Below are 288,358 nucleotides of genomic sequence, written 5' to 3' on the forward strand. Positions count from 1 at the left end.
CAAACAGCGGATAATATTTTTACAAGATAGGAGACTACTGGGGAGTTTCACAGTGAGGGGTGCACAGTTAGTAAGAAAATACATTTCATTTTACACTAAGTCGGACGGCTCCTTCATAAACCCGCGCATTTTGTGAGATTCGGTTGTACAGGAGCTATTGCAATTAGAGAATAAAGGGTTGTACTATTGGCCCCAAATTGTAGTATTCCCCGTAAGAAAAGATGTCACATCATTAACATTTTCAGCCTCTCCAGCTCTGATGGTGCCGTACATGGGGAATTTTACATCCGTGTCCTTTAATCTTTTGTTTTACTGCAGTTTGAAATAATAGTCAAAGTTGCATTGCTAGAGGGGGGGGGGGGGAAACAGGTTTCATTTGCTTACTTCTGCAGCAAATAAAAGCTGTTTTCTTCAAACATGATACTGTATATGCTGTGGTTTTCAGAGGAAGCCAAGATCATCCCTGAAAGTCATAATTTAGTTAAAATGTGAAATTGTTTCCAGATTAACAAACTAGAAATAGATTGACTATCTTACTTGGCAGTTTAAAAAAAACATATCATATTTTCACATCTGTGGCTTATGAAGCTTTAAAGAGATCAGTGATGAAGAAATGAACAATAATACCTTCATTATTAAGTTTTTAATAAAAACTAATCTACAGGAATTTCATGAACAGAGTAATTTGGAGCACACAGTAAATGCCCAGTAAGTCTGCGCTGCTCTATATCCAGTCTTTAGGTCAGGACAAAATCAAATGCACTTAAACGAGCAATCCAAGCAATATCCTACATGTGTTGTTTTTTAATAAATCAGTTCTATGGTATTAGATCAGCAATGCGCAAAGTGGGGTGGGGGGGACAGGAATTTTTTTTTTTTGGGGGGGGGGGGGCGCAGGCGGTTGTAGAGGCCCCGCGCTCTTCCCCATGGCATATAAATTAAATGCCGGGGGATCGCGTGAGGCTTCTGCAACCTGAACGTGATTCTGAAGGCTGCTGTGACGTGTCGCCATGGCAACGCGGTGTCATGCGGAGTGATGTCCCACGCACGTCTCCATGACAACGGGGTCATGTGACGTCACGTGACCCCGCAGCGTCATATGACGCCGTGTAAGGTAAGGGGGGCGCGAGAGCAAGTGGGAGCTGGCAGGGGGGCGCAGCTCCAAAAGTTTGCGCTCCCCTGTATTAAATAATACTTACTACATTTTTTTTATTATTATTCAACTCAATGAGTTTTAATATGAAATGCATTCTTTGATTTCTATAGCAGGTTTTAGTTACGCTGCCTGAATGATTAATTGAAACTGAAATGCAGCCATTTAATGAACCCTGGGAAACTGGATCTTTGATTGCTCATTGATAACTAATCGATTGGCAGCTTAGGTAATTCGTTTTTAATCAAGGTAATCAAAGGCTGCATATATTAAAACAACAAAAAAAGATTTTAAAACGTGTGTTGCTTTCTAAATATCTCTATTGCCAATATAACAGACATTATGAATCACAGTTGATCTATTGGTGCACAATCTGTATGTAAACTTTTCTGCAAGCTTGCAGCTGCCTGTCTGGGTGTTGTGGTGTCAGAATGATGCTCTATATTAGGTTGAAATGAATCCGGTTGTACCTCTGAGTTGGCAGGAGGGTGCTCATGTGTAGAGTCGTTTAATTGACTATGTTACACCTTATTATGATGGGTAAAATGTAACACACACGCACACTGATTCTAAATATTACATCCTATCACAATAATACAAACAACTTGCAGATGTGTTAAAAATGTTGGTAGAGCTGAGTGAGTACGTCAGAAAGTCTCCTATTTTCATGGGGACGGATGCAAACATGAAAACATAAATTGAATAGTGGGTAGGAAACAAATGATTTGGAGGGTAAATAAGCGGGGATCTTTTTCACACGAAAGAACCACTATTTTGCAATGAGTTGTTAGAATGGGAAAACAAGGATTTTATCTGGTTCCTTCAACTTTTAAAATATGGGACGAACAAAGAAAAAGTAGTAATATTGCTCTGGAAGAAAAGTAGTAATATTTATTTGGGTTCAAGTACTATTGCAACAGCGTGCTGAAGGGAACAGTAAAGCTACGGCCCCACTGCCTGCGCTGCACGCACGTCTGCGAAGCAGGCACGTGCAGCCGAGTCCCCCGGTCTGCAGTGAGCTGCAGGGGGAAAGACGGAGGGGCGTGACGGGGGCGCGGCCGTGACGTCACCCGGCAGGTTCACCCTCATTGGCTGAACCGCTGGTGGGCGTGGCCTAGCTCTCCGTCGTGAGTCCTGATCTCAATTTTCTTGAGAGCAGGATTTTCTGTCGGCGCAGCATGGTGCACCCCCCTCGCAGCGGGCCCGGCCCCATTGTGGGGCTGCTCTTGTCCCTGCAGCGTCCGCTAGGTTCCAGACCCCGAAAAGCGTAAATCGCAGAAAAGCGGAACATCGCCTTTTTTTTGTGCAGAGTGCACAAATGCTATATTCACCAGCGACATTCCGTCCCTGCTCCCTCCTAATCCGTCCCAGAATGCAGCATTCTGGAAGCAGACGGAGTGTATGTGCAGGTGTGGCAGGCAGCAGCCCGATGAAAATCAATCTTATTCATGTTTACAAATATAAAAAATGCATACAGTAGTTCAGGGGTGAGCAAACTTTTTATGCCGAGCCCCCTTTTTATCCATGAAATTTCTCGCCCCCCCCCCCTGCCTGATGTAATCAAAATCACATGAAAAATAAAACCTTTATTAAACGGTATACAATGTAAATACAAATATGTCTAAGGCCGCGCGTATAGTGCCCGCGACGGCAACGTCACCCGTCGCCGCTAGCAAAAGTTGTATTTCGCTTTGCGGCGGCGGCGTGGACGACCATGCCTTTGATTGGTTATGGGGCTGTCACATGAGGCGACAGCCCCTAAAAAAATATCAAATATTGCCGGCTTAAAGGGAAGGGAGGGAGTAACTAAGCCTGTTCCTCGCAGCAAGGCCCCGCCCCCTCTACAAGACAGAGCAGGGAAGCAGCCTCAGCATGGAGCTACTGGCCGCCCGTGCACAGCTCTGCCCGCCCCCAGGTTTCCCCGCATGCAGCCTGCGTCCCCCTACATAATCTTGCACCCCTCAGTTTGCGCACCACTGCAGTTGTTGACCTGCTGGGTCATACTAAATAATCCTTCAAGCCCAACGTCCAGCAGTGGAAGGCACTGGACTCTTCTGGAGTCTGTAGCCAACATGGTACTTAAGTATCAAGATACCTTCTGCCGGACACTTCCTTCTTCCAAAATGAAGAGACTGTCCTAATTCCTAGTGGTAACACGTTTCTGATTTTTTGTGCCAAGTTAAAGCATTTCTCTCCTTTTAAAATAAATTTATTATTTTTTTTTACATATGTCGTATTATAAGAGAAGTTGAAGGTTGTGGTAACTTTTAGCAGACCATAGTTCTTCATAGATGAAATTATAGTGTAGAGAACATTCGGAACTGAAAAGCTTTCTTCATCAGTGTGCTGTGGCAGCACAGTTAAAAGGAAACATGTATCCCAAAGTGATAAGTAGGGGTGGAGAAACTCTGTATGGAGTCTTCAAGTGGAGTAATAAAAGGATTAGCATAAATTAGCTGCCGTTTAGTATGCTACAGTAGGTGTCAGAAGTGGATGAATAGCAGAGGTGAGGGGAGGTGTCCGGCTCTTTTGCTCAAACCGCAGGAAGTGGGTTAATTGTTGCCATGATGTGTTATGAATCCAGTATATCGATTTTAAACCATTGCTTTGATTCCAGAAGTGGAATATATGTTAATTCCCATATTCTTCTCCCCTGTCTATTCGTTTATATTTTCTTTGAGAATTAATGCTGATACTGCAGGTCAGACAGTGAGTGTCCTGCTGGGAAAAAGTGCTATCCCACAGCACTTCTTGCAGTGGTGTCTGATAAGGCCGCGCAAATGACGTCACGCAGCTGTGCGCACTGCAGTACACACTATAAACTCGGCTTAACGTGATTCATCCTAGTCTGAAAGGTCTGTTTTGTTTCTCCAACTTAGTTCATATTGGTGTATTTTTCACATTGTACAAGATACACCACATTTTGTGGATTTGCAGATCAATGATCCTTATTTATCTTATTGTTCTGAGTTGTGGGGATTTTGGTCTCTGTGTATATATGTATGCAAGTTTTGCGTTTTTGTATTCTGGTTAGGTGTCAATCTGTTTCTAATGAGCATAATGGGGAGGTTGGGAGGCTGCTTGTGGGTTATCATGGGTGGTTCTGGGAAAATAGTTTCTAGTCTTTCATTGCCAGAGAGCATAGCTTGTAGATCTTTAATGATACCTCTAGTCATAACCTACAACCCCATTCCCACACACCTCAAAAGGTATCTGATCAGCCTTTTTACATTTGTATTGTAGTACAACTCACCCTGTAATGTCTTTATGGAACAAGGTCACCCTACCTACAAAATAGACAGAGAAATTACAGGTCAAATCAGAAAGGTTGTACAGTACAATCAGGAAGACTATTTTTGGGTATCTGGGATGTCCTCTCTTATAGTTGGCTTCTCTACCACCTATACACAAGTGGCACAGAGGATTTATGTGGACATGGACTGTGTCTTTCTACTTACTATCTCTGGTCATTCTGTGACAGAGGGTGACAGAAACACTAAAAGTAGGGGTTTCTGGTAATAAGATATTCCCTTGTTTTACAGAGAGAGGATGCATGCCATGGAGAAACAGATTGCCAGTTTAACTGGCCTTGTTCAGTCTGCACTTTTGAAAGGGCCCAGTCCAAACAACTCAAAGGATGCTCCTAGGTAAATATGTGAAACTATTTAATCTATCTGTTCCCAGAACACATCTTTAAAAAAAATGTTGTTTGCTGCATTAGTGAGCCAAAGACACAAGCCCTGCGAGTGCTCGGGGGTATGTAGATTCAGTCAAGCTGTATACAGTTACATGAGTATACAGTGAACTATTGAAACTGTAAATTGTGTGTGCAGATGCATTGGTACTTGGCAATCCTATAATGAATTGTCATTAGTGTGGCTACAGTACTGTGCTCGTAAAAGGTCATGTGAATGGAGATAAATCTGGCTGCTTTTAAAATCCCATGACATTTCAGTGCACTCTATTATCACCTGTCTTTGTTATCCAGCAGTTTTTGACCTGCAGAATGAGAATATTCTGATCTATGTCAATCTTGTCACTTCCCTTGATCCTGACCTCACCTCAGGCTAAGCCAACATGGTAGCCAGGAAGCCTGAATAATCCTAGCAGAGGCATTAACGGGGCCGTTTCCCCTACATGTTTTTTTTTTCTTCTTTTTAAGATTTCTTTGCTGTTCTGTAAGGTGGGGTGTCCGACTTTCCCTCACTAGTTTTTTTTTTCCTGCTCATTTTTTTTGTTGTTGTTTAAACTGTACATTTTATTCAACAAAATGAGGTTAAAACCTTAATGCATATGACTGCACTTCGCTTCTTTTATCTTAATGAACCTTATCTGAGCAGATTATTTTATAAGCCACTCTGACGTCTGCATGGAATACAGCTCTGGCCACCTATGGGACTGGAGAAAGTGGGGGGAGGGGGGAGAGCAGGAGGTGTTGGGTCTTTTTAGATAGAGAATAGAATACAATGTGAAAAAGTTATATAATATATGTTGATAAAAAATTTTTAAAGGGCATCAGATTAAATTAACTTTCAAGATATTACATTTTGGGGGTGGAAGGGGGGAAGACTGCACCTTTTTGTAACTAACCTGATCAACTTGAGGGCAGGGTTATCAAGCTTGCATTGGATGACGCCTTTATTGTGTCTCTGGACTTTAATACATGGTGATAATATAGTGCCATGTAGGTGTGCCGCCAAACATCGTGACAAATAAAATGCAGCCTCTTCAGTACCTAGAATTATAGATTATTCACTAAAGAATGATAGTGGTCATTGTGATAGTATTAATAATTCAACTGAATGGATCCTACTGGTTATTGCGTTTAAGTGAAAATTCTCCTATGTCTACAACACTGGAATAATGGCAACATGTGGTGTATGTATCTCTGAGCATTGGTTGAAATGGATTCAAATATTATTTATTGATACAAATGTTTTACCAGGAAATAATACATTGAGTTACCTCCCGTTTTCAAGTATGTCCTGGGCACAGAGTTCATTCAACATTAAAATATGACCCGTGTCATTTGTACTGCCCTTGGGTTGAATAGTTCTTTTGAAAGTTCTTTGTATTGTCCCTGAAAAAAATCGTATATAGTTATCATGTCCCCTCTTAGACGCCTCTTTTCTAATGTAAATACTGTACATCTAATTTAGCTAGCCTCTCCTCCTAAGTCAGATTTGCCCATCCCCTTTATTAATTTTGTGGCTCTTCTCTGCAACTTTTCTAGTTCCATAATGTCTTTTTTATGGAGTGGTGCCCAAAACTGTACTGTACTCCATATTCAAGGTGTTGTCTTAGTAATGCTTTATAGAGGGGCATAATTATGTTTAGTCCCTTTCATGCATTCCCCCGTTAAATGCAAGATAAGATCTTGTTTGCCTTTGAGCTACTGCATGACTTTGGGCACTATTGCTAAGCCTGCTGTCTACACGCACTCCTAAATCTTTCTCCATCAAGAATGCACCTAATTTTTCCCAATTGCATTTGTAAGTTGCCTGTTTATTCTGGTTTCCCAAATGCATAACCTTACATTTATCTGCATTATACCTCATCTGCCATTTACCTGCTCAAGATTCAAGAGTTATATTGACAATACAAGGTTACCTTCTATGAACAGAAGTTATATATTACATTAACATACCTTTCAATGTCAGTGTTCATGGAAACATTAAACCCTTTATGAGGGACCATGATTACCATCACATGTTCTCCCTGCTTGTATTTGGCAATAATCACCTATACTAACATTAACCTACTGTAGCATTTCATTTGTGTGAAGGTTAATTTCAGTCTCAGGTGAAGTACCAAGGATAAAATAATTGTACTTATATATTTCGTTTTTCTTTCAGTGAGAAGGTCTTCAAAACCTCAAACAGCAAAACTCCAAATGCAGACAGTGCCGGTATGTATAACATTTATCTAACTGGGAATAAAGTGAAGTCTTATTTACTGCTCATCTGAAATAATTAGTCAATACGTTTATTGCAGTAATGGGGTAGAAGCTATGTTTTAATGTGTTTTTTTTTTTTACATTAGGTCATGCTATATAAATATGGTTCAACACATCATTTGATGTATAGAAATATATTGTAATGTGATTTAACCGAGTATAAATTGCATATTGGTGTAGCCGAGCTGGTACTGTATCTGTTTCAATTGACGAGGTAATAATGTCTCGGAGAATGTCTCTGCTCCTAGCTTTTCCATTTCTCCATACAAGAATATTTTCAGTATATAAAAACTGTAATTGTGGTTTCCCTTCTTTTCTCTACGCAGTGGAGGAAATACAAAGGACACAGTACAAAATTGGTAGTGTAGGAACCTGCTGATAAGTTCTACCTTGACGTGGTTGCAGCTTAACATGTTCCAGCTAAAAGATTGAACAAAATGAACCTTACTTATGGGAAGAAAAAACATATAGAAATTAATTATAATTTGCCATATTGGATGTGCATTGGGGCCTGTGTGTGTGTGTGTGTGTGTGTGTGTGTGTGTGTGTGTGTGTGTGTGTGTGTGTGTGTGTGTGTGTGTGTGTGTGTATATATGTATATATGTATATAAATATGGAAGCAGGCACACCAGGACATAGATGGGGACAAATACATTATATATATATATATATATAATACTGAGTTAAGTTATGGTGAGTAAAAAAAGTGACAAAAACCCTCCACAGGAAAGCAAATATGCAAATACAACATACAGTTGTATTTGCATATATATATACAGTATATAAACATACGAAACCGTTCGCACGGGAATCCGCAGACAGCACTCAGGTTTGTGAAAAATAAACATATATTGTAGAAAAAATGACACAAATCATACATGTTCAACTTGGTCTTTGTTCCTGGAGTCAACCCCAGGAACTTGAGGCCCCAGGAGTCTCTCCTTATCTCCCATATCTCCCTTATCTCCCTTACTCCCTGGTGGAGTAAGGGGTCGGTGCTCCCACTCCCCTAGGGGAGGGAAGGACAGGCAGAACCAGATCCCTGGCTGTAGAACAACTAACTTTAGGCTGCAACCCCTTTTTGTTGCCAGGGGTGGGTCCCAGGTCTTAGCCCCGGTTATGGGCAGTAACTAGGCCTCGGGCCCACCCCTCCTTGCAGCAAGGCAAAGATTAACCCTAACACTGCCTGCGCTGGTACCAGGACTTATGTGTTAGGCTGAGAAATTAGTAGCCATGGGGTACCAGGCTACACAAATATAAAATGAAATTCAGTATTATCCAATACTACACAACTGATTTATTTAAAAAAACAAACAAAAAAAACAAACAAAAAAAAAAAACAGGATTGTGAAGGAAATGCTTCTTAAAAATGAGCAGTTGCAATCAATATAAAATACCTTTTAATTGGGATATTCTGTATGTCAGGGGTGCTCAAACTGGGGGGCCTTTCTGGGGGTGGGGGGCACGGCGGTTACAGAGGCCCGGTGCTTCCTGAGGGCATTTCAATTAAATGCTGGGGGACAGCACGAGGCCTCTGTAACTTCACTTTCCTTTGTGTTGGGCGACATGTCGCCATGGCAACCAGGCGTCAAATGACACAGCGGGGTCACGTGACGTCGCGTTGCCATGGCGCGGAGCCGAGCCGGCAGAGGGGGGGGGGAGCGAGCAGGCGGGCGATACGTTTGCGCACCAATGCTGTATGTTATACAGCCTCAACCTTAACTTGCACCAAGACCCATAGACTGGTATCTTTTATCCTCCTTAATGCTACTAAAACCCCAGTATGGCTTAGATCAGGGGTGCGCAAACTGCACAACATTTTCTGGGGACGCGGCGCTTACAGAGGCCCCACGCTCTTCCCCACAATATTTAAATTCCAGGGGAGCACGCAAAGCCTCTGTAAGTCCCTTACCTTGTCTCTGGCAGCTTCTGGCGATGCGTCGCTTTGGCAACACAGTGTCAAATGATGCCGTGGGGTCACGTGACGTCAGAAAACGCCGGAGAAAAGATAAGGGGGGCGCGAGCAGAGCAGACAGAAAAGTAGCTTTATTTTGTACTGTAGTCCAGGGGTGCGCAAACTGGGGGGCACAAGATTTTTCGGGGGGGGGAGGGGCGCGGCAGTTGCAGCAGCCCTGTGCTCTTCCCCCAAGGCATTTAAATTAATGCCGGGAGATCGCGTGAGACCTCTGCAACTTCACTTACCTTGTCTTCGGCTACGCGTCGCCATGGCAACGCAGCGTCAAATGACGCCGAGAGCCGGAGATAAGGTAAGGGAGGGGGGCCGCAAGCAGGGAGGGAAGCAGGAAGGGGGTCGTAGCAGGGAAAGATTGCGCACCCCTACTCTAGTCACTTCCTGCATTGTAAAATCATGTAATGGTAGAAAAAAGGAGAAGACAGCGAGTCAGGTGGTATCAAAATAATGTTCTATTTATTTATTCAGCACAAATGTATTTGTGCTGCATAAATAGAATATTATTTTTATTCCACCTGACTCCCTGGCAGTGCGCTGTCTTCTTCCTTTTTCTACCATTGGATTGCTGCATCATCAGCCTGGCACGCCACCTCGGACTCTTCCAGACTCAAGGAGTGGGTAAGATCTTTCCAAGTTATTTCTCATGGGATTATTATTTATGGATGAGTACCAGTACATATTATTTTTCCTCCAATGAGGTGATATCCAGCATTATTGATTGTTCCCTTCAGGAGAAGTGATTTTGCATTTGGACTGGTCACTCACAGATCACACATCAGTTTCTACCCACTCTGTAGTATAGTCATGGTTATAGGAGTCCTACATTTGAATTTATGGATGTTATTGCGTGAAAGTTTCACCATCCTTGGAGCACCCACTTTCAATATACTTTGAACATTGTAAAATCATGTAGCAGTTTTCAATTGCAGGGAAATCTCAATGTCAGATATTTTTTTGCTGGGAGTTCTAAATATGATGTGAGTTTTCTGGGCTCCAATAATGTCAACATTACTACATGGTTGATATTATGACTTGAACCTACAGTATATCCCCATAAAATACCAATTTGGATTCCTTTTCAATTAGACCTCTTAAGTTTCGAGGTTAATTGTTGATGTTTATGAAGGTTCCCCGTTATATTTCTCCCCAATGCATTTTCTTCTAGTTTTGGAACAGGGAGGTCTTCATATTCAGTTATTCTATGCAACCAAATCAAATAACGTAGAATATACAGCTTTTGTTAGGAAAGCACATCACAGTAATTGCAAGGACGCAAAACTTGTTTTATATCATTATATCTTCATAACACAAAACTACTGGTGGCCTTAACAAAGACATACTGTATGTGAATGGAATGAGAGCGCAAATATTAAGGACAATAGAGCTTGGTAAATAGCTCTTTGTCATTAAAGGATCAGCTCGTGCAGGTTACCCAAAGCAAAACACTGGCGTGCTTAAAGGGCAACACAAAATGTTAGCATTGGCATCAATAATCTAAGCATTGCATTGGCATAAATAATCTTAAGCATTGGGCTACCTTTTAGTCCGCATTATCGGACACATGGCATGCGGGGCAAATACAGGTGTTCTCAAGTGATGTAAACGCTCGTGTTAACTCCTTTGTTGTTAGGTTGGACTATAATGCAATGCCTTGCCCGGTCTTTTTGGCAGCCAAGGAATCAACACACTCAGTGCTGAAGGCAAAAGTGTCAGCTTTTATTTTCCCAGACTGGGGAACAAGACCAATGTCACAAGACCTTGGCTTAGGCAAAACACATGCAGCTGCTTGGTCCATGGAGAACGGGTGTTATGACAGACGTAGTTTAGGATGAAAACTGTATACATTCGCAGTCATAATTAGATGTTTTTTATGGAAAGCTATAAAAACCATTGCATGCCCGTGTGCGGCAGCTCTCTCCCCCTTAATAGTTGGAGAGTCCTGAGAACAGCTTGTAGTGAGTGTGCTAGTCCTATGTAGCTATATAGTCAAATGAAGTTGACATTGATCGTGTTTGTATCCCGGCAGTGAGGGAACAGTCAAATGAGGGGCTTGTATACATGAACTTGACGATCAAACAAAGTAATATATAGACTTTGGGAAGGTTTGGGTCTCTGAAGTACCAATTGACCCCATATTTAAACGTTTGTAGCAATGTAATTTACTTCCTTTGAAATATTCTACCACACTTAAAATGAAAATTGTAAATGTATTTGTTTCTTGTTAAAATTAATCTGTTTCTATTTTCTTTAGCATATATGTATTTCTAATTGTATCTATTAATTATTATTTCCCCTCTTTATCTGTTTGCCTAATGATGGCACCACAATTAGCTTACAAAATCAACAGAGGAAAAAAAGGGTATGGATCACCAATGTGCCTGCACACACCGATGTAGAAAGATTTACTGCCTGCGCCTGTAAGATGTCTGCGGCACCAGAAAGCAGTACATTTTGCGGCCCGGGAAAGATTACAGTAGTGTTAACCGTCCCGGGCCAAACTGTCTGTGATACCTGCGAAGAAGAGTCCCAGAGAGGAGCAGTCTCTCTGTGCAGTCTAGGACGTTTGGCTACGACCAGAATCGCCGCCAGGAGTACTCACCGCATGAAACCTCCCTGCCTTTCACCATCTTTCAATGTCCTCAGCGCCGCTCTGATCTCCCCAGCCGCAGAGCACCCCGAGCCAACGCCATTTTTGAGTGCGCCCATGTGCCTGTGCGTGCTCTCAGCAGGACACTCAGTGCGCCCATGTGTGCTCCCAGCAGGACACTCAGTGCGCCCATGTGTGCTCCCAGCAGGACACGCAGTGCGCCCATGCGTGCTCCCAGCAGGACACTCAGTGCGCCCATGCGTGCTCCCAGCAGGACACTCAGTGCGCCCATGTGTGCTCCCAGCAGGACACTCAGTGCGGCCATGCGTGCACCCAGCAGGACACTCAGTGCGCCCATGCGTGCTCCCAGCAGGACACTAAGTGCGCCCATGTGTGCTCCCAGCAGGACACTAAGTGCGCCCATGTGTGCTCCCAGCAGGACACTCAGTGCGTCCATGCGTGCTCCCAGCAGGACACTCAGTGCGCCCATGCGTGCTCCCAGCAGGACACTAAGTGCGCCCATGCGTGCTCCCAGCAGGACACTAAGTGCGCCCATGCGTGCTCCCAGCAGGACACTAAGTGCGCCCATGCGTGCTCCCAGCAGGACACTCAGTGCGCCCATGCGTGCTCCCAGCAGGACACTCAGTGCGCCCATGCGTGCTCCCAGCAGGACACTAAGTGCGCCCATGCGTGCTCCCAGCAGGACACTAAGTGCGCCCATGCGTGCTCCCAGCAGGACACTAAGTGCGCCCATGCGTGCTCCCAGCAGGACACTCAGTGCGCCCATGTGTGCTCCCAGCAGGACACTCAGTGCGCCCATGCGTGCTCCCAGCAGGACACTCAGTGCGCCCATGCGTGCTCCCAGCAGGACACTCAGTGCGCCCATGTGTGCTCCCAGCAGGACACTCAGTGCGGCCATGCGTGCACCCAGCAGGACACTCAGTGCGCCCATGCGTGCTCCCAGCAGGACACTAAGTGCGCCCATGCGTGCTCCCAGCAGGACACTCAGTGCGCCCATGTGTGCTCCCAGCAGGACACTCAGTGCGTCCATGCGTGCTCCCAGCAGGACACTCAGTGCGCCCATGTGTGCTCCCAGCAGGACACTCAGTGCGCCCATGCGTGCTCCCAGCAGGACACTCAGTGCGCCCATGTGTGCTCCCAGCAGGACACTAAGTGCGCCCATGCGTGCTCCCAGCAGGACACTCAGTGCGCCCATGCGTGCTCCCAGCAGGACACTCAGTGCGCCCATGTATGCTCCCAGCAGGACACTCAGTGCGCCCATGTGTGCTCCCAGCAGGACACTCAGTGCGCCCATGCGTGCTCCCAGCAGGACACTCAGTGCGCCCATGTGTGCTCCCAGCAGGACACTCAGTGCGCCCATGCGTGCTCCCAGCAGGACACTCAGTGCGCCCATGCGTGCTCCCAGCAGGACACTCAGTGCGCCCATGCGTGCTCCCAGCAGGACACTCAGTGCGCCCATGCGTGCTCCCAGCAGGACACTCAGTGCGCCCATGTGTGCTCCCGGCAGGACACTCAGTGCGCCCGGCAGGACACTCAGTGCGCCCATGTGTGCTCCCGGCAGGACACTCAGTGCGCCCATGCGTGCTCCCGGCAGGACACTCAGTGCGCCCATGCGTGCTCCCAGCAGGACACTCAGTGCGCCCATGCGTGCTCCCAGCAGGACACTCAGTGCGCCCATGTGTGCTCCCAGCAGGACACTCAGTGCGCCCATGTGTGCTCCCAGCAGGACACTCAGTGCGCCCATGTGTGCTCCCAGCAGGACACTCAGTGCGCCCATGCGTGCTCCCAGCAGGACACTCAGTGCGCCCATGCGTGCTCCCAGCAGGACACTCAGTGCGCCCATGTGTGCTCCCAGCAGGACACTCAGTGCGCCCATGCGTGCTCCCAGCAGGACACTCAGTGCGCCCATGCGCCTGAAGCCAGAACACATTTTTCTATTTCCCGCGGTGCATCGGAAATTCTAAAATTTGGCCTGGCTGCTGACGGCCACACTGTGTCCCTGCTGGGTGCACGTACAAGCACACTTACAAATGGCGTCGGAGCGAGGTGCCCTGCGTCTGGGGAGATCACAATGTCACTAAGGACATTGAAAGATGGTGGAAGGCGGCAAGGTAACCTGCGGCGAGGATGTAAGGCGATGAGTAGTTCCGGTGGCGATTTTGGTCACAGCCAAACGTCCCATTCCACTCTGTGTCTCTCCCTAAACAGCTCTTACAGCGATCGAATGTTTTATTATTTTTATATACTGTATTGAAGTAGAGGTTCTCCGGAGGTGAACCCCCGTGTTTCTGGAGATATAGCCCTTCATAGTGGGTGCAGTTAGTCGCTCTGGCTGGGGCAACGCGGCGTGGTGCAGGATCTTTAAACCACAGTGGCTACCGAAAACAGGGGTTCCCGGAGTTGAAATTAATGGGGTTTGCCTCCAGAGACCCTCTGCTTCAATACAGTATAGAAAAATAATAAAACATTGGATCGCTGAAACAGCTGTTCAGGGAGACACACACAGAGAGAGCTTCTCTCTGGGACTCCTCGTGCGCAGCTATGACAGACGCGTGGCTTGCCCGGGACGATTAGCTCAGCAGTGGTCCCATTCAGAAGCGGAGTTAATCATCCCAAGCAGCTTACTGCATTCCTTGTCTCGACATACGCCGGCCCTGCCCCGCTCTGGCACCGCAACCTCGCACGCCTATGGAGGTGCAAGTCCTGCTACATCTGTATATTGAGAAGAGTTTAGTATAATAATAATAATAATAGCATGTTCTTGTATAGCGCTGCTAGTTGTACGCAGCGCTTTACAGAGACATTTTGCAGGCACAGGTCCCTGCCCCTTGGAGCTTACAATCTATGTTTTTGGTGCCTGAGACACAGGGAGATAAAGTGACTTGCCCAAGGTCACAAGGGAAATTGAACCAAGTTCCCCTGCTTCAAACTCAGTGCCAGAGTCAGTGTCTTTACTCACTTTACTCCTTCTCCCTACAGACAACCTTATCACAAAATACATTCGGTAAAGAATTGTAAAAACCCTTAAATGCATTTGGTTACTATGGTGACATTCAAAGTTTCATGAGTTACTTAAAAAAAAAAAAAAAAAAAAAAAAAAAAAGCCATTCACTTTAAAGAATATACCTCAAACCTATATTAGCCAGGACTGCTGTGGCAACCCATTCATTGCCATAGTGGTAAGCAACAATTCACTTTTCTGTATATTCTGTTTGGCAGGAGCTCACATCCTGTACAGTGGAAAGAATTCATTAGCCATTGAATCTACGACCCTCATAAGTCGCCCGTCAGCAGCTGCTTCCAGCACTACGCGAGTCAGCCTGCACGATATGAGACGCAATGTGACAGACCTGCGAATTCAGCTGCATAAGATGAGGCAGCTACAGGTACTGTATACAGTCATTCATACGGGCTGGGGGGGGTCTTTCCACGCACGTCAGGCTGTTCCGGTGTTTTTATTCAACTTTAGCTGCCAGAGGGGTTCATGCTCACATTACACGTCACTCGGGACATAAATGATCCCTTTCGCTGCCGAACACATTTGCTGTCAGAGGGGCCAGTGACGCAAACATAAGAAGTAAAAGAAATGAAAAGCATTGAACAGAAGCATTAACACACAACCTTTTTTTAACATGAAACTATTGTAGATTTAGGGTTAAGCATCCATTTGAGGATATATAAGATATAAATATTGATTAGTACATTTATTGATTAAGTACTACTTGATCTCTGGTGTCTTTTTTTTTTTTTTACTAATATTATTTCTGTGTTGGCCATTGCTATATTAAATTGTAGGAATTTGGAAAAGCCTAATATGCACAGCTTTGCAATCTGTTTCTGGCCTACTGAAAAGATTAAATGGCAGGTAGTATTTACGATAATATGGTAAAAATGGAGATCTGTAGCATGTTTTCTTTCAACTTTAAACAGCAACCTCGCCTGGCCACATTTTTTTTAAATTGGAACGTGGAGTCCCCCGGAGGTGATCCGCTCTATTTTCAACTCTGGCAATTCCCTAGTTCAGAGATATTTACTAGTCAAGGTACCAGGTGTAAAGTTCCCTATCGTGTAGCCTGCTTCCCCCACCCTATGGGTAGGGTTGCCAGGTGTCCGTTTTTCACCCGACAGGCCGGTAATTCAGTTGCCTGTCCGGTAGAAAATCGGAGGTAATACCAGACACACACGTGTCCAGTATTACCATTATTGCGGCGGCGGAGAGCTGGCAGCGCAAGCGCGAGGGCAACGCGACGGCAGGCAGTGCTGAGACTAGGACTGGGGGCGGGGGCGGACGGTGGCCGGGCAGGTGAACTCGTGAGAGTCTGTGCAGCCTGTCCCTGATTGGAGGAGCGGAGTGTCCTTCATGGAAATAGGGTAAGGACACAATTTGGGGGGGCAGGGTGAGATGGTGAGAGGATGGGGGGGCAGGGTGAGATGGTGAGAGGATGTGGGGGGGCCAGGGTGAGATGGTGACACTAGCAACCATATTGAAATTAACCGCTCTATCCTCATCTCTGGGGATCCTGTTTCTCCCAAGATACTTACCAGTGAAGATACTGGTGCTCCCTCATGGAGTATGTAAGAAGGCCAAATTTGTAGAGTAAGGCCCGGGCCATAGAGGGGGGGAGCCGTGCTGAGGCGCGCGGATGCTGAGGCTCGCCTGCAGAAGCTGGGCGATTTCATGCCCATACAGGCGAGCCAGCGTCCGCGATCGGAGGTGGGGGGAGACTTAGGGAGGCGGGGCAGTGACGTAACTGGGCCAATCGCCTGCGACGCACTGACGTCGACGTCACGGCGCCATGACGTTGACGCAGCCCCACTCTCATTGGAGGTTTTCAGCCGACAGCGCGCTGAAAAACAGCTTGGCGCTCGGCTGAAACCTCCAACTCCTCCGCACGCCTGCGGACGCTCGCGCGAGCCCTCTCTCAAGGCATCCTTATTGAGGATGCAGGGGCTCAGCGCGGAGCGTCCGCACGCCTCAGCACGGCCTGTCCATCTATGGACACGGCCTTATGCTGCACTCCCCAAAAAGCAAAAGAAATATAAATACTGGTGCTCCTGGTTCAGGAATCTCTGTGAGCTACTCCAATATCTAATAGAAAGGAAAAAACCTGGGCACTGCGGATTTCTGCTTAGAAAATTTATTTGTGAGCCAAATACATTTTCTAAGCAGAAATTCACAGTGCCCAGGTTTTTTCCTTTCTGTATGTAAGAAGGCCGACACTATCGTCCAATATGAAGACACAATGATATTAAGGACCCCCCTCGTTCAAATTAAAAACAAAAACCTATTTAAAATGTTGTTGTGATTGCTCTTTTAAACTCATAGAAACATAGGCCCTATGAGAAATGATTCTTATAATGAATTACATACTTCTCCCAGCTTCACCCCTCCCCCCCTTCATTTAAGAGACAAATACAAGCTCATCTCTGTTTTGTGATGACCAAAAGCAGCCCCCAGATTTCCATGCTTACTTAGAAGCACATGAATAGGCAATATTTCAGGTCAGCCTTAAAAAGATTTGATAGTTAGGCAAATTCTCGAGTTGAAAGAGAAACGTGAACTGATGATGTTTTGGAGGCGGCTTTTTGTTTAACGGGAAAAAAGAGGTGTGCTGATCAAGTATTTCTTCTTTGTGTATTGTGGTTCGCTTTGGATTGGTAAACATATGTTTTGTTAGATCTGGTTTTATATTTCCTCAATTCTTAATCTCATTGTTTCTGGGGGAGTTTCTATTATGTGGCCAATGGTCCCTGTCTACAAGATTTGAGAACCACTGCCTTAATTGGGTGTATTTCATTGCATGGCCAGTGCAAATAAGTCTCTTGTACATCAGTGACCAGTATGTACCTTATTCTCATTACTACTTTATTCGGATGTGGTATACACAGCATAAAGTCGGTTACTGTATACTTTTGGTTGAAGTGGCGATGGCAGATAATGAACACAAGGGAAGTTAAGAGATTATTCCTCTGCAAGTGTACAGTACAAGCAAATCTAAAATAAGAGGCAGGGGATAGAGACAAAGAAGTGACGCTTAATTGGAAGAGCCAATAGTGAAATGCTGGCAGCTTCATTGGAAAGAATGGTAAAGTAGAAATCCAAGACGTAACAGACAAAGCTTGTATGATATAAAAGTTCAGCAGGACATATGCAGAGAAGGATGTGGAGCCTTTGACAAAGGGCTTTGCCCGAAACGCGTCAGAGTTGTCTGTTTGTCCTATTTTTGTGGAAGTCTCTCTTAGTCACCTCCGAATAAATTAGATTTTTTATCCTTGGTTGCTGTTTTCCCTGTCTTTTTCCCTATCTGCGGTGCTTCACTTATCCGTCATGTGAGGATATTCTCTTTGATATAAAAGTTCAGCCGGATATATGCAGGAGGAGGATGTGGAACCTTGTAAGAGAGAAGATAAAGTCCAGACAATGGGAAGGTTTAAGCAGAGGCATGTGGTGTAGGGAAACAGGATTATTTATGAAGATAAAATCAAGGACAGAACATAGAACACAGACAGAGCCCAATGCTACTTCCAATGACACAGATACACAGTAAAGTACACACACACACACACACACACACACACATATATATATATATATATATATATATATATATATATATATATATATATATATATATATATATATATATATATATATATATATATATATATATATATATCTAAACTAAAAACATATGGTCATTTAGTTTGATTCTTTGGCCAAAGTATCTTAAGCCTGCACACCAAACGCCAAGGTAGACCAAATCTGTGCAGGTCCTAACACTAATCAAATTCTTAATAACCTGTATAATACCAGGAAGAAAACTTTATAATAAAGATGTTGTGATTAGCTGCATAGTTCTTAGTTTGATTGAAGCTCTTATTTACCTGTATAATACCAGGAAAAGCACTCTGAATTAGATTTGTCACAACCAAACTGTATGCATGGACCTGCGTGTGTGGAATATGAATGATCCTTAACCATTTGGAAGCATACTTGTAGTGGGATGGGGGTGAGCTTGGAACCTGGGAAGGAGGAGCCACCCTCCCTTAATCAGCAGTGACCAGCTGGACAAGATTGCAAAACAGAGAAAACCAGTAAGCTCTTAATTTATATACCCCCAAAGTAACCACAATATATATATATTTGCATATGAGTGTCAAAACGGAGTGCTACTGGGCATGGCAATATATGGTTAAAATCAAGGACAGAAAATAGAACACAGACAGAGCCCAATGCTACTTCCAATGACCCAGATACACAGTAAAGTATCTATAAATATGTGTATATCTAAACTAAAAACATATGGTCATTTAGTTTGATTCTGTAGCACTCCGTTTTGACACTCATATGCAAATATATATATTGTGGTTACTTTGGGGGTATATAAATTAGGAGCTTACTGGTTTTCTCTGCTTATTTATGAAGATTCAATTTAGTACATGTATGGATGGATGCCCATAATAAAACCAAGACGCAGAGTGACCAATGGCTATTCTGCGCTACTGAAAGTGAGGAATCAAGAGGTCAAGAAAAGTCAGAGGCAAATGTGACCCCTTTTAAAGCACATAAGAGAACCTAGTAACACATGCTGGAATTGTAAGAAGTGGGACATTAAATAGTAATAAAATCAGCAAGAGGCTAAATATTCTAATTAAATTTGATCTTTTTCTACTGTCGTCTAATTAATAATTAATACATTAAATAATCCCTGAAATAATGTAACCTCCTAATGTTAGAGTAAAGATTAAACATTGACAAGTGAACCTTGAAAACGAAATGAAAAATAAACATTAAATTAGTAGGATACTTTTTGTATTTTATGCAGAATTGCAACAGTACGAACTACCTGCTCATCTGAAACCGGTGAATACATCCGAATTATCTGGCAAATATGCTCATTTTAATATGCAAAATGTATTCAAACGATTTAAAACTTGGCATATTTCCCAGGTATCTCCAAGGAAGAAAAGACAGGAGGGGTTTTACATTGTTATTGAAAACTTGGATATTTCTGTATATTCAAACTTAGAACATTATACAGTACCAAATTATAATAAACCTGAGATGTGACATAAATAAAAAAAGAAATAAATATAAAGATGTATGTATACTGTAATGTAGTACACAATATAATTATAACTATCATAGAACTGAATAAAAAAAGTAGGCAGCACTAAAAAAAAATACAGCTATTACGTTTTTCAAATAATGAAATTCGAAAAAGCTCTGTAATTCTTATTAAATATAAATACTAGCTTTTATTATTATTAGTAGTACTATATTCTAGAAACTGTTCCCAAATGACACTTCAAAAAAAAAATTGTCGGCAATGAAGTTACCAAATTCATTTCCAACATTTAAAAAAAATAATGTTTTTAAGGGTCATTAACATTAATGTCCAGTGGCTCTTATAACCATGTCTACAGAGGGAGATCCTCTAGTTCTGAAAATAACAGCACACTTAAAGCAATGCTTCTGGCTATGTTAAGGCGTCAAAGGCTATTCCACTATCTATCAACATAGGTTTAACCTTTTACAGAGATCAACCTCTGATCGTCTGTTATGATCATCTGCTCAGTGCATAAGTAACCATGTTCTCTAATATCAGTTATGATGGAAGTTACCTTTTTTTCTGTCAAATCTACCAATTGGCCTATTCTTTTGACTTTTTAAAAAAAAAAAAACTTGCAAGTTACATTCTTTATTCTGCAAATATTCACCATTCCGATTTGGAATTACTGAGTGCGAGTTTTCTGTATGGGCCATTTCAGAATGTCAAAAGTATATTCTCTATCAATTCATCCAACCTCCAAAACACCAATCTCAATGGTAGAACTGTTCCTTGTGAGTAATTATGTTAGTGGTTTGCATATTTTATACTGTACTTAGATATGTTTTATTATTGACACCGTTTATTATTTGTTTGTTTTTTCCTACGTTCTGTTTTTGTGTGTGTAGTAAAAAAATTTTTTTATGAATTGAGGATAAAAAATACATTTGTTTTTATACTTAATTTGCATATCTCGACTATGTTTAAATCAATGCCGTGCATTTCAAAATGTGTAGAGGAATCATAATCTATTTCCATGATTTATTAGTTTTATGATTTTAATATATACAGTATATATATATAATTGAGTTTTGCAAATGCCTACTCCTAAAGAAACACAATTGCTTAGCACAGTCAGACATATTGGCTATTTTTTAAACTCATGGAGAATTATAAACATTCAGGTGAAAACGATATATTTTTGTGTACTTTCCTCCTTAACTATTCACCTCTCCCCCCGCCCCCCTTCCTGCCCCCACCCATACCGACCATAGGCAGGTGAAGGAATGTCTCTAATATCCATTTGGTAAGAGATATTTACCACCAGACAACCATACACAAGAGGTATACAATCCTTTGCTATCAGAGGTTCCTGCAATGTAAAGGCAATTGGCCTGTTTATTTGGGGGGGTTGCGGGGGCTGAAATAATGGGTTTCTTGTAAGACATGTCTAAGCATAAGACATGAATCAACTGCTTAAAATTCTAGTGAAGCAGAGAAGAAATGGAAACTGATTTCTTTTGTGCAACAGCTGCAGAACCAGGAGATGCTGAGAGTAATGATGAAAAAAGCAGAGATGGAAATCAGCAGCAAAGTGACGGAGATGATCAAGAGTCTGGAGGACCCCGTGCAGAGGCAGCGAGTCCTGGTGGAACAAGAGCGCCAAAAATACCTGCACGAAGAGGAGCAAATTGTCATGAAGTTGGGGTAAGTAAACAAGAGAAGGATTACTTTTTATTTTGGGGTTTTGTTTTTACTTGACTTTTTTTTTAATGTTGGTGTCAATCAATACATATGTAATAGAGCAGTAAGTACAGTTACACATCTCGTTCAGTCTAAAATGTTAACCCTATTGCTGTAGGAGGAGGATAAACAGCCTCTAGATGCTGACCAGGATTCAGGGATGTTGGCCTTCAATGATTATTAGGATACTTTTCAAAAAATGTCATTTTAATGAATGTACAGATTTATTTTTTTATCATTGAGCCTCCATTTGTTGGAGATTGCTGGTGTTAAAAATCAGTAGCGCTCGCTCCAAATCAGACTCGTAAAAAGAATAGTAAGAGTTAATATTTATTTGTGTGTGATAAATGATTTTCAGTTTTTTTTTTTTAAACGATTTCCTCCAGTCTATTTCATATGGTGACACTATCCCCTTTGTTAAAACTGGGTTTGTCCTGCATTTGTTGTTTTACTTGCCATTGAAACTACTGCTTTAATGGTCTACAGTACGACCCTTTTTAAGAATACTTCTCCCTAATCTGTGACCATTATTTCTAGAGCTAGACGACCTAGAAAATGTCACACTGAGTGCTTATTTGCTTGTCATTACCCAGAATCCCTGGCTGCAGTGGAAGTATTGCATGCCAAAATATAATGGGGAAAGGCAGGCTTGTGGACCTGTCAGAAAAGTGAATGTGCTCATAAGTGACCTTTTAATTTGCCTTTACGGTGGAGGGTTTTTGTCACTTTTTTACTCGCCATAACTCCGTATGCAGATAGAAAGAAAGCCTCGTATTTAAGAAAATGGCCAATTACATCAATCAAAGTAATTGGTGGTGGCATAGTGATGTTTGTTGTAGTCCTCTTAAACATTTGTCTTAGTTTTTTTTTTTTTTTTAAGTGCCATGTGTTCAGCTTATCACTAATTGTGAATAATTACATTGCAAGTGAAAGATTACAGAGTAGATCAGTGTTTCCCAACTCCAGTCCTCAGGGAACCCCAACAGGTCAGGTCTTAAGGATATCCCTGCTCCAGCACAGGTGGCTCAATCAGCGGCTCAGTCATTTTGATTGAGCCACCTGTGCTGGAGCAGGGATATCCTTAAGACCTGACCTGTTGGGGTTCCCTGAGGACTGGAGTTGGGAAACACTGCGATAGAATAGATATACTTACATATTACCAATAAGACATCTGACGTAATCATAATAAATACCTTTTCTAAAGAGCTTACAATCTTTTTTGTTACCTGAAGCACAGTGAGCTACTGTACAGTGACCTAGTCAAGATCTCAAGGAATGTGTGCCTCCTCTTATATCGGGTACTCTATCATTAAATACTAGTACTTACCAGTAAAGGATCCATAGCTCATTCTTTACACATTATTGTGGGACATACGAATTTGGGGAAAAGTTATCCGTAATCTGGTTGCATTGTTAGGGCACTTAAGGACATTCTTGCATTTAGAGTAGTTTTAGTGGTCAACAAAGGCTTAACATGAAAGTCAATCAACCACCTGATCTTTTCCCATGGGCACTTTGTGAACCGCATCAGCACTCATCATTCAAGTTGTCTGTATGCAACACGTAGGAACACTAAGCAGAGAGGAGGGCCTGACGGCATAAATAAAAATTTTGCTGGTATGTTTAAACTTTACCAGAATTTGAATTGTGTTCTGGCTGCTAGAGGTTTGAGGAGAGAAATAAGTCAGGGGACACATAGTATATCTGAAATTACCTTGACATGGATGAAAGATGAACAAAAATGGTGAAGAGTTTGCAATGTGACAATTGTGGTGTGGTGTGTTTCCCAGAGATGGTATGGCCATTGCGAAGGTGACCAGTAGTCATTATTGCATATGACATATACCCTGCCAGCATAATCAGTGACCGTCACTGAAAGTCTGTGATATTCGGAGTTAAGATATTTCATGTTAACATGTATGCAGTCAAATAGGAAAAAACTCTGGCGCATAAACCCAATTATCACTAACGAATATAGAGCCTACTGTGCCGAGGGGCCTAAGGATGAAGCATTCAAAACAAGTATATAAAGTATGAAATACACATTGTGTATTTTTTAATCAATCAACAATACAAATATTTAGAATAGCATTTGATATACCTGAACCTTACACAAGCTGAATGATATATAGCAATATTATGATCTAATATAGATCCTACTTAATATATCTCCATATATCCTTAATCCATAGTGACAAGAGGTTAATGTTATGTAGATAAGTAGGTAGGGTCTTGAGACTCCAACAGGGGGTCCCTGAATAACTTGCGAACAAAGCGCTTTATTATTAGTCCGGGAAACTGAAGCAAATTGAGTATACTCTATATCTCTGATTAGAGTTGGGTTCCTCCTTGTTGGTGCAGGCATACCCCGGTTTAAGGACACTCACTTTAAATACACTCGCGAGTAAGGACATATTTTCAATAGCACCATACCCCTGTGTCAGTACGTTCGCGAGTACGGACACTTATTCTGTCCTACAGACCGCTGTAGTAGTGACGCGCTGATTCCCCTCGCCCAATAGGCAAATGGCAGCTCGCGCATGCGCCTCTCAGCACGTCCTGAACAATACCGGCTCCCTACCTGTACCGAAGCATCAATAAGTGGAAAAAAGGTAGTGCTTCACTTTAAGTACATTTTCGCTTTACATACATGCTCTGGACCCATTGCGTACGTTAATGCGGGGTATGCCTGTATATAAACTACACAAAGGTGCGTCACTTTGAATTTTCAACAGGTAGGTATATGCCCAAATCAATTTTAAAAGTGATACCGTAAAAAATACTTGAAACACCCTGTAGGTGTAATGCATAGGAAGATATATATGCACGTAGCTCACTGGATATACTAGCATATGAAAAAGTCCTCTTAGCACAAAGATGTCCTTGTATTTACCTTGGCTTCTATGCAGTGTTACCGCATTACAGCATTACTGGAGTGATCCCCTATTACTCCGGCTGCAGAACACCAATTTTCTTCAAGGACCCGCAAATCTTTTTGTTTGAGGTAACCTTTACACAGATTGTGATTTAATAATCACTTTTTATTATTATTAGTTATTTCACCCCTTATTTTTTCACTAATGTATGCAGTCAAGTCTTTCAAAAATTCTTCAGAATTCTAAGTAACAAAAAGAAGCCAATAATCAAATATTATCCTTTTACTTGCAAAGTGCCAACACATTCCGCAGCGCGGTACAATGAGGGGGAAGAGTGGTGTTGGGGGGGGGGGGGCTACAGAGTGACAAACTGAATGACATTAAAAAAAAAAGGACAAACAGAAGGTAATGAAGGTCCTGCTCCTGAGAGCTTACAATTTAGAGAGAATATGGGCAATGTTGAAAAAAAAAGGCAAAGTGGCTGCTCATTGTGGGATGGAGGATGGTTCAGCCGCACAGTGGTTACCAATCGGGTTGGTGGGTGGATGTTAGGAGTATGGCAGATAGGCGCTCTTACAATTTCTTCAAAGTGCAGGTCTCCTCTAAGACACAGTTGCTAAGTAGAGCTGTACTCACAAGTTCATAATGAAGTTCTCCATTTAATGTGACAGCCAAGAACAGTGGACAGACAAAGTTTCATGTCCCATATGGACGTTTCGTGACTTTCTTGAAATGTGAGTCTTCAGAGAGTTTTTGAATTTTCGAAAGCAGAGGGAGATTTTGATGGTGCGTTGTAGAGAATTGCAGAGAGAGGGGGCAGCATGGGAGAAGTCTTGTAGGCAGGAGTGAGAGAAAATAAAAAGGCAAGAGGGGAGGCGGATGTCATGGGTTGTAGAGGGCATTTAGGGATATATTTGGGGATGAGGACTGAGATGTAAGGGGTGACAGCTTTCTATGTCAGAACTAGTCATTTAAATTTGATTCTAGAGGATATGGGAAGCCAGTGTAGGGATTTGCATAGTGGTGCAGCAGAAGTGGGGTGGTGAGTGAGGTAGACGAGTTTGGCAGCAGCATTTAGGATGGATTGAAGTTGGGACAGGCGGGCAAGGGGAATGCTAACTAGGAGAAGGTTGCAGTAGTCAAGGCGGGACAGGATAAGTGAGGGAATGAGGATTTTAGTTGTGTAGTGAGTGAGAAAAGGATGTGTCCAAGCAATATTTCTGAAGGCAGCAGGACTTAGTGAGGGCTTGAATGTGAGGACTGAAAAAGGGCGGTTTCAAAGATGAACCCCAGGGAACGAGTTTGGTGTGTTGATGAGATTATGGTCTTATTGACAGTGAGGGAGAGTTTGGGTGTAGGGTTACAGTGGAAGGGAGAAAGATTATTAATTCAGTTTTAGACATAACCGTCCGATAACGGTGGGATATCCTGGAGAAGATTGCAGAGACACAGTTGTTGACACAGGACAAAAGAGGGGGAGATGTAGATTTGAGTGTCATCCACATAAAAATAATACTGAAAGCAAAAGGATTGTATTATTCACCAAGAGAAGAGGTATTTAGTGTGAAGACCAGAGGGCCAAAGACAGAGCCTTATGGTTCCTCAGCAGAAAGAGAGAGTGAAGAGGAGACGCCAGAGAAGGAAACCCTAAAAGAGCGGTTGGATAGGTAGGACGTAAACCAGGACAGCGCTGCATCACAGAGGCCAGTGGAGTGTTGTGTGTGCAGAAGAAGGGGTTACAAAGGCTGTCAAGGTGTCAAATGCAGCAGAGAGATCCAGGAGAATTAGTAATGAAAAATTACCCTAAGACTTGGCGGTAAGTAGGTCGTTGGCCACTTTTGTTAGTGCTGTTTCAGTGGAGTGTAGCGGGTGGAAACCAGATTACAAAGAGTAAAGCAGGGAGTTGGAGAGAAAGCGAGTCAAAATGTTGTATACCAGTCGCTCAAGAATCTTGGAGGCAAAGGGGAGAAGAGAGAGAGAGGATGGATCAAGAGAGGGTTTCTTTAGAATTTGAATGAGGTGTGCATGTTTGAAGGAAGATGGGAATGTGCCAGAGATATGAGAGAGGTTTAAAAAGGTGTGTGAGGAGGAGGGGAGGGAGTGGGGGTTAGTGTGCCAGAGAGGGAGCGGAGATGTGAGGGAATAGGATCAATGGACCTCCTCTTCAGTTACAGAGAAAAATGAGCTGAAGAGGGATTTAGGTATGCAAAGGGAGGTAGGTGTTGCATGTGGGGCATGACCTGAAGAGATGTCAAGATTGAGTCCATCAGATATTTCTGTGAAGTTGGTGGCAAGGCCTTGGGCCGAGAAGGAAGTTAAAGGTGGAACTTTGCTGTAGTGTGTGATTTCCTTTAGTAACGTTCCGCAGTGCGTGAGCAATTTTTGGAGGTAGTGGGTGGCGCATGTGTGCCATGGTTGTGATTTAATTTGTCCCGGGTGACGTGTGGTGGAAGGAGCAGTCTTGTCTAGGACTGAGGCATGGGCTGTTGTATAGAAAGGTTGCCTGGTCTGGGCGGAAAGGTTACAGATGGGAAAGAGGATAACACAGATACCCAGCAAGCTCAAACTAACACAGATACCCAGCAAGCTCAAAAGGAGGATAGGTTGTAAAGATGTTGAAAATTGGAGTGGGTCTAGAGCATGTAGCTTCCGGATGTGCGTCTAGAAGTAGGTGTTGGGGTGTGTGCAGAGGGTAGTGTGAGGCAAAAGGTTAAGAGGTGCTAGTCAGAGAGAAGGAAGAGAGTGTTAGAGCAGAAGTGGGGGAAACCAGATCAAGGGAGTGTCCATTACAGTGAGTAGGAGAGCTGGTCCAATGGGAGAAACCATAGGAAGAGGTTAAAGAGATAAGATGGGCAGCTGAAGGGGCATTGAGATTGTCAATAGGTATATTAACAGTTTAATAGTAGGTGTGTCAGAAGCGAGGGGGCGAGGCAGCAAAGTTGTTAAGAAATTGAGATGTAGATCCAGGGGGATGACAAATGACAGAGAAATGGGGGAAAATATGGTAAGTTAAGCATATGGCTTAAATATGCCTTTTCTGTCAGTATTGATGGCTATATCAGATTAGCCCCTGCATGCCAGGTCTGCGCTAACCTTTGTTTGCAGGCACAGAGTTAAAAATACCACTTTTTCTTGACCACATATTCAAACTGCATTTTTAAGAAAAATATTTTCAATGTTTGTATGTCCTATATCATGTTCTATTTATCCACAGGTTGAATATAACTTATTATACAGACAGATGCTACTCATAACATATTCTGTTGAGACGCACCTCAGTTCCCTAGATGCCCACTGCGGTGGTAGCATTTAGTTATATTGGCGTTAAATCCTTAAACCTACTATTAAAGAGAGAATATTTCTCATGAGGGATAGATTATGCATCCATTTTTGTATTACTAGGTTTCATTCCCACTGGCCTCAAGTCCATAGTCACACCAAAAAATCTGTGAAATTTTTATGAAAGGGTTCTGTTTTTCAACTCTGCAGTTCCCATTGACAACACACTTGGTACCTATTTCTCTTTGAAACATCACCAGTTGTTCTACCACTTCAGATCACACTAACAGAATGTACTTGTGTGGAGCAGCTGGTGATGTTGCAGGATAAATCAATCATCAATGGTATGTGCGCTGGTCAAGTGCATTATCATGAATAGATTAGGCCACTTTAAAGAAGTACAAGAATTGTCATCTTATGACATCTTTTGAAGACCGCCATTAGCATTCCCAGAGCTCAGGATTTAAGTTAAGCAGGGGACTGGGTGCAGATAGACCGTTAACCAGGTGGGGGGGGGGGGGGGGAGAGGGCACTGTGGACAGAATGTTGAGGGGGTTGGGGGATGCGGACAAATCATTTCGGTTGGACCCTAGGGAGGAAGGACCCGAGATAGTTGTCCCAGCTCTTCTCCCTTGATAGTGGCCTTGCGGAAACGCATACTTCTTACAATTAGTAGTGGTCTTAGCCTTTTAGGGGCACAAAGTGGAATTGCTATAGAGGGCGCCTCTCCTAATTTTTAGCTGATTAGCAGTATGATATTCAACACTGAAATTATATGGAACCAATCCCTTTAATCAATATCATGGAAAGTGATGTACAGCACATTACAATGCATTGGTTTCTATGCACTTGAATGGAATTCCCCTTGGACACCACTTCCAGGCCATGTCTTCCATTTGAACAGCCATGTTCTATGAGCATTTGAAGCTCTCAACTCTAAACTGCCCCATATCCTCAGTGGTATTCCCCTTCACTGAAAGGCTTTATATCGTCAGCAATAACAATTATGTTGACCTACTTTTAAGACAAAAATGATGAGTTCATTAAGCAGCTAATGTAAATCTAGGAGTATACTATATACACAGTTGGCTAGTACAGTCCACACAGTTAGTTTTAGGCTATAGTCCTATTCCAGTCTATATACAGAGAAGAGCTTGTTGGGTATGTTGGATGGATTACAGCAGGGGTGAGCAAACTTCTGGTGCTGCGTCCCCCTGCCTGCTCTCCCCCAGTGCTGCACCCCCCCTTACCTTTTTGCCAGCGTCAAATAATGCCGCGGGTCATGTGACGTCACATGACCCCAGGGCCTCATTTGACGCCACGTTGCCATGGCGTCACATGATCCCGCACCATCATTTGACGCTACATTGCCATGGCGATAGGCGTCAAATGTCGCAGCGGGGTCATGTGACATCACATGAACCCTGTGGTGTCATTTGCCGATGCGTTGCCATGGCGATGTCGCCGAAGCCAGCTGAATGTAAGTTGAGTTGCAGAGGCCTTGCGCGGTCCCCCGGAATTTAATTTAAATGCCTTGAGGAAGAACGCTGGGCCTCCCCAGAAAAATCTTGTGCACCCCTGGATTACAGGACTTTTTAATTGAGAAAGTTGCTGGTCCTTTTTCTTTCATATTAAGCACATACTTCACTGAACAGTTCTCCAGCAATTATTTATTTCAGATAAATTATAATGTAAAAGTACATTTATTTTATGGTGCCTCTTAAAAGCTGTCAGCATTGTAAATGACATGATTGTGAACATTAGAGGCAGGAACTCATTCACAATTAGTGATGGAAGCACCATCATTCACCCAGTAGCCCAAGCACGCTGCCTAGGGGTCACACTCGACTCCTCTCTCACATTCGCCCCTCACTTTCAAAACATATCTAAAACCTGTCGCTTTTCCCTCCGCAATATAACAAAGATACGCCCTTTCCTCTGTTACTCGACTGCTAAAACTTTGACTCAGGTCCTCATTCTCTCCCGTCTCGACTACTGTAACCTCCTGCTGCCCGGCCTTCCTGCCTCTCACCTGTCTCCCCTACAACCTATCCTAAACGCTGCTGCCAGAATCACTCTACTCTTTCCTAGATCTGTCTCGGCATCTCCCCTCCTGAAATCCCTCTCCTGGCTTCTGATCCAATCCCGCATCTCACACTCCATTCTCCTCCTCACTTTTAAAGCTTTACACTCTTCTGCTCCTAGTTACATTTCAGTCCTAATTTCTCACTATATACCATCCTGGCTCTTGCGTTCTTCTCAAGGATGTCTTCTCTCTAACCCCTTTGTATCTAAAGCCCTCTCCCGCCTTAAGCCTTTCTCACTGACTGCCCTGCACCTCTGGAATGCCCTTCCCCTCAGTACCCGACTAGCACCCTCTCTATCCACCTTTAAGACCCACCTTAAGACACACTTGCTTAAAGAAGCATATGAATAGCACTGTGGATAATACTATACACGATACGTAAAGCGTGGCCCCCTGCAGACGCACTTACCTGAATGCCCTCCTACTGTCTTTGTACGTTCTCCCCACCAATTAGATTGTAAGCTCCTCGGAGCAGGGACTCCTCTTCCAAATTGTTACTTTTATGACTGAAGCACTTATTCCCATGATCTGTTATTTGTATTATTTGTTATTTATATGATTGTCACGTGTATTACTGCTGTGAAGCGCTACAGTATGTACACTAATGGCGCTATATAAATAAAGACATACATACATAATCCAATTTCTGAATCACTGCATCGGAACCTAGACATTTTATGCAGATACAGTAGTAGCTCATGGTTGGAGCACATACTCTTTTTTTCCTGCTTGAACAGCAAGGCAAAGTATTTTACCCAGATCATAAACAAATGTAAATATATGTATATATAATTGTAATATGTATATTCCATGTAATTTGTCATGGTGCTTTTGGGCCAACATGTGAAAACCTATGAAACTCACAGTAGGGCTATAGTTTTAAGTGGCAGCGTAAGAGTTAAAACAAGTCCTTTTTATGTATGTATGTTTCTGTGTCTGGATTGTACGGATCGTTCCCTTGCCTGACTTTACACTCCTATGTTTGCATTAGGAATCAGCATATAAAAATGTTGAAACAGACATTGAAGCCCACAGCGACTCCATAAATATATTCATAGACTTTGCCAAATATTGCAAGCCAAGGAAAGCGTTTCCTCTTTATCTGAATTTCACACCAAAAATGGCTTGGACCAACAAGCTCCCGAAATTAGGATGGAAAATCCTAACTTTGTTTTACATATAGTTTATGTATTGGCAAGATGTGTATGCCTGCTCAAACAGGGCTGGTTTGTTTGACTCTGTGAAGGGATGAGAATGATGGCAAAATTGAATAGATTAAATGATTACATACACAGCTGGCATCTCTGCCCTAACCCTGCCACCCTGTGACTCCATATAACCACTTCCCATCATGTGGCTCCATCGGTTCTGTGATTTAGGCTTCAAGTGTTACGTTCCTTTCTAGGGAGAAAAATGAGTGTGGCTTTTCCCTATGTAACCCAGAAATGTATAGGGACAGTGCATGGCAATGTACCAAAAAGCACTCCCAAATAATGAAAACTCAAACACCAACAAGTTATGCCATTTAATTCGCATGAGAGGATTAACTGATCTAAAATCAAAACACAAAGGCTTCCTTCTACCAGTGTAGCGTATTGTAATGCTTTGTATTGATTCCTGGATTAATGCTGCCAGATAATTAATTAAATCTAGTATGCTTGCAAACTTGCATCATGGTTTTGTTTCATTGGTAAAATAGTGGAAGCATAAAACATCAGTTGCTCCTGTAATCAAGCAGTTCAGTATATTTGAACAAGGCTACATGTTTAAAAGGCAAAAACTAAGTGATTGTCTTTAAAAAAAACAAATCAGACAAGTTTAGGTATTGGAAGTCCTTTTTTAAACTTTCCCTTCAACTTACTTTATAGTGGGGCCTTAAACTGGGGCCAGTGTCTGAGGTATTGAGATCAATTTATGTTCCCTGCCTGTCAAATGAGAAATTTAGAAAAGGGGAGAAGGAGCGGCTCAGTGAGTAAAGACACTGAGAGTTTGAAACCTGGTTCAATTCCTGGTGTCGGCTCCTTGTGACCTTGGGAAGTCACTTTATCTCCCTGTGCCTCAGGCACCAAAACATAGATTGTAAGCTCCACGGGGCAGGGACCTGAGCCTGCAAAATGTCTCTGTAAAGTGCTGCGTACAACTAGCAGCGCTATACAAGAACATGCTGTTATTATTATTATTATCAGACAGAATGAAGTATAAAAACAAAAAAACACAGGTACAGGGACAGTAAACGCATCCCAAACTTTTACTAATATTTCAAGGATAAAATCATAAAAACCAATATACCAGTACAAGGCTCCAGCTGAATACTTTATCTATTAAACATTGCACTGGCCTTTGTTCAGTTTTGTACGACTAGGTCCCAGTACGCGTTCCACTCGGTAACATACTGCTGCACTTGCAATAAAGTGACCGCACTCAGGCATGTAACACCATGTCAATTTGTTTTGCTAACACACCAATATCAGGGTAAATCTGTAAACCTGAAGCAAAAGTATGGCTGATTTTCTCCAAAGCATGGGATTTCAAATGAGAAGTACTGGATATCATGATTATTTGTGGTATTTCAATACCCATAAGATTGTATTCTTTATTGATCATCAATTGTCTATAGATCTCTTTTTTAAGTGCATTGCAGAGGTAGTTTATAGCAAATAAAAGTAGAATCATGGTCCTAATTTTTAAGTATGCACATATTAAAGGATCAATACAGGTTTCACTTAATTTTAATTTTTAAATGTACAGTATTACAGAATTGAAGCAGGGGGTCTCATGCTGTTAATTTCAGTTCAGGAAACCCCCTTCTTCCAGAGATACTTACCTCCATAGGGGTGCTGGTATCTCTGCAGTCAGAGAAACTGTGCGCCTAACATAATGGCTGCTTTAAATGTTCCGCTTTACGCAGGCCAATAGGAAGCAGTGACATCATCCGGTGCGGCTTCCAATTGGCCCGCGTGACTGGGACATTTAAACTGAAAAGATGCCGGCACCCCCTACGGTGGTAAGTATCTCTGGAAGCAGGGGGTTCCCAGAGCTGGAATTAACACGTTCCGCTCCGGAGATCTCCTGCTAAAATAGTGTAATAAAAAAAAATGTAACAAAAAGGAAACTTGTATTGCTACTTTTATGAAAATTGCACCACATGAAGCAAGAACAGTCGTGCAAAGTGGCCATCTTCGACTATTTATGCATTAACCCACATAATTCACTGATTTTTTTAAAAATAATTTTCCTTCTTTCTCGTTCAAAAAGTTCCCTAAACCCTAGTGCAGTGTAAGATGAAGAGATCTCATGCATTTTCCTACCAAATCTTCATGAAAAGAGTATTCAGAAGTTGGGCAGCACATGGCCATACAATGTTGTCCACTTCTGCCACCTGGTGGTTGTAGTAAAACAAACATAAATAGAATGTGATATATTTTTTTTATTTTTAATCAAAGTGTTATTTTTGGTCTACAGTGGAAGGGTAGGCACACTCCGTTTACACAAAGTATATATATATATTGCTGTAAATAATACACCAATGCAGTGTAATCAATGTAGATATTTTCAAAGCTAACATTAAATAATATCACATTTATTTATATTTATAAAATGTTTAACCCGGAAGTAATACATTGAGTTACCTCTCATTTTCAAGTACGTGTACAGTATGTCCTGGGCACAGAGTTATGGTAACAATACATAGTTACATTAAATGAACAGGGTTATATATTATATATAAAGAAAATTGCATGAACAGTTAAATATAATATGTTATAGGTATATGTAACAGTTACAGACCAGATTAATATGTGAGACGGCTTTAGTTTTGAAAGAAGTTAGACTGATCGTGGCTTTGAAAGTCTCCGGTAGATTGTTCCAGTTGTGAGGTGCACGGTGAGAGAAGGAGCGACCGGATTCTTTGTTGAACCGTGGGACAGTGAACAGTCTTATGGAGTCAGATCTCAGGTGATAAGTGCTGCGCGTGGTATGGGTGAGGAGCTTGTCCAGAAAGTATTTGAAAGCAAGACAGGAAAAATGAACTTTGTGCCTAGACAGTGATTACGAAATGCTCAAAGAAGTAGATTGGCTATGATGTGTGTTGTGGTTACATTAGAGGACAAAGCGGCATATTTAGTCGTAGAGGGTATCAAGTTTTCTAAGGTGAGTTTGGGGTGCTGTACCATATACTATGTCCCCATAGTCTATAATTGGCATTAGCATCTGCTGTGCGATGCACTTTCTGAATAGCCGACTTAGGGAGGATTTGTTCCTATAAAGTACACCTAGTTTGGCATAGGTTTTGGATGTCAGGGTATCAATATGCAACCCAAATGTTAAATGGGAGTCAAACCATATGCCCAGATACTTAAACTAGTGACGCGGGCTAGGGTGGTATTCGAGTTGGCTCTGATCTGTAGCTCCGTAATTGGTAGCTTTAGAAATTGTAGTCCCAAATACCATTGTTACAGTCTTACCAGTGTTGAAAACTGGATTTCCCAAAACGAACTGTTTTTAAAGTCTCAAAAAATCAGATTGAAGTTCGTGCCCCAGGTCGGAGAGGTTAGGAGTGTGTGCATATAAGATTCTGTCATCTGCATACATATGCATTGAAGCTCTCTTACAAGCTGTAGGAAGATCATTGATGAACACCGAGAAGAGGAGGGCCCCAGAACAGAGCCTTGTGGGACACCCACAGGTGATAACCAAGGGGTTGGACTTAGAGCCCAAGATAAACACATGTTGGGATCTACCTGATAGGTAGGAATGAAATCAGTTTAAAGCATGTTCCCCTATTCCAGAGCTCTGGAGTTTGTTAAGCAAGATACTGTAAGATGATCAACAGTATCAAAAGCCTTTGCTAAATCTAGTTATATTGCACCAGTAAATTGTCTCTGTTCCATTCCACACGGGATCTCATTAAAAACTTTTAGGAGGGTAGTTACCATGGAGTGTTTTGGGGGCAAAAGCCAGAGTGGAGTTGGCTAAGGAAATTTGTCTTGGTATAGTAATCGCTTAATTGGGAGTTTTTTCATGACTTTGGGTAGTATTGGGAGAGGAGAGATTGGCCTGTAGTTTGAGACAGTGTTTTTGTCCTAACTTTTGAAGATTGGGACAACTCTGGCAGTTTTCCAGGTCTTAGGGATATGGCCTGCAGACAGGATAGAGTTGCTTAGGGGAGCAAGCTTTATGACAATAACTGGGACACCGAGTCGTGGGAACTTTGATTGCAGTAGGTCAGTTCCACATTGGCTTCTTCGTTTTAAATTGGTAATCTGTAATCTCCTCTTCAGATACTGGGACAAAATGAAAATTGTGGACAGTGTTGGAAAAGGGTGGGGTATAGGGGTTCTGAAAGATGAGCTTTACGTTCATTGAATGTGTTTGCAATGTCAGTGGGATTTGTCAGAGTAATATCCTCCTTGTTGTTATTAGATGGTTGCTGATGGCTAGAAGGCTGAAATATATTGCTGATGACCTTCCAGCAGTTAGCTGGATTTGATGTATTCTGGTGAAGATTATCAGAGTAATATTGGTTTTGCTAGTTTTGTTTGCCTTGTGCACATATTCTGCAGGTAGCTGTAGTTAAGATTCTTGGTAGTGCCGGTTACTTTGTAGCTTTTCCTTAATACTTTCATTATTACAATACCCCTTCCTTTCTAGATAAAGAAAGAATGATCAGGAGAGGGCACTTTGCCCATGGAGGAGGAGGGCTCATCTTTCTCAATACCTAGTGACAACATACAAAAGGGAAAAATAAAATACCTTCCAGGTTGAATATTAACATGCAAACGTAGATTGTTTGCTTTCTGGGGCAGAAGAGTGCTTTAATATTTGATGTACCTAATGTAATACACTTCCTTGTAGTCTAATATCTATTTTGATCAATACAGAGCCAGCAATGTGTGCAGTGCTGTACAAAATAAACACACACACACACACACATGCAAACAACCATAAACTAAATAGGATTTTGACATGTTCTGAAAGTATTTTGGGCAAACATATACTTTAGCATGATTTCACATATGATAATACAATGACGTTGTTTTTATTAGGTGTTACTGGACTCCCCGAACTGCAGTATACATAATATATAGAGCTGCATGTCACACTCAAGTAACTACCATACCGTCCTATGCTTTGGTTAAAGCAGGTAATGAATGCTGTTCCATTTCCTCTTATGAAGGCGATTTTAGAATTACATTTCAATAATTTAAAAGTAAAAGGAAAGGTGATGCATTTATAATTTAGCTCCTTTGACAAAAAAAAATGGATTATGGTGATTCAGACCAGAGGAAGATTGGGAACAAAAGGTTTGAAAGATTGTACTAAAAAGTATTCTTGCTGTATTATTAAGCTGCTGATAATGTATGGACTTTCCGATCTGCCGTCTGATCTATTGGTATTGGTTTTGTTCTCAGTGACCTAGAGGGCTTTGTGGAAGAGCTGAAAAAGGACTCAACAACATCTAACCGAGTGATTACACTGAAGGACGTGGAAGATCGCGCTTTCTTCTTGCGCCAGATAGGAGAAGCCGTTTCTAATCTCAAAGGTATAAGCTAAGAGGGCATCAGTACCAAACTGGGTACTTATCAAATATCAAAGAAAGGGGTTTGATTTTGCTAAAATAATGGAAATCGTTCATAATTTTTTTTTTGTACGTGCTCCATTTTTTTTACATTTAATAAATAAACAAATGAATTATTGCATGAGTAGCACTTATTCTATTTTAAATGAGTTATTTGGTGACACTGTCTTTTTATGCTTTCCATATCGATTAATATTACTCATTAAAGGAGCAATCCAAGCCGTTTTTTTCCCCGTTTCTTATCGTTTAACATAGAATTGAAGCAGGGGGTCTCCGGAGCTACATTAATTTCAGCCTCAGGGACCCCCTGCTTCCGGAGATATAGACCTCCAAAGATTGCGCCAGTATCTAGGCGAGGTTTAAAGCTCCCACATCAGACGGGGCAATAGGAGCCCGCATCAGATGACATCACTGATTTCTATTGGCCCACAGTGCGCAGGAGCGTGGAAACGCCACCATTACATGAGCTCTGGTAGCTGAGCGGAGCAGCTACAGGCACCCCCTATAAAGCTTCACGAATTTGGCCTGTACCTCCTGAGGCAGGGTGTCCCTAGAGCCGAACTAAAGTTCAGCTCCAGAGAACCCCTGCTTCAATCCTAAGGTAAAAATAAAAAAATACATTTTTTTAAATCACCAAAACAATTGTGCGCTTGGATTGCCACTTTAACAACCAGGTGCAGTTTGAACCTTTCTGCATATCTGTTTTATTTTGTCTGAGATTAAAATAGCTGCTATTACTATTCAGAGAAGTAATACAAGTATTTAATTCTTATCTTAAAACCTACAAGATAAACACTAATTACAGTATTTTATAAATATGTACTTTCAGTTTGCCCCCCCCCCAAAAAAATACTACAATATATTTTCTGACATTTTATGGAAAATTGGGTTGATCTTTGAAAATGTTCCAAGACCTGCATTTTTATGACTTACAAAAAGCAGAACTTTATTCCTATGACTTGGAAGCTTGGCAGTCGCTTGTAATTCTTCATGTCTTCCCTTCTCATGACGCTCTTGTTTTTGGCTTTGCAGGAGAATTTCCACACCTACAAAATAAGATGCGAGCAGTCCTCCGCGTGGAGGTGGAAGCCGTCCGATTTCTGAAGGAAGAGCCTCACAAACTCGACAGTTTATTAAAAAGAATCCGGAACATGACCGATGCCCTTTCCGCCTTAAGAAGGTGACATTCTTTAACTGTAACGTCCCGCTTCCGTGAACTACACAAGGCTGGTTCCAGAGAATGTTTGTGATGCCCCCTTCACTGAACATGAGCAGGCTGTAAAGCTGCACATATCTGACTGTCCTAAGGTTCTTCCTTAACAATTTGTATCTAGAGTTGCCAGGTGTCCAGTATTGAACTGGACTGTCCTGTATTTGGACACTCTGTCCAGTTAAAAATTAGAGGTAATACTGGACATTTATGTGTCTGGTATTACCTCTCTGGACTTAGGGACCAAGCTGGCTTGGGCCCCACGCAGGATTTCCACGAGCAGGGAGAGAGCAGGGCTGTTGCTAGGGGGGCTTCCTCCATCCTGATTGGCTGCTGCTGGGTAATGCAGGGAATCAAGAGGTGGTGTCAGGAGCCTGGAGGTGGGGCCAAAGAGAGGACGAAACCGCATGGAGCGGAAAGAGAAACGTCCCAAGCGTGTGTGTCAAGCACGTCTGCACCTTTAACCATTGTGTCCAGTATTTTTGGAGAAGACACCTGGCAACCATATTGATATAGAAGGGTTCATTACTTTTGGGACTCTCAGATAAACCCCTGCTTTCTGCATGTAAAGCTCAATGAAAAAGGTGCAGTTCCTCCCCAAAAATAGCTTTTTTGAGGTGGTATCCTTCAAAACACATCCCCAACCTATTTTTTTTTTTCCTGCTGGTTTTTAATTTAATTTGAATTTCGATTTAATAAAAACCTGCAGTAGCGTTCCCAAATCACTTCTGTTGTTTCTTCTCTTTAACCACAATCCCACCAGGCAGCACAGAGCTGTTCTCCATGCAGACTACAAAGAGATTCAGAGAAACACTTATTCTGAGCCTCTGAGACTTTGTGAAATCCAGTGATGTCACACAGTGGGTGGGGCTAAGCAGTCATGTTAACTTTGGGATCGAAGTAATTTTTCAGGCAAAGAACACACAGTTATAGCACCAGTGAGCAGGGTTAAAAGGAAACTGGAGCGAATTAACCAGTAAGTATGGTGAAGACATATTAAAAATAGAAAACGTGCAAAGGGAACGGGGCCTTCAATTCAACCACACAATAGAATATTTCAGGCATGGTGATGCACTGCAGGTTGGGGCTGGAGTATATTTTAATTCAGATCCTGTATTGGTAAATCTGTAGCAAAAGTGAATATAGTCCTTTGCCTTGTCTATATGGCTATCAGACAAGTCCGTGATTGTATCTATTAACATTAGATATGATGAATGGATTCAGAAAAAGGGACCAGAATTTGACCAAAACTGAAGAAATAAATACTTTTAAAAAACAGAATGTTACTATGACATTTTTTTGTTTTTCAATTAGCCTACTGTAGGTGTATTTGGCACTGTGTTTCAAAGTCAGGTCCTGTGCTCTGTTGCATTTTGCTATTCTCCTCCAGACAGTTACTTGTTTTTTTGGGGGGGTGGGGGGTGGGTGGGGAGGAGTTTAAACACTTGAGCGAGTCTACTACATAATAGCACATGGTATACACCAGAGATAATTATAATAAACATGTTGCTGGTTTTTGTATTCAAGGCCCTAAAGGTAAGTTTCTTTCAGTGAAGTTCCATAGAAGCCTGGGATTCAGTGGGAGATGAGCCGGGGATACTTGTGCCCGGTTAGGAATGCCGGGCATTTTACTCTTCCAGAAACAAACACGTTGCAATATTTTCTAATCCAATAATTCAAAAAAGTTTTTTATAGGAGCAGTAGCTCAAAAATGTATTTGAAATAACCTGTTCGTGTAATTGGCTTCCTGATAAAGTTCCAGTTACTCTTAAAAATGTTACTTTAACTATTTACTTCCTGTGTAAAATAAATACATCGTTTTTGTGCCATATAATTCAAATCTTGTATTGTAATGATCTTGCCATTTATCTCTTTGGCTAACAGCTGTCTTAATTAGTTTAAACCAAACATGAGGAAAAAGGAACCGTCTGAATTAAGTTTGCCTGAGTATGCAACAGTTTTTCTCCTCTCCTCTGTGATAAACTGCTTGTAATAATTACAAAAACACTCCGATGTATTTGATCAGGATGATGTCATTAAACGTTTAAAATATATATATAAATATTTGACATCAGACTTACAGATGTGATAAAAAAAAGTGGTCAATCATGTACATTGAATCTATTAAAAGTTACAGTATAACTTGGATATAATATAAAAAGCTGTTGAGCTTGCTTGGGTTTCCAAAAGTTACAATATATTAAGGGGTTTCACAGTTCCTAAAAGATTTTCTATACACACATTGTAATACTGTATTTAGATTAATCACACACGAGGTTGTACAGTGGTTTACAAGTTATTCATTGTGAACATTGAGCTCAGTGGTGGTCCATGATCGACATTATCCAACAAGCTAATTCTAGTCTCTCTTGTTGCAAGGCCAAGTAATTCATCAATATACCAAAAATGTAAGTTTTTTCAATCAATACGTCTGTCAAAAACTTAAACATGTTTCAATTTATTTTGTGTTCTGGTGTTTAGATATGTTACTGATGAACCTTCAAAAGTCATGGACTTAAACCAGAACACCCAGTATATCATCACAGAAAAATGTACAGAAACAGATGTCATCCAAAGTCAGGATGAGAAAACTCATGTTTACCTTCAGCCAACGCAAACTGAAGTAGGGGTCACGGCTGAGTCAAAGACAACTTCTGTGAAGTCGGAGGTTGTCCCTCTCTCTGCAGGTGTGAAGGTTCACCAAGTACAAAGTTTGCCAGTTGTCATCCAACAGTCCCAGCACTCTTCAGCGTTGGTTCACCACCTCCCTAACTCAAATAACTTGACCAGTACCTCTGCAGATGTATTGGTAACCCACCAATTGGCAGGTAAACCAGTCGCTGTAACACAGGAGCCCTCTGGGGGATTCCAACAAGCTTTGGCTCCACAGTCTCCTCAGAACAATGGATCTTCCATGCAAACCCTTTTCATTGAAGAAATTCAACACGCAAGTTATCGGAATCGGGCTGTGTCCATTGAGGTACAATAATCTTTCTTCTTTATAAAATGTTCACACAAATTTCCAGTGGCAAGCAAACTACAGTACAACTAGCTAGTACAAATAATACAAATGACATACTGGGGACTTTCTTTGTATACAATAACATTGTAAGGCATACATTTGTCAAAATAATTATTATATTTGGATAAGATAACAAAGCTCAGAGTAAATATATAAAGAAAAAGTAGTTACATTTATTGCTGAGATACTATTCAGTAGACTAACCAAAATTCAGAATGACAAACAGCCATGGTTATATGTATTAAGCATTTTTTGCATAGTCTTAACCTTTTTTTTTTGGAAGAAAAAATGCAAGAAAAAAAAGTTAATTTTTGTTGTTTTAAAGCAGTCATAATTTTACTAACATGCAATGAAAAAGTACAGAAGAGTCACTCCGCACTGGTGCTGCCAATTGGAAAAGACCCTCTTGCTGCCGTCTGACAAAGGGACTCCACACCCCCTACAAACATGAGCTTCTGGATGGGAGCTCACAGACAAGAAAAGAAAATAGGCAGATAGGCGCACTGAGGGACACAAACTAGTTTATTTATAAACACCCAATGGTAGGATCAATGTAAAACACATACACAATTAAAACACACAAAGATAGGTTAAAAACTAAATCAATGGGCTAGGAGGGGGACAGGACAGCAACGCATCAACACTGTGCAGCCAAAATAAGGGGTCCGGACCCAATCTGTTAACGTACCAGGCAGCAGAGAGACACGAGTAATCCTGCACAGCCTCCGCCGGAAAAACTCCACGGGAACAGTCTCACGTGACCTCTACGCCTTTCGCACGTAGTGCTTCGTCAGGACGAAACGCGTAGAAGTCACGTGAGACTGTTCCCGTGGAGTCTTCCACCTTTCCTTACCAAATCTCCTCATAAAAAGTTTTCAAATGTTTTTTATATCCTCATCAAGAAAACGTCATCTTTGAACTATAGCATGTATGCTTTGATAAAAGCAAACAAATTTCCTGTATATTAAAATGTGTTTGTTGCTTTTCTCTTTTGGAGAAATATTGATGTAAGAACATTAAAAAAAAATGGTCATTGTGTTTTTTTTTTATTGGTTTATTATGATCACTGAAAATGCTGCAAAATATTTTTCATCAGCCCCTAACAAAAGCACCATTTCATGATACGTGTTACTGTTTCAGACTAACATTTGAAGAGCTTTACAGTGGCGCATAGCAATAGATCATGTAGTAGTCTTTTTCAATCTGGCTCAATACTAAAAGGAACTGTACTGAAAGCAGCAGTCCAAGCTGCCGTTCCTCCCCCCCCCCCCCCCACATTTAATACAGTATATGCATTATTACACTCCACACAATGATAAGTAATTAGCCAAGTTGCCGACCGATAGGCGAAGATTCCGCTCGGGGGTTCACTAAATATCTGTCAGTACCTCAGAAGAGGACCAAAGATGTAAAGTTCTGTGGGGAAGATCATATGACCAGGCAGTCACTAGATACAATTGGTGCACTGCTAGAGAGGGGGCAGGGCTCAAAAAGGGATGTGCCAGAGCCTGTTTCAGAAGAGGAAGGGGATGTGACTTTGTAAATGGTTCCTATAGAAACAAAAACATGCTTTATACATTATAATACATTAAAAATGTATATATATATTTTTAAAATGCTGCAAGTATTTTCTCATAGTACAGAATTGATTTATGGGGAGGGAAAAAAACAAAAAAAAAAAACCATGTAGGATATTGCCTTGTCTGCAGTTTAAGGTGCAGACTTAGCCAAATCAAGCAGCAAGATCAGAGCATGAGAAACAGTGTTGCTCGTCTTATTCCACAACATATTTCTTTTGCAAATTATTTTGCCCTTGTCTTGCTATAGGAAGCAGAAAGAAAATTTGAGGAAAAACGACAAAATCTGGATCATTATAACAGCAAGGAATTTGAAAAGATGCTGGAAGAAGCGCAAGCCAATATCATGAAGTCCATTCCCAGTCTCGAAATTCCATCCCAGTCTCTGAAAGTGGACCTTGTAGACAAAGTGGAAGTCATAGGTAAGAAAAAAAAAGAACTTGTTTCAATCACAGAATTATACATTTGTACAGTCATTAATAATTTAAGCTCAAGTTGAAGAGTTGTTGTAGCAAATGATGGCTTCAGATCCAGAAACCCATCAGTGCTGATTAGTTAATTTTTCCATTCCGATTCACTACATCTTAGGGCTGTAATATACAGCGTGCGGCCGCGCATTCCTATGCGAACGCGCGTGCACGTGCCGCATGCTTTTCCTGTATATAGTGCCGGGAGCTGCAGGTAATGTATATGTGTGTGTGTGTGTGTGTGTGTGTGAGTATATGTGTGTGCATGGGTTGTGTGAGTGAAAGGAAGTCCTATGTAAGATTTTTTTAAAGAAAAAAAACTTTAATAAATATTTTTTTTTTACTTCTGCAGTTATTTACAGACACACATACACACGCGCACACACACACACACACACACACATACATCCAAACACACATATACACACACATACATCCAAACACACATACACACACATACATACATTTGAGCGCAGGCAGCGGCGCGAAAAGATGAATTTCCTCATCTTGGCCGCTGTCTGTCGGCTCCCCTCTCCCTGCGTGCTCGCGCGCGGCCCTTCTATAGAAAGGCTGACTAACGTCAGCCAACTAAAAATCCGCACGCGCGCCCGGCACTATAGAACGTGCCTTAGATTCAGATTCCATAGTGCTTTATTGGAAACCTTAAATTGTAATTCATTTAAATCATCTCTATTCAAGCAGACTGAACAGTGCATGTAATAAACCAAAGAGGCCATTACCCTTTTCAAAACCAACTAAAAAGAAGACAACACCATGTAATAATTGGAGGAGAGTTTAATCAGCTTTGAGTAAAGTGAGTTTTATTTAGTATGCAGGTTGTGAGCAATTTAAGCACAGGAAAGGTTTAACATGGGATTACCTTAACGAGGCATTCAAGATTAGGTAGTCACCTTCGACTATACCATGCATTTATAGCACATAAATCTGTAATTTTCTCTTGCGTGACTGCCAAAAAACGCAACATTAGAACTTGGGCAAATTCTTACAGAACTGTCAGTCTCAAATCAGTCATTGGTTTGATGAGAAGCAAAATTAACTAACTGTTCATATTGTACATTAGCCGTTTTGTGATGGCTTTTTTTTCTCCTGGAGTTATAGCCATGAAGAAGGGTCTGTTAACTTGCTTGGGACCCATTGGAGAAAAAGTATTAGATTTATTGGATGTTGAAATGGTAAGCAGTCTTAGTGGATGAGGAAATCTTTATTTGCCTAGTAAAGAAAAGTGTGCACTATTGCAGAATACCAATCTACATTGCACACATTAAGTTTAAATTGTCTACAGCATATACTGGGTGTGCCAGACACTCATGACTCACATCTAATAATCTGCAACATCAAAGGCTGGTTTATTCTTGTAGTGGAGATCTTTCATGTACAGTTTATGGTCAGCATGGCCTTGTCCCACGCTGTTTTGTAGAAGGAGGCCCTGACAATGAACACGATAATGACAAAGTTATGAAGTCTCCTCCTCCGCCCCCTCCCCGACGAATCTACCCACCGGGATTTGGCCTAAGCAGTGTATGGACCGGAGAAGCTTCATATACCGTCAGGAAGGAGAACAGCAAGGTCTGTTGATTAATACTTAATACTGTGGTTTATTAGAGAACTGATCGGTTTCTATCTATCCCCCTCCATATATCTATCATAGTTTAAACGTATTTTTCTCTTTTCCTTAAATGTAACTACTTTATAACAAACAATACACAATAGGTGAACCATTCATGTTCTTATATGGGCCATACTTCCCTGTGAGATCTGTATATAAATGGGTTGTCTTAAACAGAGACTGAAACATTCCCTTTTTTTGGAACAATCTAGGATTCTAATGAGGAAGTCCTTCCAGCACCACAGTCCAAAACACCCAAACTAGAAACAGAAGACCAGAGTCTCAACCCAATGTCGGCATCAGTCATAAAGGATGAGGAAGAAGAGGAAGGCGAGAGGATCATGGCAGAACTTCAGGTAAACAGCTAGGGTGTGATCAAAAACTTCAACTTAAAAGTTTCTATAATGGGATAATGAACTCAGAGGCTATGAGGAAGGATAAAAACGGAGAAAAATAAATCCTTCAAATTTTATTTTTATTAGGTTATTCACATTTCAGAAATTGTCACCGTCACATCAGTATGGAACATCGTTCGTGTTTTTAAGTAGTGTGTGAATAAAATAATTAACCCCCACGTTCTCCCACTAAAGTGGTGGTTTAATTTTTGGCCGGATGTGATGCTTTCTTTTTCAACCTAGGATTCTATTTAATGTAGGTGCAATAGAGAGTCTCCACAGGCAATAAATTCAGATTTCGTGAACACTTTGCTTCAAGAGTGACGTGATGAAAAAGGTGCCACCCCAATAAAGTACATTGGAATTGCACTAAAATAAAACAGCCATTTAACAAAAAGTACTAGGTGATGTTACACTTATGTTTATTACAAGAAAAGCAGACAGGACATTTCTAATGATAATTTTTTTTAATTTATTTTAAAAAGGTGCAGTTCCACTTATTTCTATAAAGACCAAGAAGATAACTATTTCATCCTACTTCATTATGCGTCTGATTTAAATTGGCAGACAGCATTTAGTAAATAGTCAGTGGTTCATGAGGTCTGTGTGTGTTTGTTACTAATTCTTCCAATGGAGCAGGGATACAGTTCAGCCGTGTAACGTCCTTGCTTTACTCTGCTGTGTCCAGTGTGTGATCTTACTTTGGGCTCTTGGTGAGAAATATTTAACGCTGACATTTGTGGAAATCCTATTTTGTACGATTGCAGATTTAAAAGATTGTTCACACTGAATGATCTTCCAAAGTAGGGTTAAATACAATGTCCTTTTGCTGGGGACCAACTATTGTGAAGACCGTGTAAAATATGGAGCTGCAAAACGGCCCATGTGAGATCCGTGTTAAACTATTCCCAAAATATTTCCATCTATCCTTTTCTGTGTAGGCATAACTGAAAAACAAGAGTAAAGCTCTCTCTGACAGACATTCAAAGGGAAGAGATCTAGATTATCTAAGGTGTAAGCCTGCAATGCTGCTACAAAGCAGATACTGTATATACAGTACATTTCTAGTCTCATTCCTATACACCCCAAACTGGATGTATGATTGCACTGATTTAATGAGAATAAAATGGATGCTAGCAAAGATGACAAGCCAGCTTAGAGCAGAAACGTCATTGCAAACTCCAGCAAGAAAGATGTTAGCAGTCATGTTCAGTATTGGTACTGTATGTAAAATGACGATGCACTCCCATGACTATAGCTGCGGATGCACGCCTAACACCATGCAGGTGTCCAATGTCGGAAAAGTTAGCCCATCAAAGGGAAAACAAACAGCACTCTATGTCTTGTTCAAAATAAGCACATGAATTTATTGAAAGGGGTGATCGACGTTTCCATCTGCAACTGGGCCCTTTATCAAGAAAGTTAGCATCCATATTTAGTACTGGTCCTGGCCATCATTTACTAAGATGTAATCATCTCTGGAAATGGGTGTCAGTCATACATGACCAGTTCTTATTGAAAATGGCAAGACAATCCAAAATAAGCAGATGGTTGCTTCACAAAAGATAAGATACAGAAATCTTTATGTAGCATAAGGCATCTGGGAAACACTTATGCATATTTCGAGGACACATTCATTCATACTGATCAGTAGTCTCAAATAAGAAGAAATACACACACTGATAGGAGAATCAATAATTTGTAGTCCCCAGCCAATGTTATAATGTGTAATGTTTTAATTTCCTAGGCTTTCCAGAAGTGTTCCATTGTGGATACAAACTCAAAAAGTCACAATGAGCATTCTAAAAAAGATACTCCAGATAAAGATTTAAGGACTGCTGTCTTAGCACATCCTAAAGAAAAGAAGGTAACTTTAGTCTCAAGTCTCAGACATAACCTTCTTTCCTCATACAAATACTAACATTATTTCTCTTTTAATCCCAAACTCCTACACCCCAGTCACTGTGACATCCTATATGCACTGCCATAGTTATGTAATATCTTCCAATGTAGATTTGGAAGCACATTTTTCTTGTGAATAATAATTTTAAAAAAAGAGTCATTTGTTAATAAACCAGTTTAAGAGAAGGTGGCATGCAAACATTCATACGTTAATAACAACTTTCTCTTGCCTGTATGTTTAACAACTTTGTTAATTTTGCTTGCGTGTAAGTTACCATTTATTTACTAGTGCAGAATTTATAAAAGACATTCCTGGAATAAGAGTGTTTGCTCTTTTACATTGGAACTAAGCTGTACATATTCTATCATTCGTTGCTGCTTTTTCCTCTCAGCTTGACTCCCACACAGCGCATTGATTGGTGTTGAGGATTCTAAATGCTGTTTTACAGCTTTAAGTGAAAAATACTTCAATACTGTTTGTATAGAGTCACTGTTCAATACCCTTGCAGGGTCCACAAAGTATACTGTCAGCAAAGCTGCAGGCGACGTCCTTTAGTATTCAGTATTATTGATACTGCCACAGATGGGCAGACTTGGAACATCATGAAATTGGCTCGTGCAAAGGTGACGTCTCTAAAATGTACAATCCCTTTTTATATATAAATATATATACAGTATAAAAAAAGTTTGCAATTTAGTAATAAAGTATTGAAACGACGTTATTTCAAGATCTGCTTAGAACTCATTATACACAACCAAAACTTATTTCCGATGGCGGTAATGGCAGACACCATGATCAATCCCCTAAAATAAAAAGCAGATATCTCTTTAGTGCTACATCATTCAAATAGAGTCACTGACATTAGCACAAAATAATAGCTATGGGGATTGCACCTTAAAGATGACGTCACATTTGCTATTCCTTTTTTTTTTTTTTTTTTTTTTTTTTTTAAACCCCTTAACTACAAGATGACCTAGGAATGCTTTGTTTCCTGTGGTCATTAGGCCTATAATATTTCCATTATTTAACCTCAGCAACACACTTCTGCCCAGATCCACAAAATGATGCTACATTTTAGCCTACTTTTGCTCCCATTCATATGGATGGGAGCCGAGGCGTGCTACAGTGTAGCACCCTTTTATTAATCTGGGCCTTAGTATTGTGGGACCACTGAATAGCAGAGATATGGAGCCAGCACTCATTCTAGTGAATAACCCCCTCCCCTATATTGCGATTAGATTAAAACATTTATATATTATTTTTTTAATGAAGAGCTTTCTTTATTATTTTAATAGAATGAGCAAATAAAATTGCTCAGACTTTCCTTAAGACTATATGTAAATGTATGTCAATATAGAATTGCTATGCAACGGCTTTGATTGCATTTTCAATCTGCACTGCCCCATTGTTTCTCATTACTTGAACAAGGGAGGGGTACATCAGGGTCTAGACTGCTCCAGTCTGGCATGGGAGACACTATGCTTTGAGAGTTATTGCTACCTGTGGTCTCAGGGATGGTCAAAGATAGGCTTGCCCTGTTGTCCGTAACAGCAATACATGGCACTGCATATACTGATGACCTCCTTTTTAATCCACCCCCAGCCCATAGATTATGGATCCTCCAGGGCCACAAATGACCATGCTCATCCAACATGATGATAACTCTTCAGAGTTGTATTTTACATCAACCTAATTGGTTTCATTGGTAATGACTGAAAATACAACCCATCATTTATCTTAATTTGAAACAGTTTTGAGCAGTGTTATGGGGCTGTTCTACCTCAAATATATAATACAATGTATAATATGTTGAAAGATTAATGAAATATGCATCTAAATCCATGTATATGTTCATTGCCACTATAGCTGGTGTTTTAGGCAACCAATGACCTACTTCAGGTTAGCAAAAATATCCTAAAGAAACATCCTTGATAAATCTTTCTCAAGGCCATTAGAGTGCATGACCCATCACTCTTTACGCTGCATTCAGTGTATGGGATAATCTACTATACTCGAACTGTGATCATCTGAACAAACCCAGTGGTGATTTTCACTAGAGATGAACACTGACATTTGAATCCACCACAGAGCAGTTTAAAAAAAGGCAGATTCAATTCAACACAAGGCAGAGTCAGGCCCAACACAATTAGAACCTACAACCTTTGTTATTCTGGGCAGCAGCTCTAGCAGAGTGACCTAAACCAGCTGATCAGTACCACCGACATCGTACTTTAGAGTTCTAACGCTCATACTTGTATCTAATCCAGCTATTAGCGTATCTCATGTGTGCTTCTTTTTGTGCAGTTGGCAAATTGAACTGGAAACAGGAAGTGAAAATGGTCTGCTTCTAAAGGAAGCCAGGGGAGGTGTATCTTGATTTCCCTTGGCTACTCCCTTTCGTTAGATGTCAGTGTTTTCAACAAGAGTTTGCACAGGCAAAACACCCTCCATGCTTTTCCATTACTTCTATTGACTCTCCAATGTACAGGGTGGAATAAGGGTAGAGGAAGCACTTGGATAACAAATACTTCCCCCTTCAGAGGTCCCGAAGAAACAGGTGGTGTCTTTAATTTCCAAAGAAGAAAAGGCAAATGGTTACATCTGTTGGTCAACTAGAGATTATATTTTGTAAATAAATGAAATTTAAAAAAATATATATTTGACTGCCAGAATAGCACTTACTTTTTTTTTTTTAGTACAAATAAATTATGCAGAACACAATATGTACAGAAATCAAGAAGTATATGCTAGCATGTTCACAAAATTAACTAATAATGTACTAGTAGTACGTGTAGTGAACTTGATAGCTATTCCCAACACCAAGTGGATTAGATTTTTGAGTTACAAGTACAGTAAATTTGAAAAATCTATGTAACAAGTTAATTTACCTTCTAATATTTCCCCCTAGGTTTCATGCACGATTTCAAAAGAGTTTTTAAATCCTGAAAGTCCCAAACATGTTGAAAGTCCAGAGGACAAGTGGAAAAAACAAAACCTAGAAAATATTGCACCAGATGCTATCAAAGATAGGGAGGGGAATGCTCATTTAGTGAATGAAAAGTCTACATACAGTCTGTTAATAGGGAGGGAACAGCATAAAGAGAGCGGTCCTAAAACCAGGGAAAACCCTCATGGTGAAATTGCCTTTGACAAAAAGAGCGAGAAAGAAAATGTGGCCATAATTACATACCCGAGTGAACAGGAGAAGACAAATATTCTCTCTGGCATGTTAACAGATAAAGGAATCATCATAAACAAAACAGAAGCCTCAAATTCCCCATCGTTTCATTTTGCAAATTCTGAAAAGAAGAGTGAGGTCTTGGAAACTCAGGATCTTTTGCTAGCTTCCAAAGCATTACAAGAACGAGAAATGCCTTATTTGGATGTGGGTCAGACTGTTGTCTTAAGACCCAAGACTTCGAGGAAAAACGTTAGCCAGCAGATTGAGGATATCGATTCTCCAACTAGATCCCCAAGTGAACCAAAATCTCCAGTAGACAACATTGCTTTTATGATAACAAAAACGGAAGTTCAGCTCCTATCCAGTGGGGAAGTTAAAGATCTTGTGAGCAGAAAGGGGGGGGAGGTACATACCGTTAACATTGATGGAGGAAAGGCTGAGAAATCCCTCTCTGGGAATACGGAAAATGTAGGACCCGAAGATCCTTCCATTTTCACAGACAAGAAACCAGTCATTATCATATTTGATGAACCAATGGATATTAGATCAGCTTATAAGAGACTTTCAACAATATTTGAGGAATGTGACGATGAGCTAGAAAATATGTTGTCACAGGAAAGGATAGTGGAAGAGGAGGAAGATGAGGAAGAATCAGATATGCCCCCTTCCCAACTAGACATAAATAAGAAAGGAAATAATGTTACTTACTCAGAGAATCTGGTGTCAGACAAACCATATAAATTTAACTATCCATCTTTAGCACAAATTAAAAAGAAATGTTTAGAGAATGAGAATCTCTCTCGGACACATCTCACAGATGAAGAGAAGTCCGATGCTTCAGATGATCAGTTTGGTCAGAGGCAGGATGCAAAGAAGAAATTCAAGTTTAAGTTCCCCAAAAAGCAACTGGCAGCCTTGTCTCAAGCAATTCGCACGGGGACAAAAACTGGGAAAAAGACTTTACAGGTTGTAGTTTATGAAGAGGAAGAAGAACCAGATGGAACCGTAAAGCAACACAAAGAAGCAAAGAGATTTGAAATTGCAAGATCCAAGACTGAAAGTACCAAATTTGGCTATGAAAAACACACACCACAGGAGACGCTCAGTTTAGAGCCAACTGACCAGGTATCAAGGACTGATGAAATAAGGAAAAATACATACAGGACCCTAAACAGCCTTGAACAGACCATCAAACAACTAGAAAGTACGATGAGTGAAATGACACCGAAAGCAGTACCTGAAACTGTAGACGTGAGGGAAGAAAACAGAACATCACCTGATGTACAAGCTATTGCCAAAGAAACTATATTAATGGATGAAACTAAAGCTGTTCTAGAGTCCCCTACATCAATACCTACTACAGCACGTAAGGTACCTCAGCATAAGACGTCCAATACATAAATGTGTACCAATTACAATACTTTGAAAAGTGGTGCCTAATGGTTTGTTTGCTGTTCTTCAGGTGGCTGGCTTTTCCCTTGGTGTCTAACAGCTGGTGGTTTAATATATTTGATACCTTGGTGATGGGCAAATCAGGGACAGTAATCTCTGCGTGTGTGAAATGTATTTAATTGTTCTTAAAATCCGTTTGATCACCCATTTTGCTTCTTGACAATAACATTGATATTGCTTCTTCTGCATGACTAAGGATTCTTCATTTTATGTTGATGGAGCATGGCTTGTGAACAATCTTTGAAATCACTTTTAGTACATGATTTTGTCATTTGTTTTTTCTATTGGTTGTTCCTGTAGGGTTCAAATGGAGCGTCACAAACAAGCAGAATGCCAATACCCATGTCTTCTAAAAGTAGACAAGGAAACATGGAAAAAACTAGCAAACAGCCAAAACTACAGGAACCACAACATCAATACAGACAGGTAGTTTTACCCTAGACCAACTCTTTGGAAGGACTTAAAACGTCAAGCAAAGTAACTGACTAAAATTAACCAAAACAAGGATTGTGTGCTTTACATGTATTCTAACTAAATACCTGGATCTGGTGGCATGAAAAATCCAATAGTTCTATCTTACTTTCACCATGCTTGTGCATGCCTACAATAAAACATCTACTGCTTTGGTCAACTTCAAGACACTATTCAGTTGTAAAGTATGAATGGACATGCCTCGCTTTTGTAAACCAGCACTTGAAAAGGGAAATTGAAGAGTGTGTGTGTGTGGTTGTGTGTGTGGTTGTGTGTGTGGTTGTGTGTGTGTGTGTGTGTATATATATAGTGGTGGAAATGCTGTTGAATACTAACATCCTGTATGTTTACTGCACTGCATTCACAGCTTGGCAACTCTGTTCCATCCTCCTCCCATATTAATAAAAGAGCATGGCCAATGTTTCCAGAAGTGGTTTTGCGCGACTACAGCATTCTCCATCTGCTACTTGTCTTCACTCTTTAAAAATCGCTCAACTCTGTGTGTGCTTCATGGATTCTGCCAGGTCCAGAAAACATCTACAAAACTATAACTATTTGGGGCCATTTTCCAATGCCCTATTGGTGTATCATGTTAAGCATTTTGACAAACCTGTCTCCTGCCATCTTTATTTGCAGGCTAACGGAGGTACTAAGAAAGCTGGTGGGGATTTTAAGGCTGCTTCCCCTACTTTATCTGCTTCTAAGATCCCAGGCCTTTCTTCTAACACTGGGAAGAGCAGCTCAGTATCTGCTCAATGTAATGATACCTCTAACTCCCCTATTCAACCTGCTAAGTCACATGTTTCTGTCACTAACTCTGTTAACACTCAAACAGGTCGCGCTATTAATTCTTCATCCCTTATTCGTCCTGTCCATAATGGCTCTTCAAAACTTCAGAGTCCCAGTTATGTAGGTAAAGGTCACCATCTTTCATTCTCACTGCAGAACTCAAATGGCAGACCATCTCCTCCCACTGCTGCTGCTGCTGCTTCTTCCTCCTCCTCTGCTTCTTCCCCCCCTACTTCTGTCTCTCCCACTTCACTGACTCAAGGTATGAAGAGCATCCGTACTATCCACACACCTAGCTTCACCAGCTACAAGTCACAGAATGGAAATGCAAGCAAAAACCCCACTGCAAAGGAGACATCTTAACCTGTACAGGTTCATCAAGTCCAACATTAACTCTGCCACAGCGTGTCACCATTGGATCGTCACATTATGCAATATCTTTAAAGGCTTAGTCTTTCATATGTATACATAATAGATTCATAGATTTCAGTCAACTTTTTTGCTGTTGTAATTATATCGCCTTTTATCTGTCTTCAGTCTCTGGAAGAAACTGAAAGGGTGTGTGTTTGTGTATATGGATATATATACTGTATGGTTGCATGTATGCGCAATTTAGGGAGCATGGGGGAAGAAATTAGAATGTGAGAATGCTGATTTCATTTTGTATAAAGTATTTTTTGGTATGGGGTCTGCAACTGAAATACTAAAGTGTGAAGTTTTAAAAGTAAAATTGCTATTTTTCTTTCTTTTACTTTAATGCAGGCTTTGATTACAGATTTCTATTTTTGTCAACAATACTTCATTGTTGCTTTAATTATTTTTGCCAAAATATTTTGATACTGATATAATGTATGTTTAAAGACTCAAGCAGGACAGCTGCGTTACCCAATAAAGTTTAGGGTAGATCAGGGCGATAAACACGTTTAAGGCAATACATCTAATGGCACCTAGTGCACTGCCATTTGGTTATATTTAAAAAAATGTACATGCAATTAAGTAACCCGTAAAATAAAATGATTTAAAACACTAGGTATTTATCAATTCCTATTTTTGTCAGGGTTACTGCGTACCATGCCCTCGTCATTAATTTTCAATTGGTAAAGAGGAGGCTGCAGTGTGATATAAGAATACATTCTTAAGTGTCCTGTAATAAACTTTATTAGTGTGTGTATATGTACATACATGTGTTTGTACTTATACATACAGAAATGTGCAATTGTTTCACCATACAAAAACTCATCATTATGCATGCTTTTAAATACTGACCATGTGGAAGGAAAGAATTGGAAAGCTGGAAACCTGTTTTCTCAGATTTTGTAAATTAATGGATTTGTATAACTAATGTAATATAACTATGATAAGCAGATCACTTTTCAGAAATCAAAAATAAAGTGCTGCATGCTTATTTTTTGTTGTATTTAATATTCCATTTGAAACATTGTACTTTTAACCATTATGTGAATTTACTAAACAAACCTGAGTGTGTAGAATTCACTGGGTCCAGTTTGATTATTGAAAATTCTCTTCTCCAAGCTCCTGTTCCATCACCTCTTCTGTCATTGTGTAGAAGATTGATTATAAAGCTTGCAGATGCCAGACATAGATTCCATTCTACACTAGCTGATTGAATGTTGTCACCATTCCAAATCCACACAAAAGACCAAAGTAGTGCAGGACAGATCTGGATGCAAAATGAAATGCTGAAAAAACAATGTCTGGCATTTAAAGACCCAGTCTTATGTAAGAGCATATAATGAAACTGCAATAAACCAAGGTCCTTTGTAACATAACTTTTACTACACCAATTATAGTGGTTATTTAAGATACATTAGTCTTGCAAATGTAAACCCAAAGGTGTAACGAACATGTTCAGTAACAAATGTTGCTGTTTTACAGTACATGCTGAAGTTTACATACAGTATCAAGTATACAGTAAATTAAAAAAGGCAAAGCAAGCCAAACTGGAAAGCTACAATTTCACACCAGAAATGCCAACAACATGAATAGAAATACTTAGACCAGTTTTATTTCTATATTCATATGTTAACTTATTATTTTGCCCTTTTCACCACGATCGCACAGTGAAATATGTCCCTCTAACATGAAACGCAGTATTTCCAAGACATCACCTGAAATCAAACTGGATGGCATCAACCTCACAGGCACATTGAGAACAAAAGAAAACACGCTTTACATACATATATGTATGTGGTTACTTAAATAAAGCAATTCATATTATTTGATATTCTGGTGCTAATAGCCCCACTCATAAATCACTCTTTAAACAATGTCATTAATATATGCAAAACAAGTGGCAATTCAGGCTGAGATCACTTAGGTGAGAAAAATACCAGACGAGATTCCCTTTTTACCAAACTATGACACCTAGTGAGAGTCCTTATAAAGTACTCAATAATACATTCACATACCTTCCATCAGCCTTGATCCAGTCTCTCAAACATCAGTGTTTACATTTCAGTTATGATTCTGGGTGTGGACACAACCTTTGCTGATGGCATTTTGTTTGTATTGTGATAACATTTAAATAAATGTTGTTATGTTTAGTGCATATATCTCTGCTCTTTCCTACATTCACAAATACAAGCATCCTCACTACCATATAGATGCAGCGGCCGTTATTCGAACAAATCACGGCGCTGTTTGTGTGCGCTGCTGTACTCCACGTGGCATTAAAGCCGCCAATCGCCCCAGGCATATGTGTTTATCGCGGTTGCTTTGTTTAAATTTCATGGATTGTGTGCAATTAAATGAAATCAATTAATTGTAATGTGTACAGTACTGTGCCAATTTCAGGTGTTTAAAAGCCAGAACACTAAAATGCCATTTTCTGCACTCGCGTCTAAAGGCGGTACGGTTGGAAGAAATCCCGCGCCATCACATGGGTATCCCGAGGTATACACCGTGTGAAGTGTTCGAATAACGGCCGCTGCATCTGTATGAAATATTGATGCAAGAATGTATTCATCTGTGTAGAATGGACCTCCTGTCCACAATTGGGAGAATATTTATTAATCCCTAAGCTACACAACTGGGAGACAACCAGTGCAAAACCTTCACCAAAATTGTAGACCATGAATCCAGTTGAAAGCAAATCAAATTTTCCCTTTGATAAATCCGGTGCAATTCTTTTACACTGGGTTTCCAGCCAGGATATTTGAGTAAATAACCCCCTCAGAGTAAGAGATCCAATTCACTTGCAAAAGACTGTTACTGTACATCCCTGCAGCAATATTTTACATAACTGGCGGATTACACCGAGAAGTTGGTTGTAAAACAAACTCAAATGGAAACAGTGGACATTGTTAAAACCAATTGGCACCGAGGTCTTCAATAAGATTGAATATTTTCCAACTTTATACCCATGTAGGGCGTACATTTTACCATCGCAAGGGTTCTGTACAACGACTATCTAAGAGGCAAAAAAATAAAAACACAGCCCACTGGTATACACAAGGTTATGATTCTGCAAAATTGTGACGTCGTTTCAAAATACGTTTATATGTCCCAGAAAACATTTGCTGGATCCTATATTGTACCTATTATACAAAACACTAGGGTGCCTGTGTACAAAGTGTTGATAAAAGCAGTGTTGCTGATGCACAGAAGAGAGAACAAATTCATGCATCTCCTGTGGCAATGTATAAAAGCGGTTTTCACGCGTTTTGCCATCAACTGTATTTTCACAAAGAAAAAATATGAAGCTGGGGGTAGAGTTGGGGCACAGGCTGGATGTCTTAGCGCTCACATGCAACCGATGACTGTATGAAGCATCGCCATGAGGGATTATCATAAAACGGACGCACAGTAGAAGAGCAAGCAGTGCTTTAAGTACATTTGTTTTTTTACGCCATTTACTATTTCAATTAGTTTTCAAGAACATTTATATACGTAACCACCGATATGGAATAATAAAAAAATTAAAAATAGCCTGCTAGTATGCGCTGCTTTTGTGCGCCAGAATTGTGTTCAAATTGTCCATTACATTTTTCTTGGCATAAGACAAATCTAAGTAGGCTCAAAACCATTCTCAATGCACTTATATGTATTACTATGTCACACACCATACAAAGAGGAAACTGGGCGCCATATGTAACAAATAACAGTATATCAACCAATGTTCTAGCACTCACTGACAATCGAAGCAGTGTCTCACAATGGATAATAGAACTCTAGAGTATACATGATATGGGGAAAGAACCCAGGGTAAGGGAGTGAGAGACAAAAAAAAACAAGGTGTGGGGGAAACAAACAATAGGGGGAGGGTAAATTAGAGGGACAACATTTCGAGGTGGATACCCCTTCTTGAGGCCTGTTCCCTGAGGTCCAGAAGGACCATAAGGTACTTCCCTTATCCCTCTTTCCCCAACTAATTATCAGACAAGTCCCACCGTTAGAGATAATGTGATATACAGCAAAATAGAGCAACAGCTCAAAGTAGTAAAAAGTCCAGCCCCACACAGGAGTGAGAAAGAGAGAGGTTGCTGCCAGGGATCATACGGTTTGATTTTCTGCTATTTGATGTTCACTGCTTTGGAACTCTTGCTGGTTCTTTTTTACTACTTTGAGCTATTGCTCTATATCACATTATCTCTAACGGTGGGACTTGTCTGATCATTAGTTGGGGAAAGAGGGATAAGGGAAGTACCTTATGGTCCTTCTGGACCAGAGGGAACAGGCCTGAAGGGTATCCACTTCGAAATGTTGCCCCCCCTAATTTACCCTCCCCCTATTGTGTTTGTTTCCACCACACCTTGTTTTGTGACTCTCACTCCCTTACCCTGCGTTCTTTCCCCATACCATGTATACCCTAGAGTTCTATTATCCACTGTGAGACATCTCTCCAAGTTATTGTTATCTTGTGTATACATTAAATTATTCTCATTTTTGGCTTATTTCGTGGTTGACAATTTCTTCGGTAGAGTCAGTGAGTGCTGGAACATTGGTTGATATTTGGTTATTACTATAGGGGGAATTAGGGTCCTCCTTGTTCCTGCTGCACCCTGCATTTAGTCAGTTGCTGTCCTTATTTTGAGTGCTGTCTAGCGCCTTTTTGTTTTTATGTAACAAACAGTATGCAGCTCAAGATTTTAGGTGAGATAATGCTTTTTTGGGCGCATTGCATTTTCAATTCATTTTTAATAAAACTTCTAGATCTATAGCCCTTACATGGGTCATACTGTTCAATGCAAACAGAGTTCAATTCTGGGGGAAAAGGTTACACTGCATGTATCAAAACAAAAATCCTATTGCTTTCAATGGGACTTTTACCTACTGTATACAGTGCGGATTGTTTGCTCTGCTTCAAACTTTTCCTTGACTTCTTCTGTCAACTGAAAATTTTCTTCTTTCAGTTTTAAGTTTTCTCTTTTTAATCTTGAATTTTCTCTTTTTTCAGTCTCTGTATTCTTCAGGGCTTCTTTGTAGTCCTCCTTCCATTTACGCACATCTGCTTTGAGAATGACACTCTCCTGGCGTGAGACTTCCTTCTAGGTTGAGGGTCTGAAGCTCCTTCTGAGAGACTTTGAGATCTGTATCAAGATTACCAATAGTTTCTTTAGCAATGTCCAGCTCCTCAGTGAGACTGTGTAGTTCCTTTCTGGAAACTTCCAGGTCTGTGCAGCAGCTGTTGGTCTCATTATGTGAGGCATCAAGCTCTATACGAAGAGTGTGAACCTCTTGCTGGAAGACTGTCATCTGCTTCAGTGCCTCCTCATACTTCCACTTTAGCGTAGCCACCATTTTATCTGATTGGCTCTGCTTTTCATCCATGGAGGAAATAGTAGCCTTTGCAGTATCTAGCTCAGTCTTGAGATCCTCCAATTCGGTCTTGGCCGCAGAGTAAATTGCGAGTACAGTCTTCTGTAGCTCAGCATTATTTTTTCTCTCCCTTTCCAATTCTTCACAGAGCAGATCACAGTCATGCCTGGCAACTTTCAGGGCGTCTTCAGGGCTGGTCAAGGGATCTTCACTCACTGGTTCCGGCTCCGCTTCCCTGGGATGACTGGTTGAGGGTTCCTCACTGTTGGCACCAGACAGACACTTCTTTGAGGTGCACGACTTCTGCCTTGGGCCCTCTGGATATTCGGTTAACCGCGGGACGAATTCTCCATTTTCTCTAGGCCGCAGGGCAACTCGGTCCCCCTTTTCCTCCACAGGATCTGCGGACGTGTCTGTTCCTTCCACGGTAAGTGAAGAAGTGCTTTTCTTTTTCTTTTTCCACCTTTTTGATTTGGATGACACCGTCCCTTCAGGGATATTGGGGTCTCCATCTTCATTTGAAATTTTAGCGGCTTCATTATATACGCCAGGCTTTTCTTGCAGTTGCTTTAGCTGACAGAAATATTGGGTGATCTGCTGCTCCCGCTCTGTCTCCTGCTGATCATATTCGTCAAAGGGAGCGGTCTTTTCTGTTTGTGCCGAGTTCAGTCACCCCCACCATTCTTGGGGTGTTTTGTGTGACTCGGTTCAGGTTCCCTGTAAGAGATGTCTTCCTCTTTATTGGACTGGAAGGGCCACTCTTCCGTGGGGTAGGGTTCATTACAGGAACGCTGCATCTTGTCCTCCATTTTTAGGCTATCTAGTGTAATTTTCTTGCTGACCTCAGGAGGCACTATTGCAGCTATGCCACTGTATTTGCTAGAACCCCCAATTGTGGTAGTCCTACAGATGGGCATATTTTGCTTGTTGAGGTCGTAGCTCTCACAGGCATCTCTGTGGACTTTTCTTTCTTGGAAATTTTTTTTTTCCAATATCAGCAGTACTGTGCATGCATTTTCTCTTATCAGGTATACAAGATGTGCAGTTGCTAGGTAAAAAAAAAAGTCTATTTGCTCTACACCATTTACTTGCTAGGTGCAATCTCTCCGCTTCAGCACAGTCTTGTATCAATTTTCACACTTTTCTGCATATACTCCATTAACAGCTTGTAGTCCTATGCGGTGTGGCAACCTTTATTTTCAAAATCAGTACCACTCGTGGGTCACCATCTGTATTCACTGCTTCAGCGAAACTTTTGAAAACAACAAACACCTATCCCTTTTAAGGGCTGACTCACTTCTTGAACCCTGACTATGGCTGAATGGCAAAACCCCTATTTCAATGACCATATTACACTTTGTGATAGGCAAAATAAGGTTTAGCTACTTCAGCAGTCTCTCTCCTCTAGGGATTGGGGCAAAGAGTCCATCTGTGGTTTTGTAAGTTTCAGTGCAGTGTGGTTTCAGTGGTGTGTATCCCTTTAACTCTGATCTCTGCTGCATGAGGTTTATTTCTCAGATTGTTTGTAGGCCAAAAAGCATAACAAAAAAAATTTCACATAAAAATCTCCGGTCCTTTTTAACTTCAAAGACACCTCTTGTCCCACTTCGGACACCATATGTAGACGGACGTTCACAGAGGTACACAATTGGAGGCTTTTATAAGGTGAAATTATAATAGGCTTTATTGTGCCTTTTCCTTTTTCATCAGGAAATCATCCAAACACAGGGGGGGGGGGGAACAAAGCTTCTATTCACTTGGTATTTTCACTAGAAATACTCCCATGCAATTAATTCACGACTCCCTAAGTCAAGCATGTCTCGCAGCCCCAAAACATATAGCATGAAATAAGCAGATATAAGCAGTCTCTTAATAATGAAAGTCTTATCTGTTCCTTGGAGAGAAAATCTTCTCTGGTTCAGCTCCCTTCCCTCAGGGTGTGTCAGCATTCAGGTTCAGAAGTTTTCCCTGTGTCTTGTAAGCAGCTCTGCTGTTTCTTCTGGCAGGGCTCAAGACTGTTGTGAGAGTCAAAGACAATCTCTGCTCTCTCTCTCCCAAGTTCAGCTCTCAGTCACAGCTAAGGAGTTACTTCCTGTCTCAAAGGCAGGCTTTTTCTACCACCTCTAATCAGGCAGGTGGTGTTAGTTAATTTGCTACCAGCAGTTAACCACCACACTGCACATTTGTGAACAGGGATAAGTCCCCTGTTACACTCACTTAAAATCTTGAGCTGCATACTGTTATGTTGTTACTGTACATATGGCGCCCGGCTTCCTCTTTGCATTCAGTGTATTAAAGAGGCAATTCAAGCAGCACTTTAAAAAGAAAAACAAAAAAATATTTGTTCACCCATAATTGATCAGCAAAATTCCTGCTTCCCTGTGTTCACTAAATGGCTGCCTTTCAGTTTCAGTCAATCCTTCAGTCAGTGTAACTCAGCAGCTCCATTGTATGAACGTAACATTATCTATTGTTACAGTTTGCAGCTCAAACTGCTGGGAATATTGGCAACAAATTATCCCAAACAGGAAAGTGTTACAAAGAATCTTGCACTTTTGGGGAGGTGGGCTAAAACCTGCTATAGAAATCAAAGGCTGCTCATAGTATTAAAACTCATTAAAAAATTACATTATGAGTTGAATAAAACTCGTTTAAAAAGGTATCGAAAACTACAGAAGGGGTGCGCAAACTGGAAGGCACAATTTTTTTGGGGGGAGGCGCAGTGCTTACAGAGGTCCCACGCTCTGCCCCACAAAATTTAAATGAAATGCGGGAGGAGCACGTGAGGCCTCCAAGTCCCTTAGGCCTCGGTCCCGCTGCGCTCGTTGGCGCGGGCGGCGGGTCGCGAGTTCCCCACCAGCAGGGGAATCCTCGCGAGCCGGTCCCGGTCCCCACTGGCTGCACAGCTGACTACACGCTGTAGCGCGTCAGCCGCTGGAGACACCAGAGAATGGTGTTTTCTAGCTTTGACGCGTGACGTGTGTGGCTGTGAGCCAATGGGGAGGGGAGGCTTCGGGAGGAGGAGAGGCTTCGGGAGGAGGAGAGGCTTCGGGGAGCGGGGAGGAGTGTGGAGGGACAGCAGGTGAGTGCCTTTCTCTGTGTGTGTGTCTGAGTGCGTGCATGCCTATCTGTGTGTGTATGTGTGTGCCCGAGTGCGTGAGTGCCTGCCTCTGTCTGTGTGTGTGTGTGTGTGTGTATATGAGTGCCTGCCTGTGTGTGCGCGCGTGTGTGTGTATGAGTGCGTGAGTGCCTGCCTGTGTGTGTGTGTGCGCGTGTGCGCGTGTGCGCGTGTGTGAATGAGTGCCTGCGTGTGTGTGTTTAAACTTACTTTCCAGCTCCAGCCCGAGTCCGTGGAGGGAGGGGGGGGGGGAGAGTAGCGGGTCCCTCCGCTCAAGCCACGCCCCCCCTCCCTGTCAAACCGCCCACCTCCCGATCAAACCTCCCACCTCCCGCCCACCTCCCGATCAAACCTCCCACCTCCCGCCCACCTCCCGCTCCGGCTCCCGCTCCCTACAGACCGCAGATCGCGGTCTGTGTATCTCAGCGCACCGCCTGTCAGCAGCGCAGGTGCGCTGACTCTGGGAGCGGGGCCTTAGCCTTACCTTGGCTCCGGCGGCTTCTGGCGACGCATTGCCATGGCAATCCGACATCACGGCATCAGAAACCACCCCTGTACTACAGAACCGATTTATAATAATAATAAAAAAACAAATAAAAAAAACACCCACCACCTAGGATATTGCATGGATTGCGCCGTTAAGAATTGTTTTGAGTCAACTTGCATTTGTCTTATGCCAAGAAAAACGTAATTGTGAATGTTAACGCAATTCTGGCGCACAAAAGCAGCGCATGCTAACAGGCTGCTTTTTAAAAATTACATATGAGGGGTTACGTATATAAATGTCTTTCCTTAAAACTAATTGAAAGCGTATATATGGCGTAAGACAAAACAAACTAACAAACACCACTTTAACCTGTCACAGCCATTAATACACGTTTGGTTCTCCGAGGGATTGCCTACTTACTGACCACAATTGTAAATCAGCCACCTTTCACATTTATCAAATACACTCAGCCACACATACAGTATTAATGGATAACCTAGCTGGCTGTGTAACTTGATTGCGGAAGCAGAAGACATGAATCAGTGATGCAGGTTGGGATTCCATGCTCCTGCTGGCTTGATGTGGATATGCTTTGACAGGTTTCACGAAACAAACTGGAACACTCTTTGTAAGAGGGCATTGTCTTCCAATAGTGACTACAGACTGGAAGTGTGTAAAAGGTTTTATTACGAATCGTGTGGAAATATTTAATAAACGAGTTTGTCTGGTTGTGTCGATACCATTTTATGTATGTCTGCGTTTTCGGAGGAAGTCTATTTTATTTGGCACATGCAGAGTCAAGCAATTCCGAGCACAAACACACCTGCAGTACTGCAACGTGAAATACAGGAACACTACACTAACATTGAGCATCTACATGAGTGGGGATGGTTATGTTGAGGAGCGCAAGCAAAAAAACCTTTGAAGATTATTCCAGAAAACTTCATTCCATTGCAGGGGCAAAAGAAAAAAAAAAAAGAAGCTGTGTGTGCTGTGCACGCGCATAGTAAGTGAAACTTCTTTGACTTTTGTCACATAAATTGTATTTGTGTTTGTGATGTTTTAATTAAAAATCAAAATACAATTTCATTGACAAAACGCAAATAAATTTGACTTATAATGCGCGTGCTCGGCACACATCCCCTGTATTAGCTATTTGCACTAAGTGTAAATTCCTTGTGTGTAAGTGTGTCATTCAGTATGTGTATGTGTATGTGTGTCAGTCAGTGTGTGTGTCTGTGTGTCAGTCAGTGTGTGTGTGTGTGTGTGTGTGTGTGTGTATATGTGTGTCTGTCAGTGTGTGTGTGTGTGTGTGTGTGTGTGTGTGTGTGTGTGTGTGTGTGTCAGTCAGTGTATGTATCTGTGTCAGTCAGTGTGGGTCAGTGTGTGTATGTGTATCAGGTCAGTGTGTGTATGTATGTATGTCAGTGTGTGTGTGTAAGTCAGTGTGTATATGTCAGTCAATGTGTGTATGTGTGTGTATGTGTGTGTATGTGTGTGTATGTGTGTCAGTCAGTGTGTGTGTGTGTGTCAGTCAGTGTGTGTGTGTGTCAGTCAGTGTATGTATCTGTGCCAGTCAGTGTGGGTCAGTGTGTGTATGTGTGTCAGTCAGTGTGGGTCAGTCAGTGTGTGTGTGTGGGTCAGTCAGTGTGAGTGTGTATGTGTGTCAGTGTATGTATCTGTGCCAGTCAGTGTGGGTCAGTGTGTGTATGTGTCAGTCAGTGTGTGTTTGTGTGTCAGTCAGTATGGGTCAGTCAGTGTGTGTGTGTGGGTCAGTCAGTGTGAGTGTGTATGTGTGTCAGTGTATGTATCTGTGCCAGTCAGTGTGGGTCAGTGTGTGTGTGTGGGTCAGTCAGTGTGTGTGTGTGTGGGTCAGTGTGTGTGTGTGTGTGTGTCAGTGTGTGTGTCAGTGTGTGTGTCAGTGTGTGTATCTGTGCCAGTCAGTGTATGTATCTGTGCCAGTCAGTGTGTGTATGTGTCAGTCAGTGTGTGTATGTGTGTCAGTCAGTGTGGGTCAGTCAGTATGTGTGTGGGTCAGTCAGTGTGTGTGTGTGTGTGTGTGTGTGTGTGTGTGCCAGTCAGTGTGTGTATCTGTGCCAGTCAGTGTGTGTATGTGTCTCAGTCAGTGTGTGTATGTGTGCCAGTCAGTGTATGTGTGTCAGTCAGTGTGTGTATCTGTGCCAGTCACTGTGTGTATGTGTGTCAGTCAGTGTGTGTGTGTCCTGCTGCAGCCGGGGCGGGATGTAACATTGCGCACCAAGTCCGCAAATTCTGCGAACCCTTCCCCATCCTCCCCGCGAGGTACATGCACCCGGCACGGCATGACTGACCGCGGGCGAGAGGTGAGGTTACCCGTCCGCTGCCTGGCCCACCCTTTCTTCCAGCAGCAGGAGCCTGCCCCCAGCGCCGAGCGGGTTGCGCCCGGGTTTGCGCCATGTGCCACCGCTTCCTGCAGGCGCATGGGGCCCGTGAACGCCCGTGTCAGTGGAGGGCGGAGTGGCACCACTGCCAATGGGCGTTACTAGTGTGTTGGGAACGGCGCCGCTGCCAGCCGCTTCTGCGCATGTGTGGCGTCCGTCAGCGGCGCCATCACAACTGCACATGCGCGGCATGGCAGCAGGCAGGGAACAGCGGCCGTCAGGAGCGGGGACTATCGCCACCGCATATGTCAGCAGCCGTGGAGGTGGAGGGTGCAGCGGCCATTAGGGGCGGCACCGGCCGCCGCGACAGGGGACGTGTAAGGGGAGCGGCGTCCATTACGTGACGTCACTTCCGTTTCACATTTCGTCTCCCATCTCTCCAGTTTTGTCCCATCAGGACTAGGTGCCACTAAAGAAGTTTCACTTCAAAAACAAGTTTGATGAATGTGAAGGGAGGAAGGTGATGCACAGCTCACCGGTAACAGCGACCAAAAAATGCAATCAATGAAAAATTATCTTTATTAAGCCAAAACGGATAGACATGTCTATGGCACCTGACGCGTTTCGTACCCGACGGGGTATTGTCAAAGAGTAAGGAACCATACACCTACTGATCTCTAAGTACCCTCCTCCGCTCTCTAATAGGACCATAAAGCAGTCATTAGGCTGCAATAGACACATGGAATAAGGTGACTGATATAAACACTAGGAGGGCAAAAGAATATCTAGTGTGTAAAAAAACAACAGACAGACATAACATTGTTTTTTTTCTTTTGCCCCTGCAATGGAATTAAGTTCTCTGGAATAATCTTCAAAGGTTTTTTTGCTTGCGCTCCTCAACATAACCATCCCCACTCATGTAGATGCTCAATGTTAGTGTAGTGTTCCTGTATTTCCTCCCTCCCCTCTCCCAACCTCCCTCCCCCTCCCCTTTATTCATCCACCAATTGTGGTTTATGCTATTTAATTTAATTCTCTATATCAGGCCTGCACAACTTGTAAAGTGAGAAGGGCCGAACTGCTCCAAAGAAAACTGATTTGGGCCGCACGGGTAAAATCATCATCATATTTCCCCCAGCACCCCCATCATCATCTTCATATCTTCTCTCCCCCCCCACAGAGCATCATCATATCACCCCCCTCAACCCAGATATGAGGGTGATGATGAGGGGTGCTGGGGGAGATATGAGGATGGTCATACCAGATAGGGTCGTGGAGTGCTTTCCTGGGGCTCAAGACAACTGTTCCATTGTCCTGTCCCCCCCCCCCAGTGTCGGAAGCCTTTGCGAGACTCCCCCTCACATATAATACTCCCCCTCCACATCACGCACAGACACTGACCTACACAGACACAGACACAGACCCGCACAGACACAGACACTGACCTGCGCAGACACAGACACTGACCCGCACAGCCCAGACCTGCACAGACACAGACACTGACCTGCACAGCTACTCTGGCACTGCCACTGCCACAGCTACACTGACTCTGACACACTGACACTGCCACTAGCTCTGAGGAGCAGCTGCAGGGGGGGGGGTGTCCTACCTTTCACTGTGGAGCATGGCTGGGGGGGGAGGAGGGGTGAAGCCATGTTGGGCCGTGGCAGCAGGCACCTCACTTCCTGCTCTCACTAACAGGCTCCGCTGTCACTAACCCCGCCCCCACCCTCTGCAGTCAGACCGGCCTCAGCTCTGTCCCGTCTCTCCTCTCTGCCTGCAGGGGATCGCATCAAACTGCTGCCGATCCTTCCCTAATAGGCAGAGCGGGCTCAGGAGGGGGTGCGAGCGTGTCAAAATGCTGGCGCTCCTTCCCTCCTGTGTCTGCAGAGCATCGCGGGCCGCACAGGGAGTCCAGATGGGCCGCATGCAGCCCGCGGGCCGTATGTTGTGCAGGCCTTCTCTATATGTATTGATATCATTTATTTCAGTGTCTATGATTTTCTGACGGTTGCATCAGCTATATTGATCTCTTGTTATATTTTATAGTATTTAAATCTATTTATAAAATGTATATATTGCTATGTAGTTCTTTAATTTGGGTATTTATCATTTATTATATATATTTTTTATTTAATTGATACATTTAGTCATAGTGGTTAGTGTTTCATACACATTGTCTAGTTTATTTGTTTTTAAATTATTGTTGCTATTTAGGGATTAGTGGTCACATTATTTATATTAAGTTTATATATTTCTTTTGTGACTTTGTTATTGTTATGTCTGTCTGTTGTTTTTTTACACACTAGATATTCTTTTGCCCTCCTAGTGTTTATATCAGTCACCTTATTCCATGTGTCTATTGCAGCCTGACTGCTTTATGGTCCTATTAGAGAGCGGAGGAGGGTATTTAGAGATCAGTAGGTGTATGGTTCCTTACTCTTTGACAATACCCCGTCGGGTACGAAACGCGTCAGGTGCCATAGACATGTCTATCCGTTTTGGCTTAAATTATCTTTATTTTCATTGATTGCGTTTTTTGGTCGCTGTTACCGGTGAGCTGTGCATCACCTTCCTCCCTTCACATTCATCAAACTTGTTGTTGAAGTGAAACTTCTTTAGTGGCACCTAGTCCTGATGGGACAAAACTGGAGAGATGGGAGACGAAATGTGAAACGGAAGTGACGTCACGTAATGGACGCCGCTCCCCTCACACGTCCCCTGTCGCAGCGGCCGGTGCCGCTCCTAATGGCCACCGCACCCTCCCCCCCACGGCTACTGACATATGCGGTGGCGATAGCCGCCACTCCTGTAGGCCGCTGTTCCCCGCCCGCTGCCATGCCGCGCATGCGCAGTTGTGATGGCACCGCTGACGGACGCCACACATGCGCAGAAGCGGCTGGCAGCGGCGCCGTTCCCCCCACACGCTCCTTCCTCCCTTCCGATTCATCAAACTTGTTTTGTTTTTTTTTCTTTTGCCCCTGCAATGGAATGAAGTTTTCTGGAATAATCTTCAAAGGTTTTTTTGCTTGCGCTCCTCAACATAACCATCCCCACTCATGTAGATGCTCAATGTTAGTGTAGTGTTCCTGTATTTCACGTTGCAGTACTGCAGGTGTGTTTGTGCTCGGAATTGCTTGACTCTGCATTTGCCAAATAAAATAAACTTCCTCCGAAAACGCAGACATACATAAAATGGTATCGACACAACCAGACAAACTCGTTTTATTAAATATTTCCACACGATTCGTAATAAAACCTTTTACACACTTCCAGTCTGTAGTCACTATTGGAAGACAATGCCCTCTTACAAAGAGTGTTCCAGTTTGTTTCGTGAAACCTGTCAAAGCATATCCACATCAAGCCAGCAGGAACATGGAATCCCAACCTGCATCACTGATTCATGTCTTCTGCTTCCGCAATCAAGTTACACAGCCAGCTAGGTTATCCATTATTACTGTATGTGTGGCTGAGTGTATTTGATAAATATAAAGGTGGTTGATTTACAATTGTGGTCAGTAAGTAGGCAATCCCTCTGAGAACCAAACGTGTATTAATGGCTGTGACAGGTTAAGATGTTTTTTTTCCATCAAACTCCGACACCTAGAAGTAATTTTAAATCATTTTTAAAGTCTTGGGGAAAGTTTAATTTCCTCCAGCTACTTTAGTCTGTAGCAAGTGTGTTCAACAAGTGCCTACACAGCCAAAGCACACTCCTTCCCCCCCCCCCCCCCTCAATTATGCGATGGTTTGTCGCGGGGAAGGGAGGTGTGGAAGCCGAGGGGAGCCTATCCCAGACCAGTTTCCTCCTTTTCTAAGATCACCCTGAAGTGTTTGCTCCAGCAACCTACCCAGTGCTGCCCACACCAGGTACTCAGTCATTACCTATTGGGTTGCAGCTTTGGGAACAGGCCAAACCGTTAACTAAGCCAGATGATGGAGTGGGAAAACCCCTACACAGATTGTTTTAAAACAAAATAAAGTGTTATTGCACTGGATGCGGATACTGGTCTTTAATCAAACTTTAAATGAAACAATCATCACAGGTGAATGATCCGTCGCAGAGTTAGTTTTGTTAAACGAGTAAGCTGTGTGTCCCCCCTCTGTGGTCTATACCAGATTCCTTCTCAGCCAGGTAGCAAACCCCTGTGGCCCGTGTTGTAGATGGAACGAGGCAATTTTCGTTTCAACCGACCAGGGTGTGTAAAGCATTATTCTGCTATTACACAAATCAAAGCAACATGTGCTTTGGCATGCTGGCCCACTCCAGACGCACACACCACACACGACCAGGGCTTGGGGTTCCCTACACTGTCTGCAGCTTTCCGCAGGAGGGCTCTACAGACCTGCACCTCCAAACCACGGTACCGTCTCAGTCAAACAAAGATTACCCTTTAGCCACTCTGTCCTCAGCGGTAAAGTAAAAAAAGAAAAATTGGCAAAAACACTTCTCCATCCAGAGGCCACAAAGAAATACAATCTATAAAAAATGTCCAGAGAAACAAAAAGACACCCCTCTGTTTAACAAGGTTAGACTAGTTTGTCTTCTTTAATCACACTGGTAAATTGTTTACAAAAGTTTGTTTTGCCTGTCTATGTGGGATAGTACCTTTAAATGGGTTTAGATGCCTGACCTGTCTTGGCTTCTCCACATACTGTAGAGCTATTTTCTGGGTTTAAAAAAGGTCACAGCTTTTACCAAAACGCCCCTGGATGCATACACAAATTATCACAGAGAACATAGTCCACAAATGGCTGAGCACTTGACCATTCTCTTCAGAGATTTACCCTGGCACTGTGCATCTGGCCAGGTCCTGATGTGCGACAGCCTCATTGGTTCTGAGAATTAAATAAGATAGTAGTATAGAATACTACAATTAATGCTCACACGCATACAAGGTCCTCATACTGTGCCCTGATCGGCGGAACCACCACACTTTGCTCAATAACCCAATAGTCCCTATTATAAAAAGGTAAACAAGGACTTTGTCAAACTTTAAAAGGATATAACACTTCTGTAATTTTTGTTTCAAAACCATGGTCCTGGCAATAATCTGTTGAGCACATCACGGACAATAATGTACTATGTGGAATTGTGTGTTAGAACATCGTCTGAGCAAACCAAGGTTTTGTTTTTGGAAAAGACGAGACCAAAATAGGACCTGTTTTAATTGGACAAATCTAATTCTACAACATAGATGGTGAAATATGGCAAAAGTCATATTGCAATAACTTATTTTCCTAATGTTACTTTTATGTCTGAAGCGCTTATTCCCATTATGGTTTATATTATTATGTCAGGTGTATTACTGCTGTCAAGCGCTATATAACTAAAGATATACATACATACAACAAAGGGTCATAAGTCTGCAAAACAAGGCATCTTTAAACCTTTCTGTGATACTATTAAGCCAAAATCTGTGCATTAATGTACCTAAAAATGGCAACCCAAATCAGAACTAATGTGAGCCAAGGAAAGTGAAATGTTTAATACTGTAGGTTAAATGCAGCAGACTTGACACGTTAAATAATTAACTTATTTTTTTTATTGTTAAACTTAACATTTCCATGGTAAACAAAAGCTTTGGAAGAGTTTTACTACCATTATCTGATTATGTGAAAGTGCAGGAAAAGGGGAAGGGGAGAGATGGACAGGGCGCTTCTTAAAGGTGAATGTGAAAACAGTGTTTAAGGAAATAGATGAAACATAAATGTGAGTACACTAATAAACAATTAGGAAATACCCTTCACCAACCAGTGGTAAAATAAGTATTACAAATACAAATAGTGGTTAGCAGCTCAACTTCCTCAAATAGGACTGTTCTGAGTCCCAAGATGTACAATTTCTTTTCTTCTGGAGGAGCGCAGGTGTGCTTAATGCTACATGTGGATAAAATAAATAAAGGCAAATATAGTGCAGATGGTAGATATTAATTATATATCACTCTGTTAGCCTTAAGTGGTTGCACTCACAAAACTGCACTTTCGCCCTCACCTGTGACGCTGTCACGGAAGTGACACGCGGAACTCAGAGCGTGAGACGCGAGTGAGACGCCAAGGAGCTGTGTACCGACGGGGTCCTTCTATGTTCGGCGGTTCTCTCCAATGCCTGTTTTTTTCATTGAAAATGTGAGTTTAACTGCTCTCTTTATACTGCATTGAATACATTTGGTCAAATAGTATGCACTATTGTGGCTTTCTTCTTTTCCATATCGACACCTTATACCTATTGAGGGATATCCTGAGATTCATTCCATATATTCATCACAAGGGCTCCAATCAGAGAGAGAAGAATCTGACACGCTTACTTTTGCAAGAAGTTTTGTGAGTGCAACCACTTAAGGCTAACAGAGTGATATATAATTAATATCTACCATCTGCACTATATTTGCCTTTATTTATTTTATCCGCATGTATCATTAGCTGATTAGACAGAGTCCTCAACACTACAGGTGAATTGCTGTGTTTGATTTGTCCATGGTTTGTGTAATAATTCTGAAGCCATTATTAGACAGGTTAGAACAAAGCTTGCCCGAGCAAGAAAAAGAAGCCCCTACACAGTCTAGCACTCACCTAATGAATGAGGTACAGTTGATAGATTAAAACCGAACCTTTAATGGTAAATATTGGGTAGACAAACAACGAGCGAACATCCCATAGAAAATAAAATGTTATTAAATAGTGGGTCGAATACAGAGGTCTATCTAAGACAGATATATCCTGTGATTGAACTAACCCTCAAATACTACGGTAGGTGGGCAGCAAAATCACTTATGGTTAGTTTAGCCGTTGCATGTCAGTCCCTTGAAAACCAATATGCCTTATTTATAGTTGAGGTTGACCCTATCTGTCCAGAACATTGAACAGTGACTGTTGTATGGGCCTACTAGTCCAGGTGTTACAGTATGTCATACAGTAAGGAGGCTGGATTTGTGTCTGAAGTTGTATGGCTGGGTTGGCTAACCTCACCTACCATTTGGGTCAATATATTGAGTAAGTGTATTGAGACCCTATGATGTTATGTTGTGGTATTTACATCAGTCACGGTTCTTATACATTTTTGATACATTATATCATCCTAACCACGCACTATTTATGTCTTACTAGACCACATCACTTTCTCCAGTTGCATTTGTGTCACATTTATCAATTGGTGCGCTGCTCATTTTTTACTTTATTACACAGAAAGCAGCAAGTTTTTTGCTATCCCTTAAGGGACAAAAGTATAGAAATTAACAACAAAATTAAATTCATTCTTAAAAGGCGTCAACCACACATTAAATAAGTTATGGTGGGTAAAAAACTGACAAACACACACACAAAAAAAAAAAAATCACTTGAGAGCATATTCACATCTCAGACAGGTCTGCAATCCTGCTTCTAACCATAATCTCCTAGCATGCAATGCTTCCACTGCAGCTAGGGATTCTGGGAAATTACATGCATATGAACACCATGTCACATTTTGCTTCAAATCCATTTTAAACATGGATCTCTATAAATATTAAAGGTTCAACCCCATACAAAATAAACTTTCAGGTCAATTTATAAGAAAGTGACCAACTATAAACACTATCCTAAATAAGAATAACTCAAAACACACCGAGAATTCATTTTAGTTGTAAGGATTGCCACGGTATCGGGAAGACGATGGTTGCCATTTCCTCTGCAAGAACCCCCTGTTGTCTCACCCTCACAGTTCATGGTTTCTTCCTCTTATTAGTGCAGAGGGTCACAACTTCAGTCCTCAAAACCCCCTAACAGGTCAAGTTTCAAGACTATCCCAGTCTTTGATTGAGCCACCTGTGCTGAAGCAGGGATGTCCAGAAAACCTGACCGGTTGGAAGGGTCTTGAGGACTGGAGTTGAGCACACGTGCGTTAGTGACATCAAAACTATCCAAGTCTATCCGCCTGGGGGAATGTGAATAGTGTTTAAATAAAAGGATTGCGGATTAAAGAAAACAATTTTATTTACAGGATCAACGTTTCAGTCCCATATGTGAAACTCGCATGTTGCAATCCCATTTTTAGACCGTGATGTGTGTGTCGGTGTAGTGGTGTTCGCTAGCAGCCCATACAATATTTCAAAGTGTTGAAGTTTGTTGGTGAGACTTTCCCAATCTAATTAGTATGCCACAAAAAGAATAATCTGTCAAATAATCTGTCAAACATTGCAATCCATTATGTAATATGTCTTTCCAGACTTTTCTGGATGAGCCATACTATACACCATTAAAAAGAAAATGACACCATGTTGAGTTTCAGAAAATAGAACATTCAACGCACTTTAAGTTCAAGTTTTTAGATTCCAAGACACAACTTATACTTTCTTAATGTCGACCACTAGAGAAATCTTTAGATGGGTCACTTTAAACGGTCATGTAGAAGGTGATGTTGATTGTCACTTTCTAGAAGAGCTACAGTAAACACTTTTTGAGATGCTTCTATGCCAGGTAAGGGAAGCATATGGTTGCCACCTGCCTATTCTTACAAATATGGGGGATACCCTTAATTGTATTTGGTAGTATATTGACGCCATATTTGCGGGAATATAAATGTGACTGTGGGTTGCTGAAATGCACCACAGGAACACATTTTACTCCCACAAATTTAGAACCCATGATTGACGGGGACTCTGCCTCTATCAACAATACTCATTCAGTATATTCATTGGAACAAAAAATACGTGTCTGGGATCTCTGTGACCACTTTCGCCAACACCAAAGAAATAGAAATTACATTGTAAATTTGTGTGCGCGCTTAAAAGAAAATAAACCCCAAGATATAACAGGGGGGGAGAGAGATCTCCTTGATTTAATCAGAATATGGAGTTACTTGGGTAATCCCCCAAATGAATTGATTTTATGGGTTACTTGAATACCATCCCGATCTATGCAGGGGGTGAGGTGGTGCTGCGCCCCATTTTGTGCAGTGGCTGTGGTATGCTCCATGTTAACCACTTGAGTGTAAGTTATTTTAGTTGGCACAAGGAGGCAGAGACCATCTTTTAAGGGTTCTGGGATAAAGAAATATTAATAACTAAAGCATTTACTAAATAAAATAAAGGGTGGACAAAAAAAATATATATATAAAAATAAATAGACAATACCGTTCTGTGGCTAACGAAATGCTTTTATTTGTGCGAGCTTTCGAGATACACTTATCTCTTGAAGAGATTAGTGTATCTCGAAAGCTCGCACAAATAAAAGCATTTTGTTAGCCACAGAACGGTATTGTCTATTTATTTTTTTATTATTGAAGCTTGGCTAACACGGTACTGATACCTCTACATGTACGTGTACGTACGTACGTACATACATACATACATATATACATACAAACATACATACACATATACATACATACACATATATACATATATATGTATATACATATATACACATATGTATATATATATATATATATATATATATATATCTATATACATATATATGTATACATACATATATATACATATATATGTATGTATATATATAATAAAAACACCACATCCCCCTCGCCACCTGCGTGGGACGCGCACATGCACGCACACAGGTATGTGGAGATTCAAACAATCCTGCACACACACATTCCCCAAAAGAAAATACAGCAGACTGTATTGTGCAAACTCTGGAATGGGATTTTTTTTAAAGCCCTTCTTGAGCTCAGGTGGTCCCCTGTCCTTGTTGATCGTAATGGTGCGTATAGTCTCCAATAGAACCAATAGTGCAGAAGGTATTGTGTACAAAGAAAATGCCCATATATAATTAATAATAATAGCATGTTCTTGTATAACGCTGCTAGTTTTATGTAGCGCTTTACAGAGATATTTTGCAGGCACAGGTCCTTGCCCCGTAGAGCTTACAAACTATGTTTTTGGTGCCTAAGGCACAGGGAGATAAAGTGACTTGCCCAAGGTCACAAGGAGCCGGGAATTGAACCAGGTTCTCCTGCTTCAAATTCAGTGCAAGAGTCAGTGTCCTTACTCACTGAGTCACTCCTTCAGCCATATATCAAACATATCACTTATCTCCGAGTATACACGACCGCGATCTCACTGCCGTCTAATAATTTTGTTATCAATTAGGTATTCCTGAATATGATCCCATACAAAACCTTTAAAGAGCTTCCCCACTATTGATGTCAGGCTTAAAGGTGATCTAGCTCATTTTAAAAATATATAGACACCATGTCTGCTTTACACCAAGCTTGTGGTACTGACCCCATGGAAATGTAATCCTTGAACATTAACTGTAATGGTTGGGCTATTACTAAAACTTGGCATACATCAAGAGTTCTTAAGGAGCTATCTGGGACAGGTGCCTCACTGCTTTACTTTTAATGTTATCAAGCCACCTATGCACTTCTTCTGCAGATAAATTGTTAATATAAGAGGTTGTGGCTTCCTCCTGCGGCACTATTATTGCAATCGATTCCACCATGGTAAATACAGAGGCAAGGAATTTATTTAATACCTCTGCTTTTTCCTTATCTCCAATAATCTGCCTGTCCATCTCACACTGAAAGGGTCCTATATTCTCTTTTCTAAACTTTGTTATAAGGTACTTAAAGAACTTTTTAGGGTCGATCTTAATTTCTGTTCACATTTTTCTTTTGCCAATTTGTAACTTTTGTTCCATTCCTTATTCTGATACGATGCCCTTGTCCCTTCTGACTATGACTAGGTTCTAATCGCCTGCCTATTCTTTTCCATTTCCCCCACCTGTTTATTTAGCCACATTGCTTTAGAGTTGACTTTACAAGTATATACTGATGTGTGCTTTTCGAACAATGTTTTAAAGACTGACCATTTATCTTCCACATTTTTTCCTGCAAACATTTCATCCCAATGTATTCCTTGTAGATTATTCCTCAGTTTATTAAAATCTGCCTTTCTAAAAATGTAAGTCTTTGTTGAACCCATATAAAATGGTTTTTGATAATTTCAAATGAGACCATGCAGTGATCACGGTTTCCCAAATGTTTCTGGACTTGAATATTTGATATTACCAAATCCAGTATCACCCCTCTCCTGGTTGGTTGCTCAATAATTTGGGTAATGTAATTGATTTTTAGCCCCACCTAAAACCTGTTTCCTTTTGTTGTAATGCTGATCTCATTGCTCCAGCCTGTCTGGATAATTATAAATCACCCATTATGTAAACATAACCTAGTTTTGCTGCCTTCTCCATTTGCAAAAGTATTTTGGCTTCTTTAAGCTCACAGATGTTTGTAGGGATAGGCTATAAACCCCAAATATTTTCTGTGTACTTTTACCTGCACTGTTAATTTCTATCCAAAAGGTCTACATTTTCATCATTCCCTTCATAAACATCTTCCCTTATAATAGGGTTGAAATCGGGTTTAACTACACTCCACCATCTCTTCTATCTGCTCCATCCATGCGAAAAATGGAATAACCCTCTAAATTAACTGACTAGTCATGGCGTTTGATCCCACCATGTTTCAGTAATGCCTATATCATCATATTGCTCCCTTCTAGCTATTAATTCAAGCTCCCCCATTTTATCTGTCAGGCTTCTTGCATTAGCAAGCATGCATTTACGTTTTTTCCCAGTCTGTGCCATTGTTATCTTATCTGCTCCTGCCTTTCTACTCCTTATGGATGGTGTCTTTACAAATTTACAAGGACTATCTGTATTTAATATGGGTGCCACCCTGCTTGCCAAACTACAACTCCCCACCCCCCTAACTATACCTTCATGACCACATGCTCTTTCCCCATTCCCATCTATTCTGTCTAATCCATTACCTCTTTCTTGCCCCTCCTCCCTAGTTTAAAATATCCTTCAACCTTTATAACATCCTCCCCCCTAGCACAGAAGATCCCTTCGGTGAGGTGCAATCCATCCCTACTATAAATATAGTACCTCTCAGAAAGACTCCCAGTGCAATAATAATAAAAAAAAACCTACCTTCCTTACACATTTTTAGACATGCATTAACCTCCCTAAGCTCCAACTGTCTCCGCGGGGTAGCACATGGGATTGGTAGTATTTCTGAAAATACTAGAGAGGAGGTCATTGCCTTAAGCTTGTGAAGAGGAGTATAATGCGTGGTGCTAGAACTGTGTACAGCTATGATGATAATAGTATGAAGATGACGAATCCTATGAGGTCTGGGATGTAATCTTGATTGTAGGGGGGTACTGGGTGTGGTATCCTAGTTTGTAAACCACCATAGATGGCACTCAAATTGTCCAGGAACCCAAAGGCTAATGATCACCAGAATTAACAGTACCCTAATCCCTTTGTAGAATATAACCATGTAGCAAGCAAGAAAACTCACGAATCCGCTGCAGCGTCCATGTTGATCCCACCAGACCTTCTAGGTGTGCCTCCGTCCTTGGAGATAGATTGCAATAGAAGAGAGAAGTGGCGGAGCACAACCGGAATCATCCAAACAAGAGAATTAGGAGGAAAGTGCGATATCCATAAAAAGATTTAATAGTCATGGAAGGAAAAAAGGCAAGGCATCACCCTACCAACATGTTTCGTGCTACACAGAGCACTTTATCAAGGCATACACATCCTATCATCATTAACATATCTAAAGAATAAAAAATAATTGGCTTGCCAATCCTGAACCATATCTGGGATCCTCCCTGTAATCTGGCCGATGAGATTCTGGTGTGGGGTCACCAGAGCGCGCACACGCGCCCCCACACACAGCCCCCGCCTCCCAAACGCAATCCTGGGCCAGCAGAGAGAAGAAAAACCCGAGCTGAAACGCGCTTGCGCAGAGCCAGAAAAGGCTTCATCACTATAGTAACCCATGGAGGGACGGGAACAGGGAGGGACTTAGGGCTTCTCTCTTCCGTGGGGGGTGCGTGCGCACCAGGGTGACATGGATGGTGGCGCCGACGGGCACGCGCGTCTGGAGCGCTCCCCCGCCCCTTAGACACGCTCCATGGTTACTATAGTGATGAATCATTTGCTGGCTCTGCGCAAGCGCGTTTCAGCTCGGGTTTTTCTTCTCTGCTGGCCCAGGATTGCGTGTGGGAGGCGGGGGCTGTGTGTGGGGGCGCGTGTGCGCGCTCTGGTGACCCCACACCAGAATCTCATCGGCCAGATTACAGGGAGGATCCCAGATATGGTTCAGGATTGGTAAGCCAATTATTTTTTATTCTTTAAATATGTTAATGATGGGATGTGTATGCCTTGATAAAGTGCACTGTGTAGCACGAAACATGTTGGTAGGGTGATGCCTTGCCTTTTTTCCTTCCATGACTATTAAATCTTTTTATGGATAACACACTTTCCTCCCAATTCTCTTTTTTGGATGATTCCGGTTGGGCTCTGCCATTTCTCTCTTCTATTGCAGCCTTAAGCTTGTGGCCTAGATCCCTGAAATAATTTGAGGACCCTTCGTCTTTCTCTGTCATTGGTGCCAACATGTACCAAGACTGCTGGGTCAGTCCCAGCCCCTCCCAACAATCTGACTGCCCAATCCGCAATGTGCCGAACTCTAGCACCCGGGAGAAAGCAAATGTTTTGCTTTATGCTGTCATGGTAACAGATTGCCCTCTCTATCCTCTTAATAATCGAGTCCCCTATCACCACAACCTTTCTTGGTATGAATATGTTGATTCCCCTCTGTACTGGAGGAACTATTCCCTTAGCTGCTGGAGGAATCAGTCTCCCCTAGCCTTGCCATTCCTGCCCTGACACTTCAATAGATTTGCCAAATTGAGTGAAGATATTGGATGGGTCAGTTCAGGACTGGCCTGCCTCTCCCCTTCTGTTACCCAGCTACCTACCTCATCCTGGTCCTCACTCACAGCTGCACCCTCTGCATTACTAGTTCCAGCCAGGGCCTGCTCAGTGAACAATAAACTGCTTTCAAGATTGTCAATATCCCTCAGTATTGCAAGTTACCACTTTAGATCAGCAATCTGAGACTCCCAAAAGACCACCTGCTCCCACTTCCCACAGCAGTATGCTCCCTGTAACACAGCTGCTCCAAGTGCACATACATGTGGCAAGATGTGCACTGAGCGGCATTCTCAATCCTGCTCATAATGTGCTAACAATTTACTGCAATTTTATACGCCTTCCTTGTATTAACGCCACACTTAATCCAAAACGCACTTCAAACACTGCAATATACACACGTAAGCTCAGGATTCGTTACAAGCCTCTGTTTATAGAGATACCCACACACCAATCAGGTGTTTTAGGTAAGCAATTTACCAAAACACACCAATTGTGGTCTCAAACCAGGAAAAATACATGTAAAAATTAGTTTGCTACAGACTCCCTAATCCCACACAATCAAAATAAATGAACCCACTGTACACTGCCCAAGCAAGTATACACACACAGCACACCAGTGTCCTCCTTGTTCTAACGCCACACTTAATCCAAACTGCACTTGAAACACACTGCAATTCAGTGACACAGCTCAGCACATGTTTTACTTTCAGGCAAAAATAAATAAATAATAAAAATCAGTCTGTATATACATGAAATGACTTCCTAATATACATCCAATAATTGATACATATTAGAAATGCAAAGTAAAAAAACAATACAAGTTATCTATACAGTCTACCAGAAACTCTCACTGCTGCCACCAGTCTAAGTTCTTTCAAAACTAAAGCTGCCTCACATTTTAACCTGGTCTGTACCTGTTACATATACCTATAATATATATTATCTCTAACTGTGCATGCAATGTCTTGTATATAATGTATAACCCTTTTCACTTAATGTAACCATGTATTTGTCATAACTCTGTGCCCAGGACATACTTGAAAACGAGAGGTAACTCAATGTACTACTTCCTGGTAAAACATTTTAAAAACAAATAAATCTAAACGTAGATCTCAAATTGTAAAAATATATTAAAAACCAAGTTATACATATAACAATGAAAACGAATACTAAATAAATACACACACGAGTATATAGATAATCTGACCAACGAGATATTATTTAGCCTAACATTTCATCTACAGATACAATCTAATATTACCTACAGTGATGTAGCCTCAAGATGAGTGAGAAACAGTATAGCTTAATATACAACTACTAAATCGCTTGCTACATTTTAGTGTGTGTATTCATGATACAATGTCGCAAAAAGGAGAGAAAGCAGGAATTCGAATGATCCCCTTAAAATGTGTTCATTATACGAAAATACATTACACATTTACAAAGAGAACACACCCAATTGAACACCAATGACCCTCAGGCAAACGATAGGATGTCATTCACCAGAGATCTCTCACTTAGGGAAGACTATAGGAAGTATTCATAGCAGAACGCAAGGACTGCGTTGAAAAACATGACAAAATGTATAATCTAAATTAATTTATTTGTTTTAATAATAAATTCATATCTATAAAAAAAAAAAGATACAAAAAGTAAGTTTTTTGAATAAAAATGTTTACACGAAAAAAAAAAAGTTCACAGTAAAACTACATTTTCCCACGGTCCTTCTCCAGCTGAATTAAAAATTGAAAGCAAATAAAAAATAAGAACATGGATCACTAAAAATGTAAATTCCCGAGTTATACCCTGAATGGCGATACGTTAAGAAAAAGGAGAGGGGCTAAACTATAAACCCCCTATATCTATATGGAGTCCCTTCGGCGCCATGGTCACCAATTGGTGAATGCAAAAGGTTTCTCGTTTGGGAAGATTAATTCTGTTGCCCCTCTCCAAATCAACAACACATGCTTAATGCCCTTAAAAGTCCCTAAGGATTGGCTTTATGGCATCCAATTAAACTGTCGACACACAGTCATGACTTCATGTTTCCCAGGTGTTCCAAAATACGTACTCCACGTGGTGTTGTGGTTCTCCTAACATACTGCAACCCGCAAGGGTACTCCAAATGATACAGCCACATGATCTCATTTGCAGTTCATGTGGTTCTCTAGATTAAACAAATCAGGAGTCCTTTCGGATAAATTTAAATTGATCTTTGTAACTAAACTTACAAGTCTTACATACGATACACACAAAAAAAAACCACACAGACGGAGACCCACGAACCCACCCAGAGACCAAGAGAGAGAGACACCGAGATCCACCAACCTACCAAGAGACACACCCACCGAACCCGAGACACACACAGACCGAGACCCAGATAGGCACACACGTAGCTAGACACACTAACACACACACAAACTGCTCCCCTTCCCCCCAAGTTGGCTGCACTGGGAAAAATTAGTGGGATATAGATATGAGACAAGAAGTTATGGTGGATAAAGTCAAATCTCCCGACTTCCACTGAGAAATTGTTGGCATGTTTGCACTTCGCCTCATACATCTTATTTTCCATCTCCAAGAGGGTTCATAATTCTACATTGACTTAACAGTTTGGCAAATGTAAGCCTAATAAATGATAACGGGGAACAGCACCATCAACTATTCTTAGAAAAAAAAACTCCTAATCTGGTAGATTTGAGAACGGCTTTGTTGCATAATTGACTGAACATATAAAGCTGCGATTATTCCATTATAAGTGCCAAGTTATAAAGCAATTTAGAATCACAATGGTTTCCAAAAAGGTTTTTTATGTCAATATTTCTCAACAATATAAATTAATATAACGTGATCGGGCTGAAAAGGGGGAATTAATAGCAATACATCAATGTTGAGGACTGCACATTTATGACTGGTACCTATGACTTTATAAATTTGCTACAGAAACTTGACACACTGCATTTTAAATGTTGAATGCCACATAGCCTGCAAAACCACGACATTTTCTTAAGAATTGAACACTTTCAATGTTCTCATGTGATTAATTGGCAAAGATCATGCTTCCCGGGTTCATGTAATGGCCTTTGTTTCACTCAATCATACAGTCAGTGCAACTCAACAGCTACAATGTATTCTTATACTACCAAGGTAACATGGTCTTGTTACCGTTTTCTGCTGGGAAATAGGAAAAAGTTTTGCAAAAATATTTTTCTTAATAAATAATAAATCTAATACTACAGAACACCCACAGGATATTAAATGTTTTGCTCCTTTAATGCACCTTAAAGAGATTGATTTCTAAGACAGTCCCTATTTGTTCAGGCTTTACATTTACTTAAAGAGCAAAACATTCAATGTCCTAAGTCTTATTAAAAAAAAAAAAAAAACATAAATTAAAACACAGTAGCATCCTTCGATTTCTGTAGCAGGTTTTAGCACACCTCCCCAGCTGTGCAAGCTTTTTGCATCACTTTCCCATGTGATAATTTGTTGCCAATGTTCTCAGCAGTTTCAGCTGCAAACTGTAACAATACACAACGTTACCTTGGTAATATAAGAATACATTATAGCTGCTGAGTTACAGACTGAAAGATTGATTGAAACTGAAAGGTAAAATCAAAATGCAAGAGACAGCACTCTCAATAAGACACATGGCCTGGATACATCGCCTTACAAGAATGAGCAAAACTTCAATATTTGTATCAGACACTCTTCATTTTATTGGAGAACAGTAGCATGTTTCAGGCCTGCACGGCCTTCAATCTGGTAGCCTCAGCTTCCCGATTTGTGTCGACTTTCACAGCCCGGTGCCCAAGCTGTTTGAAACAAGCACCAGGTTACATTAAAAAAAAAAAACATTTTTGCATTACCGTTTTTTTCCCTTTTGATAGTATCTTGTTGACTTGTTGAAACTAAAAGGCGAAGCAGAACCAATCCTCCAGAGTGGAGAAAGAACCGGCACTTCTGAGGTCTTAGTACAAAAAGATTTATTCCACAGATCACACAAGAAACTGAAAGGTGGCCATTACATGAACCAGCAGAATCTTTGCCGATCGATCATGTGAGAACAAATCAATCTGCCGTTTAGGCAATTCATTTTCATTAAAAAGGTGATCAAATAAATGCTGCCTATATTTAAATACATTTTTTTTTCTCCAAGTGTAGCGTGTTTGTCAGCTAAGTATTTTCTTTTCCCTTATCCCAAGCCCCGACTCATCACAGATCCAATAAAGATAAGCGGAGGGGGAAAGAGGAAGGTAGTGTGCACGAAAAACTGTTTTTGAACACTCAACGACATCAGTCGAAATGGAGCAGCAGCCAGAGGAAATCAAAGGTCCACCGAGTCTGAGCTTACCAGGTTTACACACCAACGTTAAAAGGGATTAAAAAAAACTTGTAGGTGTCAAAACTGACATTTTCAGTAGGTTGAATGCTTGAACCCATTTTTAAACAAATCAGATGTGTAGGTGTTTTAAAATAAGAAAATTCAAACGTTTATGGTCTCTATAGTGACCAAATCCTTAGGAGTTTTTACGATCTCTACCTAACATTTGTTGTCTTTAATGCTTGTAAACTGTTATATATGCAGTAAGGCTGTTCATCCAGGTCATTCTCTTTCGCTGTATTGTTTGACTAATGGTGACAGCATAATTAGTATAAAGAGATTATAGGACTGAACATTTGCATTAAACAGATAAAAACTAGAAAGTGATATTTGACATGAAGCAAATGTGTACATTTTAACGTTAAACGAAAAGTTTTCGTTTTCTACCTGCTACATGGGACTGCCTCATTAAAACAAAAAAAGGTAAATAAATACTTTGCCGGCACAAAAAAACTAATTGGTAAAGATTTGGCAGGTCAATACTAGAAAGGAATAAAATGTTTAGTCAGCTGTTACAATCCAAATGTAATGAACACATTTTAGTCTTCCAAATAAAGTTAACAAATAAAGTCACCAAAACAATTTTATTTCCAGTGTTTAAGTGGGTATGCACACAGGCATGATACAAGGGTGTATTAGGTCTTCATGCAGAATTATACTCTTTTCAATAAAAGAAACCAGTTCCATCCAGGATTCACTATCTACATGCCTACAGTATGTTACAACATTTATATCAAATCTGGTATCTGAAGAAAATATACACATGTAATATATACATTTAAGTTACTTCCTGCATCTTACAGAAAGATTAAAAATTCAAGTCACATAAAACTCAACTGTATTAAAAGTTTGTTTATAAAACTTGGAGATCCAACTGGAATGCCTAACGAATGGAAGCTCTGAATCCGTTAAAATCTGTAAAATGTTCACGAAAACTGGTCACTGGTAAAATGCATGATCTTTGTTCATTGTAAGCTTCTCGAATTAACACGTAACATTATGGCACCCTAGCAAACTGGATGAATTCATGATGAGGCACTTTTTCTTAGTGACTAAATCAAAAGGACATTTTGAACGTGGCAAATGTCAGCTACGGGTGCAGCAAGCCCCAGTCACAAAGCGAGGTGTATGGACAATGTAGAATATGTAGCAAACGATTTGTTCGGATTTTCCATCTAAAATTAATCCTGTTCATTTCATGTTCTTCTGGCTGCAGCTAAGCTCTGTGAAGACTTTCCACAGGGCCCATGAACGAAACCAGCCCATATAAAGGCTGCAAAAAAAAAAAAAAAAAGTTCAGGCACAGGACAAGATACACTGGAAATTAACTAGAAGCTATTAAACTGCTGTAGTGGGTACTATGGGCATTTAAAGGTACTGGTAGAACCGAGATCTAACCACCTGGGTACCAGAGAGTTTATGAGGATGGGCATCAACAGCGGGACTAAAATTGTTTTTATTCTTGCTCTGGTAGCTTTCACCATTTAATTGATCGGCTGACTGCGGAGCTACTAAGTGGGATTGACTATCAGTTATATTACTAGAGATGGTGGTGTTTACTTGTGATGAACAGGATGTTGGTGGATTTGGCGTTGTTGAATCCACTAAGTTAGTGTTCTCAGAAATCAGTTCTTCGGGATCCCCTGTGTTGAGTTCAGATGTGCTAGTGCGTAAACGTTCCCGTGCGAGCCAGTCTGAAATAGAGAGGTCCTGCGATGGACACTTTGGCTTCAATCGATCCACGGCAGAAAGTTCAGCTTCTTTGTCCACACTCCCTTGTTCGTGAATTTGCCACGCGTTTAGGATGCTTATTTCAGCAAAGTCTCTCTGTCCCCCTAGTGTATGCCTTCGTCTAATATTTTTTTTCTTACGGGTTTCAGCTGCTTGTGCTTTCTGACTCCCTACACCAAACATGTCATCTGCAGAAGCTTTCAGACGCAGTTTCAGTCTCTCTGTTATTTTAAGTCTCCACGCAAGCTCCTGCTTCTCAGGTTCGCTTTTCCCTGGCACGTCTAAGCTGCCCGGCGACCTTCCTTTCTTCGTCACGTCCAACACATTTGACGCCGCAGTTAACTCCTCACTTTTGCTATCAGCTGAACACTCGCTGTCTGTCTTTAGTCGCATAGACTTTTTCCGTGATAGCGTATCACATTCAATAAGTTTATGCGAACTAAATCTACGGTTGTCCAGCCTTGGAGTTGAACTTCCTTCTGTGCAGCTGGCACTTCCTTCCGAGTTCCTCCTGCTGCTCTTTGACATTTCTTCCAGTTTACCTCGACGCTGCCTATCGGATACAGAACTTGAAGCAAAAATAGGGAAATCGCTTTCACTGTCTGTTTCCATAGGTCGACCTTCACTGATTAATTCACTTCTCTCATCATCTGCTTCATCACCTTTGCTTTCAGCAACAGACTGAACCTCAGGGCTGATCATATTCAGGTCCAAACTAGTCATGTATATTGTGGATGACGTTGTGGAGTAGTCTGAAGTGATGGAACTTATATCCGCTGACAAAAAATCACTGCCTTTCATCTCAGGACTAATCACCTTGGATTTTAACCTATGCAGAGATGCTTGGGATGAAGTGCTAAGCATAGTTCCCGAGTCAGACATGCTCTCTTCCACATGGAAGGACGTTTGGGAAATAGACATTTTTTTGTCACCTGATGGCACATTTAGACTATTATCCAAACTAGGGGGTTTTGCATGTTTTGGGGGACAGGGAAGAGTGGGTTCATCAGGGGGTGTACTCGCTTTCCTCAGTTTATCTTCTGTAGTCACACTTGTGTCTTTTTTGCTGCCGCTTTCCTTCTCTTTCAATATAATGCCTTTGGATTTTCTATGCATTTCTCCATCTTTTTCCGTTTCACCTTTGTTACTGTCCAGTTTTAGAAATTCCTCATGCAATTGCTCCTTTTTGTAAAAGACGTTATCAAGTTCATCTTCTGAACTGCTTGGTTGAGGTTTGTCTTTCGGTTTCTTTCTCTTGCGACTTGCTGCTGCAAAGATGGAGGACACAAGCATCTCTCTGCTATACTGATCTTTTCCAGATCCCCAAGAACCCTGTGAGAAGAACAAAGATGTTACATATGTATACAGAAGATTCCACTGTAAAAACAGTTAGTCACTTTGAGTTAACTTAAAGCAGTACCTGCTTGAAAATGTCAATGATAAAAGTTGTCACTCCAATAAGGATTTTGTGAAAAGGATAAGTTACTACAGGGATTCAATTACTCAAGGGAATCAAAGAAAACATTTCAGGTGTTTTATTCCCCAACACAGGTAAGTACCAAGGAAGGACAAGGATAACTGGACTATGGGGGGGTGGAGGGGTTAGGTGGAGGGGGGCAGGGGAGATTGCATTGTGTGTCTGGAGGGGGGGGGGGGAGGATTGTATTGTGTGTGTATGGAGGGGGAGGATTTTATTGTGTGTGTGTGTCAAGGGGGATTGTATTGTGCGTGTGTCGAGGGGGGGTCGCATTGTGTCATGGGGGATTGTATTGTGTGTGTGTCGAGGGGGATTGTATTGTGTGTGTGTCGAGGGGGGGTTGTATTGTGTCGAGGGGGTGATTGTATTGTGTGTCGAGGGGGTGATTGTATTGTGTGTGGAGGGAGGATTGTATTGCACGTGCTTGTGTGTGGAGGGGGGATTGTATCGTGTGTGGAGAGGGGGGATTGTATTTTGTGTGTGGAGGGGAGGGTGTGTGTGTGGCGAAGAGGGATTGAGGGAGAGGGGGATAATTAAGTGATAGCGAAGTGTGAGAGATGGGGTGGAAGAGAAAGGTGGGGTAAGAGAGTGAAGAAGAGATGGGGGAGAGGAGCAATACTTGGGGAGAGGAAGGGGCTCACGAGGTGTGAAAGAGGGGTTGGGGGTTTGCAAGGCTGCCAGCATTGGAGATGGGGGGGGGGGGAGGGAAAGAAGAGTAGGGCAGGTGAAACACTAGTTCTGGCCTCGTGAAATCTGTCTGCGGCCCGGTGTCAACCTATAGTGCCAAGTAGATGGGCGAATTGGATTGGCCAGTTCATTGGAGCCACGGATTTGTCTCAAAAAGGCAGATTAGAGTAAAAATCCAACCAACGGATCGCAAAAATCCAAAATTGGATTTGAATGAAGGGGAGGCGTTCCAATTTAGTATCGTCTCCAGTTGTATATATCCCCTCAAACCTCCCTCCAAATAAGTTAGGAAGAGATGCCTGTGCTAAAACAGCACACCTGATGTACCCTGGGAGATGTGTTAATGGCTATGCAAAGTATATTGAAAGGAGTCCCGTCCCACACTTCCTAAAAGGATTTCTATAACAACTATATCGACTTGACAAGAGTAAGGAACCTAGTGACTGGAATGGTGTACTGGTGTCAGACCCAACAGGATTAGAACCCACAACCTCTGTTACTCTCCGCATTCAGCTCTAGCAGTGAGAGCTAAACCAGCTGCTGCCTAGCACCACTGTCACCGTCTATTACCATATCTCCACGGGATAGCTATTTTGTCAAACTTTGATAAGGATTGTAACCTTGAAAGGACTTCAAGCACAAAGTAATATTTGTACTGCAAGCTTTGAGGCTCTGGCTCATTGTGCCTGTACAATTCTGTACAGCACTGAATACATTGGCAACACTAGTAAAGAATCTTTTTTTGTAAATAACTGCACAGTACGTAACATACCTTAGATTTTGCTGAGTCACTAGTAGCGGAATCTGTGGAAAATGTAATGAGAAATGGTTCGCTTTAGATCGAGAAGAATAAAGCATTGGTAACAAATAATACTAGGCTTCATGGAAAGGACAAGCACAGAACAACATGTATAAAAGCAAAAGAAGGAAACAAAAAGGGATAATCAGAGCTCACAAAGATGCAAGCGGCACCACAGAAAGCCACCGCCATGAAAGAATGCTGTGAATTGTAGGCAGGCCCAGCTCAATGAGTGGAATGGCAAAGGAACCCTGTTCTTTCAAATAAAAAAACAGAAACACGGATGTTTAAAGATCTGTTCACACGCACTGATCTCTTTGGAAACCTTGCGTTATTATTAAATAGCCTGAACCTAAAAAGAAATACTGAACATTCATGCTATGCTAGGCTTAGCTGTATGTTTGCACCCCTTATAGCCCAATATTAAATGTCCAAATTGTGGAACAGCTTATATTCCAGATTGCAGAGCCAACATTGACAAAATCACCACAGGTTGTTAGTAGCAAGAAGATGCCTCATTTCAGCAGGACATCACATAGCAAACATTTGTATCTAGTGTTTGATATAATCTGTGGTTTTACAGTCTGTGCTAGAGCTATTATGAAATGAGACATGAACACCAAAATTTACTATAAGGAAAGAAAACGGAGGCTAGACAAGTATAAAGAGGGCAGAAGGGGGCCAGCAAAAGGCTCTGAGCGTTCAATTGGAATTTTTTTTTTTTTAAATATAATTTAGTATTTTATTTTAACTGAAAAGCTAAGCCCCATGCCACACCCCTTATAGACACATGGCTAATGCTTATGACTATAAAAACTAGTAGACCATACCATGCTATCTCTCCTCAGGGTCTGCTTCAGAAATAACAAGAAACGGCAGAAAGACTTTAAGAAAGTAGCATTGATCTGTTTAAAATACTCTGAACAGAAAAATTTACAGTGTAGATTTTTTTTTTTTTTTTTTTTTAATGTCCATTTACAAAAAACGGGGATTTCTGCAGACAAGGCAGCTACAATGTGGACAACAATCCTCCTTCTTCCTACAGTTCCAGCTGTCCATCACTGACATCATAGAATCCACTAGGGACATCACTGTGTGATAGACGCCTCCCATTTCACCTGTTTCAACATCAGTATAAATTTCTTGTTTCAGTAAGTGCTGAAAAGACCCTTGAACTAAAAACAAGATCTTGAGATAAAGGATAAAACGCTGTGGGACATAACATGCTAGGTTAGTGCAATAGCAGGAAGGGAAAAATTTGCTAAAAGAGTCCGCGATACTAGTACTTAGCCAAGGAAAAGGTGGCAAGTGGAAAAACAGAAGGAAGAGTAACTTTAGTACACACAGAACATATATTTTACACCTATATTAATGTTTTAACATGGTTATATTTGAACAGTTAACACATTTAAAGCAGTGTTGCATGCTTGTCATTTTAAAACGGATATTTATGGATAAAATGGAGATGTGTAAGGTGCATCCATACATGGTTACATATATATCTCTACGAATATATCTATACCTAAATACAGATGTGTGCAAGTGTAAACATATACACATATCAATAGCTACATACATCCAGCTCTGTCTATTTAACTACATGTACACCCCCATGCAGTAAAGGAATTTGGCTTGCCAGAGATAGGAGTAACACTTTGTTCAGTTCATCATGCTAAGAGTGTGTGGGGCACGATGTCTGGCTCCGTCCTACTAACAGTAAGTACTCTTGCAGCTCCTTGTGTCTGGCGTGCAAGAACTTCTGTTTTTTAAGCACGTATTTAATCTAATGAATAGTGTGTTCGTTGCCATTTATCACCTGTTTAGATCTGTCAAAATATGCAATGATGCTCTAAATTACGCACTATGTATTTTACCCTTAAACCTGCATGGGCTGAAGGTGAAACATTCAACATTTGCCTGAAAGCTTTAAAAAAAAAAAATAATAAAAAAAAACATGTTTTTAACTTCTAACTAACAATAAATAAGTAAAAACGTGCTGTGCATGCTTGTGCAATATGTGATCAGTAAATGTGGACCCTAGTACTAGACATCATTTTTTGGAGGCTGATGATCGGGGCACTATCACATGGAAATATTCGTCGTCTACAGCGTGTGTTTCTGTGCGAGCGGACCCGAATAGGCACGAATATAGCCAGTGTGTGAGATAGAGCCTTTATAATGCATTTAAAACAATGTGTATCATGATCTACTTTAGCATGGCAACTGCTTAACAACGTAGGAGACTCATGATGTTAAGGAAAAATACAGTAATACTGTAAGAGTAGAAAACCATTCATGAAAAACATACAAGAGAAACGTTCTGTAACGAGAAAAGATGCTGAATGTGTTAACCTATCCTGCAGGGTTGCACTGTCTGTGCAGGCGAGAGTTACCTGATACGTCTCCGGGGGATACTCCGGTCCTTCCAATGTTGGGGAGTAAATGATCTATGTTTGGCACTGGCTGAGACTCTACTGTGCTTTCTTCCTGTACAGTTGTCTACAGTTAATAAACAAAGATCTCTTCAACATCGTTACACAAATAGGCTCATTCCCATTCTAAAACATCTACAAGTTCACTTTATTCCCCATGCCAGTTTGCATTCTATTCATACATTATGGCTCCAGGTCATCATGGTAGATTGATCCAGTTATTTTTTTTTTATATATATACTCTTCTTCCCCTCCCCAAAGTCTAGCCCTGCTTTTCCTGTTGGGAAAAGGTGATTAATAAAAATTATTGGTTCAGTTGGTCTCAAACCTGAAGACATTTCCTACTTTTATATTTACACAGTAGCAAACGGGGCTAATTATAGTTCATGCTTCGTATAGCAAAAGTGTTGAAACAGCAAACCTGCCTTTTCAAATACGTAGTTAGGACGCAGATACCATTTGGGGCTATATTTACATACTTTCTTCTTTTTTTTTAAAAGCAATTAAAAGCATACTTCTAAATCTGTCACAGACTGGGAACAATACTTACAATTGGTTTATCTGCATTTTCTTCACCGAAAAACCAATCATGCTGAAAATCGGACAAGAAGAAAGGTGAGAAACGGTAACCAGGAGTGAAGGAAGGTTCTTAGATCAAACACACAAGCACTTACGTGTTGAATAAGTGTCTCCACTATTTTGTATTGGTCTGGCATATGAGTAACCATGTGCGTCATGTTGTCTTCCGATGTTCTTACAAGCGTTGGGCCGAACACTATTGCCAAGTTTCTTGGTTCCATCTAACAAGAACATGCAATGAAAAGCAAGGTTACATCCTCTTAAAAAGGTATACATTTACTGCAGTACTGATCACAATTATGCATAAAATACAAGCTTTGAGCAAATGGAAAGAACAATTTGATTGGAAAACCCTTGAATCAGATGATATTTCTAATCACCTGTTTATGTATGTTTGACTTAAATGACTATAGTAGCTTCAAGGTAAGTAAACTTTTTGATGCGGGCAAACCAAGCTCAAATTCTTATGTCCACTCTCCTGTCCCGGGCAAGTCACTTCCCCTCTGTGCCTCAGATTCTTACTTATATATTTTTCTTGTATAGCATGGGCTGTGTACAAGAAAAAAATATATAATTGTGTCCTGTTTCTTCCAAATGGGCGCCATCCCATTCTCCTATGGATTTAAATTCAAAAGGTTGTCATCCATTGTTAATTGCCAGCCACGGTAGACCTAGTCTTCAACATCTTGTAGTTCTATTCCATTTATTTCGATCTTTGGAAAGTTGACAAAATTTGTTGATCATTTTGGCCTTGCTGCGATTCATATGAGTCCCACTTTCTTGCTTGGGCGCCTTCTCCAATTACATGCTGGAGGTCTTGTGGCAAAAATAACAAATGTCATCTGCAAATTGTAGATGACATGTATTCACCTCAGTATTCTCCTGGTCACACCCCCATGCGGCCCCTCATCTTGCTTGTATTTTCATGTAATCTAATGTTCGATGCAGCATTCTCAAATGTTCTTTACAATATCAATGTATGCGCCATCATTTTTCCGTAGTGCATGTAGAACCGCTGAGGTGTATGTAGACAGAATCACTTTTTTTTAATCTACATATCCGAAGAGGAGTCGTATATCGGATTACTTTGGGAAATCCCTTCTTGTATGACTTGGATGTTGTCCATTGTTTTGTATACACTGCAAAATCCTGCTTGTTCTCTTGGCTGCACTAAATCCAGCGTCTGTTGCAGCAGATTAGTGAGCATCTTTGTAAAAAATCTTGTGATTGAAAGTAGACTGCGTGGTCTGTAGTTCTTGAGGTGATCTTTGCCTCCTTTCTTGTGGATGAGGATAACTGTTGCCACTGTGGGGCCCTGGGTGGTCCCAATGCCTGAATCCTTTATGTTTGCGAGTTACTTTTCATATATTCATTCTCTGTTATAAAGATATATTGCACTCTGTGTCCTCCATTTTTCACATATGGGATCCTCCTTCCCTCATCTCCCTGCATGAGTGTATGCTGATGGACAACATCATTGAAACCTGTGTTTAAGGTGGTAACTCCTGATAACCAAAAAGCCGTGATTACGCACAGGAAACACACGCGAGATTGCTACTTGCTTATTTATAATACGTTCATCAAAACTCTGTTGCACTATACTGTATGTGTATGTCTTTTCCTTCTATATTCCTGATGTGAGTGTGCTCCTGATCCCCTGCCTAGATATCTCACTGTGGACTTGGACTGAGTCCTTTTAAAGGAGCAGCACCCTTTCAAAGGAGTTTATAATATATATTTGTATTTCTGTGTTCACTCTCATAAGTGTGATCACCTGATATATTTTAATATAATACGGTATTTGCGCTTGTTCTTCACGCCTTACTTGTTACAGTAGCGATTGCTTCATTTTTCCATGCCCTTTTAACTACAATCTTCGTGTTATTCAGAATTGGTTGCTAAAGTGTTCCTATGCATCTCAAGCAAGCTGAAGCCATTTTTCCCAGCTCTAGTTGAAATTATCGGATGCTATTCTTGATGTTCATTGCCTTTTGTCTTTATTTTAATTGTTTTTTCTATCATCACAAAGATGTAATTTGCAGCGGAACAAATTGGTGATCGCTTCTGTCACAACGCTTAAGGACTGTCCAATCTTAAATCAATATCTCTTATTAGCTAGGATGTACTCAATTTTCTTCTCGATTCCATTGGGTCCACATCATGTAAAAATTTCCTATTTGGATTCTAGTTGAAGAATTAATGTAGAAGTTTCCCATTCTGCAAATTCTACAAGTCTGTCACCAAATTCCATCCTGTTGCCACAACCATACTAACTGATGCTTCGTCTTTATGCGGGGCAACAATCTTTGCATTCAAATCTCCCATAATGATCTGGGTGACACTTTGCTTTGTTGTTAAGTTGCTTGGTTTTATGGTAGAAGTCTTCCACTTCATTTGCCGTGTAACTTGATGCACGCACTTCGATAATTTGAAGCTTATCTGTCAACTGAACGATTATCCTGGCTGCTCTTCAGAAAATAAGTACATGGCAAATTTCTAGAACAATTTAAATATTTCAACTTGCTAGTATATCATAAGTGAAAAAGGTACGAATTAACGGTGTTCAATTGAGTACAAGTAGCACTTGTCTAAAGATATTTCAAAGTATTCTATGCCTCAGTGAGATTCTTGTCACATTAAACTTAGACGCCGACGAGTTACCTTGTTCTTTTGGGAATTTTCAGCCACGGTCTTTAGATGTGTAGACAGGAATTTTAGTGTTTCATAATGATGGTCTGGTAAATCAATTATCTGAAATGAAAAACATCAAATTGGGTTTCAATGATATTCAGAACGCTCTTGTATTTTATCTTCTTAGAAACGCCTCTATGCTCATATACTGAGGCCTATATTTACTAAGCAGTCTTTGGTGATAAGACAGCATCCAGCGCTGGAAAACACTTTCCAGCCCATTAACTTGAATGAATCAGGAGTGGAGTTACTTTAAACAAGCAATGTTGTAATTTACTGCAATTAGTGGTGCAGTCTGGTCATGAAGATATTTTCATATTTATAAAATGCTTTGCTTCTTTGAAAAAGTAAAAGATTTAATCATCCCAGAAAAATGCCGCTCACATATAGTTGAATTCTAGTTTTACTATAATAATGTTTACTAAGCATTTCTTTCAAATGACTTAAATAAGTCAACAACCATCGAGATTTATGTATGGGAATTATTACACAACTCCTTTTCAAAACAGCTTCCTCGCATGCACCATATGTATACCCATAGCAACAATTAAACACCCTATCATGTCTTCCTCTTGGTAACTTTTTCCTGCACCTTATACACGCCAAATCTTTTAGTAATACCGTATAAGTATTTTGGTATCAATTCTGCATTTTGATTGCCTTTATTTGGACCACAGCGATATAACCTATGCCCTTCTGAAGATGTAGCCTCAACAACTGGACAGAGCAGTCAAGGCGATTTCTAACCAATAATAATTTCTGTAGAGCAAACAAAACACTTTAACCCAAAATACATTTTAATTCAGTGGCAGAGGATTTTACAATAGTAAAAAATCCAATTTTAAATGGTGATGTAGAAAATAGCTACTATTACTATTTATCTTGCTATGCAGTTTAGCTGAAATTGGCAACAACCCCATACAAACTAATTTAAAATGGTCAACTAATTTTCAAGTATATTGCATAAGGGTATCCCTTTTTATACAAGCTTTTCAATGCTTCAGATCTCTGATTATATTATTTGCTTACTTTTAAGTAAAATTAATTTAGAGGGTTCATTTAAGATCACAGTATTGCACAGGATAACCACAAGAAAGGCACATCTACAAAGTACACAGGACTGTATGAATTATTTTTTTAAATCGCATTTTCTCCACTTTGGTGTGCAAGTAACATTTGCTTACGGGAATCATTAAAATGGTACATGTGGAGAAACGGTAATAACATGCTGTTACTCTATATACTTTATCCCTATGCATATATTTTTTAACAAATTGGTATTGGGTATTATAAAAGGGAAGAAATGTTTAAGAAGGATCTTACCAATCTTTTTAGCGTTTTAAGCCTTTCTACAGGGTCTTCTTTTCTGTTTGCTTCTATGAAGTCATTGTACTTATCTAAAAAGATTAAAAAAAATAAAAACTTTAAGTGTGTGTGTGTACAAATGTATTAGGTAGGGCTCCTTAAAACACCTTCACTGGCGTGTTTATATTTAAACAACAAACAAAAACAGTGTTGGAACTAGAGCAGGGGTGGGCAACTCCAGTTCAAGGGTCACCAACAGGTCAGGTTTTCAGGATATCTATGCTTCAGTCATTGACAAAGACACTGATTGAACCACCTGTGAAGCAGAGATATCCTGAAAACCTGACCTGTTGGTGGCCCTTGAGGACTGGAGCTGCTCACCCATGAACTAGGGGTTCCTCCGTAGCTGAACCGCACAATTTTCAGCTCCAGGGGCCCCTGATTTAGCAGTTAAGTTACTGGTGTCTATGCCCCTAAAGGGGAAACAAAATGGGTGTTCAAATCTCGCGGATCGTGTAAATTAATAGGAAGCTGCAACATATCCTTAGCTGCGACTTCCTGCTGGAGGCCACTTAAAATCGCCTGGAGAAACCAGGAAGTATATTGCTGGTAACTTCACTGGTGTCTTGAAAACTGGGAATTGCACATTCACACACATCCCCGGGGCATTGCTGCTTTAATCCTTTAAAAATAAGTGTAACAAAATTGCACCATTATCATTTTGCATCAATTTGCACATCTCACTCATGGAAAGGAGATTCTTCTTCCCAATTAGTAGATTCTAGTTCATGAGCTTGTCTACATAAAACAATTTAGAATATGCTTTGATATAAATGTGCATGTCTCTTTATAAAATGAATACTTTTATATGAAGAAAAAAAAACAAACAAAAAAATGCAGCAGTGACATAAAATTGACAACTACAAGAGTAGTGTGCGAGTGATCACACATACAGGAGATTGCAGCACAAAGTTTTACACTCCACAAAATCAGTGTTGATTTGAAGACATCTGGTACACAAGATTGATGAGCTTGAGATCACTTACCGTTCGTAAACAGAGGCTCTGGGAGTTTCCGGAAGAAGGATTTCAACAGACTGCTTATTACATTCAAATCTCGCCATTTCTAAATACAAAAAGCAAGATAAAGTCACCGATAAACACACAATAGGCTTTTTTTTGCGACCAATCGGGAAATACACGTCTTCATTAAACTTACATCTTCTTGCACATCAATATCTGTGAAGCCTTTGTTGAGTTCCTCCTGCATACTAGATATAGCAGAGTTATTTCCTGGGACTCTGTATATGCCTGTGTACTCCAGCCCTCTTTCTTCAACTAATTTGCAACATATATCCACTATCAAAGGAACAAACTGGAAATAAAATAGGTTTAGTGTTAATCTTGACACGTCATGAAAAGTAAAAAAGCAACGTAATTGTGAGGCTGTGTCTTACTTTGTTTGTGTGAGCTGGGGGACAGTCATCAAGCCTTACACCAAAAGTCCCACCGCCAGTTGGTTTCTTCTCAAAAGTCTTCCTCATGATGTTGGGAATATTCTTCCGCCATGTGCCTTTATCTTTAGGTGGACTGGTGTCATCTTGGGTTAAATCAAACTTACATTACTACAAAAAAAACTTGTTAACCCGCATTTTCCTATGTAAAAGTACGGTACCACAGTAGTTAATGTTTGAGAAGTCCAATGTAGAATGTAAATCAAAAAAGAAAAGCATGGCACACCACAACACAAATGGCTTCATTGGACAGGAAGACCGACGCCTCAGTCCTTTATTAAGGTCCTGGGGAGGACCGAGGCAATCAATCTTCCTGTCCAAAGAAGCCTTTTGTGTTTTAGACTAGAGACGAGAGTAGAGTCATGTTTTCCTTTTTGATTTGCGACGCGAGCCCTCCCTGAGCGTAGTTGCAGCTGGATGTGCACTCAGTGGCTTACTGCAGTATCGGGAGTGCTCCTATTACGAACATTAAATGTAGCATGTAAACAGGGACGTAAATGTGTCTATTAAAATGCCAGTCTGTGATTTGACTGTCTTCCTAGTCATGAGATATTAGCTAAGAAAGCGGTATTTACAGCCTTTCATCGCCACCAAATTTTACTTCAAATGCTACTTCTGTAATCTTTTGCAAAGGTCTCAGATGACATCATTTGAGTGACGCTCCATTCAACAGTAAAAGTTCCCCAAAAAGTTTGGGTGCCTAATTTTTTATTCATTCTTGCATAGTAATTCTAGGTTGGTGCAGACAAGATGAGTAGGGATCCCCGCTACATCATGTTAAATATTGCAAGGAGTAATGGATTTTGTTTAATTCAAAAATGAACAGTACTTGGACATCTGCTCAATAAACGAACAAACGTTTTTCACATAAATGCAAACAACACGTTTCAGGGGTCAATCCCCCTGCATCAGGTCGACATAGTAACCACTTATAAAAGCTGCACGGTTTTTGAACTTGTGCTCTATATGTCAACACTATATCACAATTTAAGTGAGTCTTCTCTGTAAGAATAGTCATCCAATTCTAACAATATGATCATAAAATCAGCTCAATTATGTCAATTTTTATGTTTGTGGAGAAACCAAAAACTAGGAATTAAACCAAGTTGTTTAAAAAGAAATAAATAAATGTCATTTTAAAATAATAAAGCAGACAAAGATGCCAGTATCATTGTTCCAAGTGATAACACAACGTATGCTATTTTAACTCAGAATATCAGAGTTTCCAAAGGATTCAAGGACAGGGTTAGTGCAAAATATCACAAAATATCCTAATAGAGGGAACAATTAAACTAGCTACATCTGTACTGAATCCATTCAACAATAATGGCCTTACTCAATTAAATCTGAAGCAGCTGCTAACAAATACCATTAAATAAGGTCATACGTGGTTAAAGAAACCCCCCTCCCCCCCAAAATCCCTTCAGTTTTTATTTTCCTGAACCGTTCTACTGTATATTAAAGGAGCATTTTTGTTAAAAATCCCCCCTTTGTTGTGGGAAGAAGCTGAGATGTCCGGAGCTGAACAGCATTAATTTCAGCTCCGGGGACTTCCTTCTTCCGGAGATCCTTCCTTCAGTAGGTTATGCCGTCATCTCATGCATGTTTACAGGCCCCAAGTCACACAGCCAATCGGAAGCGCTCCTTATCGGAACCTTTAAACCTCCATATTGTGTGTCCAGCCAGGCCCGCTACTGGTATAACCTATGGAGAGGTAAGTATCTCGGGAAGCAGGGGGTCCTAGAGCTGAAATTAACGTGGTTCAGCTCCGGAGACCGCCTGCGCTTCCCACCTAATAAAAAAAGAAAAACAGCAAAAATCCATGCGAAAATGCACCGCTAACCTTTCCCCAATTTCACTAATGCTCCGTTAATACGCGAATCATCAGCTTAGTATTCCTCAGTGTTTTATAGACCAACCTTTGCCGAGTAGTTTTCTTTCAGAGTCCGGCTTTGGAGAGTGAGGGCTTGGAGTCCTTGTTTCAGTTTTTGTGCCCAGAAACGTCTGTCGGATGCTCAGACTTTGGTGTTGTGCTTTGGGGGATGGCTCCGTTTTGTTGCTAGAGGAGGCGGAAGAATAACTGCATTACTCCGACATAGCAAAATAAATATATAAAAGAAAAGTCCCATTTCTGTGCCACGCTTACCTCATCATTGTGTTGTACTCTTTGATTCTCTTGCTAATAAGATCTCTGCTTGCTTGGCCAGTTTGCTAAAATCGAACCAAGAGAGAAGTTTTAGTATTACATCATTTCACAAACGTTAATGCTTTAGCTGAGTGAATGAAAAATTAAAAAACACAAGTACCAATTTAGTGCTAACGAAAATGTTATAAAAAGCTGTTTTGGGGGTGATGGACGTGGGGAGGGTTTGTTCTGTCTCTCGTTTGCTCCATACTGGACTCTTCACATTCTGTTTAACATGCAATGTTCCAACATATGGGGAGTCTCTAAATAAACCATTAATTAAAATACTAGAAATGTGTGAATACTGCATTTTGATTGCTGCGAAAAATATTAATTGTATTCTAACCTATTCAAATATGCCCTCAGGGAAGCTTCCTTATGTTAACTATTCCATAATTATGATCTGATAAAGCAGAGGTGTGGCAAACTCCAGTCCTCAAGGGCCACCAACAGGTCAGTTTTTCAGGATATCCCTGCTTCAGCACAGGCGACTCAATCAATGCCTCGGTCAACGACAGTCGAAAACTGAGCCAATGATTGAGCCACCCGTGCTGAAGCAGGGATATCCTGAAAAGCTAACCATTTGCTAGCTCTTGAGGACGGGAGTTGGCTTCCCCTGCCATAAAAGATGTCTGTCCAAGGGCTAACTGTGCCTATTCTGCGCATACCTCATCATTTAGATTGCCGTTTTCCTGTATAGCTTTAATCCAAGCCAACATATCGTCTCTATCTTCAGCTTGAAAGAGGTATTCCCGGTCAGATGTGGTAAGACGAAATACATTCTTCCTCTTGGTTTCACTGTACGATATATCTACTAAACATCCGTTGATGCTAATTGGCTGCTCATCCTCAGATTGAGAGGAGGAGTGTCCAGTTTGGTCTTTTTTATCTTTGTGCAAATATAGTGAAGGTCCCCGTAAGACGACGTACATCTGTTTCCAGGGGCGGATACTCCCACCAACTCTCTGAAAAGACACATTACATGGATCCCCGCAAAACAAATGTCTTCAAAATCAACCAATGACATTACATATTTAAATGCAGTGAATAAACAATATATGAAAACTGTAAAATGACTAAACAAAAAGTTCAATTTTTAAAGCTGCAGACCCAATTTGAGCATTTTTTAAAAACATTTTTTAACTGAAGTAACCTGTTACATGTTGGATATAATAAGAAATCTTTCTTTTCTTCTGTAATGCTGACATAGTGCTTTAGGTACAGGGAGATATAAAGTGACTTGCTCAAGTCCTGCACGAACAGGCTTAATTTTATCCAGTCGTCTCACTTGGATGTTTATCATAATTACTATCCATCAATGTACCTACACAAACATGATATACGGCCATACAACTCTGTTAGCGCTCTTTCCCTCTTATCACTACATAACTAAATTAGAGTGCATGGAGATTTAATGTTAAACAATTTTGCTGGATTGTAGTTTTGTCTAGACCAGGAGTAGCCAACTCCAGTCCTCAAGGGTCACCAACAGGTCAGGTTTTCAGAATATCGGTGCTTCAGCACAGGTGGCTCAGTCTTTGACGGAGCCATGGATTGAGCCACCTGTGCTGAAGCAGGGTTATGCTTAAAACCTGACCTGTTGGTAGCCCTTGAGGACTGGAGTTGGCCACCCCTGATCTAGAATGATGGAAATTTTCAGCTGGTGAATCTATCGGGCTTCAGAGATAGCTCTTAAAAATGGTTCCTTGGCTTACCTTTCCCTTTTCAGTGATCAGCTGTCGGAAATGCATGAAGCCTTCCTTGTTCGAATCATTGAAGACATCAGAGGAGGAATCTTTTCTGGATTCAGAGTCTGATGATTGCACACTCTCTGGGGCCTGAAGGAAATGGCATATTTAAACAATAAGATGTCATCCGAATAGTCTGTTCAAGCCTTTTTTTGTCTCCGATCTCAAATAATAGTGTATAGAATTTGGGAAAACACCTCCAAGCTGCTTGCCAAAATAGCCGAGCACTTTGGGTGCGTTTACCATTCAGAAATAGTAACACTTTAAAACAATTCTGCCGGGGTCACCAGTTTAGCCTTTCATACTATGGCATGAAATAGTTCAATTACATAAGAATAAACCTCCTTCACAAATAAGACACTCCTAAAAATAGGACAGAAAGGGGAAAAATGGGCCAATTGACAACCAAGTCAATTAGTTTGATTGTTGCGCTCCACAGTTCATTTAGCGCTTTTGGTAGTAGGACGGGCATCAGACTTGGGCCTTACTCTACACTGCAGGACACGTGTTTGTTTTGGTTTTGCAGAAGTAATGACCGTGATAACTTTAATACGTTACATTTAGGTGATCTCATTGACTAAAGATTTTTTTAAAGTGAGACCCAGAAAGTTTGGCAAGTAAAAAAGAAGCTATTGCTGGTTCTCCCTTTTTCTTTTTTTTATTATGAAAGAGAAATTAGGAAAGTAAAAAGTGCAGATCAAGTGTATACATAAACTGTATTGCCTTCTTAAAGATCAATGCAGTGATCCTGCTGTACAAATGTAATTACTGAATATTGTTCATAGCGAAGCCTCGAATCAATAAATATGGTTTGGCTGAAGCTCAAAAGTGTTGCTATCATGCAGTCAAAAACTGCTACTAAAATGGGGACAAACAGCAAGAGTAATTTGTTTTCTTCGAAGTAGAATTACTACAAAATCACTATACAGGCATACCCCGTTTTACATACACCCGCTTTACGTACACTCACAAGTACGTACATTTTTTTTTTGTTGCACCTTACCCCTGTGTACGTACACGTGCTTCGCGAGTACGGACACCAGGGGGCAGCGTGCGCAACTCAACACTCCTGCAACCTCCTTCATGCTTGTCTTCATTATGGAGCGCTCGATCTCCCTGTTCCCTCTGCCCTCCCATCTGTGTCTGTTCCCCCTCCCATCTTTGTCCGTTCCCCCTCCCATCAGTGTCCGTTCCCCCTCCCATCTGTGTCCGTTCCCCCTGCAATCACGCTTCCTAAAGCAGCAGCTAAACCAGTGAATCTGCTTCCTCCTTCTCCCTTCTCCTTGCTCCTCCCTCCTCCCTCCTCAGAGCTCTGCGAAGCTTTGCATGTGATGTGAATAGACTGCAGTGTGAGGGGGAGAAGATCTTCTGCTGCAGTCTTTGCTTGCTTGCTTGCTTGCGCGCGCGTGCGTGCGTGCGTGCGTGTGTGTGTCTGTGTGTGACTGAGTGACAGTGTGTGACTGAGTGACAGTGTGTGACTGAGTGACAGTGTGTGACTGAGTGACTGTGTGTGACTGAGTGACTGTGTGTGACTGAGTGACTGTGTGTGACTGAGTGACTGAGTGACTGTGTGTGTGACTGAGTGACTGTGTGTGTGACTGTGTGTGTGACTGAGTGACTGAGTAACTGAGCGTGTGACTGAGTAACTGAGCGTGTGACTGAGTGACTGAGCGTGTGACTGAGTGACTGAGCGTGTGACTGAGTGACTGAGCGTGTGACTGAGTAACTGAGCGTGTGACTGAGTAACGGAGCGTGTGACTGAGTGTGTGTGTGTGACTGAGTGCGTGTGTGTGTGACTGAGTGCGTGTGTGACTGAGTGCGTGTGTGACTGAGTGCGTGTGTGTGACTGAGTGCGTGTGTGTGACTGAGTGCGTGTGTGTGACTGACTGAGTGACAGTGTGTGACTGAGTGACAGTGTGTGACTGAGTGACAGTGTGTGACTGAGTGACAGTGTGTGACTGAGTGACAGTGTGTGACTGAGTGACAGTGTGTGACTGAGTGACAGTGTGTGTGACTGAGTGACTGTGTGTGTGACTGAGTGACTGTGTGTGACTGAGTGACAGTGTGTGACTGAGTAACTGAGTGTGTGACTGAGTGACTGAGCGTGCGACTGAGTGACGAGCGTGCGACTGAGTGACTGAGCGTGCGACTGAGTGACTGAGCGTGTGACTGTGTGTGACTGAGTGCGTGTGTGTTTGACTGAGTGCGTGTGTGTGACTGACTGAGTGACTGTGTGTGTGACTTGAGTGACAGTGTTTGACTGAGTGACAGTGTGTGACTGAGTGACAGTGTGTGATGAGTGACTGAGCGTGTGACTGAGTGACTGAGCGTGTGACTGAGTGTGACTGAGCGTGTGACTGAGTGACTGAGCGTGTGACTGAGTGACTGAGCGTGTGACTGAGTGACTGAGCGTGTGACTGAGTGACTGAGCGTGTGACTGAGTGTGACTGAGTGTGTGACTGAGTGCATGTGTGTGTGACTGAGTGCGTGTGTGTGTGACTGAGTGCGTGTGTGTGTGACTGAGTGCGTGTGTGTGTGACTGACTGAGAGAGAGAGACTGACTGAGTGAGAGACAGAGACTGAGTGAGTGAGAGAAACTGAGTGCGAGAGAGACAGAGAGACTGAGTGAGAGAGAGAGAGACAGAGAGACTGAGTGAGAGAGACTGCGAGAAGGAGAGAGCTGCTATACAGTACTGACCCGCGTGCGCGCCTCTCACCTCCCTGCTTCCTCCCATTCATTTTATTTGAATAAAGCCTACTGTATTTATTTTGGTTACAAATGCATTATTTACATCAGTTATGCACGTGTATGATGTTTGCAGTACAGTACATGCATTGTAAAGTGGAAAAAAGGCAGTGCTTCACTTTAAGTACATTTTCACTTTACATACATGCTCCGGTCCCATTGCGTATGTTAAAGCGGGGTATGCCTGTATATCAATTTAATTCTGGATCCTGCTTTTTTTAGGTTTAAATATTTTTTACATGCGGATGATCGTCACTATAAACCATACACATGATAGCAGGTGCTGATGGGACATGGTGAAACTAGTTAGTAGGCCGGCATAAAATGTTAACACTGCACATGCTACACTTGTTCTTTTGAACACACGACATTGGACATTTAAAGAAAACCTTTGATTCCAATGATATGGCTTCAAGCCAAACTACATGCAACCCTTTATTGAGGCCCCCACACACCCTATAGATATGGATACTACAAGATGACCTCATATGCCTTTCAAAATCAAACAGATAAGAAAATGTGTTTTAATACCAGACTTCAATGGGCGGTTTAGGACTTGTATAAAATATAAACACACCTTAGCATTCAGGCATGTATTGAGACAGAACAAGTCAATGCAGAAATGATTAGAAAACATTATGAATCATTAGCTAAAAAGGTATTTAGAAGGAAATTACTAACCTTGATGCCTTTCAGGCTAGAAACGTGCGTTAGAGCTCTGCTGGAAGACAAAGACATACGAGAACAGGATGAGTCGATGTTTAATGTAAATGAATAGAAAATGGGTCAATAATGCTTTTGGTCCAACTTACGATTTCCCTTCTTCCTTATAATCATCAAGACCCTCATCGCAGGACTTGGATCTTTCAGTCTTTGAGTTGGACTGTACCTCTAGAACACTAGGCCTGATAGATTCTAAAATGAAATACAGCAGCACGTGTCAGGTTATTGAAATCCTATGTGATAAATAATATTTCACGTACTTTGTTTGTGGCCAAATTTGATTGTCAGGTGCAGTAATCATCACAAACTGTATATATGCATGATAATTACTTTGTCAATCCAGGAACTGCTCTACTTAGTTGAAGCAGATAAAAGACAATACAACTCAAAGCTGTGAACAAATCTCCTCCTTCTCTGCCAGAAATGCACTGCACAGCAATTAGTTGCTGGACCCTCTGGGCGCAGAGGAATATAAATACATTTTTAGCAGAAGGACATTTTCAAAACTATTTTGCATTTGTACGTTTAAATTTGGATGTCCAATCTTTAAAACCACAAAATAAAAGTATATTTTCTAGGACCATTTTAAAACTTTGAAAAGAAGAGTTTTTGCAAATCAATAAATTGCCATTATTAGAAAGGCCACTAGGCAGGGTAAGAAATTAGAGATAAACCTTACGGGAAAGAGGGTAAGAAATTAAATGCAGCGTACAGGTGACCGAAATTGTATTTTACTGCCCTATGAATGCTACAAAAATGTGATGGCAAGACAGTCCTGTGATACGATCAGCTGTCTGAGACGAAAGCGTGTAACTAAATAATGGAGTAAATAACGCAAGCATCATTGTTATGAGTGGGCTCAGTGAGTAAAGGCACCGACTGTAAACGACAGTGCAAGCTCCTTGTGACCTTGGGTAAGTCACTTTATCTCCCTGTGTCTCAGGCACCAAACTCAGATTGTAAGCTCATCTGGGCAGGGACTGTGTAACAATCCTGTGTGTTGTGTACCGCACACTATACTGTAACGCGCTTTGAGTCCCATTGGGAGAAAGGCGCTATATGAAATAAAAGTTATTATTACTACTACATAACACGCACCCTGGACCTCTTTAATGACAAAAATCTACATTTTTAATAATGGAAACTGCCAACCAACATATCCACAAACACAGCACATATTAAATCATGAGCCACAACAGCCGAAATCTACAGGAAGACAAAAAATAAAATATATATTCCCATAACACAAAAATGTTGTCGTAATTACCGCGTTCCTGCGAGAGCTTCCGCCGCAGTACGGGGGCTGGAGATGTGGGACTGGGAGGAATTGTTGTTATGGTGGGGAGTGCTTGCGCCACAGATGCAGAAATAACAGCGGAAGCCGGAATGTTTGCAATTTCATGGTCAATGCCAGGACTGGTCGGCTCATCTACAAGGAAAAGAAAACATTTGTATGCATGCACCACATCACCATCACACACCCGTCAAGGCTGCCCCATAATAAAACACAATGAGATAGCTATACTTTTATAATCTGTGTGTGTGTGTGTGTGGTGTGTGTGTGGTGTGTGTGTGTGTGGTGTGTGTGTGGTGTGTGTGTGGTGTGTGTGTGGTGTGTGTGTGTTGTGTGTGTGTTATATATACTATATATAATAATTTTTTATTATTTTAATAATTTAAGTTAATATATTTTTTGTTGCCTTTGTACAACAGATTGTCGGAACCTGCGGACTCTGCACAGCCAATGCTCTAAAAACTTTAAATCACTGCATATCTTATAAAGGTTGCCTATTTTAAAGATATGGTATACATTGTACTGCAAAGATAAGCGTCTGATTGAAGAAAAGAACAAAAGGATACCCCTGCAATACGATCTGTAGTCGTATACTGATACTAAATGCAACACAATGTTCTCAGAACTAAGGGTAACCTAACAACTGGCTCCCACAATTTGGATTTAGTACAATTATAAAACTTTAAACACCGTTCCCCATCCTCTTTAAAAAAACAAAAAAAGACAAAAACACAACAATACACTGCTATTTAACTTCTTTAAAAAGGAACAGACACCCAACAGAAATGTGTAACATACCAGTGATATCTTCTATTAACTGTGCATAGAAGTTGTGGCAGTCCATACAGGTCCAGCATGTGCCAGTTTCTATAGTCAAAAGTGCCATAATGCAATTCCCAGCTTCACTTAAACATCACTAAGCGATCTCGCGAGCGGAAAGCAACTGGTCATTTACAGTGACTACAAACCTATTCTGAACTGTAACTCTGCTATAGTAAAGAACAACATATCCCATAAAACTACTGCAGGCAAAATGGGGACAGAAAGTATTAGGGAGTACAATGCTTAGCCTTCAAAGTGTATGCGAGGTGATTTCATCTTGATGTGCTGGGCTTCGCAACAGCCCATTCAACCACATGAATATTAACAAGCACACTTTTGTTCTTTGCACAACTAGAGCTGCATGTGCTGCATTGTGCTTTTTAAAAGATCACAAGTTGCTCTGTGTAAAAGCTGTAAGACACTGATGGTATATAGACGACTGTCAGCTCCAAGTATTTGCACATTGTACAACATGCATAAAAATAAAAAAAATCTAACAAAACGAGCCACAATTCCTTTAGTTCCAGTTCCCACACCAAGTACCAAGTTACTGTGAACAGAAACGTGCTGATTGAAATAAAATGCACGCACCGAATGAGGCTCAGATATTTATGCAATGTAGAGGAGTGGTCTCAATTCAGCTATGTACATTATTTAATTCTAGGAGCGGATTCACTAGCCCGACTTGTGTCACTGCAATCTCACATTAAATGGAAATCACTGCTGAATCGGGGTCTGATAAATCCGTGTTGAAGGCATCTTAATTTACCCCCTTAATATTTCCATGGTAACGAAATGCTTTGGAGCATTTTCATAATTTTTTTTTTTTAAATAAAACTATTTTTTTTTTTAAATTAAACGGATATGCAGGTAAATAAAGTAAAACATTTCAATTAAAGCAGAGGAAGCCAATTGATTAGCTGATTCCCTGTAGTAACCTTACTCACTCGGTTTTGCTAAACAAATACAGAGACCTATGCCAAGAGAAGAGATCTCTGGTTTCATCCACCAATACCTTTCCTTTACTGTTGTCCTAACTAGTAGAGCCAGGGATACATAGTTGAGGTTGAAAGATGACATGTCCATTGAGTTCGAACTATGCAAAATTTAGACGAGATAATTATTCTATATCTGTATTTACAGTATTTTGGTCCAGAGGAAGGCAAACAAAAAGCCCCAGCGAAACATTATCCAATATCGTCTCATATGGGGTAATTTAAATTCCTTCTCAACTATAAATATTGGCAACCTGATTACTCCATAGATTAACATCCTTCCCAATGTTTACTTATGTTATATCCCTGTATACCTTTCCTTTCGAAAAAGATGTCCAATCTTTTTTGAACATATCTGATGTATCTGCCATCACAGTCTCAATGTGTAATGACCAATATAGCTGTCCTTACTGTAAAGATCCCTTTTCTTTGTTGCTGGTGAAATCTCCTTTCCTCCAACCTTAAGGGATGACCCTGCATCGTTTGTACTGCCCTTGGGATGAATAGTTCTTTTGACAGCTCCTTGTATTGACCCTGAATATATTTGTAAATAGTGATTATATTCCCTCATTTAGAATGTGAACAAATCTAATTTAGCTAGCCGCTCACAAATCAGATTTTCCATCCTTTTTATTAATTTGGTGGCACTTCTATTTCCATAATGTCTTTTATAAAGTGGTGCCCAAAACTGTTCTCCCTATCCATGGTGTGGTCATACCAATGCTTTATAAAATAATTATTCTTACTTCCCTTCCATACATTCCCTGTTTAATGCATCTATGACGGAGTACTCAAAACTACGTGAATAAGTGTGTTAAATAATCACAATACATATAGTTCAGCTACAGGCGCTTAACAAGCAAATATGAATGTATAAATGTCCTTGAGTTGGCCCCTAAGGGGCTAAATACAACCTTAGAGTCCAATCTGTTGCCAGAAAAAGTCCAAAAAAAACCAGAAGGGTTAAATGGAGAGGTAGACCTGATTTCATTTTTATGCTAAGTGATTTGGTTTTAAGTATTTAGTTCATAGTGAAGTTATATAATGTTGTAATTTTTAGATTTTTTTTTTTTTGGTATGTCTATTAATGTTCTATACGGATAATGTTTATATGTTAGGAATGATAGATTATTTAGTTATCATCCCATTTCATATATTTTAATAATGTGTATTTTAAAGTATTTAGGCTTACTGTTATTAATTGATTATTTTATTATGTAGAGTAATGCTATAGGGCACTCTCAAATGCTCTTATCTGCATGCCATGTATATGTTACTTGGAGGATTGTTTAGCAGTGTTTATGTATACCAACCAGTAGGGGGAGGCAGTAAGCTTTTGATTAATCCCTTAAACATAATGAGTATATAAGGCAACCTGTCACCAGAGCAAACCACACCCCTGACGAAGAGGCCACGCTTGGAAACATGTAGGGTGGTTTGTATGGTGATACTACGACCGTAGCTGTTGAGTTTCTGCAGAGCTGAAGACTGTGAGGGAGAAGGCAGGGAACGGGTTAACGTGGTTGGCCCGAGCTGGAGTGAGATCCCTGCAACCGCCAGGGTTGCTGTGACGCCGTACGGAGGAAGTTACATGGTGACGCACTAGAGAGGGGTCACGAGAGACAGCAGGAACCTCCCATTACCGGAAAGGCGGAAGCAAGCAGCGGACGCGCTGCAGCAACAGGAGGAGTATCCCCCCGTGAGGACAACTCTGCATATCTCCAGCGCGGATCTGTGAACTACGGCTAATTGCTTATTTTATTCGGATGTTTGGGAGTTTATTACCACTATTTGTTTGTCTCATTAATCTAGTAAAAACGTTATTGCACCAAGAAGTGTGCGCTTTCTGTTCTTCTCATCCTATTCCCTGTTTAATGCAAGATAGACGAGATCTGATTTGCTGCATGACTTTGTGATGGGTTACGATGCTGGTTTCTTCCTTTGGTACTAACACTCTATCCATTCTTTTGTATCACTACTATGAATGGCCATCATTCATTACAAACATCCAGATGTAATGAATAAAGCTGGAGGTTGTAATCATACACTGAAATATAGCTAAATGTATATGAAAATAAAATATGACTACCAGTAAACCGCCAAGTTATAGCAAGGAGCCGACTTCCTGTTTTTTTGTTTAACCTATGATTTGAGAATCTTTTTTTTTGCACATACTGGCAAACAGGCGGTTTTCCAGGAATCTCTAGGAAGTTGATGCCACTGCATCAAAAGGCCATGAAAATACATTTAATATGCACATGTAAGTAGAAACAAATCTTACACGCACATCTTTAAAAAATTATATAATTAAGTCCCCTACAGGAAATATCCTTGATTATTTACCAAGAAAACCTGAAATAGTTCTGATGGGAAGGTTTGCAATACTAACATAGACGCTGGGTCAGAATTCAGGCAAATGGAAAATTATTCTAAAGTTCATTTAAATGTCCGGGTAGGGGAAGGTGGCAGGTTACACCCCCACCCCCCCCCCTCCAAGTCTAGATCCAGCAAACACAAAGCACAACATTACTAATCCACACCATCCCCCCCCCCCCCTTAAAGAACCAAAAACAGCAGTGAAAGTCCCCAGCGTTACCAGAGTGCACAATGTAACACCTTAAGGATTAACAGATTTAATAAACACACAGACACTCAACAAGCTCTGGAAGTAGCTTTGGGCATCGTTGTTTGTTTTTTGTTGTAACCAAAAACAGATTGTTGGCTCTACGGGGCAGGGACTGTGTAAAAATGCCTATGTACAATGCTGAATACCACACACTATACTGTAATTATGAAGCGCTTTGAGTCCCATTGGGAGAAAAGAGCTGTACGAAAAAGTTATTATATAATTTTCTTTAACAGTAAAAAAAACTTGGCCCGATTTCCTCCATTACGAGAAATAATCAGTGGCGGATTTCCTATTAGGCCCAGAGGCCCCGCTCTCTTCCCCACCGATTGCCAGGGGAGAGTGTGGGGCCTCTGTAAAGGTTTCTTAGGCCTTGTCCAGGTTGACGCTGAGCGAGCGGGCGGGCTCACACTGGCCGTGATGAAACATTGCGGCAAATGTGTGTGGCCAGCGTGAGCAGGCGCCTGAGCATGCACGGCGCGTAGCTGCTTGCCAAGCAAATTTGAATCTGCCGCTTGCGCGTCACGTGAGCAGTTCACCCAATGAGAGTGATCCTGCTCCGTGACGTCTTGGCCGCGCCCCGATATTGCCCCCTCCGCCCGCACCTAGCCGCCCACGAATCGCCCGGCCGAGCAGGGCGCAGCGCACGAGCGCCAGCGTGTCCGCTCCCTGCCTGGCCGGAGCCTTACCTTCTCCTTCGCACTGCCCTCCTGCAGCAATGCATCGCATTCTCATGGAAACGCTTCTTCACGTAACCATGCGGCGTCATTTGACTCTGCAGGAGGGCGGCGCTGCAAGAGCCAGCACCGGGTAACTGCCTATGAGCAGCAACATTTTAAATCCGCCACTGGATATCAAGTTAGTTCAACCATTCGCTTTTAAGAACCAGAATGAAGTTTGCGTACATGGCCAGGAAAGAATCCCACACTAGTTGGGTCAATCAGCAACGGAGAGAGTTTTATTTACAACAAAATTGTCCGCTGGAAACAGCAACGCTCTGCTGCATGGACAACTGCACCAGGGTTTGCTGATTGACTTGTACAGAGTAGACTTGCTATACGAAGCAGATTACATGCAGAAAGGTTGAGGTGCCCCCAGCACCCAAAAAAAGATTGTAAGCTCCACGGGGTAGGGACCTGTGCCTGCAAAATGGCTCTGTAAAGCGCTATGTAAAACTAGCAGCGCTATACAAGAACATGCTATTATTATTTAAAAAAATAATATTATAACATTTAAGTTTAGTCCATCAAAAATGTTGACATTATCAAAATAAAACCGTCAAATAAATTGTCACCATCAAGAGGGCCATAGACTTCCCTTATGATGGCCAATTCTAAGATCATCAAGAGTGAAAAGCACATTAGAGAAAATGCAATTCCAGGGTAAAAAAAAAAAATAATAAAAAAGATTTGACGCATTAATGCAGGAGTGGTCAACGTCACTCCTCAAGGGCCACCAAGAGGTCAGGTTTTAAAAATATCCCTGCTTCAGCACAGGTGGCTCAGTCTTGGACTGACCTGACCGGTTGACGGCCCTTGAGGACTGGCGTTAGCCATCCCAGCATTAATGCAATTTGTAATCTGACGCTATTAGATAACTACGTTTTAGAAAATGAACCGACCTCTGGTGGCAACAACGAATTCTCACTGCACACATTTTATCTCCGGTTACAATAGAAACATAACCAATCGTATTAAATATTAAAGACGACAGCTAAAACTGGAATAGGTCCCAACCACGATTAGATAAACAACAAAGAAATGGACAAAAAGTCTTTCAGCGTGTTAGCGTTTTGAATCATGTGCTCTTCTCGCTCACTGAGATGTATATTGTTACCATGAAGTTTACTGGAAAAGAAAAGTTAATTTCCCAGCTGATGCACGTTTCCCCAGAATACTGAACTAAATGTTAGATACAATAATAGCGTTTGCTCCTGCACCGCTCTTGCTCCTCTTGGACTATATGTTGGGAGAATTTCTTGTTAGCTTGTGGGTTAAACATGGTATTTTGCCAATTTCTGGTGGCTTCATTTCCTATAAAGCCCATCGCTACATGGTTCTGATTCCCGTTTCCCTCCCTTGTTCTGAAGACGCTCCTGGTTAGATAATGGGAGCATTGTCTATTTTATACAGAGATTTTCTTTGAGAAAATCATTAAAAAAAAAAAATAGTTGGATTGCATGAAATTTGATAAATAAAATAAGTTTCTCCTTTTTGTTATCTCCAAGCACTATATAGTACTAAATGTAATGTCCAATACATTGCTGGAAAGCATAGAATCCGTGTGAAATCTTTACTTCCTCGTTATACATTGTCTGGAACATTGTCTCAGGCCTTTGGAGACAACTATTTCACATGAAGCAGGAATCTGCACAAACAAGGATGTGACTAAACCCCCCCTGTGATATCACAGTCTACCTAGTGACGCTTAAACCAGGTTATAGGAACATGAGTCAATGACTGAAGCAGACAAAAAACAAGGTGCGCACAAGAGGGCACCTTGTGTTTCAACATGGAACAAAGGTCAATCGTATCAATCCGCAGAGTTTATATAATTTTTTTTTTTAAATGTCAGAGAACAGGTAGCAAGTAAAACATCATAATTAGAGAGGGAAGATCGTTGTGTCTTCAATATACAGTCTATTGCAAAAATAACACTAAGGTCAGTAATATAGCGCATGTCAATGATAATTGACTGTGGGAGGCGGACGTTGATACAGTCGAGACGTGCGCGCACGGCTGTGATCGGTGGCGCGGCAGATCAGAGAGCAAATACAAGAAATTTGTATTTTCTGATGCCGCATCACGTGATGCCACGAGCCAATCACAGCGCGGCCTAACGCTGTGACGTCAGAGCCATGCCCCAAGCCGCGTGCATCACCGCTGACAACATACAAACGAAACGTGCACGTGCACCAGCGCGCAATATATGACAGACCTTAGTTAACACTTTAAAACCATCGCAGGAGGAGGTTTGGAAAGGCTGACATCTAATATACGGCCAAAGCGTCATCTGAGGCCGTTTTCTCAATTCATTGCCTGATGGGCCAGTAATGCACGTCAATATAAAGGCAATTGTTTAACCCAGGCAGTGCTGGAACGCTGTGTAATACGGCATGCATAAGTATATAGGGCTCCATGCTAAAATGGATAAGAAACAAAAAGTGATGCTGTGTGCTCATTTGCATATCATTACCCAGAACCTCTGGCTACAGTGGGAGCATTGTATGCTAAGAGATAATGGGGAAAGACAGGGTTGCAGACTTGTCAGACATGAATGTACTCACAAGTGGTATTACGGTGGAGGGGTTTTGTCACTTATTTTTCCACCATAACTTAATGTGTAATATAACATTTTAAAAAACTGTGCCAAGATTTTCTAAGGTTTTTTTTGTAACCTATTTTATTAAATAGGGATCAAAAAATATACTTGTGCCTTTATTCCTATTCTATTATGTCCTTTGTCTAGCTCTTACTGCATGGTTCCCAAAAGGCGCACACAGTAAGGCATCGGGCATGGTCAGCGCGCTGGTACTTACCAGTGAGCCCCTACAGCCGCAATGAGAGCGGCTTTAGTAGGGGCTCGTCTACGCAAGCGTGCGGAAGCATAGATTTTGGAGAATTTTTAAAATCAAGCGCTTGCCGGAGCGCAGGGCCGGTCACGTGAGCGGTTCGCCCAATGAGGGCAAACCAGCTCCGTGACGTCATTGGCCCGCCCACCGACACGCCCCCGGACGGCGCACTGACTAAGGCCAGGGAAAGCACCCGCTTTCCCTGAGCCTCAGCGCGCCTACGCCCGCCCGCCAGAACCCTGGCCGAGGCCTAAGGCTGCGGTCCCAGTACACCCTGTGCGCACGGTGCGGCGTGCACTGTGCGTGTAAGCACCGCCCCTCAATGGGGCTGGGCCCACTACGCACCGTCACGCAGAAGGTGCAGCCGCGCCGTGCGGCAGGGTTTTTCACAACTCAATAAAATAGAGTTTACTCCTAGCGACAGAGGCGTGGCCACGCCCCCACCGGCGGTTCCCCCAATGAGGGCGAACCAGCCGAGTGACTTAATGGCCACGCCCCGCAAATCCTCGACCACACCCCCTCCCGTCGCAAGCTCCCCTCTCCCTGTCAGACCGCAGATCGCGGTTAGCGCTGTGACACGCGCCGTCCCCCCCGCCGAGTGCGCGTGTCACAGACATTACTGGGACCGCAGCCTAAGGCTGCGGCCAGGGTGAGTGTGCTGGCGCTCATTTTGCTTGAGGGGATTTGAGGCCAGCCAGTTGCGCGCTCGGAGGGGGCGTGCCATGACATCACGGAACTGGTTCGCCGTCATTGGGCGAACTGCTCACGTGACGTGCCAGCTAGCGGCAAACCAAATTGATTTGTCTCGCCAAGCAGCGTAGCACTCACAGGCACGCTCACACTGGACAAACATATTGTAGCAAAGTGTTTGATTGCACGGAGCGTGAGCACCCGCTCAGTGTCACCCTGACCGCAGCTTAAGAGTCATCTGGGGCATTGTGTATGAATGGTGAACGTACATGGAAGCACGGACCAAAAACAAAGATTTGCAGCGAGGGCGAAATATGAGATCCAATGGAAGATCTAAACCCTACATCTAAAAACGAAATGAGCCTCAACACCTAGGTTCTGTAATGTCCCTGCACCTTCTGTTCTGTAGGTGGTTGGGGAAGTAAATAATATGTAAAATTGCGCGCGCACACGCACCGATTCAGATTGCAGTATTGTTGTATGTAGCCTTTTAAGGTCACATGATTTATTTTTCTACAACACTTCATTTTATTTTGGGAATTTATGCATAACATACTATGAGCAGTGTAAGGCCATGATTATACCGAAAATTGCGCATGGGTCACGTGGAGCGGCACCAAAACTACTATCATAAATACAATTCAAGTGCTCATACTGCTGGCGACAGTCGCAGTGCGCTGTACTGCAAAGCGGCTGCTGAAGAGACTTCCAAATTTGTTTCTCTGGTGACGGCCGTGTCACGTGAGCGGTTCAGCCAATGAAGGCGAATCACTCACAGCCACGCCTCCTCTGCTCTGTCTCCCTGGTACAATCAAGATGCCGATCAGCGGCAGCACTGGGTGACGTCACAGGATAGCGCTGCCGCCCTGCAGCACTTGGTGTAATTGAGGCCCAATGCATAAGATTATGCAGTAAATATATACTGTAAAGTCATTTGTTGAGCTGCATTGCTTGCTGGGCCAATCAGCTCTATCAAAAATAGTCTGAGCTGCAATGTCACCCATATGGTGACCAACAGAAGGATACTAAGCACAGGTCTGAAAGGCTGCATTCCTGCTAGAAGTGCATAGCCTGAACATATAGGATCAGTAGCACAGAGAATTCCAACATCCAGATGCAAACAGCAGCAATCTCCTACTGGTAGTATAGGACTAGGTATCGAGGATCTGCACCTGTCCGCTTCTAGCCATATGCCACAGGTGATCAGTCATCAAAATATTTACATACAGCTGTGCTAAAATTGGCAGATGCTGCATCAGTAAGCATCTTTGTGTTCATTGAAGACAACGCCAAAATGTTTGCAAAGTATTTTTAACAACTCCACGTTAGAAAAGAATGTGTGCATTTTGATTTGTGGTAGGGTGAAGATGAGGCTGTTGGGCAACAATAGTAACAGGTAGAAATCTTAATATATAAAATCGAATGGTTAGTGAGGTTAGTGCTATCTGCGGTGAATCTGATTGGTCCGTGACTCATTGGCCAAGAGGTACGCCCCACTGTGACATCACCTCCTTCACTCTCACACACTTGCAGTCACACCACATGCCCAGAACCACACACACACACACACCTCTGAGTCATGCTGTCACCCCTGTGTACCTCCGACTCATGTACACACACACACACACACACACACACACACACTCACACTGACCTGTCATCCCACATCTCAGTCATGCTGTCACCCCTGTGTACACACTGTCATCCCATAGCTGACACTCATGCTTACTCCCCTGTAGCTGACACTCATGCTTACTCCCCTGTAGCCAGAACTGTAGGCACAACGGACGAAGCGCACTCCCTATAGCCGCGCACATTCAACCGCGACACTCCCTGTGCACATGGCCGGCCATATGGCCTCCTTCATATGCACATGCCCGGACTAACCGCCGGAACAACCGCACTCCCTATAGCCGCGCACATTCGACCGCCATTCTCCCTCCGCAGTCGCCGGCCGACAGTCCCTGTGCACATGGCCGCCCATATGGCCTCCGCACACACACGACGACACTCCCACGCACGATCAAGACTGCCTTACTAAAAACACATATATTCAAATATAAATATATATCAAAACAATGGCGTGCATCACTACGCACTTTACATTTTTATTACAACAATGCCTGCCCGTACCTTCACCTACGCACTCTTTATTTACTTTCTAAAATGGCCGCCACACGAACTTACAACATGTACCTTACATTGACATTATACAATATCCCGCTTTGCCAATGTTACATTATTTCCCTTAATAACATTATTTTATTACTTAACTTTATTAAATCGCCGCAATACTACATTTAATTTACATTATTAAATGTCCGCATTCACAATATGTGTGTTTAACATTAACAAATGACCGGCAGCCTTCACCTACGCACTCTTAATTTAATTTCAAAAATGGCCGCCACACACACTTACAACATCTACATTTCATTTACATTATTTTATTCCAGCCCCCCCTCCCCCCTCTCCCCTCTTACCCGACCACCAAATCACACTTTCCCCCCGCTCCGCTCCTTCCCGCCCGCTCCGCTCCTTCCCGCCCGCTATGCAATGGACGACTTCACGGCCACGCCACCGCTCCAGCACCACCACTTACTTGCCCAACACTGCTCCGCTACTTACTGGCCGCTACTTACCGCCCTTCACCGCCGCTCCGTTACTTAACGGCCGCATTCACTGCCGACAGCTCCAGCCCCCACACGGCTCTGAGGGGGGTGGGCTCTTGGCCCCCCGCCAAAGCACGCTCCCCATCCCCGAGATCGCTCCTCCGGCTCTCTCCACCTCTCCCTGCAGCCACAGGGAGGGGAGATGCGTGCGCCTCCGCCGCGAGCCTGCTCCCCGGTGCTCTCCCACTTCCCCCCAACCCCCAGAGCACGCTCTCTCAGGATCACCCCCACACACACGCCGCTACCCCCCTTCACACACGCCGCTTACCCGCCTCACCATCCCCGACAACGGACACCGCCGAGGAGCACGAGGTGGAGGAGGAGAGCGTCAGGGAGGTGGTGCCGCGCACTACCTCCTCTATGCCACCGGGAGCCGGAGGAGGCCAGGAGTGGGGAGAGACAGACTGGTAGCCCGAGGAGGAGCGCGCCAGGCTGCCAGGTGAGGAAACGCAGGGGGAGGGAACCCTGCCTTCATGCAACCCCTCCCCCCCCTGCCTTTCATGCAACCTCCCCCCCCCCTGCCTTTCATGCAACCTCCCCCCCCTGCCTTTCATGCAACCTCCCCCCCCCCCTGCCTTTCATGCAACCTCCCCCCCCCCTGCCTTTCATGCAACCTCCCCCCCCCCCTGCCTTTCATGCAACCTCCCCCCCCCCTGCCTTTCATGCAACCTCCCCCCCCCCTGCCTTTCATGCAACCTCCCCCCCCCCTGCCTTTCATGCAACCTCCCCCCCCCCCTGCCTTTCATGCAACCTCCCCCCCCCTGCCTTTCATGCAACCTCCCCCCCCCTGCTTTTCATGCAACCTCCCCCCCTGCCTTTCATGCAACTTCCCCCCCCTCCCTGCCTTTCATGCAACCTCCCCCCCCTCCCTGCCTTTCATGCAACCTCCCCCCCCTCCCTGCCTTTCATGCAACCTCCCCCCCCTCCCTGCCTTTCACGCAACCTCCCCCCCTCCCTGCCTTTCACGCAACCTCCCCCCCTCCCTGCCTTTCACGCAACCCCCTCCCTGCCTTTCACGCAACCCCCCCCTGCTTTTCACGCAACCCCCCCTCCGTGCCTTTCACGCAACCCCCCCCTCCCTGCCCTTCACGCAACCCCCCCCTCCCTGCCCTTCACGCAACCCCCCCCCCTCCCTGCCCTTCACGCAACCCCCCCCCTCCCTGCCCTTCACGCAACCCCACCCCCCCTCCCTCCCTGCCTTTCACGCAACCCCCCCCTCCCTGCCTTTCACGCAACCCCCCCCCCTCCCTGCCTTTCACGCAACCCCCCCCCCTCCCTGCCTTTCACGCAACCCCCCTCCCCTCCCTGCCTTTCACGCAACCCCCCCCCCCTCCCTTTCACGCAACCCCCCCTCCCTGCCTTTCACGCAACCCCCCCCTCCCTGCCTTTCACGCAACCCCCCTCCCTCCCTGACTTTCACGCAACCCCCCCTCCCTGACTTTCACGCAACCCCCCCTCCCTGACTTTCACGCAACCCCCCCTCCCTGACTTTCACGCAACACCCCCCCCCTCCCAGCCTTTCACGCAACACCCCCTCCCTGCCTTTCACGCAACCCCCCCCTGCCTTTGACGCCCCCCCCCCTGCCTTTGACGCCCCCCCCCTGCCTTTGACGCCCCTCCCTGCCTTTCACGCAACCCCCCCCCTGCCTTTGACGCCCCCCCTGCCTTTGACGCCCCCCCCTGCCTTTGACGCCCCCCCCTGCCTTTGACGCCCCCCCCCCTGCCTTTGACGCCCCCCCCCCTGCCTTTGACGCCCCCCCCTGCCTTTGACGCCCCCCCCTGCCTTTGACGCCCCCCCCCCTGCCTTTGACGCCCCCCCCCTGCCTTTGACGCCCCCCCCCTGCCTTTGACGCCCCCCCCCTGCCTTTGACGCCCCCCCCCTTGCCTTTGACGCCCCCCCTCCCCCTGCCTTTGAGGCCCCCCAGCCTTTGACGCCCCCCCTGCCTCCAGCCAACGCCGGGTATACACACACGCACACACCTCTCTTCACACCTCCCTCCCCGGCGCTCATTCACCTCCCCTCCCCGGCGCTCACTCCCCCTGCCTTTCACTCCCCCCCCCCCTTGCCTCCGCGTCCCCCTCCTGTCCACTGTCGTCGTCCCCCTCCTGTCCACTGTCGTCGTCCCCCTCCTGTCCACTGTCGTCGTCCCCCTCCTGTCCACTGTCGTCGTCCCCCTCCTGTCCACTGTCGTCGTCCCCCTCCTGTCCACTGTCGTCGTCCCCCTCCTGTCCACTGTCGTCGTCCCCCTCCTGTCCACTGTCGTCGTCCCCCTCCTGTCCACTGTCGTCGTCCCCCTCCTGTCCACTGTCGTCGTCCCCCTCCTGTCCACTGTCGTCGTCCCCCTCCTGTCCACTGTCGTCGTCCCCCTCCTGTCCACTGTCGTCGTCCCCCTCCTGTCCACTGTCGTCGTCCCCCTCCTGTCCACTGTCGTCGTCCCCCTCCTGTCCACTGTCGTCGTCCCCCTCCTGTCCACTGTCGTCGTCCCCCTCCTGTCCACTGTCGTCGTCCCCCTCCTGTCCACTGTCGTCGTCCCCCTCCTGTCCACTGTCGTCGTCCCCCTCCTGTCCACTGTCGTCGTCCCCCTCCTGTCCACTGTCGTCGTCCCCCTCCTGTCCACTGTCGTCGTCCCCCTCCTGTCCACTGTCGTCGTCCCCTCCTGTCCACTGTCGTCGTCCCCTCCTGGCCACTGTCCCCGTCCCCTCCTGGCCACTGTCCCCGTCCCCTCCTGGCCACTGTCCCCGTCCCCTCCTGGCCACTCTCACCCCCCCTCCTGGCCACTCTCACCCCCCCTCCTGGCCACTCTCACCCCCCCTCCTGGCCACTCTCACCCCCCCTCCTGGCCACTCTCACCCCCCCTCCTGGCCACTCTCACCCCCCTCCTGTCCACTCTCCCCCCCTCCTGTCCACTCTCCCCCCTCCTGTCCACTGTCCCCCCCCTCCTGTCCACTGTCCCCCCCTCCTGTCCACTGTCCCCCCCTCCTGTCCACTGTCCCCCCCTCCTGTCCACTGTCCCCCCCTCCTGTCCACTGTCCCCCTCCTGTCCACTGTCCCCCGCCCCCCCACACATGTACACTGCCCCCCCCTCCTGTCCACTGTCCCTGTCCCCTCCTGTCCACTGTCCCCGTCCCTCCCCATCTGTCCACTGTCCCTCCCCCCACCCCCCCTCCTGTCCACTGTCCCCCTCCTGTCCACTGTCCCCCGCCCCCCCACACATGTCCACTGCCCCCTCTCCTGTCCACTGTCCCTGTCCCCTCCTGTCCACTGTCCCCGTCCCTCCCCATCTCCTGTCCACTGTCCACTGTCCCTCCCCCCACCCCATCTCCTGTCCATTGTCCCTCCCCCCACCTTTTCCTAGCGGGAAATTTCACTCACGGGCAACGCCGGGTCTCTCAGCTAGTATATAATATTTAAAAAATCTAAGCCAAAGCCACAAGGTGAAAAGTTGAGAAAATATCCCTTTATAGATCACTCCAGTTATGTTCGGTGGAATTAAAAGCTGTCCTTACACATACCATTTTTCTCCATATGCCGATCTAAGATTCATTATGATTCAAGAGAATTTCATAATTACAAGATATGATACAGCAGATCTGGCAGCTACATTAGTCTCAAATTCCAGTGTGTCAAGGTTACACGTTGAATGGCTGTGACCTAAATCATAAACTGGCACATCTAGCTCCTTACACATACTCTGTGAATCACACTCTGTATGTGTGTGTACAGTACACATTGAGAAGCTTACAGAGGTCACTCAGCTTCCAAAAACTTCCCAGGATTTTCTTTGCCCATTGTACTACACATTGTAGACAGCATTAAATGGAGACTGGGTCTATAAAAATAAAAATCAATGGAACCATTCATACGCATGTCATATCTCCGCTGTAAGATTATCAGTCTGGTTCTGGGCATATCCCGGCATTACAAAGCTGACAGTATATTGTAAAAGAAGCATAAGGGCATGAGGCTAAGGAATTGACACACTAAATTAGGTAGCCATCCCACAACCACAGAAAATCAAACCGTTTGTGTGGTTACTGCATGTGTCATCTGTTCATAAGAAATAAACCACACACCCTGTTAATACAATATAGCAGGAATAACACTAATCTGACTGAGCTAAAGTTGAAATGGCAAGAAATCACTACCGCAATGCACACTGAAGTTATTAGGCGCTGCGGCCCCTATAGCACGCAAAAGATTAGAGTACCACAACCAATGATCTAGCTACTACATCACGGGGCCTCTGGAGCGTCAGGCACCGAGACATGGAAGCTATGTCACTGGACATCCAAAGTGTTAACAGATCCAGAATGGAATATTCTCTTCTTTAAATGTATTGCAATGATATACACCATGTCACACATTCCAAGGAAAACAACTTACCTGTTCACATGTAAAAATCATTTTTTTTCGTTAACGCTTTTACTTTTCCTGCACATTGTTTATCAGTAATTATTTTAATCGGACCAGAGGGGTGCCCCGGACTGATCCTCAGTCAACTGACATTCGATAATCCCTTTAGAGACCAAGTACCTGTGATATTTGAGTATTTGCGTGCGACACAAAAAAATCCACAAATCTAGCCGCCTGGTTGTAAGTCAACGTCATCAGTTGTCACCATATTGTGGTCAGAGGGCAAATAGTCGTATACAAACACACACTAAATGAGGGAATATGATCACAGCATACAAATATATTCAGGAGCTTTCAAAAGAACTATTCATCCAAAGGCCAGTACAAACAACATAGGATCCTCCCTTAGGCTAGGGCACAAGTTTACACTGCGGCGCGTGCACAGGTGAAGGCCGCGTTGTGCGGTCTAGGGGGAGCGATGGGAGGCAGCGCAGCCATGAGGGGGGCTGCCATGACGTCAGCACAGCACACTCCTATTGGTCCACACGATCTGCCCTGCCATTGGCTGCCTGCACACCACGTGATCGCGTTGCAGCAAAGGAATGACAATTCTTGTCTTCCCTGCTAGTGGACGCGCCATCGCGCTTTGCGTGCCCACACGCAAGGCCACTGGGGCCTGCCCCATAGAGGGCAGTGCTATGTGGCGTGCACGCCGTAGCGATTACTGGGGACCTGGCCTTAAGGTTGAAGGAAAGGAGATTTAACCAGCCACAAAGGAAAGGCTTCTTTACAGTAAGGGCAGTTACAATGTAGAATTCATTACCCACGGAGACTTATGGCAGATGCAATAGATATCTTTCTAAAAAGAAGTCCAACTTTTTTTTTTTTTTTTAAAGGAAAGGTATACAGTGATATACCAAATAAGTAAACATGGGAAGGATGTCGATCCAGGGAGAAATCTGATTTCCAATATTTGGAGTCAGGAAGGGATTTATTCAATGAGGTCTCGTAAGGTGAAAATATTCTGTGGTTTTTTTTGTGCCTTCTGTGTCAATACACTGTAAATACAAATATATGATAAGTATTGGCTGTCTAAATTTAACATAGATTGAACTTGATGCACATATGTATTTTTTCAACCTCATTTACTATTTAACTATATATATATTCAATTAGGTTTTTGAATGTCACACAGAAAAGCAAATTTATATTCCATGGGGAATCGTATTTCTTCTATTAATAAATGTGCAGCAAGTAATTCACCCAAGTGTTCGAAACCATAGGGGGTAAGAGTGAATTCACCTTTATCTTTTAAGGTCAAGAGCTAAATGTACCACTGTAAGAGACTTTGTACTTTGATCTTCTTTGTCTTCTGTAAGTTTGGATCGCAGCCACACTTGTTAAACACGTACGAAATATTCTTGTTTAAATAGAACCAAACCCAGTTTTCGCAATGTTTTAGAATGCAGCTTTGCATGCCTGTTTCGGCATGTTGGTCACAGTGGTTCAACGTGTAAGATTGACATTGACAGTCATAACAAACCAACAGCATGTGCAGGCAAAAGACAACTGTAACTTATGGGAAACTTTTGATACGCATATACAAAAGTCTCTGAAATTAAAACTGAGTCATCTTGACAACCGAAGGCAAATCTATTGAAACTATTTCCTTGATTGTGCTCAAATCTGTGGTTAGTTCCTCCTTTTAAGCAATGTTTCAAACTTGGCTTGGCAACCACAGACATGAAAAACATACCTCAACAAGTATAAAGTTTTTACCAGCTACAAAGAATCGTTCTAAAAACACCAATTTAAGGGCTGTTTCCCTATCCAAAATATATATTTTAAAAAAAATCACCTTCCAGAACCGAACTAATCCTGCAGTTATAGCACGCAAGGAGAGAGGGGAAAAAAAAGGGGGAGGGGGGGGGGGGTTTGATACAGTATATAATGACTATATATTCATTACATTTGGTTCTACACCAAGGGAAAGTTAGCCCTCCGGCTACATTTAACATTTCTGATTTTTATGAAGGTGACCATTAAACAAGACTGTAAATATTGGCTTGTAAATTGATAGGTTTCATTGGGGACTCCATCCCGAACGCTTCCATATTTGGAGAAGCCCTGGGAAACTTGGCTTGAAACTTTAAATGAATGCATTCTTACGTGTATTACCCCCACTGCTCAGCATATTGACCCGGGCCCTAAATAGAAAACATCTTGTGCAGAGGTGGCCAACTCCAGTCCTCAAGAACCACCAACAGGTCAGGTTTTCAGGATATCCCAGCGTCAGCACAGGCGGCTCAATCAGTAGCGCAGCCTACTACTGAAGTAGGGATATCCTTAAAACATGTCCGGTTGGTGGCTATTGAGCATTGGACTTGGCCACCGCTGATCTAGTGCGAGTAATTACTTTTCTGGGACAACAAAGTATCTTGGAGGCAAGTGGTAGGGTTAGAAAGGGCTTGTGGGTTGGATGTGGTAAGAGTTATCCAGTTCACTGATAAATAACAGGTGACCAGGTAAGGCAACTGATAATAGCTACTTTCGAGAGCTTGCAGAGGTACACTTAATACCTGTCCTGCTGCAACATCGTAGGACGTTACCCGACTGCTAGTAAAAAGAAAATAATAATTCCAAACAAAAATAATAATACGTAAAACGTCCAAATTATCCATTTAAAAAAAAATAAGTTTTTTTTTTTTTAATAACACTGAGGTGCTCGTTTTTTTAACTTTAACAAAAACATGTTCTTAAAAATAAAGTCAGCTGAGCTTACCTATGAAAGGGATGGATGCCAGGGAATCACCAGGTGAGCTGGAGCCTGATGCTTTCCTCTGTTCAATTCTTTTTATGTTGACTTCACGACGGGCATCGTTGGGCAACCAGCAGGTAGAGTCAGACACGGGCACGGGCACGGGCACGGGCACGGGCTCCTGCTCATTAACTGCGAGGATATAGGATGGGTGTCTTAAAGGCTGTGGTGTTTGGCGACCAGATGGAGGTTTTTCCCTCAAAACAACTGGATCGTTTAGGTCTACAGAATTTAATTCTGAACCACATTCGTTAGTATTTGTCTCAGGGTTTTGATTTGTTTTAACATCCAAGTTATCAGAGGTAGCGGAGCTATTTGTAATCGGATTTACAGGCTTCGGGAGAGCTGGGGATGAAGAGGAAATGGGAGATTTGATGCTGTAGCCAGAGTCCAAATGGAAGCCGGGAGTACTTTCTGTTTGCATTCTTTGCTGCTGATTTAAATGAGCACTTTTATGTATGTGGTTCACTGTTTTTTGGTCTTTGATTATACCATCTTCTACATTGACAACATGAGAAATTGGTTTACCTGCATAGGGACTAGGACTTTTCATAGAGTTACTTTTAGAGATAGCAAAATGAGACCTCTCAGGTACAAGAGGCTTAGAATGTGTCACTCGACAAGAGGAGGTTTGAAAGTTCCTTGTGGACTGGATGGGTTTTAGGTCGGTTGAAACTTTTTGCAATGGATGTGCAGAGCCCAAAACTCTAGTGCCCACTCGTCTATTATCTGAACTATAAGTAACAGGTGCCATGGAAAAGTTTGGTGATCGAAGAGACATATGAAATGAATGCTGTCTAGACCGGTCATAAATACCTCGCCTGTCATCTTGCTCATTAAATCCAGTCCATTTTGAATTGTGCTTTCTGTCTCCATTAGACTCTTGAGTATCTGCAATAAAATGGTCTAATTTGTCACCTTTCCTTACAAGATAATCCCAGGACTCTGACCTGTGGTATTGGGAATCAACGGCTGGTGCTATTAATGTATCTTGAGACGCACTTCTAGGCCATTCTTTCATCAGCACTGGATCCTCAAGTCGTTCCTGGGAAACGCTCCGTTGCCGGATTTGGACAGACTGTGGAACTCTGTCATGGGAGGTACTTCGTCGCCGGACTTGTATAGAAGGGCGATTTGGCAACACTTGATTGTAATCATTTGTGCTTTGAGACGCTGCTCTAAGGCTGTCCAATCTTTCCTGTATTGTTCTGCAGCCATACATGTGCAAACGTCGATTATCAATATATTCTTTGTAGGTTTTATAATTTCTCCAGTCTATCTGCTGGTGGGAACTCGGTGAAGAATAATTATTTGTAGGAGATGGAGATTCTTCACCTTGAGCTGTTGGCCTAGTGCTAAATATGGTTTCAGTATGTCCTCCATAGCTTGGAGGTTTGCTCATCAGTCCAGCATTATCCATCTGCCGAACAACTGGAGTCATCGCCATTAAAGTGGCTGTGGTAGAGGGTGGTGATGTGGTCCTTGATTTTGTTTTGAATGTGGGTGGATCTGCTAAACCAAACCTTACCTCTTCAGTTCTGTGTGAAGGGCCCGTGCGATTGGTTCTGTTTGATGAAAGATTTAAAACCTTCTCAGAAGGCACAATGACAGTTCTTACTGCTTCATTGCAGACACACACAGCTGTATTTGATTTGACAATATCTGTTGGTGATGGAGGCACTTGTATTTCAACTCTGTAGCTTCTATCTGGCGGTGTCGAAGTCCGTACTGGCCGAATGGATTGCTGCTTTGCCAATGATGTGCCTGGAGCTGGAACTTCAACCGGCTGCGACATCACCGAAGCTGTAGGTTTTATTCTGGGATAGCATATGGGTGGAGGTTCAGGTATATTGTGTGCATTGCCACTGTAGGATTCATTTCCTTTCAGGTAAGCATCTTGGGAATATGCCTAAATAGAAGTAAAATATTTACTTTAGCAAACACGTACTGACATCATTTATATACTGAAGAGGGGAAAAAATACAACTACGATGAGCCATCTGTTTTGCATCTTATACTATAGCAGGTAATAGTTAAGAAAAACAAAAAAAGAGTATAATTAAAGATATTCTATGCCCATTTTAGTCCCATTAATCATTTCTGAGAAATATATGACATGTACACACTATAGTATATTGACAATAAACTCTTAAAAAACAAAGAAATTAAATGTCCTACAACATTCGAGTTAGACCCTTACACCATTGCTACAAATAACAGGTCGACATTTTCCCACTACATAAAACTACATGATGCATGTGTGTATATTGTGAATCACCAAGACTTTAAACATACGCAAAACTGAATGGCAAATTAAATGGCAGCATACAGAAATGTTAAGCAAAGCATATTTAACCAGTGTTAAAGTAACAATTACACACTGAATTCGCACAAAATCAAAGTCAACTATTTGGTTCATTTAGAGCTTACCTTTGGGTTTACTGCTTGGCTTCTAAGAAAAACGGTTAAACTAAATTTGGCACGTTTCACCCATTTCCCTGGTCTATCAAGAGACACTTCAGTAATCATTGTGAAACAAACACAGCACATACAGGGATTGTAGGAAGAAAAACAAGAAACTAGAGGGTAAAACCATATCATCGGAAAGGAACATGATTAAGGTTCATGTTCAATGCGATTAAGCGAGAGCTGACTGCAGCGCTTGGCAATGCAGTAAAAGGAAAAAAAATGGAAATGCCTTCCCAGGGTTTTTATACAGTTCAGGTGTGGTATCATATTACAGCATGTCCTGCTCAATCTGTAACATGCTTATTGCAGACAAGTACAGCTTGTCTATCGCTTGCATTCATAAGGTTATAAAGCCTAAGTGTGTAGCCATAAACATAACACGGTGAGGGCGAGGCTCTTAATCCTGCTGCAATAAACACAATATTATAGTGAGTGTTATGTTACAATATTAAAAACAAAAAAACAAACACATCCTCTTAAGCAGCACATGCATATGTTCTCCAATAACTGGAGCCAAATCCAGCAAACAGGCATTACAAAATCAGGTCCGGTGTTAACAGGCTACAATCTCAGACATATTACAAAAATAAATAAAACATTCCATAAAGATACCAGAGAAATGGCTTCTGTGCATTTCTTACCAGTGCTGTGACATCCTTTGGAAACTGCAGCTGGCAGAAAATAAAGCATAGTAAAAGAGCTGCTTACTGATGTAAAGACAGAATTATGTTGTCATACTGATGCCGGGTACAGGCAGCTAAAAATACATCTACACAGATTTCTCTGGAAGGTACCAAAAGCGGCAAAGGGCGGTGGAGCAGAATATTAATTCCAAACCCCTTCTATGACTGCTGTCACACACACACATACACCTCCTATTTGCTAAAGGAAAACAACACTGGATGTATTTAAGTGCATCCTTTCTGCAACATGTAGGTAGTCCTAGCTGCATGCTACTGATCTTTCCTCCTACTACAGCAATTACGTGCTCTCCCCTGAGCTTTCAGCCGCTCTTCTTATAGATGACGAAACGAACGCTCTATTATTCATCTGAAAGTGTGTCTTTCTTGCCATACAATTCTGACTACAAGCTCAGCTGACTGCAGCTGCCTTTCACATTCCAGCTAAAATTAGAATGCTGCTGAAGAAAAATCCTCATTTTCATTGCCCATATTACAGAAACATTTCACTGAAATCTGTGTACTAGTTTGTGAAAAATGCATTGATCACACGGCTAATAACAGACACTTCACCAGCAGTGCATCCCTTCTGCAAATGAAGGCGGGTTCTACTATACTGAAAGGGCATCTTCCGTTGTCAGAGAAACAAAGAAGTCCTTGCCTTTTGCAAAATGTTCATGTATAGGTGCACATTAAATATTTCAAGGCATACAATATTGATTGCATGGTGTCAATTATTTGCTTAAAAATAAAACTTCAAAAAAAATGCCAACTATAAAAAAAAATGCAAATGTTTTTAAAAATAACTGAAAAAAGTCCACACATTTTGTGCTTGACCATAAATGACACAGACTTGGTTATTTCATTTATAGAGCAGAGATGCTAAATAGATGAAATTTAAGGGGAGGAGGAGAGTACTATTGTACTCTAATTCCAATATTTCACACAATACTGTATATAGGATACAGAAAGCTGCCAACTATTCCATTAATCCCACAGCTAACTAGTTACATTACTCTCCAACAAGTGCTATACATAATAAATCACCTCTTCAGAATAATTTGACAAAATTATGAAACAAATTTAAAAAATTTTTTTTACATGATATGGGATTCCGGTTTTGTGTTTATTTTTTGCAAAATGCCTAGATTCTTTTGTTTTCTTTTTCGGCACTCTCTTAAAAAAAGAAAAATTTTTTTTTTACACGTATCTGAATTTGGTGTTAATTGGTTGGATTTTTTTTTTGTTTTTTTTTTTTTTTTAGTATCCCTACTCCTCCGTGACACTTGTCTCCCACCTCTGGACAGGCTGGCACAAGGGGTGGAACTTAATAGGACAGGATGCTTCGTTTCCGGTTTGTATCGATTTTAACCGAAAGTGCAAGATGATCAGTGTTTTTTTGGGGGGGGTGGGCTGTAAAAACCTAAAACTGGAATCTTTACACATGACTAAATGTAGTACTATCAATCGGCACTACAAAAAAACATGGACAGCTGGAAAAAGTAGCTCATACCAGCAAATGCCATTTACCTCTACTAAATTCAATGGGTCCTAAAGTGCTTCATAATAACTCAAACATACACTGTGATCAGCAATGGAATCCTTCTCCCAACAGATTGAACACTTAAACAATGTTATTTTTGTCAGGAATCAAGTGTGCAACAGCTGGTGAAAGCATGCTCCATATGATTCTCAATGTCTCACGGCACCCGATTTCCTTTCTTCCTAATTAAGAAATGCTGCCCAATGTTTCCTGGCAAAATAGTACACAGGGCTTGAAAATTAGATGCTTTTAACCATTTATCACCGGATTATTATGATTAGAATTGCCTCTATTCTGTGGTAAGCCATTCATTGTGATAAAGCCACCAAAAACACATTGAAGGTCCCGACATCTTATAGTACTGTACATAGAATTTCTAAGGCACCTTAAAGTCAGTCTCTCGCTATACAAATATTATTGATTTTGCAGACTACGTTTATTTAGATTACACAGACGATTCCAAGGACAAGAGAGCACTTGTTAATTATAGCAGGATTGATCTTATATGGCAAAATAGAAAATGACGTGTGCCATTCCATTAAAAGGGACAGCTACCACCCACATACAAAGCTTGTTTCTTTCTACCTAAACAACACCTGAGATATGCAATACTGCGCTCTGGTGTTGCGGAATCTGTGAAGAATGGGTTATTTCAGTCAAATGTAGACGTGCATAAATATCAGCATTAAAACTTGGGAGACAGAATGGAATGATTGTCTATGAAGCTCATCTGTCATATCACATGGTGGTTACTCTTCCAACTTGTGTACAATGCAAGTTACTTGGCAAGCAAAGAAATCTGTTTAGTTTGCTTTCTATATCACAATCTGCTAGTTATGGTGGCCAATCAAACTGCGGTTTTAGAAGAAGTTCAAACAAACGGGTGCCAAATACCAACACAAGATACTTTTTTTTAGATTTTTAATAGCCATGGGGTTAGAATGGAAAAATATATATATTTTTTTTAATATAATATGCACTAGATATATATATAGTAGGCACACCCCAAAAACAAATGGGGACCAAGTGGACGTGTCCAGGAATAAATACAGAAATATTTCACCCTTTATCTACATGCCCGCTTTCTCTCTGCCGTCCTCGCCCTTCTAACCCCAGACCCTGGCTAAATTCACACACATGCATGCATGCTGCGTTCCTCCACTCGCCTCTGGAGGAAACGGTCCTCCCTCTCCTCTCTCAGCCCTGCTCCAGACCCTGACAACCTGTTCAAGAACTACAACTTTGCCCTATTCTCATCTCTTGATCTACATGACCTACTTTCTCTCTGCCGTTCTCGCCCTTCTAAACCCAGACCCTGGCTAAATTTCCACACGCGCATGCTGCGTTCCTGCACTCGCAGACATCCTTCACTACAGATTTATGCTGTCCTGTTTCAACTCTGCCCTCTCGCAGGCTAAACAAACCTACTTTTTTTTACTAATCAACACGCACAAGTCTAACCCACACTGACTCTTCTGTCTTTGACTCCCTACTCAGACCACCCTCAGCTGCCTCTTCTTCCTCCATCTCACCTCAGGACTTTGCTGACAATTTTAAGGAAAAGGTGGAATCCATACATCAGAACATCACCTCTTTTTCCTCCTCCCATCCTACACAGCTTCCCAACTCTCCTCCTTCCTTCCTTGACTCTATCCGCTGTCTCAAAGGAGGATGTGTCACTGCTGATCTCCTCTTCTCCTTCTACCACTTGCCTTCTTGACCCCATTCCCTCCCATCTCCTAAAACCTCTTGCTCCTACTATAAGCCCTATGCTCACACACAGTTTTAACTCCTCCCTCTACTCTGGAACCTTTTCCTCCTCCTTCAAAACATGCAACAGTTATACCATTACTCAAAAACAGCAAGCTTGATCCTACCTGTCATTCTAACTTTCGACCTGTCTCCCTCCTGCCTTTTGCCTCTATAAACTCCTTGAACGTCTTGTATTCTCTCGCTTGCTCCACACCTATTCTATCCTAGATCCTCTACAATCTGGTTTCCGCACTGCTCACTCGACTGAAACAGCCCTCACTAAAATAACTAATGACGTCCATGCTGCCAAAGACAGAGGTCATTACACTGCTCATATTACTCGACCTCTCTGCAGCATTTGACACCGTGGACCACCCTCTTCTTCACATTCTCCATACTCTTGGTATTCGTAACAGAGCTCTATCCTGGATCTCCTCTTACCTCTCCCATCGTACTTTCAGTGTCTCTTCTACCAACACCTTCTCCTCTATCGATCTCTCTGTGGGGGTACCAAGGGCTCTGTCATGGGACCTCTTCTCTGTACACACTTTCTTTAGGTGACCTAATCACATCTCTTGGGTTTAATAATCACATCTATGCTGACGACACAAAAATTTACTTTTCAACCCCCTGACCTTACACCTGCTGTATAGACAAAAAATTTCAGAATGTCTCTCTACGATATCATAGATGGCCCTCCACCGACTCAACATGGCAAAAACAGAGCTCCACATACTTCCTCCCAAACCTGGCCCTACTACCTCCTTCTACATTTCTGTTGGAAGTACTATCATTCACCCATTAGCCCAAGCACACTGCCTAGGGGTCACACTCTACTCCTCTCACATTCAAAACGTTTCTAAAACCCATCGCTTTTTCCTCCGCAATATTACAAAGATACGCCCTTTCCTCTGTTGCTCGACTGCTAAAACTCTGACTCAAGCCCTCATTTTCTCCTGTCTCGATTACCGCAACCGTCTGCTGTCCAGCCTTCCTGCCTCGCCTACAATCTATCCTATACGCTACTGCCAGAATCACTCTGCTCTTTCCTACATCTGTTTCAGCATCTCCCCTCCTGAAATCACTCTCCTGGCTTCCGATCAAATCCCGCATCTCGCACTCAATTCTCCTCTTCACTTTTAAAGCTTTACACTTATGCCCCTCCTTACATCTCAGCCCTAATTTCTCGCTATGCACCATCCTGACTCTTGCGTTCTGCTCAAGGATGTCTTCTCTTTATCCCTTTTGTATCTAAAGCCCTCTCCCGCCTCAAACCTTTGTCACCGACTGCCCTTCCCCTCAATACCAGACTAGCACCCTCTCTATCCACCTTTAAGACCCACCTTACGACCCACTTGCTTAAAAAAAAAAAAGCTTATGAAGTAGCACCGTGGCTAATACTATACACTATACATAAAGCTTGTCCCCCTTCAGACGCTCTTAGCCGAATGCCCTCCTACTGTCTCTGTACGTTCTTCCTACCTACCAATTAGATTGTAAGCTCTTCGGAGCAGGGACTCCTCTTCTGAAATGTTACATTTATGCCTGAAGCACTTATTACCATGACCTGTTATTTGCATTTGTTATTTATATGATTGTCACATGTATTACTACTGTGAAGCGCTATGTACATTAATGGCGCTATATAAATACATACATACTCAAAACCCGGTTTGATGAAGAACACTGCAATGGTAGTGTTCAAAAAGATTTGTAGTCAACATACATAGTAACCAACGTTTCAGTCCACTGCAGGACCTCTTAGGATATTATGTGTGTTGAATACAAATATTTGTAATCACTACCATTGCAGTACGTATATATATACACACACACACACACACACACACACACACACACATATATCTATACATATACACACACACATATATATATATATATATATATATATATATATATATATATATATATATATATATATATATATACATATATACACACACACACACACACACACACACACACACCAAAAAAACGTGTGCATTTGTCTCGCGCCGGCCAGGTCACGTGAACTGTTCGCCCAATGATGTTGAACCAGCTCTGTGACGTCATCGGCCACGCCTCCGATACACCCCGTCTACCTAAAGGACAAACATCTCCTGCTGCAGGAGTACATAACACCGCACAAATGCACGCGCACTACCCATGGACGCGGCCTAAGGATAATAATTATACAGTTACAGTATGGGATGTTTTTAATCAGCAATTTAAGTTTATGTAGCAAGCTACACAGTTTATTTCAGGTCTCCCCTTGATCTAAAAGTTTGTCACCAAGAAAGTGTTACACAAAAAGTGATAATTTTCCCCCAGTGCACCAAAAAGAAATGACAAACTTCCTGATAGAACTTGCGTTTAGTTTACAGTTCGATGTAGTGTTTAGTGCACACTTCTGGCTACAGCCACCAGCTGTGGCTCATTGTGGAAGATCTGTCCTCTGCGATTTGGGTTGCGACAACAAAATGGTTTTGACCTTACAGTATACTGCAAACATGAATGGTCACACCAATAGAGATACCCATCATGAATGCCACACCTGTGTGCATGTGACAGGGATCAATAACCTCCAGCGATCCAGATGAATCGCTTAATTACCTACACAGGGAACTACAAAATTAGCAATAACTCCCCCCGAACCTTCACACTACACCTCAATTACGCTGCCACCCCCAAGAATAATTTATGGTCTTACCCACAGGAGTTCTTGTCCTCTGTTTACTAGTAAAATATGTAACACAAAACCCAATGTAGAAAAATGTGCCCGAAAAGGAGCTTTAAACTCTTCAAAAGGTTAAATTAGAGCCCAAGACTGTACTTCTTACATTTTAGGTTTAACATATGGAAGTGTACAGTGCTTGTTTACACAAAAGCAATTTTACACAAAAGCAATTTTACAAAAACACAGAATATAAAGAAAAAGCGTAATATGTAATTCCCGTGTTATTGGTATAACCCCCCCCCCCCTGCCGCCACCCAAAGGAATTCTGATTTTTGTACTCAAAATCATTGTTTTATGCTCAAAACCTTTACCTCTGTAACAAGGTCAAGTCAAACTTTTCTGAGTGTCTTGGTTATCTCCCACTCATCAATCTTTCAGGGCATTTAAGGCTGAGAGAGAATGATTTTAAACTCAAATAAATCAGAGAATATAAAATACCCCATAACTCTCTCCCTATAACCCCTAGAATCACAGTTGCATTAGTATGATTTTGCCGAAGGCGCAGATATCCTTAATGCTATTGAAACATAGTTTGAGGAAACAAATATCTGAGATATGCAATCCAGACACCCTGTAATATTTACGGTCAGTACAATTCTGTATTTGCTCAAACAATTTAACATGTCTAGCGTGACAATACCTTTTATCACGGCTTTGATACACACATCCTGCAATGCATTCCTGGCACGGAGTGTGTGTGTGAGTTTGTGAGTGACTGCATTCTGAGGGAGACTAACCAACAAAAGGTTTAGTATCTTGGTACCAAGCAGTACACTTGTACAGTGTTCAGGTCATATGGGTACAAGGAGTAGTCACTTTCAAACAGGAAATGAATACAGACTTGATGACAATTACCAACGTGTCTAAAGTAACCAAAGCTCAATGTTTAGATATCAGTATTAGCATTAGCACAACGCATTCGGTCAATCCTTCAGTGGCAAAGTTCAACAGATAGATTTACAGGATTGTGAGAACAGGCAGAAAACAGGTAACAATCTTTAGTTCTGGTTCAGGTGACAGGTGATGTTGGCTGGGTATGGATAACTGAATTGTGTGGGGGGTTGGAGGGAAAGAAATAACTACTGTATGACATTTATTTTTTTAGACACACTGAAGGAGAGAGGCCTGCGATTAAATTCTAAATAAAAAAAAGTCCTTCCAGATTCATGCCAATTCAGTTTGCCAATTGAATCACACACTTCAATTTCCATTAACAAGTGCTAATGCGATTTAGTAAAATAACCTGCACACTATTGAATAGCTTTAGAACAGAAAAATAGCTAAATCGCATTCGAGAGAAGGTTAAGGTAACTGGCCATGGTTATAAAAAATAAAAAAAAACATCGAAGGAAGACTTGGGTTTTTACACTTTAAAGATCATTTTGCCTTCCATATGATGTTGCGACACTGCTAAATCGCACTAGACTGCAGCACAATTACAGAAAGCTACCTCTATGGCAAAATCAGCAGTATTGCAGTTTAATGAATAGGCACTATTGTCTTTAACAATACTTAATTCTTCTTACTGTTCTGTCCCATAAGGAACACAAGTACACAGACCTTACAAAGCAGCAGAAGCAACACTGTTGGGTACCAGAAAAATCAAAGATGACAAAAAAAAGAGAAACGTGTTGTATAAAAATACCAACATTCGTGATGATTAAAGCTAAAAAGCGGTTTGTTTTCTTACAGTCTTTGAAGTATGGAATCCTGTGGGGCCGGCCTGTGCCATTGTCAGCCCCAGGGACCTCTTGCTTCCTGAGATTTATGAGTAAAGGTGCCGGTTTTAAATCTACATCCAGGAGAACCAAAATGGCCCCTGGATCTTCCTCCAATAGGAAGCCACAACCTGATTGTTAGCAGCTTCCTAATGGATGGGCATTTAAATGCCCAGTAGAAACCCTGATAACTGCACCTATGAGAAAATGTGTAGCATGCTGGCACCTTCAAAAGGAGTTAATGCGTGTACATTTTGAAAGCCAATAAATGTCACATTTGAGACAAAACGGATAAGAAAATAGTTTCTTCACACAAGTTATTAATGGGCTGGCGGCACATTGTTAAGAGGCTGCCAAGTGTCACAGAGCTCTCTACAGAAAGCATTACTTTCTGAATATATGTAAATCGCCTATTTCTTCACTGTGAAAATGTTTATCGTTCCGGGGCCACTAGACAAGTACCACGCTCTATACGGCTGATCAGAAATATACTCACTGTTCATTGTAGTTACTACTTGCTCTCTAAACCCTAGGAACACATTGAAACAGGCGATTTCAAATCACAATATTTTGCATGTGAACTGAAGGACCACAGGGGGATTCTTCAAAACAGTAGCTCTTACTGTTATAGTGCCCTTTTCAACCAAGAGAGCCTGTTAAAAGCACAAACCACAGACTGATTAATAATAAATGGAACGAGCAGTTTCCCCTCTCCTCTCTTACAAAACACATTTGTACTGTGAAAAAGGCCAGGTATCAGAGTATCTGTTTTGTTACCATACGAAGGTTTTAGTTAAAAAGGTTATTCATCCTTAACGTAAAAGCAATACCAGAGCAATGACTGTACATGGTTTTTTTCTGCTTCCTACTGTATGTTTTGCAAAAAGCAGGAGGTGCAATTTTATTTTTCGCAACCTTGGCTTTGCCATCATTCCATTGCTTATCCATCCCCATCTCCTTTCATCAAACCTTCAAAGCCCTCCTTACAAAAATTCAGGAAATACAGGCCCATCCTGAGGACATTGCCCAATAAAAGAAATCAATGTAAAGATACCAATGTATGGGCATTTCATTGTAAAGATCATGCAGACACTTCTGCACCACTAAAATGAAAAGATAATGTTACTGATGCCCAATGTTGCGTTTTTTGCTTTACTTTATTACATGGACAAGTAAGTGGTGACAGTGCTCATTTGGATTTAATTTCCCAGAATCCCTGCCTGCAGTCAAAGCATTGTATGCCAAGGGATAGTGGGGATAAGCAGGGTTGCAGACCTGTCAGGCGTGAATGTGCTCACAAATGGTATTTTTATTTACTGTACAAATTGAAGACAGTACTTTTGCTGCTTAAATAACTTTCCTTCCCAAGACCTATCCTCAAAACAAAGCATGTGGAATGCATTGGAATTCAGACTGCTACCATGGCAACAGATGCAGAATAGCAAATAGCATCGCTAACATCCGGATGACATGTTCTGCTAGGGAAGCTTTGCAGGGGAGAATGAATAGTAATAATACTTCATAACTTCCACCTGTTTAAGCATTTAGGTAAGGTCAGTGGACACAAGACGTGGACAATAATTAAACAGAGTGACAGGAAATAGATTAAGAAAACACAAACACCAGTTTAATGTGTCAATGGAGAACAACTGGATCAACATAGCAGTTTGCACCTGTAGCACGAGTCGTCAAAAAACAGTCCTAAAGGGCCACCAACAGGCCATGTTTTAAGGATATCCCAGCTTCAGGACAAGTAGTTCAATCGACAAGACACCTGTGCTAAAGCAGGGACATCCTGAACCTGACCTGTTGGTGGCCCTTGAAGACTGGAGTTGGTCACCGCTGCCCTAGCGGGTCAAATCCAAACTGGACTATAAACTTGCGCAATAATAATATATACTGACTTCCTGGGGATACAAGCTACCCGAAACATTGTACTTTAATGTTAAATGATCATTGTTTATTATACACTTTTTTTTAAAAACAGCAGCACCCACAGTATTTATTTATTTTTAAAGGATGTAACCTAGGGGGTTCCCCATGGCTCCCGAGATGCTTCCTGGGATGTAAGTCCCCTGTATCACGCAAGCCAATAGGAAACAGCAACAGATCACCTTAGATGGGTATAAATGCTGGTAACTTTAACAATCAACTCATTGGAGAGGTTTTAGTTACAAACTGTTGAATAAGCCTAGAGAATGGTTACGACAAACATGACTTGCAAAAAACATGCTTTCTAGCTGTGAGATTTGACATGCTGTTCACAGTGGGTTAAAATGTCCAGTGCTTTAAAAAGAGGTTCCTAATAATGTCCAAACAGAACTATGGGGACAACAATTAATTGTGATATAGAGGAGGCAATGTAAAGTTGATTTATTAAAATAATAAATACCTTTATTGGGCCATCTACATAACATTTAGGTTTTTAATACTTGAGAAAATGTTATATGGTGCACTCATTTCATTTTTTTGCAACTCCAATATAAATTTGTGCGTTGGGAAGCTCAATTAAATACAGATGGAACATAACAGGACTGACAGCGCAAACTGTGCATTGCCAGTCAGTACTAGAGATTATGCTTTGAAATTCATATTCCAAAGGCAGTAGTGAACAAAACATAGCACAGTGCAGTAATTAAGCAGATTGAAGATGAGCATATTTGCAGACATGGCAAGATCAGGAGAAAATTAAAATCATCAGGAAAAAAGGTGTAAGCGTTAAAAGGCAGATGAACCATCACCCTTCAGGGCTTATGGGCTAGTTAAGAATCTACCTTAAATAAAAATTCTTGTTCACAGATTTATGGCCCATATTACATTTACATTATCTTTGGTAACTTAGTCTTGGATTTTCTCTAATAATGATTACAACTTCCTCCCCCCCCCCCCCAATCAATAATTGATGGCCAATCGGGGACCTCTTCTATATACCAGTACTCTCAAGTGCATCGGACGCTCTACTGGATAAAATGAGAGATTGGTCTGTTGAGGATGCACACAATATATTATAAACGTTCATCCCACATTAGTAAATGTAGTAACTGATCTGAGGCAGAATACTTTGTTACCTACAAAATATTGAAAGCGCAATCAAGTAATAAAAAATACAACAGGAAAATGTAACATACGTTGAATGCGATGGATATGTCTTTTTTCAACCTCATCTACTATTAACTATGAAAAATAGATGTAGAACGCCAAGAAAATGAATACAGTTCTGTTTAAAGCTCAAGTATAACAGGTCAATTTGGTTCATGTAATCGCATAACTTACAGCTGTTATGCTAAAATAATAAAGGGGAAACCCCAAGCAACTTCAACTAATCAGTGACTTCTGTTTCAGAACCTCAGCCCAAAAAGTGGAGTAGGGTCAAGACAGGACAAACATGTTCATGATCACTGGCATCAACCAAACAGTTCCTGTGCAAAATACTCAGAACAGTCCAGGTTCTAATTTGCAAAGGTGACCGTCCAAACAAGTTAATGGCTACCTTACTACACATTAACCACTTAAAATAACGGCTCTACTAATTTGTTTCTTGTGAAAAACGAGTGTTTTGCATTTCTCTAGGGACATTCGATTGAAGCATAACAGCTACTTATGTTCATCTGTTTAACCAATGATGGTATCATTACAGTGCAAGCAAAAAGCAGAAAGAACAACTCACTTGTGGCTTTGAGGACTGAGTCACCAGAAGATAGATAAAGATAGGGGGAAATAACTTTTTTAAGCTTGTTTACCATGGAAATATAAACAATTTCACAAAGTGATTGTGAGCTGGCAGTTTAACATTTTACACAATGCATTTCTAATAGGACACTGCCGATTGACTAATCCCATGGTTTACGCAATCCCCTTTGTTTGCAAACCTCTCAAGTCACTGCAAGTATCTTAGAAGCTCGTTATCCTCATATACTAATTCCAAACTATCCACAACAGTTTCAATAGAAGCAGGAAAAGCATATTGCAAGTGAAGTAACCTCTGCAACGGCCCAATGTCAAGATTAGAGGTGTGCAAAACGTGCCCAAGCTTGCTTTTCACTCGAATTTTCGGGAAATTGACAAAGTCAAAGTGAAATTATATTTTAAGATTATATCTGGCAGCTGTTGATCAATAGTAATTCATTGCAACGTACCATTATCCAAAAAAAATGTATGAACTGGTATTATATCAAATGTAATAGTCAGTATATTGCATCAACAAATACACATCCACAAACGATCATCAACTAATAAAAAAGATCTGATATACCGTATTTCCTCGATTGTAAGACGCCTTTGATTGTAAGACGCACCATCGATTTGGCCCTTACAATCGAGGAAAATTACTTTTTCACTTATCATGTTTCAGGAGAGGTCTCATGTCAGCGGAGAATGAAGTGGGCGGCGGCGGCGGCAGGAGAGGTCCCATGTCAGCGGAGGATGAAGTGGGCGGCGGGGGCGGCAGGAGAGGTCCCATGTCAGCGGAGGATGAAGTGGGCGGCGGCGGCGGCAGGAGAGGTCCCACGTCTGCAGATGGTTGAAGATGGACAGCGGGTGGGTATGCAGCAGCAGGACAGGTCCAAAGTCTGCAGGTGAATTAAGATAAGAAGACAGCGGGCGTGCGGCGGCAGGAGATCATAAAGCAGGAGAGCTGAGCAGGAGCAGAGCGGCATGGGGGGAATGGCTTGGGAGGTGCACACCGGTCAACTTCTGGTGTTACTTTGTGCACCTTCCAAGCCGTTCCCCTATGCCGCTCTGCTCCTGCTATTATGATCTATTAGCCGCCACAGCACGCCCGCTGTCTTCTTATCTTCATTCACCTGAAGACTTGGGACGTATCCCACCGCACTCCCGCTCGCTGTCCATCTTCAACCATCTGCAGACACGGGACCTCTCCCCCCGCCGCACACTTCGTCCTCCGCTGACATGGGACCTCTCCTGAAACATGTTAAGTGAAAAGAGGGGGTTTGTACAGTTTTTTTTAAATACATCGATTCTAATATGCACCCCAATTTCAGACATGTGAAAATCGAAAAAAAGGTGCGTCTTAGAATTGAGGAAATGGGGTAATACAAAAAAAAAAAAAAAAAAAAAACATGAATTTTTTTTACAGAACTTAAAAGTACTCTAAAATAGGAAAGTAGATCAAGATCCCAAGAATGCATTTATCAAATACAGGAACACACTTACCAGTTGCAGGATGTCTTCATCTTTTGGCATCACACTAAGTTCTAACGTGGAATCACTGAAAAAAACAGCAGAATGTACAATTTTGACTTAAAAAATAAATAAAAAAATAAAAAAATGATTGCCACATGATTCAATCGTTATAACGCACGCACGCACGCACGCACGCACGCACGCACGCACGCACGCACGCACGCACGCACACACACACACACACACACACACACACACACACACACACACACACACACACACACACACACACACACACAGAGAGAAAACAAGTTAGAGATGTGCAAATGTCCTCAAACATGCTTTGCGAATTTCTTCACAAATGTTCACACCGGTTGGAAAATCGCAACCTCGCACACACCTTAAAAACAATATTTTCAACAGATTACTGAAAATAGTGCCACGTTCCCCAGAATGTTGGGTAACAGCAATATATAAAAGGGCCATGTGACTTTATGACAAAGACTTTATGCTTGGCAAACATTTTGCCACACTGTTTTCTCAGTGAATTTAGCCTGGTTTATGCAAGTCTGTGAAAATATCACATTTCTATTGAGACCTGCTTTACATGAAGCAATATAAACACAAGTGAACACAGGATTCAGAATCATAATTGGATAATTCTGCAGACATGAATGCAAACTGGGTGAAACATATACCTGTATACATATTACAATCTAACACATTCTGTGCATATAAACTCATTTGTTTGTTGTGTAAGGCCGAGTCCATGGTCCCTGCTGGCGTGCTGAGGCGCATGGAAAGCGGGTGCTTTCCTTGGCCTTGCGGTTGCTTACCGCACGCGCTGTCAGCAGCCGTCAGGGGGTGGGCCGGGGGCGTGCGGGCCAGTGACGTCACGGAGCTGGTTCGCCCTCATTGGGCGAACCGCTCACGTGACCGGCCTGTTTCGCCGGCAAGCGGGGGAATTTAACATTCCCCTAAGACCTGCGCTTCCGCAAGCGCGCGGAAGCGCAGGTGAGCCCCTAGTAAAGCCGCTCTAATTGCGGCTGTAGGGGCTCAGTGCTGAGCGGGAGCGCGCGTCAGCGCGCTTCCGCAAGCAAGCGCCAAACATGTCCGGGGCCTAAGGCAGGAGTGCTCAACTCCAGTACTCAGGAACCCCCTCCCCCCTCCCTTCCCGCCAACAGGTTAGGTTTTAAGGACATCCCTGCATTAGCACAGATGGCTCAACAGTGGCTCCCTGTTCTTGAGGGCTTGAGCTGAGCACCCCTGGTGAAAGGCATATTACAAATATGAAAAACATTACAGATCTGAGCTGCTTTCATACACAGAACCCTTAACATGTACTTACCGTAATTACAAAGTAATACGTTGTTTTACTTATAAGCATTATTATACAGAAAGTGAAGGGAAGACAACCCATCATTAACAGTCAAAAAAAATATATATTTTTATCCCACTTGATGAACCTGTAATCTTCTTTGAGAATGAATTCTTTTTAAAAGTGTTATGAAATGTAAGAGTTGACAAGCGATATAAACACAGAAATGGCAAATGCCATATTTGACAGAAGTTTACATACCTGTTCTGGATTAGAGCAATCACTTGGGAATAAGTCTTTCCAATGACACTTTCACCATTCACTTTTATGATTCTGTCCCCTAGGGGTAATAACAGTAAAAACAAATAAATAAATAAAAATTTAAAAAGCACTTCAGGAATGTAGATATATTGCACTTATTTTACTTGGAACATTTTAATGCTTTTATATATATATTTTGATGCATGCCATTTTTAAGCTTTAAATGACTTTCACTTTCAGAAATGTGCCTGTTTCTTTCAGATACATCTACAGACCTCATTATTCCAGGGCCCAGAGAGCTTAGCTTTTAACATGTCTGTGCTGGAGACAGCTCCCCACCTAGGACCAAAGTGAACTGATAGTTTAAATGTGCCATTTCTGAGTAGATCATAGGCAACTCGGCGTGAATTTTAGCAAGAACTAGGTTCACTGCTGCTCAATTCAAATGAGCACAGATTAACCAGTGAAAAAATGCTTACCAGTTTCATTACATAAAGACAAGGTTTGAGGAATATTGGAATTGCACAATTGACAAATTACGTTTAGATCACGGGAAAAAAATCGGTAATGTATAAATTATAGACTGATGAGAATTCTACAAATTGATTTACTATTGCGTTTTGAAAATTAATTGTTAAAGTTGCGATTGATGGGAATAATGTACATACAAGAAAGTTTGAGAACCCTTTAGGATTTTTCACATATTTCAAACCTAAAATGTTATTAGATCTTATTCAAAGTCCTAATAATATATAAAGATAACCTGAACAAATGTCAAAATATGATACTTTTTCAACATTCATTTATCTGCAATGATTCAACATTCACTATCCGTGTGTGATAAAGTATGTGAACCTTCACATTCAGTACCTGGTAGAACCCCCTTGAGCAGCAATGACTTCAACTAAGCGTTTCCTGTAACTGCTGGTCAGTCTCACATCAGTTTAAGGAATTTTGGCCCATTTATACTTACAGAACTGCTTCAACTCAGTGACATTTGAGAGCTTCCTTGCATGTACAGGTCCTGCCACAACATTTCGATGGGGTTTAGCGCCAGACTTTGACTAAGACATTAAAAAATGCTGAATTTCTTCTGCAGCCATTCTTTTGTAGATCTGATTCTATGTTTAGAATCATTGTTTTGCTGCATGACCCACTTTCACTTTAGCTCCAGCTTCAGCTCACAGATGGATGGCCTGACATTCTCCTCTAGAAACTTTTGATACAATGCAGAATTCATGGTTGTGTCAATGATGGCAAACCGTCCAGCTCCTGAGGCAGGAAAGCAGCCCCAAACCATCACACTCCCACCACCATGCTCGACAGTTAGAATGAGGTTCTTCTGTTCTAACGCAGTGTTTGGTTTTCGTCAAACAAAGTTTCTTATGGAGGCCAAAAAGCTCTACCTTTAACATGTCTGTCCAGAGAACATTGTTCCTGAAGTCTTGTGGATCATCTATATGTTCTTTGGTGAACTTCAGACAGGCAGTCATTTTCTTTTTGAGAGCAGTGGTTTCCTCCTTGCTATGCTTCCATGAACACAATACTTTTTCAGTCTTTTTCTGATGGCTGAATCACGAACACTCACATTAGTCAAGGCGAAAGGGACCTGCAGATTAGATGTTTAACTGGTGTTTCTTTATGACTTACTGGATGATTTGCCAATTTGTTCTTGGAGAGATTTTTGTAGGACGACCGCTCCTGGGTAGACTTACAGTGGTCTTGAATGTTCTCCATTTGTAGACTAGCTGTCTGACAGTGGATTGGTAGAATCCCAAATCCTTAGAAATTGTTTTGTAACATTTTCAAGACGGATGAGCATCAATAACGGCTTTTCAGAGATTTTTTTTGATCATGGCATGATGTGTTTCCACACACCTGTATGGTGAAGACCAAACTCACAAAGTTGCTGTTTTTACATTGGGTGGGGCCTCCCAAACTCACCCCTGAAGATCAACCTAATTATGTAAACATCGGATTCTAATTATCCCCTTTAATTTAGCTGATAAAACCAGGATTTCATTTTGGTACATACCCCGACTCATTAATCATTGTTTGTCTAATTCAAACATTGTTTCAAAAAGACATGGAATTGGTTAATATAACCCCTATTGGATATTTAAGAAAAGACTGTTTTTTATTCAAGAAGGTTATTATGGAAAATCTATGGAATTTCTTTAATTATCATTGGGGTTCACAAACGGTCTCACCACTGGACATACAGGAAGTATTGCACTTTTAGGTCAGTGGTACAGAACAAAATACAGTTGGTAACTACTGAAGTACATACAGGATAAAGATGTAAAAGTAAAAATAGGAATTTTACAAAAAGATTTTGCCCAAATATACTGCTGACAAAGTGGAAGATGACTGTTGCATACACTTCTCGTTCAGCAAGAGGTAGTAGGGGTGGCTAGATACAGTATTAAACATGTAAAACTTGCAGGGGTAAATCTATGGACATGCCCCAAATTGCTTTTACTTTGTATTTTAAATCCTGGTCAAATGGTAAAATCCACTCGTAGTTATCAGTTTCCTACAGGTTCTCAAAGCAGCAGTTTGTCGCACTGCTCAACCATTTGATTGGGATAGTTGCTCAGTTTAGGACTCCTTTGAACGTTGTCCATCCCAGTATGGAATGAAAGGAGTTGCCAGAACGTCAAATTGGTAAAGGGGACACTGACAGATGACACCCTTGACTTCCAGACAGACATTTATTAAAAATGTTGTTTAAGTTAAATATACTTGCATGTGCGCGTGTACACACACACACACACACACACACACACACACACACACACACACACACACACACACACACACACCATTTTAAAAAGAAATGTATGTGTATATATTTTTTTATATTAGTTAAAAATAGGGTATTAATACCTTATAAAAAAGAAAGGTGTGTGATTATATCAAATCTTCACACACTTTTCTTTTTTAAAAGGTATTAATACCCTATTTTAACTAATAAAACACGTCGCCGTCTTCAGATCATATTGGCCATGCGTGGTATTGCACCTTTAACAGTTACATTAAACCTGAAACCCACAAGTGACTTCCAAGCCCCAAGCAGAGTATTCACTACTACAGGATCTTCTCTAAATTGATCATCTCCACCACACATCTTTAAATACTCTATGCTATTCTGTCAGCCAGATATCTTTATCTTGCATCTCTATCTGATACTGAAAATGATATTTTCACTTCTTGCTTCATATTCGACGTGTGTGTGTGTTAATTATCAGTAGAGGTTAATGGTAAATATTAAATAAAAAGATTCAGTACCTGTGCATAATCCTGCTCCATCCGCAGGGCCCCCCTCTTTAACTTGTTTTACAAATATGGTATCCATTGGCTCCAGTCTGTTTCTTGGTCTTCCTGCAAAAAGAACACAAACATGAGGGGAAAAAAAAGTTTTACATCAAGGCACCACATGTTTATTTCTTTATGTAAGCTCTTTGGACATTCAAAATTACTTTAGGGCAAATTGCATTAAAACCAACATTTTGTTCAACAATTTTCAAAGTGTAAAATTAAATTCTGCATCTTCTCTATTAAAAAAATAGATATATAAAAATAATTCTACAATGTATTGAAGTCTGCAAAATGAGGCTCTCTTGTTTTTTTTAAGCTTGTTCTAAATTAGATTGTAAGCTTTCCAGAACAGAGATACAATATTAAATTCAATAGCAACCAGCACTGCCCCACACAAACATACATTTCTTTCCAAAAAATTCTAACACACTACTCACCGAGGAACTCGGTACTAGAGCGCGCGCGCACGTTGATGAGAACGTTTAAAATGAATGCATGGGATTGTCATAAATCCCACATACAAAACAAAGGAAACTCAATAACTCTTATTTTTATTTTTTATCTTGTATATTTAAAGTAAGAGGGGTACAGAGAGCCAGAATGCATAAACATATGACCCCAAGCTCTGAATTTATGTTGGCGGTCCACACTAAATGCCGACTTCCGCAATTTAGGGAGGCAGAGCGACATCTCGTTTGCCCACCTACACTCTTTGCCTTTCTGCTTCGCCTCTGACGTTCATTGCCTTGGTGACCAGCAAGAACCGATATCCTATGACACGAGACGCCCAGCAATGTCACGTTCACACCCCTAAACTGCTTCCTCCATTGAAATATTTTTAATAAGTTAAACTAGGTTACTGGTGTATTAACCAAGAAAAAAAGAAAGAAAAAAAAAAACATTACCAGAAGTATTTTAATGGATTATTAAAAGTCGATTCTAAAAATATCTGCAAACAGCCTGAATTTTATTTAAGATGGCTTTTACAGTCACTAGCTATGCCTTACAGCAGCGGTGCACAAAGTGGGGCGAGCGAGACTGACTGCAGTGGGCGCGGGGTTTACAGAGGCCCCGCACGTTTCCCGAAGGCACTTAAATTAGGTGCCGGGGGAGCTGCAGGGCCTCTATAAACCTTTACTTACCTTGGCTCCGGCGGCTTGCTTCTTAGAAGCATCGCATTGGCAACGCGGTGTCGCATTGCGATGGCAAAGTGATGTCATGCCGCGGGAGCCGAGGTACGTGGGGTGGAGGGGGGCGGAGAGAGGGGAACAGCCGGCAGTGGGGCGCAGGGGGAAAAAAAAGCTTCTGCCCCCCTGCCTTAGAGCAGGAATGCCCAAACTAAGTTGCACCCCCCCGTCTGCTCTCCAACCTACTAACGTGCCTCCCGCATCTGACGTCGTGACAACGCGTCTTGTTGTAATGTGACGTCAAGTTGCCATTTGACGTCGCGTCATAGGGACATAATAAGGAGTGGCCAGAGAACAGGTAAGAGGCAATTACAGAGGCCCCGCGCACCCCCCTCAGCAATCAATGTAAATCTTGTGGGTAAGAGCCCTGGGCCTCTGTAAGCACGACGACCCCCCCCCCACCCCCTCACAAAATGTGCGCACCCCTGCCATAGCGCTCTGACAGGGAAGTGGCAGGAATAAATATAGTGACATTAGTTCATAAAAAAAGATTTTATTTTCCGATTAAAAGAAAAAAAAATCAAAATGACTATCATACATTTTAGCACATTTAAAATATCACTTGTCAGAAGTGGGGGTGCTCTTTAAGATAAGTGTGTGGGGGAGGAGGGGAGGCAAACAACCCCCAAACTCAGGGAAAATAACACGACCACCTAAAAACCGGATCGGAAGCGACGTTGGCATGAACATCGCATTCACCAAGTTAATTATATGCAAAAACCGAGAGCCGTACTACATCCAATTAAATAGGGTAAACACCACATTATTGTAGCCCAACGTTTTACCATCTTCCAACAAAGTAGCTTTATGAAAGTCTTGACGTTCCTCCTATTCAGATCCTGAAACCGGGCTTTTGCTGGAGTGGACAGTAAAGGGGAAATAACACTATGTTATTGAAATGCCTAACTGTAACCTTACACCCACCCAGACACTGCATAAGCCCTATTTCAGGATCGGGAGGGAAGTATATAGAGAACAAAAAATAAAAAAGCAGCGCACAGCCGTGGGAGCAGGGTCAAAGAGATAAAATTAATTTATTGGGAAAACATAACTAAAAAAGGAGGTACAAAGTCTCTCCTACGCGTTTCGTACACCAAAGTACCTTATCAAGGAGTAAAAAAACAACCACCCCCTTCCTGAGTCTCCTTTAAATCTTAGTGTGTGACACGTTTCTCGCGCCCCGCCGCCCTCCACTCCTCCGACACCAGGCGACAAACAGGCCACAATAAGCAGAACCACTATGGCAGCAGCAGTCATGAATATCCCTGCTATCTCCTCCCCTTGCGTGTTGCGCCTCACAACAGTGACACCATGGAAATGCGAGTGCACGCAAGCCCCCCAGCGCCATGTAATGTATACCAATCTATGATGACCCAATATAAATCTGTAATGTTATTAGCAGAGAACATACAGGGAAAGAATGTTAAATGCGTCCGTCCCAATAAACAAAAATAAACAACAAACAAAAAAAGATTTTTCACAGACAAAGAATAAGACAATAATTCTATATTTGCTATCTTAAATTAGTAAATAACCGATGATTAAGTGTGGCTCCCTTGGAGAAAATGAAATGAGGGGGGGGGGGGGGGGAGAGAAGGCAGGGGGAGATCAGGAAAAGTAGGGGGAAGAGGGGATGGAAGGGAGAAGGGCAAGGGCTAGAAAAGGGTAAAATAAATAAATAAGTCTAGCTATTAAGGACCCAACCAGAATCTTACATATATCGTTCTATATATTATAATAAACCATGAAACATGCAGAATAAGGACATTTAAATACACTGGTATACAAAGGTAATATGGAAAAGTATAATCCATATTCAATATAGTCTGGGCACCATCTATCCTAAAAAGACATTGCCATGTCAATGTAACAGTTTTTTACTCCTTGATAAGGTACTCTGGTGTATGAAACGCGTAGGAGAGCCTTTGTACCTCCTTTTTAGTTATGTTTTTCCAATAAATTAATTTGATCTTTTTGACCCTGCTTCCTTGGGTGTGCGCTGCTTTTTTTGTTCTCTATATACCTGGATCCTGCTACCCGCAGCTGTCACGCCTCAGAGACTCCTGAAGTAGGTGAGAGCATCACGCTCTTACAAAGGAAATTGTGAGTAAACAGAGTTTTGCAGAAGATTTTCCGAAAGACATCCCCAATGTGGTTAAGAGGACTGTGGATTCACTTCACCCACCTTTGGTCTTCAAGGGATACCAGTTTCCTTATTCAAGATTATTCCAAAGAATTGCCACTTTTGCACAAGACTGTATATGTGTATGTATATATTTCTCTCTGAAATGAGCCACCCCATTATGGAGTTCTCTGCTGATACTGCATAAGCTTTTTATTCCTATTCTGATCCAGTTACTTGAGCACCCTACGCTATCTTGAATCGTCTGGATGGGAGTAGTTGCAAGTTTAGCAAACATAACGTTAAGTCCTGTTTCAACTCTGCCCTCTCTCAAGCTAAACAAACCTACTTTTCATCACTAATCAGTACACACAAGTCTAACCCACGCCGTCTCTTTTCTGTCTTTGACTCTACTCAGACCACCCTCAGCTGCCTCCTCTTCTTCCTCCATCTCACCTCAGGACTTTGCTGACTTTAAGGAAAAGGTGGAGTCCATACGGCAGAACATCCCATCTGTTGCCTCCTCCCATCCCACAATGCTTCCCAACTCTCCCCCTGCCTTTCTTGACTCTTTTTCCGCTATCTCGGAGGAGGATGTGTCACTGCTGATCTCCTCTTCTCCCTCTACCACTTGCCCTCTTGATCCCATTCCCTCCCATCTCCTAAAACCTCTTGCTCCTTCTATAATCCCTATGCTCACACAGATCTTTAACTCTTCCCTCTACTCTGGTACCTTTCCATCATCCTTCAAGCATGCAACAGTCATACCATTACTCAAAAACAGCAAGCTTGACCCTACCTGTCCTAACTATCGACCTGTCTCCCTCCTGCCTTTTGCCTCCAAACTCCTTGAACGTCTTGTATTCTCTCGATTGCTACACTTTCTCAACACCTATTCTGTCCTAGACCCTCTACAATCTGGCTTCCGCACTGCTCACTCTACTGAAACAGCCCTCACTAAAATAACTGACGACCTCCACGCTGCCAAAGACAGAGGTCATTACACACTGCTCATATTACTCGACCTCTCTGCAGCATTCGACACCGTGGACCACCCTCTTCTCCTTCACATTCTCCATACTCTTGGTATTCGGAACAAAGCTTTATCCTGGATCTCCTCTTACCTCTCCCATCGTACCTTCAGTGTCTCTTTTGCTAACACCTCCTCCTCCTCTTTTGATCTCTCTGTGGGGGTACCCCAGGGCTCTGTCCTGGGACCCCTTCTCTTTTCTCTCTACACACTCTCTCTAGGCGACCTAATCACATCTTTTGGGTTTAAATATCACCTCTATGCTGACAACACACAAATTTACCTTTCAACCCTTGACCTTACACCTGCTATACAGACCAAGTTTCTGAATGCCTCTCTGGAATATCATCCTGGATGGCCATCCGCCGACTGAAACTTAACATGGCAAAAACCGAGCTCCTTATACTTCCTCCCAAACCTGGCCCTACTACCTCCTTCCACATTGCTATTGTAAATACGATCATTCACCCAGTAGCCCACGCACGCTGCCTAGGGGTTACACTTGATTCCTCACTCTCATTCTCCTCTCATATTCAAAACGTTTCTAAAACTTGTCGCTTTTTCCTCCGCAATATCACAAAGATACGCCCTTTCCTCTGTTACTCAACTGCTAAAACTCTGACTCAGGCCCTCATTCTCTCACGTCTCGATTACTGCAAACTCCTGCTGTCAGGCCTTCCTACCTCTCACCTGTCTCCCCTACAATCTATCCTAAACGCTGCTGCCAGAATCACTCTACTCTTTCCTAAATCTGTCTCCGCATCTCCCCTCCTGAAATCCCTCTCCTGGCTTCCGATTAAATCACGTATCTCACACTCAATTCTCCTGCTCACTTTTAAAGCTTTACATTCTTCTGCCACTTCTTACATCTCAGCCCTAATTTCTCGTTGTGCACCATCCCGACTCTTGAGTTCTTCTCAAGGATGTCTTCTTTCTACCCCCTTTGTATCTAAAGCTCTCTCCCGCCTTAAACCTTTCTCACTTTCTGCCCCACACCTCTGGAATGCCCTTCCCCTCAATACCTGACTAGCCCCCTCGCTATCCACCTTTAAGGCTCACCTTAAGACACATCTGCTTAAAGAAGCATTTGAGTAGCACTGGATAATCATGGACACATGACACTTAAAGCTTGGCCCCCTGCAGACGCACTTACTAGTATTCCCTCCTACTGTCTCTGTACGTTCTCCCTACCTACCAATTAGATTGTAAGCTCCTCGGGGAGCAGGGACTCCTTCCTTAATGTTACTTTTACAGTATGTCTGAAGCACTTATTCCCATGATCTGTTATTTATATTATTTGTTATTTATATGATATGTATTACTACTGTGAAGCGCTATGTACATTTATGGCGCTATATAAATAAAGACATACAATACAATACAAGTCCCAGCGTTAACCCTAACAGGCCTCAGTGCACAGGGGACGATGCGACCAACCTTCATTTAAGTTAACGCCATGTATTTTACCGGAGAAAACATGGCTCACTGTTATGTTCTTCCCTTTAGTGGATAGTGTTCCCATTATTGTGATGTTAACTTAGGGTAACGTCATGCAAACAGTGGCAGCAAAGTGCTCTTAAAAGTCACGTGTCGTCAGCTAACAGGTTGTGTATGTTTAGCTCACCCCCCGTGTTTTCAAGCTTGAACATGGTACAAAACAATGTTTGTACTAGAAATTAGCTCTTATGTTTAGTCGAAGGTGAATACAATTGTAAATCTTCTGATGTGTTGTATACATTTTATCTATAAATTGATGTTTTATTATCTTACACTAAAAACATGACAAGGCACCAATTACAGTGGTGTTCATTTCCAAAATGTTTCTTAGTCATAACTTCAACAATTAAAATCAAAATACATTTTAATAATTACATTTAAGTTATTCCCTATATTTGTTTTGTGAACAGACTTTCGGCAATGAACATTGATAAAAAATAAGTACAGATCTGTATTGAGACGCTCATGTGGGCGCCGTCTGCTTCGCTTAACCACCCCGAAAATCAATCCTAGTATCGGGGAAACTTTTACCTGAAATGCACGTTCAGAAATCACATTGGAGGCACTTGATAAGATTGCTTTCATTTGATTTATTAGGATTTCAAGTTTTCTTCTCTCAAAAAATGTTTAGAACATTTTCATGTTTTTATTATCCTTATTTGCGTTTGCTGTTTAGTTTAGGTTTAGTTGTTATTAATTTAAACCGGATTATGGGGAGGGGCTTTAGGACAGCGGCATGACAAAAAATGTGCGTCCCTTTATTGACATGCCCAAAAAGAAGGTTGGCCACCCCTGCTCTAACCCTTTCCAAATAGCAACATAAAGAGACTCTCCCCTGCTGGCTATTCGTGGGTCAGTAGAACCGGCAGGTGGGTACCACACAAAATAAGCATTTTTAAAAGTCTACTTCAAGAATAATTGCCCTGGGTTAACTACTGTATCAATATTTTTATTAAGATTATAAATGCCAAATAACCCATGAGTAAAGGTGAATTATTTAATAAAAGTTCAGTTTGGAGACATAACTGTTCTTTATTCAACCCCATGCTCTCATCTGCAAAGCCTGTTTTGCTGTAATTTTATATGGTAAATTGAGTCTTATGCTTCGGTAGGCAAAAGTTGTTAGCTAACCAGTATCCAATTTCAATAGATTTCTCAGCTACGGAGAATGATACCATATCCAAAACATACAAGGTTGGAAATCTTGTTACGTAGTTGGCCTAGTTACAAAGTGGAAGGAAAATATTTGGGCAGTACAACCTATGTTAGTGTTTGGTAATAGTGCGAGGAAAGATTAAGTCAGCATTCCTCAGGGTCTTTAGAGGAGCAGTTCCCCCTGAATGATCAGTTTTTTATTTTTTAAACATTTCTTCACAATCTTGTACAATAGGGTGTCTGTTTTCACCTGTAGCTTTTTTAGTGTCCTCTTTGAAGGAACACCTGTTTCAGGTACATGTAGATTCCATAAATTCAAACAAAAAATTGGATTGTCGTATAATCGCAAATCCAATGTAATTAATGTCACTAATTTTTTTACAGGGTTCAGATCAAATGTAGCCATTTTCCTACAAATTGGTATCTTTGATTTATCTTATCTCTATGCATCTGGTTTGCATTCTCCAATACATTCCTTCCTGGGACCAGACACAGCAAGTTTACCAAGCTGCATAAGTACAGCTATCCATTGCATAAAGCATAATGGATACTGCAGGAAAGCACTCCAATAATAACGCCTGTTATGCCTCTCTGGTCCCTATACAATATGCTGTGATGCCATTTCTCCAGAATAGGGGCCGGTGTTGGATAAAGCAGCAGCCCAGGGTGCCATTCCCCCCTCACCCCACCTCTTTAATATGTGCATTAATACAATCCACACAATAAGTAATTAGCCAAGTTGCCAATTAAATCGGCAACGATTCAGCTCGGTTCACTAAATGACTGCAGAGGACTATTGAGTATCTGTGACTTTGTAAATGGTTATAGAAATAAAACATGGTCGTTACATTATAATACATAAAAAATGTCAGTTTTAAAAAAAATGCTCCCCCTCCCCCCCCCCCCCAGTCAGCCCGGTCCCAGTTCCTACCTTGTCGCGCACCTTTCCCCAGCGGTGCGCGACAGGTTTTCAGGCAGGCAGGGGAATTTGAGATCAGCATTTGCGCCAATGAGGGCGAACCAGCCGCGGAACGCCATGGCCACGCCCCGCAAACCCACCGCCACGCCCCCTCCCGTCGCAAACGTTCCCTCTCCCCTCAGAACGCAGAGTAGCGCTGTGCACGCGCCGCCCCCCACCGGGCGTGCGTCACAGTGATAACTGCGACCGCAGCCTCACTCTACAGCTAAAACATAAGAAATCAGGGAATATTTTCTATTTCAGTGGAACGCAAATGTGGAGTTCTTAGTTACTTAATACAGGTTTTAATTATTAAGGGGGTAATTCTATATCTCCCAAACAAGCTGTTGAGGCTGTTTTTGGACAGAGGAAGTGACACACACTGGCTGATTGCTTTCATGCCCCGCTTTAAGTCTGCTGTTTTTTCTTGCCAGTTACTGCACCTCTTATAAAAAAAGGTATAAATTCCACCCATGCGTCTTTGACACTTTTTTTTTAATAACTTGTATTTTTTATTGTTTTTCCAAACTGAAAACAAAAGGGAAAACAAAAGAGAGGGGGGGAGGGGTGGGGAGTGGGTACATAAAATAAAAGGGTGTGGAGGGAAGGGGTAGTAGGGTGACATCCATCCTGCGCTCCTCGCACTAAGCGTACATTCAATTACACTTGAAACATCCTTAATCAGAGCTAAGTCGGTTTACCCATTAATAGTTTTCTTATTTCGTCGATCTTATTGGATTCTTCCAGATGTATGTCTCCCACGGATCCCATGTTGTCAGAAAGGTGTGGTGCCGGTCATGGATCAGGCATGTGAGTCTCTCCATTGTCATTATATAGTTTATCTTGTGTAATACCTCAGTGATAGAGGGGGGATCGTTCTGCTTCCAGTGTTTTGGTTGCTGATAGGATCTGTGTTATCAAATAGTCTATTTTTCTCTCTAGGCCCTCGTTAGGTTTTAGTAGGAGCACTGTTTCTATGTTCCAGGGTAGGTCCAGGCCTGTTACCCCTTCTATTAGCCACCTGATTCACCCCCAAGAAAGGATCTTAGGGCAGGACCACCATATGTGTTTAAATGTGCCTATTTGGCCGCAATTACGCCAAAACATAGGGGAAGTTAGTGGGGAAAATAAGAGTGGAGGCGCGCTGGGGTATAGTACCATCTGTGTAGGACTTTCAGATTTGTTTCCCTGATTGTTGAGCACCGAGAAGCCCTAGCTATCCTTTCGTATATTTCTTCCCAGTCTTCTTCTAAGGGGTTCCCAATATCACGTTCCCAGTCCGCTATGTTTTTGCTTGTTTGGCCTTCATTTTGCTTCAATAGTGTCTAATAAAATTGGCAATCGTCCCTCTGTTATAGTGTCCCCTTTGGAATAGACTCTCAAAATTGGTGAGTGGTCTTTTCCAGGTGTCTCCTGGCTGTATCGAGGAGACAAAATGGGCCAATTGCATATATGGGAATATTTGTGCGCTTGAAATATTGTATTCCTCTCATCTTATCCCCATAAATGTTTTGATCTTGCCTCCTCTCTGCATGTCTCCTAACTTGGATAGTCCTTTCTCGTCCCATTGTTTAAAAATGTTCAAGTTATGTGCTGGGGTGAATTCAGGGTTAGATCTGATTGGTGATAGGGGCGATGGGATGGAGGAGATCTGCTTGTGTTTGCAGTTTTTGTCCCAGATATTCAAGGAGTGTAGTAGGACTGGATGATTTCTATAGCTTGGCTGCCTATTTGCCCATAGGAGAGACGCGAGCTCCTCGTACCAAGCTTCCGACCTCTATGTCCACCCACAGTGTTTTTCCTGGGGCTGCGGACCAATAGATTAGTGGGCTTAGTCTGGCTGCTTCGTAATATTTAGCCAAGTCTGGTTGACCCAGGCCTCCCCGGGTCAGAGGGAGGACCATCAATTTTTTCTTGATTCTGGTTTTTCTCCCATTCCAGATAAATTTAGTTATCTCTTTTCCCAGGTCTCTTATTACATAGATTGGGACGGTTACTGGAAGCACTTGGAATAGGTAGAGTATTCTGGGTAACAAGTTCATTTTTACTGATATAATCTTGCCCGACCAGGATATCTGGTATCTTGACCAGGCTTCTAGGTCTTTTTTCAAGCTTTTGATAAGGTTTGAGTAGTTTGCTCTATAGGTGTCATCAAATTGTCTTGTAATGTACACTCTCAGATATCTAATTTTGTCTGGCATCCATTTTATTGGGAATGTTTTCTTTAGTGCACTTTCTGTTTCTCTAGGTATGTGTAGGCCTATAGCCTCTGATTTAGTGTGATTCACTTTGAAGTTTGATAGTTTGCCGAATTCGTCAAATGTGTCAAATAGGTTTTTTAGTGAAGTTTCTGGGTTAGTCAGGGAGAGTAGGGTATCGTCCGCGAATAAGGACACTTTGTATATATTGTTTCCTATAGGCACTCTCTCTATCCCCTGATTCTCTCTAATCCTTGAGGCTAGTACCTCAATGCACATGGCAAACAGCACAGGTGAGCATTTGACACCCTTTTTTGACCTCCTGCTACATACTTCACTCCTTCCCTTAGGCCGCGTCCAGGCTGAGAGGTTGCTCGCGCGCGACAAAACAATAAAAGTAAATTGCAGGGACACAGACAGACACACACACACTTTGTATTTGTTTGCGCTTGCCCTGGTCACGTGCGCAGCTCAGCCAATGAGGGCGAACTGCTTAAGGGATGTCGCAGGCACACACCCCTACGTGCGCAACTAGCTGGCCAGGAATCGCCCGATCAACAGGAGCGCCTGACGTCACGGCGCTCGAGCGCCAGCGCACTCGCTTCTACTCTGGACAAGGCCTTTCACGTTGCAGATTTCAAGTGCAGGGTGGAAGCTATCTGCAAAGAAATTCCCTCTATCCTTTATTCCCAATCCTCCCACCTGCCTTTAACTCCTCTCCAGTTACAGAGGAAGATGTATTTTCTGCTGTTCTCTTCCACCTCAACACCACTTCATTCCCTCCCATCTCCAGAAACCTCTAGCTTCTACCATTGTCCCCATCCACACTAACCTCTTCAACTCCTCTTTCTTCTGATACTTTTCACTTTTTTTTTTTTTTTTTAAACAAGCAATTATTTTAGCTATTTGTAAGAACACCCACTCTAGACCCTACCTGCCTTTCTATTGCCCTGTGTCACTCCTGCTTAAATACTTCTGGAACTAATCATTTCAAACAGTTCACTTTCTCCACTCCTATAACCTACTTGACCCTCATCAAATCAGGCTTCTGCACAGCATATACAACAGAAACCCCACACGCCAAGGTAGCCAATGACCTTTATATGGTCAAATTTCAAAGAAACTACTCCATTTGGATTCTTTTTGACAGTTTCCTTCGCTTTTGATACTGTTGACCACCCTCTTCATTCTCTTGGCATCCGTGGTACTGCCCTCTAATGGTTCTCCTCAGTTCCTTCAGTGTCTCTAATGCCAACTCCCCCTTGACCTCTATGGAACTCTGTAGGTGTACCTCAAGGCTCAGTTTTAGGCCCCTTACTCTTCTCTCTACTGTATATACACTCGCTGTGTGACCTCATTAACTCCTTTGGACACCACTATATTTTGTCTACACATGACATTACACCTGCAGTCCACTCAAAAATTACAGAGTGCCCATCAGCCCTTCATCGCCTTAAGCATAACATGGCTAAGACTGAACTTTTCATATTTCCTCCCAAACCAGGTCCCACTGTTCCCATCTCCATTAGTCAATAACCCTACTATCCACCCAGTTCCAGAAGCATGCTGCCTAGGGGGTTACATTTGATGCCTCCCTTTCTTCCTTCTCACAAACACGGTTACTAAATCTTGCCGTTTCGTCCTTCGCATCATTGCCAAGATATGCCCCTTCCTACCACTAAAACACTTATGCATGCCGTACTCTCCCGTATTCATGCAGCGTTCTTTTATCTAGCCTCCCTGCCCCACACACTTCTTTACAATACATTCAAAATGTTACTGCTCAAATCATTTCCTGCTTTTCTAGACACGTATCTAGAAACATGTCAGCTGGCATCCTATTAATTTCCATACCAACTACAACATTTTCCTCTTTTAAAGGCTCTGCACCTCAATAAACCTAAACTCTGATCTCCTGTTACACCCCTTCTTGCCTCTTACGGTCAACCCAAGGAGGTCTTCCCTCTTTGCACCTTTTACCTCTCCAGCCTTAAACCTTTTTCACTACTCTCTCAATACCTACGGAACGCTCTTCAACTCAATATTCAACAAGCACCTTCACGTTACACATTCAAACCATATCTGGAAAAAAATCACCTCCTAAAAGCAGCATCTCAAATTGTCCATGCCTCTACCCCAGGTTCACTTGACCTCACTGACAACACTTAATAATGCACTTTTACCACTGATTGTAAGCTCTTTGGGGCAGGGTCTCCCTTTGCCTTAGGTTGTCATTTACCTGTTGCACGTATCCTCATTGTTGGTAATGTATTTACCTTGTATTGTAATATTGTAATGTTGTAAAGCGATGAATACATGGTTGGCGCTATATAAATACAACGGGAATTGTCTGTTGAAAACGGCCTGAACGGCTGCTTTGGCAGATATAGAATGTACCCCATAATATGTTCACCGGGCAGTCCATCCTAGTACAAACATGAACTAAACAAAGCGGCAGGCTTAATAGGTTAAATGTAGCTAGCTGACAGACACCTCCTCAGTGACGGGGGTTTCGACAGCACCAGAGTGCCACCGAGTCCACGTCGTGTGATCGCTCCTGGAGGGATGATATCATCAAATAGCTGCAGGAGCGATCACACTGCATGGGCACTCTGGTGCTGCCGAACCCCCGTCACCGAGAAGGTGTCAGTTTCCCCGGTACAAGAAACAGAAGTGGAGAGAGCTCCACTTGTGTTTAGATCGGGCTGGCCACTCTAGAAGGTAAAAAAATAAAGAGGACCAAGTATATGAAAAAGTATTTGTAAATCATTTTTAAACTGAACTTTTCCATGTTAAACAATGGTGGGTTTTTATAATGTGTCTGTAATAAAACGGTTAGTCCTCAATAGTTTGTTTTGTCCGTTGTCTGTATAGTAATTATAATGCCATCACTAGTGCAAAAAAATATAAATTGAGTGTAGGTTCTTTCAAGACAGACCCTTGTTATTTACCAAGTCTCCAAAGAAACCCCCTATAAATAGCTGTATATTCAAAACTGTAGACATTTCCTGAAGAAGTGTACATGACAAAACGTGTTGGATGTCGTCAGAACGCCATTGTCTCACGAAGGAACGAGCCAGGAGGGAGCCACAAGTGTGGAAACTCATTCGCCCGAATCCTGAGCACCTGCATATTTCCTGCATATTTCCCCCCCTTCCATTGCGATTGTGACCAGCTCTTTCTTTTAATTTGTTTGCGAGTACAACGGATCTTGTATATCTGAGAAATAAATAAGATTTTACGCTATAGAGCCACGTGCACCTCTATCTTTTTAGATGGGATCATCTGGATGTGTCGGTGAGAGAGGCAGCAGAGGAATCACCAGTGCAGGGGTGGCCAACTCTAGTCCTCAAGGGCCACCAACAGGTCAGGTTTTAAGGCTATCCCTGTTTCAGCACAGGTGGCTCAATCATTGACTGAACTCCTTCTGCTGAAGCAGGAATAGCCTTAAAACCTGACCTGTTGGTGGCCACTGTTGTACTAATGATTCCTTCTCCAAACTTGGTTTGATCGTAATACCAGCACCTTTGGTCAAAAATACCATTTTTTTTATATTGAAGGGCTTGATCACAACGTCTCATTGATCCAAGTAGCGATTTTTCTTTACAACTTGGACAAAATCGGATCAACAGGTATCTGTGGTAACCAAATCTTTTTTTTTGTTTTTCAATTATTTAATGATAAAAGATTGTGGGACCGTTTCTTTGAATTTCCATGCTATAATTTTTAAATGCTTATTCCACTAAGAAATTTAGAGAGTTTCTATTTTCACTGTATGATTCACACATACAACATTGTATACGAATATACAGATCAGGATATATAGATAAATATTTTTTTATTTTTTTTAAACAATGTGTACACAGTATTACAGTATATGAAAGTTTTTACATAAAGATACACTTTCTATATTTTCTGTTCAACCGTGGATTATCACACATTTGCATGTATAGTGATAGTTCACTTTAGATTAGCGCTGAATTTGTCTTTATTTTTTATTAGGTCGATATAGATAGCTAATATGCTCGAGTTCAGGGGACAGAGAAAAGGGACTCGTGTCAATTTATCAGAGGATACAAATACGTAACATTGTTACATCGAGGAAGCAGATTATACAAATAAATTATTTAATATTTGGATTATTTTACACTCTGGGTGGGATTGCCCTTTTAAAGCACAGGCCTTCAATGCATAACGAAGCACAGCAATGCCTAATTTATTTATTTATAAAATGTTTTACCAAGAAGTAATACATTGAGAGTTACCTCTCGTTTTCAAGTATGCCATGGGCACAGAGTTATGATGACAAATACATGTTTACAAATACAGTTACATAAATGAGCAGGGTATACATTATATACAAGACATTGCGTGCACAGTTAAAGATAATATATATTATTGGCGTATGAAACAGTTACAGACCGGATTAAAATGTGAGACAGCCTTAGATTTGAAAGAACTTAAACTGGTGGTGGATGAGAGAGTCTCTGGTAGGTTGTTCCAGTTTTGGGGTGCACGGTAAGAGAAGGAGGAGCGGCCGGATACTTTGTTGAGCCTTGGGACCATGAACAGTCTTTTGGAGTCTGATCTCAGGTGATAAGTGCTGCAGGTGGTAGGGGTGAGGAGCTTGTTCAGGTAGCTGGGTAGCTTGCTTAAAGAATTTGAAGGCAAGACAGGAAAGGTGAACTTTGCGCCTAGACTCGAGTGATGACCAATCTAGTTCTTTGAGCATTTCGCAGTGATGTGTGTTGTAGTTGCATTGGAGAACAAAACGACAAATTGAATTGTAGAGGGTGTCAAGTTTGCTAAGGTGGGTTTGAGGTGCCGAGCCATATACTATGTCTCCATAGTCAATAATTGGCATTAGCATCTGCTGTGCGATACGTTTTCTGACCAGGAGACTTAGGGAGGATTTGTTCCTGTAAAGTACCCCTAGTTTGGCATAGGTCTTGGTTGTCAGGGTATCAATGTGCATCCCGAATGTTAAGTGGGAGTCAAACCATATGTCCAGGTATTTAAAACTTGTAACAGGAGTTAGGGTGGTGTTAGCATTGGTTCTAATCTGGAGCTCAGTCGCTGGAAGCTTTAAAAATTTAGTCTTGGTCCCAAATACCATTGTTACAGTCTTTTCAGTGTTTAAAAACAGTTTGTTTTGGGAAATCCAGTTTTCGAGTCTGAAAAAGTCAGACTGAAGTATGTGTTGAAGGTCAGAGAGGCTATGGCTGTGTGCATATAGGATTGTGTCATCTGCATACATGTGTATTGAGGCTTCCTGACAAGCTGTGGGAAGATCATTGATGAACACTGAGAAGAGTAGGGCCCCCAGAACAGAGCCTTGCGGGACGCCACAGGTGATATCCAGGGGGTTAGAGTTAGAGCCAGAGATGGACACATGTTGGGATCTACCTGATAAGTAAGACTGAAACCAGTTTAAAGCATGCTTCCCTATTCCAGAGCTCTGGAGTTTGTTAAGCAGGATAGCATGATCAACAGTATCAAAATAATGAGGCAGCCATCTAAAAAAGTCATTTTTAGAACGCTTAATATTTCCACGATAACAAATGATTTAACTCCTGCTTCCCCATAAAATTGTTCGTGCTTTCGCAGACATAACAGAACTTTTATGTAGATGGATGTTTTTCTCTTTCATGGTTTGTAAACCAATTATGTTACCATCAAGATCCGTGCCCTACTGGCCATTATCTCCTTAATCTTTTATTCCCGATTCCCCTTCTCATACAATTCCTCTGGATACTTGGTTATGCTGCCTCAGCTCATGGATACAGACTAGTCTATTTGAATTACCACCCATACAAACTATAAGTAATGTATACTCTCGTATGACTGCAAATGTATTGCTTATTCCTAAAATGCAGTTGTGAAGGACTTTCCTTTACAAAAGTAAAGAAAAAGTAAAAAAATAAATAAGTAACATTTTGATAATCCTTCCAAAGGAAGACCACGACATTGATCAGCAGGGCCACTCATGCCTGGCGGTGGAAAGGGGCCCAGCCAACCGGAAGTCAAGCCCAACTTCCAGGGCGGGTTACTTCCTCTAATGGGCTTAAAGGTACATAGCAACTACTGAACCCTGCTCAACAACTGAGGGGCCAGGGTCATGACTTTAGGGCCACAGGGAGCTGCTGTCGGCAGGCTGGTCGATAAGTCCCACATAGGACTCTCTACATCTTGTACACTACGGATGCTGGACTCCTGCCTGGGAAGAGACCCTTAAAGTTTGCATATTCAAGCAACAGTTGGCCAATAAAATCATAACGAACAACCATTTGCTTTTTCAGCTGGAAAACTTAAGTACATCTAAAGTTTAAACTTTATAGTGCTTGTTCTCAAAGCAGCAATTAAAATAGGGTGTGAGGAATGAAGCACCATATGGTGCATTTAATATTTTTGTAATGAATAATCTAAAGCTCCGTGGCAGAGAATATTTCTTTATATTTCAGAATGGTCTTGGCCAGGCCATCCTCGTGAATGGAAGAAATTGCAATAATTTTGAGGACAGGTTCAGCATATGTTTAGAATATATCATATTTGCAACCACCACAAAAAAATAAATAAATCAAATGTCCAGGTTAAATCAATAACCTGTACGTATCTAAATAACCACTAGATGTCTCTTCACTTCCAAAAATGTAAGTCAAGCAGCATCTGTTGGTATTTTCCATGCAATGTAAGAATGGCCCAAGCCATTACCTAATGATGCATCTCCTCCCCAGTAGACACATTGCAAACAGCCCAAACAATATTATATAAAACAATCATTTACTAAACACATGTTAAAAAGCAGAAACAGCTGTTAAACTAGACAAAAACATCTATATCCGCACTCAAAGGAGAAAGCCATGTGCTAACTAGTCTAACACTTACATAGAAACTAAATAACGTGACATCTCAAAAATGTACTGTATTCGAAAACTATTTTTTTTTAAACCAGTAACGAGATGTACATAATTCTTCCTCCTAAGAAAGTGATACATCATGCAACAAAAATGGTTGCTTTAAAAACTTTTTTTTATTATTATTATGACCGTCCTCAGCTACTTAACGGGCAAGTGGACTTTTTAATATAGATCTGTCTCGATTAATGGTGTTGCTTTTCTTAACCGAGAGATAAAAGGACATGTTCCGCATGTCGGACACAAGTCTGCAGTTTGAGGTTCTGTCTCTCAGAAATCCATTATGTCCAAGGGTTTGGAGTGTTCTGTATGTAATGTACACCTACATTTATGCAATCGTTAATCCCAAGCAGCAGGGTTCGTTACGCTTCTCTATTCGCTAACTGAAGGGGGCAAACAGTGTTTTTCTACAAATAGGAGTTATGTTCACATGATCAATCACAATTAAGGAACAAGGCCTTGTAGTTACAGATGAAGTCTATAGTGTCTATAGTGATGGGCAAAGTTTTTCGCTGCAGTTTGAATTTGCAACAAAAAATACCAAATTTTTATAATTTTACGAATATTATCTAAATCACCGGAGTTTAAAAATAACTGCACATCAGAGCGTACAATTTTATTTTCACTGTCTAAGACAGGGATGCACAAGAGAGAAGCAGCTGTAAAACAAAAATGACCTCAAACATTAACGTATCACAAAAATTAAATAAAATCCTTCCTTTTAGTAGCGATTTTCATCAACGGTGCATACCCTACGCTACAAGTTTCCTTTTGTATCCATTTATTGTACTTATTGTACTTTCAGCCCTATTGCCACCAGTTACTACACGTTCTATTAAACAAGATCATTTAACCTTCTCCAACAAAAGAACTCAATACACACAGAGGAGCAGCACCAGGAATATGAAGTCAAAGTGTTTCTTCCGTTGATCCTCACGAAAGCCAAAAAGAGGGGAGAAAAAAAAAAAAGTTTACCAGCCGGTCTTTCAGCCTTATCCTGGAGAAACAAAATGGCTAAATTGTGGCCCAATAAGGAACGGCAACAAAGGACTTTACAACTTCCTACTGGATGGCCACCGGTACCATCGTTAAAGAAAACTAGAAAGTGCACCGGCAGCTAAAACTAAGAATAGCAGGTGCCCGGGGGTCCCCAGAGCTGAAGCACTATATTATCGAAGGATCATGTTGAAATATCAACATCAATTGTGGGCAGGATTTCGGCATTCAACACTTCTTGAAGGCTCTATATAAAGATAGTGGTAGGTGTGGTCATAGCAGTAACAATGGTAACATGAAAAATAAAGGTAAGTGTGTAGCAACACCTACAGAAAATCAATTTATAGTAATAAATCACCTGAATGAAAAACATTCTACTCTAAAGTTTCTTTGAAAGCGCTGTCCAGTAATTTCATCTACGTAGAACGATCTAAAAAGAATCACAATTTACAACAAAACCATATAATATCCAGAACAAATGGCTACTAGAACTAAACTTGATTTTGTTTGATCAAAAGTCATCATTTTGGGTTCCAGGCTGAGCCCATTATCAAAACCTACCCCATAAATAATACTGAAAGACATTAAGAAGGCGTCCATACTGCATGTGACTACGCGGCGCGAACACGCCGCACCTCTGATGCAGGCCATAGAGCGCGCAATGAAGCGTGATGGCTGTTCCAGCAGACATTTTTTTTGTCGCGCGACGGCTGGGTCACGTGAACGGTTCAGCCAATGAGGGCGAACTGCTCACGTGACATCACGGCCACGACTCCCCATCGCTGTGGTTCTCAGGCCACAGATTGCATGGCATCACGCGCGCCTTTCGGCCATGCGCGTCCACTATATCCGAGGCCTAATTTCTTCATGAAGATCCTTTGTATAGGACCAAACCATTGTTTTTTTTCCCCCTTGAATTACAAAATATCTTTCTCTGCTAATTACTTGTGTGTTGTATCTTCATCTCAGACAGTTTGGTTAGGGCACGGGCGCTCAAACTTTTTTGCTGCGCGCCCCCCTGCCTGCTCTCCTCCATTGTGTGGTGGGGGCTCCCCCCCCCCACCTTACCTCCCGTGGCATCAAATGACACCGCGGGGTCTTGTGACGTCACGTGACGCACGGAGTCATTTGATGTCATGTTACCATGGTCACGCGTCCTGAAGCCGGCTGAATCCCGATAAGCAGAGGTTAATGAGGGTTTTAATATAAATTTAATGCGACCTCTGCAATCACCCGTGCCCCCCAAAATTTGGGGGGCCCCAAGTTTGCGCACCGCTGGGTTAGAGTAACGTGTCCTATGGATGTGTGCACCAACACGTGCGCGTGGAAAATTCCCGGGAACCTGGTCGCCTGATTGACAGACGAAGTCTCCATTGCGCTGCTCACTGAGGAGAGTCCAGGAGATATCAGAGCAGGAATTGTGTGTGTGGTGTGACTAGGGGGAATCAAGAGGGCTGAGGGCGGGGCTAGTCAAAGCAGAGGGAGATGGTGTCAGTGCCAGTGTGTGTGTGTTGTGTGTGACAGTGCCAGCCATCATTTCATTTTTGGACTGAAGCGGGAAAGCCATTATTAGTCCTTAACAATTCAAGTAAAGCGAGCAGCTTTTTGGCTTGGTAAGAGCTTATGAATTTTAGTGACTAAACCACACTGAGCCAAACTATTACATACCGTACGGCAGGGGTGTGCAAACTGGGGGGCAGATTCTCTGCGGGGGCCGCAGCGGTTTCAGAGGCCCCAAAGGCATTTAAACTAAATGCCAGGAGAGCGGCAAAGGCCTCTGTAACTTCACTTAAATGGGCTCAGACAGCTTCTGGCGATGTGTCGCCATGGCAACGTGACATTGTGACGCCGGAGCCAAGGTAAGGAAGGGGGGGGGGGGTCGCGATTAGGGGCGCAGGGTAGAGCCGGCAGCAGGGGGGAGTGGGAGGGGGATGGCACAAGCGAAAAAAAATGCACACGCCTGCAGTGGGGTACAGGAGGGCCTTTTTTTCGGGGGTTGCATGTATCCTTGCATACATGGTTGCATGACCATTAAGCATTTAATAAAATATTGACTAAAACTTCTGCTCCACCAGATATTTGATAAAGAATTAAAGCAAAGCTGCAGTCGAGAGCAGAAAGGCTGGCAAATAAAATACGGAATATAATCCCATAGTATAAATCCATGATGTGCCCATATTTGATTAGTATGTCACACAAAATGAAAACAGAAATGAGGGTTCCAGAGAATGAAAACAAGAATGGCAAAGAGAATGACTGTTCTGCCGCCATGCTGGGGAGGTCAAATGTCTGGAACCTGGCACTGTGCGTGCTCCTTTGCATGTCGTTACCCAGAATCCCTGGCTGCACAGAAAGCATTGTACGCCAAGTGATTATAAGAAGAGGCAGGTTTGTGGACATGTGAATGTGCTCATAAGCGGTATTTATTTGTAATACAAACATATTTCAATTTCTACATAGCAGCAAATACCATTTGATTTGACTGTAAAGATAAATCTTTCCATATGAATAATTTTTATACAAGTGGTGACGTGGTCTGCCACCTTCAACTTGAGTGCCCTGCCGATGTTCACTGAAAGTCACGAGAGCCAGCACTCTGGTGGTTCTTGTGATATTCACGGGACGTCATCATTTTTTTGCTCTCTTTCAAGTGGAGACGTTCACCCCCCCCCCCCTCTTACTTGCGTGTAGCCACAGTGACGTCACCACCGAGCTGCAACTTGCGGAAGGGTGCCGCTGGCACTGAAAGGGTAAAACCTCGCCCAACAAACAGCAACTAAAATGCATTATTTAGTCTCAGAAGGGAAATTTGAAACTGGAGATTGCTAAAATTATTCTAAATTGGGTTAGTCTGTCACACAGACATCGTAGTGCAACTTTCCTTAACACAAACATAAGTGTACTAGGGACTAAAGAGAAAGATTAACACTGGGAATGGAGAGAGGTTCAAACTTCTTAAATATTCTATATACAATAGCTAAGCACAAGCTGACAGTCATCAAATTACATGGCTGTTTGCATAATCATGTTAACTAAATCTGTGCATTTATTACCTTTGCAGAATTCACTAAAAACTCATTGAAGCTGAAGAGATGTTTATTTCAGACACAATGAAATTATTTGCCCTTTTAAGCATTGCTGCTGCAATCAGAGAAATCACATCCCGACCACGTCTCAACTAGTTAGTGATCTGACAGTGTGTGTCCTTTATACGGACATAAATCTTTGTATTATGGTGCTAATGTTAAAAGGAAGTCTTATTAACAGCAGGGTTGTATTCACATTGTGAAGATCAGCTTTACCAATTTTGTATGATTGCTTTCAATAACATTAATATTTAAGTATCTACATGATATATACATACATATATACATATATATATACACACACACACACACACACACACACACACACACACACACACACACACACACACACACACACACACACACACACACACAATTTGCTTATTGACGTGACCAGTCTTTCCATAAAGTCGAATGATTGAGAAAAAAAGGTTTACGTATTTTGCAAGATTTTTAGACCTAGAGCATATATTGAGTAATTAATCAGGAGCAAAGAGTCTTGCCTTAAGGCCTCACAATTTCATTATAGTACCTATGGTACTGGAAAATAAAATGACCAGGCTCTCACAATTCATGTACAGAACAACGTTTTTCTTAAGCTGTTAACTATGGGAGCAGACTATTATAAAAATTATCTTGTGATAGTGTCTGCACAAGCACGCCTAATATGAACATTTTAAAATACACGTTTAAAGGGAAACCGAATCATCTTCAATGTACATTTTTGAGCCAAACTATCTGAACAGGACAAAATTAACAAAATAACACACTTACCTCCTCTGTTTCCGTTGTCTTCGTCCTGCAAGGCATAAATACATTGGTGTAAAAAAAATGTGCTACGAATGGTTCGTAAATTATAAACTAATGCAGAAAGGCTTTCCTATTAAAGTCACACATACGAAGACTCCCAAGGCCTCTTTATAACAAATATTGACAACAAAGTGAGCTGCTATTTCAGCCAACAGTCCCTTGGAACTAATGAGCAAATACAGATTATTAATTTTTAACCTTTTTAAAACTCTTAAACATTGTATTACATACCAACAAGTGTTGCCTGGAATACCTGGAGCATACACAGTGGTAAAATAGAATTCTCCATATCGTGAACAAGTACCAAACAGGAAGGTGTTATCACTTGTAAGATGTGTGTATAAACAGACGAAAGCAGGGAATCCGCTGGATGTTTTCACTTGTAGCTGACATAGCAGCATGAGGCTACATCTACAATAAATCATTTTAACCTACAGTACAATACAGTGCCTTCCTGCCTCAGGATGTAGCCACTGAGAACATGTCCATGGTTTACAGGGGAAAAGACAAAAACAAGCTAGGGAAATGGCACAGTCAAGAGTTCAGTCCATTCTTGGCAGGCAGAATCATGGATACATACTTCTGTGTCACGCACAATTGTAAATATTTCAGATTAGGTTGTACACTCGTGCTAAGACCTTAGATTTTTTAGCCAAAAGCACATTCTTGTACTTGGAAGTAATAGAGGAAACAGAGGTCTGATATGATGGAAACAAAACTTAATAAAAATCAATTACGATTAAAACGCCTAAAATACGTAGTTGAAGGTGTGTAGTGAGAAAATATCACAAGTGCCAATGGCCACCATTTCTCGAATCTGCGTAAGTAAACTATACAGTGTTCAAGGTAAACCTACATACAATATACACACAACATATTTTTTCATGAATGATATCACCTTGAGTGCCAGGGAGGAACTCTTAATAAAAAATTAGGCATCATTTTAAGAGTATTTCCCAAAAGCAGTTGGTATTAAGGGAGAAAATAGGAAGACAAAACTGCAAGCTTCTTTGCATCGCCCAGGCTGGAAAACACAGACTACTCAATTAATTTTGCATTCCAAAGTGGTCAGATTAGTCTGGGGCCTTTACATTTTTAAATATAAATACAAAATATAGCATGCGTTCTAGTGGAGTAAAAAAAAAGGCGCAAAATCTCAAGACTAGTAAACTACGTCCCTCTACCATGCACTGGGGATCCCTCCCCCTCTGTTTCTGGCGTCCCACCGCGTTGCCAGGCGCCGACTGAAGTAGAATTTGATCACGTTACTGCGGAAGCCTTTGTGCATGGAGAACTCCAAGGACTCTCAGAAACCATGATTGAGTCTCACAGCAGCTCTCAATTCTTTAAAGTTGACGCGTTTCACAACGCTTTTGTCACTTTGCCAGGAGAAGCGTGCAACAGGATTTCTGAGTGCTTTGAGTTCTCCCTACATGAAAACTTTCGTACCGACGGGACAGCAGACTCCACTTCAAAATCAGCAACCTGGCAACGCAGTGGGACTCTGGCACTGGATGGTGAGGGACCCTCAGCACATCGTAGACGTAGAGGGACGCCGTTGGAGCAGACAACGGAACGGGCTCTAAACATCGGTGACACCCGTCAGTTTAGGAGGATACCAGTACCGGAGGATTGAAGAAGATTACCTGCCACGAACTTGTCGGATATTAAAGAGTTTACGGAGTCCAGCAGAGACTAGTGATTCAACATCAGGACGTTTTCTCAGATAAGCCAAACCTTAGGCACTCTTTTTGAGTGCAAGACTTAAATTCTTCTCGGTTGGTTATTAAAAAGGTGGTATCTTTTATGGTGTTCTTGGTTTTGCGCTTAAAAATTAAAAACCAAAATTATATCTGGTTTCCTTTTATTACCCTAATACAGGGGTGGCCAACTCCAGTCCTCAAGTGCCACCAGGAGGTCAGGTTTTCGGGATATCCCTGATTCAGAAGAAGAGGCTGAGCCTTTCTGGCCCTTGAGGACTGGAGTTGACTACTTCAGGCCCCAGTATGTCCAGGGGAACCTCTAAGCTCAACCCAGAGGCTTTTGATGGCAACTTAAAAGTTTTGCTAAATCACCAACTGAAAGCAGTTTAATCAGCTCTGAATGATGCCAGTGCTTTCTATTGGTGACACCGCTGTCATATTTATTACTGATGTTGTCCCTTTTCTTGCTGGTCAGAGAAAGACTGATATCAGTAGCCATTTTGTCCTCCCAGACCAGTATTATGGTCATTGAAATTTAAATGTATTCTCTTACAAGGTAATAGACCTCCTTTAAAACATTCCATTCCCCGTAACAAAATGTGTACTTATTTGTTTCCTATCAAAGTGAATACATCATTTTCTCTTCAAGTCCTTTGAGATTCTAATTCTTATCTGGTACTTAATGTTCTTATTTTTCTGCCTGGCTAAAGATTGCAGCAGTATAAGACATTTGCATTAAACAATGAAAATACATCATGGATTATGTTGGCAAATAGTCGTATGCCGATAAAAGAATTGCCCATCAAATGTAACTTTAAAATAACGATACATTCATTCAGCGTTTTATGGATAAAATGTGAAGTCACAGCGCAAACTCAAGATGGTAGGAATGACTCATTTACAAACACTTAACAGGGCAACAATAATGTCACGTAGAACTTTCTACTACGTACAGACATACCCTGCATTAGCGTACGCAATGGGACCGGAGCATGTATGTAAAGCGAAAATGTACTTAAAGTGAAGCACTACCTTTTCCCACTTATCGATGCATGTACTGTACTGCAATCGTTATATACGTACATAACTGATGTAAATAACGCATTTGTAACAGGCTCTATAGTCTCCCCACTTGCGCACAGCTTCGGTACAGGTAGGGAGCCGGTATTGCTGTTCAGGACGTGATGACAGGCGCATGCGTGAGCTGCCGTTTGCCTATTGGGCGATATGTACTTACTCGTGCGTGTACTTAAAGTGAGTGTACTTAAAGCGGGGTATGCCTGTATTATGGTTTTATTAAATTATTTGCTAAAAATATTTGTATTTGTTTTCTTAAACAGCGGCTTAGTAACCTAGATAATTTTAGATTTGATTAAGTTAAAGTATTCAGAGGCTTGTATGACCTGGTTTACCATTCCAATGTTTGTAAAGCTTTGAAACAATTGTATGCCCTGTGTCCTAACTTCATAACTATTGGCTATATACATGGTGTTTTAGTTCGGGGCTAACCAAAAGATTTGTGCCTAAATAAAAGGACTGCTGTAGTTTGTCCAAAGTAGTAATGATATGGATATATAGATGGTAAACCTACCCAGCCTTGAAAATTGCAAAGCCAGTACAATCAACTTCACACCGATGACACAAAGATTGAAACAGCTGTCTGAGTGGTTTGACTGGCTTTGCATCTAATCCCATGCTGTGCTTAAAAGCTGTGTAAACAGCAGGGCATTTGCGTAGAAGGGTTCCATGTAAAAATGGATTTCAGGCAAAAGGTGACACGTTGTGTGCCCATTTGCATGTAATTTCCCAGAATCTCTTGCTGCAGTGGAAGTACTATATGCTAGACGATAATGGTGAAAAGCAGGGTTGCAGACTTGTCTAAGACACGTGAATGTGCCTACAAGTGATATTCTTTATTGGCTATATGCCAACGGTGAAGGTTTTTTGTCGCCTTTTTCCACCCACCATAACTTAAAATGTGTATGATAGATATATAGATCTATATCTCAATAAGCAAAATCAACACTGTGATAGCATATCGGATCCAGGAAAGAACACGCATTTAAATAGGATTTATTTTTTAAATCAGCTCAAACACCTCTTTAAATCTTTTTGACCATGGAGGAGCCAGCAATGCTTTGTTAGCACTTTCCATGAAGAAGAGATTACGAATATAGCAGGTACATTTTCATGCTACATTTACCAACTCAAATACCTCCTGTCTGAAGACTGTGAAAAAGCTTTAACAGCAATTATTTTCCAGACCAGGTCATTAAATAGGAATTATTGGCATCACTGCTTGGTGGCCAGTCGGTGACCCTTCCTGAATCCTACCCAAGAATGATTTAGTGAAAGAATGGAATGAGGAGATACCCAGAAGCACTATTGTTTGCGTCAGAAGAGTGTTCATGCGGTTCTCGTTTAATCAAAAAGATTTATGAAAAAGGGAGAAAAGAAAACAATCTGGAGGACTGCGAAAGAGCTCGCACATAAGGCAAGAAATACATGTTATTTCACATACTTTTAGAATAATGTATTTTTCTGTAAACTTATTAAATAGTCATTACCAGTTGGGGTTTTTTTGGGGGGTGGGGGAGGATTTACAACCTCCCACTTCGATTAAAAGGGGGAAAAAGAAGAATTCGTTAGGTTATGTCCAAAAGTGTATTTTATTCCTCCAAATTATTCCAAACCTTCTTTGTAATCACATTAATTAATTGGAACGTGTGTTTAGTGCTTACTTTGTGTTCCACCAGACACAGACGCTTTAAAAATAGCTTCCTTTACACAAACGCCACACTACTTTCAAACACACGTTTCAGAATATCTATAATGGTTAATAGCTTTAACATTTAGGCCTCAAAGCAGTTTGTGCTTATCATATTTTATGGCGGTGCTGCGGGGGAGGAGACAGTGGCCGGCAGTGCTGCGGGGGAGGAGACAGTGGCTGGTGGTGCTGCGGGGGAGGAGACAGTGGCTGGCGGTGCTGCGGGGGAGGAGACAGTGGCTGGCGGTGTTGTGGGGGCGCTGCGGGGGGTAGCCGGTGCTGCATGGAGGGGGCAGCCGGTAGCTGGCGATGCTGCACAGGGGGGGCAGTAGTGCTGCAGGGGGGCCGGTGGCGCTGCGGGAGGGGGTGTGACCAGTGGCTGGCGGTGCTGCGGGGGGCCCGGCGGCAGGTCACAGCAGTTGCCGCTGGCTTCACCCCTGTCCCACACTGCTGCTCACGCACGCTGGGCCTCCCTCTCGCGCCGAAAGCTTAGCCCAGCTGACATTCGACGCTGCCATCAGAGAGACCCGGCACCGGGTGCAGCCCCCCCCCCCTCCCCTGGAATTAAATGGCAGGGGCATAATACCCCCTTATTGGTTTAAAGTTACTCTACATACATTAAGTATTTTAAATCATTTTGGAAAGCCTTCTTTAACGCTCACATTATTACCAAAATGTATCAATTGGGGAAAAAAAAGGGGGGGGGGGTGTGGTTAGGGGTTACTAGAAGGAATCTTCTTTGAATGAAATGTATTTAATTTTATTTTTGTAAAGATAATAGTTGTAAAAGAGCATAATGGGTGACTTATTTAGATCTACTGTTATAACTCATGCAGGCCCCTATTATCCAACGCCTTGCCAAATTCTTTGCATGCCTAAGTAAATTTAGTTTGGCAGAAAAAAAAATATGCTTCAACCAACGCTAAAAAGTCCATGGGCATTGCACATTCAATTTATTGCACTTTTAAAATTATGCTTAAACATAATTTAAAAAATTAAAAAAAAAAATTGGGCTGCTATTTTGCCACCAAGATATAGCAAAACTTTGAACCATGTGGCCTTTTTGCTAGAGCGTTTGGCTTTTCTGGAACGGAGATAGAAGTTGAATTTCTTAGGGGCAAGAAGAATGGGAAACTTTTCTCAATTAAGTGTTTTCTTAACCTTTAGCCTACCCTGCCACTAAGGACAGGGCAGAGGAGGGGACTCTGGCTGTGCCAAGCACTTGCTGATCACACAGTGAAATCACACAAAAAAGGGTTCTAGGTGTCAGATTTGAGTAAGAGGCATCAATCACCCCCTTAAAACAGGACACAGGCATTAGTTCACTTTGATCCTAGGAAGGCTAGCCCTGTTAAATGGACTTTTCAACCCATCATCTGATTAAAATATAACCCAAAAAAGTTATGGTTGTAATCACTCCCAGCTTCACATAGCAAAGTCAGTAAACCAGGCTCACACTGATGACTCAAAAAAGGTTGAAACAGCTGCCTGTGAGTAAGGCCTCGGACATAGTAAGCGCTTAGGTGCTGCTGCTCGCTCTTGCTTGCTGCCGCTCGCTCTACCAGGAGCTTTTTGCTGTCCTGGCAGAAGAGACAGCAAGCGCGCTTGGGAGGCGGGTATCACTGTGTGTGTGTCACTTGGTAGCCGTCAGTGTGTTTGTGTGTCACATGGTAGCCGTCAGTGTGTTTGTGTGTCACTGGGGAACGTGTGTGTGTGTGTGTGTGTGTGTGTGTGTGTGTGTGTGTGTGTGTGTGTGTGTGTGTATTATATAATATTTTAAAAATTAAAAAAAAAACACATGTGAGAATAAATTATTTATTAACATTGTGCAACTTATATAATATATTCGCACACGCACATCACACACCACACAGACACACTGGTACACACACACACACACACATATATATATACACACACACACACACAATCACTCACACACACCACCTTGCTGCCACCACTGCTCCGGGACACAACCCCTTCCTCACCCCCCCACCCCCCGGCGGCCGCGCAACCCCCCTCCATCTCCCGCGCGGGCAGGGAGGCAGCTACGGTGATCGGGGCAGAAGGGGGACACATCACCCGCCCCTCCCCCCCGGCGGCGCAAGCCCCCTCCATCTGCCGCAGGCTGACAGCCACAGGAATCGGGCAGAAGGGGGCACATCACCGCACCACACATCAACACACACACACACGCACATCAACACACACACACACGCACATCAACACACACACACACACACACGCACACACACACCTCAACACACACACCTCAACACACACACCTCAACACACACACCTCAACACACACACCTCAACACACACACCTCAACACACACACCTCAACACACACACCTCAACACACACACCTCAACACACCACCCCCCCGCCCCCACCCGCTGGCGCCAGACAATAAGTACCCCATTCACATTTCCCTGCTCGTCCTTTCATTGGATGCTGAGGCATCACGTGAGCGGAGTCAGCGAGTGAATTTAAAATTTCACTGTTGGCTCTGTTCAAGCGCGCCTCAGCAAGCAACGGAAAGCATGCGCGAGCCCCTACTAAAGCCGCTTTAATTGCGGCTGTAGGGGCTCAGTGGCAAGCATCAGCAAGCGAGAGCACGCTTAAGCAAGCAAGCACTAACCATGGCCTGGGCTGTGCTGAAAAGCCGTGTAATGCACAGGCATATATATGCTTATAGAGGTCCATGTTAAAATGGACAAGAAGCAAAAAGTGACAGTGGCTGCTGATCATTTGCATGTTATTACCCAGAATACCTGTCTGCAGTGGAAGTATTGTATGCTAAGAGATAATGGGGAAAGGCAGGGTTGCAGACCTGTCAGACAAGCGAATGCGCGCACAAGTGGTATTTTTATTGGTGGATTAAAATATAGGAATGCAAGTCCAAGTAAAAGCCACATACCTGAACTGTTGCATACGTTCCTGGTAAAATGCTGCTTTCTCCATTCCGTGAAACCAAGACAGAGATGCCCCTGAGGACCTTGCAGCCACTCAGACTACAACTTCCTGATCGTGGTTCAGTGGGATTGGCTGCAAGGACCCTGGGGCAGGACGTCTCATCTCACAGTTACCGATCGAACAGAGAAAGCAGAATTTAGCAGGGCAATCAGACTGTATAGAACAGGGTGGCCAAGTCAGTCCCAAATGGCTACCTGTGCGATAGCAGGGATATCCTTAAAACTTGGCCTGTTGTGGTGGCCCTTGATGACTGAAGTTGGCTACCCCTGAATTTCAGGTATGCATGTATTTTTTTATATGCCCTTACATTAGATAAATAAAAATGCAGCCAGTAGACCTCTCCACCTCCCTAGATTTCAGCTTTGTTTTAAGTAACAATCCCTGAAGGACAGGGTATTATTACCTGGTCATTATTCACAACGTGGAAGATAACGATTGCCCAAGGTGAAGAGGAGGCCTTCATAGCCAGATAAATGCCTGGTCCTTACGTAAATAATAACGTGAACCACGTTATTCTTGGTTCTGGGGAATCCCCAATACGGGCGATATTGACAAATTACATGCACCGATAAAATGAGTCAAGATGAAGATGGTTTCCGAGACCTGGTCTGAGAAGGTGAGAGGCGGTAACCTGCAGCACAGCTGCAATAATAAGAAATATTTATTTTAATATATGCAGCCTTTGATTACCTTTATTGGATACGAATTAAGCCAACCATCGATTTGTTCTCATATTATTTATTTATAAAATATTTTACCAGGAAGTAGTACATTGAGAGTTACCCCTCGTTTTCAAGTATGTCAAATATGGCCGATCAGCAAAGACCCTGCTTCCCTGGGTTCACTAAATGGCTGCCTTTCAGTTTCAATCAATCCTTCAGTCAGTCTAACTCCGCAAGTCCAATGTATCCTGATATTACCAAGGTAACATTAGCTATTGTTACAGTTTGCAGCTCAAACTGCTAGGAACATTTGCAACAAATTATCAAACAGCAAAATGTTGCAAATATATTGCACTGCTGGGGAGGTGTGCTAAAACCTGCTATAGGTATCAAAGGATGCTCATATTAAAAATAAAACTCATTAAAAATGGCTTGACATGAATTTGAAAAAAATAAACATGTCAGTATTATCCACTACTACAGAACTGATTAAAAAAAAAAAAAAAAACAACATGTATGATATTGCTTGGATTGTGCGCCTTTAAGAAAACTTTTTTTTTTGTAGTCTACATGGAAAAAAAAAAGCTTTGTGTTGCCTGGTGTAAAGAATAAAGTATAAATTAGTAGCAGGAGTTGCCATGTGGACACTACACTGCAAGCTTTGAGCCTTTCTAAAAAAAAAAACATAGTAAACAAAGAGAAAGAAGGTTGGTAGCCTGTTTTAAAGGGTACGGCCAGGTCGCCAGGGGCCGCTGCGGCACACACCACAGTCCTCTATGGGACAGGCCCCAGTGGCTGTGTGCATGGGCGCACAAAGAGCTGTGACGCGTACGCTGGCAGGGAAGACAAGAATTTTGTCGTGACGCGATCAGCGCGCACCAATGGAAGGGCAGATCTGCCCCGTCATGGCAGCGCACCCCCATACAGACCCCCGATTGTGGTTGTAGTCTGTGCACGCGCCGCCATGCCACCAGGCACGCAGCAGTGAGGACTGGGGATGTAGCCCGACACAAGAAGCTCACTTTGTAGCTATCGCATAAAGGGAACACACAAGTTATAGCAGGTTCTGCCTTGGAATCCTTTATCACTATCTATTTATGTCATCCTTTGATAATCTGGATGACCTGATGCTTGTTTGCCAAGCCATTGTCACTAGAAGACAGTCTTCAGATGACGTCTGACCAATGTAAGCAGTTCTGTCCCAGTATCACGTTCTGTCTCCCAGCACTAGAAACCCAAACTGTGTACAAATCATGCACCTTCGTGCATTTAAATGGACTTCAAATCTTATTCGACTTACCTTAAAAGAGAACTGGACAGCAGATTCAGGGGGATAAACAATGAAGTGCCTTAATGTAAAACCAAATCCCTCGGAAGTCCTTCTCAAGACAACAGACTTTGGACCAGGCCAGGAGAAGGCTTCCTCCTCCGTCGGCGATACCATCTCACTCTGTTCTCTTCCATCTTTGTTTTTTGACACCTAAAACAGATACCATAAAAAAAATATTTATTCAACATGCTCAACCATCATCAAGTTCAAAACATACACAACATTTTTTTCAAAAGCGCAAAACATAACAATATTCATCTACATGATCAGTTATTTTTCATAGCGCACGCACACACAAAAATAGGGTATGCCATTTCAGAAAGCCATACAAATCAATTCAATCTATTTTTTAATATTAATATTGCTTTATAGAAGATTAAACCTCAAAGAACTTTAACACCGTACAAGAAGATTTAATTGGTGATTAACAGAAAACAAAACAAATTATATAGTCTACTGGCCCTCTAAACCAGACATTTCTTTTGTTCCAACATAGTATACAGATACTCATTCACAACTAAACCATGCACATACTATGACATTCAGGCAGCAGCTGCTACACTGGCTCAGCTTTGACCTTTTGGCCTCTGTCCCTCCCCCTTGAAAACAAACCCACATTCTGCAAATTCTGTCACCAGAGATAACCATCTGTATGTTGAACAAGTCATTAACTGGCTCTGGATTAGTAGAAAAGAACTCACATTAAAACAAGATAAACGTACTTGTTACTGTTTAAGACAGAAGTAAGTACCAACAAAATCCATTACATTAAACACCTTTGTATTAAACAATTTGTGAGTAGGTTTACTGGCTGTGCACTTTAACCCATGTTGTGCTGAAACCATGTGTAATGCGGCAGGCATAAGCTGATAGGGCTTCATGTCCAAATGGATTTGAAGCAAAAGGTGACATGGTATGCTCATTTGCATGTCATTTCCCAGAATCCCTTGCTGCAGGGGAAACTATACTAGGAGATCATGGTGAGGAGCCGGGTTGCAGACCTGTCTGAGACATGTGAATGTACTCACAAGTGATATTTTCATTTGTCATTAAAATAAATAAATAACCCCTTTGCAGCGTTGCTCTGCTTGTCTTTTTAGGGAATCAAAGCTTTCTAGAATGACGAAAAGCATTAAAAAAAAGACTGACAGCAGTTAAAAATATATCTATATTTCTGACATCGATTTTCCAAACCGGTTCCAGTCTACTCTAGTGTAAAATATAGAATATTCAAACTGCAGTAGATATTCAGTTTCTGTATATAGCCATGCATATGGACAATGCTTCGGATTTCTAGATAGAAACCAATGTTAACATGGTGCAATAGGACATATCCAACTCTTTATTTTGACAACTTAAAGTTGGCACATCTTTCTGCAACCAACCAGAGGGATTAACCATCAACACAAAATTGGGCAACATTAACATTGTTTTGTTCTTCCAAGAGGCAAATTGTTGACCTTGTTAAATGTGCTTGTGAAGACTGGAGATAGAATTCCACAAACACTGCCCCTCTGTATTAAACTTTATTACTTTAATCGTGAATAATAAATACTAATGTTAACCCTATTCTCTGATAAAGGGACAAAAGAAATGTTGCAGGCAATATTGTGAAGGAGGAGGGAGGAAGATTGTAGGATCTCTCTCAAACATTATAGAAACTGTACATAGAATGTGAAGTCTTACCATGGCCTTGTCCTCGAGGTTTTTCACTAAACCCCAAATGCTTTTCAATACCTATACTTTCTAAAACGGTCTTGTTGTCTCCACTATCACTCGACTCCAGTTAGTTTAATCGGTACTTAAAGAACCAGCGATGAAATGCAAAGCAAATGACAACTTTTTATCAGAGTTAAACCCTTTCCAACCATAAGGGGGCCCGCAGCACATTGCTCATGTAAAGCACTGCAGGCCACACCAATAGTTACAAACAGCACAAAAAGAAAGCATTTACTGTATATTCACACAACTCAGTGGTTTTAATGAAACAAAAATGGTTATGATTTGTGACAACCAAACCAAATCATAAGCCTGTTTTGAGCATGATCCTGGTGGATTATCTGGACATTTCCAAAAAAAGGTCCAGAGGCAACTTGATCCAGGAATTCCAAAAATCTAATCTTCCATTTCTTTACACATAGCTTTGAGATATACTGGTGATACCATATAACCATTTTTCACATTTGTTAGTTTAATGTCAAAGAGGTATTTTTACAGGTTAATTTGTTCTTTCCCGCCTCCCCCACAACAACCTAAATGTAATCTTATTTTAAAGATGGCGTTTAATTTAATCGTTTATTTGCCATTTTCCATAAGGCTAAAAGGTTTCTTGCCTTTATGGCACAAGTGGAACCACGTTTAATCATGTAACCAGGCACATTTGTATGTCCCAGCCGGGAACCTCCTGTATCTGCAATGGTTTAGGTCACATTAAAACACAGGAGGGTGGAATAGTGAGCATGGTGACTGAAGATGCCGTCCACGCCCATCCTTTATTACAGACGCACACAGAAGAAACTTTAGGATTATAGTAGTTGTCTGCCATTTGTTTTTTAATTATTATTATTTAGGTCACGGAGTAGGACATTCATGGAGTGAATTCCCTTATGACCGTGAATAATAAGCTCTCAAAAGCAGGGTTTCACTTTCCATGGCTTCAGTTAGCTGCAGACCTAGAGAACGGCAGATGGGAAAAAGAAAATGGAGGGGGAGGGGGTGGGAAACTATGACATGTTTCAACTAGTAATGACAAGTACCTGGTCATTTTCAAGTCCTTTAGCTGTACAGTGGAATATTTACTGGGAGTTCGATATACAGTACAGTACTGGGAGATTCTGGGCTATTGGTCAGACAAGCCTCAGATGACCAGACTATCCCATTGAAACTAATACATTTATTACTTGTAAATGTTAACACTTTAATTGTAAGCACTATCGTATCAGAATGGCTGTGTTTGTAAATGCAATAGCAATTTCTAATTTTCTATGGGATTATCCAGAGACTTCCTGTCGGCCAATGGAAGGCGTAAGTGGAATTTCTTACACTACCCAATGTTCAGATATAAAGGCCCACATTTACTAACCAGTCTTAAACCGTAAGATAACTCATGCGTCTTATGGCTCACTGCTGCAAAGTAAATATGGCTCAAAGTGAATGGGCCGTAAAGTACCTTATGGCAAAGCACGGCTATGAAAATATGGGCTTGGAAGCCATGCTTCTATCTACAAGAACAGTATTCCTAGCATGGCATTGATGTTGTATGCGACACATTAATAGAGTTGTACAGGCACAATAAACCCAAAGGGCCCGTCTGTGTTTATGGTACGGTGGGATACAGCGATTCCCCGAAAACGAAAGTGACCTGCTCTTGAACTGGATTTTTCAAACGTGAAAGATCAAACCCTTAAATACTGGCCTAACAGCCCATTAAGTGCCTAGCACATAAGGTGGCACTGCAACAAGCATTGTGTCCTCACAAAGTAAATAAACCAAGCACGAAACATGAAACAAAGCATATTTATATTACAAACAAAATAAAAAAATACCTGTGCGGATTCTAACTTCAGTCCTCAAGGGCCACCAACAGGTCAGGCTTTCAGGATCTCTCAGCTTTATCACAGGTGGCTTAATCAAGGTGCTCAGTCAATGACTGAGCCACCTGTGCTGAAGCAGGGATACCCTGAAAACCTAACCTGTTGGTGGCCCTTAAGGACTAGAGTTGGCCAACCCGGATCTACTGTATTAGTTACTTCAACAAGCCTTCATTTAAAACTGAAGTTACAAAAAGGCCTGAAAACACCAACATCCCAGTGGCAATGTCTATTATAGTCAATGTACAGAGAACACTTTTAAAATGTGAAAAAAAACAGCAAGATAAAGATGAGGATCTCAGAAAATGAACAGGCAGTAGATGGTGCTTGTACAATGGTTTTCTGTTGTTGAAATGAGAAATGGTGCTTTCAAGCTGCAGTTCAGGCAATATCCTGCATGTGTGTTTTTTTTAATAAATCAGTTCTGTAGTAAGAAAAAATACTTTTAGCATTTTCTGTTTTAAAAACAACTTTGAAAGACCAATTTTCTTGTATTCTATTTTAACAAGCATGCCTGTTCCTATAGCAACGATTTACATTCCCCATATTTAAAGATGTCGCCAAACTTTGCCGATCAATAGACGGAGAACGAATTGACAGGCAGCTATGCAGTTTTAGGTAAGTAGAGATGAAACTATTAAAGTTAAAACTAAAAAAAAACAGGAGCCTGAACTGCAGCTTTAAACTGCAGGTGACCGGAGCCATTTTTTCAGTTCAGATCAATTGGCAAGAGCCTGAATACACAAGCTCCCCGATGGCCTGATCACATTGCATTCAATCTCTATGGTAACAAGGCAGAGAGAGAGAGAGTGTTTGTCTCCGGGTGGGAGGGAGTCTGCAAATCGCTCTGCCAGCCTTGTGGGAGGAATGTCTCTGGTGAGTAGGCAGACATAGCAGAACAACACCTGAGCCAGGGCAGAGGGAGACAGAATCCAAATGAAACGTAGAAGAGATTGAAATTTAGACAAAGCAAGGGTGGAGAGGGATAGGGTGGGGTGTTTGTGTGTGTATGTGGAGGGATGTGATTGGGTGTGTATCAAGTGCTGTTTTCATTTCTTTACATATTGGAAAACTACATTTGCTAGCTGTAAAAATGAGATATTAGATACTCAAAAGAATAATTATAATTTCATTTATAAAAAAAAAGAAAAAAAAGAAGATACCACTGCAGTGAAAACAGGCTTATTGCACCTGAGCATTTTTGAGCTTCACATCACAAAGTTTGGGTTTTTGGTAATGCTACAGAGACTGGAACTGAAATAAAAAGGTTCCTCCTATATTTCTTCATCTGGAGCAGCAAACAGACATGGCCAATGTCTGACTGCAGCTGCACTGACTGCATCCCCTCAGGACAGGCATTACAGAGACCAGACATGCTATCTCCAGGCCGCAGCCCAACACAGTGTGTGAGAGTGTGTGTGTGTGTGTGTGTGTGTGTGTACACATCATTACAGTTTCAAGGGAAATTATTAAACAGAGATGGTGCCTCAGCAAATGGAGCACACAAATAGGTCACTCCTATGTGCAGAATAGCAAACTATTAAGGTGCAAGCAAAGCAAACATTGTTTTCCTTAGGAATTAAAAGGCAGGCGAAGAAACAAAAGGGTAAAACAAAATGTCCACCAGTTTGATGCTGCATTGAGAACACTAAAAGTATTAATACAAAGTACCACCTCAGCAGCATACAGAGGACATTGCTAGACACAAGGCCCTTGTACTAAGCAGCGCTAATGAAATTTGTGGCGTTAAAAAAAAATGCACACAATGGCAATATACATTGTGATATCTGTGCATCATTACTACCCTTTTTGTCCATATTGTAGGACAAAGGAAGGAACAATCTAAACACCTTTATTTATAGATTTTAAAAAATGTTGATTTATTTTTTACCCAGAATTGATGTAGGGTGTCCGCGGAGCTGAACCCCAGTAATTCCAGCTCCGGGGACCCCCAGCTTCCAGAAATACTTCTCTCCGTAGTAGGTGCTCGGCTAGCTGGGCTTTAAAGTTCAAATCTCCCACGTCACGTGAGCCAATAGGAAGCCGAACCTGATGATGTCACTGCTTTCTATTGATCCGCAGGGTGCTGGAGCCTTGAAACAACGCCATAACATGAACCCTGGGTAGACAAGCAGAGTGGCTACCGGGACCCACTACGGAGGCAAGTATCTACAGAAGCAGGGGTCCACGGAGCTGAAATTGATGGCGTTCCGCTCCGGAGACCCCTCCTTCAATCCATGGTAAAAAAATTTAAAAATGAAAGCGCATGAATTGCAGCATCGTGTTATTCAGATGTACTGACGCAAACGAATTGGATGTGCATGACGCAGAGAAGGAAATGGTACGTACAATTTATTTATTTTTTAAAGTATGCGAGCATCAAAAAATAAAAATTTTAAACTTGTGTCAAACTCGTCCACCAAGTTACACCTGGCGTAAACTCTAACGTCTGTTTACATTATTAGCAACCTAAAGCGCTTCTAAGACTGCAATAGGTATCAATCATACATTATTTTTTCTGCAGCATGGATGCTTTATAATATATATTAAAATATATTATTTTCACAGTGTGCCTATTAAAAATCTATATTGAAGTAATATTTGATATTTACCAAAACTAGTAAAAAATAAAAATAAAACCTCTTCTGTTTTAACCTAAGCCGTATTATTCAGGTTAGCAACAACGCGTCGTCATTTCAGGCAAACTATGGGTCATATTAAGGCTACGGCCCCGCTGTGTGCTGCACGCGCGCCTGCGAGGCTGGCGGCGCGTGCAGCCGAGTCCCCCGGTCTGCAGTGAGCTGCAGGGGGAAAGACAGGGGGGGCATGACTGTGGAGTGACGGGGGAGCGGACGTGATGTCACCCGGCAGGTTCGCCCTCATTGGCTGAACCGCCGGAGGGCATGGCCTAGCACTCCATCGCAAGTCCTGATCTCAATTCTCTTGAGTTCAGGAGTTTGTCAGTGCAGCGCGGCGGCCCCCACTCGCAGCGGGCCCGGCACCACTGTGGGGCGGCTCTCGTCTCTGCAGCGTCCACCACAGCAGCCAGCGGGGACCTGGCCTAAGAAGTCACATGAGGATCTCAATACTCCCACAAACCTTAATGGATCAGCTGTTGGGCTGGACCATACTCCAACCTGATATAGACTCCATTCCACAATAAGAAGCCACTTCACCCTCTGTTTCAACATTGTCCCTCATTCCCTACAGATTTGAAGCGCTCACAAGCGGGGCCCTCATTACCTGCTCTGTTTGTGCATGTTTGTCCTTATTTGTATGCAACGGTTTTACGTAATTGATCAAATCTCTGTACCCCCATTGTACCGCGCTGCGGAATATGCTGGCGCTTTACCAACAAAAACAATACATGCCACGCACATTTTATTCATGTTTTCATTTCTTTTTAGCACTACAACTTTGAAGGAACACAACAAAAAAAAAATGTAAAAGCTCCTGTTCGTACATTCGTCCCAACAATCCTTCAGATACCCTAAATAAAGAATACTTTTTAAACATCCTTATACAGGATTAAAACAGAGGTCATATGATTATAGGTTAACTGTAAAAACTGTCTGGCGATTACAGTTGCAGCTAAATGAGAGTGGTAAGAGTAAAGCCATGGCATGCAACAAGCTCATATCAGCCAACAGGGGAGATTACACAGCAGATGATCTAAAAAGGCTTTAAATTGCTTCTTAGGAGAGCTTACGGCAGGCCGTTAAGTGAAAGTGCATTTTCTCCATTCTACTCTAAGAAGTCCTTCCAAAAGGGAGAACATTCAAATATAAAACCAAACATATTGCATGGACGTATTTGATGCCAAGTCGCTCACTTTTGCCTTCAACATTTCAAATGCTTTCAGTAATTTAACAAACAAAAACTAAGAGAACAAAAGAAAAGAAAGTGAACTAAAGTAACCAATCTTTTAACAACATTATAATGAACCTCTAACATGAAAGACTACTGGAAGATCAAGATGGAGAAATATGCATCAAAGCAGAGAGCAGAAATGTTGATCCGAAATCAAACGGTGCTAGCAGCATATGTATAAAACGTGTTAATCCTGCTTCTTCCATTTGCTGCAGATCTGAGGAGCAGAGGTTAACGCCACCTCAGACCTGGTGAGGATACTTGACACAAAGATAAAAACAACACTGTCGGAGCAAATGTTGCTACATCTCAAGATATTGTGCAGAATCTTCCCCCAACACCTCCTGCGGCCACTCCCCAAAACGTACACTTCCAAAACTCCAATACGCTGGCGCAAAGTCAAAATGACCATTAGTTTTTGGAGCAATGCTCATTGCGACACGATACATATGCCCCTTCAATTAAAAAACAAAACAAACATATACAGGCATACCCCGGTTTAAGTACACTCACGAGTAAGGACATATTGCCCAATAGGCAAACGGCAGCTCGCGCATGCGCCTGTCAGCACGTCCTGAACAGCAATACCAGCTCCCTACCTGTACCGAAGCTGTGCGCAAGCGGGGAGACTATAGAGCCTGTTACAAATGCGTTATTTCCATCAGTTATGCACGTATATGACGATTGCAGTACAGTTCATGCATCGATAAGTGGGGAAAAGGTAGTGCTTCACTTTAAGTACATTTTCGCTTTACATACATGCTCGTCCCATTGCGTACGTTAATGCGGGGTATACCTGTAAACATATATAGTTACTTGTTACTATTAAAAGGAGCGGTCCTCCCCAGAGGGATTGCCTTACATTGTATCCGTAGAAAACAGAGATTTTGCTAGCAGACAGCATCAGTGTTTTCCTGGTGTTGTACACAGTGTATGAATGATGGGGTTACATGAAAAACAAAAAATCATGTCACATGTACACTATTTTGCGCCACTTGTAACTAATCTCTAGTTAGCCCTACGAACTTCTTTAAATCCTTGTCTTTTCCTACTTTCTCCCCTGTACCCCTTTGGTATAGACCTGCTCCACATTACATATTTAGAGGCCTTATTATATTCATACTATCCCTCATGTCCCCCCTGTGGCAGAATAACCCCCCACCTCCTCATGTGTGCCTCCGTTCTCCTTGCCGCTTGTGTGCTTCTGTTTTATCAATATCCTCTACTTCCCGTACCACGAGTGCGGGAATTATTTGTGGGTGGGAGTGCTACACCTACAAAATCAGTGACATGCAGAAATTACCATAATGCAAGATGTACAAACCAAGGAGCAAAGGAAACAGGCAATACCACGAGTGCGGGAATTATTTGTGGGTGGGAGTGCACCTACAAAATCAGTGACATGCAGAAATTACCATAATGCAAGATGTACAAACCCAGGAGCAAAGGAAACAGGCCAGCCACACACACCAAACATCCTGATTATTCAAGCACAAAAAGTACGGTCGTCTAGGTTTCAGGTACCCGACTCATGTATTTAAACTGCTTTTGGTGCTGCACAGACCTGTAAACACATTGTAGAGCTGTGGCAGTGACGAGCTGGTACAAGAGTACTTTCATCAGACACTGCATCTACCCACTGCTAAAGTACTTTATGAATTTATCTAGTCATCTAATAGCTCACAATGAAGAGAAGGAAGCAAAGAATGAATGCATGAAAATATTTTCGCTGTTGGCAGATGCATTAAAGTACTAAAAGCACTCAGGCTGCCATTACTACTTTCGGATGGGTCTGCAATGCGTTCTGAGAGTGAAGAGGTTAAACGTGGAAGAGTTGACTAATGTGCAATGTCCATGATGCATCAAAACAAAGCGAGCAGGAGACAGAGGCTGCTGTAGGTGCATCAGATTGCTCGCCTGCCAGACAATACATCTGTTCCCTGTGCATGCAGAGGGTGCACTATGAATTGTAAGGAGCGATATTGCTGAGGTTCTCAGGAATATAAAATCGCTACAAAGTTTTGCCCCACAAATCATACGTCTCCACTGCCCTTCTGGGAAAAGACCTACAGTCCAAGCGTTAGCCGGGAACTTGACCATTAAATAAGATGAATATCAAAACTTTAAGAACCCTAGTGGGGAATATCTGTAAAATTTAAACACTTTTAAGCCTTTTACTACAAAGAAAGGTCACAATGTTACTGGTCACATTTACCCCTATGTTAAAGCTGCAGTTCAGTCAATATCCTGCATGTGTGTTTTTTTTTAATAAATCAGTTCTGTAGTAAGAAAAAATACTGTTAGCTTTTTCTGTGTTTAAAAAAACAACTTTTAAAGACCAATTTTCTTGTATTTTATTTTAACAGCCATTTGCTAAGGCACTGCCCCTTCATGTCCTGTCACAAGCCCTGGCACACCCCTTTGTCAGCCCTGCCCTCCCTCTAGCACATGTCAGTGCAGGATTGCTCATGAATATTCATGAGCTTCCACTGACAGACAAGCAGAATATAAACAGATCCCTTCACTAATTATGTCACCAAATTTCGACCTATCAATACATGGAGAACGAATTGACCTGCAGCTATACAGTTCTGTTTAGGTAATTACCACAAAACTATTGAAGTAAAAAAATAAATTAAAAAAAAAAAAAAAAAAAAGACTGAACTGCAGCTTTAAGCTAGTGCCTTATTCTCACACAGTGTCATGTATTGGACATGCAGTGAACAATGCTTAGTTATAGCATAGGATTGAAAATGTAGGCAAGAAAGACAAACTGCAAAATATATAAGATTGGTAAACAAATCGGTAGCATTAAGGACCTTAAAAAAGTGACCAAAAAAACCCCAAAAGGTTATATTTCCCTAACTCGTCACAGTAAGATATTACACTTCTCCAAGAGAGAACATGTAAGATTAATGTGTGAATGCGTCCTTACTTTCTAAACAAAATCGATTGACTTCCAAGAGAAGCCAAATTCCATCCGTACAAGTCACACATTCTTCATTACGCACTGTCCAGGCAAGTGGCTAGTGCAGTCACTGGTCATGCAAAAAATGTTCTCTCAGTGGTGTATCTGGCATGTGGCCATATTCAAACAAATAATTACATGCCACATACGTGAAGAATACATATTCATGATTTACAGGAGCATATGTGCACAGCTTCTAGAACACGGAATTATTTTAAAAGACATTACTGACCTGGCATTCCAGTGACATGAGGAATGGTTTGGATTCTAGGTACCCAGTGGGTTATCTGGGCCTACCAGGCTGAAATGGAAAGTATGTGGCTCATTCATACAGCAATGCTAGCTATAGTGTATGTTGCCTATGAAGGGGAGCAGGGTTTTGGCTTCTGCAGAATAATGCATAGTTTACTCTGATACTCAAGTCAAAATTAGCCAATTGACAAAGACTGAAAAAACTGTTTAATACAATACACACAGATGGCTATTTCTGTAAATAATCTATCAATATATCCATTGACTCCTGACCTGGTACATGAAACCCAAAACCTGCTCCACACCTACCCCCTTTTGTGAGCACATGCATTTGAAAATTCATTAGTATTTCCTGATATGATATGGCTCAGGGAATAGATACACTAATCCAATATACACAACCTAAAAAAGGCCAAATGAGCTGTACTCCAACAAATAAATTCTACATAAAAACAACGCTTCAAAACTTAAGTCAAATAATGACAGTATGGCTCACATTTTTCCTATACCTCATCTAGAAATTAGAGCAGAAACCATCTTCCATTTCTAATATCAATGTAATCTAATCCCTAGAGTTTCCCATTCAAAGCATTCCTTTAATGTTTCTGCGTGATCAAACAGCTGCAGTTTGCTAATAAAGAGGGGCAGCAGACACAGTGGCTGGAAGCTGGTCAATGTTTACAAGTCTTATCTGTGGCTCAAAAATACCAATCATAGCTGGACACAAAACAGGGAGCATCCGCCCCCCCCACCCCCACTTAGTCATGTGCAAGAGTTCATGGTATATAACCTTGTTCTAGCCCGACATGTATCCATTTATACTGTCCAAATGTGCATTACTGTTCACGGCCTAAAAAAAACAAACAAACAAAAAAAAGTGAGGCCCAAGTTGTTCAAGATCCCACAAAGGAAGTTTCAAGCCCATTTCCAATTCGATGGACCCGGATAGAAAATATTTGTGTAAAAACCTTTGCTTTTCCATCTTGAGAAAGAACCACATTATAAAACCTGTGTATATTTCTCTCTTGTTTTACATGTCGTACTTGATCATTGCAACTATACAATTGTGGTTGTATTCCTTATGGTTATCTGGAACGCCTCTAATTAGCCACTAATGAAAGCAAAAAAACATTATCTATGCTTTATGTATATTGTTATTTCACCAGCTGTGTACCTAGATTATCAATGCCATTAAAGACATCTTTATTATTAAACAACTTTTAAAATCGAAAGTGGCTAGATGCATTCACTATATAAGTAATAATATCTGTTGGCAAGAAGAGTTGCAAAGGTGCCAAATTGAACCACTAACATGGATATGGTTAAATCTGAATGTATTTTGCATAGCATGGGAAGGTTTGATTTCAGGCAACTATATGCCTGAATTGTCTAATCACTGACAGATGGGCATGTCATTCTCTGGCCTTCCACAATGGAAGGGTTTTCACATTTAACTGATATTTTTGCTCTAACAATTACATGTAAGGAAATTAATTACAATGCAAAATTATTTTCAACCGGTATTCTCTTTGGTGAACAAAGAAGGACTGTCCCTTTTAACAGTTACAATCAAAGTTCACTTAAATACACAGAATTATGTATTTCTTGTACTTTTGAGAAAAATCAGAGGCATGGTTTAAGAGAGGTTTGATTTAATGGATATTTTTTTTTTTTTTTTTTTGGAAGTGACCAACTTTAAAAAGTATCAGAACCTGCAACAAACCAATCCCAATGAACCACATTGTTTTTGTTCATTTGGGCTAAAACAGTAAAACCAGAAAGTGTTCTTTCGGTTCCAACAGAGTAACGCACAGGAATGTGTGGCAGGCAGTGTACATATCTGTTTGCAATTGCTATATGGCAGCATGTTATCATTCAGGATGTTTAATGGTACCTGTTGAGGGAGAGGGGGGTTGGCCCGGTATTAAAGGGGTTGCACCCCATATGGCCATCCCCTGACCTCACCAGGGAGGCAAGGGGTTAACTGGACTGAGGTCCAGGAATGTGGTTTACACCTTGTCATGTCATGAAAAATGTATGTTCCCCTGTTCCCATGTTTCATTATAATCCTGTATTTTAATGTTTTAAAGTGCATTTCTGTATCTCCAGTTCTGGAGGTCGCAGAGAGTTGATATTTGGCCAATGTGTGGAGTCACTGTAGGCATTAAGAACTGGCAAATTTTGACCCACTGAGCACACCAGAATGGAACTTATTAATATGTGTAGATATTAAAGTATATATGTATGGTATTTTGGATCTGCTCTGAAAATGCAGACCATCTGCTATGCTAATAGGTCATGAAGGGCAGCCGGCTGATTGCGCCTAAGCACTGTGATCAAAAGTTAACTGCCCGGATTGTTTACACTAAGTACTAATCAACAGAAAAAGTACTAATCAACAGAAAAAGTACTAATCAACAGACTCTGCCACTCTAATTGTTACCTGAAGGTGGAGAATCATCAAACTGGAGTGGTTTGTAAGTGTTATGTCTACACCTACAAACAATGCAGATACTTCATTTGGTAAACTGGTCGTCACCCCCGATTTAATTATGGGGCTACCCATAGAGTCCCAGTACACATGGGCTAATTATCTGGGGGGCATGGGTTAATCTGTGTCTCCACGTTAGGGATTGGATACAGATAATTGTTCACCAATAGTCTGTATTCAATGTTAAGAATAGGGTTACACAGGTATATAAACTGTGTCAACCCTACAGTTTTTAGTTGTGCTTCTGATTCCACCTGGAATGTCACCGGATTGCTGGAGAATTGCTAGCTAATACTTCTCCATCCCCCACACTAAGTAAGTGTTACCTTCTTGTCTGTTAATTGTACTATATTGCTGTGTTCACCTTTTTTAAGGAATAAATTATATTTTATTATATCTAAGCCTCGTTCAGTTCAACCCAGGTATTTGGTGTTCATTATATCTTGTCATAAGTATACCGTGACAGTACCGACATGAGAAAAGGAGAGCAGGGTGTGTATTCTGATCATTAACACCTTAGGTGCATTAAAGGAGCAATCCAAGCAATATCCTACATGTGGTTTTTTTTATAAATAAACCAGTTCTGTAGTATTAGATAATACTTACTGTTTTTTTAATTTTAAAATTCAATTCTTAATACCAATTTTAATGAGTTTCAAATATACTAAGCATCCTTTGGTTTCTATAGCAGGCTTTAACCCACCTCCCCAGCAGTGCAAGATCTTTGTAACACTTTCCTGTTGGTAATAGTTTGTTGCCGATATTTCCAGCAGTTTTAGTGGCAAACTAACAATAGATAATGTTACCTTAGTAATATAAGAATACATTGTAGTTGCTGAGTTACACTGACTGAAGGATTGATTTGAAACTGAAAAAAGGTAGCAATCTAGTGAATTCTGGGATAGCGATCTAGTGAATCCTGGGAAGCAGGATTTTGCTGATAGATCATGGGAGAACCAAATAATTTGGGTAATCAAAGGCTGCATGTTTTTTTAACGATGCTTTAAACATGGATGACAAATGATACATTCACTGTTACAAAGAGTGTGGAATGGAGCACACCTTTGTGTTTACATTGCCATGACAACGGACCACGTTTTACATTATTCCTCATGTCTAATAATTTATATAAAGCGTTAGAAATAACAGGTGCACTTTTAATTATATAAAAATGCATTACATTTTACAACCTACTCTTGACAGCATAAAGAACAAGTCCCTCTGATGCGTACATATTCAAGCAGAGAGGCATGCACAATACTGTACTGCTGGCGTCTAACTGCGGCCCATCTAATATAGGACACAGTAGCCATCTGTTTGACCCTTTTTACATTTCAATTTATTCTCTACACCGACATTAGGTGACCTTGTTAGCCATGTTGATATTTCATGTGTATACAGTGCATACACTGCCTGCCCAATATACAGTGGCAGATTCCATTACCCACACTCCTGTTACACCAAGCCATTTAAAAGCATCGCTCCAATTACCCTGTTAGGGCCGTTCTATACTGTTTGCGGCCATGCGCGCATGTTCACGTGCCGCATGCTTTTCGTGTGTATGCTGAGCTGTGTGAGTGTGTTTTATTATTTAAATTAAAAAAAAACACTTTCGTAAAAATAATATATTTATTAACTTCACGCGCGCACACAAAGCGCGCGCACACAAAAAGATTCCTTTGCCCGTCGGCTCCCCGCTGCGCCAACTCAAATGCCACGCGCGTGCATGGCGTAGCACGCGCTTTACAAGTTCATTCTTTAGCTCAGGAGCCACTGCAGGTTCCACTAGGACTGAAGGCATTAACTTTAATAAATGGCGCACGTTTGCAGATATTGGTATACTTTTGCCAAATGCTAACCAGCACACTGCTTAATATTGAAACCACAGCATCTGCATTGGCTCATTTATCCCCTTCTCCTCCCCTCCGTTAGACCTGCATTTGTTTCTGACCAAGATCAAAGTTCTAAACTGCATTGTGTCAGGGACGCCTGGATTCTGCAATGCAGCAGCCTCTGCAGTATCAGCTACTTGAAGAATGTGGCTGGACCATATAAAAGCTGCGGAGTGAAGTGTGGGAGTGCTCACGTCAATGGGATACTGCCATAAACGTCCAGTGGTTTCCTTCAGTCTCAACATGCTCCTTCAGAAAAAGTGCAATAGATGCTAGTTATTTATGGGCCAACCCAAGCAGGCGATTTTAAAACAAGTTCCCACAGGCGTTACTAGAGCAAAAGGCCTCATTACGTTTGTATCGAAACTCCAAAGTGTTTTTTTGTTTAATGCACTGCAGTTGGTTATTTTGATGTTGCTAAAGTACACAACATTTTTAAAAGCAAAATGTGTACATAATTAGAATTATCGCCGACATAATACATCCATTAACTGACACTTTATGAAGTGGCACCACAGGATGGAGTCCCAGTCTTGACTGTCCCACCCCTTCTATTCATCAGGCGAGGGAGATAGAGCCTACATTTCATACAGAAGGCAGCTTGCCAATACTTCGCCAGACTATGGAGGGATAGTAGGGTCAGAAAGTACAGAGCCTCAAATTTCTGGTTACTCTCCATGTATGCCAGGTTAGACTGCTACCATTTGGTAGTTATCTACTAGGACAGGCGTGCCGAACTGCTGTCCTCAGGGCCAACAACAGGTCAGGTTTTAAGGTGATCCCTGCTTCAGCACAGACAGGTGCAGGAATTCACTGAACCACCTGTGCTGAAGTAGGGATATCCTTAAAACCCGGCCTGTTGGTGGTCCTTGAGGACTGGAGTTGGCCACTCCTGTACTTGGGCATAGTAGTCAGATGGGTTAGTATGTTGAAGATCATTGCAGATTACAGTCAATTACTTCAGAGGATGGTACCATGTTGGCACATAGAAGAGACACAAAACTATGGTAGCGATACCTTTAATAGCTCTCCCTGGCGAAGGGACCTGTGCTTTGCATTGGACAAGTGTACCGTAGACCAGTTACAATAAAGTGAAAGCACTCAGCCATGTGACATCTTATGATTTTGGTTTGTTGGATAATTTACCATATTACATTAACATTATTCTTAATACCAGAGCTCAAACAGCAACCATGAAATGTCAATAAGATAAGTCTCAGAATATGCAGTCATCACAGGAATGATAAAAGGTTAAATCAGGACAAAAACAAAAAAAAAAACACCCCAAAAACAGATAAATCCTGAAGACTTTGCTAGTGGTCCCTGAATCGCTTTCATGACAATTCTGTCACTCTTCTGCAGTTTCATTTTTTTATTGCCGAGAGGCTACGTGGGCTAATCACTGCTGTTCAGATGCAACCAGGGCCAGTATTTTAGTACATACAGTATATTATAAATACATTATCCGCAGCAGGTAATTATAAAACTCCAGCATTTGCCTTTGCAGTACAATACGTGACAAAATGTAAAAACAAAAACAAAAAAGGGGGCGACTGAACTAATCCACAAGAGAATGAATATATTTGAAAGCGGCGTGTGCACTAAAATTAAACTCTGTAGTTTGTGATTGGGAAAATAAAAAAGGAGGGTGTGGGCGTATAACCACAGCATATTGATGTACTGCTGCTTTTAACAGAGGGAAACCAAATGCTTCAAAATCGTGTGTGTAAAGGAGTTACCCTGGCTATCCTTCTCCAGGGAATCATTTGTGTTTATCAAGTTACTTTGAAAAATACATTGAAACAAAAGCAGCTGGGAAAAGCCACACGTATCCCTCTCCATGAGCTGAAACAAGAATACACTGCCATGTGCAGCTACAGTTAAAGCAGCCGGCACTGGGAAAGCTTTGGTCCACCTAATACTACCTAATTACTCCCAGGGTTCACTGGCTCTGAACAACGGGATGGAACTGGAAGAAAATCCGTGTTTATTCCAAGATATTGTATGAATCAGCTGTTTGTAGGCGTAATGGTTTGAAGGTAAAATAAAAAAAAGTTGTGGCAGGACGCCCAAAATAAGCTTAAAAACCACGACATACCTCTGGAATGACACACCCCAAGACATGGTAGCTACTTCAGGCACTCAAAGGGTTAAAGTCAATACGCTGGTCAATAAGAGTCCTAATCTATGTAATTTAGACTCCGGTTAAAATAAATTAAAAAATTAAATATACCCTTTTTGAAATTGCCTCAGTTTTCCTTCATTCTAATCATCAAAACGTCTTACCTCCAACAGTCTCTTATAAGGGTTCCATGTCTACTGCAGGGGCCTAGCACTAGAAAGACCGCAGCTGCAGCCATACTGCATCGGCCTTGTGGGCAACTGCCAAGCGGTCGGTGACCAACAAGCTGCGTCTCTGTAGTGGTTCTTCTGGAGCCGTAGGCTCTGCAGTACCACATTACCTTCTATTTTTGACTTGTCCAGGAGAACTGTTCTCGAAGAAGCCAGTCAGTGGGAAGTGTTGATCTATACTCAATACTACAGATGTTGCGTGTGACCTTGCGATTGGGATATTGTGTTGTCAAAGGGAACAGTTTCCATAAGATTTAATGGCAATGCTACAGCATGTCTTAATATAATCACAAGAGAGAATAATGAAGCATATTACTGTACTTCCTATCTTAAGTTTGAGCAAAATGGTAATGAACCTTTCATTTTTACATTAAAGATACAAAAGTGGATTAAATGCTGTAAAATGGTAAATTTTCTGCAACTCCAAGTTGGACTGAATGTTAATGAAAGCACTTACTGTACAAATGCTAAATATAAGAGATTATGTTGCATGGCTTTCATAATTGAAGATAGGTTTAGCAAATGTTCAAATTTAGCCCCAAATGTAAGCTCAGAGCTGAACAGCAAAACAACAAACATAGTAGCTACCAGGTGCTTATACTGTGCTAAAGAATGTGGCAGCTATTCACTAGGTGGAAGAGTTTACACTGGAGACTATGTACATGTATGAGGATAAATGTTATATGGTTCATTGTTAAACCCCTAAGGGTTTGATACATCAGGCCCCTGTGGCCGTGAAAGGGGTTAAAAGGAGTGGCGTATGTATAATTAGCTTTTATGGGAGACTGTAAATATTTCCAAGCTGCTTATGGATGGCGTAGGAAGGACAAATCAAAGCTGCAATTGAGGAAACGAAATCTATTCAAAATATGTACAACCATCTGATTGTCGTTTAACTTATTTTAAACCATTTTGCTGCACAAAAAACACAGCTTCTATAGCTGCAATAATTAAAAGGAAATATTTTTAAACCCCCCCCCCCCCCAAAAAAAACACGCGATCATATTCACGCCTCAGATAGGTCCACAAACCCGGTCTAGGACGTTTGGGCACGATAAAATGGCCACCGACGCCTCGCAGCAACTCACCCCTCCACCGGTGGCGCTAAGTGCCAAAACCCCTTACCCTAAAACCCCCAAACCTAACCGCCAAAACTCCTTAAATTAATCCCAAGTGCTACAACCCCTTACCCAAAGTGCTAAAAGCCCTTAGTATTAACCCCCTAACCGCTAAAACCCATTACATTAACCTCCTACCTCAAGTGCTACAACCCCTTACCCAAAGTGCTAAAAGCCCTTAGTATTAACCCCCTAACCGCTAAAACCCATTACATTAACCCCCTACCCCAAGTGCTACAACCCCTTACCCAAAGTGCTAAAAGCCCTTAATATTAACCCCATATCCTAAACAGTAATAAAACTTACCTTCCAAGCGGCCAGCGGTGGGGATTACAGCAGTGAATCTGCTGTAGGGTGAGTCGCTGTGAAACGGCCAAGACTAATGTCCCATTCTGCACAAACCTGCCTTTCCCAATAGTCATTACGTATGGAATGCATATAGTTGGGACTGAAATCCTCATTTCAAAAATCAAATATTTAACAAATATAACTAAAAATGCAATTCAGAGTTCCCGATTTAGAGCAGACATCTTCAACTGTCCTTCAAACAGTGATCCAGATACCCAATGACCGGGGCACCGGTTGCCATTATGCAAAGGGTCTTGAAGTGGCCATTGGAGTGTCTACTTCTAGTTTCATTGTTGTTACCTAGGCAGCCAAGTGAAATTTTGTTCAAACTAAAGCTCACTTGTAAGCAAATGCACATATATGGTACAAATGTATAAATTATACTTCCACATTTGCAAGCATTTAAATTACCTATTAGATAACGTATCTAGATTATATTAGGATGCACTTGTGGACCTCCTACTTCCAAATCATTTTCTGTCCCCTTTGGGGAACTAGTTTAAGAGCCCCGAATTATTATTATCATGTATATAGCTCCATCATATTCTGCAGCGCGGTACAATGGGGGAACAGTATGACATACTAAATAATGACAAATGAGCGCAAAACAGATACAAACAGTAACGAGGGCCCTGCTTGTGAGAGCTCACAGCCATACTCTACACAGGAGAGGCTGCTGCAGCCATTCTAACGTTACACGGATCAGGGAGGAGTGAAACTATTTCTAAAATGATTCATAAATATCTAAAGTGCTCAAGGATATAATATTTTTCTTTAGTACTCCTATAAACATCTCCCATAGCTGTATCGAATGTAATACGCCAATAGGTTAGCCGTTTCCCACAAAGAAAGGAAACCAATTGAACCTTTCAAGCATTATCCAGTTTAAAGAATGCCCAGAGAATTCCATATTATTTTCCATAACAACTTAAGAGTATTAGAGGTGTGTATGTGTGTGTGTATATATATATATATATATATATATATATATATATATATATATATATATATATATATATATATATATATATATATATATATATATATATATATATATATATATATATATATATATATATATATATATATATATATATATTTTTTTTTTTTTTTTTTTTTTTTTAAACCTCCAATTCATCATTTATAAGGTTATAAAACAAAATCAGATTGTAGGAAGTGTCTGCATAACCACACAAAAATAAGTCGAGTAATCTTGTAACAGAATACGAATAACAGCTTTTATGCTTAAATGATAGGGATGGGGAAATGTGAAAGCTACATTAGATAAACAAAACACACGAAACATGATGTTATCATACTTACAGTTCCAATTGGCCAAGCAGTCTTTAAAAAAAACACGTTTACCCACCACTACAAATTCATGTAACTAAATCTTAAGCATTTTCAGAAAATCTGAAGGTCATCATTACTGAACCATCGCCGGCATATTCCTACTACAAACAGAAAGACGGACACACCTGATTGCTCCAAATGCAGTAAAGATTGCAGATCAAGCCCCAGTTGTGGTTGATCATGCAGTCTAGTATCCGGAACTGGGCCATGCTTGCCGATAGCGCAGTTTACATCTCTTCTCTGACTCAGCTGCTCGTGTGGGGGAGATGTTGGATAACATGAGCTATGCAGTGTTCAGAACCAGCGGAGGAAAAAAAGTCCTTCCTCTCTCTGACTCTGCCCACTCAGCAAATAGCTAGCAGCAGCAATAACAGAACCGTTTACCAATCAACGTTGCTTTAGGTTTTACATACACTGCACAAGGTCTAGCAGCAAGAAAGTCTGTCCTGTTTAATCAGGAATTTCTAATCCTAAAGGCACATAGCTTGTTCCAAAAAGAATCATTGGTGTAGCTTCCTTGTTAAAAGTGCAGTTCAAAATCCTGTTCTACTTATTAAAGTGGCTATATCCTCTTGGTTTATTTATTTGACGACCTTTACACAAGCCATAGATACTGGCATCACCTGCCGATGCAAGTATCTCAGGGAGCAGGTGGTACCAACGCGGTTCAGCTGCGCAGGGCCCCTACTGCAAACCTGGGGTGCTGATATCAAAACTTTTTTAAAGGCAATGACACTTGACCTTGATTGCAATCATCGGCTTCTTTGTGAAATGCTGCAGTGGGCTTACTATATTGGAGAAACATCCAGTCTACTTCTCTTCTTCCTGGGAATCTTCATAGTGGATAGCATGTTTATTTGATTTAAGTTGAATGTCACTACATTGGGAATTGCTGCAGGATTGTGTCCGCACGGGTATCATCCCTCCCTTCAGAAAAGCAATAGATACTGTATGTGACATAACGCTGGGCTGAGTTTGGCTTTCACACCTCAGTCTGTAAAGCAATTTCACACATCTCATTCATGTTAACTCTTAGATGATAGTAACAGCTGGCTGCCCTCACTAAATGAAGTCAATAAGTGTTTCTGCATGAAAGTATCTAATGAAATTATAAAGCAAAAAAAAGTGTCACCTAATGGAACTGGATTGTCACCGTTTCCCAACCACAGAAACAAGCAACATTCCTTTACTTCGCTGCTTTTACTTGTTGCACAGACATGAAGTAGTTGGAGAGTTTAAAAAAAAGGCACAAGAGAGTCTGCGCTGATCGTCATTGTGTTTCTGTGCAAAAAATTCATTTCCCTTTACAATGCGGCTTTTTTTTTTTTTTTTTTTTTTTTTTTTTAAATCTAAATAATTTTTTTTTTAAATCTTATTTTATTTAAATAAGGCGATTAATGCTTGAAAGACAGTGTCCGGGAGGTTCAAATGGAGCTCTCCCCCGTGAAGTGTAAAGTTACTATGGTAACCTCAGATGCTAGCAATTAGGAACATGATGTTTTCCACTAAAAGAGCAGGACATTCCCAGGGGGCAAGATGCTAACATTACGGGAGCTAGAACCGTGCAAATTTCTGAAGGGCAATTGCTGCTTTAAGAGTCTTACATTCATTTAATTTCTATAACAAAAAAAAAAATTGTGTTCCCCCTATGAGGAATTTATATTAATGTCAAGAATAGTTTTCATTTGTGAGCATGCAATATTCCACAGGACAGTGCTAGACCCACTAGGCAACTATTTATTTAAAGTGGTGGCTCATTTAAAGGGTCAATCCTATATTGGATCAAAATAAACCAATATCAATAACTTTTTTTTTTAACTTTATTTATTAACATGCTTTGTAACACTACAGTGAGATACATTTTTAAATATACACAAATAACAGAGTAGTGCTAAATATCCATATAGAAACATAAAATGCATATTATATGCACATATCAGGTGCATATATTATTGTGTGCATACATCAGGTAAACTATAAAGCCCTTTTTTCTCTAGTTATTTCAACGTGTTATTAATGTTGTAAATGAGAAGAGAAGAAATTAAACTTTAGCCGCTGGGATGAAAATATTGAGAGAGATTTCTACTAAAATACCAGCAAGCAAGAGCCTCATAATAATCTGATCACAGACTGGATCCCATCATCAGGGAGACTGGATCCCATCGTTAAGAGACTGGAGGCAGGACATGGAGGTTGTAGAGATTTTGAGAGACAATTCACAAGCTAACAGATGTTAAAGGTCCCCATATATTGAGTTACCTGATGTGTCAGGATAAAAAACTAATATTAAATTCTCCAGAGTGGTGAGATGTAATGAGGCTTCACACATTTAATAGAACAATAAACAGATAACGTGAACTTCTCCCAGAGTCTTATGTTTCAACAAGGTGAGCAGCCATGTTGGGGCATAAAGGAAACATATTACTGTATAACATTATAAAACAGCATAGAACAGGAACACAAACTGTGTCTAGGACCCTGTGATAAGGAAACATGTTATCTCCACACAGAGTGCAGCTCACGCAGTTAAACTTTAACCCTTTCGCAGTGATGAATTAAATGATTTTCTATAATATGGGAGATTATCCTTAAAGGAAAGAGGAGCGTCCCTAGCGAGAGGATCCCACCATGAAACCCTGCCTCCCTCTGTATACAGGAATCAGGCCATCGTGTACCACCATTTCCACGCTGTCGGCGGTAAAGCGCTTCCACTTTCGGAGGGCAGCTCTGGGGCATTTTGAAAAGTAAAAAAGTTTATGGTCGAGAAGGAAGAGAAACCACTCTCTTGTAGGATTTTGAAGTCATCATTTTCCGGCTCAGTGACTTATACATGACTGGACCAGGGCTGAGCTGGGTGTGCGGCGATACGGCGGTGATATGTGGCGGCTCAAGATGGAAGTCGTTGTCTGAGCCCGCTGCTAGTAAGGTAAACTTACTGATCAGATGTGCCCGGAAAGGGAGTGCTTCCGCTAGACCTGTAACGCCTGGCTGACCGTAAAATCAGGTAAGCCAGAGATGCTCATGCTGCTAGGTCCTGTCTCTAAAACGTTGTCCTGAGGCTGTGCATTGATACCCCTGAATACCCCAAGGTGGAAATGCTGCAGAAAGGGGGCAAGTTGGGCTGCGGGCAGTGGCTGTTCTTGGCCATGCTTTGCAGGCATTACCACCCTGGGGTATTCAGGGGTGAGTTGGGCAGTGACTGTTCTTGGCCATGTTTTGCAGGCAAGATCTCATGCTGAAATAGTGGACACCTCCATTCAGCAATTTCTCTTTTCAGAGTATCAACGTATTCCCTCATATTTTGTCTAAATTCTTGCATTAACTGTGTGGTTAACAGTTCTATTATAATGAACATCAATTGTAATACCTTCTTGTTGCACCCTCCCAGTCTGCGTGCGCGTATCCTCCATCTTAGCCATTAAAACAGGCATTGTAGCAAGAAATTGTAATCTCTGAGGCAAGATGCTTCTGCTAGCAGGCGGATTCTTTCCACAGCGATACTACTCCGAGCTCACCAAAAGCTCTGTACACAGGTAGTTGGTCCCACAGAAAGGGCACCAGCACCCACAGTAGATGTGATAGAGGCGATAAGGATCCCCTCACTCACAGAGAGACAATTTATGGAACAAGCCCTGAGCATGTGCTTCCCTGAAACTGCTACTGAGGCACAGGGTTAGGCCTCAGATTTTCTTTTTAAGTATTGACTTCTGGGGAAATGACCGATCAGATCACTAATGGCCTCAGTAAAGCAGGCTGATGGTTCACTCCCTAGCGATGGCTTTTAATCTGCATTTTTGCTGTAGAAAACCAGCGATGTCTGCGGATTGTTAGTAGGCCGAACGGGAGCTCCTGAGAAATGCAGCCATCTTAGAGCTCTACCTCCCGGAAGTGATCAATGATGACATGGTTAAGGGGTCTCATCTAGATGACCGATACCTCTCCTCCAAATCAAGTCCCCTCTCCCCACCATTGTATTGGTTCTCTGATAAGGACAAGGGATATAAAATCATAAAGAAAACCTTTGATTGGCAAAAACTTCCCAATTCAGAGGTCCCTAAAACAATTCAACTAACAGACTATTTGGGATGGCACCTTTAAAGAGATCAATGACGTTTGCTATTCCCAATAGTCTAAAACCCATGTCTAGAAGTCTTCTTCTACATGGGAAAAGGTCAAGTATATACAAGAAGATGGAAAACGTACAAACATTAATCCAGACACAGCTTGTGGTTCATACAGTGATTAATGGAATAGTATTATAAGGAACAAACTATACACCCAGTGCTACAAATAAGAAGATTAGTCCAGAGAGAAGGCAAAGAGTCAAGCGGAGTGTGTTGGGTCCTGAAGTGCTTTGTTCGTGCCGGCCTTTAAAATCATCATTTCTGTGCCAAGCAAAATGCAAACAGAATGGTGCAACATTTCCTTTTACTTGTATGGTCGGCAGAATTACAAATATAGTTGCAAACGAAATGTGCAACAATGCAAAGTAAAAAATAAATAAACCCTGGATGCTCTAAAAACTATTGTTTAATCTTTGCAAGTATATTTGATTCCAAAAAGAAAGCAATGCTCAGCATTTGGAGAGTGATTTGATATATAGTTCACTGTATCGCAGAGTAGGGTGTTAACCACAGCGGGCTGCAAAATCCGGCATTACATGGCAAGCAGAGAAGGAATCAGTGGGGGGGGTGGGAGGGGGGAAGAACAGATGGTAAGATTCTTAATAAATAGATTAGAAATGTATTTTAAAGGCAAATTTCATTCCTGTGTGCCAGCAACGGTTGTTTGTGAAATTGCAGTCAGATTATTGGAGTGCGATAATAAAGCCATGAAAGAGTGGAACATGCTTCAAATCTTGTGCGCATGGAGGGTCTGGATTTTTAGATTAAAAGCTCTTTGGAACAAGGCCCTCCTTAACCTCAATATTGTAATAATACCTACATGTATTATTGTCTTTCGCACCCTGTGCTGCTTTGTTATGAATTCTGGTGATTTAGAAATAAAATGATAAAAATAATGCTTAAGCCAATAAGTACAACACAGTCCTGCGTTATATAGCGGTTATAGATGCTTATTTAGCTACTACATGTCCGTGTTCTAAAACGTTCCACGTTCTAATGGAGACGGGAGGGGAAATTTTAGTTTAGAATAGGTTATTCTGATTGGTTGGAGGGAAGAAAAAAATTGGACACGTCAAATTCGGATTTCGAGTACGCAGAGTTTGAAAAGTTTGAACACATGTTCCTGTAAATAATGATTTTTTTCCCTCCCCAACAACTTAAAACAAAATGTTTTAAACCAAATCACGTTCTAGTAAACTCATGAAAAATGGACCAAACGAAAATGAAAACTAAAAGCAGAAGTGCATGCCCTAAACTGAAACCCAGTTATGAGAAGAAACATACATTGCTAAAATTGTTAAACATGCAGTTAAGGCAAGAAGAAAAATATATACAATTGGCAAATCAGCAATACAAGACAAATTTATTAGCTGCAAAAAGCAGTCTATTTTAGACACAAAAAAAATCCCAAATGGCAGTGCTGGATGTATCAGATGTCACAAGAACTAAGCCAAGAGCAATCTACTTTATCAGTGTATGTGCCTGTATTAACAAGAAGAATTACAACACAACATATAAGAGGCTTATGTACTAATCAAGACACATTCTGCACAGAGCAATACACAACATTAACGAACATTGCATGACACACGCGTTTGGTTATGTCCCAAAGGTGCGTATATTTAAAAAATAAAAAAAAATTAGAATGCTGTTGTAGCTGCTCGCTTAGGCGGGGATTATACCAGAAATCGCTGGCGACGCCACGCAGCTTCAAAACAAAAACATCTCACATACCAGTAGCGACATAAGCGCTGCAACGAACTGCAAAACTTCTGTCTCATGAAGAGATTTGAGATTTTGTTTTTCACCAGCGACGGCCGAGTCACATCGCTTGCACAGTGCATCTTAAACAAAACAACTGGTCATGTCTCCTCTGCAGTAGTGCTATAAATCGCTTTTGCATGTGCACACATCGCTACGATGACGTCACCGGATCGCTCTGCAGCTCAGCAGTTTCTTGTATAATTGAGGCCTTACGTTGTTGCAGTTGCTCTCTTCCTTACACTAAAATGGCAGTAAGTAGTGCGATTACATTTCTTAATCCATTATGGATGTTAGCCCTTGGAAAGTTACAGATTTGATATACTATTTGCACTGAACCTAAATAAGAAAAGTTTTAAACAAAATATGTTACACATCTTAGGTCTGTAATATAGTGCGCGCCAATGATAATCGACTGTGGGAGGCTGACGTTTATAGTGTCGAGACGTCCACGCACGGCGGCGCGGCAGATCAGAGCAAATACAAGAAATTTGTATTTTCACGCTGCTGCCGCGTCACATGACACCGAGAGCCAATCACACCGCGGCCTAACGCTGTGATGTCAGAGCCACGCCCCCTAGCTGCACGCATCACCGCTGACAACACAAACGAAACGTGCGCGCCACGCGCACTATATTACAGACCTTGACAGGTGTTACATGTCAGAGCTCGCTCTATTATGACAAACACAAGGCTATTTGGGAATTCAACTCCAACTTCTATTAAAACAGACGTCATTTTTACACTACCATATTCCATGTACAGCGGAAGTCAATAACTTGCCAAATGGACAAATAAAATACGACATTCTGACTACTTGGTGGTTTCGTACAAGCCAGATGTTTCCTTTCAAGACTAACCACAAACTATGGGTTCTGGTCAGATACGTGTTAACTTACAGCAGGAGCATACGATTGAGAACAAAAATACTTTGCCCCGGAAAGTAGCCAGTGCAATGTAATAATACTGAGCACAGCTATTCATTCTCAGCTTCTACAAAAAACCTAAAATAATCTTACAATGAACATCCCTGCGATGCTCACCATGTCAAATACTCAGGGTCCCACAATTGAGAGGCAGAACACTTTTCTACCACAGGTCTCTTTGCTGCCCTTCTGTCCAAGCAAAAGAAGGTTCCTTGATGTCAGGATGCACCCCAGAGCCTCCCTGCGTTCCTCTGATCAGGGGGAGTAGGGAACACTTTCCTATACATTGAAAAAGTACAGCCCAGCTCAAATTAAAAATCTAGTTTGAGGCATGTTGTTGCATGCATCACAAATTTATTAAACTCTTCTTTGTTGTAGGAAAACATGTTACATTTCCCACCAGTAATATATGTTTCTAGACGACTATATGTTTTTTTTCCCCTTCTTCTATAACATTAAAAAATATATATATATATCTGGTTCCGAACCTAAACCATAGTATCTGTGTGTCACTATCCCAGGGATGGATTAAAATGGTAACAGGCAACGTTACAACCCCAAGCAAAATTGCCTTGGAATCCAGTTTTTCCAACTATGGTCATTTCTTCTTGCGATATGTCCAGCCCACTGCCACTTAAATTTATTTACCCTTGTGATGTCAGACGTGTTTGGTTTCAAACCTATTAATTATTTTTCCTGTCTCTTCGGGTAATACCAACCATATACTTCGAGTTTCACATCCACACATGAGCACAGGCATATATATAATTGTGCTACATGATTATGAAAGATGTTTCGTACAACCAAAGTGCTCCAACGGCTGTAGCATTAGGAAAAATACACAGTGTTGGTGCTATGCTATTCCTGATCTTAAATTATTTGTATATCAGGTTTCAAAGCTGGTCCACATACTAATCTAATGACTACATGGTAGTTGCAATAAAGAACATAGATTTATCATCACCACCTACAATTTTAATGATGGTTTCAGCCACACATTAAATAAGTTATGTGAGTAGGAGTGACAAACCATCCACGTATAGCATATAGCAAACAAAAACTCCACTTGTGAGCATACTCGCACGTCTCTCAGGTCAACAACCCTGCTTTTCACCATTATCTCTTAGCATACAATGCTTCCATTCTGGGATTCCAAGGGATTCTGGGAAATGTCATGCAAATGAGCAAAGTCACGGTTTGCTTCATATCCCTTTCAAAATGGAGCCCTATAAGCATATGCCTGTCGTATTATACAGCTTTCTTCAGCACAGCGTGGGTTAAAGAAGTGCATAGCCAGTAAACCTACACACAGACAGCTGTTTCGATCTTTTGGGTGCCTTCAGTGTGAGGCTGGTTGTACTTGCTTTGTCCTGTGTTTCCTGTGACCCTGTCCTGTTGTAGTTTTTTTTTTTTTTTTTTTTTTTAAACCACTATACTAACCAGAAAGCTAAAAGTATTTCAAATGAAGCTTTTTACAGTAACAAGGTAATCAATGTAAACGCAAACGGCAATTTGTACCAAAAGGAAATATTTGCAAAAAGCAAAACAAACTGAACACTATTAATACTAAAATTATAATTAGATAAGGGAGTGGATTTTCTGAGCATTTTTGTGATCAGAAAACACCTTATTAAACATTAGAAAAAGAACCAAGAGAAAAGCAATAAATCGGAGTTGATTAAATGTTTTTTTTTCTTCTAACTGATGTTCAGAGAGACATATTTTCAGGTGACCTATTAAAGTATCAATCCACCTCAAAAGAGCACTTGGTGTGGCTGGAAATCACCAGAATGTCTTCTTGAACCAGGGAATCCTAGGGAGGTAAAAAATCAACAGCCATGCGCCAGCAGATGGCTCTTCCACACTGGTTCAGGTCAAAAGGGGGAAAATATTGATATGCATTTAAAACCAAAGCGGAGATTGCATGGGTGGGGATGCTTTTTGAGCGCATTTAAATACATCAAACCAATTGTGAGACATGTCACTGAAACAAATCGTGAAAGGGAGAGAGTGTTTTACAAAGAATCAACCACAAAAAACAGCACACCAAACAATCACCGGTACTGATATAAATTATCCAAGGATAACTAAGTGGTTATGAGTAATTCCACCGCCCTACAAAGTGGAAACTCTAGTCTATTTTCATACATTTTGCATGAGTGATTTGAGCATTTCTTTACTCTGCAGTTACACTGTTTAAAAAAAAAAAAAGAAGAAGGGTGTTGCAGATGTTTCTCCAAGTAGCATGATTCAGAAATAGGTTCATAATTTAACCCATAAAACCAACCTATCCCAAAAAGGTCTAGATTTGCTCACTTTAGGATGGACATAACAGATACATCTATGTCAGTGGTGCGCAGTTGTCCCCCCACGCCCTCCTGCCTGCTCTCCTCCCATGCTCACGCCCCGCCCGTGTCACATTATGCCGCGGGGGTCATGTGCCATGGCAACGTCACCTGACCCCACGGAGTCATTTGACGCCAGGTTACCATAGCGACACGTCATCGAAGACCAGGTAGGAGAAGTTACAATGGCCTCGCGCGATCCCCCGGCATTTAAATGCCTGGGGGAGTGTGCGGGACCTCCAGCCACCGCGCCCACTGGAAAATCTCAAGCCCCCAGACGCAAAGTTTGCACATCCCTGATATATGTAACACGGGAGAAAGAGTGAGAACTGCATGTGGGAAGCTGTGTGCCACATCTTCATTGTTCCAGTGACCTTCGCCAGCTCCCGTCATATATTACCTGCGTGGTTTTATAATATTGATTGTACCATCTTTGTAAATCCAGTGAAAATGGAGGACTACCTCTGTTCATTTAATGTAACCACATATTGTCATAACTCTGCGCCGAGCACATACATTGTTACATCTCATTTTCAAGTATTTCCTGGTACAACATTTTATAAATATAATAAATATTTTAATTGCATTTGCAAATAGTTTTGGACATACAAATATAGTGGGTGTTGTAAGACAGCCATCCTGGTGTAACAAAAAAAATATTCTGTAATCCAAACTAAGACAAAACAAAAAAAGTAATCATTTGCTTAAGTACTTAACTCATTTAAGAACATTGATGGGTATTATAGTAACACACAAACTAGTACCAATGGCTGCAATTGGTACTTCCGGTTGATTTCCCAATCTGTACAGGCGTTTTTGGGAGCACAATCTACATTAGGTTATTGTTTGTGCAAAACGTAGTCCTTGTGGTTAGTTGTGAGCAACACCTGATGTGATGTTGACTGCAAGACTTCCATTCCGAATCTACAGACACCATACTTAATGCAACAATTCCTACAAAACGCCTATATATATTTTTTTATTATTTTTCCAAATTGAACCTGAAAGGGAAGTTAAAACAGAGCAACGCCCACTACTTTCTCATCACTGATCATCTCCCATGGTGGTGGATCTCTCATGCGGTGGAAGTCCAGACGCTAAAAGACGATGCAGCCGTCAATACGTCACGGCAGCGATTCGCTTACTGTTTCACTCACTGGACATGACAATTTCTCTTGGGGCCAAGAAATCAGCACCAAAATTGCACCAATTTCCTGATTGAAGAATGCGTTGGTTTTGCTCCAAACTCCGATTCACACAAATCCCCCAGTAAGGGCAACTTCAGCTTTAAAACGCAGAGAGTGGTCAGTGGTCAGTAGCTAAAAGATAGTGCTTCTTTTGAAAGCTTCCAACAGTTTTACTCCAGGAAGCCCATTATTTTATTGGATGTCCCCAATATCATTATGTACATTTGTCCTCCTTGCTTAAAAATTAGCACGTTTAATGCGTTTTCTTTATTGTAATAGATATTTAGGTCATTTATAGCTCTAGGAGAATATATATATATATATATATATATATATATATATATATATATATATATATATATATATATATATATATATATATATATATATAATAATAAAAAAATAATAAATAGATGATACCGTTCTGTGGCTAACGAAATGCTTTTATTTGTGCGAGCTTTCGAGATACACTGATCTCTTCTTCTGGCGATTGATTTCTTCTTCTGGCGATGTTACAATGAAATATGAAATATGAAATATGATATATATATATATATATATATATATATATAATTTCTCTAGCTAAAGATTTAAAGAGACATGCTGAAATTACTCCCACAGAGCTGGTTTATCTTGTGTTGACTAAAATGAAGAAAACTTTACAAATGTCACTGTACGTGGTAGTTACAATAGATGCCTGTCCAAAAAGTAACATGTGTGCTTCAGCTCACTAGCAGACTGGAAATCCTTATCGGACTTTGTACACCGCACACTGCTGGAATCCTTGGCCCAAAGAGCATACAATCTAATGTCTGGATTGTGAGGCGAAATAACTCATCTAGGGTTACGAGGAGTTGGCCCTGGGATATAAGAAAAAAAGCCAGTGTCATGATTACAACGCACCTACTTTTCCCTTCTAGCAAATCCCTCTTTCCCTTTCCTATGCCGCCATCTATTTTTTAACTTTAACCATTACAGGTTCTTAAATACAGTTAAATAAATGCATCCGACAGGATACATCTACTTTCTCTACATAATTAAAGTAGAACTCGTGCATTTGAAGATCTTCAATTAAGGATGGGCAGGCTTGAAATCCATTGTTTGGCGTTTGTTCGTAAATTAAGAGTCGGACATCATAAGAAACGTTCGAATCAGAGCGCAATTGAAACCAGAACTGGAGAAGGGCTCATCCCCCGATGCACTGGGTGTGGATTCTTTTGGGAAGCTAAGCGAACAAGTCATTTACACACTTATTTCCCCCACTGCTTGTAGTGGCAGCGGGAAGCACATGGGTGTGTGACTAATGACCTTGCATGCATGTCCCCACAACATTATTTGGATCCCATGAGCAGCGGCAGGTAAAAATTGCACGGCTGGCGGCAAAAGGGTCATTCAAAATGTGGAAAGATAATATACAACGTAACAGGAAGGCCTCTTGCACCTCATCCTGGAGTGTCTTTTCAATCATTTCCTACAGAAAAACTATGGAACTGCACCTTTAAATAAAGTAGGTTACATTGCTTTTCTGCCCCCTCTCATGGAGCGGTTTCCTCTGCACGGTTTCCTTACACATCAACTCAAAAGGAAGCAGATGACTGCATTAAAAAAAGGTTTACAATTCAAGGAAACCTGTATTTGGCGAACAAATCATGCCGGGCGCCATAGCCAAAGTGAGGCACAAGTATTAGATAAGGACCCCCAAATGGAAAGTGCCACGTGATTCCATTCCCTGGCACTGCCACAACTGAGGTACAGGACGCACTGTTGGGTAGCGGTGACAGGGGTCCAGTTCTGCAGATTTTAGGGGATTTACCTCCAACACACTAATTGGGAGTTAAAAAGTCTATTCTAGAGCAGGATGGCCAACTTCAGTCCCAAGGGCCACCAACCGGTCAAAGATATCCCTGCTTCAGCTTTGGTGCCTCAGTCGCTGACAGCCATCTGTGCTGGAGCGGAGATACCCTGAAACCTGACATGTTGGTGGACCTTGATAATTGGAGTTGGCTACTCCTGATCTAGATACTCCGTTTTGAATAAAAAAAAAAAAATTTTTAAACAAAAAGGGGGATACATCCTCTCCTAGCAGCATGGTGCACTAAAAGCAGTAACCCCTGCCCCCTCCCCCCCAAAAAAGGAGGGAGCGAGTGAGGGAACCGATTTGTACCTTAAGCTTTTACACTTTCTTTCCCTCAGCCATTATGAGAGAGGATTTAGAATATGATCCTCAACTATCATCCAATCCCCGGCCTGATATCACTGCAATAAATCCAATAAATAAGAACATTGTCATTTTGTCAACGGGGGGAAAATATGCTTTAAAAAAAAAAAAAAAAAAAAAGAAGAAGAAGGAGCAGACCGCACAGACAACAATGTTTTAGATTTTGTTTTAAGATCATGTGAACCAGGGATTCTGCCAGTACTGATCGCTCATTCCCTATCTATAAGCATTTTCGACCAGAGGAAGACATAGAATGGACATATGCTGGCTCCAGCAGCTCACAGAAACCTGCAACATCATGGGGAGATAACCACACGACCAGATTTGCAGGTTTTTGATTTTTTATTAAAACAATCACAAGTAATAAGCTTTAAACACAGACACTGAAGAGGAAGGAACACGACTCCTCCCCTCACATGTGAATCAGTCACTGATCGCGAATGCCACTCTGGTACTCAGAGGGTTACAGGTTACAACCCGTAGCACCAAATATTGGAATTGCCTTGAAAACACACTCCGGCTCTGAAAGACTTAGGCCTGGGACATAGTGCCCAAAACAGTGCGGAGGCGTGCTGAGGCTCAGGGAAAGCGGTGCTTTCCCTGGCCTTACGCAGCGCGCCGTCCGTGGGCGGGCCAGTGACGTCACACGCTTCCGCAAGCGTGCGTGAGCCCCCGCTAAAGCCGCTCTCATTGCGGCTGCAGGGGCTCAGTTTCGAGCAGCAGCAGCACGCCTTAGCACGGGTCAGCGCCTAAGCGCTGACCATGCCCGAGGCCTTAGGCGCTGACCCGTGCGGAGGCGCGCTCTCGCTTACCAGTGAGCCCCTGCAGCCGCAATGAGAGCGGCTTTAGCAGGGGCTCGTGCACGCTTCCGCAAGCGTGCAGAAGCGTAGGTCTTATCCAAAATTAAGATTTCGCGCTAATGGGAGCGCAGGGCCGGTCATGTGAGCGGTTCGCCCAATGAGGGCGAACCAGCTCCGTGACGTCACTGCCCGCCCCCGACGGCGCGCTAACCAAGGCCAGGGAAAGCACCAGCTTTCCCTCAGCGCGCCTCCGCACGGCTGCTGCAACCCTGGACGCAGCCTAACAGAAGAAAGCCCAGCAAGCACACAATACCGGGGCCAATTCAGCAGAGTAAGCAAAAGCTGTTCCAAACATATAAAAAGGATATGAAGGAACGTAAACATTTCTTTTCAGAAAAATCACAATGGCAGTTATTTGCGTACAATATTTTACCATTAATAGTTTTTAAACCAAGAAAAAAAAAATCCTAGATATTCTCAATGAAGAGTGTGATCAGTATACAAAATAGTAGCAGTGGGCAAGACACGGCAGCAGACACGCTGCAACATTCTACGTTCAGCAGCCAATTCTCTTGCAAGGCTTCTATTTGAACATGTATTGCATGAACATTATTTTATTAGGGAAGCCATTACATGTTTATTTCACTTCCTTGATACTCCAATGTACATATATGTCTAAGTGGGATGCCTCTCCATGTTTTCTACATTTATTTGGAGTGGAACATTTTTGGTTTCCAGAATGTCTGGGAGTAACGTAAACAGGCAAAATAAACAGTTACCATAGTTTTCTAAACATTAGCAGCAGGTAGTCTTAAGAACAATGGGGTATGACTGATATGGCCACATACATACATGAGAGGAGGCCCAATATCTCACTACACACACACACAGATCATCGCCAGAGTTTGCTTAGCTACATCAGCTCTTGCTAAGACACAGTAAATGATTGTAGAGTTAGTCACATAGCAACAGATTCCCCTAAAAAGTGAAACCACTAAGGCTGCGAACCCGCTGCGGCCGGCGGGGCGCGCGGCCGCGAACCACCAGACCCTTGCCCGAGTGGTCCCTGCCCCCGCTGCCTCCTTCCGACAGGGCTGACTACGTACTGTGACGCGTCAGCCAGCCAATACTGCAAGAATCTTGTGAATTTCGGCGTTGACGCGTCACGTGGTATGCGAGTCAGCCAATGGGGAGGAGGGGAGGGACGGAGCTAGGTGGGAGGCGCCTTGGGCGGGGAGCAGGGAAGGAGCTGCGTGTTATTAAAGTGTGTGAGTGTGTGTGTGTGTATATGTATGTGTGTGTATATGTATGTGTGTGGGGGGGGTGGACGGCACCACGATCAGAGCCCGCCCCCTCCCTCCCACTCCCCTACTTCCCACTCCCGCCCCCCTCCTTCCCACTCCCGCCCCCCTACAGACCGCATATCGCAGTCTGTGTCTGTCAGCGCCCCGCCTGTCTGCAGTGCGGACACGCTGACTGAGGGAGCGGGGCCTAAGCCATTTAAAGCCTGCTCTATAATTTTAAGTCATTTCATGATTCAATATCTGTGTATTTCAAATGTAGGCCTGAGAACCAAAATAGCACAACTACAAATAACAGAGAACACACAACACTCGCCATTATGGTTTCGAGGTTGCGTAGGTCAGACATAATGGCAGAGAAAAATATGCAGCGATTTCAAAGCTGCGGTGACCAGGGACAGACAATGCAAAGCAATGTAAGCCGCAGCTTTGCAATAACTGCAGTATAGCAGCAGCTCTATTTTGGTATGATCTCTCCACTTGCCATTAATGGAAAGCAGTGAGCCGGCAGATCGGAGGAAAGTCTCTGAATAGTCTTTTTGCGCTGCTTCCGCCGCTCTAGGCTGCAATTTCATGGACAGTGTGTGTGTGTGTGAGAGAGAAAGAGAGAAAGAGAGAGAGAGAAAGAGAGAGAGAGAGAGAGAGAGAGAGAGAGAGAGATGCAAATGTAAATACAACTGTATGCTCATCTGCATGTCTTAGGCAGGTCTGCAACCCCGCCTTTCACCATTATCACCCAGCACTTCCACTGCAGCAAGGGATTCTGGGAAATGACATGCAAATGAGCACACAGTGCCGCTTTTTGCTTCAAAAACCATTTTTAACATGGTTCCCTATAGGCTTAAGCTTGCTGCATGGTCAAAGCTTTGGCACAGCCAAGGTTAAGGTGCATAGCCAGAAAACCCACCCACAGAAAGCTATTTCGACCTTAATGGGTCTCATCAGTGTGGGGTTGATTAACTGGCTATGCAAAGAAGCTAATGGATGGGGGTTACCATACTGAGTTAAGTTATGGTGAGTTAAGTTAAGTATATATATATATATATATATATATATATATATATATATATATATATATATATATATATTACTGAATCTGATCTTTGCATGTGGCACAGTGCAAATCTATTGGCTACACTGTGATATAGGCGTGTTTGCAGCAGGCTGGTTGTGAGACCTGTATATATACACACACACACACACACACACACACAGCGGCAAACACTCCTATATCACAATGTAGCCAATAGATTTGCACTGTGCCACATGCGAAGATCAGATTCAGTAGTATGTCATGGCCACGCCTACCCATGCACATCAGCCACGCCCATCTGTAGCTCAGAGCACTAAAGTCTATACACACAAAAAGTGTGCTTCACATGCACGCGCCAACTATAAAACAAGCCTAACGAGCACGGCCCTAATTTCTTGTTTGTATCTGTTTCTGCTTGTCTGTATTTAGTTGTACGTCATTCTGTTTATGTAACTGATGTCGCTGCGGAATATGCTGGAGCTTTACTAACAAACAATAATAATCCTTTTTTCACCACGACATCCCACCTTCTGCCCTAGAGGCCCCTCCAGCAGTGAACAATGCTGCAACCAAACACAATGTGCAGCTTTCACACTGTCCAAACATTGAGTTCCTTCACATTTGTTATCCTTCTGCCAAACAGGATTATACGAGAAGTGAAGTGTTCACCTCATACAATTCCTGCTAAAAAATGAGGCAAAGGGCACCTTGTGAGAACTGTTAAAATGAAGATGACCTCTGGACTGGGAGGCTCAGTAGGCTAGCAACTAGATACTGTATGTATACACTAAATATGTCTGGTGCGGAAGAGCTGTACAAACCACGAGATAGCTGAAGCCATAATCATGACGACACAATGACAGTACCTACAATTTCCCCATTTATTTTACCACAATGGTAAATGATTAACACCCTTGTCCCGTAAGACAGTGAAGGTATTAAAAGAAACAAATGTCAGTCCCCAAACCGTATTCCACGCACTACCCCTTTTACCTGATGCGGCAGAATATATAGACATCTGGATTAGAACAGAACAAGGATCAAATCCAAGAGTTGCTGAGTACATTAGAACAGGGGTAAACAAACTGGGGTGCGCGAGTCTCTGCAGGGGGCGCAGGGTTTACAGAGGCACCTCGCGCTTCCAAAAGGCACTTAAATTAAATGCCGGGGAAGCGGCGAAGGCCTCTAAACTTCACTTACCTTGGCTAAGACAGCTTCTGGAGACGCGTCGCCTGAGCCAAGGTAAGGAGGGGGGAGACACAGGATTAGGGAACTTAACAGGACAGTTCAGAATGCAGCTGCATTTCATGGTTTCGGTGTAATTTATAAGGAAAAGGATTTATCGTTGGCGCTTTTGCAAATTTCCGTAGAAATAGTATAACTAACATGTAATCATATTTTGCCAGAGGAAATAACATCCATGTTTACAAGTGGTTGAAAGGAGAGAAGAAAAAAAAAGTTAAGTAAAATAATCACAAAGCATAAAAAGACTGCCAAAGAAATCCAAAATAAATGTGGAGTAAAGACCGTACCAGTGCCTCTAAATTGCTAACTGATGTAAGACATTAATTGTAATCTCTCAGGACCACTAAAATCCCTTCTTCAGGATGTGTTTCCTTTAGTACATTAGTGGTCCTGAGAGCTTGCAATTGTTTGGCACATCAGTTGGCCCATTAAAAGAAAATGGCATCTTTACCCTACATCTGTTTTTGAGTCGTTTTTTCAGGAGACTTTATTCTAATGGGTAAACATATTTTCCTTCTCTAGTGCAGGCAGGGTACACCAGGGGTGGCCAACCCCAGTCCTCAAGAGCTACCAACAGGTTAGGTTTTCAGGATATCCCTGCTTCAGCACAGGTGGTTCAAAGACTGAAGCAGGGATAACCTGAAAACCGGACCTGTTGGTAGCTCGAGGACTGGAGTTGGCAGCGCTGTACACAGAATTTTGCCCGTGTTAAAGATCCGACATGAATCAGAGCCAGGTTGACCAAAGTCAAAGCCAGTGACAACACCACGTAGCTCCATACTGCTACAGCCCTGTATAAGGATACATCTGCAAGAATGAAAAGCTTTATAAACAGGGACCTTTGCATCATGTGTCACACAGGAGTTAATAAAATTGCCGTCCCACTTACCCGTTCTTAAAATAATCACCTTTTTCTAAATAGCTTTTACTTCCCTGACCCCATATCTCATCTATGCATTTCTTTTAATTCCGATTGCACACTTCATCATTTCAAAATGTTTAAATATTGAATGCCATGTGCATACCTTACATTCAGAAGTGCTTAAAGATAAAATTACCGGTAGTTATTTTTAGGGGTGAATTGTGGGGAAGCATCGCGTCAAAAACTCGCAGTTTGCCGTGATTAATGTTCAGTTATAAACTTTTGCTCAAGATCTTCAAAAGTGTGTGCGCGGACGATTCAAATGAGAAATGCAAACAAACAAAAAAAAACAACACAGAAATAAAAGTGCATAGAAAACATACACGTATACTTGCATGTTTTATAACCTATTTCCTCGATTCTAAGACGCACCTTTTCCCCCCGATTTTCACATGTCTGAAATAGTGGTGCGTCTTAGAATCGATGTATTTAAAAAAAAAAAAGTGTCCCTCTTTTCACTTATATTTTAGGAGAGGTCCCATGTCAGCGGAGGATGAAGCGGGCGGCAGGAGAGGTCCCACGTCATCAGATGGACAGCGGGCGGGAGTGAATGCGGGAGCAGGACAGGTCCCAAATCTGCAGGTGAATGAAGATAAGACAACGGGCGGGCGTTTGGCGGCAGCAGCAGCAGCAGAGTGGCATAGGGGAACGGCTTGGGAGGTGCACACTGTAACACTGGAAGTTGACCGGTGTCCGGCGTTCGGTTACAGTGTGCACCTCCCAAGCCCTTCCCCTATGCCGCTCTGCTTCTGCACAGCTCTCCTGCTATTTTGATCTCTTGAAGCCACCGCACGGCCACCCGCCGTCTTATCTTCATTCACCTGCAGACTTGGGACCTGTCCTGCCGCCGCTGCACTCCCGTCTGCTGTCCTTCTTCAACCATCTGCAGACGTGGGACCTCTCCTGCCGCCGCCGCCCGCTTCATCCTCCGCTGACATAGGACCTCTCCTGAAACAAGGCAAGTGAAAAAGTAATTTTCCTCGATTGTAAATGCAAAATCGAAGGTGCGTCTTACAAATCGAGGAAATACGGTATATGACACACCGACTAGTTGATTGGTATAGAACTATTGTCCTGCATGGAGACTTCCAACTTTTCCAGAATAGTCGTAATTTACAGTAACTGTTCATCCACAGGGAATTACTACTGAACTATTTCAAGAACATTCATCAAACATCTTAACGAATCCAGATTTGTTTCAATAACCTTAGTCCCTAATAAACCTTCTCCTGACACACACTTCCGCTTATTGTTGTGCTGGGCTTTAGTAATGTCATAGCGACACACACACACACACACACACACACACACACACACACACACACACGAGTACATATGTGCCTCACATCTGCACAATCACACTGCAGAATGGTTCTTCTCAGACACCATCTGTAAATTACGCCACGCTTGCTACTGACCCAGTACACCTTACCAACATGTACTGAACTTGAAAGTGAAAGCGCTCAGGCATGCAACACTTTTGCTACAACTTCATCTAAATAAGATCACCCCCCCATCCCCCTCCCCAAAGAAAAAAAATCTCAATCCATCACATTGCTGTAAACTCCATGCGTTTACTCACACTATAGTTAAAACTATCGTGGTTTATTTGTAAAATCGCCAACATATTCCGGAGCGAGGAAATTAAAGTGAATTACTAATACATTTTACATTTACAATTCTAGTCGGTAACAAAATTCTATTTGTGGGTTAGCACAGCGCCCCGACTTAACTATACGACTGTATAATCCATATATATTCCCCTCGCTAGTGGTTAGCTACAGAACTATACTTTTACATGAGGCAAAAGCATGGCAGCAATTACAGAATATTTGCACTTCAATGTTTACCTGAAACGTGCACAAGGATTTGGCAGAAAATGACAATATCAGGATGGAAAAAAGGGAATGTAAAAGGCAATTTAGGAACGAAAAATATTTTTTATACATATTTGCTAAGATTGGGATTTTAACCCCTCAGTAATGCTTAACAGGCCTTCTGGTAACAACGTTACATGTGGACATATAGTCAAAGGAACAGTGGATACAAAGATCAAGATTTAGAGAGAATATTAGCAAATAAAAATATTACTTGTGAGCACATTCACGTCTCAGCAATGTCTGCAACCCTGCTACTAACCATCATCTCCAAGCACAGGGGTGCACAAACTGGAGCGGGCGCGGTGGTTACAGAGGCCCCGCGCTCTTCCTCAAGGCATTTAAATAAAATGTCGGGGGATCACGTGAGGCCTCTGCAATGTCTCGCCTTGTCGTCGGCGATTGATCACCATGGCAACGCAGCGGCAAATGACCATGCGGCCTCATTTGACGCTGGGACAAGGTAAGGAGGGGGGTGCGAGCGGGGGGGAAGGGGTGCGAGCGGGGGGGGGGGGGGCAGACTGGAAAGTTTGCACACCCCGGTCCTAGCATACAGTGCTCCCACTGCAGCAAGGAATTCTGGGTAATGACATGCCACAAGCATCACCTTCATGTTCATTTTAACATGAACCCCATGAGCATATGCATCCCGCATTGCACAGCCTGGGTTAGAGAAGTGCACAGTCAGTAAAACTTACTCACAGACAGTTCTTTCGACCCATTGGGTCTCAGTGTGAGGCTGGCTAGAATATTAGGAAACAACCAGGACCTATCACATGAAACTGCTGGGTTTCAAGCATTGGTAATATAGAAGTGAAACCCCTCTTGCTGTGTATACATACAGTATTTAACAGAGGGGTGCAGTTGGACCTTTCCGTTTTTCTTAAAACAAGCATTACATAATATTGTATGCGGAAATACTGTAGCAGCCCTCTAAACATTGCTGCAAGTAGAAAACAAGTAAGCATCACTAAATAAAACCTGTGAAAAAGGATAAGATTAAGAACTGCGTAAGTTCTGCCTTTTCAGTGCAATTTTTGCAGAACTGCTGATTTTAGGTCATAGGTGAAATGCAATTTTACTAACCTCCCTATCCCCCCCCCAAAAAAATCATCTTTTTACAAATCACACTCACTTTCCTTTATTCATCCTGAAATTGTATGGGTGTAAAACCATGGCTGTCATTCAGATTTTTTTTCTTAATTTAAACAATTGCTTAATAATTTGCCTTGATCACAGCATCATCAGAACTGCTACAATTGTGCTCTTTGAATAAACATTTACATATTCCATAGTGTGGCTTTTTGAACCTTAGCTGAAAAAACAGCACAAGCCATCGGGTTGCAAGTCACTCTGGGCATTGTACACAGGTTTAAAACAAAAATATATATTACACGGTTGTACTACTAGGATGCTTACTTACATGGCCCCAGAAAAGGCAAACACAAAAATGTTCTTCTCCATAACAAGGTGATTCACGGTTAAACTTTCCATCTAAAGAATAAACTGAATTCAAAGATAGATAATTGGTGCTCCCATCACGACATGGCAATCTTTCCTTTTGAAAGCTGATGGAACTGCTAAAGTGAATCGTGCGCCCCATAGTGGGAAATGCATTCTTAAAAGCAGCATTTACTCCAACATGTGCTTCACATCATGTTAATAATCATTTAAAATAAGTATGTCTTAGATAACAGAACGACCCCCCACCCATTATAGCAGTAAAGCACAAACTAAGCCATATAATGACCATGGAGAGACTCACTAGCCTAATACACGACAGGTACAACAGATTTTTGACAATTTGGGACCCTTGGGAGACATATATGAGGCAAAACCCAGACTGATTGTAAGTTCTACAGGGCAGGGACGCTTTCTGCCGGCAAGACAGGAGCCCTGATTGTCACTCACACGAGCTGAAATAGCGCCAATATCGGTACATGCATGTATATTTGACTGTACGCTCCCTGCGTGGAGACCAATTGGATGTAATTCCCACCCCTCATCCACTTTTTCTGTACACCCACCCTTATGATTTGTAAAACCAATAAAATACAAGTTTAAAAAAGATATATGTCTTAGATTAACCACTTTTCATAACATATCCACTAATCAAAGCATCTCAAACACATGAACTACACTGGCAACAGCAGAAGTTTGAATGAGTTGATCGAAAAAAGAAAAACAAAATATGGCCTTCCCGTGCACCCTCCCACATGCAATGCTTTAGTTTCTGTATCATTGGCCAGGGAAACCAATACTTCCCAAAAAGCTTTCAGGTTTCCCCAGATTGCAAATTCCTTTTCCATTTTAAAATGCCTGCCCACAATTTGTTTGCCAGTTTTCTTTTCCATTCCGTTTTTACTTAACACGAAGACCTATTGTGTGTTAATTAAATAAACACACACACAAAAAAGTCATAAAAAACAGTAACCTAGCAACAAGAACCTATGAGCACCATCTAAAAACATCCTCCTGTTGAGCATGTTGCAGCTCTGTTTCCACCAGAGAATTAGGACACAGCCAGAGAAAAACATCAAGTTACAAGTAGACATGTCACATAATACTACAACAATATTTTTCTTACAGTGCACATAGGATGTTGCAAGCACAACGAGTCCCTGCCCTGTAAAAAATAATAATAATTTAAGTGTCTGAGGCACAGGGACATAAAAGGACTTCTCCACGGTCACAAGGAGTCGGCACTGGGACTTGATAGAGGTTCCCTTGCTTCAGTTGCTGGTGTCATTTTCAGTCTGTGCGTTTACTAACTGTGGCTTCAGTCCATGCAACTGGTCACTTGAAAAACATAACAGTCAGGCAAACTTTACCACAAGATAAAGGGAGACGTGGGATAACATCTGAGGCTGCGCTTATAGTGCCCGCCACGGCGCTCCAAAACAAAACAATGGATTCCATCGCGAGCGCTTATAGTAAGTGTGACGGGGCGACCAAAAATGTGGAAGCCGGGGAAATTTAATTTTTCAGAGACTGTCGCCACATGTGACTGTCTCTGAACCAATCAATGACCCCGTCGCTAGCAACGTCGCCGATAGTTAAAGTATAACTTTCGCGGGTGGCGACGGCATCTGTCGCCAGCACTATAAGCACGGCCTAAGGTGACCAAAAAAAAAAAGGGAGCTTTCATTTAGCATTAAACAAGTTGTATTTAATGGAGAAGGCAGCTTAGTGGAAATGTCACTGCCTAAGAAAATAGTGAACCAGTTTGAATACCACTCTCACCTTACCCCAGGGGTGGCTGTCAATGACTGAAGCAGGGATATCCTGAAAACCTGGCATGTAGGGCAGCTCTTCGTGAGATTGTTACCCTGCCTTAAGCAAATCACTCTCTAGGCAGCCCAATTAGATTGTAAGTTCTACAGGGCAGGGACACTTTCTGCCAGCAAGACAAAACGTGCAAAACGTGAGCTGTGCACATCATCATAGTTGTACAAGAAAAATATGATATTAAGATCCTTTCAAATACATCTTTAGTACATCTGACAGGGCTGTAATGCAGGAGTCTCCTTGATGCATGTTTTTGCTTGAATGCATAAATATGACGCACCCATGTTGGCGTACAAAGTAAGAAGAAGAAAAAAAGCACTGGCTGTATTCAACAGGACATGTTTGCATACTTCCCAGCCAAACATGCAGGAAGGAAAACAGTGAGGTTATCCACACGCTGGTGCTCATGAAAGGAAGATTATTCTATTATGAGAGACCTTCTTTTCTCACAGCAAAGTTCAGACTGCAGGGAAGTGAAGGGAGTTCACCGCAAAAAAATATCAAGACAGATTGTCAAACTAGAGTAATTTAACCTGCCTCAAATCCGAGTTTAACACTTTGTGCCAGAAGGACTTATCCCCATTACATAAAAGGTGGCAAACAACAGGTCTATGATAAGGCTAGTGACTGCTGGTTACCAAGCGCCTATACATTTATCATTAATATGATCACAAACCCTGTGCAATGTGAAACAGGAATAGGACTATGAAAAGAAAAAAACACTATCGGGGGGAGGAGGGAAAGAGAATGCACAGAGCTCACAAGGGATATCGGAGACCCATCTGGGTTCATTGTTATTCAAGTAAACGATAGGCTCCAGCACAGATACCACTTACCCAGGGGTGGACAACTCCAGTCCTCAAGGGCCACTAACAGGTTAGGTTAAGGATATCTCTGCTTCAGCACGGGTGGCTCAATCAGAATGACTTAGCCACCTGTGCTAAAGAAGAGATATCCTGAAAATCTGACCTGTTGGTGGTCCTTGAGCCGTGGAGTTGCCCACCCCTGCTATTATGGGAGCTTTGGCAATGCCGACGTAGGTACTTATTCCTCGCCTGGAATTGCTCAGCAGACCCCTCGGGCTCTGGTACTGTCTGATCTTCAGAAAGCAGAAAACTGGGAGGTGCGTGAATGCACAGGACTTTCCAAATAGATTACATGCCTGCACAAATCCAGGATGCCTTTAGCAGCCTTGAACGTACAATTACGTGGAAACAACGCATACAATTCACAGCAGAAAAATGCAAACCACTTACAGAGCATTTGCCAAATTACTCTTAAATTAACCTAGTTTGACAGCTTTCCCCTGTCTTTTGACATTTGCACCACAGGCTTTTGGTTACCATCAATATATCTGTCTACAACTACAAAGGGGGGATGCTTACTGCACCCCACAACTCTTAGTACAATATGCACAGTAAAACCTCAAGTCACTGGTGGGGGGGGAGAACCCTACACAGATTGTAATCCACAGACCGTGCAAATCAGGGAGAGTCTCCAGAGTGATGGGCCTATTATATAGACTCAATAATGTACCCAACACTTTACAAGCGGTCAGCATCAAAGCACTGTTTGGCAGCAAGAGCGTTAATTCCATGTTATAAACCCCTGGAAAGAGTGACCTATGACAGCAGCAACCAACAAACGAGCTGGCCACAATCCCAAATACACCCAGGGTTAAAGTAACCACACTGGGGAACGGGAACCTGCCACCCTAATAACCTGTTGAATGGAGCAGCCCAAGCTCATTATCTCACCAAGCTGACTCCCTTCCTCCTCATGTTTACTTTGTATAGCCCGGCGCCCATATCCCTGTATTGCATCAGGATCACACCCTCACTGCCCAAGAATAAAATGCAGAATTGCGAGGAGGGAAGGAGGAGGAGTCCCAGCTGCAACTTTCCAGGGCGGACAATGGGGGGTTTATCAAAGTGACATGGTAGACGCGGTTGAGGGGGAGGGAGAGACATATGTCCATCGAATTCAACCCGTGTCAAATTTAGAGAACAGATACTTAAAATTTACAGTATTTGGACCCAGAGGAAGGCAAACAACAGCCTCAATTATCAAATGAGGTCTCATAAAAAGGGAAGAATCAACTCCTGCCTCACTCCGGGTGGGGAAGAGACTCAGGGAAAACTCAACACGTGGGGCCGGGAATACAATCTCATGTATAAATGCACATTGCACTGCGCGTGGTGCTGCTGCCCGTGGGGAGGCTGCCCCGTCCCCCTCTCCACCAGTGTGGCTGTAACCGGCCCCCCCTGCGGCCTCTGCGTACGTGGGGGAGCCCCGTGTGAGGTGTCTGTGTCCAGCTGAACTCCCCCGCTCCCATTAAACCCTCTCCCCGCTCCCATTAGCCCCCATCCCCGGGTCCTCCTACCTCGCTGCCTGGGCTGAGGGCCGCCGGCTGCTGCTGCTGCTGCGGCGGCGGCTCCGTCTCGCCGCCCCCTGCGGGTGGAGCTGCCCGGCGGGTCGCCATGATCCCTTCGGCGGGTTATTACAAGGGAGGAGCGGAGCCTCGGGAGCCCACATGGAGGAGAGAGTGGGACGGGGGAGCCGGGCGGCGGCGGGGAGGCAGCATGGGGAGGTCTCCGGAGTCAGTGGGTAAGGAGATGAGGGGGGTGGGGGGAGGTTGGTGAGGGAGTCGGTGTGGATCCGGCCGCCCCTCAGCTCGCACTGGGACACAGGGAAGCCGTTGTTGGAAGCGCGGAGAGGCGAGATGTCACTCACTCCCTGCGCTCTGCGAGGGGGGCCGCGCCACGGCCAATCAGGCCACGAGAACGGCATGCCTAGCCCCGCCCATTCTGTTAACTACTCCGCTGCCGGGGGGGAAGCGTAGAGCAACAGATGAGCAGTTCTTCTGTGACGTGGGTGGCCACGCCCATGTGTATAATAAAAGCACTGGGAGGAGGAGGACGTTGTGCAGGGAATCCCAGGCTGCTCAATCCTGTGGCACAGGCCACATAGCAAACGCATTGTTTATCTAGTCCAACTATTTACTGCCAGAGGGGGCTGGGATACTTGAAGCTGAGGTGGTAGCCTCAGAAAAAAGTTATTTTGTATAAATGATCTTTACTTGCCACGGTTTCCCTTCTAGTCACACTCTGTAGCGTGAAATCCTCCGCTCCCATTGTTAATGGTGGTTTTCTGGGGCCTCGTTCCCTAATGGAATCGCCTAAAAAATATGACAATTAAAGAAGATAATTGTTGTATACTAAATGTTGAAGAATTAAAATCCATAGAGGGGCCTAAGCAGTCCTTTGTACACCCATTAAAAGTCACCCTTTCCCCAAAAACCCAAATCTGACGTGCCGCCACAAAGGGGTTTATTTATTTGTAAAATGTTTTACCAGGAAGTAATACACGGAGAGTTACCTCTCGTTTTCCAGTATGTTGTGAGCGCTGTAACATTAGATTGTAGTGTATTGAAATGTATTTTTAGAGTGCAGTCATTTTTCTAAAACTAAAAAGAAACACAATAAATTTCAAACATCAATTCTTAGACAGGGAGAGTTTGCCAGTATGATAAAATGCAATAGCTATTAGTGATCATTAATAACTGTTAATAGCTATATCAGTGGAGCTGTGGTCACTGTATCAAAACAATGCAAATTTCGCTTTGACTCTGCCTTATTTACTGCTTCAAAGGTAACTTTTAACTTTTTTTTTTTAATCAGCACAAATATCTCATGCTGGGCATCATTGAACTTTCCCTTATATGTGACATTGACCAAAACACAAGATGATATATACATTACATGGGTAAAAGTACACACTGATGTATGTATGTATATATCTTTATTTATATAGCACTATCCATGTACATAGCGCTTCACAGCAGTAATACACCTGACATAATTATATAACATATAATGGGAATAAGTATTTCAGACATAAAAGTAACAATAGGAAAGTGAGTCCCTGTCCGAAAAGCTTACAACATAAGTATTACTATTGTGATGTACAAGGTGAAATGGCCTCTATACGCATCAATTTATATTAAAAAATTGTCTTAATACATAGAAACCAGAGGTTCTAACTTCTCACTGCTTGTATAAAAGAAAAACATTGCACATGAAACATCCCTTCCCTCCTCCTCAGGGAGATTTGGCTGATACAGGTGTTATGAGGCCTCCACCGTGAGGATCCCAGCATGGGCGGGATTGCTCCTCACGGGAACAGGTATACCTATAGGGCATACCTCAAATAACCACAATCCAAACAATGTATATGCAAGACACTTTACTATGGTCCCATAGTACTCCCCGCAATACAATATACACAATAAACAATCTCCAGTAGGTAACAACAACCCAATTGTCCCCCCAAAGTACTGAGGGTGCCCATGGCACCTAGTCCTTGGTGTCCGGCAGAACAATCCCACTCAGGGATACATGTGAGGGCAGCACTACCCTCCCCGTGTGGTGTTTGTGCACGTGGGTACTCGGGTACACCAGGGTATGTTCAGACAAGCCGCATCCGTGATCCCTCGATGCAGGGCCTCTGACACAATCCCCTTCTCGCCTTACGTCCGGTTGTACCGCACGGCCGTTCCACCAGGCATGGAGAATCCTCCTCTGCGGTTCCGACTGCTGCGCTAGATCTTCCGCACACTAAGGGGCAAGTACCTTACTATTGGCCAGCCCTACAGTAATCCACTACGGTGTAGGGGAAACTAGCTGGGGCACACAGGGAACAGGTCTGGCCTTGTCCAGGGGGGCTCGACTAGCTCCCCTGACACTACCTCTCCCTTCGCCAGCTCCGTCAGCACTGAACAATCTGCTTCCAGTCCGCGGAGGAAATCCTGAACGACAGGACTTTCTCTTCCTGCAGCGCCAACCTCAAGATGCCCGCTGCCTTACACACAGTCCGTATGTATGTGGCTGCGCCAACCACAACATGGCCGACACAGCTCACTCAAACCCTCCCACGCAACGGGACCACTGCCAGGGAAGAGGCAACATTCTTCACCAACACACGTCTTCGATTTTATAAGTAGGGTTTCTTCCATTTCACACAGATCTGTGAACTAGATAAGTTAGACCATTTCAGATCCACAATCATTTTCTGTTGTAGACAAGATTAATGAATAAATGACTGTTCCATATGCATAATTTTATTGCAGTATATCTTAGTCCCTTCTTGCAGAGAAGGAGTTTATATAACCCATGATCATCTGTGTCATGTCTGGGATATTTACTCACTGAGTCAGCATCATTCCATTAAATGTTATAGTTTCTTCTGCGTGCAGAACTACCAAGAATTACCTATATATATAATGTAGTTATTCCCCAGTTCAGTAAGTGAGAAAAATATGGATTAAAATTGACTTGTATGTCACAACAATTGTATGACAAAAGAGATTGCGTAGAGATCATAACGGGCTCTAACACATTTGGTTACTATGAAGATATTTAAAAAGTAAACGCATTTAAAATACTTATACTTGTTGGGGGGTTTTAAATAGCCAACGTCCTATAGTTAACCAATAATTAAGAGGTTAGCCCCTTAGACCAGGGGTGTGCCTGCTCTCCCCCCTGCTCGCGCCCTCCTGCCTGCTCTCCCACCCTGTTCGTGCCCCCTGTCTGCTCTCCCCCCCTGCTCGCGCCCCCTTGCCTGCTCGCACCCCCCCCCCCTCCTTTCCTGCTCTCTGGCTTCGGTGGCATCATATGATGTCACAACAGCATGTGACGCCGCATTGTCATGGCGACGTGTCGCCGAAGAGCCGGCTGACAGCAGGTAAGGCCTCGTTCAGGGTGCCAGAGACAGGAGTTGGAGGGAGGGCGGGAGGGAGGGTGGCAGTCTGCTGGGCGATGTGTGTTCATCCTCCCAGCAGATTGTTTCAGGAGTTGAGGGGGCGGGGCTACACACGGCAGCTTAGGCATCCAAGCTGCAGTCATGAAATCATTCTCAAGAATGATTTCATTGGCTGCCGAGGTCCCAGTGACGCTGCTGCAGCTTCAAAAAACGATTTTTTCGTTTCTTGAAACTGTAGCCAGCGTCAACTCCTGGCTTCGGAGACAGGGCAGCTGCTACCCTGACAACCAGTATTCAATTTGAATTCTTTGTGTCCCACGGCAGCTCGCACGGCAGCACGCCCTCCCTCCGAAGCCTGCACCCTGAACAAGGCTTAAGAGAAGTTACAGAGGCCTCACGCCTCCCCCGACATTGAATTTAAATGCCTTGGGGAAGAGCGCTGAGCCTCTGTAACCGCCGCGCTCCCCCTAGAAAATCCCGCGCCACCCAGTTTGCGCACCCCTGCCTTTGACTAATGGGATATCTAATTTGCCAAGAGGTCAGTGTCAGTGTTATATACAACTAAAATAAGAGTTATGTTTTTTGTACAAGTTATCCTCTCAAATACTTGTTACTGTAGTTGTAAACTGATAGCTCTTAAAATCTTGATTTAAATTTTTTTTTTTTAAATTTCAAAACAAAAGGTATGAGGTGCTATTTAAATTCCTCTTTTTGCATTACATGACATGCACATGGCTGTTACAATTTATTTAATGACGTCAAAGAGGCATCATAGTTTCCATGGAGTAAAAGAAGAATGAATAAATAAAGGAATATGTTTTGAGCAAGTCCTCAAGACCACTGGGAATTTGTGCAATATAGAGGGATATTGCATAGGGAAAAAAACCCTACTGTATCACCCCATAAAGTGATGGATTCTCCCCGTCCACCCCAATCTTCCTACAGATAGAAGTAAAGGGCACACTTCTAAACATCGAGTTGTATAGAATTAAACAAACTGATCATGGTTCATTTTGTGGCTCCTCTTCTTACTGATCATTATTCTTTGCTTTTTCAAATATGTTCCTCTATTGCAGGGGTGCGCAAACTTTTGGCGCTGCGCCCCCCCTGCCAGCACTCCTCCCGTGTTCGTGCCCCGCTCTTACCTTCCTAGAGCGTCAAATAATGCCGCGGGGTCATGTGATGTCACGTGACCGCCCTGCGCGTTTGATGCTGCGTTGCCATAGACGTCACGCCGCATAACCCCGCGGCGTCATGTGATGCCGCGTTGTCATGGAGACACGCCAGACGCCGGCTGAATCGCTGTAAATTGATGTTGCAGAGGCCTCACGCGATCCCATGGAATTTAATTTTAATGCCTCTGCAACCGCCCGCGTCCCCCCCAGAAACATCTCGCCCCCCAGTTTGGACAGCCCTGCTCTATTGCAGGTTAATGCTTCGGTAACAAGGCATTCATTTCCATTTCAGTGAATGTAAGTTACTGCATCGTTAGTTTTGTATGACCAATTGCCATAGTAATCTTGTTTCACACACACTAATGAGGCCATTTAAATGTACATTTGTAGAAAGCTGTATGCAGCTTTTAACAATAGAAAAATATAAACACTGATAATGCAAAAGTAACTAAAGTAATAATAGTACAAGCTAGAAACAGAGACTCAAACATATTACTGTAATAGGATATGGATTGCCCAGAAAACCTGGTCTGGACTGGCTCATGGTCCGCAAAAGTCACTGAATTTTGGAGCAAACCAGTTTGTTTTTTAACAAGAAATCAAAGCATTCAGTTCAACTCTCTTTAGAGTCTTATAAGGAGCATTCAAAAGATACTGTAGAAAGTAAAACCACAGCTTTGTTTGGGAGGTGGAAGCATCACAAGTTTCATTGTTCCCTGTAATGCTGTATGTATTGCTCCACAATGCCTTTGCACTGAAGGTGTTAAAGCTGCAGACCAAGCAATATCCTACCTGTGTTTTTTTTAAAATAATTCAGTTCTATAGTATGAGAAAATACTTGTAGCATTTAAAAAAAAAACAACAACAACTCTGAGTGACATTTTAATGTGTTATAATGTAACAAGCATTTTTTGTTTCTATAGAAACCATTACAAAGTCACATTGCCTTCCTCTTCTGAAAGTCTCTGGCACACCACTCTTTGAGCCCTGCCCTCTCTAGCAGCGCACCAATTGTATCTAGTGACTGCCTGGTCACATGATCTTCCCCACAGAACTTTGCATCTTTGGTCCTCTTCTGCTGCACTGACAGCCATTTAGTGAACCCCCGAGCCGATCGATCACAGGAAAACAGATCGATCGACAACTTAGCTAATTACTTAAGTAAAAAGTTCCAAGGGGAAGAAACTGGAGCACAGCTTCCCAAATAAACTGGTAGATGCAGAAATCAATGAAAAAAATGTATTGACTTAAAAACAAGTACATGGGTAGTCCTGGCAGGTACTCTGACGCGTTTCACGCACAGGGCGCGGTGCTCCAGTTTCTTCCCCTTGGAACTTTTTACTCTAGTCATGTGTGTGCTTGGACGCACGCTGCGCTGAAGATCACCTGATATACTTTACAACCTCCTGCATCCTGCTATCTATGCAGTGGGAACTACACAAGCTGAGCCGCGCGGTGTCCAGCTGATTTCCCGGCGTTCCAGTCACCACGACGTCACACACTCAGTGTTCAGGAGACGCAGACGGAACTTCAACCGGAGGGGCTGACAGACATCCGTCAGCCCATTGAAGAGGTTTTTCAGCATCAACCGAGTTTCTCTTCACTAGCTGTGCTTACAGCTCGGAACTGTGTGGCTCACATCGCTTTCTTCCCCTCCTCCCCCCAGGTTTTGCTAACGGATAACCGTGAGTACAAATCAGGCACGCTTTTGGTGCTATACAAGATTAGCCAGTTGCCTTATTATGGTCTTCATTAACTACTGGTGGACGTGAGGAGGGATCACATATTTATTTTATGGACATATATTTTCTTTCAAAAGGATCTTTAAGCACCAAATTCATACACTCATATGCTTTCACTGAGCACCGATATCATTTAGGGCTGACATCAGCCCTGAGTACAAACGTTTAGCTAATTACTTATCTTTGTGTGCATTGTATTGATGCACATATTAAAGGGAAAAATTTAAAAAAAACGCAGCATGGACTGCTGCTTTAAAAGGCAACATCAACAGAAATATATATTTTTAAATGATATTTCATGCATTGCGCCTTTAAAAAATGCTACAGAGAAAGGTCTCACTGTTACTAAATTAGTTACTTTTTGCGTGAATTCAGGAGCAGAGCCAGGACTTGCACAGTGGTTAAGACAGGGGTGCGCAAAGATTTTTTTCGTGTGCCCCCCCCTCAATTAGAACCCGGGGTCAAATGACGTCACGTGGCCCTCAGCATCATTTGCCGCACGTTGTCATGGCGACGCGTCCCCGAAGACCCAGTTGGCAGTAGGTAAGGGACGTTACAGAGGCCTCACGCATCCCCCGGCATTTAATTTAAATGCCTTGGGGAAGGGCGCTGGGCCTCTGTAACCGCCGCATCCCCCCTAGCAAATCTTGCGCCCCCCAGTTTGCACACCGCTGGGTTAAGACACAATTAGGAGCCCAACCATTGGGATTTAGCATGGTCCCTATCACCTTTCTGTTCAATAAAATACAGTCAAATGTTTATTCAATCTTTAGTTTATTCTTTTTTGTGGGTGTCAGAGACCTACTTCTTGTGGTCTTACTTAGCAGCAGAGGGACCCGGTTCCTACTCCGCCAGCACCAACATAGAAACCCAGCCCAGCTGATATGATTGGTGTGCACAGGTACGCACATCTTCGGATGTCAGTGCAAGGGATAAGCACAGGAGCGTCTCATGTCTTGGAGTTGGTCGGTTGCGATACTGCAGTAAATCTTGGGTGTGTGACGTGGCCAGCTGTGGTGGTGGTGAATGGCATTTTGAGGTTGCCAATCATCCCCACTAAGCTCAGATAAATTGTGCTTCAAAATAATTTGCGGCATTGCTCGACTGCCGGCCCTGGCAGCACAGCGGGGGTGGTGCAGACTGCCGGCCCTGGCAGCACAGCGGTGGTGGTGCAGACTGCCGGCCCTGGCAGCACAGCGGTGGTGGTGCAGACTGCCGGCCCTGGCAGCACAGCGGTGGTGGTGCAGACTGCTGGCCCTGGCAGCACAGCGGTGGTGGTGCAGACTGACGGCCCTGGCAGCACAGCGGTGGTGGTGCAGACTGCCGGCCCTGGCAGCACAGCGGTGTTGGTGCAGACTGCCGGCCCTGGCAGCACAGCGGTGGTGGTGCAGACTGCCGGCCCTGGCAGCACAGCGGTGGTGGTGCAGACTTCCGGCCCTGGCAGCACAGCGGTGTTGGTGCAGACTGCCGGCCCTGGCAGCACTGCGGTGGTGGTGCAGACTGCCGGCCCTGGCAGCACTGCGGTGGTGGTGCAGACTGCAGGCCCTGGCAGCACAGCGGTGTTGGTGCAGACTGCCGGCCCTGGCAGCACTGCGGTGGTGGTGCAGACTGCCGGCCCTGGCAGCACTGCGGTGGTGGTGCAGACTGCCGGCCCTGGCAGCACTGCGGTGGTGGTGCAGACTGCCGGCCCTGGCAGCACTGCGGTGGTGGTGCAGACTGCCGGCCCTTGCAGCACAGCGGTGGTAGTGCAGACTGCCGGCCCTGGCAACACTCCGGTGGTGGTGCAGACTGCCGGCCCTGGCAACACAGCGGTGGTGGTGCAGACTGCCGGCCCTGGCAGCACAGCGGTGTTGGTGCAGACTGCCGGCCCTGGCAGCACAGCGGTGTTGGTGCAGACTGCCGGCCCTGGCAGCACAGGGGTGTTGGTGCAGACTGCCGGCCCTGGCAGCACAGCGGTGGTGGTGCAGACTGCCGGCCCTTGCAGCACTGCGGTGGTGGTGCAGACTGCTGGCCCTGGCAGCACAGCGGTCTTGGTGCAGACTGCCGGCCCTGGCAGCACAGCGGTGGTGGTGCAGACTGCCGGCCCTGGCAGCACAGCGGTGGTTGTGCAGACTGCCGGCCCTGGCAGCACTGCGGTGGTGGTGCAGACTGCCGGCCCTGGCAGCACTGCGGTGGTGGTGCAGACTGCCGGCCCTGGCAGCACTGCGGTGGTGGTGCAGACTGCCGGCCCTGGCAGCACTGCGGTGGTGGTGCAGACTGCCGGCCCTGGCAGCACAGCGGTGGTGGTGCAGACTGCCGGCTCTGGCAGCACAGCGGTGGTGGTGCAGACTGCCGGCCCTGGCAGCACTGCGGTGGTGGTGCAGACTGCCGGCTCTGGCAGCACAGCGGTGGTGGTGCAGACTGCAGGCCCTGGCAGCACAGCGGTGGTGGTGCAGACTGCCGGCCCTTGCAGCACTGCGGTGGTGGTGCAGACTGCCGGCCCTGGCAGCACAGCTGTGTTGGTGCAGACTGCCGGCCCTGGCAGCACAGCGGTGGTGGTGCAGACTGCCGGCCCTGGCAGCACTGTGGTGGTGGTGCAGACTGCCGGCCCTGGCAGCACAGCGGTGGTGGTGCAGACTGCCGGCCCTGGCAGCACAGTGGTGGTGGTGCAGACTGCAGGCCCTGGCAGCACAGCGGTGGTGGTGCAGACTGCCGGCCCTGGCAGCACAGCGGTGGTGGTGCAGACTGCCGGCCTTGGCAGCACAGCGGTGGTGGTGCAGACTGCCGGCCCTGGCAGCACTGCGGTGGTGGTGCAGACTGCCGGCCCTGGCAGCACTGCGGTGGCGGGGCAGACTGCCGGCCCTGGCAGCACTGCGGTGGTGGTGCAGACTGCAGGCCCTGGCAGCACAGCGGTGGTGGTGCAGACTGCCGGCCCTGGCAGCACAGCGGTGGTGGTGCAGACTGCCGGCCCTGGCAGCACTGCGGTGGTGGTGCAGACTGCTGGCCCTTGCAGCACTGCGGTGGTGGTGCAGAGTGCCGGCCCTTGCAGCACTGCGGTGGTGGTGCAGACTGCCGGCCCTGGCAGCACAGCGGTGGTGGTGCAGACTGCCGGCCCTTGCAGCACTGCGGTGGTGGTGCAGACTGCCGGCCCTTGCAGCACTGCGGTGGTGGTGCAGACTGCCGGCCCTGGCAGCACTGCGGTGGTGGTGCAGACTGCTGGCCCTTGCAGCACTGCGGTGGTGGTGCAGAGTGCCGGCCCTTGCAGCACTGCGGTGGTGGTGCAGACTGCCGGCCCTGGCAGCACTGCGGTGGTGGTGCAGACTGCCGGCCCTTGCAGCACTGCGGTGGTGGTGCAGACTGCCGGCCCTTGCAGCACTGCGGTGGTGGTGCAGACTGCCGGCCCTAGCAGCACTGCGGTGGTGGTGCAGACTGCCGGCCCTGGCAGCAGTGCGGTGGTGGGGCAGACTGCCGGCCCTGGCAGCAGTGCGGTGGTGTTGCAGACTGCCGGCCCTAGCAGCACTGCGGTGGTGGTGCAGACTGCCGGCCCTGGCAGCAGTGCGGTGGTGGTGCAGACTGCCGGCCCTGGCAGCAGTGCGGTGGTGGGGCAGACTGCCGGCCCTGGCAGCACTGCGGTGGTGGTGCAGACTGCCGGCCCTAGCAGCACTGAGGTGGTAGCCGGCTGGGCTTGATGATTATTTTTTGATCAGTCCGTGCACATTCAGGCCATATCCTGGCTACGCCACTGGTTGCGTTGCGTTAATTTGACTGAATATCTTATCTTTATTGTTATGAATATCACTCTTCCTTATTTATGAGGCAGACTGTTGCTAGATGAAGTATCTGATCTTGAACTCTGTAAGTGCAAATGCCTTTGTGAAGTGAACACATGGTTTAAAGAGGCCAGACTGGTGTATGCTCCCTGCTGGGGCAGTGGCTGAACAAAGCATCTGTCTTGTAATTAAATATTAATACAAAGTTTGGCGTCTTCATTAGGGTTTTCACAAACTAATGTATGCTGTAGCAAAATGACATGGCAGGATTCTTTTATGATACTGAGGAAAATTCTATACAATGCAGTACTTATACTGTACTAATAGTTTTCTTACTAGTGCAGTTTGTTGGGTGTTTTATCGTACCCTTATATTCTAAGTTCTATTTAGTATGCAAGCCTTAAATTTAGTGTTATCACAAAAGTTAGGTAAAGTTCATAAAAAATACTCCAAAGCATATGATTACTAGAGAGGCAGTAAAAGTTTAAAAATGTATTTCAAAATATGTATATCTATCTTATTGGGGGACATTTTTGATTTCACGAAAGCTTGTCCGGTATGCGCACAGAGTAAGTCCGCTCGACACAAACCATCTGGGCTTCTCATGCCCCTTCCCATCCCTGAACGGCCTTGGAAACATATATCCATGTACTTTATTGTGGAACTCCCACCTTCCAAAGGGATGAATACAATTCTTGTGGTGGTGGACAGATTTTCCAAGCATACGCATTTTGTACCCCTCAAGGGTCTTCCCAATTCGGCCACCTTGGCCGACGTATTTTTTAAAGAAATTTTCAGACCACACGGCGTTCCGCTTACTATTGTCTCGGATAGGGGCACTCAATTTGTTTCTAAGTTTTGGCGGGTGTTTTCTCAGAGACTTGGCATATCCCTCCACTTCTCCTCGGGTTATCACCCACAGACCAACGGCCAGACGGAGAGAATGAATCACACCTTGGGGCAGTATCTTAGGTGTTTTGTGTCTGAATCTCAAGACAACAGGGTAGATCTATTACCCTGGGCTGAGTTTGCGATTAATTCGCTGAGGAACGAATCCACGCAAGAGTCGCCATTCTTCATTAACTACGGGTTCCACCCCAGCCGTCTTCCTCTCTCATCCGTTCCGTCTGGAGTACCTGCAGCAGATCTCCAAGTCTCTAATCTACAAGACTCCTGGAAGAGGATTCAAAAAGCCTTGCAAGGGGCCGTCCAAAGACAGAAGGGTCAAGCAGATCGGCAACGCGAGGTAGCACCAGAGTATAAACCGGGGGACAGAGTCTGATTTTCCTCTAAGAATATCAAGCTTAAAACTCCTTCTCAGAAGCTGGCGCCCAGATTCTTGGGTCCTTTCAAGGTCCTCGAACGGATCAACCCGGTGGCTTATCGGCTTTTGTTGCCTCCCACCATGGGGATACCCACAGTGTTCCACTTTTCTCTCCTGAAACCCTTCTTCCGGAATTTACATTTTTCAGACCGCTCTCACAGACCTCACCCATTGGTGGTACAGGGGCAACAGGAATTTGAAGTTCAATTCATTCTCGATTCACGAGTTTCCAGGGGCAGACTTCAGTTCCTCGTTCATTGGAAAGGATACGGCCCGGAGGAACGTTCTTGGGTACCTCATCATCATATTCACGCTCCAGCTTTACTTAAACAGTTTCATCGGAAGTTTCCTCATAAACCTTGGGAGGATCGTCCGGAGTCCAATCCTCAAGGGGGGTACTGTAAGGGATCGGGGGACACGCGCCTTACAGCGGGTGTCCGTCACTATGGCTCCCAGCAATGCCGCGCGGCCCAGGCCCCCTCCCCATCGGCTCCTTACCCGCTCCGGTCTGGCGCCACTCTTGTCCTCCGCGGCGTACGCCGCCGCCCACACGCTGCCGGGGCGCGCGCGCAGGACTGTTACAGGGTGCGCGCGTACCCGTTCTCTTCTACACTCCTCCTGCAGCCTGGACTCCACCTCCCATCAGCTGGAGGCTATTCCCACTGGTGAACATCACACTAGGCATCTAATCCTATCCCTGGCTCCTCTCAGGCAAGCCCCCGCTCCACCTCTTGCTCCCATTGGCTCTCCCACATATATAGTTCCTGTCTTCCCTCTCCTTCCTCGCTCTGCATAGTTTTCTTGTGGCTCTAGTAGTACGGAGGTCTATGCCTGGCTCTCTTGTGTTTTGCAGCTCACGCTCCAGTCCCTGCCCTCGTTTGATACCCTTGGATTTGATCTCAGCTCTCGTTAGACTTCGTGTACCTCGCTGCCACCTGGACTCGGCTTTGGACCTCACTACGCTGCTCTCTCCTGCCCTTGACCTACGGCTTTCAGATTTATACCTTCGGACCTCTGGCGCCCCGGACGCGGCAAGTATCTGGCTAACCCTTTCCTCACCAGACCTGGCAACGCATCTTGCTACACTCCGGGCACGCCCTCACTGCTGTGGGTGCGTGGGATACCCTTACCCACCTCAGTACTGGGGACTGGTCAGGTCTACGGGCAGTCAAGCGTTACAGTAACTTCCCTATGAAGTCATAATACTTAGATTGTAAGCTCCTCGGGGCAGGGACTCCTTTTCCTAATGTTACTTTTATGTCTCAATCTCTCCTTCCCATTATATATTATATTATTATGTCACGTGTATAACTGCTGTGAAGCGCTATGTACATGGATGGCGCTATATAAATAAAGATATACATACATAAGTGGGCAAGCCTATCCCTAGGTTATGTGGCGGCGTTAGGTAAGCACTAATAAGGACACCCCCCACCCAAAAACAATAAATCCTTCTCCCCCCCAAATGTCTCTCGATAGTTTTTTTTTTTTACCAATTTTTTCCCCCCCTAGGTAGGATGCAGGGGGCCTCCGGAGCTGAACCGCATTAATTTCTGTTCCGGGGGCCCCTTAGCTCCAGAGATAATTACCTCCTTATCTTACCTCCAGTATCTCAGCTCAGGTTTAGCTGTCCTAGCACATGGGCCAATAGGAAACCGTGATGTCATAGACAGCTTCCTATTGACCCATGTGACCGGGGGCTTTAAACCTGAGCAGGAAATACCGACACCCCCTTAAGAGGTAAGTATCCAAGGAAATAGAGGGTCCACAGAGCCGAAATTAACGGGGTTCAGCTCCGGAGACCCCCTTTTTAAAACTCACATATGTTAAAAAAATTAATTAAAAAAAAGGAAAGCAGCAGTGCTGCTACATTTTACCTTTTGCCGCCCCCTGAGACCTGCCGCCGGTAGGCGGCGCCTTACCCAAGGTATGCCTAGGGACGGGCCTGCGCGTGGGGGTCTTATAACGTTACGAACCAGGTCATTTTGATCGGTTCTAAGAGAGATTGCAACCTCAGCTCTCCGTGATCTGCAATCTAGATCGTTCCTGGCATCGGGGCAGACCGCGACCTTTGGATCGCTTCACCCAGGTCTGTAGCCCCAGAAAAACTGCTATCCTGACACCTCTTTCTGTCTCAGATCCTACGGGAGGAGCAGACACAGAAAAGGAGACCAGACTGTTTTCTTCATTCCAGGAAAGCTACTCCGTAAATAACGAGGACAAATAACTTGCACTTCCCTGCTCTCTTGACAGATTGATCCCCTGCTGCCTTGAAACCTCCAGACTTTCTCTCCTCTCTGTGCTGTCTCCTCTTGCAGCTCACTCAGTAGGGACTGACACAAATAGATAACTCCGTTCATCACACAGCCTTTCCTTTCTAATAAAATGGACCTAAAAAAAGAAGCATGGACCATAATCCCTTTTCTACGCCTCCTGACACATTTGCAGAATACCTTCTTGCATAGAGGGATACGATTCATCATTTTCTGCCAGGGGGGACTGCAAAAAACTGCTTTTCTACACATTATCAAAATGATTTGTGTCCTAAGGGCCCATGTTGCTGCTCTTTGTCATATCAGAGAAATGGGCTGCAATGTGCCTTAGATCCGAGGGTGCTAGTTATTAACAATGTATTAATAGGTGAACAGTGCATTGCAGACACATCTGGCACTGAGTGAGTAAAGTATGAATTAACATATCAATGCATTGCCAGCTCCTGAAACACACAGGATTAACAGAGCCGCATACACAAGGACTCTCCAGCACTGTGGGCAGTCAATGAACAATACATGAACAGAATCTGCTCTAGGAAGGAAGGGGTTTATCAGCAATATAGTAACAAAGTAATGCATTGCGTTCACTTCAGTTACTGAAGTGCTTTTTAGACAGCAGAGCAAGAACATTTTAGAGCAGGAGTGTCAAACTCACTTCATATGGGGCCGGGGGCCTGATTAGATTTCATTGTACTTTATTTGGGCCATACATTTTCAAAATATACAAATAATACACAGTAATAGTAGTGAATCCTCGGTGGAGAGATGTGGAGCACTGCATACGGGGGGGGGGGGGAAATGAGGGGTACGGCACACCCAAAAACGGGGTTAAAAAACTATTTATTAAGGGCTAGACATAGGAGACAAACAAAGACATGGTGGGGTAAAAGAACGCTGACGCGTTTCGGGCGCAAGTGCCCTTTGTCAAATAGTATATACTACGAGGATTCTACTAACAATACTATTCCATGCTGGATGCACGCACCTGGAGGCAACAGTACTTCAATTCGTGAGTAATGTTACCTCATGGAGGTGTCTTTACCTGCGCTTTACACAATTATTACCATTATACTCTTATAAGAGAAAACTACGAAGTGTGGTGGTCAAAGGGTCAGAATGGCTTTATAGGCTTGATCTTTCCCAATTACACCATAAATCCCACTTAGAGATTTAAGCCTTGGTGTTGGCAACTACTATAATTTGAGTCATTGTTTGGTAATCAGTGTTAATCAAGACTGCACATGGTATTCATTACATACTCCAATTATTCCATCTTGTGGTTGGCTCTAACCAAGGGACATCAAGATATGCTTTATGATATTATGTTCAACGATCTGTCGCATTGTTTCAGGACTTGACGGTTCAAACATTTCTCTATGAATACACAGTAATAGTGTTGTATGCCAGATGTAGCCAGCATTAATTAATCTTATCACCCCACATGTTCCCCTTCTTACCTGCTTATCCTCTACATGTTCCCCCCCTTTCTCTCAATCTCACCCCCCCCTTTTCTTTCCCTCTTCCCCCATTTTTCTCTTTTACTTCCCTCCCTTCTCTTTTACTCCCCCGGCTCCCCTCTCTCTCTTATTCCCCCCTCTCTCTTACTCCACCAGCTCCCCTCTCTCTCTTACTCCCCCTTCCCTCTCTCTTACTCTGCGCCTCCCCTCTCTCTCTTACTCCCCCCTCCCCTACTCCCCCTCCGCTCACTCTCTTAACCTACTTCCCCCTCTCTCTTTCTCCCCTCTCTCATGCCCCCTCCTTTCTCTCGCTCTTAATTCCCTCCCTCTCTCTAACTCCCCCTCTCTGTCTCACTCCCCTCTTCCCCTCTCTCTCTTTCTTTCTTACACCACCTCTCTCTTACTCCCCCTCCCTCTTATTCCCCAATCCCCTCTCTCTGTTACTCCCCCCACTTGCCTCTCTCTTACTCCTGCCTTCCCTCTCTCACTTACTCTCCCCTCTCCTCTTTGTCTTACTCCTCTAGATCTCTTACTCCCCCCATCCCCTTTCTCTCTTACTCCCCCTTCCCATCTGTCTGTTACTCCCCCCTCTCTCTCTCAATTACTCCCCTCTCTCTCTCACTCCCCCCTTACTCTCTCTTTCTCTCCCCCCTTCCCCCCTCTCTCTCACTCCTCCCTTACTCTCTCACTCCCCCCTTCCCATCTCTCTCTTACTCCTCCCTTGTCATGGCAACATGAAGCCATTTGACGTTGCGGCACCATGATGAGGGACGCCTGCCTGAGGAGATGTCGCTGGAGAAGGTAAGAGAGTTACAAAGGCCCCACGCTCTCTCCTGGCAATGAGTTTAATTGTTGTGTGGGAGAGCTCTGTAAGCGCGAGGCTCGATGCGCACACACACCAATGACACCGCCATCAAGCCGCCCCTGCATACATACCCTCTTTTTATTCGCCCCCCCTCTCCCCTCTTACTTACCTCTAACAGCATTGTCCCACAGAGCAGATGCGACAGTGCTGATTTGGAGCAGAGTGTGTGAGGTGAAATCAGTGGGTCACGTGGTCTCAGCAACACGCAAAGGCTAACCTGGCACTACAGGTACTATTGGCCCGGCAAGCCTTGCATTAGTTCCTCTTGCAATCGAGCAGGGTAACAGCATGGGATGACGAAGAGGCAGTGTCGTCTCTCCCCTATCAAAATTACGTGATGAAGCTGCTGCCCTATGCAGCTCTGCTGGGTGGAGAAAAGTGCTGGGTGGGCCACATACGCTCCGTGGGCCTTATGTTTGACACCCCTGTTTCTGGAGATACCATCAGCATTCAAGTCATTAACATAGGTTTATGTAGAGTTGTCAAATCTATATATTTTTGTAATAGAAGGCAAGCATTTTTGTTTTATGGGAACTAGCGGAGGTAAAGGATGATGTGTAATCTATCTTTATCCTCAGCAAAAGCCAAGTACAGTGACACTTTAATGCCATTAACCTATTCTGCTGTGTTAATACAGCAACCAAGGGGTTTCTATCAGAAACTCACAAGCCCTTTATCCCCTGTACCCAATTTTCCTACTTTATCTGTCCATGAAATGTCTGTGAAGTGACTGTATAACCCTGTTCTTTTATTGTAACCATGTATTTTTTATAACTCTGTGCCCAGGACATACTTGAAAACGAGAGGTATCTCTCAATGTATTACTTCCTGGTAAAACATTTTTATAAATAAATAAAACTTCCATTTAAAGAATACCTATTTGTCTCTTTGTCTCCTGTGAGGTTGCTGGGGTCAACATGGTCTTTGTATTAATGGGCCAATAAAACAATGAAAACAAAAAGTTGTTTGTGTGTGCTTACTTACTTTATTACTTATTTACTTTATTGATCTGTGCTATGTTAGTCTCTTCTATCTCTCCACATCATTCAATCACCACCCTCTGTGCCATTGGATGAGAGTCCTGACCAGCACACATCCACTGACTACTACGGGTAGCAGCCCTCCTTGCAAGTGCCTTATTTTCTTCTGTATCCTGTGAGTAGGCTGGGCATAAAAGCCAAGAACATATATAGTGCTTTATTCCAAACACTTCAAACATCTGCACTTAAATTGTATGCATTGTTTGCCTTCTTTTCCCTTATATGCTCCCCCTTGATTGTTTGAGAATTATCCATGCATCTTGGAACCCTTGAAGACAGGTCCCACCAGAGGGTTTGAGCTGGGATATTAGACCTTTTATATTTCACTTATCTATCACATTTGTGTAGTATTTAGTTTAACACATTTATTGTTTTTATTCACTTATAGTTGTTCGCGCCTTTTTTATCACCTTCACGTACCCTTGATAGACGGCACTCCAGTTTGGTTGCCACCACTTTCTCAATAACCTTCCCTAGGAAAGGAAGGTTTAATACAGACCTGTAATTCACATGCAATCCAGGTCTAATGAAGGCTTTTTTATGCGCGGTCTGATGACTGCTTCCTTCAATGGTTCAGGAACGATCCCCGTCTACAAAGAGCACAGGCTATTTTAGCAAACACTGAGCCGATTACATAAACACAGTCAAAGAGAAGGCGTGTTGGACTGGGTCAAAATTACAGGTAGTGGGACACAACCCCTGTATTGTTTGCACATGGTCTTCTATATCCAGGTCAAAGCTAGTCCATAAAGCCAGAGAACCTGCATTTTCAGGCCTTGAACTTATTAGATAGCACAGTTGGGACCCCAGCCTAGATGGAGGTTACTTTTATCAGAGAAGAAGAGAGAAAAATCATCACAACAGGACTATGAAAAGCATCACCAGATGGCACACATGCTGGTTTGTAGAGCCTTACCATGATGCGTAGAAACTGAGCTGGTCTATTGTCCACAGCCATGATCTCACGTGATAGGAACTCTGTGTCAGGGTCTCCTAGACCTCCTGCTAAGCCATAGTTGTTCTTTGTCCACCGGGTGTGCTGCTGCCTTCTGTTTCCTCTGGGTTCCTCTCTGTCTGTCTTTCTTCTTGTTGCTCTCCTCTCTGTCTTATAGCTCTGCTTCCTGTCTGTTTCCTTTGCCTTTGCTTGAAGTCAGACTCCTATTGCACATGCCTCTGATCTTGATCTGTTTTCTGTACCTGTACTTGTATTATAGAAGTCTGTTCACAGTAAAAGCCCTTGCTGGTAATCTGGCTTGTCTCTGTTTGTTCCTGTTCTCAGTCCCTGCCCCCAGACCTGTCCTTGCTCCCCTGTCCTGTTCCAGTCTCCTCGTTGCTGACCTCTGCTTGTTACCTGACTTCGCTACCTGCCGCCTGCCTCGGACCTCTGCTTGTTTCCTGACTGCGCTGTCTGACGCCTGCCTCGGACCTCTGATTGTGACCCCTACTACACTCGTGCTGTTCCGGCCACCGAGATCCTACCCGCCACAGGAGTCTCCCGTGACAGAAAGCAAAGGCCACTTCTAGACCTCGCTGGAACAGATTCTTCTTCTGCCTGCACCCTTTCCTGCCTGCTGCAGCAGACCACATCCGCATGGTTGAAGATAAGTACTTTCGTTTCTTTTTTGGAAATCCCAGTTGGGAAGGTTTTTTTTTTGCTGCTAAGTGTTCTGCAAGAAGTATTGCGTTCATAACGAAAAAACATTTTTGCTGAGACTAGAACTGTTGCTGCAGAGACTAGTGCACCTTTCTTTGAGATTTTTCTTTTGTGCAGTGCCTGGGTTAACCCTTGCAGTACCTGTTGCCACCTTTTTAGACTTTGACTTTTCATTCCCTGAACAAGGCTTGTCTCTGCATCCCTGGTTGGACCACTGCTGTTCACAGGGTTCCCATTTCAAAAGACAAGAGTGCTTCCATTATTTTGTTACTGCATGCTGTGATTTTTTCTTGCAATCTGTAGTTCTTCACATGATTGGTTCTAAGGTTTCAGGTTTACCTGCAAGTTCCCCTAAAGTGTGTTTCTCTGTAACCTGTGATATCCCTACGCCTGATATCAAAAGTTTCAGATTTAACTGCAAGGTTCTCTGTCTGATATTCCTATGTCCGATGTCAAAAGTTTCAGATCTAACTGCAAGTTTTCTCTGTATTAGTTTCCTGCTGTCTATGATATTTCTATGCCTGATATCTAAAGTTTCAGATTTAACTGCAGATTTCTCTGTATGATATCCCTACGCCTGATTTCTAAAGTTTCAGATTCAACTGCAGGTTTTCTTTGTCTATATGATATCCTTACGCCTGATTTCTAAAGTTTCAGATATAACTACAGGTTTCTCTGTCTATGTTTTTTCCTTGCATTTATAAATCTCCGTGACTGATGCTAAAGTCTCAAAAGGTCAGCTCTCCTATCTTGTGTCTCTCTGTGTCTAATATTCCTGTTGTTCATTCTAATGCTTCTGCTTTAAAGACACATTTTCTGGATTACTGGTTTCTTGGGAAGTTTGGTTTCCCTACAGTATGTCTGAAGTTATGACTCCCACTCTGAAAACAGTCTTGAGCAGTAAATGTGAACACAGTACCACTGATTCTTCAGAACTTCTCAAAGCAAGAAAGAAGAAAAAGAAGGGAGGCATTACTGTGGAAGTTGCAGAAGAAATTAAAAATGAAAATTTAACCTCAGAGTCTGCATTTGATGAAAGAGATATGCTGCAGCTTAAGGCAACTCACAGACGTATCCCAAGAATAGTGGAAGAAAAGAAAGATGCCCTAACTCAGATGCTTCAAGCTGCACAGAAAACGATTGATTGTCTTTATGGACGTTTAGATAAGGAACAAGAAGCCAAGGCTGCACTACAAAGCTGTCTATCTTCAGCAATTGCTAAGTGTGTTCTCCAGGAGAAAGAAAAGGAGCAGTTGGAGAGGGACAGGGTGATCCTGTCAAGTAAGCTGGAGAAGGCCTATGCTGATAATGCCCAGTACCAGAGTTTCATGGCTCAAGTTGGCGCAAAACTGGAAGCCTCCGAGGAGAAGAATTGCCACTTCAACACAGAACTACGTTCTTTGAGAGAGATCTTCGAATGGTTAAATAGCAATTTTGAAATGGTAACCCAGGAGTGCAAGAATCTCTATGTCCAAGTCAGTGAAGGAGATAAGAAACTCCATGAATTAGGAGAGGAGAAGAAACAGTTGGCCCAGGAAAAGTTAGACGTGCAGACAGCACTGCTGAATGCAGAGAGAGTGCTGCAAGAAGAACGTGTCTCCCTGGAGCAGCGCACACAAGTAGAAAATATGCTGCAGAGTCAGCTGCAAGAACTGCGTACACATCTGCAGGACACGAAGGAGAAATGGGTTAATGCTGAAGAAAAGCAGCGAGTTCTGCAGGAAGAAAGTTTCCAGACTGCCTACAAGATAAAGATGCTGCAAGAGTATTTGAGTACCCAGTGTGTCCCCAAAGAACAGCATGAGGAGCTGAAGGCCACACTGAGCATAACCAGAGCCTCGCTGGAGGAGGAGCTTAGAGCCCAGGTAACTCTGTATGAGAGGGAACACAAGGCGGTCCAGAAACTGAAACAAGAGTTGAAGGAGCAGAGACACTGCTCCATCTCTAACAGTCAGTACACCCAGGAGAAAGAGACCTGGAAAAGGCAGGCAGCTGAGACCTTGGCAAAGGAATTGTCAGAGCTCCAAGACGTAATGACGGATGCATGGAAGCAAGCTCAAAATGATCATAGTGAAGAGCTGAAAGCCCTGAGAGGAAGATTGCAAAATGCACTCAACCAGGGGTCTCTCGCTGAGGAGTGGAAATTGCAGCAATGCCTAAAGATGGAAGAGCTAAAGCTAGCAGCTGAACACACATCACAGTATCTCACAGCGCTGCAGGCGCAAATCGCTGAGCTCAAGACACAGCTTGCCAAAAAAGAGAGGGAGGAGGTGTCCGTCCGTCAAGTGGCTGGCCTGACACTGCGTTATGGGGTCAAGATGACTGATGCCTGCAAAGTGTTGAATCACACAGCCCATGAGAAGGCCTGGCTGCAGCTGGACAAAGTCTGGGAGGAGTACCGGTAGCTACAGGTCAGAAATAAAGAAAAAGAAACACATTTAAGCCTTGTTCCAAGTCAGCTGGGAGAGATGGAGTCGCGACTCAACTCCAAAGAAGCTGAATTGACAACTGCTTTGAGTGGGAAAAGAAGTGCAGAAGGACAGCTTCAAGAGCTGAAAACTCAAATAGCTCATCTTTCATTGGGTGATGCCACGAAACGGCAGTCGCAATAGGAGACCATGAAGAGCGAACTCTGTGTCCCCACTGACTCATCTGGAAAGGCTGCACCCGTCCTTGATGCCCACATTCCTGATGTCTCTGCCTCTGCTTTTGGGTTGAACGCACCCATTCGAAGGTTCCTTGCAGCACCCAATGGAGTACCCTCTGCCCACTGACAAACCACCAGAGGTGGGTCACCTTGAGTCCACTTTTCATCAAGGCCTCCGGGAAGAGCCTGGAGGATCGTCCGGAGAACGCTCTCGAGAGGGGGGAGTAATGTCAGGGTCTCCTAGACCTCCTGCTAAGCCATAGTTGTTCTTTGTCCACCGGGTGTGCTGCTGCCTTCTGTTTCCTCTGGGTTCCTCTCTGTCTGTCTGTCTTTCTTCTTGTTGCTCTCCTCTCTGTCTTATAGCTCTGCTTCCTGTCTGTTTCCTTTGCCTTTGCTTGAAGTCAGACTCCTATTGCACATGCCTCTGATCCTGATCTGTTTTCTGTACCTGTACTTGTATTATAGAAGTCTGTTCACAGTAAAAGCCCTTGCTGGTAATCTGGCTTGTCTCTGTTTGTTCCTGTTCTCAGTCCCTGCCCCCAGACCTGTCCTTGCTCCCCTGTCCTGTTCCAGTCTCCTCGTTGCTGACCTCTGCTTGTTACCTGACTTCGCTACCTGCCGCCTGCCTCGGACCTCTGCTTGTTACCTGACTTTGCTACCTGCCGCCTGCCTCGGACCTCTGCTTGTTTCCTGACTGCGCTGTCTGACGCCTGCCTCGGACCCTCTGATTGTGACCCCTACTACACTCGTGCTGTTCCGGCCACCGAGATCCTACCCGCCACAGGAGTCTCCCGTGACACTCTGACTTCTTACTAGTAATTGTTGACTGGTATTTCGTGATGTGGTCACTTAACACAGAATATAACCATCTGGGCCCGTCAAATCCCGGTTATTACAGACATGTTGCCCTCCTCTTAGGCTGACTATCAATAGTCGTTACCACATAATAGTCGTTACCACAATAATCACTATCAAGTCGTTACCACATGATAAAAAATATATTAACCCCCAAAATATTAGGGGTTATGTATCAAAGCAAATACATAAAGAGAAAGAATCCTCACATGAGTACTCTTCCTCCACTAGAATGAAAAAATAAATAAATTTGATTGTATACTGAGAGGAAATAAGAAGTAAAACCTATAGGTGCTGAGCACTATTGCCCTAGGAACTGTACCTAGAATAATCGGAACAATATCTCATGTGCCTACTGTCATGAAATGTGACAGAGTGCTAGTAATAATATACTATACATGTAATCATTCCCACATAGTCCAAACAACATTCTCCTCCAATGAAGCTCCCCTTGATGTGGTGGGTAGGAGTACTATACTAGGCTGGTGAAGTTGTTACCACCATCTCCTATATCCCAGAGTAGCATAGCCCTGTAGTGCGGGTATGAACCCACTATATAGTAGGCTTAAATGCTAGCAAATGCCCTTACACACAACCCCCACTCTTTTGGGAGGGGGGGTCAGATGGATAAGCCTAGTAAGGAGGAGAGGAACAAGAAAAATCCAGGCGCTTACCTTGAGTTACAGATCAAAATGCTTACAGTGCGACAATATAACCAATAAAGTAGGTCTCTTTCAGGTATTCAGAGACAACCCTTAATTCCCTTTTGCTTCAACCCCAGAATAGGGATAATCCAGAGCCCTTACAAGATAGTGAAAAACAGACAAGATAGGGGGAGCATGGGATTAGAAAGATGCGCAATACAAATGCAGATATTATACAGCTGACAACGTCTTGGTGTAGTGGACAAGGGGCAAACCTCATAGGATAATAATATACTTACACGGCCTTGTGTAAGCAAATATAAGGATTGGTATCTTTTTTGGATGAGTCCTGGCTCTTCCAAAGGTAAGTATGGGTAGGTCAATATATATATATACTCACACGGCCCAGTGTGAGTAGTGGTGGAGGGTAGGTATCTTTGGGGTTAATTTAACCCATCCAAGAGCTTAATAGACCGGACGTGGGAGATTGCCCTCAAGTGCAACTTCAACAGGAACTCGCTTCCTGGTTGCTTGTAGTCAAGCAATCTCTCTCCCCGGTGCCACGGTGAAGGGGGACAAGTGAGGCACGGATTCAGTATAAGTTAAAAAAATGGCATTTATTGATAAAATCCAAAAAGGTACACTCACATACACAATAGTGAACCCCTGGCCTTCCCACGTAGCCCAGTGTCAAGCCTCAGCAGCAGGTTGCTCCGTCCCCGCGTCCGGGGTGCAGAAAGATGACACCGCTCTGCTCTGCTGCAATTTCGGCTGTGAGAACTGGCTACGGAAGCCTCCGTGGGACACAAACAGCTGTCAATTCGAGCAACGCGTTTCGCCGAGTAAACGGCTTCCTCAGGCTCATAAGATAAGGAGGAGAGAGCAGAAATGGCAGAGGGGCACTGGGCTAAGTAGAGATATAGTAATCTCACTTATCGGCAGCATGAGGTGCTTGCTTAAATGCCAGGTTAGTACCATGTTAAGGTGAACACACCACATACACCTCTGCTAGCACTGTGTCTAATGGTGAGCCCCGTGGGTGATTCTCCATGCAGTGAGGCCAAACCACTGTATGCTAATTCCTAGCTAGTGGCTGCCTCCTGGGGCCCACAACTATTAAACTAGCCCTCTCTGCCGTGAAACAGAATTGCTGCTGTAAACTCAAAGGAATGGAAGCTCAAACATCGCAGCCTAACGCTGTGGTCGCACCTACAGTATGACGTCACGCGTTGTGTCACACACACCCGACGCGCGTTTCGTCTCCGTGGAGACTTCGTCTGGGGTGTATCAAAGTCAAGAAAGGGGTGCAACGAGGGATTGGATAAGTATAAAATATTTTATTAATAAAATAGCAATATATTAAAAAATCCCATATAGTTTTGCAAAACCCAGAACACCCGCAGTCTTCATCACAATATCTGGCTGGCAAATGTTCAGTTTCTGACGGTGAGAGTCCTAAAAGGAAGCACGCATACACTGCATCACCGAATGCATTAAATCCTTTGGCCAAAGCATTTCAGGCCTGCAACCACGTCAAGGTAAACCCTCCCAGCAGGTCCTACACGGCCAATTTCTTCCACTGTATAGAGAGAAGAGGAAACAAAACAATACTACAGCCAACAGCATGGAATGAGTGGCATGTACGCGGTGCCTAAAGAGTTAAAAGTAGGATGCGCTATATGTGCTATGCATGAGCTTCAGTGCAGTTAAAACTGGTTGGTAATGTGGTTGCAGGCTTGAAATGCATTGGCCAAAGGATTTAACTTAAAGACCCATACTTATGAGAAGAAAAAACAGATAGTATTGAACTAAATAATTTGTCATATTGGATGTAGCATTGGGGCTTTTTGTCTATTCCTGTACACATTAGGTCACTATCCCGGTAGCACTCCAATTGACACAAATACAGCAGGGCCCCGGGTATACGGCGGGTTCCGTTCCAGGGGCCCGCCGTATAGTGAAAATCGCCGGAAAGCGGATCCGGCGATTTTCAGTTCTCTGCATGCACAGAACAGCGTTTTTCGCCTACAGTATGCGCACGCAGATAAAGGTCTGCGCATGCGCGCCGGGCGCAACCGCCCATTCTGCGCATGCGCGACTGCGGATTAAAGATGGCGACCCCCTTCTCGGCCCCGCCGTATAAGCGGAACGCCGGATAACGAAGCGCCGAAAAGCGGGGCCTTCCTGTTATAATGCAGTGGGTTTGGGATTTGGGCTTGCTGAGACTGTGCATGTGCATAAGTATATAATACTTGATTTTGGAGGCCATTGCTGCTTTGAACCTGTCACTTGCCCTCTGATAGTCCCTGAAATTCCGCCACCTGCCTACACCCCTCCCCTTCGCCAATGATATAATCCTACTGCTTTTATCCTCTCTGTGAGATTACAACGACACTCACCCAGCATCCCCGTCTCTCTGCGTATCCCACCCCACCTGGGATAACTGGTTACATTGTCATCTCCTCTCTCTCCCCGGTGCCTCTCGTGTGATGACTATTTCACCTTACAATGAATAGCTGGGGGCTAGTTTTTTAACTTCCCGAAAGTATAACTAAGGGCCTCATGCAGTAAGCGTTGATAAGGGAAATATGGCCATGTTATAGCCAAAATTGGGTTTGAGATTCAGTAAGCGCCGATAAGTGCTTCATATCGCCAGGTTTCGGAGCCGATTATTTGGTTATGGCCAGTCGCCTGCCGATAAGCCTGTTTTCGACACTGATCGCCACTTTTTTAAATCGGCTGGATTCAACAAAAAAAAACAGCTTATCGGGGCTGATCGGCACTACGAAATTGAGATGTTATGGCCGATTTCTCCCGCCAACTAAAGTTGGCATTTTGGACGGGAGAACGATCGCTAAGGCTGCCGGAACGGCACTTAGAAAAAAAAAATCTTCTGTACATCAATGGAGTCAATGGAGCGGGGACGTATAACAGTATAGTACTGTTTACGTTTCATTGCTCACAATACAAGGGGGATTTGCATTACAGTGTGGGGGCATTCCCTGCATTGTGTCACAGCTGATGTGTCTTATTTGCATAACATTCGACTTTTACATGTTTGCAGCATTTGCGGGTCACATTACTCATCATGTGATGATGTGGCAAGGGAAAATACTATACTCAACTCTTAAAGGAGAACCTCACATCATAGCACACATTTTACTGCATTGATCGACAATTGTTTACATGATGTTACACATGTCACACATGTCACACATACACCGTATATTCATGTTCCTTTACATTACACAATGCTTGTAATGTGTCACGCATCTTTAAACGTTCATGTACATCTAAATTCTCATGTTTACATCTACGTTTGGTCCTCCCTATTTTCATGACGTCACTTATTGGACGCGCAATCACATTGCATATTTACATTATAACCGTTGCATTACAAGCACTTCAACCTAACTTATACGCACATGTACAGTAATTCATCATTGGGACACCTTGTAAACTCATTCTATACCAACTATCCTCATTACACAAATGCATGCATATGCACACGACTATTCATTGTTGGCAACATGTCACAATAACATGGATAATTACACATGTTACACAAAACTTTTCCCACATCAATCTCAGCCTTTTTGTCTCATTACATGACTGACTCTTGCGTTCACAAGTTTTACATGCATTGCACATGCAACTATTTATTTGCAAGCAATGTTTCTACAAAGCATCACGTCACATCATTGCCAAATATCATCATTCCCTGCAGAATACACACAACAAATACTTAGAACAACAAGTGCACACAGCTTGCCACAGAAGTACTTTATTATGTTAATGTAACACCTTGCATTTTACTATGTCACCTGACATCATCACATACCTATTTAAAGGACGCACATTACCTGCTCATTCACAGCTACTCATTTCAAAATGTTGCGAATGTTTAGGAGACGGAGGAACATTCTTTTCTATGACATGCTTGATGATGAAGACAATCATATAGGGCAAGGGAGGGACACACCGAGGGACAGTGACAGTGACGCGGATACGACAGGGACAGGGAGAGGGACAGGCCGAGGGACAGGTAGAGGGACAGGAGATCAGAGGAGAAGACAGAGGAGACAACTTGTGCCTCGTCCGCGTCTGTACAGGGAGAGAACCCTGTTAGATGGGATGAGTGAGGAGGAGATTGTAAGTCGCTATCGTTTGAGTTCAGCAGCAATCTTAGCTCTTTATGAGGAGATAAGGGGGGATTTAGATTTTTTCACAGCCAGAGGTCGTGCAGTCCCTGGGCTTGTTAAAATGCTGTGCTCATTACATTATCTTGCTTCCGCGTCATACCAGACAACTGTGGGCATAGTGGGCGGGGTCTCGCAATCTACATTCTCGCGGGCCTTGACCCAGTTTCTCTATGCACTCAATAGACGCGCTAGGAATTATATTCATTTTCCTACAGAGGCGACAGAGTGGCTGGAAGTCAGGACTGGCTTTTATAATATAGCAGGGATACCATGTGTGCTGGGTGCAATCGATTGCACACATGTTGCTTTGATTGCACCTAGTCAGAGTGAGCATGTGTACCGCAATCGGAAGCACTACCATTCACTCAATGTACAGGTGGTATGTGATGCCACGATGAGGATAATGCATGTGGTACCCAAGTTCCCTGGTTCCAGTCACGATTCCTCTATCCTGAGGAACTCTTCAGTCTTCCATGCGTTCGAAGAGGGACATTTTGAACCTGGTTGGCTGCTGGGTGAGTACATATTTACATGTTCTAACACAAAACACTGGTTGATTTAGGAATGTTGGCATTGTACAATTTGATCACTAATGTCAGCTTATGTGTGCTCCATTCATTATAGGTGACTCAGGATACGGAATTAGGCCGTGGCTCTTGACTCCGGTGCTAAACCCTCAAACTGAAGCAGAGGACAGGTACAATGCAGCCCATATATCTACAAGATCTGTTATAGAGAGGACATTTGGCCTACTCAAGACCAGGTTTAGGTGTCTGGACAGAACTGGTGGGGCTCTTCTATACAAGCCTCAAAAAGTGTCTGATATTATCCTTGCCTGTTGCATTTTGCACAATGTTGCACTCAGGCACAATGTACAGTCAGACCTAGCTGAGGCTTTGGTAGACGAGCATCCCACCCATGTAGCTGCTGAAAATGAACAAACAGCCAGTGGTGGCCAGACACGACAGAATCTCATCAATTCATTTTTTTCTTGTAAGTACAAACTCATATGTTCCTAGTACTACTTTTATAGTTTAATTATGTTATATTAACAATAATGTTTCTTTATATAACCTTCTGTTAGGACACAGATGAATATGGGTTGCACACCTTTCTTTTCTCTGCTGTGTGCACAAAGGGATGTGGCACCGGTATGTTATTGTTGCACAGGTTATATAATCCCTCTTCAATTGTACTTTAGTTGTGTGTATGTGAATACAACTTGGGTAACAAAGCAATAATATTTTAGCATTGTGTTATTCCTTATGCTAAGACAAAACACATATTATGCCCATAATCATTCATGCTTCTAGTATGCTTACATACAATGTTATTGGTGCAGTGTAACATGTACATCCATATGATGTGTACACCAGGCTGATTTACATTTTGAATGTCATGAAATATACATGGTGTTGTACATTTAACACCAAATACACACTTTGCTGTGTTGTTTACGGTACTGAAGATGGCATGTCAATGTTTGCAATTTATATATTGTTCCTTTGCATTATAGGTATATCTCCAGTATGACTGATCATGGTATGTATATTTGCTGACATCTCTCATAAGATGTGGCTACCTCAATCTTCCTATAATTATTGGAACTAAAAACCCAACATATTGGTATAAACACAAATGTAACATATATGTACTTTCTGTATCATGTATATGCATTTAGCTACTCTTGAGCTTTCATGTGCATTGTATTACAAAATGATTACTCACATTTCATCACATTTTATGTAGGTTTCCTTATAATTTCCATTAATGTAATATAGAGGTGGTTGGAGAAAAGGGGATAACTGTACTTATTTGTTTACTTACGGGAGCACATTCATCACTAGCATAGACACACTTTTTAAGACAACTGTTTGTGTCTCTATCAATTGGTGTAGGATCCATGTATAACACCGACAAATGATAACACCAGCTTTATTATGGTAGCTTATATCATCATATTGACTATACTATGTATTTCTAAACGATTAATAAACACAGTAAACTATAGTTAGTTAGGTTAATGAAATATACACAGAAACGTACTTCATAACATGATGGTGATGTCATATTCAGAACATCATGCATTGGAGGGGACCATAACATCTGGCCACTAACATTATTTGCTACAGTCCCAAACCATTTTATCTACATACCCATGTAACAAGAGATTTTAAAAATAAATGGCTACTTGGTTGTAAGTGTCCTTTACATTGGGAGAAGGAGTGGCTCAGTGAGTAAAGACACACACTGGCACTGATAGTTTGAAGCAGGGGAGTCTGGTTCAATTCCCGGTGTGGGCTCCTTGTGACCTTGGCCAAGTCACTTTATCTCCCTGTGCCTCATGCGGCAAAAAAACATTTGTACGTTCCACGGGCCAGGGACCTCAGGCTGAAACATGTGTCTGTAAATCGCTGCGTACAACTAGCAGCCCTATACATGAACATGCTCATATTATTATTATTATTGTTACATAGTTTCGACAGTCATACGTTCCATTACATATTAGAATACACAAATGTGTTAGCAGAGTGGGAATGGTTGTTATATATAAAACACACCATGTCATAAAATGTTAGTAGTCATTAAAGAACACTCAATAAAAATTCATGAGGCACTCTTTTGCAACATCATTATGTTAATTAAGTGCTTATGCAATATAGGCATAAGGGTATCACATTTTTAATTGTTTGTTAATAAGCGCTGCAAGCAATATAAAATTAGTTCCATATGTAGTATAGTAGTCGGTGGCTCCTCCTCACAATCATCTCATATAAAGGTAGACTCTTCTGAAATCATACATTGATCCGATTGTATCTTCCCCGACATCTCTGAAATACAGCAAACACATGATGGTCAAAGATGGCACCTTACTAGATATGCATCCGTGACAACGCGTTACGCAGCTCTATATGATTGTGTAGATACACACGTCACTCACTTATATGTTAGAAGTAAAACTGTTCATCAGTATGTAATGTTTCTTTAAATTTGTAGCAGGCATAACTATGTATAAGAAGTGAACGTTGCCTGTATACTGAAAGATGTGCGCGCACATCTTTGTGTGCGCACGCACTTCACGCTTGGCTCCACTAACTGTTAGCGCATGCGCAAAACAAAGCGTACGTTGTGCGTTCAATACATGTTGAAAATACCAGTAAACATAACATCTTTATTTCAAATACAATGAAGACGAAACTACATTCGTTCTAAACGAGTACATCTGTATTCTTTTTAAACAGACGTGTTTGAACAGAAAGCACGGCCGATAACACAATGCGCAAATGCAATACGTGTGACGTCATGTTAAGCCAGCGTGAAACGCACGCTAACACTCCTCCCACTCAATTAACATTCGGCTAACGCCCAGGGTACGCCTACAAACACTGAGCCGCACGCATCACACACTGCAGTTACCGTTACTATAACAAAACATCACAGCCAATAGGCTTTGAGGCGCGCACGTCGCTTGGGGGCGGGACTTACATCACTAATCCTTTTTAAGGACGCCTTGGCCCATGACAAGGGTCCCACGTCATACGTGGTGGACCCGGTTTTCAATGTTGTAGATGTTGCATGATAACAAAACAGGTATGTGTTAGAGTAATGGTAAAATGTTGCTAATATGTTTAAAGGGATAGGAAAGTACGTATATTTATTCCGTCAGCAATGTGTACTACTCTTTCAGGTCCTACTATATTGTATTAGGAAACAATTTGTTTGTGATCGCTACATGTTATGCAGTCTGCAATGTTACGCTGTATCCACGCATTGAAAGTGAAAATGGTGGTTACAAAAAAAAAAAAAATTTAAACGCAGAGTCAACGCATAACGATTGTTATATTTACCATTCTTCTAGAATTAACTCTTCGCCTGGCTGCAACTGGTCGCTCCAGAAATGCAAGCCATTTTCATCCACGCTTAACCCAACCGCTGAATCCAGTATGGCACATATCTCCTCCAGGATGCGCTCATAGGAATCGCCACTGCTTTCTTCAAATAATTGGTCGGGAGGTAGGTTCATTTCTTCCGGTTCCCATTCCAATGCAATTTCAGCTGAAAGGCTTGGTACATAATCATAGTACTTTTGTTCTTGTACAATGTGGGTTTCAGGAATGGAGGCTGCAGATATTGCAGCACGTATCGATTCAAACGGATCAGTAGTAGCGGATACATTGCTATTGCCATTAGGAATAAATATGCCTTTCACGACAATATAAGTGCCGTCTTTCAGGATAAATTGTTTTTCCGGGGCAATCTTCCAGAAACCATAGGTGTGTTGTAGCTTATCCTGGTCACGTTCAAAAAAGTCATTACTTGATAAAGTGAATCTTATTGAGGAATTAAAATTCCGTGCATGCTTACGGTCTTGGTAATAAGGATATTTTGCTCGAATGAAATCATCGATTTGGCGTGTGCTTGCTTTCTGTCCGCGACTGTTCAAGATGGCTTCACAGATCATGTACTTATACCCTAAAAGGGGATTAATATTGTTAACGAATTCATCAGCCATGTCTGAGTAGCACAAAAGCTGTGTGCAGGTCTGTGTTATTTGCTCATCAAAATGAATGTGCTGAATGGCTAACAAACTCCTGTTTTTCCTTGTCAAGGTCAACAAAAGTAACTACTTTGACTCCTTATTTCAAACGCCAATTGGATTTGTTTGTCTAATTGGGTTAACAGTTGTGGTTCGTGATATGGGACTGTGGGAGAAACATTTCTCCTTCTTTTATCTCGTTTGTGAAAAACATCCCTAGACTGTGAATGCGTTCACATAGTGTTTTTTTGAAAACTAACAAAGAACAGTGTGTGAAAATATTTCTTAGCCAGGCATATCAGTAAAAACACACCTGCAAAAAGAAATGTTTTTTCCCCGCTTACATTTCTGTGTGTATGTGAAAGTCTGGTTAACTCCCTGTCTGCATGAGTTTAAATACGTGTGTATATATATATATATATATATATATATATATATATATATATATATATATATATAAATATATCTCTTATAAAAATATATATATATTTATATATAATATTTTTTTTTTTTTTATATTGCAGGAGTACACACAACATTGATGGCATTAAGTATACCTTGTATGAAACCTATTTAAATGGTGAGAAACATGATTGAATTAAGTAATAAACATTTGTTTAAGCACAATACTGTTAGAGTCTCATACTTAGGATATTTCTCAAACATTAGGCCTGTATTATTAAAATAGTGTGCTTTCACAAGGAACCATGAAGTGTATTACTTTGTGTATACCAGTTTATATAGTACTATATATATATATATATATATATATATATATATATATATATATATATATATATATATATATATATATATATACACACATATACATATATATATACACACATATACATATATATATACACACATATACATATATATATACACATATATACATATATATATACACATATATACATATATATATACACATATATACATATATATATACACATATATACATATATATATATACACATATATACATATATATATATATATATATATATATATATATATATACACACACTCACACTCACTCAGTGTGTGTGTGTGTGTGTGTGTGTGTGTGTATATATATTATTATACATTCTGAGATGTTATAGAAACGAACACACAACTGATTAAAGGACAAAATTACAATGGCCAAGCAAGGCAAAGGTAAGTAATAATTTACACATAATCCTGCTGTACACGTACAAGAAAGATGTTTGCACTTACTTAGGTGTTTTAATAATTGCATGTGACTAATATGCATATGCAATTCTTACATCAATTAACACACCCAAATGCAATGTTTTGCTGCAAAGTCAATGGCAGCTTCTCTAAACTTAGCAACTGGCTCCTGGTGGACCATTACTGAACAGACGATTACAACATAAATATTTATAACACAATTAATTATGAGTGTTAACATTTCCAAAACTTCACGTGTACAAGAACATAGTTGAAAGTTTGGAAACAACACAGTCTTCAGCATACATACAATAGTAATTAGATAATCTGAAGTCAACAAAACAAGGCCAAAGACATATTTTCTGAATTATAACATTTATTTTTTTTGTTCCTTTTGCGAGCGAGTAACAGGCCTGCTTGTTGTCTCTTGAATTTTCCTTTTTCTTTTGCCACCAACTTTAGGCACAACAGAGCCACTTTGAGTGGCCTCTGGCACTTCACGGGCAGGGCTTGTGGCCAGTGACTGTTCACCTACGGGGCTTGTGGCCAGTGACTCACCTACAGGGCTTGTGGCCAGTGACTCACCTACAGGGCTTTTGGGCAGTGATTCACCTACAGGGCTTTTGGGCAGCGATTCACCTACAGGGCTTTTGGGCAGCGATTCACCTACAGGGCTTTTGGGCAGCGACTCACCTACAGGGCTTTTGGGCAGCGATTCACCTACAGGGCTTTTGGGTAGTGACTGTTCACGGACAGGGCTTGTGCCCAGTGACACATGTGAGCAAGTTGGTAGACACTGCACAAGTGATGGTTGGTCTGTTTCATGTGTGTCTTGTTTTGTTTTTGTCGCCTCCTTTGTAGGTGTCTGCTGCTGAATTTGTACAGATGGCAGCGGTAGGATGTCATCAGGAACCTGCACAGCAATGTCTGCTACTTGACCGGTAACATTTGGGCCTGGTGAATGAATATCAGATGAATGTGGTGAAAACTGACCTGCATGAACAGATCCTGGCTGGGAGGTGTTGAATTGTGGTACATTAGTCATTCTCCAGTAATTAGCTTGTGTTTGCTGAACAACTAATGCTTCGAATGAGGTGTTGATTTTTTGCAACTGTTTAGGCACTTCAATGAAGACTCTGTGGAGATGTGCCAATTGTGATACTGTTTCTTCCTGCAGTCCAATCATCCTTTCCAGCACTGTCATCATGTCTGAATGGCGACGATTTTCTGCGTCCACTATTTTTCCCTCTGAAGCTACAATTGCATCGTATGTGGAAGTTGATGGACGATTTGGCGGTACAACAGTTTCTATTGGCACCTCTTCATGGTCACATGATTGTATTTCAGTCTCTTCTGTGGCGTCATCCTCATCATACTCATCATCCTCATCACCATGATGTTCTAAAAAGAAATGTACACATTATTAAATGGCATGTTAATGTATGCTGTGTTACTATGTAATTGTACTATGTCCTAAGTAACACCTAACATGTAAGCATACGTTTTATAACCTCATTAAAAACTACCTTGACTTACGAATAATGTTTGGACTCAGTATGAAATATGAATGAATGAAAAGTTGCTCTAAACTCAGAAGTCCTACATGATAATTAACATCACTAACACAATACATGTTGCCTTACACTTAATTTTCACTGACACTAAGTAATCCTATTTAAAGAAGATGTGCAAAACAAATAATGCACATGACAACATAACATATAGAAGAGCACATATTATATGGCCAGCAAATGATACACTCACCTTCTAGTAGTGTTGAGCTGGCTGACCCAGGTGAAGACACTTGTTCCATCTCAGGTGACACATGTCCTCCAGGGGCAACTATATATAACAATAACATAAGTTTTACATTTACATGTGTAAATATTGAACAAACACTTATTGTATGTTCTGTATTTATGATTAACTAACAACATCAGTTCCTTAACCGAAAATGTGTGTGAAAGTGAACATAAATAGTTGTAATAACACTGTACATGCCTGTGTACTTAGAATTTTTGAGTTCCCTAACATACAACATACTATGTTTCTGCAGTAATGCGTGAGGATAAATAGATTAAATGAGTACATAAAAATCATATGTTGTGTAGTGATATCAGTATCATAATGTACATAACTATCATGAGATGACCATTCACAATGGTTATCATGAAGGTGGTCATATTGCAAAAAGTGTTGTTTTTGGTAGAGGATATGTGTGGTACATTAATCGAAGATGTGGCACACCTGAATGTGGCTGTGACTCAACAAGACAACACATGCAGTGTGTGATAATGTGTCTTTGATAGTAGTTCAACTATAGATATGAGTGAACTAATGTGTGACGTACGCTTTGATAAGTAATGAGTTGTTGGGGCATTTAGTAGCTAGAGTTAAGCTTTCAAATGAGTGTGATTAACTTCAGTTGTGCTATTCAGGTTGTAAGAAAGGTATTCCCTTCCCCAAAAAGCCTAATCAGCCACACCTTTCAATGACTTGAAACAGGTGCAAATGGTGTGAACTAAGTTGACCGTGAAATGAGGCTGTAATTAGTGTGTGTGCTGAACCCCACCCCCTCTGTTGAAGTGTATGCTGTGATGAGATATTAATTGCAGCTGCTTTAACACAATGGTAGATGAGCTAAGTAGTCATCTGCAGTGTTTAAGTTATGAAAACAATGACATAACATATGCTACGTGTGCCTCATTATGCTGTCTGTATATGACATAAAGCAAAAATGGACCTTTTCATAAGCAACTATAGATGTGTTAGTGCCAGTGATGTTTGTAGGCCGTTACATGCAATTTCTTTGATGCATGCTTAAAATAGGCAGTAATGTCATGTTTGTCGGAGTAAAATCAATAAAATACACAATAATATGATACATATTTCTGTTCTGTACCTGTAGCTACTAATAATTTCTCATGAACATGTGTTACACGTGTACTACCCTGTTGTTCCCCATCTTCGCCCACCATCAATTGCTTCCACTGCAGCTATGCATTTTGGGAATTCACATGTAAATGAGCACGCAATGGCACGTGCTATATTAGTTACTGCTTTTAGTAGGACTACTACATATATGTCTATTTTGAGATATATATATACAGAATCAGACATATACATATATAGATGCAGGTATGCTTATATTGTGAAGACAGTATAAAAAGCAGTGTAACTATGCAAAATAACTGTAAGCAACGACACGCCTAGTACAGTAATATTTATCACCTGCTGGAAATTGTGACGGATAAATTCCAATGTCACGGTCACCAGCCAAGCCTTCCACGACGACGGTAAGTAATTTTGGCCGAAGCAGCTCCTCCAATGGAGTCAATATGAGACGTTGTGGTGTGGGCCCACCTCCAGTGCCAGTAGCATGCACGCGTTGGTGTTGTATTTTCTTTTTCAATTTGGACCTAATATCATCAAATCTTTTCCGACAATGATACTTGTCCCTGACACTATTCCCACAGGCATTGACACCAATGACTATTGTGTCCCACATTTCTTTTTTGCTTGCTGCACTTGTCCGCCCTTGAAAAACATATAAAAGATATGAGGTAAATGAATAATAATATAAGCACCAGTTTCCTACACTGCTAGCTGTTCCAAGTGATAGCAAACATGCTGTTTTATGTGTAATATGTGCAGCACATGAGCATTCACTACTAAACCTATACATGTAAGCAAGGTTGCATTCATATTGTATGCAGTTCTGGCAAATTGACCGCCTGTGTTTATTTGTCCTTGTAAGGCATGATAAAAAGCTGTGTTTCCACACTAATGAACATAGAAAGATATTGTGTACCCATATTTGCATATGAACAAAACTCAGATGACCTAGGATCACATGTATTTGAATAATAAATGTAAAGTTACACTTACCTACTAAATGTCCATATATACTGTCATAGTGCTCCAGAATGCCAGTGACAAGAGCCCTATTTTCCTGGTCATTGAAGCGAGGATTACGTGGCTTCTCCACACGTTTTTTCCGAGCAGGTTTAGGGTCAGAGCTTGGCTGGTGCTGACTGGACTCTCCTTCTTCCAATGGAAGAGCCTCCAAAAGCTGGCCACCAGCAAGCACGCCACCACCAGACACCCCATCAGCAACTGCGCCACCAGCAGCACTCCCAGCACCAGCACTCCCACTCCTAGCACCAGCACTCACACTCCTAGCACCAGCACTCACACTCCTAGCACCAGCACTCACACTCCTAGCACCAGCACTCCCAGCACCAGCACTCCCACTCACAGCAACAGCACTCCCACTCCCAGCACCAGCACTCCCACTCCCAGCAACACCACTCGGTGCACCAGCAACATCACTCCCCTGAACAGAACGTTCACTCCGACGCGTACTCGCACGAGTAGCACTCCCACTCCCACCAGCATCACTCTTCCCACGCTTTGCGGGCATACTTCCAGCACTCACAAAAAACAGACAAGAAATGTACAGGCAATCACACGACCCACTTCCACATATAAAACAAGACAAAGATGTCAACAAAACAACAAAGGACAAAGCTCACCCAATACACAACAAGTCTCTCAGTCAATATGCAAATGTTCAATCGTCCAGCTCTGTGCGTCTCTCTCTCTCTCTCACTCCCAACAACACAGAGAATGATTAGCAGTACACGTTGCCTTTAAATATGGCGCGCAATCAAAAACATGCTTGTTTCGCCTGATTCAGCAAGATTTGTGATTGTGCAACCTAACAGCACCCCGCCACGCACGCCGATACACCTGTGTGTGATCGGCTCATCATCGTGAGAGTGGGCGGATTTGTTTTCGGGTTGATTTTGAATGTATTCGGCACTTACTGCATACGGAGAGGGAAAAACGCCAATAACATGACTAATCGATAAGCTTGCCGATTTCACATAATCGTCGCTTACTGCATGAGGCCCTAAGTGCACATCAAGCTTTATTTTTTCTTCTTGTGCCTATGTTAATTGTATAAAAGGTATTATTGATGTTTATGGCACTTAAGAACCATTGGACCATGATAATGAAAGTATAATGTAGGAAAACGACAGACACAGAGAAACTGACACAGTACTGTGTGCCAAAAACTCATTAACTCCAGCTGCTGACAGCATCCAACTTGTTCACTGATGCAAGTGGCAGAATAGGTGCAAAGTACATTGTGCTATGCTACATTTACACTGAGATATGTTTCAAATGTAGCTGTTAAGAGCTGATTACAGTAGCAAGCTGGCATGGAATAAAGAAGCAAGAAGTACGAGACAGAGAAATTATCTCCATATAAAGGGGTTGCACCAGGTCACCACCTCTGTTAAACCCAGCTAAATGTTTTAAAGTAGACAGTATGATTGTCTCTAATTGCCTTAATTAAAAATTGTGGACCCTTGTTCTGGCCAAAATAAATGTAATTTTAGTGGAATTTTTCAAATGTAGTGAGTGAAGTCACTGATGCTGTATGTGGGTAAGTAACTAAGTAACACTCAGTCCTATTGGATAAGGCTGGAAATGCGAAACAAACTTTGGCGTTATAATGGAACCCTTGGGTGCAGTTTATCACAATGTGAATCCATACTTGGTTTATAAAAGCTTTTCCATTGCAACTAGCAGAAATACCTTTTCGCAATCCAGCCTACAAATTTCATACTAATGTTTATTTAAAAAAAAAGATCTTTGTATGTGTGCCAGATGAGTTTAAGAAATAGTCCACCTCCAAACTATAAAATACTGACAATACGCCCAGCATTTCTTATCTCTTGACCTGGCGTAGGTGTTCATTTTTAAGGGACAGTCCTTCTTGGGAGAAAAGTGAACTAAAGACAGTGGCAGGCTAATAGTTTGAATGTATCTGATTGACACCTTTAAAAAAAAAAAAAAAGCTACGGGACCATGGTTAGTAGGTGGTGCTACTCTATAAGACACCTTATGGCACCTTGTTACAGAGCACCGCTTAGAAGATATGACTCATATCATACCTGGATAGGTAGGATACATAGCGTCAAAATAAACCTACTCCCCCGTATCCTATACCTTTTCCAGACGTTACCAGTGCCACTCAGACTGAAGGATTTGCTCTCACTTCAGTCTGAAATCTCTAAATTTATCTGGGGAGGGAAAAACCGAGAGTCAACAAATTAAATATGAAAAGATCTGTCCTAGCGGGAGGCCTAGCGGTACCCTGCCTGCTCTCATATTACAAAGCGGCCCAATTAAGCCAAATTGTTCAATGGCAATCTAATCCACGGCTAAAATGGTGGGTGGAATTAGAGAGTGCTGCCTGCGCTCCTTTGAAAATACGCAACTTGATTTGGCTACCTAAAACAGCGCGACGATATGCTGACATGCCGCTTTCCTCAGTGACCAACTCGTTGTCTATCTGGGAGGCCAATGAGACTAAATATTCCCTCACAATGAGTAATTCTTCAATGTCCCCAATTTGGAACAATCCCAAGTTCGCTCCTGGCCTTCTGGAGGGAGATGCATCAATTTGGAAACAAAAAGGTTATATACGTATCAAAGATCTGGAGGGATACAATAGCAAGATTAAAACGTTTGATCACGTTAGAGATGAAAAAGATATACCCCACTCAGAATTTTTTAGGTACCTCCAGCTCCGAGCATTTTATAACAAATTGGCCCCATACCCCCCCCTGACGTCATTCGAAAAGCTCTGTCAGGCAGAGACCGACACAAAGGGACTCACATCACAATTGTACAAGGAAGTAGTTGATTCTGCGAGCTCTAGACAACAGCCACCGTCATTTAGAACCCAATGGGAAAGAGACCTGGGAGAGACATTAGAAGACGACGAGTGGAACGCTATATATCTGGCCACGGCAAATAGCTCCATATGTACCACACTAAAGGAGAACGCATATAAGGTCCTAATGCGGTGGTACCTCACCCCAATGAAATTAGCCAAGTTCGTGCCTGGATCCTCCTCACTATGCCCCAGGCAGTGCGGAGGATCGGCCGATCTGTTACATATGCTGTGGTCTTGACCGCGGATCTCCCCACTATGGGAAGAAAATAGACATTGGATACACAGGGTCTTCGACCTCACTATTCCCCCAGACCCATGGCTATTCCTCTTGAATAGACCACTAACGGGCCTGTCCAAAGCAAACAACAAACTAATAGCACATTTTGCAATACCATCGCGGAGCGAGATCGCAGCACTATGGAAACACCCCGAAATTCCAAGTATCCCAAAGATTCGAAATGGATTGTGGTTTATCTGCCAGATGGAAAAGTTGATGAGTCTAGTTAACGACACTGGCACCAATTATCTCAAAGTATGGACGCCTTGGCTGGCGCAGACGGATATCCCCGGGGTTGAGAGGAACACAATCTGGCTATGATAGATGCAGATGCGTTCTCCTTTAGGAGTGGAAACTCGACTCACGACAACTACACAGACAAATAGACAGCCTAAAGAGGTGATAAACTGGAGAGGACGCAACCCACAAAGAGCCTTACTAGGAGCGGTGGAGAGACCTAGCACGAGTGGATGACCCTCCCCATCCCTTCCTACCCTCCCCATCCCCCCTTTTTTTTTTTTTTCTTTTAATTTTTATTTTGTTTTGGTGTTTATCAATTTGAAATAATTGTATTATGTAAATTATATTATTATCTTTCTTGCTAGTCCACCCAAAACAACCCGGTCGAGTAGGGCCCGAAAAACCGGGATATATCTCACGAGCTGACATAAAAAATTAATGTAATGTATGCTGTATTCTGTATCACCTGTTTGGAAAAACTGCAATAAAATTTAAGTTACAAAAAAAAAAAGAAGATATGACTCATCATTTTCAATGTCTTTAGGGATTAGAATGTTTGTCAATCCTCAAAACTACAGGTGAATTGTTGTTTTAATTGTTGTTTTAATTGTATAATAATTATGAAGCCATAAGTAATCAAGAGATAAATATAAGTAGTTGATATTCTTGAATTCAACTGACCTGGAGAAAAGGGAAACATATTCACCTGCCAATAGAAAAAGCCCATCTCCTTGACTGCTTTTAACTGGATCATTTGACTACCACACACCTTGGATCTATGTGGTCCTGATCACTGTATTACGATCTGTACTACACTGCACTACGTTACTTCCCTCTCCCTTTTTCTTTCTGAGGCCTTCATTTAATTTATGATTTGTTATTCTGTAAAAATGTCATGTTTGAAGATAAAGAGTAAAAACAAAAATAGTCCCAATAGGTCATCCATATCAGAAGTGCGCAAAACTTTTTGTTTGGGACCCCCTGCCTGCTCTCGCCCCCTGCCCACACCTTCCCCCTTCTTTCCTTTTCTCCGGTATCGTCAGTGACATTTGACATTGCGACATCCTATGACGTCGTGTTGCCATTTGACCCCGCAGCGTCATTTGACTCCACGTTGTCATGGTGATGCATTACCAGAAGCCACCAACGAGAAGGAAAGAGACGTACAGAGACTTTGCGCTGCCCTCGTCATTTTATTTAAATGTTGTGGGGAAGAGCGCTGGGCCTCTGTAAGCTCTCAGCATGTGGCTAATACCCATATAACGGCTATGGGCAAGCGGCAGGTTGGTGCTGGGTCGTATGGAGCCTCGGGAAGCTTCAAATGAGATACGTGCCAGAGTGGTCCATCTGGTTGGCCTCGCTATTCGCAGGCAGTCAACATGGCTTCCCCGCACATAGCCAAGTGTGACACATGACCGGAATTAGGGTGCCTAAGAGGAGTCAAGTGGCGCACCAAGCAGAACATTGAAGCCTGCAAATTATGCTGAAACACTCTGCCCAAATATCAGCAAAGTTTCCGTGGGGACCAGCTACGGTATACGGTTGTAACCTAGCAATCTGTTTTTTTTTTAGTATTTATGATTAGTCAAAGTGTTCAAGGAAGGGGAAGGGGGTGAACTCCACACTAGGCCAAATGTAATGGACATTCTTGGTGTGCCCAGAAGTTTGGGCTGGCCAGCAGTCTCTGTTTTGACACCATTTTGTAAATGACTCAATAAGGCTGTGGCCTTTTATTACCCATGACAGCAGGATGTCCGACTATTATTTAAGGGGGGAGGATTGTTGGCGGGAGGGTGACATGCACATAAACAGGACTAAGATCGGCATCATAAGCCTTTAATAGGGCAGATATATAAACAGTGAAACACACATTAAATGTGAGTTACAATGTTTACATAAATTTCCAACCAAGATAAACTTTTAATACCTAAATGTGACCTACAAATCACTGTCATTATTTCAGTTGGCCCAATGGGGGATTGCATATGGAAGGAAAGCAGTAGTGGGAGTGGTAAAAGGACTGTCCTTTAAAGTAGCAGTTCCACTAGGTCAGGGGTGGCCAACTCCAGTCCTCAGGAACCGTCATCAGATTAAGTTTTAAGGATATCCTTTCTTCAGTGATTGACTGAGCTACTGACTGAGCCACCTGTGCGGAAGCAGGGATGTCCTTAAAACCTGACCTGTTGGTGGCCCTTGAGAACTGGCGTTGGCCACCTCTGCATTAGGTGAAGTAAAGAGGATAATACATATCCTCCAATTGTACCTATGTAGCCATGCATAATAATGACTGCGTACATCTTCCCTGTTGGCAGTAAGTCCTGGTAAATAGAGGCCTGCCAACAGTAGTTATGGAGGTTTTCCCTCACACCCTGGTGTGGTGCTCTGTGTAAGGAAGGGAGTGGCTGTATGCTCTGAGTCCCTGGATAGTGACATCAGAGATGCGCCTGCCCCCTGAGGTATAAAGGGCACAGCACTGTCAGTTAGTGTTGGGTTAGCCAGCAGTTGTGTGAAGCAGCTGGTAAAATGTATGCTACGGCATAAAGGATTGGAGGAATACTTTTGTGACCCTAGTGCTGTAACTAGCGGTAGCAGAGTGACCAATTAAGTCTGTCTAAGCCACACTGTGTCCAGGGACCTGGCGCAGTGGTGATCTCCCTAGGAGAAAGGGAATCCCACTTCAATACGGGAGGGCGTACCTGGCAAAGGGACAGCACGGAGAGATGTGCGGCTAGAGCCGGCAGCTGCATGGGGCAGTCTGCTACATCCCAATCTACAATAAAGATGCCATGTTCAAAGAAAACCCCACTGTGCGAGTGTGAGATTACTCTGCAGTGGCAGTCACCACCGAGAAGGAGTTCCTCACCAGGACCATCTCCCTGCGGAAGCATAGATCCTGATGAGGTGTAGGCGCTGCACATGAAGTAAGTTGGACTCGTAACCACTACCTCAGATACCTGTCCTGCTGCCATCCTCTATAACACCAAGCGGGAGACTCAGGAGTCCTGTTACTTGCAGGTGCACCACCACACACGACCTTGTAATGGGGACCGGTTAGACCACACGGGCCAATATGAGATTGGGTGGGTCAGACAAGGGGGGTCCAGCCGTTACATTTGGAGGCGCTGCTGAGATACCTGTCAACAGGACAGGCTTTTGCTAGACACGCTAGGAAACAGGGAGAGTGTCTGCTGCCACTTTGTGCTGCGTGGGACGGAGCCAGGGGTAGTCAGGGAGATGCTGGAGCTGCATGCCGCAAAGACGCCTTGGGATTCGTTAGGGGTTAGTGAGTCTGGAGCCGGGGGCTATTGCTGTTCTAGTCGCCTTGAGGTAGCGCTAGCGGGGGACGCCTGAAGGGATAAACTGGTAACTTAGGGCAGGAATTCTGGAAGGGTCCGCACTAGGCTAGCCAAAAGTAGGTCGACGCCCAAAGTACTGCATGGAAGAGCCAGAGTACTCTAGTCTCCATTCTAGACCACTTACCAAGGAGCACAGACTGGAGGAACGTGTTACAGTAGACACAGAAAGAGTGAGCCTAGCCTGAGGTAATGCAAACACGAGTCAGATCTACGTTAGGTCCACAAGGAGGTGCACAAGGCATGTTTATTGTACGGATGTGGTAGCTGCCCCGCAGAGCGGAGCTCCACGTACAGGAAATCAGTGTTCAACGATCAAGAGAGACCTGTCGGAATGGAGGATCTGCACAGAGCAGAAGGTCCAGGATGGCAGGGTGAGCGAACCGTCAGAATGGAGAATCTGCACAGAGTAGAAGGTCCAGGATGGCGGGGAGAGAGAACCGTAGGAATGGAGGATCTGCATAGAGCAGAAGGTCCAGGATTGCGGTCAGAGGAAGAACACGCATATGAACTGTGCGTGGACGAAGAACAAGCTACAGAAGAGACTTTTGTGAGTTTGTTGTGGAATGGCGTGAAAGCCGTGGCTGAGCTGTGTTTATCATGTTTTTGTTCTCGGGATGATACCCCTGAGAATAATGAGCATGACAGTGTTATCCGATGGGAGGAACGAAATGGACTTTGTTATACCCCAATTAACAAACAGCCAGACGCTGCCTTCAATGGGAAAAAGGACAATACTTACCAAGATGGCGGTTCCCGCGCTCCCGGGATACCGCGTGGGCATGCTGCAGAAAGTCTTGCAACTTTGCAGTTTGCTAATTGTTGGCCAGGATTGGCGCCAATGAGAAAACTCCACCCGATGGGGAGTTTGGCGCGAAAGCTGGAGCCGCGCCCTCATGGACTATGACTCACTCTGCACCTGTGCTGGGTCAGCCTACAAGTCTACGAGACATCCCCCTAGTTTCAACCAGGGGGAGTGGTTTGCAGTTCCACCGGATATCGATGGAGAAAGAAGGAGGAGGGGTTGCCAAAACCGCCCCTGCCCTTCAGTTGCGAAGAGCCATTGACCAGTACAGACCTCTGAAACGAGTGCCTCCGCTGGTGAATATGGCTGAAGTTGCTGATAAAGTGGACCAGAGTCCGTTGATCTCTACTCATCCTTACTCGGCTCCAGGAGGCTTCCTGGTCATCCGTGTGAAGGGTGTGGAGACAGTGGTGTGTCTTTGCCTGCAGTGTAGACTGCCGGGCGGAGCCGTGGGCAGCGAGGCCCGATGCCCCCACTGTGGACTGCAGTACATGTGGCCCATGACCACTTTTGTACCGGTACAAGCTGTGGGAGTAGCAGGAAATGTCCCGATGCCGATCGACGAACAGCCGGGAGCACTATGGAACGAGAGTGCAGGTCCCGCGGAGTCAGAGTCAGGTTCGGTGCCCCTGACTGAGAAACCCAACCATCGGAGAGGTGATCACCGAGGAGTCCATTGCCGGTCTCCTACTAGGATGCCCAGACCGAACTGCGGGTTGGGATCCTCGGACGAGGAGTGTGCTGGGCTGTCGAGTGCGATGGTCAGATAAAGAGACTGTCATACTATTGGTACGCCATGGAGAGATGCCATTCCCCGTGGTGTAGAGACGCGGAGTAGAGTGTCTCCCGTACCGCGACCACCCGATCGCCGGAGTCCCACAGCCGTGGTGACTAGTGGATCGGAGGGAGGTCGATCCACCCCGACCCTGCAAGGTACTAAGATGACACAGTGCCTGTCGCAGATCCAGGGGGTGGAAGAGAAGGAAGAGCGAGTCCAAAGCCAGACTGGATCGCGCAGCAGACGGGCGTTGCCAGATGTCCTCGTGGAGGAAGAGATCCCGATTGGGGATCCAACCCAAGATGGCGTCGCAGCACGTGCGTGCGCGGAGGAGATTCCGGATGACCAGAGCGGCATCGAGTGGGAGATGATCGCGCCTCTACGGTCGAGTAGCGGAAGTCGTTCACCTCCTGCCAGACGGAATGGGCGTTCGAGCCGGAGAGCAAGAAACCCAGCTGCTGGTGAGAAAGAGTGACTTTGTACCGAAGCCGAGACAGGTATTGCTGGGGAGCAGGTCGTAACCCTGCCTATACCTACGGTTCGGTCCCGTCCCCAAACCCCCGTCCACACCCAAGGTTAGCCCCAAGGCCCTAGCTAAAGCCCCTGTCCCCGTCACTATTTCATTCGGGTCCGGTTCTAGCTTAGGGTTGTCAGGGGGTTCCCGGGGTCCTATCCAAGAACGGACTGGAAGCCTGGACTGGGGAACGTCTGATGATGGATCGGAGGGTGGAGGGAGGATTTCTCGACATGGGTCGATGGTCAGCGAGAGTTATAGCGCGCTGGGTATTGAGGGCGGACACTGGTCACAGAGTAAGAGCCAAGTGGGGCGATCTGAGGGTACGTCCGGGGTATCTTCGGGTGGGCCTGATGAGGAGTCAATAGAGGAGTCTATAGAACCTTGGTCCGAAGAACGGAAGGAGACTAGGTGGTGGGCCCCGTTGTACGAGGGGTATGTCGCTTGGTTCGACCGCACCCGATTTATCCTAGAAAGGGAAGGGGTGGTTGATCACTGGTGGGCTGCCGGGGACTTTGATGACGAGGCATACCTTAGGGCCCTAAGGGTAAGGTGGGATCGTATCCAGGCAGGCCTTATTATCCCAAAGGGGTCCGCAGGGTTGGGTGACCCGGTAGAGACCGATGAGCCTCTGTCATGGGTGCTGCCCGGAGTGGCTGGCAAAAGTAGTTTGACCAGGACTTGCCGAGCTGAACGGGCTATTGCGGCAAAATACAGAAGATCGCATGGGCTTGATTACCCGTATGTCCCGGAACCTCTAATGAGAGAGATAGAGGAGAATAGGGAGAGATGGCTTAAAAACGATATTCAGCACTATATCGTAGAAAAAGGGGGAGCCTTTAAAGGAATTCAGGCCGAGCAGAGGGTAGCTCAACTTATGCGGGTCTGGAAGATAGGACGCAGTGTGTACATGCACAAAGTGGTGTATTGCAATGAGCGAGGGATACCACGGGAATACAGCGTGACTGTGCATGATGCCGCGGGGCGGGAGGTGAAGAAGCCGGATCCTCGACATTATCATTGAGTGCCAAATTAGAGTGGTCTGCTTTTTCTTTAGCGCTCCCTGCTGGTCAGTGAGTGAGATGGGCTTGCATTATTATGTCAATGTGATGATGTTTGCCATGTTATTTGTGTGTTCTTTTGCAGTGTTTCCTGGCGCAAGGTACACCAAATTTAGGTCCCAGCCGGGACGGTGGGTATTAACCAGGGGGAGTATGTAGCCATGCATAATAATGACTGCGTACATCTTCCCTGTTGGCAGTAAGTCCTGGTAAATAGAGGCCTGCCAACAGTAGTTATGGAGGTTTTCCCTCACACCCTGGTGTGGTGCCCTGTGTAAGGAAGGGAGTGGCTGTATGCTCTGAGTCCCTGGATAGTGACATCAGAGATGCGCCTGCCCCCTGAGGTATAAAGGGCACAGCACTGTCAGTTAGTGTTGGGTTAGCCAGCAGTTGTGTGAAGCAGCTGGTAAAATGTATGCTACGGCATAAAGGATTGGAGGAATACTTTTGTGACCCTAGTGCTGTAACTAGCGGTAGCAGAGTGACCAATTAAGTCTGTCTAAGCCACACTGTGTCCAGGGACCTGGCGCAGTGGTGATCTCCCTAGGAGAAAGGGAATCCCACTTCAATACGGGAGGGCGTACCTGGCAAAGGGACAGCACGGAGAGATGTGCGGCTAGAGCCGGCAGCTGCATGGGGCAGTCTGCTACATCCCAATCTACAATAAAGATGCCATGTTCAAAGAAAACCCCACTGTGTGAGTGTGAGATTACTCTGCAGTGGCAGTCACCACGGAGAAGGAGTTCCTCACCAGGACCATCTCCCTGCGGAAGCATAGATCCTGATGAGGTGTAGGCGCTGCACATGAAGTAAGTTGGACTCGTAACCACTACCTCAGATACCTGTCCTGCTGCCATCCTCTATAACACCAAGCGGGAGACTCAGGAGTCCTGTTACTTGCAGGTGCACCACCACACATGACCTTGTAATGGGGACCGGTTAGACCACACGGGCCAATATGAGATTGGGTGGGTCAGACAAGGGGGGTCCAGCCGTTACACCTATTTAACAGGTACTGTATGTACTTGTTATGTCCTGCACCAATTAAAACCAGCTGTGTCTATGGTACCTATGTCTGTGATTAAATGAGAGCCCCACTGTCTCTCTCCCATTAAGTAAAGTTTAGATCCTTCCGCTCATTACAGCAACTTGAAGATTGATCACCGATTTGAAAAATGATCAGCGGGTTACAGGGATATTATCACCACATCTATTTAATGTGTATTTTATGACATACAAATTATTTCAGAAATACACGTTTTATTGGTAAAATGATCTTTGCCTATAATAACTTGCATGGGGGTCTTCATTTGAGATGCTCACTTGGTTAAAAGCTCCTGTACCCCAAATTGAAAGAGGTACTAAAATTGACTTACTTTCATGTATCCAATCTCGGAGTATCTTTAATATACTTAAAATATACAACATCCTGTTCTGTTTTCTTTTTAATCGTCATTAGAAATGCTAAAATAAGGTTTTTTTTTTTCACTCAAGCGAATCCCATTGACTTCTATGGGGAAAATGGCAATCATCTTAATTTCAGTAAGAAGTCTATAATGTTGGAGGCTGATATCCCTGGATAGCAACATCCTTGAAATAAAAGGAAAATATCACATTAAAAAGATGTAAAAAAAGATAAGAACCTAACTGTCCCTTTTAGGTGGAGACAGGAGCATACCTACACTACTGCAAAACCCAGCAATGAGGGGGTGGGGGAGAGTGGCACCTGGTCGGTCATGTCTCACTTGGCGTGCCAGAAGTTGCACCCACCCCTGTGACCTCTGCTTTCCACCAACACAGGACCCGAGGCCTCGCATCCCACATTGCCTGCAAGGCAATGTAAGAAGAGGGGGGATTGAGTGAGTGTTAGAGAGGAGGGAGAAGAGTGAGAGAGTTAGAGAAGAGGGGAACAATGAGAGAGTTAGAGAAGAGGGGGAAGAGTGAGAGAGTTAGAGAAGAGAGGGAAGATTGAGAGCGTTAGAGAAGAGGGGGAAGAGTGAGAGAGTAAAAGAGGAGGGGGAATAGTGAGAGAGTTGGAGAGGAGGGGGGAAGAGTGAGTTAGAGAAGAGAGGGGGGAGAGTAAGAGAGTATGGGGGAAGATTTAGAGAGTAGTGGCATAGTGAGAGTTAGAAAGGAAAGGGGAGAGAGTTTGAGAGGAGGAAGAGTGAGAGAGGGTGGCGGGGGGAGAGGGAGTTAGAGAGGAGGGTGAGAGAGTTAGAGAGAGGGGGAGAGTGATTTAGAATGGAGAGCAAGAGAGTTAGAGGGGTGGGGGAGAGTTAGAGATAAGGATGGGAGAGTTAGAGAGAATAGTGGAAGAATTAGAGAGAAAGGTGGGGGAGTTAGAGAGAAGGGTGGGGTAGTTAGAGAGGAGGGGGGAGCGTTAGAGAGGAGTGGGAGAGAGTGACCAAGGGAGGCCTTTAATTTTTTTTTGTATTGTGGCCCACAAATTGTAGTTACACCAACCACTGTGGGGAGAAGCTTGGTTCAAAACCGAGCTTTATTACTGTGTGACATTTGGCAAGTATATTTAACAAACATCTCAGCAGTGTCTTTATAGGCATTAATATGCATACAGGTGGAAGAAGTGCCAAGGAAACAGCATTGTGGGGAAAATGTCACCTCTCAATAGACTCAGGACCTAATTAGTACTGTGACAGAAACCAGGGGATGGTAATAAATTCCATATATAGGGCTCCCAGGATACTGAACAGTTTCTGTCCTGTTTAGGCAGAACAGGGCAGACTCATAATACATGCACTCCATCCCACAGTTTGGCAAGTGCTGGAACTGAGGGATGAGCGATCCAGACCAGAGTTTGTTTGCTGCCTGATTTCTGTCACCTGTCCTGCTTATTGGAAATCAGGTACTTAAGACAGATTTCCTGTTTCCTCTCCCCTCTCCCCCAAGAGCCTGGAGACAGGAAGGCTGCTGGAAGCAGAGAGGGGAAAAGCCTCTCCCCAAACAGGTTTAAACATTCTGTTCTTTTTGTCTAAAACTGCGAAGTTACTTATTTTGTTGTTGGAAGTGGAAAAGAACTTCCACCCTGAGTTAGGGAAAATCTAAGTTAAGTTATCGCTCAGGTGAGCAGCTTTTTGTTTTGCTGTGTTTCTATTGTATGCACTGTGGCAGTCTCAGTGCCTGGGACTGAATAAACCAGACAGTAGCCTGTTTAAAGGAACAGCACATGACGTCTCATCATTTAACCTACCCTAAAAGACCGTGTTCTGACAGTCCCGGACAGGTGGCGGAGCCCCGGAGTAAGCCGTTTCTCACATATGGTGGAGAATGCGGGCAGAACACTAAAAGGTCTGCAAGTTAAAGAACTTTAACTCTCCAAACAAGATGGAAGACGTGGTGAGTGCGCTGGTACGCAATGTCGCTGTCCAGAAAGACGCGAATGAAGCCCAGCAAAAGACTAATGCAAACCAGCAAGAGACTAATGCAAACCAGCAACAGCTGTTAATAGCCCAGCAAGAGACAAATGCAAACCAGCAAGAGACAAACCGCTTGCTGAGAGAGGAGCAACAACGGTTCGCTCAGGGCTTACAGCAGGAACTCGAGATCCTGAGGGGGACTATCAGTAACCTTCCACTGGCAGAGGCAGCCCCTGTCCTGAAAATGATCAGGGCAAGCCACTACCTTCAGAAGATGGGGCCCTCGGATGATGTGGAAACCTATCTTCTCTCGTTTGAACGCACGGCACAGAGAGAGGGATGGCCAGAAGCTGAGTGGGCCAGTCTAATCGCACCCTTCTTAAGCGGCGAATCCCAGAAGGCTTACTTTGATCTAGAGCCAGCCGAAGCTAACGTCTATGCAAAATTGAAGTTAGAGATCCTCGCCCGCCTCGGCGTATCCACGGCTGTTCGTGCCCAAAGGTTCCACGCATGGTCCTTCACGATGGATAAAGCCACCCGCAGCCAGATGTATGACCTCATCCACCTCGCTCGGAAGTGGCTACAACCCGAGATCAACTCAGCAAGCCACATCGTGGAACGGTTGGTCATGGACCAGTTCTTGAGGAAACTTCCCTCTGCCCTACGCTGTTGAGTCAGTCAGAGTGACCCCCACAATGCAGACGAGCTGGTGGCCCTCGTAGAAAGGTACAATGCAGCAGAAGAGCATCCGCAACCCATAGTCATGGAGCAACCCCACTACCCAAGGTTCCAGGACTCTTCCAGAGACGGTAAAAGGGTACCAGGGTTAAGGGGGGCTGAAGAGCGACGACCGCCTTCACACAGCACCAGCAACAGTGGCTCGCACACTAAGGGCAACAGCCAACATGGGGAGCCGAAAAAAGGCTCTAAGTCTAATACAGACTATGTACCTAAATGTGGAAATTGTTATGAGAGGGGCCACACCGTGAAATTCTGCCCACTAAATGCTGAACCCATGCAATGCAACAGCGTTGAACCTTATTCGCTGTGGTCCCAATGTATGGGCCATAGCCCAGAGGACTCCTTGAATAACCGTCTGTGGGCATTTGTAAAGGTTAATGGTAAGAGGGTTCGGGCACTTCTTGACTCTGGGAGCATGGTCACACTAGTGTCCGAATACCTGTTGCCCATTAAGAAGAAACAGGTAAACAGTTCACAAAGAGTGGCAATTTGTTGTATACATGGGGATAATCATGAATATTCCACTGTTGATGGTTTTTTTGAAACAGAGTTTGGTTCTTTAGATTTCAAAGTGGGTATTGTACCCAAACTGGCACGTGATGTGTTAATAGGGACCGACTTTCCCCATTTTCTAAAAATGTGGTCCTCTCAGAATAGCGCCCAGAGTTCAATAGCGGACCATAACGAAGTAACAGAAGAAACAAATCCTTTACCTTTTTCAGAAATAGAGGTTGACGAGGGCCCAAATAAGAAGGGGAAAAAGGAGGAGTGCTGTAAAATTCCCTTCCCCATGGCTACCTTGGTAGGGAATACCCCAAATCAAGATGTTGAACAGGCACTTACCACCCTAGAACAGGATAAGACCCTCGCTGACCTAGAGGTCAGTCCTGGGAGTTTTAAGAAGGCCCAGTGGGAAGACCCCACATTAGCGGTAGCAAGGGGGAATATACGGGACCAGAATAGTACTCCTGGCCAACCAGATAGGTCACTTGCCTACCCCTACTTCGAGGTAGAGAATGACCTAGTATATCGGGTTGATAAAAGGAAATCAGTTACAACTAAACAATTGTTGGTACCACGGACATTCCGTAATGTAGTATTACACCTCGCACATAGTCACCCATTGGGGGGACACCTAGGGGTGGAAAAGACAAAAGAAAAGGTTCTCCGAAGCTTCTATTGGCCTGGGGTTCATGCAGAAATGACAAATTATTGCTCCTCATGCCCAGAATGTCAGATCACCGCCCCGTTCAAAGCGTACCGTAGCCCATTGGTACCCCTTCCCATAATAGATGTGCCATTTGACCGGATTGCTATGGATCTAGTAGTACCCCTAATAAAGTCCGCTAGGGGACATCAGCATATATTGGTAATATTAGATTATGCCACCCGATATCCGGAGGCAGTTCCCCTACGTAGCACCTCTGCTAAAAACATAGCAAAAGAGTTAATAGTTCTGTTTTCCCGGGTCGGAATTCCTAAAGAGATCTTATCTGACCAAGGAACACCATTTATGTCCCAAGTAACAAAAGAGTTATGTAAACTCCTAAAAATCAAGCATCTCAGAACCTCTGTCTATCATCCACAAACAGATGGTTTAGTGGAACGGTTCAATAAAACCTTAAAGAGCATGTTACGCCGGGCGGTCGATAAGGATGGGAAAAACTGGGATTGTTTGTTACCATACCTGTTATTTGCCATTAGGGAAGTTCCCCAATCATCCACAGGCTTCTCCCTGTTTGAACTATTGTATGGCCGACACCCAAGGGGCTTACTGGATATAGCCAAAGAGACTTGGGAACACGAGGTTACCCCTTACAGAAGTGTAATAGAGCATGTTGCCCAGATGCAGGACCGCATAGCTGCAGTCCTACCTATAGTGAGGGAACACATGGAAAAAGCTCAAGAAGCACAGAGGAATACGTATAATAAGTGTGCTAGGGTCAGATTTTTTTTCTCCAGGCGATAGAGTGCTAGTTCTGGTTCCCACCGTAGAGAGTAAATTCCTTGCTAAGTGGCATGGGCCATATGAGGTCTTGGAAAGAGTGGGAGAAGTAAATTATAAGGTGAGACAGCCAGGTAGGAGGAAACCTGAGCAAATTTACCATATAAACCTACTTAAGCCCTGGAAAGATAGAGAGGTCTTGTTAACCCTAGTACCCCCAGGTCAGTCAGAGAATCGAGAAACTGACCCAGAGGTTAGCATAGCTGAAACCCTGTCCGTTCATCAGAAACGAGAGGTTCAGAATTTAGTCAGAAGAAACAAAGATGTCTTCTCAACACAGCAAGGTAGAACTAGCGTAATTGAACATGACCTAGTCTCTGAACCGGGGTTCCGAGTTAACCTTAAACCGTACCGAATCCCAGAGGCCAAAAGAGAGGCTATAAGTTTAGAGGTTAAAAAAATGCTAAAACTAGGCATAATTGAGGAATCCCAAAATGGGTGGAACAGCCCTATAGTTTTAGTCCCAAAGCTAGATGGTACAACAAGGTTTTGTAATGACTACCGGAAACTAAACGCGGTGTCAAAATGTGATACAGTAGAGGCAACTCTTATTCGAACAAAAACCAGTGTCAATTCCCCAAAAAACCCAGGAAACACCCAGGTACATTCTGAATACATGCCTTAAACTTTCCTTAAACTAGCCCCAGCATTTCTGCATTGATTAATGGCCTATCAGATTAACAGCGGGGGTCCCTGGCAGTCCCATTCAAACTGAATTGGAATGCCAGGGATCCCTGCTGTGTTAATCCTATGGGTCGTTAATTAATGCAGAAATACCTTAAACGTGCCTCAAACTAGCCCAGAACATACCCAGCACATACCCAGCACATACCCAGAATGTAACCCGGCTAGTTTACGGCAAATGTTAGAATAAACGTTGCCTCTACTGTACTTATCCTATGCCCAGGGTAGATGAACTTGTAGAGAGACTGGGCAAAGCCCGATATCTCACAACCCTAGACCTAACAAAAGGGTTCTGGCAGGTTCCCCTCACAGAAAGGGCAAAAGAAAAGACAGCCTTCTCAACCCCAGATGGCCTCTTTCAGTATAGGGTGCTGCCTTTTGGCTTACATGGAGCTCCCGCCACATTCCAAAGAATGATGGATAAAATTTTAAAACCACATGCTCGGTATGCTGCCGCCTACCTGGATGATGTGGTAATCCATAGTGAAGATTGGCAATCCCACCTTCCAAAGGTCCAAGCTGTGCTCGACGCAGTTCGGTCTGCTGGACTAACTGCTAACCCTGCTAAATGCACTATTGGTCTGGAGGAGGCCAAGTATCTGGGGTATTCTATTGGCAGAGGTTTACTCAAACCCCAAACACTCAAAGTAGAGGCGATACAAAATTGGCCAAGGCCAGTTACAAAAAAACAAGTAAGGACCTTTTTGGGGTTAATTGGGTACTATAGAAGGTTTATTCCCAATTTTGCAACTAAGGCAACCCCACTAACCGACCTCACAAAAGCAAGAGGACCGTTAATGGTAAAGTGGTCCCCCGAAACCGAACAGGCCTCTAGAAGCTTGAAAGAAGCTCTCTGTGCCCAACCAGTGTTGGTCACACCTGACTTCTCCAAAGAGTTTGTAGTCCAAACCGACGCATCTGAGGTAGGGCTGGGGGCTGTACTCTCCCAGGAGTCTCAAGGTGAGGAGCACCCCATCCTTTATTTAAGTAGAAAACTAAATACCCAGGAAAAAAATTACTCCATAGTCGAGAAAGAGTGTCTCGCAATAAAGTGGGCTGTAGAGACGCTCAAATACTATCTGTTGGGGAGAAATTCCGGTTGGTCACAGATCATGCACCCCTTACCTGGATGTGTCAAAACAGAGAGAAGAATGCTAGAGGGACCAGGTGGTTCCTAAGCCTACAACCCTTTACATTTTTTGTGGAACACAGGTCGGGGCACAAACATGGCAATGCCGACGGGTTGTCAAGGATGCATTCCCTAATATCCATGGTCGCTCATCCCTTGGGGTCTGAGCTGGGGGGGAGGATATGTGACAGAAACCAGGGGATGGTAATAAATTCCATATATAGGGCTCCCAGGATACTGAACAGTTTCTGTCCTGTTTAGGCAGAACAGGGCAGCCTAATAATACATGCACTCCATCCCACAGTTTGGCAAGTGCTGGAACTGAGGGATGAGGGATCCAGACCAGAGTTTGTTTGCTGCCTGATTTCTGTCACCTGTCCTGCTTATAGGAAATCAGGTACTTAAGACAGATTTCCTGTTTCCTCTCCCTTCTCCCCCAAGAGCCTGGAGGCAGGAAGGCTGCTGGAAGCAGAGAGGGGAAAAGCCTCTCCCCAAACAGGTTTAAACATTCTGTTCTTTTTGTCTAAAACTGCGAAGTTACTTATTTTGTTGTTGGAAGTGGATAAGCCACTTCCACCCTGAGTTAGGGAAAATCTAAGTTAAGTTATCGCTCAGGTGAGCAGCTTTTTGTTTTGCTGTGTTTCTATTGTATGCACTGTGGCAGTCTCAGTGCCTGGGACTGAATAAACCAGGCATAGCCTGTTTAAAGGAACAGCACGTGACGCCTCATCATTTAACCTACCCTAAAAGACCGTGTTCTAACAGTCCCGGACAGGCGGCGGAGCCCCGGAGTAAGCCGTTTGTCACAGTACATAAAGGCTTTATGCTCCAACCCTCCCTTGCAATAAGGATCCCAACAGCAATAAGGATCCCAACATCGTAATAAAGGGGCCGACACATTTGATTGGAAGAATAAAGGTCACAGCTTCATTCCTATAGTGGCCTTCAGCTGCTCTCCCTCCCTCGCCTGTTGCCCAGGATGCTTTCGGCTCACCTTCCCCCCTTTTGTGGTAGCGTAGACCCAAGTGTACAGCCGGCATCTTTCCCACACTTTGATTGGGCAAACACTGCCGGTGCCTCCAGCCTGTTATTCCGTAGTTGGGGCTCTACCCGAGCCCTCCTACACAGTAATTGGCAGTACCTTTCCCTGTCCTTTGCATCGCCGCTGAGCGTGGCTGGTGCAAGATCCTTTGATGCTCCTAAGTATAGTATTTAGCCCCTTGTAGGCAAATGCACCCCATCTTGCCTGTGCCAACTGTCCTCTCTAGCCCTCTCGGGGCTTGAGTGCCATTCCGCCGCAAGAAAGGACGAATCTGCCCATGGCTGTATTTATATTTTTTCTGGGTTTGTCCATGCTCACCCAGCTTTTTGCCCCTCTCCATGTCATTCGTGGGATAATTTCTGACCAGATGATTACTGCCCCGCTCCATAGGGCCTTTAAACGGGCGCCGTCTGGTTGCTACTGGTAAATCAGTTCCAACGATATGGTTTGCATTAAATTATTCCCGCCCAGGTGCAACAGAATGATGTCCTGTTCTACCTGGAAACCAGTTTGGGCCTTCGCCAGGGCTGAGATCAGTTCATCCCAGCACATACTTCTGTTCCCCAGCCATCGCAGAAACATTCTCTATTTTCCCAGGCCCAGGTGGAGGCCAAGCCCCTGATCCCTTGCCCTTTCTCGTGCCCAGTAAACAAATGATAGGCCCACTATCTAAACTTCCTGGGTTTTACCGCTCGCACCTGGTGGAAGATTTTAAACTGATACATTTATGTCACAGATTTTCGGGCCCTTTGGCCCTGATGTAAGACTTGTACGGATTTGACTTCCACCTCCCCAGCTTCTTGATCTGCTCTACTGTAGAGTCCTCCTCCACAGCTGCTGTTGATGTCCCAATCCTGAATGAAGGTGTCTCAAATACCTTGGGGTCCATACCCCCTGATGTTATGCACTTTTTGAGTACTGGAACTGATATCTCGTGAGGTTTTTTGGGAGGTGGACTCACGTACCTTTCCCCCTTGATTGGTTTTGGACCTGTGTATTTTGCATGCGACTGATCTTTTGTTTACGTTTGTGTGCAACAAACCTGAATTAACTCTTCCTTTTGAAGTTGCCACCAGCTCCCCGATCTAGAATGCGCCGAAAAATGTTACTGTGAATGCTTTTCTAAGCAGCTACCCCTCTGCTGCACCTGTGCACACCTGTTTGGTAGTCCTGATAATCGCTTCAAGGCTGTCTACTGTAATTGGTTCCCTATTATCCGCCTTCCTGCTTTCCTCTGTATCCCAGTGTGAAGGAGTGTACAAGAGGTTAAAAGACTCTCACTTTAGCAGGCGAAGAGAACCACACCCTAGCTGGCAGATTTGCTAGCTGATTGGAAAGGGGAGCTTTAAAAGTAAGGCAGCAGATTTCTTCCAGGCTGTCATTTTGCTCCCAACCTGTGAGGAAACAGGTTGCAGAGAGCCTGGTTGAGGGGAGAGCCTGAACTCCCTGTTGTATACCAGGAACTAAGGACTATTGTTTTGTTGCAGGCTGATTTACTTTCATTGCTTTATTATCTGTGCAACTACAACCTGTTTCCCTAGTAAGGGAAAATAAGCACTTTTCATTGCAAGAAAGTGGTGTGTAAGCTCTTTTCTGACCATACCGACAAGGCCGCTCCGTCACACCCAGCCTATATGGATTCTCCCGACTATGAAATCTTTGGTTATGTATTTTTCGGCTGTGTAATTTCCGAAAAAAGGCAAATTCCGTCAGCATGGACTCTGCCCTGGCACGTGTTATACTGTCGTGTTTCTGAGCTAGCAGGAACCTAGGGAGCAGTATGCTGCCGCCTCTCTTACCCTCTGCTCTGGAATATTTTCTGAATGCGAGCCATGACAAGCGCATAGGTAGGCTCTTCAGGTGCAGGAGCAATTCAATTCAATGTCCCTTTCTGCCAAAGGTGACATGGGCATGTTAGACCTATCTCTTTAGCTGCTGGCGCCACTTTGCTGAAAGCCACCCAATTAAACCATGACAGAGCATCAGCTATTATGTTTAGCCTCTCTGGAACGTGATTGGGCCTGAAATTGATGTTCTATTTCATGAATCGCAGTACCAGCCTATGCAGCAGCCTAATCACAGGGCCTGATGTTGCTGATAAGCTGTTATCTGTGAACACTACCCCATGGTTATCGGACAAAAATACTATGTACTTATTGCTCAGCCCGCTATCCCATAGCTCCACCGCCATTATTATGGGGAAAAACGCTAGAAATGCGATATTTATGCCCCGAAACCCAGGGACCCCGCCGCATCTGTACACAGCTCCCGATTACTTTGGCTTGTCTATTCATAATTTCTTTCCGTTAAAATCCTTTTTCGAAAGTCTGCCATATCCTCAAATCCACTTTCAACTCCTTTGTGACCCTAATGCGATGCAGAGGCCGAATTACCCCTGCGGTTGTTCTCTAACCGACTGTTGAAAATCCTTCCCATGGGAATTATTTATTAATTTACCTCTTGCTGAGGTTGTATTCTTCAAGTGAAGGAGCTATTCTGCAATCCCATAATCCACAATCCACCAACTGCCATTGCTGCTTGAAAACGTATTTTTTTCTGTGTGTAGGCTGCACATGTGTGTCAAGATTCACTAGGGAATATTTCCATCAATTTTGTACATCTGCACTTACTGTAGTATTTCTAATTGTGTGTTTTTATCCCCCCTGCTCCCTCTGGATCGTGAGAAATCAGTTCTGCAATTTGGGGAAGAGTGAAGACAACCCCACCAGAGGGTAGAAGCAGGGGGTTGACACTTTAATATTGTTTTTTGCACTTGCATATTATTTTGCACTTATATTATCACTAAAAGTCACTGAATAACTGTTTGATTAGGAAGCACTTTTAGGGTGTTAGCGCCTCTATTATATACCTTACTTTGGCACATTACCAGGAAGTAATACATTGAGAGTTACCTCTCGTTTCCAAGTATATCCTGCGCACAGAGTTATGATGGCAAATAATACATGGTTCCAAATACATAGTTACATAAATGAACAGGGTATACATTATATACAAGACATTGCATGCACATTAAGATATATATATATTAACAGTGGTTGACAAATCACCAAAAAATCTACTCGCCACACAAAAAAATCTACTCGCCACCTAGTACCAAACGTGTGCTGCTTGGGCCAATATTTACTCGCCCGGGGGTTAAATCCACTCGCCCGGGGCGAGCAAATGTATAGGTTTGTCGAACACTGTATATATATATATATATATATATATATATATATATATATATATATATATATATATATATTAGGCGTATGTAACACTTACAGACCAGATTAAAATGTGAGACCGCTTTAGTTTTGAAAGAACTTAGACTGGTGGTGGCTGTGAGAGTCTCCGGTAGATTGTTCCAGTTTTGGGGTGCTCGGTAAGAGAAGGAGGAGCAGCCAGATACTTTGCTGAACCTTGGAAACCTTTTGGAGTCAGATCTCAGATGATAAGTGCTGCATGTGGTGCAACTTAACCCCCTTCTCAATTTTGTCCTTGTCTATGTGTGTGTGTAAGGGCTGACTTTAAATTGCGGCTTCTGCGGCTAGCTTGTAACACCCCTTGAACTGGTATGTGGAAACCGTCTGTAAAACCCCTCTCTCTTGGTAGGGGTATGTTTGGAGCCACGGCAGCATGTTTTGTATGTTAATTGATGTTGTTGCCCTTTTTAGGACAACGGTGTGTGTGCTGCCTGGAGGGCCCTGTTTTTTTAAAGCATTGTGTCGCTGCGTGGCTCCCCCCGCAATTTGATCATGAGTGGCAATACTTACATTCCCCTCCCCTTGTGCATCCGTTCTGGTTAAAGTCCCAGCATTTCTTCTTAACTTTCCCCAGTGGTTGACTGGAAGGCCGCCCACCTGGCCCTTTACTAAAGGGAGCTAATTTTTCCGGTGTGACCATGTGCAGCCACAGGTGAATATCCTTAGTCCCAAAATGGGATTCCCGTACCACCTGCACCTGAACTCCTCGTCATATCTGTACCTACCTCACCCCCCGTACTCATTGTAAGTGCCGTGTATTAGCTCACGGTATATCAAAATATTTAAAACTGTATTGGCTCGCTTCTCAAAGATGCAGCTACAGTAGCAAACACCACAAAACCTCTCAACCCGTTATCAATAGTCTTATGCTTGTCACTTGTACCTCCTCCCCCATTTTTTTTTCAATCTCACAGCCCTTCACTAGACAATTCGTAAATATCTACGACTGTCACCTCTACAATTCAATTTGTCGTTTTGTTCTCCAATGCAACTATAACACACATCACTGCGAAATGCTCAAAGAACTAGATTGGTCATCACTCGAGTCTAGGCGCAAAGGTCACCTTTCCTGTCTTGCCTTCAAATACTTTCTGGGCAAGCTACCCACCTATCTGAACAAGCTCCTCACCGCTACCACATGCAGCACTTATCATCTAAGATCTGACTCCAAAAGACTGTTCATGGTCCCAAGGCTCAACAAAGTATCCGGCCGCTCCTCCTTCTCTTACAAGCACCCCAAAACTGGAACAACCTACTGGAGACTCTCACATCCACCACCAGTTTAAGTTCTTTCAAAACTAAGTCTCACTAATCTGGTCTGTAACTGTTACATAAGCCTATAATATACATCTTCTCTAACTGTGCATGCAATGTATTGTATATAATGTATACCCTGTTCATTTATATAACTGTATTTGTAACCATGTATTATTTGTCATATTAACTATGTCCAGGACATACTTGAAAACGAGAGGTAACTCTCAATGTATTACTTCCTGGTAAAACATTTTATAAATAAATAAATAATAGCGCTTTCTTAATCCTGGGAGGTACATGGCCGTACAGTGAGCTCGTGGCACAGGCATAAGTGCCACTCCGTATGCTGGCCACGCTAATTTCACTTTCTCTTGTGGCCTTAACTGCTGCTGCTGACTCAAGCTTCTTTTTCATCAGTTTGTATAGTGGTGTGTTTGTTGCAACTCTGCTAATCTCTCTGACTCAGATAAATCGCAGTCGTGCTGCGCATCACTACATCAGACATTGAAATAGCGTTTTTTAAATCCTTTCCAGGTTGCTTTATGGGAGCCACAGGGTGCGAGCTGTGTGTGTCGACGTCCACTGGCGACAGGTCTTTCACTGGCGGAGGTAGGCAGCGTTTGGCGTCTTCTTCTTCGGTAGTGGTTCTTGCTGCTGGTGCTCTGTCCCAACCTGCCCCGTGCACCCCTTCCCCCCTCCCCATTGCAGGACTAAGGCTGCGTTCAAACAGAATGCGATGCGACGTGCACGCGATTCCGCTTTGGTGTGTATAAGTTTTCAAACAGAAAACGACACCTGGCGGCGAAATACAGCGTTGATGCCGCTGCACTTGAAGGAGACAACTGAAGTTGTGATTTCAAGCGGCAGCCGCGTCATGTGTACTTCGCCAGCCAATCACAAACACACACACTTTGTTTCTTTTTTTAAAATGGCGGAGTAGTCCCGCCTCCAAGTCGGTTCATTCTGTCTGCTGGGCATGAGCACATATCGCCCAGGAGAGGCGCGAATGTGTAGTAGCCTGTCTGAACTCAGCCTGAGAGGTTTGGTGGCTGGGTGCAAGACCCAGATGGGGTCGTGGGAGGCAGGATGGGAGAACCATTGGGAAAGGGAGGAATACACCCCTCTGTTTGCCAGAGGAAGGTGAGAGGGCGGTGCCAGTAGTTGGGGGGAGGAGGATATGAGGGGACAAAATTGGAGCCAGGGTAGTCGTAGTATTCGCGGAGGTGCGGGGGGTGGTAGAAGGGTGCTTGGAGTGGCCTCTGGTGCCATTTCACGTGGTAAGGGCCTTAGAAGTGGTGAATGGTCCACCCGTGGTGCCCACCAACTGGTGTCGGGGTGCACCATACGCAGCACCCCTGTATGGTGGGGCATCACGGATATGGTGCCGTAGGGGATAGGGGAACCAGTGGCCATCTTGGGCAGTGTGGTAAAAGCAGGTGGGGGGCTACAGGCTCTTCCGCTCTGGGAACGAGCAGAGGGGCTGATGCCGGGGGGGGGGGGGGGGGGGGCTGGCAGCTCCCCGCCAGCTCCGCGGGTTGTGCGGAGGGGGCAGCATGGGTGGCGGAAAGCAGACAAGGGGAGCCTGGCAGCAGGAGCAGGATTTTTCCTCTTACCCCAGAGCGTGGGAGCAGCAGTGGCGGCCTGTCTCTTTGCAACAATCACCCGGCGAGTCCACACCCACCCCGGCAGCCAGCTCAAGTCAGCCCAGTTCGACCGTTGCAGCCTTTAGGGAGCCAACGGACCATTCTGGGCCCCTGGCTTACTTTTAGCTGATAGTTAAAAGTACCTCGGTAGCTGAAAGATCGATGTTTGTGCAAATGTGAACTACAATATTCTCCTGCTTCTCTTAACACTTACATGTTCATGTACACATGCCAACACTGAAACATACCCATCATCCCATTGCTTTCCCTGGGAACCATTACAGACAGCTGTGCCACATTCCACTGTGAAGGAAGCCAGAGGAACAGGAATTTACACTCACAAGGTGTGGCAAGGACAGACGGAAATGCTATGATCTGTTCTGTTTACATAAACATCCTTGGAGTTGTTAGACAGACAGCACTAATTGAGATAGGCATCAAAAATACAGATGCAAAGATAGCCCTATCAACTGACAGACTTCAGTTATATTGAAGCTGCAACAAAGAAAAAGCACCAAGTAATCCAAAAACACCCTCTCTATCATGATTTTCATTTTTTTCAATAGTACAATGAATATCTAAACTGCTTCAGCAAAGATCTCAACTATAGGGAAGAATGATGCAGATATTCTGCATTCGCAGTGACCAGGGTTGAGGTATTATATGTATAATAACAATAATAACTTTTTTTTATGTAGCGCTTTTCTTCCAATGGGACACAAATCGTTACTAGCTAACATAGGATTGCCAAATATACAAACATACAAACGAAAAAAAGGAAACTGTGTAGTAGTTTGGGGCAATGAGATAAGTGATCACAGGGTGGGGGGAGGGGGAGGGGGAGGGGGAGGGGGAGGGGTTGGGATTTTGCACATTTACACTATGTATATATTTTTCTCTTTTTTTTGTTTTTGATTGCGGGGAGTTCTTGCGCTTTGAAGTTTTGTGACGCTTACCTATGAGATGTTGAGAAACATCGCCTAAGATAAGCTGCATCTCTCCCGCATGGTGATACCATTTGTATTTGTTTATTCACCATCATAGTTTTCATATATCATTTTGGGGGGTTTGTGCTTTTTTCTTGTTGCACTCTACAAATACTGTAGGAAATGAAATACTATACAACGTCCAGCACAGAATAGCTTAGATTATTTATACCATACGTGTATTCTTTAAGAGATACCATAACAAATCACAGCAAACAGTATGTTCTATAACATATTGGTCCATAAAGACTAGGCAGTGCTTAACCATAAGCTTAGAACCTCCTAGTAAATATCGGTCACTATGCCTCTGAGTATGCTTCTTCCTGACTAGTAGCTTATCTTGATGATGGATACTTGATAGCATCCACTAATCCTTTTGAAACCTGCTTTTTATTACAGGAGCAGTCTCACATACTGTAAATAAACTGTACAGCCACAGCTAAGATATTTGGTTACCGTGGAAACACTGAATGTTGAAGACATGATTGAAGTATTAAACACATCACTACCATTAGCTCACTTTGCTTGTAGGGGAGACTGTTTAAATAACAGTTTCAGAAACATTACTAGAATGCATCCAGGCCTTTGAACGAGATATTTGGAAATAGCCTTTATTTTTCTGTTTATTACCACTTGGGCAGTGTCACATAATGCCCTGGGGCAATATCTATGAAGAAGTGCTATTCCATAAGACACTTCTTCTGGAACTGGAAGACACGGCCCCTTCACTTGAATAAACAGCATTGGAAGGTACCTTATGGCAGAGCACCACTTAGTAAATATGGCTGCATATGCCAATCAAGGTAAACATTGGCCCATATTCACTAACGGGTGCTGAGGTTTAGCACGTCCTGACTCCCATTAGTTTGAATAGGAGTTATTATTATTGTTTATTTGTAAAGTGTCAGCGTATTCTGCAGCATGGTACAGTGGGGTACACAGATTTAATAATTACATAAACAGAGTTAAATACAAATGCAAATAAGGACAAACACACACACACACACAAAAGATACAGAAGTTAATGAGGGCCCTGCTCATGAGAGCTTACAGTATAGAGCTGGGTGCGCAAACTTTTTTGTCTGCTCTCCCCTCCTGTTCTCGCACCCCCACTTACCTGTTGTTCTTCGGCGTTTGACGTCACAACATCATGCGATGCCGCATCGCCAGAAGCCGCCGGAGACCAGGTAAGGAACTTACAGAGGCCTCGCGCGCTACCCCGGCAATTAGTTTAAATGCTTTGGGGAAGAGTGTGGGGCCTCTGTAAGCGCCACGTCCCCACTCCCCCAGAAAATGTTGCGCTCCCCAGTTTGTGCACCCCTGGTCTAGAAGGAACGAGGGACAATGTTAAAACAAAAAGGTTAAGTGGCTGCTCATTGAGGGATGGAGTGTATCTCAGAGTGGAGTATGGTACAGGCCAACAGCTGATCCCATTAAGGGATGGGGAGGGGTGTTAAAACAACCCCATTGAGGGTGGGGATGTTAGGGGGTGTTTCATAGCTCTGAGATTGGTCCAGCCTCACAGCTGGTTCCAAATGGGTTGGAGAGAAAGGGGAGGGATGAGGGGAGTTGGATGTTAGAGGTATGCCAGATAGTCTTCCTTGAAAAGGTAAGTTTTCAGGGAGTTTTTAAATCTCTGAATGCTGGGAGAGAGTCTGATGGTGCCTAGTTGGGAATTCCAGAGAGAGGGGGCAGAACGGGAGACATCTTGTAGGCAAGAGTGAGAGGAGGTAATAAGGCAGGAGGAAAGGCAGATGTCATGGGTAGAATGTAGGGGGGTTTAGGGATATATTTGAGGATGAGGGCTGAGATTTAAGAGGGGGCAGCGTCATTGAGAGGTTTGTAAGTCAGAGCAAGAGTTTTACATTTGGTTCAAGAGGATATGGGATTTGCGTAGTGGAGCGGCGAGTGAGGTAGAATCTGGCAGCAGTGTTTTGGATGGATTGGAGTTGGAATAAGCGGACGGGGAGAATGGAGAAGGCCAACAAGGAGAAGGTTGCAGTTTTCAAGATGAGACAAGATGAGTGTGTTTGTGCCTGCTAAAGTGTAGCAGCCTTTACTTAATATGGGCAATTGAATTAAGTTTAGATTAGATGTGGACTATGTGGATCCCATGTAGCTATGTCCTCCATTCTAGAATGCAGCTCATCCCTGCAGAGTTATAACAGATCTCAACTTGCTAGCAATACTGTGTGTTGTAAATCTGTTTTGATGAAAAGATCTGGATTGGAGCATAAACATGATCTACATGTAGCCATGCTGTAAAATGGTCTGCAGTTTCTCTCCTGCTGGCAGTACACCTAGTAAGTTACAGGGTTGCCAGAAGTAATCATGGAGGTTTGCCCTCACACCCTGGTGAGGTGTCATATGTATGGAAGGGAGTGGCTACATACTCTGAGTCCACAGTTAGTGACATCAGAGATGTGCCTGTTTCCTGAGGTATATAAGGCACAGCACTGCCCAAAGTTAGTTGTTGGATAAAGGAACAAGTCTGGGTTGAGACTTGAGAGTGAGGGGCCCACTAGTGCAGTAACTAGTGGCCCAGTTCAAGGTTAACAAGTAACAAGACCTACACTGTGTCCAGGGACCTGGCACAGGGGTGATCTCCCTACGGGGAGAGGGGATCCCACTCCATTGGATGGACGTACCTTTCAAAGGGACAGCAGAACGAAATGTGCGGCTAAGAAGCTGGCTGTGAGGGGCAGCTGGCCCATATACGAACAATAAATATGCTCTTGATAAAAGATACCCTCAGGTGTGAGTCTGGAGTTACTCTACTGAGGATGGCACCACAGAGAAGTTCCTCATCAGAACATCTCCCTGCGGACGCAGAGATCCTGATGAGGTGGAGGCGCTGCACGTGATATAGGTAGGACTCGCACACACTACTTCAGCTGCCTGTCTGGCTTGACAAACACCATCATGCGGGAGACTCAGGAGTGCACCACCAGACACGACCATGTAATGGGGGCTGGATAGACCACAGGGGCCAATATGAGATTGGGGGGGTCGCTCAGATAGGAATACCCGTTACATATACAATTGTATTTACAAACTTGCGGTGGATGATAAACCTCCTTGATTAACATCATAATCGACTGAACCCTAAGTACAATTTGGATTGCAAATTAATTTCGAAACACAAACCAGTCCTGTGATGCTTAATTACAACTTATATTATGAATTCAATATGAGCTCAAAAGTCCCCCGTGAATGAACATTTCTTACACCTTCCTTGTGTTATTATTTTCGTATGGTTATGGAACACCAAGAGACGCACTTCCTGTACTCTGGTACTCTTTGACAGCTCATCTACAAATAAGACATATTGGAATTATTACTAACCTCCCCCTCGTGGATTATAATTGAACTGACTTCCTCTTTGGATTAATATTATTTTCTTATGCTTAAGGGACACTAAGAAATACACTGCAGCTTTTTTGAACTACTAGTGTACAGCAGAGACATGTTTGAAACATTCCATCTATTTAAGCCTGACTGTTTAACTACCAGATGGACCACCAGTATGTTTTTACTTCAGGGCGAAAGCTGGGGCACCTGGTTCAAACCGCTGTGTCTGCTCTCCCTTTGCCCTTGGACAAGTGACTTTAACTTCTTGTGCCACAGGTACCAGCATTTGATTGTAAGCCCTGCAGCACGAGAACTCATTGGGCCAGCCAAATTCTATGCACCGCTCCTAAATAAGAAAGAATATTATTAGTTGAAAAGGCCTCACAAATATATATGTAACCCTCCTTGCCCGGAGGGTTTACATCGTGTTGGATATGTACACAGCAATGCTCAGTCTCTTATACCTGTTCAGGGTGCTGGGTCGGTGCAGGCTGGGCGTGAATATGCAGATAGAATAAGGACGGGCAACAGGAACATTTATAGTATCAAAAAGAGCTTTATTCAACATGAACATAAGACTCACCATACAAGTGCAGACTTCACACTAGGCATGTTAACTTGTGGCAAATCATAAAGTTAGTCTGTGCTTCTTCCCCTGGCAGCTCTCATTCCTACTCTGGGGAAGTACTTACTGTATGCTTGTTTCCCTTAGTATTGGTTAGATTGACAATCTCCTGCATAGCATCAATAATGCCCCAATCCAAGTGGGCCCCCATTGGAAATACACTCTGCTCTCTGGGATCAGCATCCCATTACTGTGTACTGTATATCTCATCCCGGCATATTGAACTGGGAGTTCACTAAGGACCTTCCGGTGCAGCTGATTTGATTATGCTCTGGAGCTACTACTCTGAGAGCTCCTGCTTAAAACATGCTCACTTTTTTTCAGGCATGAGAATAATCTTGGAGCATCACTATAGGTGCTAACTACCAGGGGTAGCTAACTACATGGGGGTAGAACCGGGACAACTGTCCTGAACCTGGCACCTGCGGACGGCCCGGGCAGCCAGTGGTGGAAGTTGGGCCCGGCAGGAGGCCTGGCCCAACTTCTGACAGGCCTCTAGTTGCTGTAGAGGATTTTTTGGGGGTATTTGTAGGTGTGTGTGTAAGGATGTTTGTGGGGGGTATTATGTGTGTAGGTTTTTTTGTGGAGTATTATGTGTGTGTAAGGGGGTTTCTGTGTCTGTGAGGGAGTATAGTAGGAGTATTGTGTAGGGAGGATATTTTGGGGGTCTTGTGTGTGTAGGGGGTTTGTGGGGGTATTGTGTGTGTGCGCAGAGGGTTTTTGTGGAGCATATTGCATGTGTGTATGGGGGTTGCCGGGGTATTGTATGTGTGTAGGGTTTATTTGTGGTGGTATAGTGTGAATGTGTGTGTGTGTGTCTGTGTCTGTGTAGGTTTTTGTGGGGTTATTGTGTGTGTGTTTCTAGGGGTGTTTGTGGGAGTATTGTGTATGCTTGTATAGCGGTTTGTGGGTGGTATTTTGTGTGTGTGTGTGTGTAGGGGTGTTTGTGGCAGGTATTGTGGGAGTTTGTTAAGGGGGTTTGTGGGGATGATGTGTGTTTGTGAGTGTAGGGGGTATGTGTGTTGTCGGAGGACATGTGCAGAGGTACATAATGGAGACT

The 288,358-nt window shown here is 43.0% G+C and overlaps 3 protein-coding genes across 32 annotated transcripts in view; 1 reads left to right on the top strand and 2 right to left on the bottom strand.

Annotated features, from left to right (window-relative positions):
• The window catches only part of KIAA1217 (KIAA1217 ortholog), a 493,175-nt gene extending 439,375 nt beyond the window's left edge, over nt 1-53,800 (top strand). For 9 of the 21 annotated variants that reach the window (XM_075587572.1, XM_075587573.1, XM_075587578.1 and 6 more), the window contains 14 exons: nt 4,696-4,800; nt 7,009-7,061; nt 14,909-15,075; nt 21,272-21,447; nt 36,135-36,265; nt 37,334-37,481; nt 39,993-40,491; nt 42,361-42,532; nt 44,016-44,164; nt 44,417-44,560; nt 46,347-46,466; nt 49,411-51,054; nt 51,436-51,561; nt 52,243-53,800. In XM_075587572.1, coding sequence (XP_075443687.1) covers nt 4,696-4,800; nt 7,009-7,061; nt 14,909-15,075; nt 21,272-21,447; nt 36,135-36,265; nt 37,334-37,481; nt 39,993-40,491; nt 42,361-42,532; nt 44,016-44,164; nt 44,417-44,560; nt 46,347-46,466; nt 49,411-51,054; nt 51,436-51,561; nt 52,243-52,758 — 4,150 coding nt within the window. In that variant the 3' untranslated portion in view covers nt 52,759-53,800. Of the gene's footprint in view, nt 1-4,695; nt 4,801-7,008; nt 7,062-14,908; nt 15,076-21,271; nt 21,448-36,134; nt 36,266-37,333; nt 37,482-39,992; nt 40,492-42,360; nt 42,533-44,015; nt 44,165-44,416; nt 44,561-46,346; nt 46,467-49,410; nt 51,055-51,435; nt 51,767-52,242 lie in introns of those variants that run through there. The other 12 variants (XM_075587574.1, XM_075587577.1, XM_075587587.1 and 9 more) reach the window with 10 other exon arrangements.
• A 29,024-nt stretch (nt 53,801-82,824) lies between these two features.
• On the bottom strand, nt 82,825-221,064 carry ARHGAP21 (Rho GTPase activating protein 21). 10 transcript variants are annotated; one of them, XM_075587599.1, is made up of 26 exons: nt 220,697-221,064; nt 175,023-175,202; nt 165,576-165,600; nt 143,629-143,721; nt 140,338-140,416; nt 138,789-138,843; nt 125,828-125,857; nt 122,682-124,626; nt 104,143-104,304; nt 102,965-103,067; nt 102,834-102,873; nt 99,374-99,496; nt 98,327-98,623; nt 97,620-97,684; nt 97,393-97,532; nt 95,417-95,559; nt 95,179-95,334; nt 95,007-95,085; nt 93,979-94,052; nt 92,626-92,715; nt 90,060-90,185; nt 89,936-89,977; nt 89,347-89,452; nt 86,927-86,958; nt 83,820-85,322; nt 82,825-83,532 (listed from the first exon to the last, which is right to left on the bottom strand). In XM_075587599.1, exons 1-26 carry the CDS (start codon nt 220,793-220,795, stop codon nt 83,476-83,478), a joined length of 5,844 nt encoding a protein of 1,947 aa, XP_075443714.1. In that variant the 5' UTR covers nt 220,796-221,064; the 3' UTR covers nt 82,825-83,475. The 10 variants fall into 10 exon arrangements, with proteins under 10 accessions (XP_075443714.1, XP_075443708.1, XP_075443709.1 ...); XM_075587593.1 differs by having other exon boundaries at nt 82,825-85,322; nt 102,834-102,870; nt 220,697-221,063; XM_075587594.1 differs by having other exon boundaries at nt 82,825-85,322; nt 89,347-89,440; nt 220,697-221,063.
• Nucleotides 221,065-253,764: 32,700 nt separating this feature from the next.
• On the bottom strand, nt 253,765-255,251 carry LOC142488772 (uncharacterized). The gene is made up of 2 exons (XM_075589141.1): nt 255,178-255,251; nt 253,765-254,814 (listed from the first exon to the last, which is right to left on the bottom strand). Exons 1-2 carry the CDS (start codon nt 255,224-255,226, stop codon nt 253,790-253,792), a joined length of 1,074 nt encoding a protein of 357 aa, XP_075445256.1. The 5' UTR covers nt 255,227-255,251; the 3' UTR covers nt 253,765-253,789.
• Between the last annotated feature and the right edge of the window lie 33,107 nt (nt 255,252-288,358).

The sequence above is a fragment of the Ascaphus truei genome, chromosome 2 (assembly GCF_040206685.1).
Source record: "Ascaphus truei isolate aAscTru1 chromosome 2, aAscTru1.hap1, whole genome shotgun sequence".
In the NCBI taxonomy this organism is placed as follows: domain Eukaryota; kingdom Metazoa; phylum Chordata; class Amphibia; order Anura; family Ascaphidae; genus Ascaphus; species Ascaphus truei.

What these genes read in the sequence shown, in the direction of transcription:
- ARHGAP21 (XM_075587592.1), bottom strand. Translation starts at nt 220,795, where the DNA reads ATGGCGACCCGCCGGGCAGCTCCACCCGCAGGGGGCGGCGAGACGGAG. An exon ending in GAAGCTCTCGCAGGAACGCG is followed by an intron (nt 103,068 to 104,142) that starts GTAATTACGACA and finishes ATTTCATTTTAG; the next exon opens with AATCTATCAGGCCTAGTGTT. An exon ending in ATATTGATGTGCAAGAAGAT is followed by an intron (nt 95,086 to 95,178) that starts GTAAGTTTAATG and finishes TTTTGTATTTAG; the next exon opens with AAATGGCGAGATTTGAATGT.
- LOC142488772 (XM_075589141.1), bottom strand. Translation starts at nt 255,226, where the DNA reads ATGGAACAAGTGTCTTCACCTGGGTCAGCCAGCTCAACACTACTAGAA. An exon ending in CAGCTCAACACTACTAGAAG is followed by an intron (nt 254,815 to 255,177) that starts GTGAGTGTATCA and finishes ATTTCTTTTTAG; the next exon opens with AACATCATGGTGATGAGGAT.